Source organism: Serinus canaria, chromosome W, assembly GCF_022539315.1.
Source record: "Serinus canaria isolate serCan28SL12 chromosome W, serCan2020, whole genome shotgun sequence".
Classification (NCBI taxonomy): domain Eukaryota; kingdom Metazoa; phylum Chordata; class Aves; order Passeriformes; family Fringillidae; genus Serinus; species Serinus canaria.
The window spans coordinates 4,660,218-4,901,825 of record NC_066342.1 but is presented as its reverse complement, the minus strand read 5'-3'; the positions used below and the strand labels follow the sequence as shown (position 1 = coordinate 4,901,825).

Here is a 241,608-nt window from a genome sequence, read left to right as displayed (position 1 = left end):
ATCCTAGGCTTTGAAAAGCAAGTCTTGTGGCGACATGGTACCCGTTAGTGGATTGAGTCGGACCATGGGACTCATTTCAAGAACAGCCTTATCAACACCTGGGCATTGAGTGGGTGTACCATATCCCCTACCATGCACCAGTTGCAAGGAAAGTAGAGAGGTACAATGGACTACTAAAAACCCAGCTGAAAGCCTTGGGTGGGGGATCTTTCAAAAATTGGGAGCAGCATTTATCAAAGGCTACCTGGTTAGTTAACACCCGAGGTTCCACTAACCGAGCAGGTCCTGCCCAGTCTGAGTCCCTGAATATAATAGATGGAGATAAAGTCCCAGTGGTACATGTCAGAGGTTTGTTAGGGAGGACGGTGTGGATCAATTCTGCCTCGAGTGCAGACAAACCCATCCGTGGGGTTCTCTTTGCTCAGGGACCAGGATGCACATGGTGGGTGATGCAGAGAGATGGAACGACACGATGTGTACCTCAGGGAGATCTGATTGTGGGGTGAGAATGATATGCAAATATCATTGTTTGCTATGTTATTGCCATTGGCTGTTCACTAAACCGTATAGACATGAGATAGGAGGAAATTGTTTGACGATATTGGGATAAGGGGTCGAATGTCCTAGGGTGACTGTTATCCCCATTCGTGTGTGTAATTTATGCTGGATATTATGTTCTGTGCCTTTAAGACTGGCAGAGTGAAAGTTTTGTTTTGGGCCTCTTATCAGCCACGCGGCGAGACATACAGATAGCACCAGGACTTAGTAATGCTCTTTTGCTTTTTGCCCTGCTTTTTGCCTTTGCTCTTTTTTCTGCTTCGCTTGTGCTTTGCTTGCTCTTGCTTTTTTCCCCCCCTTCTCATTAGTTAATTTAGCTAAATGTGGTCTTGTTCACAAGGGTCCCAGGATGAGGGAAGAGACGAGAAAGTTGACTCCATGTTTCAGAGGGCTTGATTTATTAATATATGATAGATAATATATTAAAACTATACTAAAAGAATAGAGGAAAGGATTTCACTACAAGGCTAAGCTAAGAATAGAAAAGGAATGAATAACAAACGTCTTCTCTCAGACCGAGACCGGCCGGACAGGTGAACTGTGATTGGCTCTTAATTGGAAACAGCCTGACGAGGCCAATCACAGATTCCCCCTGTTGCATTCCACAGCAGCAGATAAGCATTGTTTACAGTTTTTTCCTGAGGCCTCTCAGTTTCTCAGGAGGGGAAAAATCCTAAGGAAAGGATTTTTCATAAAACATGTCGGTGACAGCGAAACAGTTCAAATTCATTTCTGGACTGTTCCCCCGCCTCTCCGTGTTGACATGCCGAACCCGCTGCAGACTGGGATTTTGGAAACACCAAGAGTTTACACCCTGTGGCTGCAGCAGCTGCCTCAGCACCGGAGGGACTGATAACAGCGACCACCCCCAGGAGAGACTTTCTGAATTTGTCATCTTTTCAGAGCAGGGAAAGAGTGGTGTCATCCGGTATTGTTCATTTTGTGTGCTGGGGGGTGCTGTGCTTGTCAAATAAACAGGTTCTTTCCACTTCTCTCTGAGGAATTCTTCCCGAACTGGTTGGGGGGGAGGGGCCATGTGGGTTTTTTTTTTGGAGAAGCCCTTTTTGGGGATTCTCTCCCAATTTTGCCCTAAACCAGGACAGATAATAAAAAATGTTTTTACAAATATATTAATGGCAAAAGGAAGGGTAAGACCAACCTTTGTTCTCTGCTGGATGCAGGAGGGAACTTAGTAACTGCAGATGAGGAGAAGGCGGAAGTGCTTAACACCTTTTCCTCTGTCTTTAGTTGGAGGACGCTTGCCCTCAGGATAACTGTGCTCCTGGGTTGGTAGATGGTGTTGGGGAGCAGAATGGTCCTCCTGTTATCCAGGAGGAGGCAGTCAGAAAACTGCTGAGCCTCTTGGATGTTCATAAATCTATGGGACCAGATGGGACCCGTCTCAGGGTGATGAGGGAGCTGGCAGATGAGCTTGTGAAGCCGCTCTCCATCATTTACCAACAGCCCTGTCTCACTGGTGAGGTTCCAGATGACTGGAAGCTGACCTATGTGACGCCCATTCGCAAGAAGGGTAGGAAGGAGGATCCTGGTAATTATGGGCCAGTTAGCCTGACCTCAGTACCCGGTTAGGTAATGGAAGAGTTTATAGAGTGTTATTGCTCTACACTTACAGGATGGCCAGAGTATCAGACCTAGCCAGCATGGGTTTAGGAGTGGTAGGTCATGTTTGACCAAGCTGGTCTCCTTTTATGACCAGGTGACCTGCCTGGTGGATGCAGGAAAGGCTGTGGATGTTGTCGATTTGGACTTCTGCAAGGCCTTTGATACTGTCTCCCACAGCATACTCCTGGAGAAGCTGGCAGCCCACGACTTGGACAGCAGCACTCTTTGCTGGGTTAAGAACTGGCTGGATGGCCGGTCCCAGAGAGTGCTGGTGAACGGTGCTGCATCCAGCTGGTGGCCAGTTACCAGTGGTGTCCCTCAGGGGTCTGTGCTGGGACCACTTCTGTTCAATATTTTTATTGAAGACATGGATGAGGATATTGAATCTTTCATTAGTAAATTTGTAGATGACACTGGGACACTGCAGATGACATCCTGGGAGCATGTGTTAATCTCTTGGAGGGTAGGAGGGCTCTGCAGAGAGACTTGGAATATGTGAATGGAAGGGCAGAGTCTAACAGGATGAAGTTCATTACATCCAAGTGCCGAGTCCTGCATTTTGGCCACAATAAGCCCCGGCAATGTTATAGGCTGGGGACGGAGTGGCTGGACAGTGCCCAGGCAGAAAAGGACCTGGGGGTACTGGTCGACAGCCGGCTCAACACGAGCCAGCAGTGTGCCCTGGTGACCAAGAAGGCCAACAGTATTCTGGCCTGTATCAGGAATAGTGTGGCCAGCAGGACCAGGGAGGTCATCCTTCCCCTATACTTGGCACTGGTGAGGCCGCACCTTGAGTACTGTGTCCAGTTCTGGGCCCCTGAGTTTAGGAAGGACATTGAGACGCTTGAGCACATCCAGAGGAAGGCAATTAGGTTGATGAGGGGCTTGGAAAACAAGCCCTATGAGGAATGACTGAGGGAGCTGGGGTTTTTTAGCCTGGAGAAAAGGAGGCTCGGAGATGACCTTATCACTCTCTACAACTTCCTGAAAGGTGGCTGTAGTCAGGTGGGGGTTGGTGTCTTTCTCCAGGCAGCAACTGACAGAATGAGAGGACACAGTCTTAAACTGTGCCAAGGGAAATATAGGTTGGATATTAGGAAAAAGTTTTTTACAGAAAGAGTAATAAAATTCTGGATTTATCTTCCCAGGGAGATGGTGGAGTCACCATCCCTGGATGTGTTTAAAAAAAGACTGGATGTGGCACTTGGTGCCATGGTTTAGTTGAGGTGTTAGGGCATGGGTTGGACTTGATAATCTTTAAGGTCTCTTCCAACCTAGTCATTCTGTGAAACGTTCACTTAGCACCAAGGAGCAGTGGACCAATTTTGGACCAGCTCAAGCTTTGTGCTACTGACAGTCTGTCTTGGCTTAGAATGGGAGGAAGTTCAGGGAAGTGATGCAATGCTTTTTGTGTAACTGAAAATCTGTAGAACTACTGAGAAGCTAGACACGCTTCTGTGAAACACACATGTTAGAGATGAAGAAACTCAGGAACTGTCTCTTTCTTTTCTCGTCGGTAAGGAAGTGGCGGGCTCTGGTCCCTGGTCCCGGCCAGGCCGGGCAGTCTTGCCGCGAGCCGGGCCCCTTCTTCCCTCCCCATGCTATCTGCTGGCCCCTCCCCATCGGCTCCGGTCTGGCCGCGCCAGGCCCTAGCAGCTGCCAGGTAGGAAGGCGGGTGAGGCTGCCGAGCCCTGGCTGAAGCAGGTTTAGCCACAGCTTTAAAGATTTTATAATCAAATTCCTTTCCCTCAGCGCGGATGAGAGTAGAGACTCCTGCAGCTTGGGCAAAAAGTGAAGACTAACTATGAGGCCGATCTTGATACAGCCTAGTTGCGGCTCTCGGTGGGTCAGGTAGGCTTCAGGCGTAATGTTAACCTTTTCAGTGCTTCAATCTTCTCTCGAGTGAGAGAAAATAACACAATCCAAGTATGTAAAGGAATAACATGAAAACATCAAAGTCAGTGAAGAAGTTAAGTCTCAGAGGGGAGGGGTGAGGAAATGCTTTGTTTCTAGAGTTGAAATCTTCTTGTAAGCTATGAAAAAAAGACTTTTTCCTTATAATGGATGAAGCTATGGAGAGATTAAAGTGTTCAAATTGATATCGAGCAAAAGCCTCTATGCTAAGATAAGCAGATGTTAAAATGTCTGTGATCCCATGAGAAGTTGGAACAAAGAAAGAGAGAAGTCTTTTGCTTTTAGAAGAAGAAGAAAAAGATTTCTGTTTTTAGAGATTAAGATTATTTTAGAAATAGATGAGAACTTTTGCTTTTGAACAGCTCATCTTTAAAACAATACTCTATAAGTTGACATGGCCCATTGACAAGCTGTAAGAAGGCTTGTAGAAATGGGAAAGATTCCATGATAGTAGGATTCTCTAAGCAGCTGTTACTCTGACGAAATTGAGAACCATAAGAGAACTGTTTTTTCCTCTTGTGGAGAAGTCTCCGTCACCTTAAAAAGAGAGACTTCTCTCCCTCAGTGAACTGAAGACTATTTTAGAAGTAGTAAACTGACTAGAAATCTTAAGTGTAGTTTCTTTACATTGTCAGTAAGAAAGAAAAGGTTGTAAAGGGAGGAGAAGTGTTCTAGAGGGTTTGTTTTGATTCTTACTACTTTTTTCCTTCTAGTTACTTTTAATAAAATCTTTATATCCTTTAAAAATTTTGAACCTGCTTTAACTATCTGTCATGGTTTGAGCTTGGCGCAATGCCAGTGCCTCTATGAGAATACTTTTTTCTCTGGTATCTACTGTGAGATGTGATCAGAGACAGAGCAGAGCAGGCTCTTAGGATTGAAAAAAAAAAGAACTTTATTAACTTCAAACTACAAGGAAAAACACAGAGAACACAGGATGAAAACTTTTCAAATTTCCTCCTCCTCCCCCCACCAGATTTCTAATTATGTTACTACTCTTTAGATCACTCGCTCTCTGTCTATCACTACCCTTTAGATGATCAATTCTCAATTCCTCGAGAAGAGAGGAGTCCCTCTTGCACCACAGACTTCCCCAGGAAACAGTCGAAACTTCTCGTGTTTCCGTGTCACATGTAGCACCACCCGGAGAACATTTGCCATCGTGACTTCATCCTTCTATGTCTAGTGCTCTCACTACTGCACATGGACCAGAGCTGCTTCTAGGGTTTTTCTCTTTAAGGATGCTTTGTCCAGTTCCAAAAAGAGCACAGTCCCTCTCCTTCTGGGACACCTGTCCCCCCCCAAATTTCACCCCCTGGGGCTGAGGGGTCTCTTGAACAGAGATCATCTTCTTCTTCTTCTTCTTCTTCTTCTTCTTCTTCTTCTTCGAAGACGGAGGGCACCACTACCACCCTCCTCACCTGTCATCTTTGTTCACACATTTTCACATCACCGCACCCTCCTGGCTCTGAGCCATTGCCTCCCCCTAGAATGCAGGCTCTGTGTCACAGGAACTCAAGGGTACTGCCATGGGGATTCAAGAAAAAAGTCCAGCCAAAGGCCGCTCCATCATCTCCTCCCACCTAGGATTCTTCTCAACTTCTCTCAATGTCTTTCACTTGCCCATTTTCTTGCTATCTCACTCTATCTCATCAACTTCAGGAAGAATCAGCATTTGCAAGGTTTCCATCATCCCAAGAAGGGTTAAAAGTTTTAGGCTCTGCCGGTTTGGTTAATGAACTCCCACAGCTGGCTGCCCTGCTGGGCATCCCCCCCCCCCTTCTCCTTCACGCCAGCCACACTATCACAGGCACAAGCGGCTTTCTCTCTCTCTCTCTCTCTCCCTCCGGGGGCGGGGGGGAAATGGGGGATGGCTGCCCGAAGCCCTCGCAGTGCTCCTCCACCCTTTGGCCCAGGCCTGGCCTACCTTCTTCTGGCCGCATGGCTTGGAGCCGGACAGGAGGAAGTCTGCTCTCTTCCAAGACCAAAACCTTAAAAAGAGTTTCCCCTGGGAGTTCACAGCTTTTAACCCCCTGTGTTCTCAGAGGCGTATCCATGCCCTCAGTAGACAAACCAAGTGCCAATATTAAAATCTGAACACCGATTGGCATGACCACACCATCCCAAAAAAAACCCCTCATTTCCTCTCAAACCACGACAGTATAAAAGAAAATGAACAATAATAAACAATAAAATCCCTTGCTACTCTGAAGAGATAAACTCAGAAAGTCCCCTTGGTGGGCTGTAGCTTGGCTCACTTAGTCTGTTATTAGTCCTTCTGGTCTTGGAAATGCCGCCACCTAGGCCAGGCCTGGTCAGCTATAGGTGTGAACTGCTGGTGTTTTTCTGGGTTTTTAGTCTAGAGCAGGTTTAAATAGTTTCAAAAAAAGAAAAATTACAGTTTAGGGAACTTTTTTGCTTTAGTTAGTTAAAAATTATTTAAAAAGTAAAAGAGAGCTCTTGCTGTCTGTGCTGCAGGCAACAGATTCTAGGAGAAGGATATGGGGGAGTAAGTGCAGTTTCTGATAACAAACTTTGCGCTTCTTTTCTCCCCCACTTTGCTTTTGGAATTAGTCTTAAAGGTGCAAAACTTATTTTTGGGCTAAATACAAGAATGGGGATATAAGCATCATAAAGTAATTTTAGGACATTTTACTCCTTATTCCTAAATTGTTAGGTTATTACTAAGACTAATATATATTTTCATTTTATAAGCATACATTTTTATATATATAGAGATAGGTAATGGTAGTGATATTTAGCAAATAATGATATGTATATATGGTTCTTATTTTATAATTAGATCTCTTTGAGGTATACATTGTGTTGTTCTATCTTTTTGTATAATTTACTATGTGCAACCTGGTCCCTGATCAAAGACAACTTTATGAATGGGTTTGTTTGTATTTGAGGTAGAATTGATCTAAACTGTTTTTCCTAATAAATTTCTGATATGTATTATTGGGACTTTGTTTTTGTTTATTGTATGCAGGAGCATAGATTGGGTAGGGCCTGCTTGGTTGATGGAGCCTTGGATGTTAACTAATTAGGTGGCCTTTGCTAGAAGTTGTTCTTAATTTTTGAAAGATTTCTTGCTTAATGTTTTTAAGGTGGTTTTCAATTGTCTATTGTGAAATAAATGGGGCAGGAGATCTTTCTCCTTTTAATGCCTTTATTAAAAATCAGCTCGGGTGGGAAGAATCGACAGGTCGTGCTCAAGCCTCCACTGCTTCCAGGAGTGGCACGGAGGAGGAGGAAAAATGCAGCTTTGTCCGCTGGTCTGCAGGCAGAGCTGGGGCTTCCATCCTCATGAGAGCGCCAGGAGATTCCCAGTTTTTCGGTTTGGCATTTGGGGTCCTCTTTCTAGCCGACATCTTTTTGGTTAGGGTGAAAGGTAAAAAGGGTCTCAGCGGACACTGGATTCTGTTCCTCACATCTAGACATCACTTTGATCTCTTAATTCCGTGTTGGCTCGTTGTTTTGAGGGGTTTTTGCTAGGTTTGGTGAGGGCTTTCCTCATTTGCATGCCAACCCCGTTGTCCCCTCCTCTTCACCTTCGCGGGGGAGGGGGGGGTGCCATCCTCCAGGCAGCAGCAGGGTGGTACTCGACAAAAAGGGGAATTCTCAACCATCAACAACAGGTAGTTACGAAAAACTATTAACAGGTGATTACAACATGAAACTATCAACAACAAACACTTAGAACTCCACCCTGGCAGCAACTGGCCCAACCTGTGAACTCTGCAACCTTTAAAAAAATGGACAACTTTTCTACTCATAACATATATACTTTCTTACTTTGTTTGCAGCTGGTGTATTGTAGGGGATATGGTATCCTTACTTAATGTTATGATTTTACGCCTAGGTGTTGATAAGGTTGTTTTTGAAATGAGTCTCATTGTCTGACTTAATTTTTTTAGGGGTATTATGCCTCTAAAGGACTTGGTTTTAAAGGCTTAGGATGGTGTACAGACCGTAGCATGAGGTACAGGGTAGGTCTTTAGCTATTTAGTAGTGTTTTTTTCATTGTGAGCATATGGCGCTTGCCTTGGTGAGTTTGAGGTAGTGTGATGTAATTAATCTGCTAGGCTGCCCCATACTTATATTTGGACTACTGTCTACTATACTATAGGGGTTTTAACTTCCTTGGCTTGCTTGCTGGCAGTACACGTCTCACAGTCATGGATAACTTGAGAAATATTGTTTATGATTAAATTTATTCTTTGGTCTTGTGCCTACTTAAAGTTGGTATTTTATTTTGATGACTTGAGGCATCATGGGCCCATTGAGTCAGGAATAACTTTTTTTTGTGTTGCTAATTTAAATCTATTTTTGACACTTATTTTTGTAGCATGATTTACTTGTTGATTGTTTTGGTGTTCTTTATTAGTTCTACTCTTGGGGCCATGGGCATCTACGTGGTGGACTTTTACAGATAGTTTCTTTTATCTTGGTAGTGATGTTTTTTACTCTTTAGTAGCCTAAATTGGTTTTTTAATGCTGCTAATTAGGTTTTTTTACTTCTCCAGCCATCCCCACAGAGCATTGGTTACTATCTATGAATTGGTATAAAGGTATAGTTTTGGCCACTTCTCTTTTTTAGTAATGTTTAGGGTTAGTTGAATGGTTTTGAGTTTAGTAAGTTGACTTGATCTACTTTTTCTTTTAGTAGCTTCTGTAACTTGTTGTGTGGGGCTTTATATGGCTGCTTTTTACTTTTGTTTTATCTTTATAATGTGGTAAGAATTATTAGTAAAAAGAGTGCAATATGTTTTTTTTGCTGTCGGTTGTATGGTGGAGCTTTTTTAGTACTTGTTATTTGTTCTTGTTCTTTTTTGTTTATGAGACTAAGGTTTTCACTTTTGGACTAATTTGTTATTATTTTTAAAATGTTAGGGTGATTTAGTTTTTTAATATAAGCACGTTGTGTGATGAGGGCAATTCACTTGCTCCATATGGCATTGGTGGTATGGTGGGTAGAGGGAACTTTTGCTTTGAATATTTACTCCAGCACCAGTAGTTGGGGTGCCAGGAGGAGTTGTGTTTTAGTGCTTATTACTTTTGGGGTGGCTTGGACTCTTTTATAGGCTGTTGTTTTTTTTTTTTTTTTTTTTTTTTTTTTTTTTTTTTTTTTTTTTTTTGTTGGGGTGTAGTTGGTTTTAGACTCTTTCTAACGTTGACTCTAAAATTTTAGTGGTTGATTTTGAGTCTCACTAGGCACCTTCTGCCAAAGGCTTCAGGACAGACTATGGCTCATGGATGAAGAGTAGAGCATGTTTTTTATATCTGGTCCCGTCCTGACTGGGCTAAGGGTTATTGTATGAGTGATTTTTTGCTTGATTTGGGTAAAGGCTTGTTGCTGTTAAGGGCCCCACTGGAAAGTGTTCTTCTTGTGGGTGACTAAGTAGAGGGCTCATAATTTGGTTGTATTTAGGAATATGCATTTTCTAAAAGCTTATGGTGCTTAGGAAAGTTTGTGTTTCCTTCTTCTTGGTTGGTGGAGATATGACTGTGATTATGTGGATGACATTGGTGGGAATCTGATGCTGTCTATTTTGTTACTTTATTCTTAGGAACTGGATTTCTTGAGTAGGTCCCTTAACTTGGTTTTTCTGCATGGTAAAATGAATTTTTAGGAGAATTTGGATGCTTTTCTCTCTTTTTTTAAAAACTTTTGCTGCTGTGCTCCCCCACATAATGATGTTATTCATGTACTATAGATTTTCTAGAGCTTTATCTTTTTTTTAGTGTAGTCTGGATTAGTCTACGGTAGATGGTAGGATTGTGTTTTTATTTTTGGGGCAGTTGGTTTTAGGTGTATTGCACACCCCTCTATGTGAAGGCAAACTGAGGTCTGTATTCTGCTGTTAGAGGAATGGAGAAAAAGGCATTGGCAATGTTAATAGAGGCATATTATTTTGTTGTTTTGGATTTTAGCTCGTATTGGAATTCTAACATGTTTGGTATAGCAGCGCTCAGCAGTGGAGTCACTTCATTTAAGGTATGATAGTCTACAGTTAATTTCTATTTTTTTTTTAGATTTGTGTATAGGCTAAATGGGGCTGTTGAATGGTGAGTGGGTTTTGTTGACTACTTTTTGGCTTTTTAGCTCACAGATTATTTTGTGGATGGGAATCACAGTATCTTGAGTTGTTTTGTATTGTTGGTGGTGTACTGTTGAGGTGATAGTTGGTATTTGTTGTTCTTTTACCTTTAGGAGTCTTATTGTAGATGGGTTTTTTGATAGTTTAGGTAAGGTGTTTAATTGCTTAATGTTCTTTGTTTTTATAGCTGTTATTTTAAACAATCACCTGAGGTTTTGGGTTTTTGAAATATTTATTTCAGAGGAAGTGTGTTTAAAATGCATGGGTCTTCTGGGCCAGTCACAATAGGGTGATTTTTTACTCTTTTTTAGTTAGGTTTGCATTAGTTTTTACTAAAGTAAAATCCTGTGATCCCCGTGTCATGCCAGGAATAGAAACAGATTCTGCCCCCACGTCTTGATTGTATTAATGTGCACTGTGCACTAGTGTTTGCTAAGGTCTTATATTTTTGTGGTTTTGATGTGCTAGGCTAATGAATTTAATGTCTAAAAAATATGGGATTTTTAAACTTTTACTTGGCTACAGGTAGGGCCCCTCTAAGCCTGGTTATCTCTTTTTTCTTGGGCATATGTTTTGGAGGTTCTTTTAAGGGGATTGGATATGCTGTCATTATTATTATACTTGGTAGTTTGGCTATGGGCAACTGGAGTTGTTTCTTTTTTAGTGGAACTTTTTCTCTGAGTCTTGTTTTTTTAAAATTTATGCACTTCTTGCGTTAGAGCAGTAGTAGATTTTCCATTCTATTTCTTTATGGTTTTTTATAATCATGTAGGAAGAACTATAGTTCAGCTTGTGGGGTGTACCTGCTCTCCCTGTCTGGGGGATGTTTATGTTTGGTATTAAAACTTCTGATCTGTATTGCTGAGATTAAGAGAAAGCTTTCTTTAATTTCTTCTCTGAGTTTTTTGGGATTCTCTTCTATTTTATCTTTTAATTTCTGTAGACATGTTTTTATCACTGTGATTTTTGTATGTGTTGGGCTATGCACGGCATCTGCATATGTTTGGAACTTCTTGGTTATATTAAGTACGGTTTTTTCCCTGTCATCCCGCTTTATTATTGTTAAAGCAGAAGTGTATTTTTGTGGCTTAAGTTGTATAAGTTTTTGTTACATTATGGATGCATATGGTATTAAGTCTGGATTTATAGTGTTTAGGTTATTTGAGAAGACAATCTTTGCTACTGATTTTTTTTTAACTGTTGAATTTTTTGTTCTATGGTCTTTTACTGGGTTTGCTGTATATAGAGATTGTCTGCACACAGATATTTTTGTGCCACACTTCCCAAGACTTGTGCCTAGAGACTGTGAGGGTTAGCCCCCCTCATCATTTTTTGGTTGATATCTGGATTATGTGACAAGGATTTTAAATGCTTCACTTCAGTAATGTCCAGAATTGTATCTTTGCTTGCAGTGTTTTAAAGATGGACTAACCAACTAATTATAGATTCATCAGGTTGTCGAGTATAATCTTTTTTCAGGCTATAAAGGTCCTTCAAGGAAAAGGACTTAATAGTGAATTTTGATTTTGTGTTAGTAATTGGCTTTGAGGGTCCTTCCCCTGGATCATCATTGTCCATTGGCCAATTGGCTTTGGTTGTGTGTTTTCTGCCTCTCATGGTAGGAGCAATAGTAATTGGTGGAGGCTTGTTGTCTGGTTTAGCTGCAGGCTTAGGCTTACTATATGGTTTGGCTACAACCTTAGTAGCTGGGGTGTTGGCTGCAGCCTGAGTGACTGGGGTAGTTGTTGATTTATCTCCCTGCCCCCTTGTTTCTATTTGCTGTTCTATAGTATTTAGTAGTGTGTCATAAGCATAGGCCATGGTCTACCTTATTGCAATGATCTTTTTTTCTTTAGAGTTATCATAGCAGTTTTTTTCTAGATATTTCCCCACCTTGTCTGGGTTTTGAATTTGTTTACGTGAAAATTTTCAGGCTGGGGGATCAGAAAATTCTTTTAGGGTTCGACTTATTTTTTCTCATTCTGTATACTACTTAGAATTTTCCATACCTGGGTTTACTTTTGGGTTAAGGGGTCCCATCAGGTCTTTTGGACATCTCAGCCCTCATTCTAGAGAAGTTTTAGACCATATAGAACTAAGTAGATTAAATACTAGGAAAGTGGTCCCTTTAACATTTAGGGGAAACTGTATGGGTACCCTGATAGGCATCCCCTGGGTTGGAAAGACACAAGAGGCTTCCCTCAGGGGCTGTTAGGACCCCATTGGCTCCTCCCCTTGTTCCTATGTCCCTGAGCCACTCCCTCCCTACTCCCCAATTAACCCTCATCTTGGAACTGCCCCGAGACTACTGTGGAGCCCCTACCTCTGGGGAAAGAGAAACCTGGACTCCCTGGATGAGTGTGCCCTTGGACCCTGAACATCTTACCGTGTGGCTGAATTAAGCATCTGTGGATACTATGCCCTTTTTGCTTCCTTACACTAGACTTTATTAGCAGCTATTCTGGCTGCAGCAAAACTGAACATATTCAAAAAGTGACTTAACAAATTCAAAGGAGAAGAAGGAAAGGAACGGCTGAAAAGCCTCATCTGCTCCTCCTCTAACAAACTGGGTGTAATTACTAATAAACTAAAACATGCTATTGGAACTAGGACGCAGGGTAGGATGAAGAAACTATAAACTATATATATTTTGAACAGATTCTATGATGGGTTTCTCCTCAACCCAGGTCTTATGAGCTCTCGGAGAACCTATCACACCTGAGATAGCCCAGCTACCCCGAATGGCATAAAATTTGCAGGATGGCTTCTGACGTAGTATTGGAAACTGAAAAAGGTTAATGAAAGGCAAAATAACAAAGCTCTTACAAAGAAAAACCGAGCCAGGGGTAGGAGGCTCTTGCTCCTGCTAAAACACCCCACAAAAGCAATTATTTCCTTTGTTCTCTTCCTTTTCTAGTGAATTACCTAGGTGGGACCTCTTGGCCTCTGTCCAATCGGACAGCCCCAGGTCTGAGGTGAAGTCCCAAAGGTCCTATGAGGTGTCCTTTGTATCAAATTGGGAGAGAAACTTCTGGGCTTTTTGCCTTTTTAAGGAGACAAAGGATAATTTAGTCACTCTGTCAACAGGGGGCACATTCCTACAATTCTAGTACCTTTGTAAACTCTATAAATTATTATCACTGAGCTTAGCACAATAGTTATTCTAATTTGTGCCCCTCTACTGTAAAAACTGTGTTAGGGACAATACTGGAGCTATTTTGCGATAAGAAAATAAGCTTAGGGACTAAAAAGACATTAAAACTTCAAAAACTTTTGGGGACTAGAAACACCTGAAGGCTTCTACCTAGAAAGATTATGAATTTAAGTAACATAGCTACTGGCTGTTTTATCTTAATACAGAGTAAGTACAACTAAAATATAATTAGTATAGGTTTTTTCAACTTTCTTGAGCCCCATGTTATGCATCAAAAAATTGTTTTCTCCTGGTTTAGGGCAAATTTGGGAGAAAACTTCTAAAGGGGTTTCTCTAGAAAGCAAATTTAAGTGGACCCTCCCCCAGGTGGTTTGGGAAAATATTTCCTTGGAGAAAAGTGGAAAAAACTGTTTTTTTAACAGGCAAAGCATTTACTAGCACAAAAAATGAACACTATTAAACAATAAAACTTCTTGCCGTTCCAAAGAAATGACAAATTCAGAAAGTCTCCTTGGTGGGCTGTAGCTCGGCTCACTCAGTCTGTTATCAGTCCCTCTGGCACTGGAAATACAATGGCACAGGCCAGGCCCAGTGGACCACAGGTGTGAGCTGCTGGTGCTCTTCTGGGTTTTTAGTCTAGAGCAGGTTTTAACAGTTTTAAGAAAAAGAAAAACTACAGTTTAGGGAACTTTTCTGCCTCAGATAGCTAAAAACTAACTAAAAACTAAAGGAGAGCTCTCTCTCTCTCTATCTGTGTTGCAGACAACACAGTCCAGGAGAAGAATGTGGGCGAGTAAGTGCAGTTTCTGATAACAAACTCTGCGCTTCTTCTCTCCCCCCCCTTCGCTCTTGAAATCAGTCTTAAAGGTGCAAAACTTATTTCTGGGCTAAACAGATGAATGGGGATACAAGCATCATAATATCACCCCAGGACATTAAGGTAGCCCGAAACTTTTTTTTTTTAAGTATGTAGTAGTTTTTCTTTGCCTGGGTCTTAAATTTTATAAACTCTTGGAAAAAAAAGCCATGTTCTCTCCTGTGTGGTAGATTACATCCTGCTGGCCAGTTTTTGCCCTGCAAAGATGGTATGCATATTTGGTGCTTTGCTCTTGATCACATCACAATCTGGGGATCATAGTGAAGGCTGATTGTGGAAGCAGGTTTGGTCTAACCTTTCAACTCTGGAGAAGTTTCATTGCAGCAATAACTATTTGTGTTTCCACAAAAAGATTAAATAGGTCTGTATATAACATTGTGCTTGATTTTTGTGAGAATGTGTGTGTAAGGAAGACTTGTATTTGGTTTATACACGTGGGAGATGGATCTGAATGTTTCAAAACAAAGTCCACAGTGTCAGTCTCTTTCGATCTCAAATTTTCAGGATGACATACTCTATGATTTGAACTTTTTATCAGTTTCAATAAGAAATACAGCAAATGGGCTCAATCCCCTTTTGCCCAGACTATCACATGAATTCACTTATTCATCACTGAAGTCACAAAGTTTCATAAGTTATAACCCATAACTCCTAATATAATTCACCTATTAACAAAAATTGTGTATGGTTAGTCTGTTTCTGTAGGTAGATATTTGGGAAGTGAAAATGTTATGCTGTTGAGTCAGGGACAGAAAGAAAGACTCCAGTCTTCAGGTGGATCAGAAGGCTCAAGAAGAATCTTAATTAGCAAGAAGCAGCGAGCTTTATAGTCTCACTCGCTAAGTGGGACTGGATTGGTCTCAAAGTAGAAAACATCTCACATTATTGGTGCCTATGAATAGCACGCTGTGGAGAACCTTAACTATAAACAATGGTTACAGAAAGAGAGATAATAATTGTTTGAATTCTTTCATCTAAGATTCCCAGGCTCAGCCTGGGAGAAATTGTCTCTGTTCTCTCTTCAACTGAACTGAGAATATCCACAAAAATGGATTCTAAAATCCATCCCACTATGATTCCTGTACTGGGGTGTTTCCAAGTCTCATCACATTTAACTTTTCCCCATAGTTGGGTTCCCAATGGTGACTCCTTCCAGAAGGGACATAAGGTTAATAGTCCCAAGTGTCCATTGCACTCTCAGTTCTCCCAAGGGCAAATGTGTGGTCCAGATCCCATTACTTCCTCACCATACTGTGGGTCCTAATGATTTTACGATGTCCTGCTCAAAGTCTATATCTCTCCAAGTCTTGTTATTTTTTAGGTGAGACCAGGTGTCATTAAGAAAGGTAGAATAATTTCTACAAACACACCCTAACCTTAGAGCTTGAGCCACAGCCATGAGCTGCTGTATCTCAGGATTCTTACTAGTACAAGTGTATACTTGAGTGCAATTCCACTTTTCTTTTATCTTTGGATCCTTTTGCCTTGACCTAATTAAATCAGAATATTTTTTACCAACCTGTAAGGGGTCTTCTGGGAGGCCTGGATTCCCTTCCCAGTCCAGACACCAGTGAACTGGCTGGATATATTCCCATTGTCCCGTTTGAGGGCTGTTCCATATTTTGGGTATTTTACATCTCCAAGGGGTATAAGTGCACTAGCTTTAAGATCACATTTCCCTTCACAGAGATTACAACATAGTTTTTATTATTATTATAAATATCCAATTATTTATCATCTTCATTTAGATCCAATAAATAATATCCCCCTAGAAAATACCTAAAACAATAGGATTTAAATACAATAAAAACTCTGCAGTGTTAATTAATGTTGTTTTTGCTGTGTTTAATGCGTGGTTGCTGGTTTTACCTGTGTTTGATAAACCCAGGGTTTGATTCCTTCCACCTTAAGTGCCATGTAGGTTACCAGGAGGATGTGAAAGGGTCTTTTACACTTTTCTTTTAAGGGTTCAGAGTTCCAGGTCTTAACATATACAAAGCCCCCAGATTGGTATGGGTGAACAGGTGCATCCAAAGCAACTGGTCCAAATAGGGTTATAAAATGGCAGAATCCTGCAAGGGTTTCCCCTAAAGAAATTAGGTATAGATTTAAATCTGTTTCTCCCTTTGAATGCATTTGTTCTAGGTTACAGTATAAAGATGTATTCTATCCCCATCTTCAAGAGCTGTTGAAGCCAGGAGGGGCATTGTTTTTTCCTTTAACTCCTGTTAATGGACCCATCAATGCCTTGCCACATGACTCAGAGATAACCCCCTTCGGGAGCCATTTCTGTTTAATGGACCCACTGCATGACTCGTAGAATGATATCAGCCCATTGTGAGATGCTCTGCCCAGGGGGGAGGAGCTAAGCATCCCTACCTGAAAATAATCTGGGGTTTGGGACAGAACAAGCTGCCCTTACCCACTGGTTTCCAGAGGACAAGAGCTACCAGATCTTTTGTATGAGATCACAACTACAACAAGACCATTTCGTCTGGACTGCTACCGCCACCCTAACTAGCAGGGTGTCAGGTGTCATTCTGACTCTCTCAGTGTTTCTTTTTTTTTCTTTTTGTATTATTGCATGTATTTTGTTGGGTTTTTTCCCCTTTTCCTAAGAAATTGTATTTCTGACTTGGAGTCTCTCACTGGTTTTGCTTTTAAACCAGAACAGTATTTCTCCAAGATAGGATGGTGTCTGATACAGCCATCTGTACAGCAATTCACAGGGACTTTAGTCTTTAGGCTGAATTCTGACTTGCAAAAGAGCCAAAGGGAGGGCCTGTGGCCATTTTAAGCAAGTTTCTTGACCCAATTTGATAATTTGTCATTTCAAAGTCTGATTAATCCTTTCTGCTTTCCCACTTGATTGTGGTCATCGCCAAGGTGTGTGTAAGTCCCATTTTATACCTAGAGTTTTGCTCAGCTGTTGCACCACATCTGCTATAAAATGTAGGCCTCTATCTGAGGACATCCCAAGTGGTACCCCAAATCTCAGTATGATTTCTTTAAGCATGATTTTTACCACTTCCTCAGCTTCATTGGTGTGACAGGGAAAGGCTTTTGGCCATCTGGAAAAAATATCTACCAATACCAAAAGATACCTCTACCTGTTTTCTCTGGGTAATTCAGAGAAATCTATTCGCCAATAATCTCTAGGTGAATTTCCCTGTTTAATTGCTCCAGCAGGTGGCCTCTTCCTATATATAGGATTGCTTTTTAAACAAATTGGACATTTCACTAGGATTGATTTTGCTATTTCAGTCATTGCTATGCAGAGTACAGAGCTTTGGAGACTAGATATCATGGACTCACTTCCCCGATGGGATTTGTTGTGTTCTGTTTCCATTATTTTCCAATTTACAGAAGTTGGAACTATAACCTGTTGGCTGTCTGTTACCCACCACCCCTCCTGATTCTTAGTGGCTTTTAATGTGCTTGCTAAGCACTGATCCTCACTGTCATAATTAGGCTTAAGTTCAGATATCTCAGTTTGTGGTACTAAGGCTAGGATGCCTTTTTCAGCTACTCCTAAAGCTGCTTTGCCTGCCAACTGGTTTCCCACTATAACATTCATTTGCCCAGGTTGATGTGCTTTGCAATGCATCACTGCCACCTCCTTTGGTTTTTGAATTTCTTCCAGAAGTGGTAAAATTTATTCTTTGTGTTTAATAGCTGATCCTTGAGCTGATAGCAGTCCCCTTTCCTTCCATATAGCTCCATGGGCATGAATTAGACCAAATGCATACCTACAATCAGTCCAAATATTCACCCTTTTGCCCGCTGCCAAATTCAATGCTCATTTTAGTGCTATTCTTTCTGCCTTTTGTGCTGACGTCTTAACTGGTAAAGATCAAGCTTCCAATACTTCAGTAGTGGTCACCACTGCATATCCTGCCATCTATTTTCCATCCTTCACAAAACTGCTCCCATCTGTAAATAATTCTAAATCAGGATTCTCTATTGGATCATCTCTCAGATCAGTTCTGTTAGAATATACCTGTTCAGTAGTTTGGAGACAATCATGTGCCAGGGCTCCCTCATCTACTGCCTTTGGATCAAGGAACATGGCTGGATTGATGTCTGCTGTTGTCTTCAATACCACATCATCCTGTTCCAAAAGCACGACTTGGTATTTGAGCATTCTGCTGGGGAACAGCCAATACTCTTCCCCCCCCCCCCCCTTTCACTCTAATACAGATATCACCATGAGAGGGACAAAACCAGTTATGTGCTGTCCAGTCATGAGCTTCCTGGCCTCTTGGATTAGTAGAACAGTTGCAGCAACCGCTCGCAGGCATCCTGGCCATCCTTTGCTCACGTTGTCCAGCTGTTTGGAGAAATAGCCTGCAGGTCTCCTCCAGTTTCCCAGTGAAATAAACAGGGCAGGAGATCTTTCTCCTTTTTGATGCCTTTATTAAAAGTGATCAGCTCAAGGTTGGGAGGCCCGATGCATCCGGAGTTTCGCCGTCACAGCTCCCTGGAGTGACTTGGAGGAGGAGACAAATGCAGCTTTGTCTACCAGGGGGCAGAGCTGGGGGTCCGTCCTTACGAGAGCAGGTGGGGGTATACACGCCGGTGGATCCCGATTTTGAGTTGGCAGTCTCGGGTCCTGACTCTAACTATAACATCTTCTGAAGTTGTGGTGAGGGGCCATTAAGGTTTTCAGAGTCTCTGCTGGCTCTGGACTTCGCCCCTAATGTCCAGACCCTATTTTGATCCCTAAATTCCATATTGGCTTGCTGGTTTAGGGGTTTATTAATTGTGTTTGGAATGGGGGCTTGCCCCATTGCAGCTTGGCTCTAAACCTTTTTTGCATACCAACTCCTGGTTCCCTCCCCTCCACCGTCTGGGGGGGAGGATGCCATCGTCCCACCTGGCCGAAAGCAGGGTGATGCTGATACAATAGAGTGAATTCTCAACCATAGATGGCTAACGACCTGATACTTAACAGGTGATTACAACATGCAGCCAACAAAAGCATGCCTCTCTGCCAGAACTGGTTAAACTTGTAATTCTACAACCTTTACAAAAAAAATGGTTAACCCTTTTTTTGTTCATAACACCCAGCTTCTGTGTCAGGACCTCCAGGGCTAAATGTTGCCTCTCATGTACAAACAGTTCAAAGGGCTTGGTTAAGTCAGGAAGCCCTAATCCAGGTGCTGTCATTAATGCCTTTTTCAGTTCTCAAAAGGCAGTTTGGCACTTGTGAGTCCACACCAATTGTCCTTTTTTTGTTTCTTTTAGGGCTTCATAGACGAGCTTCACTAAAAGTCCATAGTTTAATATCCACAACTGGCACCACCCAACCACTACCGGAAAGTCTCATGATTCTGGGATGTTCTGTGGTTCTGGAGTTTGGTAGATTGCTTCCTTTCTTTCAAGGCCAAGAATTCTCTGCCCTTGAGTGATGTCAAAGCCCAAATAGTTCACAATTGTCTTTCCTATTTGAGCTTTTCTTTTAGTTTCTCTGTAATCATTCTGTCCCAGAAAGTTTAACAGACTTATGGTCATTGTAGACATTAGTGTTAGGTCTCTGCTGCCAGTAGAATGTCATCCACATACTGTAAAACTGCTCCTTCAGTGTTATTTTTTTTTTCCATTGTTTTAATTCTTTTGCTAGTTGATTTCAAATATTGTTGGACTATTTTTAAATCCGTGTGGTAGGGTGGTCCAGGTTAACTGAGCTTTGCATCCAGAGGGGGGACTTCCCTATTCAAAAGCAAATTATTTTTTTGCTATTTTTATCCGAGGGTATGCAGAAAAAGGCATTCTTAAGATCAATCACTGTAAACCATTTATATTCCCATTTTAGTACTGTCAAAAGCGTGTATGGATTAGCTACTACTGGATGAATATCTGGTACTATTTTATTAATGGCCCTTAGATCTTGTACTAACCTACATTCTTCATTTTGCTTTTTAATAGGTAGTATTGGTGTGTTATATTCTGATTCACACTCCTTCAATAACACATATTTTAGAAATTTTTTATGAGCTTTTCCAGCCTATTCCTTGCCTCCCAATTAATAGGATATTGTTTTTGCCTTACCAGTTTAGCTTCAGGTTTTGGAGTAATCCTCACCAGTTTGGCTGCTTTTGATTGTCCATGCATTTCAGTTGCCCATACCAATGGGGTCTCAGTGTTCTCTACCTCCTATGGGATTTTTTCCGATTCATTTGGCTCCTGTAACATAAAAATCCTTGCCTCTACGTCTTTTTATTCTGATATTTGAATTTGTATTTCCCCATATTGAAAAATTATTTGAGTGTCCAATTTTCCCAATAAATCTCTCCCCAGCAAGGGGACTGGGAATTCAGGCATAAATAGAAACTGGTGAGTAATCCAATTCTTTCCTAATTTAAATTTCATGGGTTGTAAAAAGGACCAAGTTTTGCTTTTCCCTGTAGCATCAATTGCATTTATCACTGTTTTGGTCTGAAACAAATTAGGAGGAAATGTCCTGAAAAGAACGTGTCCTCTAAAGAGAGGTAGGTTTCAAGAGCCCCTCCCCCACATGTTCAAAAGGATTTTCTTGGAGGAAAATGAAAAAAAACTCTGTTTAATCAAAAAGTAGAGTGCACACAGGCACAGAAAAGAAAATTAATATTGTTAAATAATAAACCTCATTGTGGTGAAAGATGGTGGATATTTAGAGTCCTGTTCGGCTTCTCCGGAGGTCTGGAGCCAGAATGCGGCGTCCCTGAAGCCTTCCCCCCAGTGGGCCATGGCATGGGCCTCCTGGAAATGTTCAGGTGTTTTGGACTGGAGCAAAGCTTACCAGTTCCAGAAGAAGAAGCCACAGTCCTGGGAAAAAAACTTCTTGCCTCAGCTAACAAAAAAGAAGCTAGCTAAAAGCAAAGACACAACTACCTTTTTTTTTCTGCTGCATACACAGAGCCGAGTTCTGGGGAAAAGCCAAGGGAGTTACCTGTGGTTTTGAACATAGGCCACCAAAAGAATTCCACCGCCTCGCCCCCCCCCCCTTTTGAGCTTAAAGTTACAGGACCCATGTCTGGACATAAAGCAGACGATAGGGGATACAGTATCATAAAATCACCCCAAGACAAACATTTCAATGAAGTTTCCCTTTACATGTATTCTATACAGAATAAGTTGCTCCTGTGTCCACCAAAAATTCCACTTCTTCTTTCCCAGCCCCAATGTAACCACGGGTTCAGCTGGGGTAAAATCCCCTGGTCCCCTTCAATCTTCATCTTCTAATGGTCTAATCTTTAAGACCAGGTCCAGCTTTCTAGCCTGTGGGCAATCTCCCTTCCAATGCCCCTTTTCCTTGCAGACTGCATACTGGTCTTCCCCTAACTGTTGTCAGGGAAACGGTGGAAGCCTTCCACCTTCCCTTCCCCTTGTTCCCCCCACCCAACCTCCCCGGTTGGCCAGTCCCTTAGTACCCTGTACAGGTCCCCTAGCCACACCCAAAGTTGCAAGCAGTTTGTCATGTCTCTTGTTTTTCCTTCTAGCCTGCCATAGTTCTTTTTCCCTATCCCTGTCGTGATTTACTTTCCACGTTTCATCTAACAACTTTCATAAGTCATGTGACTCCATTCCTTCCAGTTTCTGGAATTTCTTTCCAATATCTGGGGTCGACTGCCCTATAAAGGTAGTTGCTAACTGTACAGCCTCCTCTGGATTCTCAGGATCCAGATCAGTATATTTTCTGGCAGTCACCTTCAATAGTTCAATGAAAGCCGTGGGGGATTCAGTACTGTCCTGCTTTACCTCATACAGTTTTGACCAGTTCATGGCTTTTGGTGTAGCATGCTTTACATCAAACAATATTAATCTCTGATATCATGTTAAACAGTCTTTGAGTCCCAATAAATTAGGGTTCCACCTTGGTTCTGTTGAAGGAAAAATCTCATCTACAGTTCCTCCTAAGTCTCCATTAGCATGTGCCCCCTCCACCTGCTTTCTGGCCATGGTCAAAACCATCCTTTTTCTGTGCTATCCAACAACATATCTAACATCATTTGTATATCATTCCAGTCAGGGTCCTGAGTCCTAATTATGGTTTGAAATACTTTAGCAACTCTATCCAGATCATCTCTATAAACTCCTGCTGCCTTTTCCCATGACATTAAATCCACAATTGAAAATGGGGTCCTTACTTTTACTGGACCATGATTCCCAACCGCCTGCCAGAGGGGAGCCATTAGAATATCCCCAGCATCCCCCCAACAACTCCTTGCTGCCTTCTAGTGCGTCCTGCAATCAGGCTAAAATCCTCCAATCCCCTAAAGTGTTCTCTCAGTTCCAGTCCACTGTCCCATGACCTACTTATGCATCTAGTCGAGTTCCCTGCCAATTCATCATTCACCCCACCCATTCCTGAGTTCCCTGCCAATTCATCATTCACCCCACCCATTCCCTGCCGATTCAGCATTCACCCCACCTGCTCTTTGCTGTAGAGCAACCATCATGTCTAAATCATCCTTGTCCTCTCTTTCACACTTTAAGCACCTCTGCCCTAGGCTGCACACAGAACACCACCTTTTCAACCCTTTGCCTTTCTTTTCCTTTTCAAGTGCAAAAATTAATGAATCTTGCGAGGTCCTCCCACATTTCTTTTGCCACTCTGGATGATTTCTTAGGGTGAAAAACAAGTCAACATAAGGAACTTCATTCCACTTTTTTTCCCTTCTACAAAACAACATTAATTGCAACAGGGTGTTATACTGTAAGGTTCCATCCTTAGGCCACTTCTTTTGATCTTCCAGCATGTAAAGTGGCTACCACTGATTACAGAATTGTAAGTTTTTCATGCATGAGGGGAATACCTCAAAATTGTTTCCAGTGTTTCAAGCTACATCCCAGCAGTGACACCTGTGATGCCCCTTTTGAGGTTTTGTTTCCCATTATAACAAATTACTGTTTAGGAGCTCCTTAGAAGGGAGTCTAACCCTTCCCTTTTGAAGGGACTCTAACCCTTTCCTTTTCTCACCTTAGGTACCTTTAAACCAAACCCTGTGCAGCTTTTGCTGTGCCTTATAGGTGGGTTAACAGTTAACATCTTTAGAGTAAAGTAAAGAATGCCTTTATCTTACCAGGGGTCTTGCTACCATTTCCTTTGGACCAAAGGTTCTCCCTGAGAATCCCGCAGTGCTGGCTGGAAGTCCTGTGATCCCTTGGATCCATTGAAAATCAGGAGTCTGTCCCATCTGGGTCACCAAAACCGTTACCAAAAATTCAGTAAAATAAGAAACCCCTTAACACCAATGTAGCATTAAGAAGCAGGCATTCTTTATTTGACCGGATGCTCGGGGGGATAGCTCCTCCCAAAGCTGTGCATGCCGGGTACAGGAAAGTTTCTGTTTAGATACTGTATTTTGCATACATATTCATTGATTGTCCCACACTAAACAAATATGTAATAATGATTTCCCTCAAATCATTAACATATTTTCCGTCCCCTTTACTCGTGCATTCTTCTTTCCTGGGGGTCTCTCTGGTGGTCCCTGGTGTTCCTAGACCCCAGTGTTCCAGGTGACCTGGCTGAGTTGGCAGGACACTGAGGCTGGCGAACTTCCAGTTCTCCTTCTTACACAATGGGCATTAAGCAGTTTCTGTAGGCCAGTAGTTTCAGAGAATAAGCATTGTGTTCGTTCACCAGGTGAAGGCCATTTATTATCTGGTAACACACCTCTAAGGAAAAGAAAAGAATTAGTTGCCTAGCCGACAGTGAGAGTGCTCATCCTTCCTCTTCCATCATGGTGCAGGCATCTCCTGTATCACACCAGGAAGCATGAAAGCCTCAGCAGTCCAACTGCTGTTGGATATACTTCAAAAGCTTTTTAGGTAAGCTGGTGTTCTATACTCTCCATCTTGGAGATTTGGTCTATACCATTTCCATAATTTAACAGATTCTGACCAGACTGTCAAACAAAAGATAACAGCTCCTGGAAACAACAATTTGTAAGTGATAATGGTTGTATAATGGCCCTTTAGCTATTTTTGACCACCTGTCCTGCTGACTCTAGTGCTTGGCATTGACTTAATGGCTCTGCTCCTAGCATACATTATTCCTTAGCATGAGCTGTGATAGCCAAAAATTTAAGTGGGAGTTTAATGAACAGTCACACACAGTAAAGACAAAATATTATAGAAACTTTGAGGTTAGATTTTGAGGAGTACTTCCTGAAACACTTAAGAGTTGCAAGCACAGAATCATGCTTTAACCGTGCATTGCACTGTCACGGGATGTTCATGTGTCTGAGACGTAACACACGACAGACCTTCATTGCTCATCAGCCAAACAGTGTGTTTTATTGTTCGGGGCTTGCTTTTATAGGCAATTCAAAAACTCCTGGCTCTAAACAGTCATTGGTCTAATCTCCACGCCTCCTAGACTTTGAACCAGTCAAATGCTTGTACTTTAGGAGAGTTGTTATTGGTTGAAACTTCTGTCAGTCAGCCCAGAGGCTGGTTTATGGAACTGGGCTGGATTTCTTATTTATAACTGGATTCATGTTCAGTACGAATCAGCTTGTACTGCAACATTGCACTGCTTGTGAAATACGCTACTCTGAGACACCTAAAACATAATGTAAAGCATAAGACTTTCTTTGTCCTGGTAGTCAAGTATTATATCATAAATGAGGCCTAAAAGCTTTATAAATATGATCAAAATAGAATCTAGGCTGAAAGGCTAAGTACTGCATGTATTTGAATGCATTGCATTTCTTAGGGAGCTAAATAGCTAGGTGTACATACAGAATTCATATGGCTGTGCAACTGTTTTAAATTTCAGTTCCTTCTTATAAAGTATTCATATGATTTGATTGCTTAGATAAGCTCAGCTAATCACAGAGAGACTGAATTTTGCCAAAGGAAAAAATGCTGTGTGATATATTTTGTGCAAAATTCCAAACAAGCAAATCTTAACTTTAAATTGGTAAACATGCAGAATAATAATTTATTAGTTATTGATGCTTTGTGTAAAGTACAAAAACACAAAGAAATTTAAAGGAAGTAATGACTGTCCATTAACAAATACAAGCCAAATTTTACTTAAAGCTGATTTTATATATTTCTGAGGTTGAAGTTTGCACAACTATAATTGTTATATTATTTGGCTTTCTAACAATTATGTATTGATTGTATATTGCTGCTTGCCATAATGTTCTGAAAGTTGGCCACGCAAGCTAATTTTTGTTCTTACTCTATGATTTTTTTTGTGATAGAACATCTAATAGTAATTCCCTATAGGTGAGAACTATTTCTTTGGGATTGGAATTTTATGCTTATAATTTTAAAAACCCAGTGGTGTATTCTAGATTTTTTGGAGAAGTTTTGTTTTAGTTATTAACTCATTGCTTTTTTTTTTTTTTCTGCTTGTATTTTGTCTTAAAAAGAAATTTAATTAAATGTTGCTTCAGTTGTTACTGTGTTACTGCTGTCTTGCTATTGAAGCAAGCACCTTGCAAGCACCATAACCACTTGACAGTGTTTTGCCCTGAACTTAAAAAGCTGTCCACTTTGTGCAGAAAAGTCATGTTTGTGTCCATTGGCTGAAGTATATTCTTCTTTGCCTTGCAGGCACAGGAGAGAGTGGCAAAAGCACGTTCATCAAACAGATGAGAATTATCCATGGATCAGGTTACTCTGATGAAGACAAAAGGGGCTTTACGAAATTGGTGTACCAGAATATATTTACAGCAATGCAGGCTATGATCAGAGCCATGGATACCCTCAAAATCCCATATAAGTACGACCATAATAAGGTGAGATTTTTGTTTATTTCCATAGCTGAAATTTTTCCTCTTTTATCTTTAGGAAATGTACTGAAGGTTTCTAAAAATGATAAATCACAAATTATATTCTACCTTAAGTTTAGAAGAAAAGGGCTTCTTCTAGTCCTGCCTCTAGTTCTCTGCCCTTTGCACTGCTCTGACAACAGAGGTGCTGTTCTTATCAAGATGTTTGGGGGCTTTGTCATAGCAAGATGGTAGAAGGCAGGCTGCTATTTGCCTGTGACTTTAATTATCTTTTTTCACTTCCTCCCAGCTCATGTTCTGGCCAGAGCACAGTTAAGTAATTTTTCTGGTTTGTACCAGTACTACTTAAGGTTTTCCAATAATATTATGTGGGGGAAAAATATTAGAAAAATAAGCGGGAATATCTGCTTGTATGTGAGTATATTATGAAATAAAACTTTTGATAAAAGGCCTTAGAATAAGCAAATTTTTTTGAAAGTGATGACATCATTGAAACTTTGAAAGAAAATACATTTAAAGCATTTTATAAGGTTTATCTTTGATTAACCTGACTTCTTTTAATTTTTGTTCCATTCAGAAATTTTCCATTTAAAATCAAGTGTGTAACTGGTATAACTAGTATTAAAATGGAAATTTGCATGTGTATTTCACGTCCATGTTTTTGCTGTACATTAAGCATTGAATTTTCTAACAAGCTGACTTGAAGACTTCATTGATTGAGAAGCGCACTTTTTTTTTTTCAGAATTGGTACTGACAGCCATTTTGCTATAGTATATGGAAGTTCTAATCATAAATCAGTAAATTGTTTTCTTGTATTATACTGCAAAGTGTTTTGTATTGTTCAGACTGAGTGTTCAATTTATATAGGCTGTTTTTGTATAGTTGTAGTGAATTAGATGTGTCGTAGCTGTATATGTGCGGCCAGACCTTTCTAATTAGAGCTGTTCATTTCTCTATATAAAAATACCTTGACTTAAAGTGAGTCTATCTTTGCACTCACCTCCTTCACAAGCATTTCCATCAGTTCTAGGTGTGGATTAAAGTACAACTTGCCAAAGTTGCCAGGTTCTAGATGCAATTCCTTTAAAAACTTGGGGATTTTTTAATTCAAAGAAATTAAAAATGCAAACTTATTTCTCCACCTCCCTCCTTTTTTTCCTCCATTAAGAAGGTGCCATGGTTTGACCCTGGCGCAATGCCAGTGCCCTCATGAAAATACATTCTCTCTGGTGTCTACTGTGAGATGTGACCAGGAATAGAGCAAAGCAGGCTCCAGCTTAGGAATAAAGGGGGAAAAAAACTTTATTAACTTACAACTATATTTAAAAAGAAACACACACAGAACTCAGAATGAAAACCTTCCAAAAACATTCCTCCTTCCCCCATCAAATTCCCAATACATCACAGTAGAACAAAACCTTGGATTCTCAATTCAGTTACCACCCCTCCAATCACTAACTCTCAGTCCATCACCACCCTTCAGATAATCAATTCTCAGTTCCTCAAGAAGAGAGGAGTCCCTCTTGTACCATAGGCTTCCCCTGGAAACACAGTTGAGACCTCTTTTATTTCCATGTCACATGTGGCACTGCCCAGAGAACATTTGCCATTGTGACATCTTCCTTCCATGCCCAGTGCTCTCACCACTGCACTTGGACCAGAGCTGTTTCTAGGGTTTTCCTTTTAAAGGTGCTTCGCCCAGTTCCGAAAAGAGCACAGTCTCTCACCTTTGGGATGCCTGTCCCCCCCAAATTTCACCCCCTGGGGCCGAGGGGTCTTGAGAACAGTGATCTTCTCCTTCACTGAATATTGAGGGCACCACCACCACCCTCCTCACCTGTTGTCTCTGTTCACGCACTCCTTCACATCACATCACTGCACTTTCTTGGCTCCGAGCCACTGCCTCCCCCTAAAGGCAGTCTCTGTGTCACAGGAAAAAAAAAGGTTCTGTCCATGGCTATACAAGAAACCCCAGCCAAAGGCCACACCATCATCTCCTCCCACCTAGAATTCTTCTCAACTTCTCTTAGACATCTTTCACTTGCACGGACTTTCATCACACTTGCCCATCTCCGGCTATTCCATCTCTCTCTCCTCATTCAGCAACAGGAGGATCAGCATTTGTAAGGTTTCCATCATCCAAGAAAAGAGTTAAAATCTTAGGCTCTGCCAGTCCAGAACTCCCACACTGCCCTGCTGGGCACCTTCTCGCTGCACACCCCCCTTTCTCTTTCTCGGCCAGGCCGTGCTATCAATTTTCAAGGTGGCACCAGCACAGCACAGGCTCCCTCTCTCTCTCTCCCTCGGGGGTGGGTGGGGGGCTGCCCGATGTCTCTCAGGGTTCCTCCACCCTTTCATCTTGCAGGGGCCTTCACCTCCCTTCTCTGTCCAAGGCCTGGCTTACCTTACCCGGCCGCATGGCTTCCCCTCCTCTGTCCAGCCTGCAGCTGGGCAGGGGAGGTCTGACCTCTTTCAGGGACAGAACCCAAGAGAGCTTCCCCCTGGGAGTCCTCAGCTTTTAAACCCCCTGTGTGCTCAGAGGCGCATCCATGTCCTCAGTGGCCACACCAGGTGCCAATATTCAAATCTGACCATCTATTGGATTGACCACAGCTTCCTAAAAAACTTACTTCCTCTCAAACCAGGACAGAAGGTAAATTCATTAGCCTCGCAACCTTAAAAACACAGGAAAGGCATTTCCTATTAATTTGAATCTCGTTAAAAAAATTGGTCTCTGGAAAATATCTCACAGTTCGAGTAACTGCATATTTTTAGTACAGTACTTGTCTTGTGCAGTAGCTTAGAAAACTACAGATCAAGCTGATGTTTGTATTGCTGAGCCTAAAGAAAAGAGACTGAAGTGACACTTATCAAATTCAAAAAGTCCAGTTAGGTAGATATTTGTGATCTTTGTACAGTATAAAAAAATGACATTTAGGCTGGATTATTTTAATATCAGTGTAGGAGGAAGCATGTTGTAAGTTAAGGAAGTTAGTTCTTCCAGTGTTGTGTTGGCTTCATAGTAAGTGATATAATTAAAGAGGCAGGGTCGAAATTCATTGTCCTATATTATAATAATCTAGGATCTTTGAAATATCTATTATCAGAATAATGAAAGTCAATTGAGAAATGTAAAAATTACTGCTTACATTGTAATGTCTCAAAACTGATGGTAAGGCATTGTATCATACTTCATCACCCTCTTTTGTCTTGTCAGTTTCAGAATATAAGCACTACTGAGCTTTAAGATAATAGGTGAGGGTTATCTCTTAGGGATCTGACATAGGAAATGGTGGCTTATGTACTAGGTTTTTAGTTTCCACTTGAGTAAACTGTTACTGTGTTTCCATTTCTTTTTTAACCAGAAATTTAGAAGTTTTTATATGCATCTTGAATTTTAGAGAAGCAGTTTATAAAATTCAGAAAAGCCTTAGGTGGAGTTTTTTTGTCCTGTTTTTTTACAGAAATGGACTTGAGCAATTCTCAAAATTGCCTGTCTGCAAAGTTTTTGTGAATGTACAATAGTAACTCGTGCAGCCACTGAAACTCAAATTGAATTTTAAAAAATCTTATATATATTTAAAAATAATTTTTAAAATTGTCTTTTTAGAAATCTGACCTGTGTATTTATGTTCCTGTCAATCCTTTCAAATTTTGAATTAAAACATTAAATTTTTTATCTTCTGACATTCCCAGTGTTGTCCATAGTGGCTTAGAAGTCATTGCTCCAGGTAATGTAGTGCCCCGTTTCTCCTTTTCTATCTTTTTTCATGTCTAATATTGCTGAAGAAAGGCTTTTTATTTTTCCTCTCCTGTTGTTACAGAACTTTTACTAAATAAATTTACTACTGTGCTAAAGAACTACTAGCACTTTTACCCATAATTGTTCTCTTTCAGTGTAATTTCCAGAAGACAGTTGCCTCTTCTTACAGACTGTCAGGAAAATGTCACTCAGCAGTGGTTATCAGGCAGAAAATCTTATTTGAATCCATAGACATAATTTCCCATGAGACTTCTTAACTGTTTATAACAAGATACCTAATGTAAGATAGAGCAAGTTACAAGAAACTGTAGGCACTGAAAACATAAACTTATGCCTTAAAGTAGACCAAGAATTTTTCTGTAAGTTGTTTCTATGGGTGAAGTTGTTTCTTTATTTAAGCCTATTTTCCTATAGGAAATGTTTAAAATTAAAAAAAGCAGATATGGGAAAATGGTTTTAAAGTCCAAAATCTTACTGAAATTGTCTTCAAGGCCAAGTTTACTTTGTTAATAGCTCCACACCCCCACCCCCATAGAAGTAATCTACTGTAACAAACTGTCCTGGTTTAGGGTAAATTTGAGAGAAAACCTCCAATGGGGTTCCTCTAGAAAGCAGATTCAATTGGCCCCTCCAATCGGCCCCTCCCCCAACTGTTTCGGGAAAATATTTCCTTGGAGAAAAGTGGAAAAACCTGTTTATTTAACGGGCAAAGCATTCATCAGCACAAAAATTGAACAATATTAAACAATAAAACATCTTGCCAATCTGAAGAGATGACAAACTCAGAAAGTCCTTGTCGTGGGCTGCAGATCAGCTCATCCAATCTGTTATCAGTCCCTCTGGTGCTGGAAATGCTGAGGCCCAGGCCCAGCCTGGTGGGCCACAGGTGCAAGTGTTTTGTGGAGAAAATCAGAAACTCTACAACTTTGTAAAAGTTGTAAAGCCGGTATGTCACGCAGGGATTACTCCCCTTAAAAGGCATGCATACTTCTGGGATCTCCAGGTCTCTTTTTATCTCTCTTTCTAAATACATATGCATACAGTTTCACAGTAGGTTCATACATATTCATTTTACAGACTGTGTGACATTTAGCTCTAGTTCTTTTGTTATCAGAAAGAATTCTTAGGCCAAGCTGGCCTGTCGCCCCCCTTTATCTCTGTCTTTCACTGAAGCAGTTTCTCTGAGCTTAGGCTTTTGCAAGAACAGGCAGTCAGACTAAACAGATAAGATTTCAAGGCTTAACTAAAAGATGTACATTTAACCTAAGTTGAAATGGATTTTTACCTTATGACCTGGAAAATTTCTACTCTGTCTCACAAGCTGCTGGTGCTCTGCTGGATGTTCAGTCCATTGCAGGTTTAAACAGTTCCAAGAAAAAGAAAAACCACAGTTCAGGGAACTTCTCTGCCTCAGATAGCTAAAAACTAACTAAAAGTAAAGGAGAGCTCTGTCCCGCTGTCTGTCCGTCTGTCTGCAGACAACACAGTCCAGGAGCAGGAATGTGGAGGAGTGAGTGCAGTGTCTGAAAACAAACTGGGCGCTTCTTGTCTCTCCCCTTCACTCTCTGGAACCAGTCTTGAAGGTGCAAAACTTATTTCTGGACTAAACAGATGAATGGGGATACAATTCAGCACCATAAAGTCACCCTAGGACACAAACACAGAAAAGTAAGATATCAGGGTCAGGTATGGAGTCAAATTACATAAATTCTCATCTCAAGTAGTGGAGTAGTAAAAGTTTTGGATCTTTTCAGTGAAATTTCATGTTGAACAACAAAGTAGCAATTTCACATGACATTTTTTTTCTCCCTGGTTAAAGTAGGTATAAAGTCTAAACATTAGGGCTATGTGAACAACATATGTTGGAGAAAACTACCTCCCTCATATACCTTACCTGGTATTCAAAGAGTATGAAGGATTGAATCCCAAGCATCAGCATGCAAGCTGTGTGTGAGATGCATTGACTCTCAGATGATGCAGAATCTGCAGGATTTATGGCCTTCTAAAAATAATAATTATATTTTTGGGATGTTGAAATGAAATGCTTCTAAAGAATAGCTTATTGGTCTGGAATACACATAATAAAAAACTGAACTCTGCCATCTTTGTAAAAAGTATTCTTCAGTGTCTCAAAGGTGAAGCAGAGAGCTTAAAAGCAGGTTGCAGGAAAAAGGGATTTATACTAGTCATGTTAGTTAGTGCTCCTAGTACCCTCAGATGTCTTCCTCCAGACACACAAAACTGAAGAAAAATTACCCAGTAAATAAAAGTCTTGCAGTCAGTTAAATGCTTCTAATACTATGAAGCTACTGATGCAATTTTTTTCCACAAGAAATAGATTACCTAAGAGCAAGCTGATATGGAAAAGAGTGCAGTAAGATTTCAAGTATTGTAATCAATTAACATCTATGCAGATAAAGAAATTAAAGATTACTTTTTATTGTTCATTAGCCTTGTTTGATATGAGGTAAAAGCTGGTTCCCCAATAGCTTTACATTTCCTCCTATGAGGATTTGCTTTAAAGGGGCTTCAAAAAAGCCATGAACATTTTTTCTTCAGTGCTTCATAAAGAATAAAGTTCCACAATCCAAAACAGAACTCAATCTACCCCTAACTGCTTTTCTTTTTATCTGTCTTCCTCTGTCATTCATTTCTCTCTTACCCAGCTGGTCTCTCTCCTGTTTAATTTTACATTTGACCTTATAAAGTTTTTTCTGTTTATCTGTGACCATATTGTCCTACTCTCTATTGTTTTCATTTTTCATTACATTTAAAGCAAATTTTTTTAAAAGCCATTGCTTACTTCCTTTTTTGTTTACCTTTTGGTTAGAGCTGAATTTTCTTGCATTTGCCTGTATTGCTCTGTGAGGGAAGCCCCTCTCGTTGGGCCCCAGAGGCTCCCCTGATGGGGGAAAACCTCCTTTTAACAGTTCTGTGCCAGGACTAAGAGACACATGGGACTTTTTTCGGTCTTCAAGTTGCTGTGCATTGTTATCTTATCAGAAACTTGGCATGCCGTCTGCTAGACTTAGCGCGCAAGAAAGTACAGCAAAAATAGTCACAAGATGTACAGTTTCAAGGTCTTTTAAAGATGTTTTATCCAATTAACTCTTAAAACGTACTATATTTCTACCTTTCTACCAATAACTAATCCTTTGTCTGTCCACGTAACCTCTGCACTGGGACTTCCTGTGGCTGATCACCCTGTGCCACCAACACTGCAGAAAATGGAGTAGATGAAGAAGAAGAAGCTTGAGACAACGCCCAAGATCCTCCATCATGCCTCCTATCTACCTCTATACTAAAATCTCAAAACTCTAAATTTCTCACCCTGTGACAAACTACACTATTCTCTATTACCTATTTCACACACTTGTAGACTCCAATCCATCGCAAAGTCTTGGAAGTCTTCTCTATGGGGGAAGGTTAAAGGCAGTGCTTCTCTAGGGGTCAGGACCCCTCAGGACAGGCAGAGAAATATTCCCTGTGCCCTGGGTTCCAACATTGCTCCAATGATTTTATAAATTATTTGTTTCCATCTCCTATATTCTTCTTTACTTTTTCATATTTTAGCCCAACAGAAGTGACTTTTAGATTATATTTTTTTCCAAGTGTAGAAAAAATGATTGTCTATCAGAGGTAAGATAGGTTAGCAGTCACTCAAAGAACTAAAAATATTTTTTGTTTGCATTTTAAAACAGCTGCAAGCCCACAAAATTAGATTAATTAATCACACTGAAGTTCATGCATGTGCTAACATTTAATTTTGAAATTATTAGGACCTAGATTATTTAATATATATACCAGATATAGAATACTGTAGGCATAAATTTGAAAACTCAATGTTAGCTACTCATATTTCAGTGCAATAAAATTTCTTCATTCCTTCTTTTATATTTTATTTTAAGAGAAACACTTTATCTTTTTTAGAACATAATGTTTTAAGTGATTAACTACTCTTTGCTAATGGGAAATGAGAAGTCAAATACAAAAGCATATGTGTGGGGTGTGATGTCCATGTTTTATCTTTCCTATTCCATTTTACTCCTAGTAGAGAGAATGGGTGGTTAAAATGCTTGCTTACAGATTCTTGTAGATTTTGTGATAGCTCCTGCAGATGTTAAAGGACGGTAATTATAGAAGATGTTTCTAGCTTTTTTTTTTTTGTCATTGTTGTTTCTTTTTTATAAGTATTCTTTCTCTTTTACTTTAGATATACTTGTTACATTTATTTTTCTTATTGAGTGTCTGAAAAGAAATATTCATATGACCATGCATTCTGACAATAAAAATATGAAATACTCTCTGGGCAACTTTTCTATGTAATAGAGGTCTGGAGTTTATTTTAAGGTAATGAGTAAGATGTCACAGTCTTGAAATGATTCTGATTTTTTTCCTTCATTAGCAGTAGTTTAATAGCTATATGGGTATTTATATTATATATAATTTTTTCTTAGAGCAAAATATTTTTAAACTTCCTATATAGTTAATTTATTTGTACAAATTGTGTTTACATAATCCAGCATTCAATTCTGAAATAATTTCAGATTGAAATAGTTTCTTAAAACTCTCTGAAACTTTAGAAAATATTTTCTACCCCCAGTAAACATTTTTTGGGAAACTAACTGATGCAGTTATGTTCCATTTATGTTATGTGAAATTACTAAAAGCTTTTCAGTCTCATGTCTTCATTGTTCATTTCTACTAACTCACAAGATTTGCATGAAATAAGATTTACTGCCACGAATTAAGGAACTGTCAGCAAAAATGGGCCATTTTTTCTCAAGATTTTACTGGTGTCTCTTTTTTAGTTTGCACTTCCTATGTGGTAAAAGTTGTAACATCCTGTAGTGGTTTTGGTTTGCTAAATTTTTGTTTCTTGGGTTTCGGCACCAAATATTGTGGTCGATTGAGCGCTGGACAAATGCCAATGCACCCACTAGAATTACTTACTCATTTTCTGTTGCGAGGTAAGAATTAACAGGAGAGCAAAGCAGGCTCAAACTTTAAAGGGTATATCATGGTTTGAGCCTGGCACAATGCCAGTGCTTCCATGAGAATACTTCTTTTCTTGGTATCTACTGTGAGATGTGATCAGAGACAGACAGGTTCTAACTTAAGATTGAAAGAAAAAAAAAACTTTATTAACTTAAAACTGCAAGGAAAAACACATAGAACACAGGATGAAAACTTTCTAAATTTCTTCCTCCTCTCCCCACTAAATTTCTAATTCCGTTACCACCCTTTAGATCAATTCGCTCTCAGTCCATCACTACTTTTTAGATAATCAATTCTCAATTCCTCGAGAAGAGAGGAGTCTCTCTTGCACCACAGACTTCACCCAGGAAACAACTAAAACTTCTCGTGTTTCCATGTCACGTGTGGCACCGCCCGGAGAACATTTTGCCATCGTGACCTCTTCTTTCTATGTCTAGTGCTCTCACTACTGCACATGGACCAGAGCTGCTTCTAGGGTTTTTAGCTTTAAGGATGCTTTGTCTAGTTTTGAAAAGAGCACAGTCCCTCTCCTTCTGGGACACCTGTCCCCCCTCAAATTTCACCCCCTGGGGCTGAGGGGTCTCTTGAACAGAGATTATCTTCTTCTTCTTCTTCAAAGACGGAGGGCACCACTACCACCTTCCTCACCCGTTGTCTCTGTTCACACACTTTCACATCACTGCACTCTCCTGGCTCTGAGCCATTGCCTCCCCCTAGAATGCAGTCTCTGTGTCACAGGAACTCAAGGGTTCTGCCATGGCTATTCAAGAAAAGTCTAGCCAAAGGCCACTCCATCATCTCCTCCCACCTAGGATTCTTCTCAATCTCATCAACCTCAGGAGGAATCAGCATTTGCAGGGTTTCCATCATCCCAAGAAGGGTTAAAAGTCCCAGGCTCTGCCGGTTTGGTTCATGAACTCCCACACCTGGCTGCCCAGCTGGGCACCCCCCCCTTCTCCTTCACGCTGGCCGCGCTATCACAGCTACAGGCTGCTCACTCTCTCCCTCTCTCCAGGGGGGAAATGGGGGATGGCTGCTTGAAGCCTCGCAATGCTCTCCTCCACCCTTCGGCCCAGGCCTGGCCTACCTCCCTCAGGCCGCATGGCTCCCCTCCCTCCGCCCAGCTCGGAGCCAGGCAGGGGAAGGTCTGCTCTCTTCCAAACCAGAACCCAAAAAGAGTTTCCCCTGGGAGTTCACATTCACAGCTTTTAACCCCCTGTGTTCTCAGAGGCGTATCTATGCCTTCAGTGGACAAATCAGGTGCCAATATTAAAATCTGAACACCGATTGGCGTGACCACACCATCCCAAAAAAGCTTCATTTCCTCTCAAACCACGACATGAAAACTTTCTGAACAAAATTAAAAGAAGAATAATAAGAATCAGAATAAACCTTTAAAACACTTTTCCTCCCCCCTAATTCCTTTTTCCTTTCTCACTGACAACCTACAGAGACAAAACCTGGTATTTTCAGTAAGTTTACCACCTCTAGAATGGTCTTTCTTCAGTTCACTTAGGAAGAGGTGTCTCTCTTGTCATGCCATGGAGACTTCTCCACAAGAAACAGTTCTCTTGTGGCTTCAATTTCCAGGAATAGCAGCTGTCCAGAAATCTGCATTTGTGAAGTCCCTCCTGTCTTTCACAGCCTCCCCACAGCTGCATTCCTGGGCCATGTCAACTTATTAGGGTGCTATTTTTAAGGATGAGCTGTTCTAGCATAAAAACAAAAGTTCTCTTCATCTATTTCTGGAAAAGAGAGGTTTTCTTCTTCTATTCCTGAGGCAAGGTTTCTCATCGCTCTCATTTCTCTCTGTTCAATCTTCTAATTTGATCACAGCTACTGCAACATCTGTTTATTTCAACACTAGTGCCTCTGTTCATGGCTGTGGTCAGAATGCTACATTCCCCCAATGCATTTAATGAGTTATAGGGAAAAAGAGTCTGATGTATCAATTATATTCTTTTCCATAGCTTTACAAGAGGATTTCAGCCCAAAACTAAGGCATCTCCTCATTCTCCTCCAATCTGGAATTTGACTTCTTTACTGACCTCAGTGTTCCATGTTGTCTTTTACAAGTCTTTGCTCTTTTCTTTCACTCAAGATTGGATCAATGTTTTGCAAGTTTCATCTGTGCAGTGAAAGAGTTAATATCTTACCCAGGCCTGCGGGTGGTCATGTCTTTTTGGCAGGAGCTGTTTACAATGAAGATAAAAGTTTCTTCAGCAGGCGGTACTGGGAGGATGGGGGAGCGGCTAGGATTTCAGTAGCTAGGCTAGGACTCAGCTGCAGCATGCGAGGGCCGATGGCCTCCCCTCCCCTGCCCAGAAGTAAATGGGGCCCAGCCTGGCTTTGAACTGGTCCCACAGCCTCCCCTCCCCCCCACCCAGCCAACACGCTGGGAAGGGGAGAGAGAACTTCTCTCTCTAAAAGCCAGAAGAAAGAGAGCTTTTCCCAGGCTTGCCTGTCTTTAAAATGTGAATCTCATAGAGGCAGATCTAGTTTTTTTAATGATTTAATAGGTTGTTAATTTTTAGAGCTAGCTAGCCATTTGTTTTGCTAGACACAGAGGAAGCTCTTTGTAGCTCTTCTCAAAAATTACTTCCATAGTCAGCTCTTTCCCTCCTCACCACAAATCAATTACTGCAAAACCAGCACACATCTGAAATGAAAGAAAGCTTCCTCTTATTATACAGTTCAGGTTTGGCTTAGAAAATTGGCTAAATGTTAAGCAAATTAGTTGTGGAGATTTTTTAAATATTAGAAATGAACCAATTTTTTTTATCAAGTGTTGCAGCTTCGGCGTGGTGGCCTGGTTCCAGGTACCGGCACGGCAACCCAAACCTGACAGGGTCACTCGGTCCACATGCTACAGACACCAACGTGGTGGATAGCAAAATGGCGTTTATTGAAGGGTCTCAGGGGTACTTATGGCTTGGACAGCCTGTGTCACTTCCCTTACTCATGTCTGGCTGGGGGTGGCCGGGTATGGGGGGAGGGTCTGACAACAGGATGAGGATGGGGCTCCTAACTACGCGTACAGCCCGAGATCTTCCGCTTGATATCCCTAATTCTCCCACATTTCCCCCCCGTCCCCCCCATGATTAGTAAAAGTCTTACAAAGTTATAAAATGCAAAGGTTACACAATTTCATGGGTTAGTAGAATTAGTGTAAAATCGTAAGTGTGTTAGTAACTTTAACATGCCTTAAAGTAGTTGCCGGTGCTCGAGGAACAAAATGTTAACCGTTTCCAAACGCCTTTTAACAAATAGCACCAGTTTGTTTAGTACGCAAGGCCCGAAGATTAGGGTTAGTAAGATTATAGTGATTGGGCCTATTAGGGTAGAAATCAGGGTGGTGAGCCATGGAGACCGGTTGAACCATGACTCGAACCAGCCCTGTTGAGCTTCTCTGTCCATTTTTCTCTGGTTTAGTCGGTTTCTCAGTTCGGCCATGGAGTCTCTGACGACTCCGGTGTGGTCTGCGTAAAAGCAGCATTCCTCTTTCAAGGCAGCACACCGACCTCCTTGCTGCATGAACAAGAGGTCCAGTCCTCTACTATTTTGGAGAACAACTTCTGAGAGTGAGGAAAGGGATTTTTCCAGCAAAGAGATGGACTTCTCGATCCTTTGCAGGTCCTCATCGATGGTCATTTGCAGCTGGGACAGTCCTTGGTGTTGGGTTGCTAGGGCTGAGATGCCAGTGGCCGTTCCAGCTGCTCCTAGGCCGAGCAGCATGGCTATAGTTAAACCTGTCACTATTTCTCTTTTGTGGAGATGGCTGGTTTCTTCGAGGAGGTAGTACACTTCTTCGTCTGAGTGGTACAGGACTCTAGGAACAATCAGAACTTGGACATAAAAGTCGTTAGAGTGATCGAATTTTTCAAGGAGTACACATGGGCTTACCCCAGATCGGTGACAGACCCACATTCCCGATGCAGCTGGGATCACCCACTGGAACTTCCCTCCCTTAAGTTTGCCAAATTCCTTGCAGACATCGCCCATCTGCCTTGCCAAGGTTGCATTGCCAAAGCATTTGCCTTGGCCCAAACGTGACTTAGGGTAATGCCTCTCCAGGGGGTGTCCCATCTGCATTGGCGTGGATTGTTTGACTTTGAGAAGATGAATGGGAGATCAAAGGCAATGCCTTCGTAAAACGGGGGTTGTGCATCATACCATAACCAGCATGATTCTGTGAAGTTCGGGTTGGACTGATTTACTGATATGAAGGTAGCATTTAACACATTTATGAATGAATTGGAAAGGTTTGGTTCGGCTAGGAGATTGGATGGGGAGACTAGTTCTGACCTCTGCGTATCGGGGCTAGAACTACTGTTAACTGCGATCTCTTCCCTGGGTTTGCTTGCTACTAGAACTGGATTGGGTCTGACTGATTGGGACATAGAGGCTGGGAGTCTGATAATTTGCACGTTTACCCACTCCTTTGACCCTTGAATGACTACTGTCCATGTTTTGCCCGTGGTCCAACTGGGGTGATCTGGCTGCAAAAACGTCACGTTGTAGTTGGTGCATTTCCGAAATTTAGGGATTTTATGACTGTTTCAATGGAAATTTCCATGGAAAAAGAAGGGTGTTTTGCAGCCAGTGGGTGCCCAGGTGAACTGTAAGAACCTGTTGGGCTCTTGTGGATCCCACCCAGGCCCTGACAGTCTGGCATCTGTAACAATGGTTTCGCAGCCCCAATGCCCACAATATCCCCACCCTGGGTGATTGCAGTAGCTTTTTCCTGGGTTTGAGGCTGGACACCAGTAGGATAGGTACATTTGTGTGACGTGTGGGGAATAGGGGTCTACCTTTGGTCGTCCTGGAAACAAGTTGGTAAAGCGAAGTACGAAGGTTGGGGTGTTTGGTGTGGTGATTCCTTTGAGCACCTTGCTACTGCTAAGGTGTCGTATGACCCACCTGAATGGCTGATGAGGGTAGTGGTCTGGGCTGGCTTGCCCTCTGGCGACAAGCCCCAATAGCAAGAGCACACAGAAACACCGTTGATGTTTGAGTCTCACCTGCACGGCTCTCTCGGGCGCTGCTGGATGGCTTGGTGGTCCGTCCTCTGGAACGGGGATGTACGCGTCATGAGGACGCCCCACAAGCATGTCCTGTAAACAAAAACTCACAACTCTCATCAGTCTCATTCTGCTCATGGTGAAGGTTGGGCTTGATTGACTTAAGTGGACACCATTTAATGTGCCTGTCCTTATTAACAGCCACATATCCCCGCCCCGTGAGCACCAATCTCCAACCCTGTTCCCACTGCCCCAGTTCGTTTTTGATCACCACCCACGGACCCTCCTCTAGTGCTCGAGTGGCTCAGTGTTTCTGAGCTGGACTGTTTGTCTCATCCCCCCTAGGGTATTGATTTAATGCTAGCAGCGCGGTTGCCAGGATGCGCGCTTGGTCGCCCGAGGGAATGGCATTGGAGAAGCCTTCTGCCTTTGCTAGCACTTCCAGCTTATTTTTCAGAGTCTGGTTTGCTCTTTTGACGATGGCTTGTCCGGTGCTGTTATATGGGATGTCGTGCACCAAGGCGATGTTCCATTTCGAGGCGAATGTCTGGACTACCTTTGAGATGAAGTTTGGGCCGTTGTCTGTTTTGATTTGCTTTGGAACTCCAAGCCATGCCATGGCTGTCAGCCAATGTTGGATGGTTGCTTTGGAGTCGGTCTTGAGATGCTGTGTGGCCACAATCATGCCGCTGTACGTATCTACAGTAACTGCGAGCCACGCTCGGGGTTTCAACAGCTGGCATTGTGTAAAGTGTTTGCCACACTTCTGAGGCTTTGAGGCCTCTGGGGTTGACACCACTTGACCATAGTTGTGACTTCTGGCAATGTGGGCACGTTGCGACGACGTGCTTTGCCTCTGCAGTAGAAATTCCGCACTTTTTCGCAAGCGCTTTGGCTCCAATGTGAAGGGTTTCGTGCAACTGACGACCTTCTTTCAGTGTCCATACGCCCTTTGCTGCAGCGTCAGCCTTGTCGTTGCCTATCTGGTAGAACCCTTTGATCGGGTCGTGGCTGTTGACATGGATGACTGATATGGTTCCTTTCCGTGAATAGAGTGCTTCCTCCAGCATCGTTGCCAGTGGGGACACTGACACACCTGGTCCAGAAATGGCTAAGCAGAGTTTTGCCACAAATATGGAATCAGTCACAATGTTAAGGTGTTCTTCTGGGAACAGTCCGCACGCTAGCGCCACAGCTGCTGCTTCAAGCTGTTGGACCAAAAGCATGGGGTCAGTTGCCTTGACACATTGCCACTGTTCTCCTAACTGCCACACTGCTGCCGCGGTGGAGGTCTGTGACGATGCGTCCATGAAGATGGTTGGCCCAGCCTGTGGTCGATCGACCACCTTCGGTGGGAGGTCGATATCGATGACCGCGAGCAGCCGAGTCCAAGGGGGTTTTTCTGCGTAGCGAATTTCTCCTCCAAAGCCTGTGAGGGCTATCGCTAGGTACTCCGATATTGTTGTTGACTGTGCAGAGAGCTGTTTGCGGAGAGGCAAGCTTATCTTGGACGGCTCGATGCCTAGATGTCTTAGGGCGAGTTTCCTGCCTTTCATGATGAGGTTGCAGAGGCACTCGACTCCCGGGGAAAAGGCACGTGACGGTTTCCCCAAGACCACACATAGTATCGGTTGGGCCTTTTCAGGGGGTCCTTGGGCTAAGGCTCCCACTCCCCCCTTTTTTGTAAAGTGGACATACAGGTCGACCGGAGCCCTCGAATCCCATTTGGTGAGCATGCTCTCTGACATCTGACATTCGATGAAGTCAAGCGAGCTTACCGCTTCTGGTGTCAGGGTTTTCTGCTCCCAGGGGTTCTTCCCTTTCAAGAGGTCATTCAGAGGGTCCATGACTTCGGGAGGAATCAAGACGATGTTGCGGAGCCACTGCAAGGACCCTACCAGCTGTTGCATGTCGTGCAGCGTCTTGATGTCCCGGCGGATTTTCATCTGGGGAGGAGTTATGTAGGAATTTGTGATTCCCACTCCTAGGAAGGTCACACACGGTCCCTTTTTTATTTTTGCACTCGCCACCTCAAAGCCATTCGTCCTCAGAGTCTCGGAGACGGTTGACACCAGCTGGTCCACTTATTTTGTGGATGGTCCTGCGATCAAGATGTCGTCCATGTACTGCACGATAGTTACAGTTGGATTGCTCTGCCGGACAGGTGCTAGCGCTCGGTCCATGGTAATCTGGTAGATGGTAGGGGAGTTGAGCATTCCCTGTGGAAGCATCCTCCATTGGAAGCATAGGTTAGGCCGCTGGCTGTTCGGGAAGATGATGAAGAAGGCGAAACGCTCTTTGTCGTCTTCGTGCAGGGGGATAGAAAAGAAGCAGTCTTTGATGTCGAGCACTGCACAGGGTTGTCCTCTCGGTATCATCGAGTTCATGGGCAGCGACGTTTGGACAGGTCCCATAGGCTGGATTCGCTTGTTCACTTCCCGCAGATTGTGCAGGAGACAGAAGCCTTCACCAGACCGCTTAGGTATCACAAAAATTGGAGTGTTCCATGGACTTGTGGTGGGTTCTATGTGATTCTTGTGTAATTCACGGCTAACCAACTCAATGAGGGCAGTCATTCGAGGCATTGGTAGGGGCCACTGATTGACCCACACTGGGTCAGCTGATTTCCAAGTCAGCTTGATGGGCAATGGTGGGTATGCTACAGTGGCCCCTAAAATAAATTTGTCACCCTAACATCCAGCAGGGCAAGGGCATCTCTTCCCAGTAAGGGTGGACAGTCCGACGTCACATATGTAGTGAGGGTGATAGTTCTTCCCGGTCCTCTTTCAGTGCAGAGGGTTACTGCCACTGGTTGGGCACTCTTTTGGGCTCGGGACAGCCCTCCAACTCCGCCCACCATGGGGGTTACCGCTAGCTTCCATGGTCGAGGCCAATGTATGCCTGGGATGACGGTGACGTCTGACCCTGTGTCCACCCAGAAGGGAAGGCAGATGGCCGAGTCGTCGGAGCTGTTATGGAGACGACACACTGCCCACACGATCAGTGGGTGCTTGCCCACCTTCGCGGCAACGGTCACCCACGGGTCCCGTTCCCATGCTTTCATGGCCAAGGCCACCCAGGGACCTCTTCCCCAAGGGGCTGTTTGTGGTATTCCTGAGGTGCAGGTGGGTTCGGTAGACCATTGGCTGGGTGGCAAAGTTGGACATTCCCTGAGGGGCTGGTAGTGGTGGGCATGGGAACCCTGTGCCCCACTGAGGGTTGCTGTAGCTGGGCCGCTGCATGTTCCCCGTGGGAGGAGGCTGGATACGGCCCGGCTTCCCCCTCCCTCTCCTGTTTTCCTGATGCTTGGATCTGCATTCCTTAGCCAAGTGCCCCTTCCTACCACATGCCCAGCATGGTCCCCTCGGTTTCCCCTGACGTGGTGGAGCGGCTGCGGATGGGTATCCTAACTGGGGACAGTTTATTGCCACGTGCCTAGCCTGGCCACACTTAAAGCATGCCATGACACTCGTTATTGCGGTGTGAACTGCTGCTTGGATGGGAGCTAGGTGTTCCTCCTTTTCAACATGCCTGATCATGGCAGCTATGTTAGACCCCTGTGGCAGTGATCTTAAAATGTCCTTGGTGGCTGAGTTACATTGTTGGCGTAGGCACTCTGCCAGCACTGGACCTTTTGCCTCTGAGGGTAATGTGGAGGCATCCAAGGCTGACTGCAGACGGTCCACAAACTGAGTGAAACTTTCACTCTCACTCTGCTTTATCGTAGCCCAAGGTGACGGCTTGGCTATTACTTTAGAGGCAACACGGATGGCTTCTCGGGCAGCCCGAGTCGTTGTCATAACCTCGTGAGCCCTCAGGCCGCCTGCCTGTGCCTGGGGGGTGATCATAGTGGGGTCTGTGCCCATTAGCCTCTGTATGCTGGAGCCGTACAGTGGATGGTCTGCCCCTGTTACCAGGGCTAGCTGTTTAATACAGTTATCTTCCCACTCTTGTTTAAATATTATCATCCCTGCCCCGTCAAAAATCATTCGGCAAGTCTGCTTAATATCAAAAGGTAACATGTCGTCTCCCCCAAAAATGCCATCAATGAGAGTTGAAACCATGGCAGAATTAATCCCCCTATCCGCGATCGCTTTAATAATTGCCTGCACGTCTTTCGGGTTTACCGGGGAATAGGTCCTTTGGTTTCCGCCGGGTCCCCCCACCCGGACCGGAAACACCAGTTTCACTGACGGAGTCCACTCAGCGCACGCTATTTTTATTTTGCGCCAGTCTGTAAGCGTGGTTCAATCTTTCTCTGATGTCCCCTTTACCCATGCAGGAGGGCTGTGGTTAGTTTCCTTATGTGCCGCTGCCCTTCTTCTGTTAAAACTCGAGTCTGAATCGGAACTTCCTGACTCCCGCTCCGATTCGGAGCTCGAGTCCGTGTCCCAGTCGGAAGAGGACTGCTCGGACACTTCTGGGTTGCTCTGCCTTTTTCTCGGGCTCCGACCCCGCCCCTTCTTGCGGGGGTTGGGCCGTTCCCTCCCCCTGGGGTTCCCCCGCCTCCTGCTGGGGGAGGTCCTTGCCCTATAAGGACCTAATGTGAGCTGAGCACTCTGATTGGACATACGCTCCTGCGCGGGGGCGGCGCCGTCCCCCCTCTCGCCCGCGCATGTGTTGTTAAGCGAGCTGACTCCACTTCCGCCCACGGCGCCTTCATTTCCGCCCTGAACACGCGTTTCAGCGCCATTTTCGAACACATATGGAGAAGGTGCATTTTTGTCTTCCCCTTCGGGTTTCGGCGGCTTTGCTGCCCCCCTCGCCTCCTCCGTGAGCCCCTGCCAAAACGACCACGCGTCCTCCCCTCCCTCTAACGGTAAGCCGATCTGCTCGGGGGGGTCCGGCCATCGCGGCTTTTTGCCGCCGGTTTGTTCTAAGTTCTCCGCGGTCTGCGTCGCCGCGCCCACTCCCAGCTGCGGCGTGGCCAGCAGCCAGGCTTTCGCAGCTTGCCAGGTGTCCTGGTCATTTCTTGCCTTTTGCAAGGCTTGCACAGCCCTGCCCTATGACATAAGAGCTTTTCTCGAGCCACAGGACATGGTTTCCTCAGCGAGGACCTTAATAAAATGGTCCCATTTCTCCGGATGGAGAATATCCACAAGGCTATCTATTGCCCCCAGTTTAATAAGTCTCGGAATAGCGAGACATAGGTCCTTCAACTTACAATCTACCCCCCACTGAACATGTATTTGAGTTACGACCTTCGTGATTGCTTCCATGTCCCTCGCTGGTCCGGGGGCATCCCCCCCGCTGCACTAGTCCAGCTGTGCAGCCGCCAGTCCCTGTCCAAGCGATGCCCAACCCCGTGTGTTGGCTCCCGGGTTTCGGCACCAGAATGTTGCAGCTTCGGCGTGGTGGCCTGGTTCCGGGTACCGGCACGGCGACCCAAACCAACCTGACAGGGTCACTCGGTCCAAATGCTACAGACACCAACGTGGTGGATAGCAAAATGGCGTTTATTGAAGGGTCTCAGGGGTACTTATGGCTTGGACAGCCTGTGTCACTTCCCTTACTCATGTCCGGCTGGGGGTGGCCGGGTATGGGGTGAGGGTCTGACAACAGGATGAGGATGGGGCTCCTAACTATGCGTACAGCCCGAGATCTTCCGCTCGATATCCCTAATTCTCCCACAATCAAGTGTTTGGTTTTTTATTCTTGGTGGCACTACTACTAGTTTTGTATTTATAGTGGGATGCATTGCGTGATAGAGGTATTCTCATAATTACTTTGATTGTTGAAAATCTTTTTGCATTCTTTTCTCCTTGCTTAAAGTACGTAATAAATCTAAACATTAGAGCTTATTACATATTCACACTATGCAATTCTGATCACATGCCTACCTGATTTCAGAATATGGACCTATGTGCCTCCACTCTTACAACAAAGTGAATGCAAAATCTAACTTTAGGTGTCTGCCTAAAAGTGAGGCATGAGAAAAAGGACCAGTGTTTTATTTCTGGAACAGGAGGTAGGTGCAAAATAATCTTAGGTATGACATTATTGGTGTTAATTTTGTTTTGACAATGTGCTTTTCCAGAATCAAAGGACAAAGCCTCTGTTGCATGCCTTAATTTTGGAAAAAAGTGTATACATTTTGACTGGTTTCTGTAGATTATTTATTATTATGGTAGACCTAAGATATTGGATGAGAAGGAAATTATTTGTTATAAGCAAGTGGCTTCTGTGAACAGTCTTCAGTTTGACAAAACAGAGCTTAGTATTGGGTTCAAAGGGTAACTGAGACAGAGTTGCTTTGAATCCCTTCTTTCACTTCTCTAATTCTCACGTGCATTAGAGTTCATGAAATGTATGCATTGGGTAGGTTAAGTAATACTGTGAAAAAACTGTTATGATTAAGGTAATTTCATGCTAAATAAGTTTGTTTAAGGTTGGTGACTTTGCATTTTTTTTCCCATGACCAATAGGGCAGAGTTTAAATTTGGCTTGTTTTGTTTTAGCTAAATTTGTTAGTTAATTTGCATACAGTGCAGCTATAGATTGCATGCACATGTTTTGCAAATTTGGAGCTTTTCTTGAATATTTTCAAAATGTAACTTATGTGACAAGTAGTTTGTTTGAAGATGTTCCTCTATTTTTAGATTTTATTTTCTTTAATAAGCGATGACCTTTGTTTTGAGAACATATGCTATCAGTATGTATTGTTGCTGTACAAGCAGATAAATGAACACCCTTGGGATGTGCATACTTTCTTTGCATCTTGCCTTCAGTCTTTATCCAGCTATTTTTTTGGGCCAGAGAACCAAGTGCTGTCAATTGTACAGGTTATACAAAAAAGTAACTGTCACTGGAGCATAAAAAAAGGTCTTGGGCACACTTGTTCCCTTTCTGGACTCTGGTACAGACATATACTGGGTGGAGACAGAATGGAAAAATGCCCTGGAATAAAGAGGTATTAACACTGCAGTTGTGTAACCCTGTTGAATTCCATCATAGCAGTCTTTGGGGTGCCAATTGCACCACTTCATGACTATTTTTATGTTTTTATTTCTGTTGATCCAAAAAAACAAGAAAAACACAGCAATCAAAATTATTGACATTGAATTTTGTTTGATCACATTTTTCTTACCTAGTCTATATCTATTTGTAATCTACAGAAGGTTTGCTGTGTCTGTTGTAGTAAAGAAGCACCACCTTGACTTTGGAAAGTCTGACAGCAAATGTTTTTTTCTAACTGTACTATTTATAGGGATACACTATGTTGTTTTACATTTGTTAAGAGGTTTAGAACAAAATGGAAATCAAACTTTTGTGTGCTCATTTCTATTAATGTTTGGTAAATTTTTTTTGCGGTAGTCCAGTAGTTTATTCTTGTATTGGGTTTGCATGGCAAGGTTTTGCTAGGGAGGAGATACAGGCACGGCTTTTGTGAGAAGCTGCCGGAAGCTTCCCCTATGTTTGATAGAGCCAATGCCAGCTAGCTTCAAGAGAGACCCATTTAGGGCCAAGGCCATCAGTGATGGTGGTACCACCTCTGGGATAACATATTTAAGCAGGGGAAAAAAAACCTGTGCAACAGCAACTTCAGCCAGAAGAGAGGAGTGAGAAAATGTGAGAGGAACAACTCTGCAGGCCCCAAGGTCAGTGGAGAAGGAGGGACAGGAGGCGCTTCAGGTACCAGAGCTGATTCCCCTGCAGCCCATGGTGCAAGCTCATGGTGCAAGACCATGGTGAGGCAGCTGTGCCCCTGCAGCCCAGGGAGGTCAATAAGGGAGCAGAGATCCACCTGCAGCCTGGGGAGGAGACCCACGCTGGAGCAGGTGGATGCTTGAAGGGGTCTGTAAGCCTGTGGGAAACCTGCACTGGAGCAGGGTCCTTGCAGGACCTGTGGTGAGAGGACCCAACGCTAGAGCATGTTTGCTGGCAGGACTTGTGACCCTTGTGGAGGACTCATGCTGAAGCAGTCAGTTTCTGAAGGACTGCACCCCATGGAAGGGACCCACGCTGAAGCAGGTGGATGCCTGAAAGAGGCTATGACCCCATGGGAAGCCTGTGCTGGAGCAGGGTCCTGGCAGCACCTGTGGACCTGTAGAGAGTAGCCCACACTCAAGCAGGTTTGTTGGCAGGACTTGTGAAACTGCAGGGTAGTCATGTTGGGAGCAGCCTGTTCCTGAAGGACTGCACCCTGTGGAAGGGACCTGGGCTGGAACCAGGGAAGAGTGTGAGGAGTGGTCCCCCTGAGGAGGAAGGAGCAGCAGAAACAGTGTGACAAAATGACCACAAACTCAATTTCTTGTCCCCCTTTACCACTGGGGAAGGAGATGGAGAAAATTGTTAGTTAACTGTCCTGGTTCAGGGCAAATTTGGGAGAGAACCCCCCAAAGGGGTTCCTCTAGGAAAGCAGATTCAATCGGCCCCTCCCCCCAACCGGTCCGGGAGAAAATACCTCCTTGGAGAAAAGTGGAAAAAACCTGTTTATTAAACAATAAAACCTAAACAATATTAAACAATAAAACCCCTTGCTGCTCCAAAAGAGATGACAAACTGAGAAAGTCCCCTCCCCGGGTTGCAGCTCAGCTCACTCAGTCTCTTATCAGTCCCTCCGGTGCTGTAAATGCTGGTGCCCAGGCCCAACCCGGTGGGCCACAGATGTGAGCTGCTGGTGCTCTGCTGGGTGTTCAGTCCAGAGCAGGTTTAAACAGGTCCAAAGAAAAGGGAAAAATGGAAAAAAAACACAGTCCAGGGAACTTCTTTGCCTCAGCTAGCTAAAACTAACTAAAACAAAGGAGAGCTCTGTCCCGCTGTCTGTCCATTCGCAGACAACACAGTCCAGGAGCAGGAATGTGGAAGAGTGAGTTCAGTGTCTGAAAACAAACTGCGCACTTCTTCTCTCCCCCCTTCACTCTCTGGAACAAGTCTTAAAGGTGCAAAACTTATTATTCAGCATAAACAGACCAAGACGATTGGGGATAAAAGCATCACATAGTCAACCTAGGACAGTAACATTAAGTTCAGGAAGGAGGGAGAGGTGAGGGGGAGGTGTTTGTAAGATTTGGTTTTCTTTCTCATTATCCTGCTCTGATTTGATTGGTAATAAACTCATTTCCCTAAGTTGAGTCTGTTTTGCCCATGACAGTATTTGGTGAGTGATCTCTCCCTTCCCTTATCTAAACCCATGTGCTTTTCATTATATTTTCTCTCCTCTGTTCAGTTGAGGAGGGGAGTGATAGAGGGGCTTCGGGCCCCTGGCATCCAGCCAAGGTCAACCCACCACAATTTTTTACTGCTGCTTCTGCCCAACTAGGTGCTTGACATTGGAGAACTATAGTAGAACCAATAATTCAAAGATCCTTCAAGGATCATTTAAAACACAAATCTGCTGAGTACAAAACATTAATATCTTTTACACCTGCAGGGTGCACTCGGACTACACTAGAACTTATAATTGTGCAGAAACAGGCTTCCTGTCTCATCTAAGTATTTTAACAGGTGTTCTGACATAACAGAACTTTTCTGCAGTGTATTTCAGTATTTCTTTTGAACTGGGTGTAAATGCAAAGTTAATATGTTATGAATCTTCTTTTTTAAAAACTGAAAAGATGTGAATAGTTTGGTTTGGAAGGGTTTTCCTTACTGTTATGATTTTTATTAAGAGTTAGAATCATAATGATATTCCATTAAAAAAAAAACCCAGCATCCTCCATTTTTATGACTAAGCTATAATGTCATATGTTGCTATATCATTTGGTAATAAAGGTAAAAAGTCCAGAATAATTTCATTGTACCAGTCTCTAAAAGCTAAACTTAAAGGCACATATCACAGTCAAATAGGAAGAATCTGGTATAATTTTAAGTTTTTGGAGGGTGGGGGTTTTTTACTTAATTCACAACATGTAATCTGATAAAATTGTGTGTTTTCTGGCATGAAATATTTGTATTTTTAAGAAACTTTTTTTATGCATTTTTAATGTTTTCTTTGATGTTCCTATGCATTTTTTTAAAGCTGGCTTCATTCAAACTCTGGATTGAAAAGGGACTTTTGAAAGCTGAAATCTTTTGCGGTAAGGCTTTTAAATACTTTTTCTCCATGAAACCAGTACTTTCTGGGTTTCATTTGGTTCTTTTTTTCTGCCTTTCCTTTCCTCTACTTTCTCTGTCAGCTTGAAACATTAATACTCCCTTGACCTTTTAAAATTTAAAACATTAAAGGATTGAAAATAAAGCTGTTCAAAAAAGCACAAAATAGACTGGATATTTGTGGTGGGTTGACCCTGACTAGATGCCAGGTGTCAACCAAAGCTGCTCTATCATTCTCTTTCCTTAGCTGGAGAGGGGAGAGAAAATATAACAAAATGCTCATGCCATGGGTGACCCAAAATATTATTGTATTCCATATCCATCTGTGCCCAAAAATTGTTACTGTCTCTTTAAGGACCAACAGTGCAGGCAGAAACAGAATCAGGCGTTCTGGGGATGGTAGGGCAGGTGCTTTAAAGTCTGCTCTTTCCCGGGCAGCTCATTCTCTTTTTTTTTGACTCATGATTTTTGCCTTGCTGTCTTCTTGGGTTTTGCCTTAGGCAGAGCTCGCTCTTTTTTGATTGCTTGGTTTGGCTCTTGGTTTCTTGCTATAGAGGCAAGACAACATGGGCAGATGCTTTTCCTTTTTGGACTCTCTTTTCGTTTTTTTTTCTCAACTTGGAGAGACTGCCTTGGGGCAAATTCCGAGCAGCGGCCCCTGCTCCAGCAAGCCAGTCTAGATCACCATTGGTGCCCAGCCAAGGGAAGAAGACCGTGAGCTGCCCCAGTCCAGCCACCTTGTTTTGCCTGTTCCTGTCATCTCCTGCTGTAAGGAAGGTGAAGTCCTGTCCCTCTGTGAGTTTCTAGCCCTTCATCCAGAGAATACCAGTTGTAGCTCCAGACGTCAGGGAGATAAGCAGAGCAGAGCAGGGCATGGGGGGAAGACTGACACCATCTTTCCCTTTGTCCTTCAAACCACATGCTTGGCTGCAGAGGGCCATCTTGGGGGAATGTGTCTGGCATTTTGGGTCTCTCTTTGTTCTTGGGGGGAATCTGTGAGATTTAGCAATGATTTATCTAGCAGTTATTTACTGGTTTGGTTGTTTTGGGGTTTTTTGCCTGTTGCTTTTCCACCTGTTAGTAAACAGTTACTGTTTCACCTATATCCACTTGTATTCATTCCTCATGGGTGGAAAGGGATTTGTTAGAACCTATAAATGGAGGCAACTCATTCCAGAGTGTTGTCCTTTAATTTGTCTCAAACCAAGACAAATTTGTCACCCAACTTAAGGGGCATGAGAGAGATAGTGGAAAAATTACAATTTTGTCTGGAACATTTTCTACTGGATACAGAACTCACTGGTGAACATGCTGCCCTGTTTATTCATGGGTCTCTGGCACCTAGGCTTATATACATCTCTGTATATATGGTACAATTTGCCTGGGAAATGGTTCTTTTTCAGGTCGGGGGAACAAACCAAGATTGCTTTGTTGATGCACTCTGCGATATCAGTTTTTGTTAAGATAACATCAGAGGCAGTTAGATGTGTATTCACTTCTGTTTTGCCTGTCTTGGTCTCAGCTGCAACTTCTGGGGGTTTAGTAATAATCACCCCCAGCCTGTTGGAAGAAAAGTAGGGGATGATTTTTCCGAGCCTTTAACATCCTTCTCCCCCTTCAGGTCTGACACATCACCTTTTGAGAATGTTCATTTCCATCTGGATGTTAAAGACACCATGTTTTTGTTGTTATTTCTGTTAACTCTCCTCTATATGGCCTACAACACATTTAGAATCAGGGCTGAGATTTCCAGGGTGGTTGCTCAGAGATCTGCCCCAGTGGTGGAAAATCTGTGTCATGGGATGTGGGAGGATATAGGCTAGGTCCTGAAGAAAAAGTCTACCCCGATAGTTTGGAATTTTGTCCCTGAAAAAATTCAGAACCTAGATGAGGTAGGGAAATATCTGAAAGAAAATTGCAATGACAGCTTCAATGAGGGGTAGCTCATTGCACTGTGCTGGGTCCTGGCTAATGCTTATCGCACACTGCTTAATACCATACAGCAGCACCTACAACTAGAGGGTAAGGATAGCAAATCAGAGGACACCATGGTCACACAGTCTGCAGTTAAACCATGAGGGCAGCCTAAGCCTATAGCAGTTGCCCCCATCCAGAAAAGGAAGTATAAGATCAAATCCATTTGCCTGATGGATGATGACAGGGAGACAGGACCCTCACAGGAAGCAGATGAATCAGAACCAGAAATAATCACCAAATCTTCATCCTTAGAAAGTCTCTGCAATCTCAGGAAAGACCTCGCCCGACAACACGACAAGTATATTGAGCCTGTTGATCTGAGTCTGGGACACTGCAGTGATGGTTCAGTTTTGGATGGTATTAAAGCAAGGCACTTGGGACCTCTGTTGTGTCATGAGTATCGACCAGGGAATTGTGAAGAGGACCGAACCCCTTCGCCTCTGGACGCAACTCTTGGCCATTGTGAAGGAGAGATACCTTTGTCCAGATCTCCAGCTTCAGCAAGGCCCTTGGAAGACTACGGAGCAATGAATCCAATGTGTGCGACACCACTAAGAGTCCAGACCTGGTAAAATGTACAACACTGATGTGACTCAAACTTGCATGACACAGGCATACTCACATTTCCTAGCGTCACCGCAGTGGAATGAGGAAAACAAGACAGTGGGTACTATGGCTTCCTCTTGTTAGTTATTCAGGTACAGGGAGGGCCTTCCTCTACCCATCAGAGGTGATTTTAAAATGGGAGCTGAGCAGGTGGTTCCCTTCCTCTCATTAGCCATTCAGGCACAGGAAGGGGCTTCCTCTGCCCATGGTAGATGATTTAAAGAAGGCTTTAGGGAGCACACTGACCTAGAGCAGGCAAACAGGAACAGGCAAACAGGGGCATGGAATGTCTTTGGAGGCGTTGCATGGCAGTTTGTGCAGACAGGGCATGCAGGCAGGGTTGCAGCCATCATTCGGGTAGTGGGGTTTTATTTTCTGTTGGGGTTTTGTTTGTTTGGTTGGTTTTTTTGTTTGTTTTTTTTTTCTCAGCAATGGTCTCCAAACAATCAAAAGCTATAGCTAATAAAAGTGTACCAACCCAAACAGAACCCCTCAAGGAGGACACATTTGTCAAGACCCCTTTGTGCAAGGAGTGTTTGAGCCTGTCAGTAGTACCAGGGGATGGTGCAAAAGATGCCTGCATGTGGTGCAAACAGGTGAATGGTCTGCTCTGTCTGGTGGTGGAGCTTAAGGAGGAAGTAGAAAGACTAAGGAGTATTAGGGAAAGTGAAAGGGAAATAGACTGGTAGAATTTCACCCTTCCATCTCTGAGAGAAGCTCACCAGGAGTCAGAGGACTCCCATGCCTCTTACCATCAGACAGAAGGAGGAGACCTAGTAGATGAAAGGGAGTGGAAATAGGTCCCTTCTCAAGGAGTTAATAAAAATTCCTCCCGACTCCTATCACCGACCCACATGTCACTTCAGAATAGATATGAAGCCCTGGATTAGGAGGGTCAGCCAGATGACATCAAAGAAAATTTTCTGGCTGGAGAGCCTCCCAATTAGACTTTGTCTGTCAGATGGATCACTACCTCTAGTATTAAAAAAAAAGAAGGGTAGTTGTAGTAGGTGACTCCCTTCTGAGGGGAACAGAGGGCCCTGTATGTTGACTGAACCCATCCCACAGGGAAGTCTCCTGCCTCCCTGGGGCCTGGGTACAGGATATCACTGGGACACTCCCTTAACTGATTCAGCCCTCTGATTATTACCCACTGCTGATACTCCAGGCTGGCAGTGATGAGACTGAAAAGAAGAGCACCAGGGCAATTAAAAGGGACTTCAAGGCTCTGGGTTGATTGGTTGATGGGGCAGGAGCAGAGGTGGTGTTCTGCCCAGTCTCTGATAGCAGGGACAAATGATGATTAAAGAAACAGGAGAACCCACATTATCAAAAAGTGGCTTAAGGGCTGGTACCATCAGCAGAATTTTGGGTTCTTTGATCATGGGGCAACTTTTATGGCACCTGGCCTGCTAGAGCCAGGTGGGCTCCATCTAACAAAGGCAAAAGGATTCTAGCCCATGAATTGACAGGACTCATTGAGAGGGCTTTAAACTAGGTTTGAAGGGGGAAGGGGATGCCACTAGGCTTTCCAGAAACAAGCCCAGAGGTAGTAAGCCAGTCGGGGGTGAAATCAGTTGCCCATTTGAAGTGCATGTATACTACTGCATGCAGCATGGGTAACAAACAAGAGGAGCTGGAAGCCATGGTACAGCAAGAAAGCTATGATATAGTCACCATCATGGAAACGTGGTGGGATGACTCGCATAACTGGAGTGCTATGATGGATGGCTACAAGCCCTTCAGAAGAGACAGGAAAGGGAGAAGAGGTGGAGGGGTGGTTCTGTATATTAGGAAGGCTCTCGACACCATAGAAATTGAAATTATTGATAAGGTTGAGTGCCTATGGGTAAGAATCAGGGGGAAGGCCAACAAGGCTGACATCCTGGTGGGAGTCTGTTATAGACCACCCAACCAGGATGAAGAGGTGGATAACTTATGCTACAAGCAACCGGAGGATGTTTCAAGATCACCAGCCCTTGTTCTTGTAGGTGACTTTACCCTGCCAGACATCTGCTGGGAACTCAACACAGCAGAGAAGAGGCAGTCTAGGAGGTTCTTAGAGTGTGTGGAGGACAACTTGTCACAGCTGATGAGTGAGCCTACCAGGGGAGGAAGTACACTAGACCTGCTGTTTGCAAACAGAACAGCTGGTAGGAGATGTGGTGGTCAGAGGCCATCTAGGGCACAGTGATCATGAAATTATAGTTTTCAATGTTTGGTGAACATTTGGGGCATCAATGAAAATTCTACACTGGACTTCCGGAGGGCAGACTTTGGCCTATTCAAGAGACTTATTCAGAGAGTTCCTTGGGAAGCAGCCCTTAAAAACAAAGGAGTTCAGGTAGGATGGGCGTGCTTCAAAACAGAGATCTTGAAGGCACAGGAGCAGACTGTCCCTGGGTGCCGAAAGGTGAGTCGACAAAGCAAATGTCCAGTCTGGATGGGCAATGAGGTTTTGAAGGAACTTAGGAACAAAAAGAGGGTGTATCACCTTTGGAAGGAGGGACAGGTCTCTCAGGAAGTATTTAAGGGGGTTTCTAGGTCATATAGGAAAAAAATTAGAGAGGCCAAATCTCAGTTCAAACTTAATGAGGCAACTTTTGTAAAGGATAATAAAAAATGCTTTTACAAATATATTAACAGCAAAAGGAAGGGTAAGACCAACCTTTGTTCTCTGCTGGATGCAGGAGGGAACTTAGTAACTGCAGATGAGGAGAAGGCGGAAGTGCTTAACACCTTCTTTGCCTCAGTCTAGTGAGAAGGTGGCCTGTCCTCAGGGCAACTGTCCTCCTGGGTTGGTAGATGGTGTCAGGGAACAGTCAGTCCTGGCTCACTTGGGAGGTCCCAGATGACTGGAAGCTGGCCAATGTAATGCCCATTTACAAGAAAAGATGGAAGGAGGATCTGGGAAACTACAGGCTGGTCACCCTGACCTCAGAGCCTGGCAAGATTATGGAACAGTTTATATTGAGAGCAATCACATGGTACCTAGAGGATGGATGGGGGATCAGACCCAGCTAGCATGGGTTTAGGAGGGGTAGGTCATGCCTGACCAACCTGATCTCCTTTTATGACCAGGTGACCCGCCTGGTGATTGCAGGAAAGGCTGTGAATGTTGTCTACCTGGACTTCAGCAAGGCCTTTCTCATCTTCTCCCACAGCATACTCTTGGAAAAGCTGTCAGCCCACGGCTTGGTCAGGAGCACTCTTTGCTGGGTTAAGAACTGGCTGGATGGCTATGCCCAGAGAGTGCTGGTGAACGTTGCTGCATCTAGTTGGTGGCAGTCACTAATGGTGTCCCCCAGGGATCCATATTGGGTCCTGTCCTGTTTAATATCTTCATTGATGATCTGGATGAGGGGATTGAATCTATCATCAGCAAATTTGCAGATGGCACCAAGCTGGGAGCATGTCAATCTGCTGGAGGGTAGGAGGGCTCTGCAGAGAGACCTGGACAGGCTGGATAGATGGACTGAGTCCAACAATATGAGGTTTAATAAGTCCAAGTGCCGAGTCCTGCACTTTGGTCACAACAGCTCCCTGCAGCACTACAGTCTGGGTACAAGGTGGCTGCACAGTGGCCAGGCAGAAAGGGACCTGAGGGTTCTGGTTGACAGCTGACTGAACATGAGCTAGCAGTGTGTCCCGGTGGCCAAGAAGGCCAATGGCATCCTGGCCTGTATCAGAAACAGTGTAGCTGGCAGGACAAGAGAAGTAATTTTTCCCCTGTACTCAGCACTGGTCATGCCGCACCTTGAATACTGTTTCCAGTTCTGGGCCCCTCAGTTTAGGAAGGATATTGAGATGCTTTAACATGTCCAGAGGAGAGTGACAAGGCTGATGAAGGGCCTGTAACACAAGCCTTATGAGGAATGACTGAGGGAGCTGGGGTTGTTTAGCCTGGGAAAAAAAAAGAGGTTCAGGGTTGACCTTATCAGTTTGTGCAATTACCTGAAAGGAGGTTGTTGTCAAGTGGGGTTTGGTCTATTCTCCCAGGCAACCTCTGACAGAATGAGAGTACAGAGTCTTAATCTGCACCAGAGGAAGTTTAGGTTAGACATCAGGAAAAAATTCTTCACGGTAAGAGTGGTTTGGCTTTGAAATAGGCTGCCCTTGGTCATGGTGGAATCACTGTCCCTGGACATGTTTAAAAAATGACTGGACATGGCACTCAGTGCCATGGTTTAGTTGATAAGGTGGTGTTGGGTCACAGGTTTGACTTGATAATCTCAAAGGTCTTTTCCAGCCTAGTTAATTCTGTGATTCTGTGATTCTATGACAAGAAGGCACCAGACGTATGAAGACACTGTCCATGTCCCCAACAAGAGCCCAAATCCTGGCTGTGGAAACAGACTTGACCAAGCATATGCAGAAATTGGAAGACAGGACTAAAGAGACCCATCAGAAATTCAGCAAGGAGCTTGAAGAGGGCCTTCTCCAAGTCTCATCAGTACAGACCAAAGTCCCTTATATCAGAAGCAGACCTCGCCTAGCTAGGGAGAGGAGGTACACTCCATGAGCCAACCCATGGTTCCTCCTGTGCAAAAATGGGCAAGACAGGAGAAGATGGGATGGAAAACCCACTTTTGTCCTTACAGCACAGGGGCATAAGCTAAATGAGGAAACTACTAACAAAAGGAGTCCTACAAGAATGAATGTATCTCCAGAGTCTTGTGACCAAGCTGCTAGATGTAACAGAAGGCAGGATGACATGTCAGATCCCCTTGAAGGAACTTCCAGAATGAATGCCAAGGGAGGGAACAATAGCCAGAACAAATCTCCTTGCTTCCAATGTTAATTAGATCTTCATTCTTCTATTTCCTTATCAGTCTTTCCCAGACCAGATGATGTTCTGTTGATGTTCCGTTGATGGCCATTTATCTCTTTGGGTATCTTTGGGCTACTCCCAGTCTGTTGGTATATTAAGCCCATCTCCTTAGAGTGATGCTATATCTCTTAAAAAAATAAAGAAAATTCCTTTCCCCAAGTGTCCTGGTTTAGGGCAAATTTGGGAGAGAATCCCCAAAAAGGGCTTCTCCAAAAGCAAACCCACACGGCCCCCTCCCCCAACTGGTTCGGGAAGAATTCCTCGGAGAGAGGTGGAAAGAACCTGTTTATTTGACAAGCACAGCACCCCCCAGCACACACAATGAACAATACCGGATGACACCACTCTTCCACTGCTCTGAGAAAGATGACAAATTCAGAAAAGTCTCTCCTGGGGGTTTGCTCTGTTATCAGTCCCTCCGGCACTGAGGCAGCTGCTGCAGTCACAAGGTGTAAACTCTCTCTCGGTGTTCTGAATCCCAGTCCGGAGCAGTCAGCAGGTCGAACGGGGTGGGGGGAATAGTCCAGAAAGTAATTTGGACTGTTTAGCTAAAGTAACTAATGAGAAGGGGGGAAAGAAGCAAGAGCAAGCAAAGCAGAAGTGAAGCAGAAGCAAGAGCGAAAGCAAAAAGCAGGGCAAAAAGCAGAAAAGCCGCAACATGCACTGGTGCTACCTGGATGTCCCGCCGAGTGGCTGATAAGAGGCCCAAAACAAAACTCACTCTGCCAGTCTTAAAGGCACAGAACATAATATCCAGCATAAATTACATACACACAAATGGGGATAACAGTCACCCTAGGACATTCCACCCCTTCTCCCCATATCGTCAAACAATTTCATTCTCACCCCACAATCAGATCTCCCTGAGGTACACATCGTGTTGTTCTATCTCTCTGCATTACCCACTATGTGCAGCCTGGTCCCTGAGCAAAGACAACCCCACGGATGGGTTTGTCTGCACTCGAGGCAGAATTGATCCACACTTTCCTCCCTAACAAACCTCTCACATGTACCACTGGGACTTTATCTCCATCTATTATATTCAGGGACTCAGACTGGGCAGGACCTGCTCGGTTAGTGGAACCTCGAGTGTTAACTAACCAAGTAGCCTTTGCTAAATGCTGCTCCCAATTTTTGAAGGATCCCCCACCCAAGGCTTTCAGCTGGGTTTTTAGTAGCCCATTGTACCTCTCTACTTTCCCTGCAGCTGGTGCATGGTAGGGGATATGGTACACCCACTCAATGCCATGTTCCCTAGCCCAGGTGTTGATAAGGCTGTTCTTGAAATGAGTCCCATTGTCTGACTCAATCCTCTCAGGGGTACCATGCCTCCAAAGGACCTGTTATTCAAAGCCTAGGAGGGTGTTACGGGCAGTGGCATGAGACACAGGGTAGGTTTCCAACCATCCAGTGGTGGCTTCTACCATGGTCAGCACGTAGCGCTTGCCTTGGCGTGTCTGGGGCAGTGTGATGTAGTCGATCTGCCAGGCCTCCCCATACCTGTACTTGAACCACTGCCCACCATACCACAGGGGCTTCACTCGCTTGGCCTGTTTGATGGCAGCACACATCTCACAGTCGTGGATAACCTGAGAAATACTGTCCATGGTTAGATCCACTCCTCGGTCTCGTGCCCACTTATAGGTGGCATCCCTGCCCTGATGGCCTGAGGCATCATGGGGCCACCGAGCTGGGAATAACTCTCCCTTGTGTTCCCAATCTAGGTCTATCTTTGACACCCCTATCTTTGCAGCCCGGTCTACTTGCTCCTTGTGTTGGTCCTCCTCATTGGCTCTACTCTTGGGGACATGGGCGTCTACATGGCAGACCTTCACAGGTAGCTTCCCTACCCTAGCAGCGATGTCTTTCCACTCATCAGCAGCCCAAATTGGTATTCCCCTACGCTGCCAATTGGCCTCTCTTCACCTCTCCAGCCATCCCCACAGAGCATTAGCTACCATCCATGAATCAGTGTAAAGGTAGAGCCTTGGCCATTTCTCTCTCTCAGCAATGTCCAGGGCCAGCTGAACAGCTTTGAGTTCAGCGAGTTGGCTCGATCCACCTTCTCCTTTGGTAGCTTGAGCGACCTGTCATGCGGGGCTCCATACGGCTGCTTTCCACTTCCGGTTCATCCCTACAATGCGACAGTAACCGTCCGTGAAAAGAGCGTAGCGTGTTTCCTCTGGTGGCAGCTGGTTATATGGAGGAGCCTCTTCAGCACGTGTCACTGGTTCTGGTTCTTCATCTATGACACCGAAATTCTCACCTTCCGGCCAAGTTGTAATCACCTCCAGAATCCCAGGGCGATTCAGTTTACCTATACGGGCGCGCTGAGTGATAAGGGCAATCCACTTGCTCCATGTAGTGTCAGTGGCATGATGAGTGGAAGGAACCTTGCCTTTGAACATCCACCCCAGCACCGGCAGTCGGGGTGCCAGGAGGAGTTGTGCTTCCGTGCCAATCACCTCTGAGGCAGCTTGGACTCCTTCATAGGCAGCCAAGATTTCTTTCTCCGTTGGAGTATAGTTGGCTTCAGAGCCTCTGTAGCTTCGACTCCAAAATCCTAGTGGCCGACCCCGAGTCTCCCCAGGCACCTTCTGCCAAAGGCTCCAGGACAAGCCATGGTTCCCGGCCGCAGAGTAGAGCATGTTCTTCATATCTGGTCCTGTCCTGACCGGACCAAGGGCTACTGCATGGGCAATTTCTTGCTTGATCTGGGCAAAAGCTTGTTGTTGCTTAGGGCCCCAGTGGAAATTGTTCTTCTTGCGGGTGACCAGGTAAAGAGGGCTCACGATCTGACTGTACTCGGGAATGTGCATTCTCCAAAAGCCTATGGCACCTAGGAAAGCTTGCGTTTCCTTCTTATTGGTCGGTGGGGACATAGCTGTGATCTTGTTAATGACATCTGTAGGGATCTGACGCCGTCCATCCCGCCACTTCACTCCCAGGAACTGAATCTCACGAGCTGGTCCCTTTACTTTGCTCTTTTTAATGGCGAAACCAGCTCCCAGGAGGATTTGGATGATTTTCTTCCCTTTCACAAACACTTCCGCAGCTGTGTTCCCCCACACAATGATGTCATCAATATACTGTAGATGTTCTGGAGCCTCACCCTTTTCCAGTGCAGTCTGGATCAGTCCATGGCAGATGGTAGGACTGTGCTTCCATCCCTGGGGCAGTCGGTTCCAGGTATACCGCACTCCCCTCCAGGTGAAAGCAAACTGAGGCCTGCATTCTGCTGCCAGAGGAATGGAGAAAAATGCATTGGCAATGTCAGTAGTGGCATACCACTTTGCTGCTTTGGACTCTAGCTCGTACTGGTGCTCTAATATGTCCGGCACAGCAGCGCTCAGCAGTGGAGTCACTTCATTCAATGCACGGTAGTCCACCGTCAATCTCCATTCCCCTTCAGATTTACGCACAGGCCAAATGGGGCTGTTGAAGGGTGAGTGGGTCTTGCTGACCACCCCTTGGCTCTCCAGCTCTCGGATCATCTTATGGATGGGGATCACAGCATCTTGAGTGGTTCTATACTGCTGTCGATGCACTGTGGAAGTGGCAATTGGCACCTGTTGCTATTCTCCCTTCAGAAGTCCTACTGCAGATGGATTCTCGGACAGTCCAGGCAAAGTATTCAATTGCTGGATGACCTTAGTCACTACAGCTGCTATCCCAAATGCCCACCTGAGTCCTTCTGGGTCCTTGAAATACCCAGTTCGAAGGTAATCTATGCCCAAAATACATGGGGCCTCTGGGCCAGTCACAATAGGGTGTTTCTTCCACTCATTTCCCGTCAGGCTCACATCCGCTTCCACCAAGGTGAAATCCTGGGATCCCCCTGTCACACCGGCAATAGAAGCTGACTCCGTCCCCACATGTCTCGATGGGATTTATGTGCACTGCGCACCAGTGTCAACCAAAGCTTTGTATTCTTGTGGTTCAGATGTGCCAGGCCAACGAATCCACACAGTCCAAAAACCACGGTTTTCCCTAGCCTCTACCTGGCTAGAGGCAGGGCCCCTCTAAGCCTGGTCATCCTTCTTTCCCTGAGCATATGTCTTGGATGTTCCTTCAAGGGGATCAGACGTATCATCATCGTATCTGGCAGTTCGGCTACGGGCAACTGGAGCTGCTTCCCTCTTGGTGGAACTCCCTCTCTGAGTCCTGCCTTCCTTCAATTCACGTACCCGTCGTGCCAGAGCAGCAGTAGATTTCCCATCCCATCTCCTCATGTTCTCTCCACTATCACGCAGGAAGAACCACAGCTCAGCTCGTGGGGTGTACCTTCTCTCTCCATCTGGGGAACGTCTGTATTGGGCACTAGGACCTCTGATCTGTACTGCTGAGATTTGGAGAAGATCTTCCTTAATCTCCTCCCTGAGCTTCTTGCGATTCTCCTCTATCTTATCCTCTAACTTCTGCAGACGCGTTTCCACTGCTGCGATCCTGGCATGTGTTGGGCCATGCACAGCGTCTGTATATGCTCGGAGCTTCTTCGCTATATCCAGCGTGGTCTCATCCCTCTCATCCCGCTTCATTATGGCTGAGGCAGAAGCATATTCATGTGGCCCGAGTCGTACAAGTTTCCACCACATCACAGACGTGCATGGTACCAAGTCTGGGTTCCTAGTTGTTACGTCATCTGAGAAGATAATCTCTGCCACTGCCATTTCTCTCAAGCGTTGGATCCCTTGCTCTATGGTCTTCCACTGGGTCTGCTGCATATAAAGATCATCTGCACACAGGTATCTTTGTGCAACACTGTCCACGACCCGTGCCCAGAGGCTGTGAGGATTAACCCCCCTCATCATTCCTTGGTCAATGACAGGATCATGTGACAGGGATCCCAAATGCCTGGATTCAGTGCCATCCAGAATTTTGGCCTCGCCTGCAGCATCCCAGAGACGGACTAACCAACTAATTATGGATTCATCAGGTTGCCGGGTGAAAACCTTCCTTAGGCCACTGAGGTCCTTCAGGGAAAAGGACTCAATGTTGGCTTCTGATCTGGCACCTGCTGCTTTGACTCCTGATTTTACATCAGGAGGCACTGAGGGTCCTTCTCCTGCATCATCATCATCATCATCCACTGGTTGATTAGTCTTGCCTGTGCATTTCCCACTTCTAGTGCTGGTAGCAACAGCCATTGGTTTAGCTGCTGGCTTAGACTCACTATCTGGCTTGGCTGCTTTGTCTCCCTGCCCCCCTGTTTCTGTCTGCTGGCCAACCGTATCTAGCAACATGCGATAAGCATATGCCAAGGCCCAGCTCACTGCAATGATCTTTTTCTCTTTAGGGTTATCCTGGTACTTCTCTTTCAGATATTTCCCCACCTTAACTGGGTTCTGAATTTGTTCATGGGGAAAGTCCCAGACTATAGGGTCAGAGAATTCCTTCAGGATTTGGCCCATATTCTCCCATTTCCCACACCACTTAGGATTTTCCACACCTGGGTCTATTCCTGAGTCAGGGATCTCATCAGCCCTTCTAGAAATCTCAGCCCTCATTCTAGAGATGCAGCAGACTATATAGAGAAGCTTACCACGTTGAGTACCAGAAAGATGGTCTCTTTACCATTCAGGGGAAACTGAACATTCTCCAATAGAGATGCAACAGATTCAGAGGAGAAAAAGGAAAGCAAAGGCTGAAAAGCCTCACCCCCTGCTCTTCCTCTAACAAGCTGGATGCTTAACCATAGCCATGAACCATTCACACCTGGAGCAGACCCCAGCATGTTTATAAACTTCTTGCAAGCTATTACCACCAAGCCCAGCAGGATAGCTATTCTGGTCACTGCCCCTCTGCTGTAAAAGCTACGTATTAGGGACAATTCAAGAGCTATTTCTGGATAAGAAAATAAACCAAGGGACTATAAAGGTATTAAGATCTCAAAAAACCTTAGGGACCAGAAATGCATGCAAGCCTTCACCCCAATAGACATTATGAATTCAAAAAGCATGTCTATTAACTGCTTAATACTGAAAAAGAATAATGGTAACCAAAATGCACTCAAAACAGGGTTTTTCCACTCTCTCATGAGCCCCATGCTCTGGGCGCCAAAATTTGTCCTGGTTTAGGGCAAATTTGGGAGAGAATCCCCAAAAAGGGCTTCTCCAAAAGCAAGCCCACACGGCCCCCTCCCCCAACTGGTTCGGGAAGAATTCCTCGGAGAGAGGTGGAAAGAACCTGTTTATTTGACAAGCACAGCACCCCCCAGCACACACAATGAACAATACTGGATGACACCACTCCTCCACTGCTCTGAGAAAGATGACAAATTCAGAAAAGTCTCTCCTGGGGGTTTGCTCTGTTATCAGTCCCTCCGGCACTGAGGCAGCTGCTGCAGTCACAAGGTGTAAACTCTCTCTCGGTGTTCTGAATCCCAGTCCGGAGCAGTCAGCAGGTCCAATGGGGTGGGGGGAACAGTCCAGAAAGTAATTTGGACTGTTTAGCTAAAGTAACTAATGAGAAGGGGGGAAAGAAGCAAGAGCAAGCAAAGCAGAAGCGAAGCAGAAGCAAGAGCGAAAGCAAAAAGCAGGGCAAAAAGCAGAAAAGCCGCAACATGCACTGGTGCTATCTGGATGTCCCGCCGAGTGGCTGATAAGAGGCCCAAAACAAAACTCACTCTGCCAGTCTTAAAGGCACAGAACATAATATCCAGCATAAATTACATACACACAAATGGGGATAACAGTCACCCTAGGACACCAAGGCAAAGTCAAGTTAAGCCTAACTAGAGAGATAAAATAAAAAATTAAAAGTTGCACTGTTTCCAACAGTGCCTACAGGCAGTGTTTTTTTTCTGGTCAGAGAAGAGGAGATAGTAAGGAGCTGTGAGGGAAAACAACATGGCGGCACCAAGGTCAGTGGAAAAAAAAGCCAAAGAGGGGGTGCTCCAAGCATTGGAGATGAGATTCTTCTGCAAGCTGTAGTGAGGACTATGGTGAAACAAATTGTCCCCCTGTAATGCATGAAGTCCACAGGGGATGCAGAGATCCACTCGCAGCCCATGGGAAAAGTGCTCACGCCACAGTGGGTGGACGCCAAGGAAAGCTGTGATTCAGTGAAAGACCCAAATAGAGAGAGAGGGCCCCTGCTTCCAGAGATAGAGAAGGAGAGCCCTTGCTTCCAAACTAGAGCAGCCTATCCTTAAAAGATTGCACCCCACAGATGAGTCACGCATACCACAACAGTTTTGGGAAGACTGTTTGTCCCTGGGAAGAACCCCAGGGCATAGCAGAAAAAAAGACTTCTCTCCCTGAGGAAACAGAAAAGGATTTTGAATGTCAAACTGACCAAAACCTCCACACCCTGTCTCCCTTCATTGTCAGTGGGAGGGGGGGGGCTGGGGGGAAAAAAAGGTGTTTTAAAGGCTTATTTTACTTCTCATTATCCTCCTCTGACTCTGTTAATAAAAAATTTACTTTATACCTTTAAATTTGAACCTGTTTTGCCCTTGGAGTATTTTTCCTAGTCCTTATCTCTACTCATGAGCCCTTTGTTAATCTTTTTCCTCTCCTCTACCCAACTGTAGCAGGAGAAAGTAAGCTAATGACTTTTGTGAGTGCCTGGCATTTGGCCAGTGTCAAACTGTGATAGGACAGAACCTGTTTCTATAACTGGGGTGACAGAGGTATCTCAGCATTTGACTTTGTTTGAAGCTGAGGTGAGCTTGACTGGGAAGGAGGGGGAAAAAACACCCTATTGTGACTGGTCCAGAGGCTCTGTGTATCTTTGGTATAGATTGCCTCTGGAGTGGTTATTTCAAAGACCCAAAAGGACTCAGGTGGGCTTTTGGGATAGCTGCTGTGGAGACAAAAGGCATTAGACAGTTGAACACCTTGCCTGGACTCTCAGAGGAACTTTCTACAGTAGGACTCCTGTTGGTTGAAGAACATAATGTACCGATTGCCATCAGAGCAGTGCATCGTCAGCAATACTGCACAAACCGAGACTGTGATTCCCATCCATTTGATGATCCATGAACTGGAGACACAGAGACTTGTCAGTAAGACTCACTCTTCAACAGCCCCTTTTGGCCTGTGCATAAATATAATGGGTAATGGAGACTAACTGGACTATCACTGAGTGCTGCCATGAAAAACATGCTCAAACTTCAGTACGAACTAGAGTCCAAGGCAGCAAAGTGGTGCCACTATTGACATTGCTAATGCATTTTTCTCCATTCCTCCAGCAGCAGAGTGCAGGACACAGTTTGCTTTCACCTGGAGGGGTGCATAGTATACTTGGAATCGACTGCCCCAGGGGTAGAAGCACAGTCCTACTATTTGCCATGGACTGATACTGCCTGTACTGGAAAAGGGTGAGGCTCCAGAACACTTGCAATACATTGATGACATCATTGTATGGGGGAACATGGCAGAGGAAGTTTTTGAGAAAGGGGAGAAAATAATTCAGATTCTCCTGAATGTGGATTTTGCCATCACACAAAGTAAAGTCAATGGTCTGCCCAGGAAATTCCATTCCTAGGGATGAAGTGGCAAGATGGTTGCAGACAGATTACAACAGCTCATGAGTTTAGATAAGGACAGGCAGAGATCACTCACTGATTACTATCATGGGCAAAACAGACTTGGCTCAGGAAATTAGTTTAATTTATTACCAATCAAATCATAATAGGATAATAAGAAATAAAACCAAATTTTAAAATACCTTCCCTCCAACTCTCCATTCCTCCCAGGTTTAACTTCATTCCCAGTTTTTGATACCTCCTTCCCCTGGGCAGCAATAGGGGGTTTGGGGTTGTGGTGAGTTCATCACATATTGTTTCTCTGTTCCTTCACCCTCCCATTCTTCTGCTCTAGCATGGGGTCCCTCCCACAGGAGACAATCCTCCATGAACTTCTCCAACATGAGTCCTTCCCACAGGCTGCAGTTCTTCACAAACTGCTCCAGCATGAACCCCTTCCACAGGGTACAGTTCTTCAGGCACAGCCTGCTCCAGCATGGGTCCCCAGCAGGGTCACAAGTCCTGCCAGAAAACTGCTCCAGCGTGGGCTCCTCTCTACATGGGTCCACAGGTCCTTGTCAGGACCCTGCTCCAGCATGGTCTTCCCACAGGGTCACAGCCTCCTTTGCGCATCTACCTGCTCTGGCATGGATCTCCTCCACAGGCTGCAGGAGGATCTCTGCCCTGCCATGAACCTCCATTGGCTGCAGGGGCACAGCTGCCTTACCATGGTCCTCACCATGGACTACAGGGGAATCTCAGCTCCAGTGCCTGGAGCACCTCCTGCCCCTCCTTCACCGACCTTGGGGCAAGCAGAGTTGTTCCTCTCACATATTCTCACTCCTCTCTTCTGGCTGCTGTGTGCAGCAGGTTTTTTTCACTTTTGAAATATCCCAGAGTCACTATCACTGTTGCTGATTAGCCTGGCCTTGGCCAGCAGTGGGTCTATGTAAGCCACCTGGCATTGGCTCTATCAGACATAGGCGAAGCTTCTGGCAGCTTCTCGCAGAAGCCACCGCTGTACCGCCTCTGCTACCAAAACCTTGCTGTGCAAACCCAATACAATGTTATAAATTCTCTTGCAGTCAGTCTGAAAGAAAATATCTTGATATTTTTCAAAAGTGGTTGTTGGAACATTTAATTTAGATCTACAGTAGCAATTTGGGGAAGAAAATAATTTCAACATTTATTCTCTTTTTAAAAAAAAAAATTCAGCTCCCTGCCATTTCAAAACTAGCATGTTTTTAAACCCTTATCTGTAGTGAAAAGGTCAACTGGTTCTGTGGTAATGCAGGTGCTAACAGTATTGGACTGAGATATCACTAAAAGATATGGAGACCATTTGACTAGTATATGTTTGTACTGTGGCTGACTGTATAAAATGGATTTTCTAAAAGAAAATTTGAGTTACTTCTCTGTTTCAAATTTGCTTGTGGGAAAAGGTTTTAAGGATATACATGAGGAAATTGAGGAATATGTGAATGGACAGATTTTTCAGGGGTTGCAAAGGAGTCTCTTGCACAATGGGATGTCTGCAAGGGAGAACAAAGCACTCAGGTAGTTTCTAAACTACCTTCAGGAAGTTTCTAAGAACCGTATCTGTCTCTTCTTGGATGCTTATCTTTTGTGGTCTTTATGCAGAGCTTTCTGTGTGTTGTTCTTGGATACCATATGAATCAGCAGCGTGTGTGATGTTTTACCCGTCTGATAAATAAAATTGCAGCAACAATATTTTTAATATTCTTCATTGAGACTGGCTTTATTAAGAGAATTGCTTTCTTAAGTTGCAGTGCAATTAATTTATTCAATCCAGTAGGTCTTTTTTAATTTCTGTCATTTAGTAGCTAGGATAGGCAGTAGAAATCAGCTTTTTATGAATGCATCCCAAGCAGATGGTACAATTGTCTGGGTGTGCTGAAACAGATGCCATATTTAGAAGCCTTTTCTGCATAAAATCAAAACATGTCTGTTTCACATTCTAATGTACATTTTCTTTGGGTCCTGCATTGCTAGGTTGAACTACATGAAAATTGGATTGTATGATTTCTTTCCCCTTCGGAAAGGAATGAAAATTAGATCTCTCATATAAAGCTATCCCAATGAGACTAAATATACATAAATATGCTTTGAAGAGGATTTGACTGTTTAAGAGCAGGTGATATAGCTGAGATGCAGGTTGAAATGTCAAAACTACTTTTAAGGTTGGGGTTAACACCTGACTAAGTGTTGTATTCAGTAATGTTTCTCCAGTGTTGAGATAGTCTCATTAAGCCATTATTCCTTAGAATGACAGTTATTTCTCAGCAGGGTATCAAATTAAGGTTTTTTCACTAAACACCTGTGCAGGTTTTGCCTGAGATAGAGTTCATTTTCTTTACAGTAGCTAATATGGGGCTGGTTTGGATTTGTGCAGAAAAAAGTGTTGGTAATAGAGATGTTTTAGTTATTGATAAGCAGCACTTGCACAGCGTCAAGGCCTTTTTTGCTTCTCACCCCACCCCACCAGCCAGTAGGCTGGGGGTGCACAAAAAGGTGGGAAGGGACACAGCTGGGAAAACTGACCAAAGGGGGATATTCCATACCATATAGGGTTATGCTCAGCATATAAAGCTGGGGGACGAAGAAGGAAGAGGGGGATTCTCAGTTACAGCATTTTGACTCAGCAAAGCTATGATTACAACAGCAAATCTATGATTTCAACAGCAAAGCTATGATGTAGTCGCAATCACGGAAACATGGTGGGACAACTCACGTAGCTGGAGTGCTGCCTTGGATGGCTACAAGCTCTTCAGAAGAGACAGAAAAGGGAGAAGAGGTGGAGGGGTGGCCCTTTATATTAGGGAGGCTTTTGATGCCATGAGTATTGAAACTAATGATGGCGAAGCTGAATGCCTATGGGTAAGAATTAAGGGGAAAGCCAACAAGGCTGATATCCTACAGGGAGTCTGTTATGGTCCACCCAACCAGGAAGAAGAGGTGGAAAACTTATTCTATAAGCAGCTGGAGGATGTTTCAGGATCACCAGCCCTTGTTCTCATAGGTAACTTTAACCTACCAGACATCTGCTGGGAACCTAATATAGCAGAGAAGAAGCAGTCAAGGGAGTTTTTAGAGTGTCTGGAGGACAATTTTTGTCACATCTGGTGATTGAGCCCACCAGGGGAGGGACTATGTTAGACCTATTGCTTGCAAATAGAGATGGGCTGGTGGGAGATGTGGTGTTTGGAGGCTGCTTGGGGCATAGTGATCATGAAATTATAGTGTTCTCTATATTTGGTGAAATCAGGAGGAACATCAATAAGACTTTTACACTGGCCTTCCAGAGGGCAGACTTTGGCCTATTCAAGAGACATTCAGAGAGTTCCTTGGGAAGCAGCCCTTAAAAACAAAGGAGTCCAGGAAAGGTAGGTGTACTTAAAAACAGAGATCTTGAGGGCACAGGAGCAGACTACCCCTGTGTGCTGAAACATGAGTCAACGAGGCAAACGTCCAGCCTTGGATGGGCAACGAGGTTTTGAAGGAACTTAGGAACAAAAAGAGGGTGTATTATCTTTGGAAGGAGGGACAGGTCTCTCAGGAAGTATTTAAGGGGATTGCTAGGTCATGTAGGAAAAAAATTAGAGAGGCCAAAGCTCAGTTCAAACTTAATGAGGCAACTTTTGTAAAGGATAATAAAAAATGCTTTTACAAATATATTAACAGCAAAAGGAAGGGTAAGACCAACCTTTGTTCTCTGCTGGATGCAGAAGGGAACTTAGTAACTGCAGATGAGGAGAAGGCGGAAGTGCTTAACACCTTCTTTGCCTCAGTCTTTAGTTGGAGGACGCTTGCCCTCAGGATAACTGTGCTCCTGTGTCACCGACATAGTTTATGAAAAATCCTTTACTTAGGAATTTTCCTCTCCTGAGAGCTGAGAGGCCTCAGGAACAAACTGTAAACAATTCTTATCTGCTGCTGTGGAATGCGTCGGGAAGGTCTGTGATTGGCCCCGTCGGACTGTTTCCAGTTTGGGGCCTATCACAAAACACCTGTCCAGTGTCTCGGGCTGAGAAGACTTTTCGTTTACACATTCTTTTCTATTCTTAGGATAGCCTTGGTAGTGAAATCTCTAGCTTTATTCTTTTAGTATAGTTTTTATATCTTATATATCATATCATAATAAATCAAGCCTTCTGATGCATGGAGTCAACTGTCTCGTCTCTTCCCTCATCCTGGGACCCCAGAAAACCATGTAACAAATGGTGAACCCGAGTGAATAAAGGGACATCGCCACAGAAGTGGCTTTTAGCCAGAAGCTGAAGAACCAGAGATCCTGAAATTGGGCAGAGTTCACAGCCAAGGCTGGCCACAGAGAGAACCTTTGAAAAGTCTCCGAGACAAGACGTCCGGGAGTCTTCGCAGCACAATGCAGTCTGCTGAAGCCCAGAGGACACTGTCGCAAGGTACTGTTTACAGTTCCCTTCCTGAAAATGCTGCCCTTCGTGTGAGGCAGATTCGGATGTGGACGAGGGTGCCCACGGAGGCAGAGGTTCCATTCTCTCCCTCAGAGGAGAAACTTATCGACCTCTGGAGGACATGGGGTCGGGACGACAGCATTCCTATGCTAACGATACATTTCTATGAGTTTTTCCGGTGGGCAAAGCACCATGGCTTTTTCTCTGATGTGCTGTATGCCTTTGATTCATATGTTTGGGAATGCATGGAATTCATTATCCGAGATCTTTTTTACCGGGGACTTGGTTTTCCTCAGATGTATCCATGTTTCAGAACTCTCTTCCTGGTCTTGAGACGGAAGGCATTGGCCTATCAGTGGATTGCGGATGCGCGGGGGTTGTCTCCCTTCTCCCTGGAGCTGGAAAAAGGCAAGCCTGTCTGAATCCGCTGCCTGGAAGTCTCCAGCCCCCCGGAATCGGAGTGGGGGGGCCGACGCTTTGCCCGCGGCAGAAGAGAAGTTTTTTCTGCGACCTTGGATCACGCGCCGACGGAACGGCTTGCCCCCCCTTGCTGCCCTCAGGGGGGAGGTGAATTGGCTCCGCGGCGTGAGCCGCTGCCCGCGCCGGAGGAGGGGCCGGTCCCTGCACCCCTCCCGCGGGTCCGCCTCCGGCGGGGTAGGACCCATCGCCTCCAGCAGAGCTTGTCGGCGGTCCCGGGACGAAAGCACCGCCTCCAGCGGCTTCGCCCGTGTTGCTAGGCAACGCCCTCGACAGCAGCGACGATCGACGGCAGCCCGTCCCGGAGTCGGGGCATGCAGCCCCTGTCCCTTCTCCTTCTGCATCACAGCCGACAATTGCGTTCACAGCGGTGCCGGCGGGAGACGGTCCCACACCGTGCACGCCAGTCCCTCCGCGCCTGACCCTCCAGCAGAGCCCGTGAGGGCTCCGACCGCGGCGACCGCACCCCTGCTGCCCCCTGGGGCTGGTGCACCGGGGGAGGGAGCGGAAATTGAGAGTCTCCCAGCGGAACTGTCATCGGACCCGACCGCGGCGGCCGCCGCGGCGCCGGCGATCAGCCGGGACCTCCCCCTGAGCTTTTCGGGCTGTCCCGAGGCTGCCCCTGCGAGGGGAGCTGGGACAGGGGAAGGGGGTCCTGCCTTGCCCCTCCGTGGGGGGCCTGTGGGTGGACAGCTGATTGCAGGCTCGGCCCGTCTGCTTGCTTTCCATCTCTGTGTTTTTCGCGGGCTGACCCGGGTCTGGTTCGGGATTTCCCGCTGGGGGTTGGAATGCCTGACTCCCCCTGCGCGCCCCAGCGGCGTGGGGGAGGGGGCTCCTGAGCCGTCTGCCTCCGGTCCCCAGCCCTCATGGGGTGGTGCCGAGGGGCAGACAGAGGGAATGTCCTTTGCGTTCGCATTGCAGAGGCAGGAGACACAGTGGAATGTGCGCATCGCTCATCTGCTGTGGGGATGAAGCACCCCCAGATCTGGGGTGTTGTTCCCTTGGAAAGCTTTTCTTCCCCAGCTGCTGGTCTGCACCGGTTCAGCGGGGATGACGCGTTCCGTCACTCCTGCTGCCCGGATATCGGCAGCTGTGTGCCAGGTTGAGAGAACACAGAACCCGCTCCGCGAGCCGGGTCTGGGCCATTTGGCTCTGTTCCCTGGGCCAGGGCCTCCCGGCCAGCGCCTGTTGGGTTTGGGGGCTTTGGTTCCCCCGTCGGGACCTCCGTTCTGTGAGCCAGGTCTGGGGTCCCTGTTCCTTCCACCTGGACCTGGACCACCGTTCTGTGAGCCAGGTTTGGGGTCCCTATTCCTTCCACGGGGGCTGGGGCCCCCGCAAATGGTGGCTGGTGGACCAGCCTGTTTGGGGTCTCAGTGGACCACTCTCTGCTACAGCTCTTTCCAAAAAAAAAAAAAAAAAAAGAAAAAAAAAAAAAAAAAAAAAAGGGTTCAAAGAGCTAGCAGCTCAGAAATTTTTGCAAGCCTGTTTCAGGACCAAAAGGGACTTTCTGCACTGTCAAAGAAGAACATCTTCAGTTTGGACTTTTTCCTGAAACTCAGCTGTTTGGACTTGAAGCAATGAACTTTCCTTGGACTGTTTTTGCATTTTCTTCTATTTTAAGATTGTTTTGGTGATGTGATGGGAATTTGGTGTTTTGCAGGTGAAGGGTTTCCCTGATGGTTCCACACCAGCATTTGATTGATCTTTTGATTGCATTTGCTTTTTAATTTACTAAAATAAGAAGGGTGAGATGTCACCGACATAGTTTATGAAAAATCCTTTACTTAGGAATTTTCCTCTCCTGAGAGCTGAGAGGCCTCAGGAACAAACTGTAAACAATTCTTATCTGCTGCTGTGGAATGCGTCGGGAAGGTCTGTGATTGGCCCCGTCGGACTGTTTCCAGTTAGGGGCCTATCACAAAACACCTGTCCAGTGTCTCGGGCTGAGAAGACTTTTCGTTTACACATTCTTTTCTATTCTTAGGATAGCCTTGGTAGTGAAATCTCTAGCTTTATTCTTTTAGTATAGTTTTTATATCTTATATATCATATCATAATAAATCAAGCCTTCTGATGCATGGAGTCAACTGTCTCGTCTCTTCCCTCATCCTGGGACCCCAGAAAACCATGTAACACTCCTGGGTTGGTAGATGGCATCAAGGAGTAGAATGGTCCCCCTGCTATCCAGGAGGAGGCAGTCAGAAAACTGCTGAGCCTCTTGGATGTTCATAAATCTATGGGACCAGATGGGACCCATCCCAGGGTGATGAGGGAGCTGGCAGATGAGCTTGTGAAGCCGCTCTCCATCATTTACCAACAGCCCTGGCTCACTGGTGAGGTTCCAGATGACTGGAAGCTGACTAATGTGACGCCCATTCGCAAGAAGGGTAGGAAGGAGGATCCTGGTAATTATAGGCCAGTTAGCCTGACCTCAGTGCCTGGTAAGGTAATGGAAGAGTTTATATTGAGTGTTATTGCTCTACACTTACAGGATGGCCAGGGTATCAGACCTAGCCAGCATAGGTTTAGGAGGGGTAGGTCATGTTTGACCAAGCTGGTCTCCTTTTATGACCAGGTGACCCGCCTGGTGGATGCAGGAAAGGCTGTGGATGTTGTCGATTTGGACTTCAGCAAGGCCTTTGATACTGTCTCCCACAGCATTCTCCTGGAGAAGCTGGCAGCCCACGGCTTGGTCAGGAGCACTCTCTGCTGGGTTAGGAACTGGCTGGATGGCCGGTCCCAGAGAGTGCTGGTGAACGGTGCTGCATCCAGCTGGTGGCCAGTTACCAGTGGTGTCCCTCAGGGGTCTGTGCTGGGACCACTTCTGTTCAATATTTTTATTGAAGACATGGATGAGGATATTGAATCTTTCATTAGTAAATTTGTAGATGACACTGGGACACTGCAGATGACATCCTGGGAGCATGTGTCGATCTCTAGAAGGTAGGAGGGCTCTGCAGAGAGACCTGGAATGGTTGGATGGATGGGCAGAGTCCAATAAGATGAGGTTTAATAAGTCCAAGTGCTGAGTCCTGTGTTTTGGCCACAATAAGCCCCTGCAGTGTTATAGGCTGGGGACGGAGTGGCTGGACAGTGCCCAGGCAGAAAAGGACCTGGGGGTACTGGTCGACAGCCGGCTGAACACAAGCCAGCAGTGTGCCCTGGTGACCAAGAAGGCCAACAGTATCCTGGCCTGTATCAGGAATAGTGTAGCTGGCAGGACCAGGGAGGTCATCCTTCCCCTATATTCAGCACTGGTGAGGCCGTACCTTGAGTACTGTGTCCAGTTCTTGGCCCCTGAGTTTGGGAAGGATGTTGCGACGCTTGAGAGCATTCAGAGGAAGGCAATTAGGTTGATGAGGGGCTTGGAACACAAGCCCTATGAGGAATGACTGAGGGAGCTGGGGTTGTTTAGCCTGGAGAAAAGGAGGCTCGGAGATGACCTTATCACTCTCTACAACTTCCTGAAAGGTTGCTGTAGTCAGGTGGGGGTTGGTGTCTTTCTCCAGGCAGCAACTTACAGGACGAGAGGACAGAGTCTTAAGTTGCACCAAGGGAAATATAGGTTGGATATTAGGAAAAAGGTTTTTATGGAAAGGGTGATAAACTACTGGAATGGTCTGCTGGGGTGGTGGTAGAGTCACCATCTATGGATATGTTTACAAAAAGACTGGGTGTGGCACTCGGTGCCATGATTTAGTTGAGGTTCTAGGGCATGGGTTTGGACTTGATGATCTTGAAGGTCTCTTCTAACCTAGTGATTATGTGTTTCTGTGAAAAAAGAAGATATTTGCTAAGATTTGTTTTCCCGCAGAAGAGAGATTATTTAAATGGGCATCATAAATCAATTAGTCCACATAGATCACTGATACGAAACATCCTTGCCTACTGCATCTCAAGCATATTGCTTTCTTCTGTGTATCAGAATACTCTTTAAAAATGGACTGCATTTGTGTATGTCTATCATAAATCTTTTTGGTAGGTTAGAAAGCTGCAACCAAAACTGCAGGAAAAACAAAAACTTTCTAACAACATCTTTTCAGTGTTAGAGAATCAAGGCGTCACTTTTTTCTGGCCAGGATGTTGTTCTGGCCAAGATGTGCAACAGAAATAATTTCATCTACACATTGCCTGGCTTGTGCAGGGAAAATCATTCCATCACATGATCTTTACCAGATTTTTCATATACTCATACAGTGAAACCCCATAGAAATTCAATGGTTCAATCTTCATTGGTCCCAAGTTACACAGTTCTTAGTATTTGATTTCCTATTGGTTACTGATCCCTTTGCCTTCAGTGCTAAATAGGTTCTCATTCTTCGTTCTCATTCTTTGTTTTCTGTCTTTTCCCAGACCAGGTATCTCTGACCATGACAGGGGTGATGTTTGGAGTTGATATTCGTTACCTTTTCTATATCTCCTGTTCTTCTCCCAGTCTGTTGAGATGTTAAGCTCATCAGGCCTTGAGTAGTGAAACAGTCCTTTGAAAAGAAACTTCAATTTCTTTCCCCATGGGCAAAGGAAATCAAAACCCTTGACTAAATTATATAAACATTTAAAACCTTGTATCATTTCCAACAAAGCTAGTTTGAGAAAAAATACGTAGACAGTATCAAAAGGAATATAAAAAAAAATCTTCTAAGTTTGTTCTAACATTGACTGTGTAAGATAATGACTCTCACTTTTAAAATTTTAATGGTTTATTAAACCTTAACAAAAATACAACAAAGGACTGAATAAGGAAAAATTTCAGTGCTGGGAGTCTCCATGACTAGCAGCAAGGTGCTTGTCTACAAATTGGATGCTCTTTTATACCCTTAGCACCTCCCAATGTTTATTCAGTTAACTCCTTCTCTGCTGTCTGTTGGTGGAGATCACTTTGTTACATCTTGATTGGAGTTCAGGTGTTATTATGATGGGCCTCCTAGAAGTAAGCCGGCCCTCCCCAAATGCCCTGACTACTAAGGCTAGTGCAAGGGGGAAAGGAAAGAGGACTATGGGAGGACATATTACAATAACATCACTATACATCTTAACATACACACAATATCTATTTCTTAATTGTGAGAGCCAACCATCACATTACTCATCTATAACAACTGTAACCACTTGTAATGGTTTTAAAATGAAAAACTCAGTGGGAAAAAAAAGTTAATACTGCTTGAGCCCCTCCCCCTTGCACAATAGTGGAGGAGAAAACAGGACTGTGAGAAGTAAAAACAAAAACATTAGAGTCACAATTTTACAGAGGCAAAAGGTGCAAACAATACAACAATACAGAGAAAAATGGTTTATCTACAAATTCAGCAAAGGTAAAACATCACCTGGCCCCCCACCCCAAAGGCAAAACCAAAATGGTAGCTCCCCCCATGCTGTCTGCCACGTGGCACCTAGGAGAACAGGCAGCGCACCGGAGAGGGTCTTGTGGCTCAAACCTCCTCCCCCCCAGACTGGGAACAATAGAAAAACAGGAACAAAATGAAACTCAATGAGCTAGTTCAAACCAGGAACTATGCTGCCAAGATGCGCGGTCCTGGGCAAGCTCCCTCCCCTGGGCAGTAGCAGTGGTGGTGGCGGTGAGGGATGCTGTCACTGTCTGGATCTTCCCTTACTTGCAGCGAGTGTCTCTCCCCGACAATGAGTGGCAATGGCAGTGGGGGGTGCTGGGTCTTTCTCTCAGTGAAGGCAGCAGCAAACCAGCAGGCAACATGCAGCTATGTCCCAAGCAAGCTCTGGCTGCACACAGCTCAACTGGACCGGGGGCCACCCCTGCTGCTTCATTTCCCAAGGCAATCTCCTGGTCAGAAGCTGTCTTTTCAAGGCTTTGGGCTCCATGGCTGGAGAAAATGATGAACCAGGGACCTGTGGTGACGGTGCGGTCTGGACAGCCCCAGCCCCTCCCCAGCTCCAGACCAGAGAAAGAATGGCAGACCTTATGCTTCCCCCTACTGCCTTAAAAAAGACAGTCCACTAAAGATGATGTAGAGGAGTGTAGAATACATAACTTTGTTACCCCTAATGCTAAACTCTGCCTGGAGCAGAAAGAATGGGAAGGAGGGAAAAAGCTTTTCTTTTAAAGAGATTCATTTATATGTACATACACTAAGAGAGTAAAGAAACAGATGAAAACTTAGCAAAGAAAAAAAAAGGGATTCTATTCTCAAATTTAGTCTACATTTCAGACTAGACTCATTTCAGTAAGGACACTGAGCCCTTTCCATTTTAAATCAGGCAAGTACATAAAATAAGGACTGGGTTTGTTATTTTTAAAGTAATTTATCCTGCTTTCACACACACAACCTCTCAGCTCTCTTTTTAGACAGACCAGGAGAATGCTACAACTCATTACTTAACAAAATTTTATACCTGCAACTATTGTCTACTCATAGGGAAATCAAGAACCCCAAGTTCAATCTGAAAAATGTTTGTCTTTGAGATATGGAGAAAATATGCTCCCTATTCTAAAAATTCAAGTCCTCAAGTTCTAACAAAGTTTATTTTTTTTCTGGAACATCATGTTCACCCATCCCAAAACTGGACAGATCATGAAGGGTTTCTACTATCTGATAACAAAATTTTTACAAAATAGTATTCAACTAAGCACAAGCCAATACTCTTGTGAAACAGGAAGATATATTTTTTCCCAAAAGATTTTGTATTTTTTGCTGAAGCACAGTTATGTATTCAATTAGCTTTATAGCCTTCCAAAAGAATGATACCCCAAGTATTTGCTCACTACTTGTGACAAACCTATACACAATATATTCAGATATTATTTATTTTATTGTTCTTGAGCTCTGAAAGTATGGCCAGCTGATATCAAAATGCTAACATAGGTAAAAGACTGACTCAGTATTCAAAAGTTGCTCTTAAGCTTTCATTGGAAATTCAACATAATTGACAGATGCTCAAGTATTATATATCAGGAGCATCATAAAAGGCAATTACTTTTTTCAGTTAATAATTTAGACATATAATTACTAAAAAATAGATGAAGATTTTAAAAAAATTGGTTTGCCAGTTCTGTTTGTCCTGCCCTAGAACTAATATGACTTTGCACTATGTGGCAAAAACCTCTGAAATGAATTCAGTATATACCAGTGACACGTATCCAGCAGAAATCTAATTCATCCTTTTAAAAGAAACATTCTTTCCTCAATAAAAAATGTTTCTGGTTCCCTGGGTAGACTTGGGTAGACTTATGACTACTTGTATCCTACTGACATACAGCTCTTGACAACGATGCTGCTTTTCTTAAAAAAGTAACCCTTCACACAGATTTCAAGTCTTTATGCTACGTCTAGGCTATGGTGTCTTGTTCCCCAGAGGTACTATACTTTGCTGTAGATTACAATTTTTCTTTCTCTGAGTCTTTGTCAGTTGGTATCTTTTACTGGCTTCTAATTTCTGGTCGAAAAGAGATTTAAAACCAGGATCTCATCTATTGGCTTGTTTTCTCAATCCCATAAAAACCAAAAGTAATTCTAATGAAGCCTAATGAGATGCAAAAGCATGAATTTAATGCAGAAAAAGACTCAACCATGCATGATGTGCTAAAACTGCTAAATATTTGGTTTAGTTTCCTTCCACTAATATAATATCAATATTGGAACATTACTTTTGATGTTAGCACTCAAATCGCTTGCATGAAAAATCTGAGGACTCATTATTCATCCACTTTCCGCAGTATAACCTTTACCTAGTACTTCTTAGTCTTCACTGATACTTTTTGCTGTACCCAAAAATAAACATTACTTGAAACAAAATAGTAAAGCTACCACCCCTTTAAAAAATTGTACCATCTGAGATTTCTTTCTTTGGAACACCAACAAACAAAACAAAGGATTCTGCAAGTACCACCAAATTCAAGATTGGTAATTAAAATGCAATTACTAGTTAAGCTGTAATGTTCTGCAAACAAAATCTAGATGATCTGACTTCAGAGTCTGATACACTTGACATGAGCAGTCAAAGAACATTTTCCATGTCCTTCTGAAGATATAGGAATACATGTAACAAATTGCACATTATTTGCTGCAGAAGTTATAGAAACATTAATCCAATTATCTATATCAAATCACATAAATTTTTAGTTTTTATAAGTTTCTTCCTTAAATTCTAAAGGTATTAGAAAGAATCATCCCAGAAAAAGAAAACTGAAATTTCTAGGAATACTTTTAAGAGTTTTTTTCTAACAATGATTTTATGTTTCTGAAACCAGGAAATCAGTGTGTTAGATGATACCAAAATAGCTATCTTCTTCTTCACTGTTGCCTTCAGAAAATTATTGGCAATGTTAAAAACTAATTCTGAGCTTACAGATAATTATACTTTTATACTGGTCATTCTGGCAATATTATTTTCCCCTTGATTGCATTTAAAATAAATATATTTTTAAATCTCTAAGGTTCTGTCCTTGTTCTACCCCAGATTAGCTTGAGGGGGCATGGCCAAGACATGTTATGTGAAAACACCTTATGTCATTGCCAGAGTGTCCTGGTTTAGGGTAAATTTAGGAGGAAACTTTTAAAGGGGTTCTTCTAGAAAGTAGATTTAAGCGGTCCTTCTCCTGACTGGTTCAGAAAAAGATTTCAATGGAGAAAAGTGGAAAAAAACTGTTTATTTAACAAGCAAAGTATTCACAAGCATAAAAAATTATTAATAATAAACAATAAAACCTCACGCTGCTTTAAAGAGATGGTAAATTCAAAAAGTTTTTTTTGTGGGGTGTAGTTTGATTAGTTCAGTCTCTTATTGGTTCTTCTTGCACTGGAAAATGCCGTGTCCTGGGCCCTGGTGGGACACAGGTGTGAGCTTTTGGTGTTTATTTTGGGTTTTCAGTTTAGAGTGTGACTGATCAGTTTTAGGAAAAAGAAAAGCTACAGTTCAGGGAACTTATCTGTCTCAGCTAGCTAAAAACTAATTAAAATCAAAGGAGAGCTCTTTCTCGCTGTCTGTGCTGCAGACAACACAGTTTATAAGAAGAAAAGCTGAAGCTTTTATCCCTATGTTTTTGAATACAGACGCCTCAGACAACTCACCACTTTTCTGTCTCTCCCTCTTCACTCTTAGAACTAGTTTTAAAGGTGCAAAACTTATTTCTGGGTTAAAAAGACGAATGGGGATTCAGCATCATAAAGTTATGCTAGGACACACGGGAAGGGGGAGGGGACTGTCTCGCTTCCAGGGAAAAAGGGTTCCTTCCAGTTGTGGCTGTGGCTGGGGTTGGGTTGAGTCTGGATCTGTGGTGAGCATTTTTGCATGTGATCTGTCTTGGTTTTAAAAGACAGGTGTCTGCTAAGGCAGGCAGGAGCCTCCCTTGAAATGGAAAATGTAAACCCCCTCCCGCTGAATTATTATAATTTTGAAATTAAGGGGATTTCAGGCAAAGATATAGGAATAGGAATAACAGTTCTTTACTAGGAAAATTAAAACCACAAATGTAATAGTACAAAAAAGAAAACAAACTACTGACAGAGTCAGAATACAACCTGACACCCTTTTGGTCAGGGTGTTGGTAGCAGTCTGATTAAATGGTGGCTGCAGTCCTCCTGGAGTGACAGATGCAGTTCTGTTGAAGCTCTGATCTCGTAGAAGGGTGTAGTTTTCCTCTGAAGGTCCAATGGTAGTGTAGATGGGCCTGGTCTTCCTCTGAGAATCCAGTGGAGAAGAAAGCTGCTCCTCTGGGAATTCAGTGGGAGAAGGCTTACTGTGGTGTTCCAAATTTCAGATTATATCTAGGTAGGAATGCTTGGCTCCTCTCTCTGGGCAGAGCATCTCACAATGGGATGATGTAATTTTATCAGTCATGCAGTGAGACTCAATGGCCCATTAACAGAAGATATCTCCCCGGAGGGAGGGTGGGTAGTGGAAGAGATAAAGAAAACTGCGCCACCTGGTTTTAACAGATGGCTCAATTAACAGAAGATAACTGCCCCACCTTTAAGAGATGGCAAAGAGAATACATGCTCAGCTACACTTTTCAACCTAAGACATTATCCACCCCTTATTCTATCACCATCTGCCTCTTAGCCAAATCAATAAACTCTACACGATGAGACTTTACACACAGTTTTCACTTAAGACTAGGTTTCCCTGTGGTACATAATGGGCTTCTCCATCTTTCTGCATTACCCACCAAGTGTAACCAGATCCTTGAGCAAAAACAATCCTGCAGATGGGTTCATCTTTGCCTGAGGTCAGACTAATCCAGTCTTTCTTAAAATACCTTTCACATGTACCATAGGGACTTAATGTCCATCCACTGTGTGCAAGGGTTCGGACTTGGCAGGACTAGCTTGATTGATGGACCCACGGGTGTTGACCATCCAGGTGGCTTTTGCGAAGGTAATTTCTCAATTTCTGAAGGTTCCCCTGTCAAGTTCCTTCAGGGTAGTCTTAAGCAGTCAGTTGCACCAATCAACTTTCCCGGCAGCTGGTGCATGATAAGGGATATGATATAGCTATTCAATACCATGTTCTCTGGCCCAGGTGTTTATAAAGCCATTCTTGAAATGGGTCCTGTTGTCTGACTCAGTTTTCTCAAGGGTGCCATGTCTCTACAGGACTTGTTTTTCCAGGCCAAAGCTGGTGTTCCAGGCAGTAGTGTGAGGCACAGGGTAGGTCTCCAACTAGCCAGTGGTGGCTTCCACCATGGTCAGCACATAGTGCTTACTGGGGCAGTGTGATGTAGTCAATCTGCCAGGCTTCTCCATACTTATATTTGGACCGCTGCCCACCATACTATAGGGGTTTCACCCGCTTGGCCTGCTTGATCTCAGAACACATCCCACAGTCATGGATAAAGTGAGAAATACTATCCATGGTTAAATCTACCCCTCGGTCTCGTGCCCACTTATATGTGGCATCTCTATCCTGAAGACTTGAAGCATCGTGAGCCCATTGAGCTAAGAACAACTCTCTCTTGTGTTGCCATTCTCAGTCTGTCTTTGACACCTCTGTCTTTGTAGCCTGATCTACATGCTCATTGTTTCAGTGTTTCTCATTAGCCTGTCTCTTGGAGACATGGGCATCTACATGACGGACTTTCACAGGTAACTTCTCTACCTGAGTGGCAATGTCTTTCTACTCATTGGCAGCCCAGACTGCTTTTCCTCTATGTTGCCAGTTGGCCTTTTTCCACTTTTCTAGCCAGCCCCACAGAGCATTGGCTACCATCCACGAATCGCTAAAAAGGTATAACTTTGGCCACTTCTCTCTTTCTGCAATGTCCAGGGCCAGCTGAATGACCTTGAGTTCAGCAAGTTGGCTTGATCCACCTTCTCCTTCGGTAGCTTGTGCAACCTGTCTTGTGGGGCTCCATACGGCTGCTTTCTACTTCTGGTTCATCCCTATGATGCGACAAGAAACATCAGTGAAAAGAGCGTAGCGTGTTTCTTCTGCTGGTAGTCTGTTGTACAGTGGAGCTTCTTCAGCCTGTGTTACTTGTTCCTGCTCTTCTTCATCAGTGAGACTAAATTTTTCAACTTCCATCAATTTTGTAATTATTTCCAAAATCCCAGGGCAATTCGGGTTTCCAATACGGGAGCGCTGTGTGATGAGGGCAATCCATTTGCTCCATGAGGATCAGTGGTGTGGTGGGTAGAGGAAGCCTTTCTTTTAAACATCCACCCCAGCAGTGGTAGTCAGGGTGCCAGGAGGAGTTGTGCTTCCATGCCAATCACCTCTGAGGCAGCTTGAACTCCTTCATAGGCGGCCAAGATTTCCTTCTTTGTTGTAGTGTAGTTGGCTTCAGATCCTCTGTAGCTTCGACTCCAAAATCCCAGTGGTCAGCCTTGAGTCTCTCTAGGCACCTTCTGCCACAGGCTCCAGGACAAGCCATTTTTCCTGGCGGCAGAGTAATGCACATTCTTCACCTCTGGTCCCCGTCCTGACTGGGACAAGGGCTACCGGCTGAGTGATCTCCTGCTCGATGTGGGCGAAGGCTTGTTGCTGCTCAGAGACCCAGTGGAAATCGTTCTTCCTGCAGGTAACCAGGTAGAGAGGGCTCACGATTTGTCTGTATTCAGGAATGTACAGTCTCCAAAAACATATGGCACCTAGGAAAGCCTGTGTTTCCTTCTTGCTGGTCAGTGGAGACATTGCTGTGATCTTATTGATGACATCAGTGGGAATCTGACGCTGTCCATCTTGCCACTTTACTCCTAGGAACTGGATCTCTCGGGCAGGTCCTTTGATGCTGCTCTTTTTGATGGCGAAGCCGGCTTTCAGCAGAATATGGATGATGCTCTCTCTCAAATACTTCCATTGCTGTGTTCCCCCACACAATGATGTCATCAATGTACTGGAGATATTCTGGAGCTTCACTCTTTTCTAGTGCAGCTCAGATCAGTCCATGGCAGATGGTGGGGCTGTGTTTCCACCCCTGGGGCAGTTGGTTCCAGGTGTACTGTATGCCCTTCCAGGTGAAAGCAAACTGAGGCCTGCATTCTGCTGCCAGAGGAATGGAGAAAAACAGGTTGGCAATGTCAATAGTGGCATACCACTTTGCTGCCTTGGACTCCAGCTTATACTGGAGTTCCAGCATGTCCGGCACAGCAGCGCTCAGCGGTGGAGTCACTTCGCTCAAGCTACGATAGCCCACAGTCAGTCTCCATTTTCTGTCAGACTTGCGCACAGGCCAAATGGGGCTGTTGAAAGGGTGAATGGGTTTTCCTGACCACCCCTTGGCTCTCCAGCTCACAGATCATTTTGTGGATGGGGATCACAGCATCTTGATTCATCTGATACTGCCAGTGGTGCATCATTGAGGTGGCAATCCATACTTGTTGCTTTTCCACCCTCAGGAGTCCTACTGCAGATGAGTTTTCTGACAGTCCAGGAAAGGTGTTCAATTGCTTAATGTTCTCTGCCTCTACAGCAGCTATTCCAAAAGCCCACCTGAGTCCCTTTGGGTCTTTGTAATAGTCGTTTTTGAGAAAGTCTATGCCTAGAATACACGAGCCCTCCAGGCTGGTCACAATAGGATGTTTCTGCCACTCCTTCCCAGTCAGGCTCACCTTGGCTTCCAACAGGGTCAATTGCTGTGACCCCCCCCCCCCCCATTACCCCAGCAATGGAAACAGGTTCTGCCCCCACATGTCCCGATGGCATTAGGGTACACTGAGCACTAGTATCAACTAACGTTTTATATTTTTGTGGCTCTGATGTGCCAGGCCATTGGATCCACACCATCCAAAAGATCCAGTTTTCCCATGCCTCTTCCTGTCTAGAGGCAAGGCCCCTCTAGCCCTGGTTATCATTTCCTCCCTGGGCATACATGCTAGAGATATCTTCAAGGGGATTTGACAGATCATACCCAGCAGCTCAGTCATGGGAGGCTGAGGCTGCTTTCACTTTAGTGGAACTCCCTCGGTTAGTGTTTCCCTCCTTGAGTTGACGCACTCGTGCTGCCAGGACAGAAGTAGGTTTCTGTTGTATTGCACTAAATAGTTTATTTAGTTGTTGTTTTGCAGTGGGTTTGGTATTTTGCACTGAATAGTATGTTTGTATCCTCGTGGGTTTCCCCCGTCATATCACATGGTCTTCCCCTCTCCCCTAAGCCCCAGTAGTGGTGGTGTCTCCCCATGTTACTCCTCCCCTCGCCCCTCCCCTCACTTGTATTCCATTGGCTGTGGCCCCTCTCCTCTGCCCCCCTTTCCCTGGGTTTAAAATCTCCTGCCATCAGATATTCCGGCCTCTTTCCCCCCAGAGACACCGCCTTGATTCCCAGGTGGCTCCTATCCAGAATAAAGTGGGACTCTGGTTCCGAGAGGAAAGAGAACCTCGAGTCTTTTACTTTTGTCCTTGTAAGACTGCGAGGGGCCAAGGTCCAGAGCTAGCCAGATCCGACCCCTGAAAAGGCCCCAGAGATCACTTTTACAGGTTTCACATCCCACCTTCCCATGTCTTCCCCATGGTCACACAGGAAGAACCACAGGTCAGCTCGGAGCATGTACCATCTCTCTCTAGCTGGGGGACGTTGGGCTCTGATTTTGGCACCTGTGACTTTCACTGGTGCCATATGGGAACTGCTCCTCCTCACCTCCTCCCTCACCTCCCTCATCTCCTCTTGGAGGCTTCTAATTACAGCAGAGACATGGGCCTGCATCAGGCCATTGATCATACTCTCATAATTTCTAAGCTTCTTGGTGACAGAACCTACTGTCTCGGTTGGTATCGGCATTAATCATTGCAATGAAGGTGGCCCTAGATTTGCCAGAGTCTACAACAGTTGCCCTGTGCACCTGGCTTTGTCAGGGTCATTATCATGCTGTCCATCCCTCCCAAAGAGTACCTCCAACACTGCCACTTCTCTCAGCTGTTGGATCCCTTCCTCAAGGGTCTTCTAGCGCATTCTATGATGGTGCCCTTGCATTGTCTCCCTGTGGACAAACCTCTCTCTGACACTAATTAAAAGCCGCTCCCAGAGGGAAAGGGACCCTGGCTCCCTTACAAATAACTGATTCTTACCTGAGTCTTAGGTTAAAGGTCCCAGATTCCTTGCCTCACCACCATCCAGTTGCATACCTGTTCCCATAAGGTCCCAGGCCCAAAGTAACCAGGTTGTATAAGCCTCATGCCCCTGTGGTTCAATGTCTTTGTGCAGATTACGGAGACTTTCATATGTCAGGGACTTAGTGATGATCTGAACTGTTGGCTCCCTGCGGGTTGTAAAGGGTGTTCCATTCTTATCCTTATCTGGGTGTTTTGATTTCATATTAGACTTCCTCATTTCCACAGGGGCGACTGCTGCTGGCTGTGACTGCTCTTGCAGTTCAGCTGGAACCTGGACAGTTGTAACGTCTGTGGGTTCCACTGCTGCACCATTAAACTCTCCCTCTTTGAGGCAGGAGGAGGGTTTCTCACCAGCTGGAGAAATGAACTCTTTCAGCATCTGGCTCATCTCACGTATCTCCTTTACCAGAACCCCCACCCAGTCTGGGTGGTTTATTTCTGAGGTGTGCTGTGGGGCATGGTCAGGCTCTGGGGCAGCATCCCTAGTCCCCAGGGCATTGTCAGGTTCTTTGGCAGCATCCCTACTTTCTGGGGTAGGTGTCAGGGTGGTTATCCAAGTCAATCTTCCCTCATCTCTGAATGCTAAATAGAACAGGCTTAACAGTCATACCACCAATACCAACCATTGTATGATATCATTAGCCTTTAGAGAAGATTTGAGCCCTTTGAAAACTGGTGGGGCAGACCCAAAGAGATGGTAAAGGGTTGGGAGAAAATTTCCCCTGGTGTCATTTCCTCACAGTAGGTACCATTATTAAAGTAACCCCAAAAACATACAGTTAGTGTGTGATAGCTCTGAATCCATGTGCCCACCTTCCAGAGGAAGTTAAATATCCATTAATTCCTCCCCCTATTAACCCATAAAGCAAATTGAATAACAGCCACAGTAGCCTCATTTATAGGACCCATGTTTAGATAAGGGCATTCAAATGGGAGAAATATAGCCATGACCACATGCCACCTGAATCAGGGTAAGCTAGACCACATGGTGACACTTTAAAAGTTTTCTATATACAGCACAGAAAAATTAGGTGACTCAAGAACTGTTATTTCTTTTTCACCCTTTTTCTCTCGATGCCCTCGAGCCTCACATTGGGCACCAAAATCTGTCTTGGTTTGAAAAGACAGGTGCCTACTGAGGAAGGCAGGAGCCATCCTTAAAATGGAAAATGTAAACCCCCCTCCCGCTGAATTATTATAATTTTGAAATTAAGGCTCTTTCAGGGAAAGATATGGGAGTAGGAATAACAGTTCTTCATTAGGAAAAAATAAAAATTAAAATGCAGTAATACAAAACAACAGTGACAGAATCAGAATATGACCTGACACCCTTTTGGTCAGGGTGTTGGTAGCAGTCTGATTAAATGGTGGCTGCAGTCCTCCTGGAGTGACAGATGCGGTTCTGTTGAAGTTCTGATCTCGTAGAAGGGTGTAGTTTTCCTCTGAAGGTCCAGTGGTAGTGTAGATGGGCCTGGTCTTCCTCTGGGAATCCAGTGGGAGAAGGCTGTTCTGGTGTTCCAAATTTCAGATTATATCTAGGTAGGAATGCTTGGCTCCTCTCTCTGGGCAGAGCATCTCACAATGGGATGATGTAATTTTATCAGTCATGCAGTGAGACTCAATGGCCCATTAACAGAAGATATCTTCCGAGAGGGAGGATTGGTTGTGGAAGAGATAAAGAAAACTGCCCAATTAACAGAAGATAACTGCCCCACCTTTAAGAGATGACAAATAGAATACACACTCAGCTACATCTTTCAACTTGAGAAAATGAACAATTTGTAAACATAGAAAATTAAATTAATTTAATTGTTTTCTTTGTTTCAAATTAGGCTCATGCACAGTTAGTTCGAGAAGTCGATGTAGAGAAGGTGTCAACTTTTGAAAACCCCTATGTAGATGCACTGAGAAGTTTATGGAATGACCCTGGAATCCAGGAATGTTATGATAGACGACGAGAATATCAGTTATCAGATTCAACAAAATAGTAAGTATATAGTGGCTACAAATAACTGTATCATATTTTCTGTTCTTTCTAACAAATTAATTAATACTTTTTATCTTTGCATACTATATTTTTGTTTACTTATATGTACAATTTCTTTATGTCTGTGTACAAGTATCTGTGTCTGCATACATATTCAGCATAAACCTGCACTTAATTATGTGAATGTAAAGACTACTGTAAGGAAGGTTGTGAATCTATTTTAGTATTATGTGTGTGTTTCTCAAACCATAAGTGTATGATAATTTGAAATCTTACATTATTACTAGGAAAGTGCAATCAAAGGTAGACCTCTATGCAATGCATAAAAATTGCAATGCCCTTGAACATCTGTTTTCCTTTTTTAAAATAGCAATGGAATTTTACATTGGACCTTGAGCATTGTCTAAATGTCATCTCCAAGAAATGCCGTTGCTCTGAGTAATTTACTACAGAGCTCTGGTGAAATTTTTCATCTGGTAAAAAAAAAAAGATGGTTAAGTCAATGGAACATGGCCATACAAATAACAGAAATCCGGAGATTTATCTGCATAGTAGCCTGAGGGTCCTTATCTAGCGCAATCCTTAATACATTACTGTCACCGACATGTTTTATGAAAAATCCTTTCCTTAGGATTTTTCCCTCCTGAGAAGCTGAGAGGCCTCGGGAACAAACTGTAAACAATTCTTATCTGCTGCTGTAGAATGCAACAGGGGGAATCTGTGATTGGTTACATCTGGTTGTTTCCAATTAAGGGCCAATCACAGTTCACCTGTCCAGACTGTCTCGGTCAGAGACAAGCCTTTGTTATTCATTCCATTTCTATTCTTAGCTAAGCCTTCTGATGAAATCCTTTCTTTTAGTATAGTTTTAATGTATTATCTATCATAAAAAAATAAATCAAGCCCTTTGATACATGCAGTCAACTTTCTCATCTCTTCCCTCATCCTGGGACTCTTGTGGACAATACCACAAATGATGACCCTGAGTGAAAAAAGGACACCACCACATAAGGTGAACACCGAGGACAGAACTGACAGATGGTGCCTCGAGTGAAGGAATCACCACAATTGGACCCTGAGTGAAGAAGAATTCATTTGGCAAGCCCAGAGGAGCATTGCTACATTTGGATAAACCCCGAGTTTGTGGCATTGATGGTCACCTACACAAGTGACCACAGACGTGGCTTCTGGCCAGGAGCTGAAGAACCAAAGATCCTGAAATTGGACAGAGTTCACAGCCAAGGCTGGCCACAGAGAGAACCTTTTGGAAAAGTCTCCCAGACAAGATGTCTGGAAGTCTTCGCGGCACAGAGCAGCCTGCTGAAGCCCAGAGGACACTGTCACAAGGTACTGTTTACAGTTCCCTTCCTGAAAATGCTTCCCTTCTTGCAAGGCAGATTCGGATGTGGACAAGGGTGCCTAGGGAGGCGGAGGTTCTATTCTCTCCCTCAGAGGAGAAACTTATTGGCCTCTGGCAAAAATGGGGTCATGAGGACAGAATTCCTATGGTGAAGAGACATTTCAATGAGTTTTTCAGGTGGGCAAAGCTCCATGGCTTTTTCACTGATGTGCTGTATGCCCTTGATTCATACATATGGGAATGCATGGAATTATTTATCCGAGACCTTTGTTACCGGGGACTTGGAGTTCCTCGGCTTTATCCGTCATTCAGAACTCTCTTCCCAGTTTTGAAATGGAAAGTGTCTGCATATCAGTGGAGTGCGGATTGCCGAGGTATGGCTCCCTTCTCGCTGGAGCTGGTAAGAGAGGAACCTGTGCAAAACCACGGCCTGCAGGTTCCCAGCCCCCCCGAATCGGGGCGGGGGGGCGAAGCTTTGCCCGCAGCAGAAGAAAAGTTTTTTTCTGTGCCTTTGGAGTAGGCTCCGACAGAACCACTTTCCCCACCTCGCTGCTCTCAGGTGAGAGGTGAGTTGGCTCCGCCGCCCAAGCCGGAGCCGCGGGCCCCACCCCAGCCCGCTCCGCAGGAGGTGCCAGTCCCCGCGGCCCCGCCGCAAGCCAGATCGGACCCGCCGCCTCCAGCAGAGTTTGTCGGCGTTCCCGTGGCAGAAGCACAGCCTCCCACAGCTTCGCCCGAGTTGCTAGGCGACACACTCGACAGCAGCGATGATCGACGGCAGCCCGTCCCGGAGTCGGGACCTGCAGCCCCTGTCCCTTCTCCTTCTGCATCGCAGCCGGCAATTGCGTTCACAGCGGTGCCGGCGGGGGTCGATCCCACTCCGCCCGCTCCAGTCCCTTCCGCGTCCGACCCTGCAGCAGAGCCCGTGAGGGCTCCAACCGCGGCGGCCTCGCCTTCGCCTGCCACGCCGGTGGAGGAGGCTGAGGTTGAGAACCACCAAGCGAAACCATCATCGGAGCTGCCCGTGGCCCCGCCGCTCCCCGTGGCAGCCACCGCGGTGCCTGCAATCAGCCCGGATTCCCTTCCGAGCTTTTCGGGATGTTCCGAGGCTGCCCCTGCGGGGGGAGCTGGGGCAGAGGAAGGGGATTCCGGCCTGCCCCTCCGTGGGTGCGTTGTGGCTCGACAGCTGACTGCGGGCTCAGCCCGTCTGCCTGCTTTCAAACTCAGTGTTTTTCGTGCGCCGATTCGGGTTTGGTTCAGAGGTTCCTGCTGGGGGGCCTGACTCCCCCCGCACGCCCCAGCGGTGTTCGGGAGGTGGCTCCTGAGCCTTCTGCCTCTGGTCCCCAGCCCGCAGCGGGTGGTACCGAGGGGCAGAAAGGAGGAACACCTTTTGCATTTGCGTTGCAGAGGCAGGAGAAACAGTGGAAAGTGAGCATCGCTCATTTGCTCTGGGGAAAAAGCACCCCCAGATCTGGGGTGATGATCCCTGGGAAAGCTTCTCTTCCCCATCTGCTGGTCTGCACTGGTTCAGAGGGGATGAAGCGTTCGGTCACTCGTGCTGCCCAGGCATCGGCATCAGCGTGCCGGGTTGAGAGAACACAGAGCCTGCTCCACGGGCCGGGTCTGGGCCGTTTGGCTCGGTTCCCTGGGCCAGGGCCTCCGCCCGGCCAGCACCTGTTGGGTTTGGGGGGCATTGCTTCCCGCGTCAGGACCTGGGCCACCGTTGTGTGAGCCAGGTCTGGGATCCCTGATCCTTCCACGAGGGCCTGGGCCACCGTTCTGTAAGCCAGGTCTGGGATCCCTGTTCCTTCCACGAGGACCTGGGCCACCGTTCTGTAAGCCAGGTCTGGGATGCCTGATCCTTCCACGAGGGCCTGGGCCACCGTTCTGTAAGCCAGGTCTGGGATCCCTGTTCCTTCCACGAGGACCTGGGCCACCGTTCTGTAAGCCAGGTCTGGGATGCCTGATCCTTCCACGAGGGCCAGGGCGCCCGCAGGGCATCAGTGGCTCCTCTCTGCTGCAGCTCTTTTGGAAAAAAAAAAAAAAAAAAAAAAAAGAAAAAAGAGTTGAAAGAGCTAGCAGCTCAAAAAGCATTAAAAGCATTGAAAAGCCAAAATTTTGCAAGCCTGTTTCAGGACCAAAAGGGACTTTCAGCGATGTGAAAGAGGAACATCTTCAGTTTGGACTTTTTCCTGAAATTTAGCTGTTTGGACTTGAAGCAATGAACTTTCTTTGCACTGTTTTCGCATTTTCTCTTATCTTAAGATTGTTTTGGTGATGTGATGGAATTTGGTGTTTTGCAGGTGAAGAATTTCCCTGATGGTTCCACACCAGCACTTGATTGATGTTTTGATTGGCAACACATAGCCTCTCAGGTGCTTGTTCTTTCCTCTGCATGGCCCAGCAGATGAAATTGCAAACACTTTTCTTTTTAATTTATTTAAAATAAAAAGGGTGAGATGTAACCGACATGTTTTATGAAAAATCCTTTCCTTAGGATTTTTCCCTCCTGAGAAGCTGAGAGGCCTCGGGAACAAACTGTAAACAATTCTTATCTGCTGCTGTGGAATGCAACAGGGGGAATCTGTGATTGGTTACATCTGGTTGTTTCCAGTTAAGGGCCAATCACAGTTCACCTGTCCAGACTGTCTCGGTCAGAGACAAGCCTTTGTTATTCATTCCATTTCTATTCTTAGCTAAGCCTTCTGATGAAATCCTTTCTTCTATTCTTTTAGTATAGTTTTAATATATTATCTATCATAAAATAATAAATCAAGCTTTTTGATACATGGAGTCAACTTTCTCATCTCTTTCCTCATTCTGGGACCCTTGTGGACAATACCACACATGACTGAGTCAAGACAAACTTTAAAATACCTTGCTGATACAGTTTAGGCAGCTAGAGAGCTACTAGTGCATGAATTAGGTCTGCTGAGATTGGCTCAAATGCTCTGTAATTACCGTACCACATTCTGCTTCTGCTTTATCAGCCTCTCATACAGGTTGTTCTATGGTTGGTCACGTGAGGGGCTAGGAGACAGAGACCACTCACCCCAGATGTTCGTGTGGCACAGAGACCTTTATTTTCCACGCCCTCCCTTATATAGAGGATTTGAAAGACCCGGTCTGGGTGCTCTTATTGATTTGAACTCCACACCCCTTCAGGTCTTGGACCACTGAAATGCCTGCAGTCTAATGAGGGATCTGATCAGCCAAAACCCTTGTCACTCAGCCCAGGGGCTGGCAACGTGACACCAACAGTTCTATGCAATATGCTGTCCCATAGAGCTGGTTACCTTCACAGTCTATCACTTTTGCTACTTATATATGCATATTTTGGTGCACAATGGTTCAAAATAAAGTAAAATCTCTCTTGTATTGCATGGATTCTCAGTATCCCCAAATATAAAATATTGTGGTTTATTTTTCAATGGTAAGATAGCTAAAAATCATAGGAAATTACATATAAGTTAAAATTTCTAGCATACATAAGTAGGAAAAGAACATTTTAAAGACAAATTAAGCTAACTATACTTTCTGTTTGTTTTAATTTTGCAATGAACATAAGTAGAAGGCAAAACAGAGCTTTTCTTATACTTTGAGTTTCTTATATTTGTATGTCCCAACTTTGATTCCATGATAGATATTATACTGATTTCAAAATTGAAATTAATGCATGTATTTTAATGTTTTCTTTAGAATAATACAATAAAATTAATAAGTCTCCAAAGTAGGGAATAGGCATCTGAGCTCACTTCAGATCAAATTGTACTGAATCTGTGAGAAACAACTGCTCACTTTGAAAATTTAAAAAGGTTTAATAAACCTTAACAAAAATACAACAAAGGACTACATAAGGAAAAAGATGCAGCACTGGGAACTGCCCCTCGTGCATACCATGTGGCCAGTTCATCTTCAAGATGGATGCTCAGTCTTTTATACCCCTGGGGGTTGCATCAACTACCCCTGGCCCCTCTCATAGTCTGTCAGTCAGCTCTTCTTTGCCATTTATCAGTGGAGATTGCTTTCTTGTAACTTGACTGGAGGTTTGGTGTTGCCATGCCGCACCCCTTAAGCAACAAGCTTTTCCATTCCCAACTGCCCCATGCAAGGGACACATGTGCACGCCTTCTTTTTACCTGTCCTAGACAACCCCGGCTGTCTGATGGTCACAATACAGGGGGGGAAAAGGGAACTATGGGGACAACAGAGGACATCTAAACTACAATAGCATAACTATACATTACTAAAGTTTTTCTTAATATTCACACAATAGTTATCTTTTAATTGTGAGAGCCAATCATCTCATTATCCATCTATAACAAATCTTAGTTTTCACCTAGTTCTAATGAAATCATCACCATAGTAGATCTTCTGAGTAGTATTAAAATAGTACAGCTCATCAATGAGATATAGAAACACAATTTTAATACATTTTGTTGCAGAAGGGATACTAGTTGATTGGTAATTTTTAAAGCTCAGCATATGTAATCATTTAACAACATGATTTATTTAGGATTTTGTAGATTTTTATTATAAAATATTACAGTTCATTTTGTGGTCTGCAAAAATTGTTTTAGAACAAGTAATAAAACATTAGAATTATGAAGCACTAAATATGAATCTTTACCTGAGCTTCTCTTATATTTATGCTTGCAAATAGAGTTTCTTTACATCTGTAAGTTCAGGAAAAGCAATTAGCAGAAACCAAAGAGGCATTATTTAAAAATACAGTCCGCATGTCAACAATCAGGGTCAAAGAAACTTATCCTTTGATGCAAATAAGCAGACACTTCTTTATTCAGGGTGCCAGGGACACTTAACAAACGAACCCCATCCATTTTATATACTTTTTCTGCTGAATAATTGTTATATAAATTCTTTTGCATACTATGCATACCATTCCTGCTCTTAAATTTAACCTTTACATTGATTGATTCCAATAGGTAATAACTTCATTAATATTCTTATCCTAAAACAATCGTTGGTCATCTCTATTGAGGTCTACTGATTGCAATCCTTAATGTTAAAATCAAGATGGGAAGGGTAGTGGGTTTCCAAGCAGCATAATTGGTGAGCATGACAGTCTCCATCGCTTCTTGACTGAAACATAAGGGTCCAGTAACTTCTTAGCGAGATTTTTGTGGTTACCCATTCCAAACACATCACTCCTGATATTTCTATACTTTATACTTCACAAATTTCTATTTATAATCATAGCTAAACCTTTAATATGATTAAATTGATTATTTGATCAAAATATTAATGGCACACATGTTTAGGGATAAAACATTGTCCTTGTTTTAGCCAGGACAGGCTTAGGTTTTGCAGTAGGTGGGAGGGGGCGTGGCCAGGGCTCAGAGGTTATTATATACCATCTCACATCATTGCTGGGGGTGGGGGAAGGGACTCCCTTCTGAGGAGAAGGGATTCCTTTAGGCTGAGCGAGTGTGGCAGACAGGGTAGTCAGGAGTGACCTTATCACTCTCTTCAACTTCCTGAAGGGTGGCTGTGGTGAGCTGGGGGTCGGTCTCTTTCTCCGGGCAACAACCGACAGAACAAGAGGACACAGTCTCAAGCTGAGCCAAGGGAGATACAGGCTAGAATTAAGGAGGAAGTTTTTCACAGAAAGAGTGGTAAAATACTGGAATCATCTACCCAGGGAGGTGGTGGAGTCACCATCCCTCGATGTGTTTAAAAAAAGACTGGATGTGGCACTTGGTGCCATGTTCTAGTTGAGGTGTTGGAGCGTGGGTTGGACTCGATGATCTTAAAGGTCTCTTCCAACCTAGAAATTCTGTGATTCTGTGAATTCTGTGATTCATCTAAGCATGGGGTTTATTAACATGCCAGTATTAATAATTTAGTATCTCGCTCCGCCAGATACCCTGAGTTTGGGAAGAGGTACTGGGCAGTATTCCTAAATTAAACAATCTTATTCTTGGCCTTGGAAATTAAAGGAGTCTTAGAAATCGATGAAGGCTATAGCTATCTACCTTTGCCCATCCCTTAATGCCGTCTTTTGATTAATTGGAGTGTATACTAGATTGAGTTGAGAGTTACAGAAATTCATAGAATCATAGAATGTTTTGGATTGGAAGAGACATGTAAAGATCATCTGGTTCCACTGCCCTGGGAGCTGGGTATGCTAAGGACAACTGGCTTTGGTATTAAAGACTGAGGCAAAGAAAGCATTAAGTACCTCTGCCTTTTCCTTATCCCTTGACACTATGCTATTCTCTGCATCCAGCAAAGGATGGAGACTCTCCTTAGCCATCAAGATGGTATCCCTTCCCTGAAGTGCATCAACTACACCATTCAACATTATGTCATCTGCAAACTTGCTGAGAGTGCACTCAATCCCACTGATGTCGTTAATAAAGATATTGAACACTAAAGGTCCCAATATGGACCCCTGAGGGACACCACTTATTACAGGTCTCCATTTGGACATTGACCCACTGCTTTCTGTGAAACCATGTTAGCTCTCTCTAATCACCTTTCTGTCTTCCATGGCTTTTGACACATCTTCCAGGATGATCTCTTCCATGATCTTCCTGGGCACAGAGATGAGGCTGACTGGTTGGAAGTTCATCTGATTGAATTAATCCTGAGAAAATGCTAATATATCGTGCGACTATTTCCAACAGAAATGTGACCTCAAAGATACTGAAAAATAGTAATTAATGGATGGAGATGGGTGTTTGTTTGAAGTGCCTGCCCCATGTTTGTTTATGTTGAAAATGTTTCAGAAGTTCATTTATTGAAAGTAGGTTCAGATATGTTTCGATGGCCAGTCTTCATTACGTGGCATAACTCGGGATTTTAATTAAAGCTGTCAGGAAAATGAATCCACAAACAAAAGAGGTTTATGTCCAAAAAGGAGACAGAGGAGTCCTGGAACTTTATTCAAATAAAGAAATAGGCCATGGGGCATTTTCCAATGGGGTCTCTCAAACTGTTAGAGGATGCATACTCCTTTTTATCCTTATTTCCCAGCCTCATTTCCCTCTCTCTTTCCCCATTGGCTGAGGTACTTGAGAGGTACAGACTTCCCAAATCGCTTAATAAAATCCCCCTTCTAATTTATACCCCCTGCTTTTTCTTTCCTTGTGTCAATCAGTGGAATTCCTATGGAATTTATGGTTCTTCCCATTGTTTCTTTAATCTCTCAGTATCTAACTTTATTTGCCAGCTGAACCACAGTTTGTTTGTAATGACAAATCTCTCTCATTCCTTTCAAAGCTGAATGTTCAATTACAAGGTTATTTTGAATAGGGTGTATTAACCATATTCATGAAGAGTGTTAATAGTTAAAACTACTCTTGTTTTGATACCAAAATTGGTGAGATAGAAACTTGCTAACACAGTTTTGAGTATTAGAAAGCAGGCATTCTTTATTGCAGTGCTGGGTACTTGGAGGATCCTTCCTCTAATTGAGCGCACTGAGCATCAGGTAAACAGTTACACACTGGTTACATAATCATTAGCTATCTCTGCTTACTTGATCTATATGTATTACTTTATTTTACATAGTTGCACCCCTTATTGGAAGTCCTTTTATGGTCTTTTGGGGGGTCTTCTTTGGTGGTCTTCAGTGTCCCATGCCCTAATTTCTAGGTGGCTATTCCTTGACCCTAGCGCTTAAGTAAGCACAATACTCTCATAGATGAGTAATGTGATGGTTGGGTCTCACAATTAAGAGACTGATATTATGTGTATGTTAAGGTATATAGTGATGTTACTGTAATATGTCCTCCCATAGTCCTCTTTCCCTTCCCCCTTGCAATAGCCTTAGTAGTCAGGGCATTTGGGGAGGGCTGGCTTATTACTAGGAGGCATGGCATAACAACACCTGGCCTCCAGTCAAGATGTAAGAAAGTAATCTTTGCCAATGGACAGCAGAGAAGGAGTTGACTGACAACTTTGGCAGGGGCCAAAGGTATAAAAGGCAGAGCATCCATTTTGTAGATGAGCATGTGGCTGCTGATTACAGAGATTCCCAGCTCTGTAATTTTTCCTTATTCAGTCCTTTGTTGTATTTTTGTTAAGGTTTAATAAACCTTTAAAATTTTAACAGTGAGGTTAGTTTCTCATAATACTGTTGTTTTGCATGACTCCTGCTTTGTCAGCCTTCTCTAGGTACAGAAAGCTGAGCTAGCATCCTTTTCTCACTCAAAAGCAAAAATCTCTTGACTTTCAGTACTCAAAGGGATACAGAAAAAGGCATCTTTCAAATCAAATACTGTAAACCATTTTATTTTTTCACTTAAGGCTGTTAGCAAGGTGTAAGGATTTGCTACTATTAAGTATATATCTTCTACTATCTTATTTATGGCTCTAAGGTCCTGTACCAGCCAGTAATCCTTTACATTTGCCTTCTTAACTGGCAAAATAGGGGTATTAAATTTGGATTCACATTCCTTCAATAGGCCATGTTTTATAAATTTTTCCACAAAGGGTAATAACCCCTTATGGCTTTCTATTTTCAAAGGGTCTTGCTTTTGCTTTACCAGTCCTGCTCTAGGTTTCAATTCAGTTCTTACAGGCTCTGCTCTTTTGAATCTCCCAGGAACCTCTCCAGCCCAGACTATCGAAATCGCTGCATCTTCAAGTGATACTGGCAGATGGATCATGTCTGATTTTGGAGACTGTAGTGTAAAAATTAAGGCTTCCACATAATTAGGTTATAGAATAATAACTTGTATTTTGCCATTTTAAAATTTGATTTCAGCATTTAGTTTTTCCAATAAATCTTTCCCAAGGAGAGGCTTTGGTGAATTGGGTAGATACAAAAACTAGTGAATCATCCATTGTTTTCCTAATCAATGGGCTTGAGAAATTGCTGAGTTTCACAATTCCCTGTTGCACCAACAAACATTATGGAATCATTACTCAAGTTTTCTTTTACTGGATTTAGCACAGAGTAACTAGCTCCCGGATCTACTAAGAATTCAACCTCTTCATTTACCTCCTCATTCCCCAGCTTATCTGTAAGCAGAGGTTCTGCAGGGGAAGAACCCTCCAGTCCCCCTCAGTCCTCATCGGTGATGGCCATGAGGGGGGTGGCTTTTATGTTTCAACCGCAGACAATCCCTTTTCCAATGTCTGTCTTTCTTACAATGTGCACATTGATTAATACCAAGTCTCCCAGGGAGGTTCAAGGTAGGTTGTCTATGCCCTTGTCCCCTTCCTTTCCTCGGGGGCACTATTCCTTTGGAAATTGCTTCCACAACTGCAACTACTTTTTGTTTGGCTATTTCTTGCTGGTTTACTCTATTCTGATAAACTCGCCAAGCAACATCTAACAGCTTCCCGAAATCAACTGGTCTTGCCCCTGAGCCTTTTGTAATTTCCTTCTAATATCATCTGAGGTGTTGGAAGCTACGATTTTTTTTTCTTTTTCTCTCAGGGAATTTTCTCCCATATGTTGCCTAAGAGATTATAACAACAGTACTTAAAAGAGACACAAAATGTAGCCAAGGAGGAGGGTGAGGGGTGCAGCTGACTGCACTCTCACAGCTGAGGGGCTTTCTCTTGGGAAGGGCAGAGATACCTTAAGATTTTGGCTGGGGGATGAGGGGCTGGGCTTGGCTCCTTTTTCCCTTGCTCTTGGGATTGGAGTGGAGAGGTACAGTTTTTAGTGCTGGACTGTTGCTGATGCCTAAAGAAGCTATCTAGAACAGAGGCCAGACAGTGTTAAAGGAATAAACTAGGTATTTATTAAAAAGGCCTTCAAAGGATACACTTTGGCCAGTGCAAGAGCCCAGCCGTGACTCTACCCAAGATGGACCAAGATGGACTCCAAGTCACGAGTTTTCACACTTTTATAAGTTTTGGTCCATTTACATATTGTGGTTAATTGTCCAATTACAGCTTCAAGTCATGAAGTCCCATCTTCCCAGTTTGCTCTCCTTAATTCACTGTTGTTTATACCTTTTGGGCCTGAAGCTGCAACGGTGTCCTTGGTTCTCAGGCTGGAAAAGGATTGTTTTGTCTATCTAAACTGTGAAGAGAACTTGCTAACACTTTATATGAAGTTCAGAGTTATATACTAACACAGTACAGAATCTGGAAAATATGAAAGCTAAAACTTAGGGCATCATTGCTGCCCAGAGGATTCGCTGCCATTGTGGAGTTCTCATCCTGTACAGCTTCTACTTATTGAGGGTGAGCTTCTACTCGCAAGAGCAGCTGTTGAACTGGGACCTTTCCAACACCTGACCTCACAGGGAAGGGGACCCCAACCCCCTCCCCCTTTCCAGAGAGTGCGTCGCCCAGCTGTGTGCAGCAGTTGCTTGCAGAAGTACGGCTGCCACTGCCTAGCTCCACTGTTTTTCTGACACTGCTTCAGGCCTTTGGCTACACTTTACCCAGCATCCTGTGTCTGCCTGACCCCCCATGGTTCCTGCCACGGCTGCAGAGTTTCTGCTACATTTTGTTTGCTACCCTGGGGTCTGCTTGCCTCTGCCATTTCAGCTTGCTGCTCTGAGGTTCCTGCTACAATCCATTATGCCTTTCAGAGGGGCGCTGAAACCAGCTCCCCCTGTGCATTTGTAAAGGAAGCTCCTTTTCTATCTCTCCTACCGGCTTGCCCACCATTGGCCATGTGGAGAGAGGCAGCTGAACTAGCACCAGAGCGCCCTCTGCAGCCATCAGGAATCATCCTACCTGCCCTGCCCAGCCAGGAGCCAACAGCACCTCCTGCTGGCTGTGGCCATAACTACACCAAAGGGGAAAGTGCTTGACAGCTGAGAGAAGGCTGCTATTGGGTTTCTGGTTTTGGTTGTTGTGGCTGTTGTTTGCTTTATCATGTATATAGATATATTCTAGTAAAGAACTATTATTCCTTTTTCCATATCTTTGCCTGAAAGCATCATAATTTCAAAGTTATAATAATTTGGAGGAAAGGGGGTCACATTTTCCATTCCAAAGGAAGGTTCCCGCCTTCCTTGGCAAACACCTGTCTTTCAAACCAAGACATGATGATTGCTCCACAAATATGGGGGCTAAATGAGTTTCTCTCTCTGTTTCAGAATCAATATTAATATACTTTCGAGCCATTTCTTTCAGGTGATTTAAAAATTTGGTAGGTGTTTACCCATCAAAATTTGCTCTTCCACCAACCTCCTGCTGGTTTCAACAACCATCTCTTTCCATACTATCAAACAACATTTCTAACATAGTATCTATATCCTTCCAGTCTGAATCCTGAGTTTTAATCATAATTTCAAATGCTTTTGCCATTTTGTCTGGGTCATCTTGGTAGGTGCCAGCCATCGACTTCCAATTTTTAAGGTACGTTATTGAAAACTGCACTTTTACTGTGATTGGACTGTCTGCACCTACCGTCTGATGGAGGGGAGCTACTATCATGTCTCTGTGTTTAGCTCTAGTTCTCTCTGCAATGAGACTAAAACCTTCTGCTCCTTGATACATCCTCCCCATCCTCTCTGTCTTCTCTTCTAGACTTGCCAATTCCCCCTTAATATCAGTCTTGGCAACCTGATTATCTGTTTCCCCATCCAACCTGTGATTAGGGCTAACCATAAGATCTAAATCATCCTCCTTTTTGAGGAGCTATTTAGAACAAATTTTTCCTATGCTGCACATAGAACAACAATGTTTTAACCCTTTTCTTTGATTCTTTTTTTCAAGAGCCAGATTAAAAGGGCTGGATTCAAGCCACAATCTTTCTGCCATTCCAGATGATTCCACAAAGTGAAAAACATATCAGCATACATAACCTCATCCCATTTCTTTTCCTGTCTTAAAAACATTAACTGTAGCAATGTATTATACTTGAATTTTCCATTTTGTGGCCACTTTTCTCCAGAGTCTAGTTTGTACAATGGTCACTATTAATTGCAATACTTAATCAAATTCTCCTTGATAGCTGTTCTCCCAGGGGGCCCGCCAATCTTTCTCCAATGTCGCAAAATGCAACCAAGTGGGAATTTTTTCAAAATTATTGTCTGCTACCCATCTCCAAATAGTAGATCCAAAATGTTACAATACAGATACAAATACAAAACAATTTAAAAAATTATCAATCAATTGATAAAACCAAGTCAAACACTGAGTTCCAGAATACCAAATAATCCAGAAAACATGCTGGAAACTCCACATGCCTTATATGGTCAGGATTCCCAAAAGAATGCCTTAGTATTGAATGTGATCCTACCTGTGTCCCAGACTGGTCCAAAGAACTGTGGTCTTCTCCAGGAAAGTCTCGGTGCCAGCATGAAGATCCAGAGATCACTTGTATCCACAGGAGATCAGGCAGTGTCCCATCTGGGGGCCAGAAAATGATACCGAAATCAGTCAGACAGAAACTTGCTAACACAGTTTTGAGTATTAGAAAGCAGGCATTTTTTATTGCAGTGCTGGGTACTTGGAGGATGCTTCCTCTAATTGAGCGCACTGAGCATCAGGTAAACAGTTTTTATCATACACACTGGTTACATAATCATTAGCTATCTCTGCTTACTTGATCTGTATGTATTACTTTATTTTACATAGTTGCACCCCTTATTGGAAGTCCTTATATGGTCATTTGGGGGGTCTTTGGTGGTCTTCAGTGTCCAATGTCCTAATTTCTAGGTGGCCATTCCTTGACCTCAACTCTTGAGAAAGTGCAATACCGTTGTTTTGCATGACTCCTGCTTTGTCAGCCTTATCTACTTCTCCAAGTCTACATTGTTCCCTTTATTTGGTAAGAGTAAAATGTTGTTCTGTTCTACTATCCTTATCATTTTTTTTATTCAGTTTAGGAGTCTTTTCACTTCTCTGTCTGATTTCTAGATGAGAAAAATAAGGGAAAATGCAAAGCTAATTAGTCTATTTCTATTATCACACTCTTTTTCTTTTTGTAATATGGACAGATAGTTCCTCTGAAAGTCTTTCAAGGGTATTATTAGTACCTTCATAGCCTCGTAACTTCTTTGAAGGCTGATTATAGTTTTGGCCCTTGTCACAGGGAATATATAATTCATTAAAAGTAAGTGCTTCTTTCCCAACACTGACTAGGAAACAAAGACTTTTCTTCTTTTTCTGATTGGTTAGTTTTCAGATCACAAGTATACTTTAGCAGTTTTTTCTGATATTAAGAAATAGCTACTGTCAGCAGCTTGTTACATACACATTACTTTGGTAATACACCTTCTGCCTGTTGCAATAGGAACCTCAGAACCTCAGCAGCTAGAGAAATTAATTTTTACAAAAGTTAAGTAATTATAGCTACAATTAACTTCTTAGACTCGGTCTGTAGTATAAATTTATGCAGTTACTAGGTTACTGGAATTTTTTAAAAGTAACTTTATGCAATTTTTTTTGTTTGCTTTGTTTAGTTCCTTTGTATAATGCTCAGCTTAGTACATACCATTTGGGAGAGAGGTCATAACTACAATATGTCTCATCAAAATAAGATATTTCTTAGCAGGTGGTAAAAATAAAATCCTAGCGCCATGTAGTTCTGCCCTAAATTGTTTGCACAGTTGCTGCTAACTGTATAACTGACTCCTCAGTAATAATAGTGACTATCTGGTTTTGGACTCCACTTTAAGACAATGGTCAGGTTGTTTCCAAGATCTGTATCTTTAATGTAATTTTAAATTTTGAAGTTAATAAACTAACAAAACATGTTTCTGGCAATAGTTGGTAACACTTTTTGTGAAAGTCCATGTTTATGACAATTTACTTGTTTGTTTGAAAGAGTGCATGTGTGTAGCAACTTCTTGTGTATACTGAACCAGCAGTTGTGACACAAAATCTGATTGCAGAATTTGTGCGTGCATGTATGTGGCAAAGCTTCTAAGGGCTTCTAATTTTATCTAGGTATTGTCTTTTTTTTAGTTAGACCCTTATCCTAAAATCCCTTATGCATGCCTGTTATGTGATTAAAATTTTTATATGTGCACATGTCACGGGTAACCCAAAATGCTGTTGTATTCCATATCTATCTGAGCCCAAACATTGTTAGTGACTTTTTAAGACCCTGCAGCCAGAAAACAGAACCCGGGGGGGCGGGGAGGGAGAACTTTGCCGCGGTCCCTTTTTAAGTTGGAGCCTGGAAGCTGAGATGTCTCTCTCTCTTGGCAGCATTTGCTGAAGGTGGAGGCTCCGCTTTTGAAGGGGTTGTTTTGTGTTTTTTGGCTTTTTTTCTGGGCTTGCAAAAGGAGCAAAAGTAGCCACTCAGAAAAACTGCATTTCACAATCAAAAACTGTTCTGGAGTGAACTTTGCAAAGCGAGCCTCAGTCCCTGGGACCAGGTCACCCTGCATTGGTGCCAACAGACCAGTTCTTTTTCCCCAACACACCTGCAGTGCAGAAGACAGCAGCACCAACACCAGCGGAGTCCAGCGGGTGGCAGGAGGAAGCAGCAGGAGACAGTGCTTACTTCACACATGCCAGCAAGTCTTCATCTGCCTCTAGAACTGCTCCGCAAGCTCCTACCTTCCCAGAAGGGTTTGCCACCATCCTTCTCCCTTGTTTCCCAGACCGTGTGATCACCTGTAAAGGCTGCCATCTTGGGGGAAGGGTCAGATGTCATTTTCCCTGTCTCCTTACATGTGGTTGCCGATGTCAGGAGCCATTTTGGAAAGGGAATTTCCACCATTTTAGGTGTCTGTTCTATGGGAGTTTGTGAGATTTAGCAATTCTGTATCTAGTGATTATTTACTGGGTTTTTTTGCCTGTTGCCATTTTGCTTGTTAGTAAACTGTTATTTTTTAACTTATATCTATTTGTATTTCGCTTCTCCTTATTGGTGGAAAGGAATTGGTTAAAACAAAGGGAAAGAACTCATTTTAGAGTGTTCCCCTTTAAATTGTCTTAAACCAAGATTGCATGTTTTCTCACATGAGTACTGTATTTGTCAGTAGTTTGATTGGAACTGCAGTAGATGAGTGCTTTAAAAGCCATGGTGAATTGTCTTTAATAAGTAATGATACAAAAAATCAATTAAAATATTCATTTTCTGATAGTGTTCACTTTTACTCTTCATCCAGAGTAGTCTGAATTCAGAGATTCTAAAGACATTTCATGTAGCCCTATCGTTTTGTTATATAACTTTTAAATTAAATGTCCTCTTCTGTTTGCAAATAAACCAGTAGAAAAGGTAACTCCATCCTGCTTCCCTGCTGGAGGTTATGTTATAAACGATCAATTCTGCAGCCAAATTTATAAAAAATATTTTATAAATGCATTAGATCAACAACCGAAAAATAAAATATTATAAAACTGCCACAGCCAAGACAGCATCAACCCCGGACTTTGACGCTGGGTGAACTTAGGTCGAGCTGACGACGTAGTGTCAGCGTCTCCCCAGAGTGTCACACCAACTGCTCCAGGTAGCCAGCTTATATACAGTTTATTCTGCCTGGAGCAGAAATGACCTAAGATTTCTGTATGTTCCTACATATGTATAACGGGAACTATACAGATGCAGTCCTGTACAAAAGTCAGTCCATGGGCTTGGATGGCTGTCTGGGCTCCTTGAAATTGTCTTCCTTTCAGCTGCAGCCTGTTTTCTGATGTAATCTCTCCCAGGTGTTGTTCAATGAATGTTCTGGACATTCTTGGGAGATGGTCGCTGATCACCCAGGAAAGACTCATTCACTCGTTAATGGCCATGATTTTATCTGGGCGAGTCCGGGAAATCTTTTGGAAATGAAAAGCCCTGCTTCTGGCCATGGGGATCAGATGCATGGTTGGATCTTTATAATTTTTATACAATTTCCAAAGCATGAATTATCTACATCATATACTACAGGTTACAAACTTCCCACACCCCAGTCTGTATCAGTCAATCAAGCTGAAATAATTTTCACAGCAATAGATCATAGAGACATTTCACAAGAGCAAAAGTTAAGCATGGGCTGTGACTTATGGAAAAAGGTGTAGTTAGAAGCAGCTGTAGTGAGGATTTGGCCTGCACAGTTGCAGTTGGAAAAGGTGCTTGATGTGTTGATGTTTTCATTTAAAGCTGCTGCTTGTGCCAGTGACAATACCAGTGTGATTATCATTACTGTTCTCTATTATGTGCTCACTTTCAGGACTCTAGGCATCCTCAGATATCAGGAGGGAATATGTGGATTGAAACCAATTCAAGCCTGTTGCTCTCTTCAATATTCTTCTGCTAGTTGTTCAGTTCTTATACTCTATATTGAGCTTAGCCATGTATATGCTTCTCCCATGCTGGACTGGCTAACTCAGATATATTCACACTCTCTTAATGAACTCAGATAAAATCATTTACATCACCAATTGATCCACTCAACTCATTGATCCAACTTGATACAAAGAAGCCTTGAATATAATTCACTGTAATAATAAAGACTTATAAAATATGATCAACCAAAACTATGATAAATCTTTTATCAACAGGTTATCAAAGGTGGGGCCTCAATTTGAGTGCTGTGTGCAGTTTGGGGCCCACAATTTAAAAAGAATGTGAAGGTCTTTGAATGTGTCCAGAGAAGGACCACCAAAGGATCACCAAGCTGGTGAAAGGGCTGGAAGGCATGTCCTGTGAGGAGCAGCTGAGGACTCTAGGTTTGTCTGGTTTGGAGAAAAGGAGGCTGAGGGGTGACCTCATAGCTCTCTGCAGCTTCCTGAGGAAAAGATATGGAGAGGGAGGTGCTGAGCTCTTCTCCCTGGAATCCACTGACAGGATGTGTAGGAATGGTTCAAAGCTGCATCAGGGGAGGTTCAGATAAGGAAACATTTATTTACTGAGAGGGTGGTCAAACACTAGAAGAGGTTTCATAGAGAGGTGCCTGATGCCCCAAGCCTGTCAGTGTTTAAGAGGCATTGGGACAATGCCCTTAATAATATGCTTTCAGTTTTGGCCAGCAGTGAAGTGGTTAGGCAGTTGGACTACATGATCGTTGTAGGTCTCTTCCCACTGGAACTATTCCATACTTTTCTAAAAAAAAAAAAAATTCTAAATGTTCTGTATTACTGTAACAGCTATGATAATATTTGAAAATTGTGTGTGCTAGTAGTGTGCATTTAGCTTATAATAGCATTCTAGTAATCTTTTCCTTTTATGTAAATATCCACTTTTATTCATTTCTACTTTCGATATTCCTGCTCAGCATTTTGAAATAGTCTGTCAACCTAATAAGTTACTTAAAAAAAATTTACGCCATTACCCCATTCCTTCTAATGGAAAATGTGTATGCAGCTCTAGAAAAATAAAAGTATACTCTTACACAGTTAATACAAAAGTCATTTTAACGGTATTGAGCATGTCTGTTGATTTGTTCTACTGGCATTTTGAGACGATTGTACATGCGTAAAGAGAAACAATTATTTTCTGCTATATTCCAAAATATTCAGATGTGGTACAAAGCAGTGGGTGCAGTAGAGCAGAAATACCCTGATGACAATCCTTATGATACACACACTTACCCACTGATGATTTTTTAAAAAATTAATTATATTATTTTGAATCAGAGGGAACATGAGCTTTAAAGAGAAATATAAGGAGATTTTATTGATTTTAGAGTTTTGAATGAAATTTTGTATTGCTGATGCAAACAAAGCTTTGAGACTGATTGTCAGAAAGATGTTTAATACCCTCTAAGTTGATAAAATAATCGAAAGTTATATCTACTGTGAGCAACTAAGTACAATGCAGCAGCTCACTCACTCCCCTGCTTTTCCCCTCTCCCAGTGGGATAGGGAGGAGAATTGGGGGGAAAAAAAAGTAAAACCCGTGTGTTCAGAGAAGAACAGTTTAATGAAAAAAGTAGCATATAATAATAATAATAATATTAATAATAATAATGATAATAGCAATAATTATAATAAAAAGGAGAGAGAGACTGGAGCACTCCTTTTAATTTCCTTTCCTCTTTTATGTCATTATTGCTTTTTTTCCTATTGTACTTCTTTCTATCCCACACCTCATTTCTTTTCCTAAGACAACCTTTCTCTTTTCCTCATGGCATTATGGTCTCACTGTCTTGCATTCCTGTTGTTTCTTCCTATCTATAGTTACCTTAACGACTTGGACCGCATAGCAGATTCAGACTATCTGCCAACTCAGCAAGATGTGCTTAGAGTTCGAGTCCCAACAACAGGGATCATCGAATACCCATTTGACTTACAAAGCGTCATTTTCAGGTAGAAAAAAAAAAGTTTAACACCCCTTTGTTTTGTTTCTTTTGTTTCCTTTTACATTAGTAATACCATGTAAAAGATATTGATCAAATGTACAAATTAGTCAATGTTTTTTTAAATTTGAGCTTGGTGTTAATTTTATTTTCATGTTTTTGTCCATATATGATTAGCAGCTGTTGTTAAAGGTGTAAAGAGGATGAGAGACAGATTTGTCTTTTTCTGAAGGTAGTTATTATTGATAGAAAATCTGGAAGTAATTTTGCAATAAAATTAGTACAAATGTACTATTATGAATAATTATGAAATGGAAAGGTACTACTTCTGTACTTGATTTTTATAGAGAAGTGATATTTTGCAAATTTAATGACATTCTTACAATTTTCCCCACAGCTCATTTTGAGGGCAAATACAATTGCTAAAGAATAACTATTCAGTTACAAGTACAAGTTAGATACCTGAGTATCTAGGTTCATTGAGATCCATAATAAATTTGGAGTACACTCTGCCAGCAAATTTGAGTTTCTAATTTGGCTATTAACAACTTCAGTAAATACAGATTATATTCTATTTATACTCTTAAAATTAGGCAGCCTTGGCAAGTTTGGAATTTTGACCGGAAATTCCTTGGGAGAATGGCAGGCCACCAACTTAATTCTGTGGATGCATTTCTGCTGAATATACAGAGCATACATTCTAGAATTGTGACTCAGAATCATAAGTGTTTTGAATAACAGAAATCTGAGGGCTTTGAGACCCATAATATTTAAATTCAGAAAGCACATCAAACTAAAAAGAAAATATGATAACTTATTTATTTGCAGCACATTCCATTAGTCTTTAATATGAATGGTAACAGTTTTAAGAAGAAGCAAATTGTTTTCAATTAAATTCTTGAATTCAGTGTTTCATATGTTTGAATGTTTATCTGCAAAGGTATTTGTGGAGTTGATGCGATCATTGTTAATTTTGCAGAATGGTGGATGTAGGAGGCCAACGATCGGAAAGAAGAAAATGGATACACTGCTTTGAAAATGTCACATCTATCATGTTCCTAGTAGCTCTTAGTGAATATGATCAAGTGCTTGTGGAGTCTGACAATGAGGTAAGCAAGCATTAGCATAAATCACCAGTTTTTAAGAAAAAAATGCCTAAAATTAATTTTAAATTTTATTTGCAAATTGATTAAACACAAATTTGTAGAGAGCTTTGGTATGTGTGTTTTTACATGTTTATTTGGATATTAATTTTTTTGACCAGTAAAGTTTAATGATAGATTGAATACTTCATGCTAAGCAGCAAAACAGAACGTTGCTAGTCCTTTTAAGACGTTTTCAAAGCAGGCTGGCTTGTTTTCCAAATATCTACCAGCAGTTGTATGCAACTGCATGGAATGAAATGAGAAGTTCTTCATGGATTAAGATGCTAATCTTCAAATATGACACAAACTAATCTCTTCCATGGAAGGTCAGTGGAGCCCATCTATTTTGTGTTAAAGGTGGAATAGCTGACGGTAGAGAAATGTTCTTATTGTAGCTATATGCATGGTTAATGTTGTATAGCAGTGCCATAAAAATACAATGGGAATTAAAACAAAATTCATATATTATTTGCTAGAAAAGACCCTATAGTAGTGAACTTCATTCCATTGACTCAAAGTATAGGATTTATATTGGCTTATATTTCCTACTTGTGTTTCTATTTCAAAGGATAACAGAATTAAAAAACTCATGGGTGATGATACATGAACTAAGTAGGAAAAGTGCAGGAGTACCCAGTGTTATGTACACAATTTTACAAAGTCGGAGGGAAATTTAATATTTGGACTTTTTCTTTCATAAAGACTATTCCCATTATTCATCAAACTTACATGAGTTACTCACCAACACTGTTCTATGCAAGTTTTTAGCATTCATTTACAAAATTTAGGTGAAAAAAAGAAAAGATTTCATTGTTCTTCGACTGTATATATATGTTGATTTCATTATTTAAGAGAAGGGTTGACATACCAAGGTAAAACAGATGTCCCGGGGCAGTCATGATTGTATTCCCAACTTTTTCAATATTAATTTTTTTCAAGAGAGACTAGGAGCTCTGAGAGCTTTTTAATTTATACTTTTCCCATAAAAGAAAGAAATCTCATTACAGTCTTTATATCATCAGACATCTCCTTTAAAAGTACAGCTGTTACAAAGAAAAAAAATTCAGTTGCTTATACAGTGACTATATCTTCTCATTTATTTTTGTATTTTTTTAACTTGGAAGGTATCACAATGCTTTTATTTTGTTTTGTAAGACATATATTTGATTTTGTGGTCCAAACAGTAATGGAGTCTGGTAATACATCATAAAACAAAGCTTTATTGAGAAAGTAAGAAAGATGGACAACAATTCCCCCATATAGCAACTCACCCAATCACCAATAGTGAGTACGGGATCATAAGCAATGCCATGGCTCTGGTGGACTGCCAGGGACATTTGATGTCAGGGTCATCTAGCAGAAACAGCCAATTACGCAAATGCCTTTTAAATGTGGAAAAGAGTTTTGACAATGTAGGTAGGGGGCAGAGTGTTGGCAGACTGTCTAAGATAACAGTATTGGTTAAGGGACAGGGTGTCAGAAGGCAAGATGTCGCTTCCACCCTGTGATTCTCTCAAATCCATCATTTGACATGGAGTTATAGGCAAGAGTGTTATTTTGATGGGTTGTTAGTTATATAATAATCTAGGTGAGGTTGGTGTTCCAACACCTGCAAGGGATGTTATACAGTGAGAGGTTGAAAGGTGGTGTATCACAAGACAGGTACTGTAGAATCACCTCTATCAAGTATCAGTTGTGCAGGCATCTGGAGGTGATTACTGTTATGAATGGAGAGGAGAGCTTAAACAAGTCCCGCCTTTGACTCAGATTTCTGGCAGTAGCTCTGTTTGGGGGGGCCTGCACTCCAAATCCCTCTTGCTCATACGTTCTTAATCATAGCCAATTCGGTCTATTACAAAATGAATAATTTATTTAATAGACACAAATTTAACAGATATAAGACTTTTACAGATTACTTTCTACACAGGATAAACAAAAGAAACACTACTAGTAGATAAACAATGGAGTGCATGAGTGAGGTACCTATTATTACAGCTAGCGAAGAAATAGTATAGATTAGGATTCAATGTATCTTACCATCCAATTTCTGATGGGGCACTCATAGGATCCTTTCCTCTGTTTCCAGAAAAGTAACCACAAAGATGGGTCCAAGTTTCGGGAAGAAGTCCTACGCATTTTCAGGGAGTGTGTAGGAGACTTTTACCTCCGTGAAAATTTGTGTAGCTTTTATAGTTGTAAAAGTAGTGCCTTTCAGTCTAGGATTCCTGGCTTATCTCTCTACATCTTGCTCTCAAGGCAAGGGATGTTTATTATCAGCTGGGGATCTCACCTCCCTCAGTAATTCATGTGAGGGGGGAAATGTCTCTAGCTATGCACCAGCTGATGGACAGAGAAGATAAGCAGATAAGCTTTTTTGTGGTAGAGGGGAGATGTCCTGCCACAATTGCTACTGCATTTTCCCAATTGCTATGAGAGGCTGTGAAAGAGATTACAACCAGCTTTTGTTTATATCTAGTGGCCCCAACCCCAGACAGGGAGTGGCTTGACATGACTGGAAAATGTTTTATAACACAGTCCACAACCCCATACACTGATATGAAACAAAACATAAATAATGACAAAGTAAATAATTTCAAAAAGTACAGCCAAAATATTTTGACAGATGCCCTGAGATATGGGAACTAAAAGGTAAGCCATGACCACAATTTGCCAATTCCCCAATGAATATCTTCAGTTGCTACCTGGTGCAAGGGCTTTAGTTGTTCCTGGATTTTCTTAAGGTCAGTCTAAATGCATAGATTTTGGCTGACACAGACACAGCAGGTAGTATTTACTAATGTGCAAATGCCACTTTGTCAAGTACTCTGAAGCTAGTGGTTTTGAACAGCAGTCTGTGGTACTTGAGCAACTTCTTGCTGCAGTGCTTGGATGGCATCAATTGTTACATTTTCTATATTTTCCAGAGTAGCAGAGAGATTGATGATCGCTTTCTCCAGCTCAGAGACCCCTAGACAAGGAAGTCCAGGGAAGCTGGTGAAATATGCATGCTCATTCTACTAAAGGGTTAAAACCACACCAATGTCACAGGGCATCAGGAAAATTATGGACATGGGTCCTGAAGAGGTCTACTTCAACATGCACTGCAGGCACGATTAATCTGGGTGCGTAGACCTCCTCTCTCTCCAGCATTCCTACCACAGGAAAACCTTGGTTCACAGATGCAGTATGCTATGTACAAATCCAACAGTCAGTTCCCTTCCTGACATTCACCATCATCTGAGAGAATTAGCAAGTTAGGATACCAACCAGCAAGGTTCTGGTGGACCTCTTTGGGAAGAGTGGCTAGAAAGATGCTCAGCAAAAAAGGACCTGGGGGTGTTGGTCAACAGTTGGCTGAATATGGGCCAAAAGTGTACCCAGGTGGCCAAGAAGGCCAATGTCATCCTGGCTTGTGTCAGTGTCATGGTTTAACCCCAGCCAGCAACCAAGCCCCATGTAGCCACTCGCTCACTCCCTCACCAGTGGCATCTGGGAGAGAATCAGAAGGCTAAAAGACAGAAAATGCATGAGTTGAGATAAAGACAGTTTAATAGAGAAAGCAAAAGCCATGCACACAAGTAAAGCAAAACAAGGAATTAACTGCTTCCCATGGGCTGGCAGATGTTCAACCATCTCCAGGAGAGCAGGGCCCCATCACACCTAATGGTTACTTGGGAAGACAAATGCCATCAGTCCAAATATCCCCCCCTTTCTCCTTCTTCCTCCCACTTTATATACTGAGAATGATGTTATATGGTCTGGAATATGCATTTAGTCAATTTGGGTCACCTGTCCCGTCTGTGTCTCCTCCCAACCTACCATGCACCCTCAACTTCCTTGCCAGCATGGCAGTACAAAAGCAGAAAAGGCCTTGGCTCTGTGTAAGCCCTGCTCAGCAATAGGAAAAACATCTCTATATTATCAACTCTGTGCTCAGCACAAATCCAAAACACAGCCCCATACCAGCCACTGGGAAGAAAATTACCTCTAGCCCAGCCAAAACCATCACAATCAGAAATAGCAAGGCCAGCAGGACTAGGGCAGTGATCATCCTCCTGTACTTCGCACTGGTGAGGCTGCACCTTGAGTACTGCATGCAGTTTTGAGCCCCTCACAAGAAGAAAGACACCGAGGTGCTGGAGCATGTCCAGAAAAGGGCAATGAAGCTAGTGAAGGATCTGGAACCCAAGTCTTATGAGGAGCTGCTGAGGGAGCTGGAGGTGTTTATTTTGGACAAAAGGAGGCTCAGACAAGAACTTATTGCTCTTTACAGCTACCTGGAATGAGGTTGTAGTGAGGTGGGTATCAGTCTCTTGTCCCATGTAAGAAGCAATAGAACAAGAGGAAATGGCCTGAAGTTGCACCAGGGGAGGTTTAGATTTGACATTAGGAAAAAATTATACATCAAAGGGGTTGTCAAGCATTGGAACATGGTACCAAGAAAAGTGGTTGAGTCAGCATCCCTGGCAGTATTTAAAAGATGTATAGGCATGGTGCTTAAGGACGTGGTTTAGTGGTGGACTTGACAGTGCTGGGTTAATGGTTGGACTTGATGATCTTTGAGGTCTTTTCCAATCTAAATGATTCTATGATTCTATGACTATCCTTAGGAACAGTATTTACAGCATATTCAAAAGAGGGGCTTGCTTGGAATAACTAACAGGAGTACAAGTAAAACAACTATGGTAAACAGCAATATAGTAGGAGGATTTTTCCAGATTGTTGTGGTTGAGATAGACAGTTTAATAGGTAAAGCAAAAGCTGTGCACACAAGCAAAGCAAAATAAGAAATTCATTCACTACTTCCCATTGATGGGCATATGTTTAGCCATTTCCAGAAAAGCAGGGTTCCATCATGTGTTAACAGTTACTTGGGAAGACAAATGTCATAACACTGAATGTTCCCCATCCCCTTCCCCTCATCCTTCCCACATATTCTTGTCCACCTCAGCCTACTTACTGGCAGGGCAGTGTGAGAAGCAGAATAGGCCATGATGCTGAAAAAGCACTGTTCGGAAAAACCTAAAACGTTGTCAGCACTGTTTTGGTCACAACTCCAAAACAGCACCATATGAGCTGCTGTGAAGAAAATTAACTCTATCCCAGCCAGAACCAGTACACATATTAGTCTGTACATCCAGGATGGTCCAGTAATGGGGCTGAGTGAATGCCTCCTGGCTCATTATGGATCTTATCACTTCCAGAAATGCAAAATCACTTTTATGACAGACCAAAGGGGCAGTATGTGGATCCAATGACTGCCAACCTGTCAGCCTCAGTTCCATGCCCAGGAAGATCATGGAACAGAACCTCTGAGAAGCTATGCTAAGGTACATGGAGGACAGGGAGGTGATTCGAGACAGCCAGCATGGCTTCACCAAGGGCAAGTCCTGTCTGACCAACTCAGTGGTCTTATATGATGGGGTGACTACAGCAGTGGACAAGAGAATAGCTACAGATGTCATCTATCTGAAGTTCTGTAAGGCTTTTGACAGTGCCTCACAACATACTTCTCCCTAAATTGGAGATACATGGATTTGATGGCTCATTTATTTGTTGGATGAGGAATTGGCTAGATGATTGCATCCAGAAGGTAGTGGTGAACAGCTCAATGTCCAGATATAGACCAGTGACAACTGGTGTCCCTCAGGGGCTGTATTTGGACCAGTGCTGTTTAATATCTTCACTAATGACATAGACAAAGGGATGGAGTGCACCCTCAGCAAGTTTGCAGATGACAAAGATGAGTGGTGAGGAACGGGATGCCATCCAGAGGGACCTGGACAAGCTCGAGAACTGGGACCATATAAACTTCATGAAGTTCAACAAGGCCAAATGCAAGGGCCTGCACCTGGTTTGGATCAAATATAAGCCCCCAAAAACTCACCTGATGAGCCTCTTAAAAGGGCTTACAGTTTTTCATGCACTCTGAGTTAGATGCACGGAAAAAAAACTGACAAGATATCCTCAAAAGGCCAAAACAGCAACAAAAATGTTTACTGGCAACATTAGAAAATCAGAGAACTTTGGCAAAAGTTTAAAGCAGCATTCAATCAGCATAAAACATTTCACAAAACATTAACTTAGTCCATTTGACGCAGCAAACTCCAAGCCCATTGGATTTTAAGTTACTCAAAACTCTGAGGAAAAGGAATTAGAAGAAGAAGTAGAAAGAGAGAAAGACAGAAAAGATATAGAACAAGTATATCTTCCCTTCCTGGTTCCAGTGGTGTGAACACTGATAGAAATCCCAAGAGGAGGTAGAGTCAAGACATATACCTAACTGCTATGAAAGGCTGTCAGCCACTGAGAAGCCTTGAGCCAGCTCCAGCTGCACATTTCTGTACATTCACAAATTTTTATCTTCAGCCTTTTCACTCTCTACAGCTATCTGAAAGGTGGTTGTAGTCAGGTGGGTGTTGGTCTCTTTTTCCAGGCAACAACTGACAGAATGAGAGGACAGAGTCTTAAGCTGCACCAAGGGAAATTTAGGCTGGATGTAAGGAAAAAATTTTAATGGAAAGAGTGATAAAGTACTGGAATCGTCTGCCAGGGGAGGTGGTGAAGTCACCATCCCTGGATGTGTTTAAAAAAAGATTGGATGTGGCACTCAGTGCCATGGTTTAATTGAGGTGGTATTAAGGCATGGGTGGATCTTGATCATCTTCAAGGTCTCTTCCAACCTAGTGATTCTGTGTGATTCTGTGATTTTCCATTGCAGTTGAAATAGGCTTTTGATGAAATCAATTTTGTGAGGTATAGCTGGCACATAAAATCAGTGCTAGAGATTGAACAAGGTATTAAATACGGCCTACTCCCCACTGCTCCTGTCCTCTCTGCAGAGCCATACTGTCTTGCTTGGTTTAGCAAGGCTTCCTTCACGTTGCATCTAAGGTCAGATCCCCAATAGAGGCCTTTCCCTATATTCCTTGTTATCCCATCTGTATTTCTAGAACTAGTTCATATTTCTTCAGCTGTACAAACAGATAGTTAATGTGTTTGTAGGAAACAGTTTTACCTTGGAGATTAGTTTAGCACTGGAAAAGGGAACCCAGGAAGGTGGTGAAATCTCCATTCTTGGAGGACTTACCTAGACAAAGCAATGACTGACTTGGCCTCGTGTTGCTAATAACTATACTTGAGTGAAAGGCTGGAATAGATGGACTTCAGAGGTTAATTTCAGCTCACAGTTCTGGTATAATATTCTACTGTTATTTCAGTGGTGTTTCAGTGGGATATGTGTGAGTACTTACAGATGTTTACATTTCAGTAGATTAAATATCTGACCATTGGTTGTTCAGTGGTAACTAATGGTCTCAGCAATGCATCAGTATACGTGCTACAGTCACACTCTTTATGTTCTCTTAGGTTATAAAAGTAACTGCTCTCATCTAACTGTGGTGTTTTACCATTGATAGACCAAACCCTTACTCTGAAGCTACCCATGTAGTCAAACTCTGCATTGGGTAGGACCAGTAGTATTGTATTATAATGCTGATTCTGGAAATAAACTGTAAATTTTTGCTCCTAATTTTATAATGAGTAATTTATGGTGCAATAAAAGGAAAATTCTCCGAATGTAAGTGTCCCAATATCTTAGTGCAAAGAATGTTGGAGGTTCCCTCTTGGGAAGAGCTATTCACCAACAGATGTGCATATGATGAAATTTTCCTACTCAATTCCTAACAGACCACCTTATAACACAATTTCCCTCTTATGTCTAATGATAAGCAAAGGATCAGTTTTGCAGAAATACATACATATTTACAGTTAGAATAAGACTTAAGTACTTTGCTGAATCACAGAATGCTTGAAGTGGGAAGGGGCATCTCAAGATGATCTAGTCCAACCTGCCTGTTTAGGCAAGGTCAACTAAAGCAGGTTGCCCAAGAATAAAAAGACATTCATAACAGTAAGAAATTAATTCTCCTAATATTTATCTGGTAGGCTTAAATTGAATATTTATCAGCTACCCCAAAATAAATTTACTGCACTTGTTCCTCATTGTAAATATGAGTGACAAGTTTAACAGAAAGTCTTTAAAGTCATACATTCAAATTGTAATATTTTCATTAAAAGTCCACTACTTTCTATTAGTATTTTATCAGTATTTAAGCTATAACATTTCATCTCTTTGCTTCTTTTGTTATGCCTCCACTTTCTTTTAAACTTTCTGATTCATTCAAACTACAAAAAGCAAGAGGTTTTATTCATGTGAGCCTTTTAATAGAAACAAGAGGCTAATAGTTTTTCACAATAAAACATTTTAAATTCAGGTTTACAGTGATGGCTTTTGGGACAGTTTTTTAAAAGTGCTGAGTTTAATATGTGTTTAACAAAATCCTGTCTACCTTCCTTATAACAACAGGGAAAGGGAAAAAGCCTGAAAAATATTTTTATATACTTCTGAAGGAGGGGCTCAGTTTTGGAAAGACCACCGACCCGAAGGTAGCAATTGCAGGGACAGAATGGAAGAGCTAAATCCTACAGGATTGTCCTGGTTTAGGGCAAATTTTGGGAGGAAACTTCTGAATGGGGTCTCTCTAGAAAGCAAAACTTAAGTGGCCCCTCTCTCTACTGGTTTGGGGAAAGATTTCCTTGGAGAAAAGTGGAAAAAACTGTTTATTTAACAAGCAAAGTATTCACAAGCATAAAAATGAATAATACTAAACAATAAAATTCTCGCTGTTTTGAAGAGATGGCAAATTCAGAAAGTCCTTGTCATGGAATGTAGCTCGGCTCTCTTAGTCTCTCATCAGTCTCTCCGGTGCTGGAAAGTGCCATGGCCCAGGCCTGGTGGGCCACAGGTGCTCTTTTGTGTTTTTAGTCTAGAGCAGGTTCAAACAATTTCAAGAAAAAGGAAAAACTACAGTCCAGAGAACTTCTCTGCCTCAGCTAGCAAAAAAACCTAGCTATAAAGCAAAGGAGAGCCCTCTCTCACTCTCTGTCTGTGCTGCAGACAACACAGTCTGTGAGAAGGATGTGGGGGAGCAAGTACAGTTTCTAATAACAAATTCTGCACTTCTTTTCTCCCCCTTGGCTCTTTGAACTAGTCTTAAAGGTGCAGAACTTCATATCTAGCAAAAACAGAACAGATGACTGGGGATCCAAGCATCATAAAGTCACCCTAGGACATTTCACTTCTTATCCTTATATTGTCAGCTTACTACTAAAACTAATATATATGTATATATATACAAATTCTACAAACATATATTATACATACATACATTATATATATATATATATGTATATATATATACACACAGTATACAGGTATATATAGACAATGGTAATTCAGCAAACAGTGATATTTACACATGGTTCTTACTCAACAATTAGATCTTCCTGAGGTACACACTGTGTTGTTCTATCTTTCTGCATTATCTACTATGTGCAACCTGGTCCCTGAGCAAAGACAACCCCACAGATCAGTTTGTCTGTATTTAAAGCAGAACTGGTTTAAACTGTTTTCCCTGATAAACTTCTGACATATCACTGGGACCTTGTCTCTGTCTACTGTATATAGCAGCTCAGATTGGGCAGGGCTTGCTCAGTTGGTGGAACTTCGGGTGTTAACTAACCAGGTGGCCTTTGATAGATGATGGTCCTAATTTTTGAATGATCCCCCACCCAATGCTTTCAAGATGGTTTTTAACAGTCCATTGTACCTCTCCACTTTGCTTGCAGCTGGTGTATGGTAGGGGATATGGTATACTCACTCAATGCTATGTTCTTTAGCCTAGGTGTTGATAAGGCTGTTCTTGAAATGAGTCTTGTTGTCTGACTCAGTCCTCTCAGGCGTACCATGCCTTCAAAGGACTTGGTTTTCAGACCTAAGATGGTGTTATGGTATGTAGCGTGAGGCATAGGGTAGGTTTCTAACTATCTAGTGGTGGCTTCTATTATTGTGAGCACATGGCATGTTTGGGGCAGTGTGATGTAGTCAATCTACTAGGCCTTTCTATACTCATATTTGGACTACTGCTTATTATACCATAGGGGTTTCAACTGCTTGGCTTGTTTGATCGCAGCATACGTCTCAGTCATGGATAACTTGAGAAATACTGTCCAAGGTTAAATCTACTTGTCGGTCTTGTGATTACTTATAGGTGGCATCTCTACCCTGATGGCCTGAGGCATCATGAGCTTATCAAGCTAGGATCAACTCTTTCTTGTGTTGCTAATCTAAGTCTATCTTTGATGCTTCTGTCTTTGCAGCCTGATCTACTTGCTTGTTATTTCAGTCCTCTTCGTTAGCTCTGTTCTTGGGGACATGGGCATCTACATGGTGGACTTTCACAGATAGTTTTTCTACTCTGGAAGTGATGTCTTTCTACTCTTCAGCAGCCTAAATTGGTTTTCTCTTATGCTGCTAATTAGTTTTTTTCTACTTCTCCAGCCATCCCCACAGAGCATTGGCTACTATCTATGAATCAGTGTAGAGGTAGAACTTTGGCCACTTCCCTCTTTCAGCAATGTCTAGGGTCAGTTGAATGGCTTGATCTACTTTTTCTTCTAGTAGCTTCTGCAACCTGTCATGTTGGGCTTTATATGGCTGCTTTCTATTTTTGTTTTATCTCTACGATGGGACAAGAACTATCAGTAAAAAGAGCATATAGTGTTTCTTCTGTTGGCAGTTGGTTGTATGGTGGAGCTTTATCACCACGTGTTACTTGTTTTTGTTCTTCATCAGTGAGACTAAAGTTTTCATTTTTAGGCTAATTTACAATTATCTTTAAAATCTCGGGGTGATTCAGTTTTCTATTATGGGCACGTTCTGTGATGAGAGCAATCTACTTACTCCATGTTGTTCCAGATTGCAAGGCAAGATGTATTCTATTACCATCTGTATGGCAGTTGTCTGGTGTCAAGTGGGCAATTCTCCTTATCTCTCTCCCTGAGTGATCATAATCACTCCTCCCTTGGCAGGGGACATCTGCTGATAACAAGCTATTGAATGTCACTGCATGACTGATAAGAACTAGATCATCCCATTGTGAGATGCTCCACCCAGAGGGAGGAGACAAGCATTGCTACCCAGATATAATCTGGAGATTCTGACACACCAGCATGGCTTCCCACTGGATTTCCCAGAGGAACAGCAGCTGCTTCTACTTCCACTGGATCTTCAGAGGAAGAATACACCCTTTTTTTTCTACAGGACCCCCCCTGCTCCAACAGAAGTACACCTGACACTTCAGGAGGACTGCAGCCACTTTTTCCAACTGGACTGCTACCAACACCCTGGTGTCAGGTTGAGTTCTGACTCTGTCAGTGTTGTTCTAGTGTATTGCATTGTTTATTTTATCCTTTTATTTTTTTTTCTTCCCTATTAAAGTACTGTTATTTCCTGTTCCCATATTTTTTGCCTGAGAGCCCCCTTAATTTAAAATTCATAGCAATTTGGAGGGGTGGGGAGGGTTTGCATTCTCCATTTCAGGTGAGGCTCCTGCCTTCTTTAGCAGGCACCTGTCTTTCCAAACCAAGACACATGTGGCATTGGTGGCATGGTGGGTAGAGGGAACTTTTGCATTTAGCATTTACCCCTGCACTGGTAGTCGGGGTGTCAGGAGGAGTTGTGCTTCAGTGCTTATTACTTCTGAGGTGGCTTGGACTCTTTTATAGGCTGCTAAGATTTTTTTTCTGTTGGAGTGTAGTTGAGTCCAGACCGTTTGAAGCTTCGACTCCAGAATCTTAGTGGTTGACCTTGAGTTTTGTTGCAGTGCAAGCTGATCTGTAGTTAGCATTAATCCAGTTGTAAATAAGACATCCAGCCCAGTTCCATGAACTAGCCTCTGGGCTGACTGACAGAGGTTCCAACCAATAACAACTCTCCTAAAATGCAAGCATTTGATTGGTTCAGAGTTGGGGGTGGGGGGGGGTGCAGAAACCAGACCAATGTCTGTATAGCACTGGGAGTTTTTGAATTGCCTAGAAAAGGTGGTGGGAAACAATAAACCAGGCTGTTTGGCTGATAAAGCATGGAAGGTCTGTCGTGTGTTAAGTCTCAAACATACAAACACCAATGCATCAAAGTTTTACCAGGCACCTTCTGCCAAAGGCTCCAGGACAAGCCATTGCTGTTCCCGGCTGCAGAGTAGAGCATGTTCTTCACATCTGGTCCTGTCTTGACTGGACCAAGGGCTATGGCATGAGCAATCTGCTTGATCTGGGCAAAGGCTTGTTGCTGTTCAGGGCCCTATTGGAAAGTGTTCTTCTTGTGGGTAACTCGGTAAAAAGGGCTCCCAGTCTGGCTGTACTCAGGAATATCCATTCTCTAAAATTTTATGGTGCTTAGGAAAGCTTGCATTTCCTTCTTGCTGGTCGGTGGAGACATTGCTGTGATCTTGTTGCTGACATCAGGTAGGACTGACACCGTCTATCTTACTCCTTTACTCCCAGGAACTGGATTTTTCGAGCAGGTCCTTTGACTTTACTCTTCATGATGGTGAAACTGGCTTTTAGGAGAATCTGGATGATTTTCTGTCCTTTCTCAAACACCTCTGCTTCCATGTTCTCCCAAACAATGATGTCATTGATGTACTGTAGATGTTCTGGAGCCTTAATCTGTTCTAGTGCTGTCTGAATCAGTCCATGCCAGATGGTAGGACTGTGCTTCCACCCCTGGGGCAGTCAGTTCCAGGTATACTGCACTCCCCTCCATGTGAAAGCAAACTGAGGCCTGCATTCTGCTGCCAGAGGAATGGAGAAAAATGCATTGGCAATGTCAATAGTTGCGTACCACTTCGCTGCCTTGGACTCCAGCTCATACTGGAGCTCTAATATGTCTGGCACAGCAGCACTCAGTGGTGGAGTCACTTCATTCAATGCACGGTAGTCCACAGTCAATCTCCATTCTCCTTCAGATTTCCGCACAGGCCAAATAGGGCTGTTGAAGGGTGAGTGGGTCTTGCTGACCACCCCTTGGCTCTCCAGCTCTCGGATCATCTTATGGATGTGAATCACAGCATCTCAAGTTGTTCTATACTGTTGGCGATGCACTGTGGAAGTGGCAATTGATACTCGCTGCTTTTCCCCCTTCAGAAGTCTTACTGCAGATGGATTTTCTGACAGCCCAGGCAAAGTGTTCAATTGCTGGATGCCCTCTGTCACTACAGCTGCTATCCCAAATGCCCACCTGAGTCCTTTTGGGTTTTTTAAATACTCACTTCAGAGGACACCTATACCCAAAATGCATGGCTCCTCTGGGCCAATCACAATAGGGTGTTTCTTCTACTTATTTCTAGTCAGGCTTACATCAGCTTCTACTAAAGTAAAATCTTGTGATGCTCCTGTCACGCCAGCAATAGAAACAGATTCTGCCTCCACATGTCTTGATGGGATTAATGTGCACTGCACACCAGTGTTGACCAAGGCCTCATATTTTGGTGGTTGTGATGTTCTAGGCTAATGAATCTACACATTAAAAAAGGCATGGTTTTCCCTAGCCTCTACCTGGCTAGAGGCAGGACCCCTCTAAACCTGGTTATCCTTCTTTCTCTGGACATATGTCTTGGAGGTTCCTTTGAGGAGATTGGACATGTCATCATCATATCTGGCAGTCTGGCTACAGGCTACTGGAGCTGCTTCTTTTTTTGTGGAACTTCCTCTCTGAGTCTTGCTGTCTTTTAATTCAAACACCCATTGCGCCAGAGCAGTAGTAGATTTTCTATCCCATCTCCTCGTATTTTTTCTACAAGCATGCAGGAAGAACTACAGCTCAGCTTTTGGGGTGTACCCTCTCTCCCTATTCTGGGGGATATCTACATTTGCTACTAGAACTTCTGATCTGTACTGCTGAGATTCGGAGAAAGCCCTCTTTAAACTCTTCTCTGAGTTTTTTGTGATTCTCTTTTATCTTATCTTCTAACTAACTAATTATAGATTCATCAGGTCATTGAGTGTAATCTTTTCTTAGGCCATGAAGGTCCTTCAGGAAAAAGGACCTAATAGCGACCTCTGATTTTGTGTCAGTTGCTTTGACTTTTGATTTTGTATCCGGAAGTGGCTTTGACAGTCTTTCCCCCGGATCATCATTGTCTACTGGCCAATTGGTTTTGGTTGTGTGCTTTTTTCCTGTGGTGACTGCCAGTGGCTTAGGTTCACAGTCTGGTTTAGCTGCTGGCTTAGGCTCACTGTCTGGTTTAGCTGCAACCTAAGTTACTGGGGTGTTGGCTGCAGCCTGAGTGACTGGGATAGCTGCTGATATATCTCCCTGCCCCCCCGCCTCCATCTGCTGCCCTACAGTATCTAGCAGCATGCAAAAAGTGTATGCCAGGGCCCAGCTTATTGCAATTGTCTTTTTCTCCTTAGAGTCATCATAGCAGTTCTCTTCTGGATATTTCCCTACCTTGTCTGGGTTCTGAATTTGTTCACATGAAAATTCCCAGGCTGGGGGATCAGAAAATTCCTTCAGGGATCAGAAAATTCATTCAGGGTTATGCCCATTCTCTCTCATTCTCCACACTACTTGGGATTTTTTACGCTTGGGTCTACTCCTGGGTCAGGAGTCTCATTAGCCCCTCTGGAAATCTCAGCCCTCACTCTAGACAAGCTGCAAACTATATAGAGGAAGTCTACTAGATTAAATACCAGGAAGGTGGTCTCTTTAACATTCAGGGGAAACTGAACATTCTCCAAAAGTGACGTAACAGATTGGAAGGAGAAGAAGGAAAGGAAAGGTTGAAAAGCCTCATCTTCCGCTCCTCCTCTAACAAACTGGGTGCAATTACTAATAAATCCCTAAAACATGCTACTGGAACTGGGATGCAGGGTAGGATGAAGAAACCATAAACTATATATATCTGGAACAAACTATAGCACTTTTGTAAACTTCCTATAAATCATTATCATTATGCCCAGCAAAATAGCTATTCTAATCCATGCCCCTCTACTGTAAAAACTATGTGTTAGGGACAATACTGGAGCTATCTCTGGATAAGAAAATAAGCCTAGGGACCAGAAAGGAATTAAAACCTCGAAAAAGCCTAGGGACCAGAAACACATGAAGTCTTCCACCCGTAGAGACTTTATGAATTCAAGCAATATGGCTACTGACTGCTTTATCTCAATACAGAGTAAATACAACTAAAATGCAATTAGTGCAGGTTTTTACAAGAAAGAAATTGAGGTGCTGGAGCACATCCAAATAAGAGTAAGGAAGATGATGAAGCATTTGGAACATAAGTCCTATGAGGAGTAGCTGAGCATAATGAGTGTTTTTGGTGTGGAGAATAGAAGGTTCAGGGGAGACCTTATTGCTCTCTACAAGTGTTTGAAAGGAGGTTGTAACAGTGTCAGTCTCTTGTCTGATGTAGCAATTGACAGAACAAGCAGAAATGGCCACAAGTTGCACCAGGGGAGTTTCAGGTTGGATATTAGGAAATAATTCTTCACTGAAAAGGTTATAAAGCATTTGAACAGGTTACTCAGGGAAGTGATTGAGTCACTATCCCTTGAGGGTGTTTAAAAAATGTGCAGATGTGGCACTTAGGGACATGGTTTAGTTGTAGACTTGGTAGTTAGGTTAATGATTGGACGTGATAATCTTTTAGGCCTTTTCCAACTTAAACAATTCTATGATTCTATGTCTCAGCAACATGAGAATCTGCAAGATTCACTTTAATTTTGTTCTCTAGAAGCCTGTGTGAGGACTTAAAGAGTGCAATTACATGTCTCAAAACACTATTCCCATAAGATAAGCCACCACAACAGGAACTTGAGATAAGCACGGATGGCAAAAAGGAAGGCGCTAATTCCAGGCTTAAACAGAGGTGAAGGTTTGGAATTAGCACACCGGACAAAATTCCACTGTGCAGACTGTGGGAAAGGAAACCACTACTTACACCCATGCCAGTCCAAGTTGTGGGAACATCTGCGACCACCCCTTGGATACCTGGAACTTGGACTGTATAAAGGTGGTAGCTCCAGTAGAATGACTCTGGGACCCCCACCACCGAAGACCAGGGTGAAGAACGCTGCAGGAATCCACATGGTGGTGGTATCTTTTGCTTAATTTCTTTCTCACTCTCTCTCCCCCCCTGCTCTCTTTCTATTTCTTTCTATCTCTCTACCTCACATTTACTGTTAAATAAAATCTGTACTATTGACTTTGGCATATGGTCTTGTTTGCACATTAATTTGAACAGAGGCATCTCTCATAAATCAGATCATAACAGCCTGTTTGACGGTGAAAATGTTGTTTTCAGGAGGCATCTCCTAAAAAAAGCTTCCGTAGTAGCTAATCAGGTCTGCCTTAGAATTTTCAAATAATAAAGAAGTAAATTCCTGGTTCTGAACTCAGTTTGTTCTGACTCTGTATTAACTACATCATGTCAGCCTAACAGTTCTTCAGAATTGTATTGAACCACACAGAATTTTACAGTGTCAGGAAGCCCTTGCAAACAGAACTGTATGCTTCACTTATTTAAATTTCCACTATCACACAAAATGCTTTGAAGGAGCAATTAAACAAGGCTAAAGTAAAGGCTAGCTTGATGTTAGAAATAAATTTACCATTTGTAAGATTTTATGTCATAAGCCTTTGATTTGGGCAAATATTCTCAGGTTATCAATGAGTAAATTCTAAATTTACCTGGAACTATTTTAATGCCAATCTCTTTCAAAAAAATTAAGGATTACATGCATTTAAAATTCAAGAAACTCATATAAAATAAATAAGGTTCTTGAAACTTGCTTATTATGTCTTGTTGTACATTTATCTCTGCCTTGAACCACATGCATTTCAGTACCCATGAATTTTTGACTGATCATAACTGTGCATAATCAGTATTTACAGCAGTACCTGGTACAGCTATCGTGTCCATGACCTGTGTTCTAAAGAATAATCATGCTTGAGTCATTGAATTTGCAAAAGGTAACTGCCTGCATATTTAATATACCACATACCTGTGAATTGTAAATGCATCAGTTAAATCTTACATTTTGGTAAGAAGGTGGAAAACATGAAATGGATATGTTTATCAACTAAAATGGAATTGCATTGAAAAAAAAAAAAGTTATTTTCACAAATGCATAAATGTATCTCCTTTTTTTTTAAATTCCAGAATCGAATGGAAGAAAGCAAAGCACTCTTTAGGACAATTATCACGTATCCATGGTTCCAGAATTCTTCGGTCATTCTGTTCTTAAATAAAAAAGATCTTTTAGAGGAGAAAATTATGTACTCCCATTTAGTTGATTATTTCCCAGAGTATGATGGTAAGTATATTGCCACCAGAGCTCATGCCCCATTTAAATTGCAGTAGTGACCAAATGTAATAATGTTGTCTATATTTTTCTTGGAGGTTCTTAGGACAAAGACAATCACCCATTCTTCATTAAATCAATTTTCTTCTTTATAAGTTGTACTAAGTACACCAAATGGTTTGTTTGTAGTTGAATGACTTACTGGTCATGTTTTTTAAAAAATTATATGAAAAGGAAAATATTATTAAGAATAACAGTTTTTAATGCTTCAAATTTTTAAAGTCACTGAAGACTTGTGGAATTTTCTAGATTGCTAGGAATTCATCTTATACCTCCATTAATAGTGGACAAGATGGCAGTACCTTTCATGTCAAATTAATGATTCTAGATGAGTAACATCATATTAGCAATGGACCTTATTTTGTCCTTGTTTATAAGTTGGGGTGAGGATTTGAACTGAAGTATAAAGATAAAATTATATAAAAATACATTTTTCATTCTACTCAGCATCTCACATACTCTTCTTTTTTAATTGGGTTTGTGTTTTGTTGGTTTTTTGTTTAAGGCTGGAAATCTGAATACAAGTAATAAATTCTCTGTGGCTCTCAGATAAACTAATATCACTTCTCCCACCATTGTACCATTTCTTCTTTGTTTCCATTATTTTATGTTACTTATATGAAATTTAATGTGCTTGTCCCTGAAAACATTATGTGGAACAAACAGCTGTTTCCAAAGAAGCTGTACTTTGAGAAAGTTCTCCTGAGGTGAAAACCTAGGTATTTAAAGGTAATGGAGTAGAGGCTTTGGTAACAAAGAAAAAAATCATATTCATATAATAACATCTCTTTTGTCACACCAGAGAGTGAAAAGCAGATTCAAAAGCTACAAAAAAAAAAAAAATTAATCTCTCATTTTTAAAACGAGTTAGTGATAGAAGGAAAAAGTTTCATGTTTTTCTTCTTTGAAAGGAAAGGATGTGTTCACAATGATCAGCCTGCAGGATCAGGCCAAACTTAATCATGAATCAGTGTAAGTTTATTTTTATAGTACTAAACAGAAGATAACTGACAGTTAAATAGAATATATTCTTGTATTTTCATGTTAGAAGTGTGACAGGTGCCTTAGATGACATCCTCCAGGTGAGAAGGCTATACGGGCCCTTTTGTTATGATCACTCAAGTAGAGGTAAACCTGTGTTAAATGCTTGTCCAGAGAAACCAGACAAAATTCCCACATAAGAGTTGACATTGGAAGGGAGCTCTGAAGATCATCGAGTCCAACCTTCCTGCTCAAACAAGGTCATCTAGTGACTGCTTCACAGGTATATGTCCAGATGGCTTTTGAATATCTCCAAGGAGGGAGACTCTACAACGTTTTTGGGCAACCTGTCCCAATGCTCAGTCACCCTCACAGTAAAAAAGGGGTTTCTGATGTTCAAATGGAAACTCCTGTGTTTCTTGTTCTGTAACTGAACACCATCCACAAGAGCCTGGCTTCATCTTCTTTGCATGCTCCCTTCAGGTATTTGTACGCATTGATAAGATCTCTATCTGAGTCTTCTTTTCTCTAGGTTAAACAGTCCCAGGTTTCTCAGCCTTTCATCTAGTCCTTTAATTATCTTTGTGGCCTTTGGCTGGACTTTCTCCAGTATGCCCTTGTCTTCTTATACTGAGGAGCCAAGAACTGGACACAGAACTCCAAGTGTGGTCTCATCAGTGCTGATTAAAGGGGAAGGATCACATCCCTCAACCTGCTGGCAACATTTCTCCTAATGCAGCCCAGGATACCATTTGCCTTCTTTTTGTCAAGGGCACATTGGTGGCTCATGTTCAACCTAGTATCCACCAGGACCCTCAGGTGCCTTTTCTGCCAAGCTGCTTTCTAGTTGGGTGGCCCCCAGTATATATTAATGCCTAGGTTTGTTACTCTTCAGGTGCAGGACTTGGCACTCGCTCTTGTTGAATTTCATGAGGTTCCTGTCAGCTCATTTGTCCAGCCTGTTAAGGTCCCTCTGGATGGAGCCACTCCTCCCAGTTTTGTGTCACCAACAAATTTGCTGAGGGTACACTCTTGCTTCCTTATTCAGATCATTAAAGATGTAAATAGGACTGGATCCAGTATTGGCTACTGGGGTACCCCACTAGTTACTGTCATCCAACTAGACAATATCCACCGCTCTCCCCTCATCTACTAGGCCAGTCATTTCAACATAGAGGGTTGTCAGATTTTCAGTCAGTCAGCTCAGAGAAACCCTCTTCCTTTTCTCCTTTACCATGGGTAAGGGAAACAAAACAAGGTAATGGACAATTAGGGCCATAGCGAGTAGGCCAGACCTGAAAGTAATTTAAGTGTCTAATTCTGCAGATCTTGCTGGACTTAACCCCTTAGAGAAGGTTATGGTTTAATTTGATTTCTTTTGGTAGAAAGATGGGGTGGATGACTTATGGTTTACTCCCAACTGGCAACTTAGTATCACACAGCTGCTTACTCACTCCTCCATGCCTGGGGAGAAGAATCAGAAAAAAGGCAGAATCCATGGTTTGAAATAAAAATAGTTTAATAATTAAGGTAAAGTAAAATATAGTCATAATACTAATGACAATAACAATAAAAATAGTAATGAAAAGGACAGAATAAAAACAATTGATGTACAATAAAAGCAATTAGTGCACAATATAATTGCTCACCACCCACTGACTGACGCCCATCCCCAAGCAATGACTGGCCCCTTCTGGCTAACTTCTCCTAGTTTATATACTGGGCATGATGTTTTATGGTGTGGAATATCCCTTTGGCTACTTTGGGTCAGTTGTCCCAGCTGTGGTCCCTCCCAGCTTCTTGTGCACTTCCTCACTGGCAGAGCATGAGACACTAAAAAGGCCTTGACTCAGGGTAAGCACTGCTCAGCAGCAAACAAAACATCAGTGTGTTATCAGCATTATTCTCATACTGAATCTAAAACCCAGCACTGTACCAGTGTAGTGGTTTTACCTTGGCTAGATGCCAGGTGCCCACCAAGCCACTCTATCACTCCCCAGTGGGACAGGGCACAGAAAATAAGATGGAAAGCATCTAGTCGGTTGAGATAAAGCAGTTTACTAAAGCAAAAAAAGAAAAGTGGATGTTTGAGTGCACATAAGCAAAGGGAAAAGTTAATCCCTACTTCCCATCAGTGAGCAATGTTCAGCCATTTCCCAGGAAGCAGGGCTTCAGCACGTGCAGCAGTGGCTCCAGAAGGCAAACACTGTAGAATAATGAATGCTCCCTGTTCCTCCTCTCTCCCTTAGTTTTTATATCTGAGCTGACATCATATGGTGTGAAATATCTCTTTGGTTACTTTGGGTCAGCTGGCTTGGTTGTGTTCCCTCCCATGATCTTGCCCACTCACAGCCCCTTGATGAGGGTAAGGAATGTTAGAGGGACAGTGCTGCTCAGCAGTAGCCAAAACACTGGTGTGTTATCAACACCCTTCCATCTACCAATGCAAAGCAAAACACTGTGAGGTCTGCTAAGGAAAAATGAACTCTGTCTTAGTCAGACATAATACAACCAGATACTAAGAAGAAAATTAATTCTATCCCAGCTGAAACCAAGACAGTTGCAAAGTCTTTGGCTTGCACAGGTCACTGTGTGTCCCTCTCTCTGCTGTTTCAACACCCTTTTTGGAGATGTTGAAGATGGACGCATTTGGAGAACTCATCAGAATTAGGTATTTTTCAGCCAGATCACTTTTCCCATGTGGGTAGTACAATGGAGAAAGCAGCATTTGTCCTGGTTCAAGGTAAATTTGGGAGAGAACCCCCAAAGGGGTTTCTCTAGAAAAGCAGATTCAATTGGCCCCTCCCCCAACCAGTTCAGGAAAATAATACCTCCTTAGAGAAAAGTGGAAAAAACTGTTTATCAAACAATAAAACCTAAACAATATTAAACAATAAAACCTCTTGCTGCTCCAAAAGAGATTACAAACTCAGAAAAGTCCCCTCCCCGGGTTGCAGCTTGGCTCACTCAGTCTCTTATCAGTCCCTCCGGTGCTGGAAATGCTGTGGCCCAGGCCCAACCCGATGGGCCACAGGTGCGAGCTGCCGGTGCTCTGCTGGGTGCTCAGTCCAGAGCAGGTTTAAACAGGTCCAAAGAAAAGGAAAAAAAAACCCAAAACACAGTCCAGGGAACTTCTTTGCCTCAGCTAGCTAAAACTAACTAAAACAAAGGAGAGCTCTGTCCTGCTGCCTGTCCATCCGCAGACAACAACAGTCCAGGAGCAGGAATGTGGAGGAGTGAGTGCAGTGCCTGAAAACAAACTGTGCGCTTCTTCTCTCCCCGCTTCATTCTCTGGAACAAGTCTTAAAGGTGCAGAACTTATTATTCAGCATAAACAGAACAAGACGATTGGGGATAAAAGCATCATATAGTCAACCCAGGGCAGGATCAGGAATGGTAACCAGGATGGCAAACTGGACTGATTAAACTAAGCAGTTGTACTGCACAGTATGTCATAACAACATTGGATGAGAGACTGAGATGTGCTCAAGGGTCAGAGTATCACATGAGGATATGCTTTCAGAGATCATACCAAAAGACCAACTCAAAGACTGGAATGAAGAGCTGGGAGTAAGGAAAAAGACAAAAAGTGACCATGTTTGGGAAGGAAAGAATTAAAAAATATCTATCTGTGGGAGTGCACTCCCCTCCAGAGTCTTCAAAGAAAATAAATGCTGACAATTCCAAGTTAATGTAGCCAAGCTAAATTGTAGTGCTTTTTATACAAAACTTGACTATCATATAGAGAAACCCTTTTAAGACTGCTAAAAAGAGAGCTATGGACAAGAAACCTACCGATTTGTATTAGAATTCTTTTCCAAGATTAGTTAGATTGTAACCATTTAGCATTGCAAATCTAGCATTGGTTCATTCCCTTTTTCTAAATACCTGAGATGGTAAACTTTCTTTTTAATCTCAGTTTTCTGTACTTGAATTCCAGTCTGAAAAATTTGAATTACATTATGATAACCAGACTTGTTAGTAGGCAAGCAAAATTTGTATATGGGCTTTAAATAGTGCAGTAGATTTTAAAAGATGAACAACCTTGTCTGTGCCTACCCACTGTAAAGGTGTTTAACAAAATTCTAGGAAGCTGATTAAACCAATAAATGTCTTATTTTTAAGAAATCATTGTTTTTGAAAGTGTAAGAGTCTTCTTTACAAATATTTAAACTTCCTAAGAGTAAAAAAAATAATAGGGACATTAACTTTGCTGCTGTTTCGATAGAATATATGATGAAGCTAAAAGCTAGAACCTGTTGTGTTTAGACATCTAAAAAATGTAGAAGTCCTCTTTGCCCTGGTTCAGAGAAATGATTATGTTTACATGTCCTTCTCTACATCTCAGAAAATCTGTAAGTCTGTGTATATGTCTACATATACACATACATATTCATGTGCTTACAAGATATTGTATAATCATGTTCTCCTTCCACAAGGCTTTGCAACCAATAGATATCAGAAAGTAGTTTATCTTTTGTGATGCCATTGTTACATAATTTGTGCATTTATCCAAATTAGAAATGCTTAAATTTGTATTTAAATATTAAAAATAAGTTTTATTTTGCAGTCATTGAAAGTTATGTGGGCACATGCTAACTTACTAAGTACAGAGTTCATAACCATTGAAGGACAGAACTATATAACAGCGGAGTACTGGTATTTATATTGTCATATTACAAGACCAGAACTAATGAGGAGATAGGACAAAGAGGCACAGCAAACATACATATTCTGTAGAAACCCACATTGCAGAAACAGGAGGACAATGGAATAATGGCCTATGAAAATTGCACTGGAACAGTATATGTACATACAGTATAAGAAAAAATAACTTGTGGCTGATGTTCCTACTTCTGTGCTGCTCTTTTGGCTGTGAACATGAACCAATTCTCACACCTATAGATTGGAAGTCATTATTTTGCCTTCTGCCTTATGCAAAGCAGAATATGCAGTTTGGTTACATAGACTTCATGTTCTGACAATTACAGACTTTGTTTAAATTTAATAGAATTGTTATATATAATTTAGACATTTGATTTGTTAGAACATTAAGTTTTGCAATTGAACAGCTTCAACTAGCGAGCATGGATATCTTGCTATCACTAAATGTGGTGGTTTGAAATTGGAATTGGTGCCCCATGTGAGGAAATCGAACCAAACCCACTACACTAAAGTAAATTAAATTCCATTGGGGACAGTGTCAAACTAGTTTAAGATGTAACTTCATTATGCTACATTTTAAAAGAATGTACTGTTTAAATACAGTAGACCGAATATGGGTCAGATCTGTTAATTTTTTTATATATTTATGAGTATAAAGCAACTAATTACTCTGTTGTTCATTTTGTGGGGTCATCAAGTTCATTTCTCCATTTTTAACACCTTATTGAAGAAAGAAGATAGCACAAAAAGAAGAGCTCTTCTATTATCAACTTCTGGAATTTCCTTCAATTTTTATTTTATAATGGTCCCCATTGGGAAAAAAATAGTAAATGGTAGTATTTGTTAGTAAAATTTTTCCCTTCCTCTTTTATACAAGGATAGCAGACTGAGTCTTTCTTCTGTTTTCTGCTCCTGAGGTTCCCCTCCTAAGTAAGCTCAAATACTGAATTGACTTTAAGAGAAACTGACCTTTTCTTCTTAATTATCAGGACCACAACGGGATGCACAAGCAGCACGAGAGTTCATCTTGAAGATGTTTGTAGACCTGAATCCAGATAGTGACAAAATTATCTACTCCCACTTCACTTGTGCTACAGACACAGAGAATATACGCTTTGTCTTTGCTGCTGTCAAGGACACGATTCTACAGTTAAACCTGAAGGAATACAACTTGGTCTAACTGTGCCTAAGAGGCCCTCCAAAACCACCTTTGTGTGATTGAAGATGCACAATAGGGACTGGATTATCTGTGAAAACAAGTTGCATAATACTAATTTATTGCTGGCCTGCACTCTGTGAATGTTCAGAGTTTTTTAGTTGATATTATGATTTTATTTAAACTATATGGAGGAAAACCAAAAGATGCTGAAGTACATTCACAGTACATTTTCTTATTTTTTAGGCAAAATCTTGTGACTCAGTGGTTTCTAAATTCTCAGTCATACACTCACAAAGGATAACAGGTTTTTGCTACCGCAGCAAAATCAAGCAGGTTTCCTCTTTCCCTGACCCTTTCTCTCCTTCCTTCCTCCCCCGCTATGTTTTAAAAGTACAATGGCCATTTTACCACTTGCATTCCTTGATAATATATTTTCTGTTGAGTGACTTGGCCAAGAAAATTCCTATCATCAGAAGTGATCAGTCATTCAAATTTTACAGAATATGCTTTCTTTAAAGGATCAGAAGTATTGATAATATGATTTTTTTAATTCTTAAAATTAGTGTTCTCATTCTGTCTTCACTTCTGAGACTAGAATATTGGGAATTGTAAACTAAAAATAGTTATGTATGGATTTAGAATTTAAACATACTTTCCCAGTTCAGAAAGATGCATAGAAGACAGTAATAAAATAAAGACATAAACCTCAGATGTTCATAGAATATCACTGAATCTCTTTTTAATTGCCATGTGCCATTATTTTCTCTTCTCTTTATTCACTAATGAGAAGTAGAAATGTCATGGACACTACATTTTCCTCAGTGGCTACGTCCAGAAACAGGGGAAGGGGTTTATTTTTCAGTTGCGTGCATTTTTTCTCAAGTTAGAGCTTTTTAAAAGTGTTTTTCCATGGTAGAAAAGAAATTTTTTTGCTGTATAAAATCTTGCCAAATATGGCTTTTTATGAAACCAATACTTTTGAAACATAAGATAGTGATTGAAATGCCAAACTAATGGATTGGGAATTGACCTGATTGAGTCAACTGCCAAATGATAAACATAGTTTTAACTAATATGTTCCTGTTTTTATTGTGTTCCATTTTCTAATGCCAAAAACAACAGTGTGAGTGAATATGCTACTCAGTATACGTGTATAGAAGACAGCTTAAATCTCTCCTTATGTCAGAGATGGCATGAGATTGCATAAAATGTTTTTTCTAATAATATCAAGCACCTTGTTTATTACTGATGAATGATCACATTCAGAAACCTTTCTTGATAAGGTTGCCTCTTAACCCATTCACAGACATTTTATAGGTTTCATGCAAAATAGTCTCTCTTGATGTTCTTTAGAAACATTTCTTAATACAAATCACTCTTGAAATTTAAACATGAAAATTTTTAATAACAAAAATGTAGTACCCATCAATGAGCAGCTTGGGTTGAAAGGTATTTTTTGACCAGGTGCATGATTGCTAGCAAGCTACAGAGAACTCTGAGGTCAGACATTGAATTACTTACATTACCAAGTAGCAATAGGGTGCACTTAGCACAGAAGCTGCTGCCTCTCAACAGCGAAGGAGAGGTGGAAAAACAATCTCTTATTACTTGAGTAACAAAGTTAACAATAAATACTAATGAGATGTTTTTCATCCTTAATACTCCCTACTCTAAAACAACATTAATAAGAATAGTTGCTAGTTTTTGTTCCCTCATAAAACACCTTATAATTGGAAACTGATTGTAGGTATAGTGCAATTATGAATGCTATAATCATTGTACATACATATATGCCAACATCCATATTGGCTTTATATTCATCAATTTTTGGCAAATTGATTGTGCTGTGATGATATGTATCTATGTAATTGTATAATATGTCTTATAGCTGATTCACATTTTAAATAATGTTATTTTATTTACTTTTTAAAGAGAGGAATGTAAATTTTTTTCAGTTTATTCCTGACTAGGTATTTGTTGGTTTTATTTAAAAAGCAACAAAAAAGCTTATCATAGTACAGAATTGTAGTAGCATTGTGCTATATAGAATCATTTGAACATTCCTGAGTAAAAGTAAATTGGAGGCACACAGAGGACAGTCATAATCAAAACAATGCTTAAATCTTGTCAGGGCTTTATACAGATGTAGAAGCTGTTTTTGTTAGAAGAATTTATGCCATTATATCTAGGATTAGAACATAAGCTCGGAAATATCAATTTGTATTTGGCAGATTCAACTTCAGTTAATTTTACCTTTCTAATAGCCTTTTTTAGAAAAGTCAAATTAGAGACATTTCAAATCATTGAACATAAGTACTAATGGGTATATTCTATTTCCCTAAAAATAAAATAAAACCATCAGGTCAGTTAAACATTAATTCAGAAATTACAGAAACCTTAGACTTAACAACAACAATGTTGCTAATGTTAAAAATTTTAAGGAGTTAAAATTTGTTTTATAAAGCTAAAGCACATAGTTGAAGGCTATAAAAAGTGACACTGACATTCTAAATGTATCATCAGAACAGCTTTTCTTATTATATATGTAATTCTAACATTGTCCCTGATCTTACTTATAAACATAACAAATCTTCTGTTTTAACTGTTGACTCTGGAGTGTGTGATAATATCCTCTCTTTCAGCCTGTGAATACATTGGCCACCATGGATTTAGTGATATAAATAGAACTGTAGGGGAAAAAAGATGCAAAAACATGCCAGTATTGTCTTATGAAGGTTTGGGTTTGTTTTATTATGGGATATCAGGGGAGTGTATGGGGTTTTAAGTTTTAGTATAAAAAAGATTTGTATAAAAACAAATCAAAAATTTACTCACACTTTATAGACATATTGTGATTGCAAAATTCAAATGTGTATGCCACCGGTCCACTTTTGGTATATTTTAATTGAGTTGAACCTGTGACAATGTTTAGATCATTAAAAATATTCTGAAAAAATATAATCAGCATGTTAATGCAAGCCTTACATAACTCACCTAAAACAGCATTGCAGTGTGACAGTGTTTACAAAAACATTTAATTTTTAAATGACAGGTGTTCTCATTTGCAATGTATTCCATTGCTGTTGCTGTTTTAATTGGCGATTTCCACTATGCATTATAGTGCTTGAGTCTAAAAGTATGTGCCTCGAACATGAAGCTGAAGGCAAAAATAAGACAGGAACCCTTTTAATTTTGCAAAATTACATTGTTTCATTGAATGTCATAAATGGGAGAGGAGAAAAGGAAAACATTGGGAAGCTATTCTAGGTGTACAAGAAAGCTGTAAATATGTTTTACAAAAACCTTAAACTTGCTTTTTCCTTAGTTAGCTGGGACTTTGTTTACATATATAGGATGATGAAGCTATAAGGGCAGTTTACTTTTATAATTCAGACCTCTGATTTTCAAGGTAACCTGTAATTTTAAATCATACTTCCACATGATTATGAAGCACTTTTTAAAGTTTGAAAGTGGAGAAGAGGCTTTATGCTGGTTATCCATCAGAACTGCCTGCATGATTTGCAAAAACTTTAAAAGGTGATAAAAGGGCTGCATATGAAGATATTGCTAGACTCTGAGCTTTTGGTTATGAGAGGCAAGACTTTCAGATTGCTCAACTTAATGGCCCTTCCCTTGTTATGCATTTTTCACAAAATATTGAAATAATAGGAGAAAACAGAGACATGTTAACCCATATGGAAAAGAAAAATAATGCCCAAATAATTTATTATATGTGCTGCTAGTACTGAAGGTCTGTGCATGATTATCCTGCATAACATTAGCAAAGTAATGAAGTGTGCACAGTATATTAACAAAGCCTACAAATTACCTACCTGTAGTTAAGAAATCAATAAATTAAATATGTTGTGGAGGGTGTCGCAAGTAAGGAAATTAAAATGGTCTGTTGTAGATAATAAATGGTTATTTGAGGCCTTCACACTTTTGCAGATAAAGTCCCTCTTTGGACATAAACAACTAAGATTGTATGTCCCTGTCCAATTTGCTAGTTTAGTAGAGATCATGAAAAACAATGTGTTTTGGTTCGAAAAGAATGACTAATAGTTCCTCTTTTTTGTTGTTGTTTTTGCTTTTATTTACCATTTTAATAATCAATCAAAACAAACATTTCCATGTAATCAGTAATCCATTGAGGGTCATTGTTTATCTAGTTACAGGGTTTTTACTGTAACTTTCACTCGAGCTTTTTTACAGTAGCTATGTTGCAGGAAAAAAAGAATTGAAGAATCATTTGGGCAAAGCTGATGTTGAAGGTAGTGTCAAAAATGCAAGGGAATTCAACCAAATCAATCTTACTCTTGGTAATAAGACTGCTGTTTTTGTGATGTTAGGGGTTCTTCTATCAAAAGATGGTATAAGATGAAGTCTTGCTGGATTTCTTATTTATCATGCTGCAGAAAATCCTTTCTGTTTGCCAATATATTGGAAGGGGAGTCAGATACATTTTTAAAATTTGCAGTGTTTAACAAAATAAAGATCATATTTGTTATTCTGAAGTGTCATTTAAATGCATGTATTGTGTATTGTTTGGGGGACAAAAATAGGGTGTGGTTTTCTGTTTTTCTGTTTAAAAAACTAATGCATAAATGCTGCTCCTCAACAATCGCGTTGGTTAAAAATACAGTACTTTTCACCATAGCTTTGTACTATAGTATCTTCTTTGTTCCTTGACATTTAGCTTTTCTGAAATATATTTGGGCTTGTTTTCCCAAAATATTTCTTATGACAAATATTTGTCTTGGGAATGGTTTTTATCCCATATCAATTTTTGGGGGGTTTTGTTTTGTCCGGAAATGGTCACTCCCCCCCTTCGAGCTTCGGGAGTATTGCAAGGGGTGAGAGCCAGCATAGGATCCTATGAGGGTTGGGGGCAAGGGGTTGTTTCCTTCTGGTGGGGCAACTCATCTTAGCGGCCACACTGCACAGTGCCTCTTACTAGAGATATTGTTGCTTTGTGGTTTTTTGCCTGGTATTTTTTCTTCTCCTTTGGCACTGTGACTGGGCTTACTAGCTTGCTTCTCTGTTCCTCTGCTTGCTCGGGAGCCCAGAGATAGTGAGCGCTGTGCCGGGAGCCCACTGGGGGCACCCCTCTGTGTGGCCCGACCCCGGGACCAGCCATCGCCAGTGAGCTATCCAGGGGAGTGATTCCCCGCCCAGCCCTGCTCTTTTCTGCTGCTGTTTCAGGGCTTCTTGCTACATTTTAACCTGACACCTAGCCACCCCGCAGCTTCTGGCATGGCCCTGGAGACTGTGCTACACTTTGTCATCCTGGATGAGCAGCTTCTGAGGTTCCTGCTACAGTCCATTTTGCCATCTGGAGGGACACCGGGACTGACTACCCCTGTGAGGTTGTACAGGAAGCCCCTTTTCTCTCTTCTGCCAGCTCACCTTCCATAGGCCATGTGGAGAGAGGCGACTGAGCTCATGCCACAGCGCCCTCTGCAGCCGTGGGAGAATCAGTGTACCTGCCCAGCCTCACCAAGGAGCCAACAACACCCCTGCCAGTTGTGACTATAACTACACCAAAGGGGAAAGTGCTTGACGGCCAAGAGAAGGCTGTCATTGGGTCTCTGGTTTTTTTTCTGTTTGTTGTTGATACTGTTATTGTTTGTTTGCCTTGTTATACATATATATTTATATGTATACACACACACTAGTAAAGAACTGTTACTCCTTTTCCCATATCTTTGCCTGACAGCCCTGTAATTTCAAAGTTATAATAAGTTGGAGGGAAGGGGGTCATATTTTTCATTCCAATGGAGGTTCCCACCTTCCTTGGCAGGCACCTGTCTTTCAAACCAAGACAATATTGTATAGATGCATTAGCCCCATAATTAGTTTTTTAATTATACATACTCTGTGCTCATTGTCCATATATTAACATTTCCTGATTAACCTTATTACAATCAGAAAGCTCAAAACATTTAAGGTTCAGTACAGTGAATACAGTTATTTGACATTATTACTAAAGATTTTTTTGGTTTGTGTACAACAGAAACTCAAAAGCATGGGGGAAAATAAATAACCATCTGTCTTTATTAATAGAAAGCATTCAGAATTTGTAGGCTCTTAAGCGAAATTCTGAAGTATTTTGGATGATTGCAGTAGTTCTGCAAAAGCAGACTGTTTCTTTGTTTTGTTTGCCTAAGTGATGATTGAAAAAACAAAAAGAGGCCTACATATTGCTTTTCAAGATTGACTCATACTTGAACCGCAATCATCGCATCTCACATCTTTACAACTGAAGAAACAGAATGTCAGGACACCTGCAAAGATGACTTTGTTCTTGTCCTAGGGTGACTGTTATCCCCATTTGTGTGTGTGTAATTTATGCTGGATATTATGTTCTGTGCCTTTAAGACAGGCAGAGTGAAAGTTTTGTTTTGGGCCTCTTATCAGCCAATCGGCGGGACATACAGATAGCACCAGTACATATTGCTGCTTTTTTGCTTTTTGCCCTGCTTTTTGCCTTTGCTCTTGCTTCTGCTTTGCTTCTGCTTTGCTTGCTCTTGCTTTTTTTTCCCCCTCTTCTCATTAGTTAATTTTGCTAAACAGTCCAAATTCCTTCCTGGACTGTTTCCCCCCCCTCCCCTGTTTGGACCTGCCAAACCTGCTCGGGACTGGGATTTGGAACAGCGAGAGAGAGAGTTTACACCTTGTGGCTGCAGCAGCTGCCTCAGCGCCGGAGGGACTGATAACAGCGACCACCTCCAGGAGAGACTTTCTGAATTTGTCATCTTTTTCAGAGCGGTGAAAGAGTGGTGTCATCCGGTATTGTTCATTTTGTGTGCTAGGGGGTGCTGTGTTTTGTCAAATAAACAGGTTCTTTCCACTTCTCTCTGAGGAATTCTTCCCAAACCGGTTGGGGGGAGGGGCCATGTGGGTTTGTTTTTTGGAGAAGCCCTTTTTGAGGATTCTCTCCCAAATTTGCCCTAAACCAGGACAGTTCTCTATTCTGTGATTACAAGTTTAAATAAGATTTTTGGAATGCAAATAATATTCCTAAGTAAGAATTTCAGTGAATTGCTGTTGCAGAATGCAAAGGCATCAGTGAGGAAGGATTTCTTTTACCTTTATGTCTCCGTGAAAATAACATCAACAAAAGTACAAGTGCAAGTTGTAATATTTAGATATGTGAAATAGGTGCTGAAACTATTTATGAGATAAATTGTTTATAGATGTGTGTCATGGTTTGACACTGGCCAAATGCTAGGCACTCACAAAAATCATTCGCTTACTCTTTCCTGCTACAGTCGGGTAGAGAAGAGGGAAAAAAAATAACGGGCTCATGTGTTGAGATAAGGACTAGAAGTAAAAACACTGTAAGGACAAAACAGGTTCAAATTTAAAGGTGCAAAGTAAATTTATTATTAACAGATGTGATGATGTTCACAGGGGTCTTAGGATGAGGAAAGAGACGAGAATCTTGACTCCATGTTTCAGAAGGCTTGATTTATTATTTTATGATGTATCTTATGTTAAAACTATACTAAAAGAATAGAAGAAAGGATTTCAGCAGAAGGCTTGCTAAGAATAGAAAAGGAATGAATAACAAAGGCTTGTCTCTGACCAAGACAGTCTGGACAGCTGGACTGTGATTGGCCATTAATTGAAACAACCAAATGAGACCAATCACAGATCTACCTGTTGCATTCCACAGCAGCAGATAATTATTGTTTACAGTTTGTTCCTGAGGCCTCTCAGCTTCTCAGGAGGAAAAAATCCTAAGGAAAGGATTTTTCATAAAACATGTCGGTGACAAACAAGGTCAGAGGAGGATAATGAGAAGTAAAATCATCCTTTAAAACACCTTTCCCCCCCTCCCCCCCAGCCCCTCCCTCATTCCCACCAATAGTGCAGGGAGACAGGGCATGGGGGTTTTAGTCAGTTCGTCCCTCAAAATCTTTTTCTTTTCATTCAAGGAGAGGAGTCTCTTTTCTGCTATGCTGTATTATGGTCTGTGCTCTCGGGATCTGTCCGACCCCAGCTGCCGTAGGTGTCCCAGATAGCGAAGTCCCCCTAAGCACAACCTGTCCAGGTGTCCCAGGAAGGCTCCCAGCCGCAGGCAACCTTAGCAAGCAGCTCAGCTCTTTAAGTGAGATCAGCTCTTTAGTGGTTTCAGCTCTTTGCTTGCTAAGTGCCTTGACAGACGCAGGGATGAGAGAGGAGAAGAGCTGTGTGAGGTTTCACAGATGTGTCTTTACTGTCAGCCTCTGCAAAGGGTGTCAGGGACAGGTCTTCTGTCAAACTGGGCAGAGGCAGGGGTTTATATAGGGTATAGGGGTTTTGGGAAACAGTCCAATAGTAAGGGTCGAGGTGGATGTGACCAATGATCTTACACAGAGAGATAACGAGGGTCCGAGGTGGAAGAGGGGTCTTTTGGTCCAGTCATCATGACTAGGCATTTCTTATCTTAGGCAGCAGACCACCAGGGAGGCCTTGCAGGCCCTGTGGCTACTACATTGGTCCACACTTTCTTCAGATGGCAGATGATGATAGTTGGCATATCAATGGCAGGGTCCACATTACACGTTTGCTGGATGCTATCCTGTCAAAACAGAGAATTCACTCATAACTATCAGCTACCACTACTACTATGACTAAGTTTCTGTTAATAGCAGAAATAAAAGCAAAGTTATTTTAACATTATACATATAACATTCATCCTAATATTTGTGAAAAGCCAACAACATAATATGTATTTATAACAGCAAGGTCCAAATTCTTCAGTAGAAATGCTGATATATTGCATCACTCATAAAACTTGCCATGTGGGATGTAGACTGTCTTTTCAAGAATTTTGATTTGGAAGTCTGATTGGACTGAACCACAGCAAGTAACTTTACAGCCGGGTGTCAACACATTGCATGATTTACAAAAGTTGCTGGGAGCAATTAGCTGGGTGAGGCCCATGGTAGATTTAGCCACCCATCAATCAAGGCATTTCTTTGCTCACTTTAAAGCAAACCCTGACTTCCCCATTACCATTACCTGCAGAAGCTATTTGAGGTTTATATATAATTGGCTCATGACTTGCCACTTTAAAGGAGGCAGAACTGGGCTGGCTTTGCCTGTTCACTTACTTTTTTACCCCACAGCTTTAATATGGTAATTTTATTGTGAATCTTTAGCCATGGGGAAACAGGTGACAGCATTTCAAATAGGTACAGTGTCACCGACATGTTTTATGAAAAATCCTTTACTTAGGATTTTTTCCTCTCCTGAGAGCTGAGAAGCCTCAGGAACAAACTGTAAACAATAATTATCTGCTGCTGTGGAATGCAACAGGCGAGGTCTGTGATTGGCCCCGTCAAACAGTTTGCAATTAAGAGCCTATCACAGGACACCTGTTCTGCTGGTCTCAGTCTGAGAAGAGCTCAGTTTACAGATTCCTTTTCTATTCTTAGCTTAGCCTTGTAGTGAAATCCTTCTCTTTATTCTTTTAGTATAGTTTTTATATATTATATATCATATAATAATAAATCAAGCCTTCTGATACATGGAGTCAACTTTCTCATCTCTTCCCTCATCCTGAGACCCCTCAAAACGAAGTAACAGTACAGCTACTTGGTGATTTCAGTGTAGTTATTCTTCCTTGCCACTTGAAATTTGGCTTGATATCTGTTATGAATGGATATGGGAGGTTAGATAAGTCCTCTTCTTTTGCCCAGGCCTCCAGCAGCACACAGTAGCTTTACTGAGGTGACCAGCATCCCAAAACCCACTCTCACTCACAAGTTCTTTAATAACAGCTGATTCAGTCTATTATAGAATGAATGATTTATTTAATAGACACAAAACTAATAGGCATAAGACTTAAAACAAACTAATGCTACACAGGAATAAGGACAAAAAGAGACTACTAGTAGGCATATACAGCGTGAGGTTAAAGGTACCTATTAATGTTACAGCTAGCGAAGAAATAATATAACTTAGGATTCAAAGTATCTTACCATCTAACTGTTGGTGGGGCACACGATGAGATCCTTTCCCTCAGTCCCCAGGAAAGTAACTAGGGAATCTGCTTCCAAACCCAAGGGAGAAGTCCTGAACACTTGTCAGGGTGCGTGTATCAGAGGCTTCTGCCTCTGTGCTAACATGTGTGTCTTTTATAGTTTGTAAAACAGTGTCTCTCAGTCAAGAATATTTCTTTTATCTCTTCCCACATCTGCTATCCAGACTATATCAAAACAGTTTAAATACACTGATGGACCACAAGTTGTCTTGGTTTGGAAAAACAGGAGTCTGCTAAGGAAGGCAGAAGCCTCCCCTGAAATGGAGTATGTAAACCCTCCCCACTCCTCCAAATTACTATAAATTTTAAATTAAGGGGCTCTCAGGAAAAAATTATGGGAGCAGGAAATAACAGTTCTTTAATAGGGAAGGAAAATAAAAGGATAAAATAAACAGTGCAGTACACTAGAACAACTCTGACAGAGTCAGAACTCAACCTGACACCCTGTTGGTCAGGGTGTTGGTAGCAGTCCAATTGGAATTGTGGCTGCAGTCCTCCTGGAGTGTCAGGTGTGGTTCTGTTGGAACAGAGGGTCCTGTAGAAAAGGGTGAATTCTTCCTCTGAAGATCCAGTGGAAGAAGAGGCAGCTGTTGTTCCTCTGGGAAATCCAGTGGAGAAGCCATGCTGGTGTTTCAGAACCTCCAGATTATATCTGGGTAGCAATGCTTGTCTCCTCCCTCTGGGCGGAGCATCTCACAATGGGATGCTATAGTTCTTATCAGTCATGCAGTGACATTCAATAGCCTGTTATCAGCAGATATCCCCTCCCAAGGGAGGAGTGATTGTGATCACTCAGAGAGAGAGATAAGGAAAACTGCCCACTAGACAAAAGATGACTGCCATACAGATGGTAATAGAATACCTCTTGCCTTGCAATCTGGAACACAAGTGCAGTAAACAGTAGCTCACGCTTTTAGAATCATCTGAAACCATGACTTCGTAGCTGTTTATATACACATCAGTCTTACCCACTGACCTAACCGCGTTACATGTGCAAAACTCATGGCAGTATTATATCACTAGGTCCTTGATTTGCCAAGATATATATATACAATTTTGTCATTTTTCTGAGTAAAGCTGCACTTCAAAAAAAAAACCTCCCAGATAACTTATGCTTATACTAGAAAAGTACTAATGGTGACCAAGTATTTTCAATAATGTTTGTAGTTACCATGAGCTGTTCTCAAAATTAATTTATGTAAAACCCTAGACTTTCTTGTTGTTGCTATTTCATTTATGAACCAGTTGTTTGCTTGCATATTGTTCATTGATGTTTAACTGTTATAATGATGGAGTATAAATTAGTTAAATTCTGTTGTATCTGAAACTTTTAAAGGAGCACTCTCAACTTTGACTTTAGTTTTGTTAACTTTAAGTGATGTTAATTCTGAGTTGTTGAGGTCTGTAAAGTTTAAGTGATGTTAGGTTTAAGTTCTGTTCATTTGAAGTTCTGTTACATTTAGGTTCTGTTCAGTTTCAGTGATGCTAACTTTAAGTTCTGTTAAGTTTATTTTCTGTTACATTTAAGTGATGTTAAGTTTGAGTGAAGTTCTGTTGCAAAATGCTCATTTAAATTAAAGATACAGTTCTTTTGTCATAGAGATAAGATTAGACCAACTGAAGCAATTATGATGGAGAATTGGTAAGCAACTGTTTAAGAATATAAGATAATAGGTTGTTTAAAAATATGTGAAGATACGGTTTATTAGATCCTTAATTTATTCAAAGATTCTATGGGTATAAATGTTCTGCATTGGTCAATTAACATAATTGTTCATCACAATCTTTGCTATTTTATCTTCCATGGGTAGCACAGAAGAATAAGTAACAATTACAAGTTGTGCATATTATTAATTGTACGCTGTTTAGTGCTTGCTTTCTTGCTTTTATTTTGCTTTATTGTCATATATGCATAGACGTGTGGAGAAATATAATCTTGATCTTTTAGAACAATTAATGCTGATGTATTAACAATTCTGAATATGCTGTTAATATCATAGCATGCATTCACTGACCTTTTGTAATGGGCATTATCCATAAGATATTATTTGATGTTACATGTGCATTTCTTTGGTTGTTTGCAGTTTGTTCATGGTACCATTGACTACTTAGCTAAAGATAAAATACAAAGCCGGCTGCTTTACAAACTTTCACATACTGTTGTGTAGTCATCTGCAAGATGTATTATTTTAAGAAACTTTCCCAACTGATATTAATAGAGGCTTTATAGGATATATTGAGGGAACCCTTCCAGTTAATGCCTTGGCTCTGGTCAAGCCCTGGCCCTAGCTGATCAGAAGTATGCCAACAGACCTGGGTGTTGCTGCACTAGAAATGTAATCAGGTCACTTTGACTTGCCGATTTGGGCTTATAAAAGCTAGATTCCTTTTCAAGGTAAACTTGCAAACCTTTCTAGAGAAGGCTTTTCCAAGTCCTCATTGTGAAACAGGGCTCGCCAGCTATTGCAGACTCTGGGTGATGGTACAGTATTTAGGCAACTGATGATGTATTTTTATATATCACCATATTTTCTCTCATGTGCTAATGATTACCTGTATTACCTTGCTTATTTTTACTCAATGTGAGGTTATTGCTTTATTACATGTATTGCTTTACTTTTATGTTGCCTTTATGTTCGTAGTAAGAGACGCACATGTTGTCAAGAAAAAAAAGGGAGAATATGGCTCCTCAGGAACAATTAAATAATACAATATTTACACTAAAATTTTTGAAAGCAGATCATCAATTTTGATCCCCGGCAGAGTGATACTGCTCCAAAGATTTGTGTGTGCGGAACTAATTTCTGAAATTTTTACATAAGGATCCACAATTGGGTATGCAATGGCAAGGCCTAGCTGGTTTACTAACCTAGGGGAGAAGCTATGCATGTGTTCTATCGCCAACAGGTCCAAAGTGGTTACCTGCTTGTCTGGACAAACATCGATCGCTGTGGGACTTTTATCTTCTTTTTGCTAGGGTCAGGATTAAATGTACAAGATGGTATTTCGTGTTCGGACTCAGATGTTTATTAGTTCTTATCTATATTACAGTCTCACAAACCGTGAGTTTTACAGCACTTAAACAAAATAAAAATGGACCTCTATCTCTCTCTTACAAGGCCTTTTAAGGATAAACTGTCTAATTAAGAAATGACACCGAAATTTTTTTTTTTACTTTTAACCCAATAACCAGCTACTCGTGGCCCGCAATGTGGATTTTTTAATCTAATTACACAATACTACCCAAACCCATAAAGAAGAAGATGAAGAAGGACTAGTCTCTGCCCTAAAACCTTAATCTTGCTTTATATATATTATTATATCTTAAAACCTTAAACTCTAAGTTTTCTATTATGTGATATTAAACACTTCTATGCAAACTAAACACCCATAATCCCAGTTCTATCATTCAATTTTGGAAGCCTTCTCTATGGCTTCAGGTTAAATGCAGTGTTCTCTTGGGGGTCAGTGTCTGTCAGTGCAGAAAGTCCAAAATTTTCAGTAGCTGGGGTTCCAATAGTTCACATCTGAGAAGACAAGGCCCAGTGAGAGGAAAAATGACCTGATCACCATTCAGCCCTTGTAGCTAAGGCAGGAGCAGGGGTAGGACTGCCAGGAACATGGCTGTGTCTGGAGGTTTACAGGGGCAGCCTGCCAACAGAGACCTTGTGTCCCACTGCACCCATGATCATATTATTGTGTTCCTGCTGACCTTCTTCAGTTATTCTCTGTTCCATGCTTCCAGAAAGATATTCAGTAGTGTCAAAGTCAACATTTCCAGCTAATGGACAACCTCCTGCCTAAACAACATGGCCCCTGAGCTCCAGCCATATGAGCTTTGGAACAGTAGCCATTTACTTCCACTTTCTGGGGACACTGGACACCATCTTTTTGTTTTCCTATGCTGCAGGTCTCTTTGTCAGTGGCATGGTTGTTTTCTGATGAGTTTTTATTGATTGGGATCTGTATTCTATCTTATCCTGTGTCAAGCAGATGAACAGTAATAGTCTTAATAAGATAATGGCTTTAGAGGTGCAGACTGTTTTGACATTATGGTATATGAACCCTTTGCACAAAACTCAAAGAAAGAGGAAGATGTTGCAGTGTCTTGGGGTGATTTTATAAAAATACTGTATTCTCCTATCATCTGCTTTGTGTCCAGAAGTGGGTCCTGTAGCTTTAAGCTGGGCCTGAAGGGAAGGGGGGGGGGGGAAGCCGAAGGAATTCTTTCGGTGATTTGTGTTCAAGCTCACACAGACACCTCCATTCTCAGCTCTGCATCGGAGACAGTGATGCCTCCGGTTTTAGCTTTTATATTTCCAGATTCTCTACTGCTTTAGTGTGTAGTTCTGAGCTTCATATTAGGGGATAGTAAGCTCTCTTTACAGAGTAGCTAGACAAAACAATTCCTTCTCTAGCTGGGGACCAAGGACAACTGATCCAAATCTCAGGCCCAAGAGCATAAACAATGGTGGAATGAAGAGAGAAAAGCAAGAAGGATAGGACTTCATAATCTAAAGCTATAATTGGACAATTCACTCCAATATGCTAATGGACCAGAACTTATTAAAGTGAGAGACCTTGTGACTGGTTGTCCATTTTGTGGCCATTTTGGTTTCATCTTGGGTGTAGCACTGGCTGGGCTCTTGTACTGCCGAAGGTGTATCCATTTAGGCCTTCTAATAAATACCTACTTTATTCTTTAACTGCGTCTAGCCTCTGTTCTAGGTCAGCCTATACAAGGCATCAGGAGGGAGTTACATTTTTTGCTTTCAGCTAGCTTCTTTTTGCTAGCTGAGGCAACAAGTTTTCCCAGAACTGTAACAGCATTTCTTCAATAATTTCTGTGGCTTCTTCTGGAACTGTTCAGCTTTGCTCTCGTCCAAACACTAGAACATTGCCAAGAGCCCCACACTGTGGCCTGGTGGGGAGGCTGCAGGGACACCACATCCCAACTCCGGACCCCGGGAGAAGCTAAGCAGGACTTTAAATCCACCAGCTTTCTTCGCAGCAAGGAGACTCAAGCATTCATTTTTTTCCCCATGCTCTGTGGATACTCTGTGTGTTAAATAAACAGGTTTTTTCACTTTCCTCCAAGAAATCCCTTTCATATCAGTGGGGGAGGGAGTGCCAAAACATGCCTTCTTTAGAGGACAGTTCATTTCAGGATGTTTCCCCCTAAACTTGTCTCAAACCAAGACATGCGGATAAGTAAAGCTTTATAAAATGAAGGCATTTTTAACCTTGTAAAATCATGGCTCACTCCTGTTACTTCAGCTAAGTAGAAAAGGTCTCTGGGAATGACTTAGCTGAATTAGAGGTAAAAAAACAAGTTGTATATCCATCGCGTGTTCACATCGTAGTGTAGGGTGGTTGATTGAATTATGTTTGTTGTATTTTAAAGGTATGTAACTGATAAAGGCCTAACTGCTTAAAAAGGCCTGGTTTTTGCAATAAACTAATTCCCTTTTGCACTTGCCTGAGGGGGTCTGCGTTTCTCTGTTTCATTCAACCCCATGTCCTAGGGTGACACTATGATGCTTGTATCCCCAGTCATCTGTTCTGTTTATGCTGGATATTATGTTCTGTGCCTTCAAGACTGGCTCTGAAAACCGAAGTTTTGTTTTGTTTTGTTATCAGCCTGCTCACTCCCCCAGAGTTGGCAGGACACAGAGATGGGGCAGAGCATAGTGCTGCTTTTGGGTTTTTTGCACTTTTTTTTGCTTTGCTCTTGCTCCTGCTTTGCTGTTGCTTTTGCTTCTGCTTGTTAGTTAGTTTAGCTAGGCAGTCCGAATTTTCCCTGGACTGTTTTTTTTTTCCTTTTCTTGGAACCACTTGAACCTGCTCCGGACTGGGACCTGGGAAACACCAAGAGTTTGCACCTTGTGGCCTGCAGCAGCCTTTCCCAGCGCTGGAGGGACTGATAACAGAGCGACCACTCCCAGGAGAGACTTTTTGAATTTGTCATCTTTTTCAGAGCGGTGAAAGAGTTTTGTCATCTGGTATTGTTCATTTTGTGTGCTGGGAGGTGCTGTGCCTGTTAAATAAACAGGTTCTTTCCACTTCTCTCTGAGGAATTCTTCCCAAACTGGTTGGGGGGAGGGGCTGTGTAGGTTTGCTTTCTGGAAGGGCCCCTTTGGAGGTTTTCTCCCAAATTTTCCCTAAACCAGGACACCCTGATACCCTTTTGGATCCTTGAAATATCTTCTCCTGCGGTAAACTGCGCCGTGTATGTACAGGGCCTCTGCTCCAGTCACAAGAGCATGCTTTTGCCACTCATTCCCAGTCAGGCTAGTCTCAGCCTACAATACAATCAGCTCTTTGGATCCCCTTGTCACTCCAGAAATACAAATGAATTCTGTCCCTATATAGCTTGATGGCATTAGGATACACTGTGCACCAGTGTCCACAACAGCCTTGCACTCCTGTGGAGTTGATGTGCGAGGCCACTGAATCCATACAACCCAATTATCTACTCCACCTGGCTGGAGGCAGAGCCCCTCTAATACTTATCACAAGGTTCCCCATTAACATCTTGTAGAAATGGACTAGAACTTCTCTCCATAGAATCAGAAGAATGATCAGACCTTCCATTCTGCCTGGAAAACTGTCCATTGGAGCCTGGAGCAGCAACTTTCCTGGGAAAAAAACTCATTCATGGCTATTTTTCCCTGTAATTCCCACAACCATGCATCTAGGATTAAGGTAGGTTGCCCATCTCACCTCTTCATATCCTCCCGCAGGTAAAACCACAGGGTACCCTGTGGTGTGGTCCTTCTACATGCTCTCTCTTGAGCAAGAGAACACCTGCTGTCAATTGCTGAGATGCAGGCCTGTATAGCAGGGGAGTAGGACATATTCTTTCTGAATTTCTGGAACTTATGAGTCAGTTTATCTGTCACTTTATCTGATAGCTTTTCCACAGCCACAGTGATGGAGGAAGGAATCCTGTCTTCATATTCCTGGAGTTTCCAAATCACATCACCCACTGAACTGCACCCCGTGAAAGAGTGACAGTTTTGGGAGGACTGCTGCTCATGAGATTTGGAGCCACGTAGGAGAAGTTCACAGAGAACTGTCTCCTATGGGAGGGACCTCATGGTGCAGCAAGGAAACTACTTTCCCTGAGCATCGGAATAAAATCTCAGGTGATGAACTGACCAAACCCTCCCCACCCCGTCTCCTTGTGCTGTCAGTGGGAAGGAGGGAGAGGCTAGGGGAAGAAAAGGTGTTTCTAAGGGATTATTTTACTTCTTCTAATCCTCCTTTGATTTTGTTAGTAATAAATTCACTCCTTACCTCTAAGCTGAGCCTGTTTTGCCCTAGGAGTGTTTTCTCCTGGTCCTTATCTCAACTCATGAAGCCCTCATTAATTTTTTTTCTCTATCCTCTGACCAGCTGTAGCAGGGGAGGGTGAGTGAGTGACTTTTGTGGGTGCCTGGATCTGTGGGGAGCTGCTCATTGTCCAGGTCAAAATATATAATTTTTTTCATGACTAACTCCCTCAGGTACTGAATACCTTTCTCTATTGCAGTCCATTTGCCTAAGGTACATGGAATATCATCTTCATAGGGATACTTTTCCCTCACACTCGATAAGAGTCATCTCCCAGAGAGTAAGGACTGTAGGAATGTGCCCCCTGTTGACGGAGTGACCAAATTAACTTTTGTTTCCTTAAAAAGGCAAAAAGCCCAGAAGTTTCTCTCCACAATTTAGTAAAAAGACACCTCATAGGACCTTTGGGACTTCATCTCAAACCTAGGGCTACCCAACTGGACAGAGGCCAAAAGGTCCCGCCTAGGTAATTCACTAGAAAAGGAAGAGAACAAAGGAAATAATTGCTTTTGTGGTGCGTTTTTAGCAGGAACAAGAACCTCTTGCCCCTAGCTCAGTTTTCCTCTGTAAGAGCTTTGTTATTTTGTTTTTTATTAAACCTTTTTCAGTTTCCAACACTACCTCAGAAGCCCTCCTGCTAATTTTATGCCATTCGAGGTACCTGAGCTATCTTGGGTGTGATAGGTTCTCTGAGAGTTTATAAGACCTGGCTCGAGGAGAAACCTATCACTTGGTGCCCGAACTGGTGATTTCTCTTATTGAGAGACATAGTTTGGGAACTTTTGATTGGCCCTCGATCAAAATTGGACATTTTTTCCTTGGTCTTGCATTTTGGGGAGTGTGGGCCTGCGACTGGGTTTTTGTGGTGCCAGAGGAAAAAGCCCCAGGTTATGGAAGATCTGAGGCCATTAGAGGGAGCCACACAGATTGAAGCCTCATACTGATGAAAAGAGGTTGAAAGCCAGGACAGGCTGGAGAATGCACTGCGAAGTCCTAAGTACCCCTTCGGAGAGAGCTACTATTGGCTGAGCCAAGATTGCCAGACACCACTGTGTTTCCAGACGCTGGGAGTTCAGACCAAGGACTATAGATGCTCTGAAAACCATATTTTGGTGAGTAAGAATATGGGGAACAAGCTATCTGTAGCTGAGCAGGATCTTTATTTTTATTTGAACTACAAATTAGAAATTCAAGATGTAAAATTTCAGAAGAAACAGCTTAAAAAACTCATCAGATGGGTTTTCACAGAATTCCTGACCATAAATACATCTAGGACACTTACCCTAGAGTTCTGGGATGCTGTGGGACTAAGATTATACAGTTTGGAAAAGAATAAGCAGTCTAGCCTAAAACTATGTCCAATACTTCAGATGGTGATACACTTTGTAACACTGGAGAGTGAAAAGCAAGCTGGAGACAGCCACAAAACACCTCAGAGCACAGAGAGAACCTACCGCAGGCTGCAGCATAAAGAAAGGAGGGTGGGCATAGATTCTGAGACCTCAACCCTGTCCCTGACCCACCCTGAAGCACACAAACCCCGGGAGGGCAGGTGGGAGATGGCATGGCCTGCTACTCCCCTCCCGGCCTATCCTCCTCCCCAGCGAGGGAAACAGACTTGTCCTGGCCAGATCAGTCTGCAACCTGTCTCTCCTAACCCCCCTAACCTGATTAATTCCCCTCGGTTTCCTCTCAAAAGTTACCACAGATGCACTAAATCGGTGAATTTTGGCAGTGCAATTGAAAAAAGCCAAGCTGAATCCATGCTCTGTGAGGACAATAGCCCACATGGCTGGCACCGTGTTTTGGAGCTGCCGAGCTTTGCCCTTCATGGATGTGTTCTATCCTCTGACTCACAGAATTCACTTTCCGATTCATCACTAAGCTCCTGCCCATCAGATGCTGGACACTCCTCTTTTGTGAGTTGAGCTCGGTCTGTCTCCCTGCCCTTACTCCTCACCCGCACCCCGGGATGGCACGCCCTCACCCTGCCTACCATGGGAACCGGATGTGACCTCCCCCAAAATGGTCACGCCCATATCGGGAGAAGCCCGTATTTAAAACAAGAGATATTTACACTCCCCCCAGGGCAGCCCCCCAAAATCCAAAGATGAGTTTTATCCATCAGGAGGCACAGATACCTGGCAGAGGATAAGAAGAGTGTCCTTGGTTACAATATAAAGATGTATGCTCTTCAAGAGCTGTTGAAACCAGGAGGGGCATTGTTTTTCTGTATCTCCTGTTAATGAGCCCATCAATGCCTTGCCACGACTCAGAGATAACTCCCTTTGGGAGCCATTTCTGTTTAATGGGCAATCAAGGACCCACCCCATGACTCTAGAATGATATCAGCCCATTGTGAGATGCTCTGCCCAGGGGGGAGGAGCTAAGCATCCCCACCTGGATACAATCTGGGGTTTGGGACAGAACAAGCTGCCCTTACCCACTGGTTTCCAGAGGACAAGAGCTACCAGATCTTTTCTACAGGATCACTGTTGCAGTGCCTCTCAGAGTGTGTGCTCGGAGTCACCCCGGCTTGCTCTGGCACTGCAGGCAGCAAGGGACACTCTCCCTTTCCTCGGGAGGTCAGGAGAGCAGCTAAGGCTTTTGCCTTTTGGACGAGACACTAGCACGACGTCGGTAGAAAAAGGAGAGTGGCCTCCAGGTGGGGGTAAAGTCCAGGTTTATTCCGGAGCTCTAACGAGATTCCTAACCCAGGGAGACCAGCCAGCTGGAGACAAGCCAGAATGGGGGCTGCAGGGTGTTATAAAGGGGGGGGATAAACCAGGGAGGGGTTTGCCCGCCTGCCAATGGGGATACAGGAGGGCATGGGGATCAGGGAAATGGGCAGGTAGGGGGACCAATAACGGCCACCCGAGGGAGGGGCCCCGGTGCCTGAACCTATCACTTGATGCCCTTGGTAGAAGTTTCTAGAGGGAGGGGATGGGCTGTCGAATGAAGGACGGGACGCTGGGGAGGGGTTAAGGGAAGGGTTTGGCCACTTTTGGGGAACAGGGGGAGGGGGTAGGGAGATTGAAATTAAAAGGATGGGAGGAGGCAGCAGGGGCAGAACCATTCTAACGGAGGGGAACTGGGATAAACCAAAGTACAACATAATGCAACTAAAACATAAGAACACAATACAACAGGGCACCACAGTGGGAACAAATAAGCTTTGCAGAATTAAAAAAGATTTGTGAAGCGACGAGGTCGTATGGAAGAGAATCAGCATATTTCCAAGGTCTATTACAAGCCACCTTTTCAGCTAATGTATTCTCCCCTCATCACCTAAGGCAGCTTTGTACATCTTTGGTCTAGTATTCTCTGTGGGAACTGGCATGGAAGCATTTACTAAATGACCTTTTAAGAGGTTATGCTAGAACTCCTGCCACTGCAAATATAACTCTAGACCACCTTTCTGGGGAAGGAGCCTATATAGACCCACAAAGACAGCCAAGGACTCTCCAAAGACTAATCCTTCAGGATACTAAGGAAGCAGCAAGGGCTGGGGTGCTCCAGGTGCTTGACGGAAATAAACCTGAATTAGACTTCACAGAAAACAAATAAGGGATGGATGAGCCGCACATTAAGTTTCTGGACCATTTAAAATTGGCATTGGATAAGCAAATTCCCATAGATCATGCCAGACAAGAGCTATTAAAACAGCTTGCAATCTCTAATGCAAATCCAAGCTGCAGAAAAATATTACATGCATTGCCACAAGACCCTGAGCCCACCCTAACACAGCTAGTGGACGCTTGCCTGGGCACCTCTGAACACGTAGCAGCCATGCAGGCTGAAGTGCTAGCTAATGCCTTCACAACTGCACAGGAAAACATCCTAAAGCAGCAGGAAAAAGCCGTATAGATTCAAACACAAACCCTATCAGAAGCTCTAACAGCATTTAAGGGGGTAATTGAAAACCAACAAATTCCAAAAGATACATGTTATTCTTGGGGCCAAAAGGGCATTTTAAAAGAGACTGTCCAAAACTATGAAGGAGACCACCTCCAAAAAACAGTGGATACAGAGGTCCCTTTCAAAATACTAACAATTTCTACCCGGCACATGGTTGTCTATGCCATCTGCTGGGAAACTTGCAGCTGAGCACGGTACAGTGGCGTGCAATGACACAAGAACCTCTGTACCACTGACCAGAAACCACCACAGGCCACCAAGTAGAGAACTGTAGCAGATCTTTGCCAGACTACTGAGCACAATGTCCCCAGGTACCAGATTGGAGCTGTCTACAGCCCAGCCAGTAATGCTAACAAATGCCATTGCTCACACAATATCCACATGACAGCTGGGCTCTGAACCACAACCACGTCAGTTCTTAATAGTGGGAGTGAACAGATCTCATGCAGAAGGTTTCTATATCATTCCAACTGTGTTATCTGTCACCTGTTCACAGCAAATCATTGTATTAGCTTTATGTCCAGACCCTCCATGTTTTTTACCTAAAGGACTAATCATAGCACAAGCTTTTCTCCTACCAGAGTCACGGAGCAACACATCCCTCATCACTTGGACCAGGCACATCAGCCATGGGTGGCCTCAACTAATCTGTGTCCTGAAGCATCTTGGAAAAACCATCACCCTCGTTGGCCTGCTAGATACTGGAGCTGATGTCACTCTAATATTGAAATCAAAATGGCCACAAGACTGGATCATCGTATGTAGCAGTGTGATGTCATAGTTTGTCTCAGGTATCCTGTCCTTCCCAGGTGTCAATCACCTCCCCCTCTCCCCGCCATGACCCCTGCTGGGTGCTGTCTGTCAATCCTGGCATTCCAGAGGGGCATAGAGTGATTGGCAGAGTTCAAAACATGCCCTGCATCCCTGGGGGTCCATTGGCCCACCCAGGTGTCCCTTGCACCTGAGACCTGCCCACCCTGCACCTGGTTGGTGGGTGCCTACCCCTTCCCTCCCCTTCTCCCAGGGGTTAAAAGAGCCAGTGACCAGGCGGTTCAGGATTCTGTTGGTGTTGTTATGGGATTCAGAAGCCTGCCATCTGAATAAACTCTGGATTGAAACTCTGGCAGAACCCACTCCTTCTTCACCTCGCCTTAAAGCATCTGCACAGAGGTGAACCGGGGCTTGTGTGTGTCTGAGCTTGTCTCCAGTGCCAGCTGCAGCTACCAGCCAGCCAGAGGTGTCTCTGAGGTGAAACCACCACAGTGCTGCCTTTCAGTCAACAGCAGAGGCTAGACAAGCCCGGGCAAGCCCCGTCTGGACAGATATTGGAGTTTATTTCCATAATCGTACCCACACTGGACCAACTGGCAGGTATTGGTGGTTACAGTGAAAGCTTTCGTAGCTTACACTTTGTCACATTTGAGGGACCTGAAGGTCGTGTTGCCACCACAAAACCATTCATAGTAGGAGCTGATATAGTTCTTTGCGGAAGAGACATTCTCTCCCAATGGGGTTTGAGAATAGAAACCGATTTTTAACAAGGGTTGTTGATGGACATAACACTCTAAAACTCGCATGGACATCCAATACACCTGTCTGGGTCAGCCAATGGCCCTTACCAGAAGAGAAACTTACTGTATTAGAGCAATTGGTACAAGAACAGTTAAATAAAGGTCACCTAACTCCAACTACCAGCCCCTGGAATACTCCAGTTTTTGTCGTTAAAAAGCCAAACAGTGGGAAATTGAGATTATTGCAGGACCTCAGAAAGGTTAAAGAAGTGATTCAAGAAATGGGTTCTTTACAGCCAGGTTTACCTTCTCCTGTTATGATTCCAAAGGATTGGAAGCTAACTGTTATTGATTTAAAGGACTGTTTTTTCAATATTTCTTTGCATCCAGACAATGCACCACGATTTGCCTTTTCCATCCCATCAATAAATCAGCAAGCCCCTTTAAAAAGATATAATTGGCTCGTGCTTCCCCAAGAAATGTGAAATTCCCCGACAATATGCCAGTGGTGTGTAACAAAATACTTTCCTCAGTTCATATACAATACCTAAATTCCCTCATCTTGCATTATATGGACACTATTTTGGTAGCAACAAAGGACCAAGCATCAATGCAGGAGACAGCAGATCAGGTCATCTCAGCAGTGCAGAAAGCAGGATTCACAATGGATAAGGAAAAGATACAGAAACTTTCTCCCTGGAAATATTTAGGATACAGAATCACAGAACAAACTGTAACTCCGCAATCACTCCAACTAAAGAGAAATCCAAAACCACTGAATGAAATGCAGCAGCTGGTAGGGACTCTGAACTGGCTTCGTCCACTGCTAGGCATTTCAAACCAGGACGTAGCCCGTCTGTCTGATTTATTGAAGGGAGACACAGCTTTAAACTCACCACGAGAATTCAACAAAGAAGCCCAAAATGCTTTAGATAAAGTGATGTGAGCTATCCAATCACACCAGGTTCACCGATATAATCCTAATTTGTCTTTCTGTTTGCAGTTTTAGGGGAGAGTCCACAGCTTCACAGTCTAACATTCCAGTGATATCTAGAAAAGAAAGACCATCTGATAATCTTAGAATGGGTTTTCCTATCTCGTCAGCTGGGTAAAACTATAATAACTTGCCCTGAAATTATATCACAAATGATTATGAAGGCTAGATCCCGAATGTTTTTTTTTTTTTCAGAAAGGATTTTGCAGAAATCTTTCTGCCTGTCACATCCATCTATTTGGAATGATTAATTCAAAATTCAGAGGTTATGCAATATGCCCTAGAAAATTTTACAGGGAAAATATCAGTCAATTGTCCCAAACACGAGCCACTAAATTAGTCTCTAAAATTAATTAATAAGCCATTAGGAAGTCATGCACCCCTAGATGCAATCACATTTTTTACAGACGGTTCAGGGAAGTCAAAAAAGTCCGTGATTGCTTGGCAAAATTCAGAGACCAAAAAATAGGAATCAGATATTGAAGAAGTAGATGATTCTTCACAAATAATAGAGTTAACGGCAGTCGTTTGGGTCTTTTTAAAATTCAGGTTTCCTTTTAATTTAGTTACTGATTCATTCTATGTTGCAGGTGTAGTGGAGAGAGCAGAAGGGTCTCTGCTAAGAAGTTTCCAATGACCAGTTTGCTTAAGAAATTAATCTTCTTTCTATTCGACAGGAACCTTACTTGGTAATACACATTTGTTCACATTCTGCGCTTCCAGGTTTCCTAGCAGAAGGCAATGCCATGGCTGATTTGTTAGCCATGTCAATACAAAATACACTTCCCAATGTTATCGAGCAAGCCAGAATGAGCCATGCCTTCTATCATCAAAATGCCCCTGCCTTAGTAACAATGTTTAACATCTTTCAGAATCAGACTAAAGGGATTGTTCAATCATGTCCAGATTGCCAAAAATTAGCCATACCAGCAATACCAACAGGGGTTAACCCTTGAGGCTTAAATAGCCTGCACATATGGCAAACTGACATAATATCAGTCATTTGTACAGTTTATGCATATACACTTATCAATAGATACATTCTCAGGTGCAATTTTTGCTTCCGCACATCATGGAGAAAAGGGTAGAGATGTACTTAAGCATTTCTTACAAGCATTTGCATCCCTAGGCATTCCTCAAAAAGTTAAAACAATGGACCAGCCTACATTTCTAACAAACTGCAAGAGTTTTTCAAAATCTGGTGTATCAAACACACCACAGGTATTCCAAATTCCTCCACAGGCCAATCTATTGTAGAAAGAGCGCATAGATCACTGAAAATGATCCTTGAAAGGCAAAAGGGAGGGACAGAAGTGTTGTCTACCATGGAGAGGCTGAATAAAGCTATATATGTTTTCAATTTCCTAAATAATTATTTCATGGAGCAGATACCACCGATTTTCAGACATTTTTGTAATACCAGTCAAGCAAAGCTCAAGGAAAGGCCACCAGTCTTCATAAAAGATCCAGAGACAGGACAAATTTCAAGGCCCCATCCTCTTGTGACTTGGGGGAGGGGGTTTGCATGCATTTCTACAAATGCAGGTCTTCGATGGGTTGCTGCCAAAAATGTTAAACCACAGGTACAGCCGATCCAAGAGCAGCAGAAGAGTCCAGAAGAACACACAAATAATTGAGCGACAGCTGACCATATTCAAACGTGAAGATATTTCTTAAAGCAGAGACTGTTTTCTAAGTTTGCACTAGCTAAAATTGTTTAAAAAATAGTTTTGCACTGAAAAGGTTCTGTAAGTTACTGCTGTTGCATTGAAGTTATTAACCTACCTTCAAATCATATGTTAAAAATGCTTTGAAGTTCTATATGTTCAAATCATATATAGCATGAAATTTAAGGCTTGCCTGAAAAAACACCTCCCCAAAGTTAAGATAAAAGGATAGTTTACAAGTAATAAAAACTATAACCAAATTAACAAAATCACTAGTGTAAATACAAATTGTCAACAGGGGTGAGACTTTTTCAGATCATATTCCTTTCTCCTCTTTCCTTTTTTTATATATATAAAGGGCGAGATGTAGGAATGTGCCCCCTGTTGACAGGGTGACTAAATTATTCTTTGTCTGCTTAAAAAGGCAAAAAGCCCAGAAGTTTCTCTCCCAGTTTGGTAAAAAGACTCCTCATAGGACCTTTAGGACTTCACCTCAGACCTGGGGCTGTCTGATTGGACAGAGGCCAAGAGGCCTTGCCTAGGTAATTTAGTAGAAAAGGAAGACAACAAAGGAAATGATTGCTTTTGTGGGGTGTGTTAGCAGGAGCAAGAACCTCCTGCCCCTAGCTTGGTTTTTCTCTGTAAGAGCTTTGTTATTTTGTCTTTTATTAAATCTTTCAGTTTCCAACACTACCTCAGAAGCCATCCTGCTAATTTTATGCCATTCGAGATACCTGAGCTATCTTGGGTGCGATAGGTTCTCTGAGAGCTCATAAGACCTGGCTCGAGGAGAAGCCCATTACCAGAGGACCCCTTGGACCCTGGGGCTTATTCCTCCAGGGCTGTAAAAACTGCCATCATCTTTGCTTTTGCTTTTGCATTTTCTTCATCCCCTTTTACATACACTTGCTGTATCTTTCTAAGCAGTTCATCCAGGGACTTATTCTGCCCTTCTTCTAGTCCCCTCCACTGCTGCCTATGGGTACTCATTCTCCCACAGCTAAAAATCATTCCTTTCTCCAGTGAACCAAACAAAATCCTTAAAAGAAAATCCTAATCCTTCCACATATGATCTGCATTTCCCAGATACTCCTTCTTCCTCCTCCTCCTTCTTGTGCTCACTCTCTTTATCATACACCATATACCAGAGCCAGTCTCTGTCCTGCCACAGTGTCCAAACGGCTTCTCCCCCTGCCTTCTCCCGGGCAGCACCACAGGCAGCCGGGGAGTCCTGCAGCCTCATGGGGTTGGCAGCCACTGCCGTCCCCTGCCCGGGGTAGGGTCAGGCACTGCTGGGCGCTGAGCCCTAGCTGCCCCACAGGCCCCCAGTCCCTGCTCCCTCTGCGCCCTGTCCTGATGGTCCTTGTGATATGCGGAAAGACTCCACAACTCATAAAGTTGTAAAGTAGGTATGTATTTATTTGGCGCCGAAGTGCATGGGGGATAGCTCCTCCAAAAACACGCGTGCCTCCTGAAGAACTTAACCCTCTGTTTTCTAAAATGTTACATATACATCAAGTTTCATAATACATCTATGCATACTCATTTACTAACCCCGCCTAGCCCCACTTCGTATTATAATTAACTTATCAGTCCTTCTGCACTTGCGCAGTGCTCTCTGGTGGTTGTCTAATGGTCCCACCGGAGGAAGGCAAATGAGTTTTCTTAATCTTCTTCAGGATGAACTTTTCACCTTCTATTTTTGCACATGCTCTCTAGTCTCTTGATTGCAGTTCAAACCACAAGGCTGGTTAAGGCCAGTTTGGGGTCCGAGGAGCCCCTCTTGATAGTAAAATATTTTAAAATCATAGAAAATTTGGAGAGTTAGAAAGAAAGTTAGGCTTAGTAGGCCCTGGGAAAATGGTAAGGACCGGCTCTGGGCAATGTTAGGCCTTGTTTTTGCTAGATCATGTGAAACTGCACCTGTATAATCAGTATATAATAAATGATATAATTGTTAGATGTGATGATTGCTTAGTAATTAGATATAATTATTGTTTAATCGTAAGAAGAATCATGAGAAACTATGTTCAGGGGTTGGAGGGGGATCACGAGAAATCCACGCTTGGATGAAATCAATGTATACAATAGAAAAATGTAAGTTTAATAATTAATATGTAAGTTGTATAACGATAGAATATAAAACATGTTCATCCCCAACCCATGTCAGAGTCAGATTTGGGTCTGTACCCGACACCCAGAGCTCTTCAATAAAGGCACCTGCATATAATCATTCCGTGATTATGTGTTTCTAAACACTAACACTCTTATCTGTCAGCCTTGGGAGTCTGGCATTCCTTCCATCCTGCTTTGGTAAGCACAGTTCCTCCCTTTTCATAGTATCCTTGTATTCTTCGCAAGCCTCCTGTCTTTGCAAGCACAGCAAATGTTAAGCAATAGACATAGCCTGAACAGCTGTTCTGGATCAATCACCTTTTAATTTCTAACCCCCTGTCTCACTTGCCTCAACCATATCTCTCCACACTCCCTTTCAACCAATTATTTTCCAACACACTAACACTATCTGTCCATTCCCTGTTGTCAAGACTCCTCAACTCTCCTTATTCCCCCCCCCCCCAGCATGGATTGTCGATACCCTTTCGATACCCTTTCAGTACCTTTTCTCAGCTTTCCCTTATTGCCCCCTTTGGGCATCCATGTTTTTAATTACTTCTGGGAGAAAGTGTAAACCAACTCTACATTCTTCCTAGGGATTCTTTGGAGATATTTTGAGATCGTCATCTCTTTTTCTGAGGCCCCTTTCCGGCTTTACCCTTGCAGCCCTCCATGGGTGCCTTGTTCTACCTGTGCTACTCTCCATGGGTGCCCTCCCAGGTTTACTCCCTGAAGATCCCATTTTACTCACTGGTGAGATTTTCAGTGGTCCTTACTTGTGGACTCTTCATGGACCCTCCTGGTTGGCCACTGGTCTGTCTGCTGGACTGTCATGCGAACCCAATCTATCGTTTGGTGCCAGCCACCACCAAGGGGAGCTGATCACCGAAACTGGGTGAGGTGCAACTTCAGCTCCTCTTGCTGCCTGCCACCCCTGAACAGTGGAAATATCCCAGACAAGAGTCCCCATTTTGTCAGGAAAATTAATCCACAAACACCAGAGGTTTATGTCCAAAAAGGAGACAGAGGAGTCCTGTAACTTTATTCAAATAAAGTGAGACGCCATGGGGCATTTCCCCTGGGCTTTCTGAAATGGTTAGAGGACACAGCCTCCTTTTTATCCTAATTTCCCGGCCACATTTTCCTCTCTCTTTCCCCACTGGCTGAGGTACTTGAGAGGTACAGGCTTCCCAAATGACTTAATACAGATCCCCTTCTAATGTATACCCCTCCCCCCTTCTTTTTCTTTCCTTGTGTCAATCAGTGGAATTCCTGTGGAATTTATGGTTCTTCCCATTTTTTCTTTTATTTCTCAGTACCTAACTTTATTTATCAACAGACCCACAGTTTGTTTGTAAAGACAAATCTCTCTCATTCCTTTCCGGATGACACAATCCCCATTACCTCCACAGAGTTCAATTTTCTGAGCGTTCCTATGGAAAGAACCTTAAACTCTACAACCCCTCAAAGGAAGTTGTGTCCAAATTTCTGAGAATTCCTGTGGAAGGAACCCTAAACTCCACAAAGGGGGTACTGTACTGTTGTCAAAGGCCTGTTGGGTCAGAGACGTACCCTGCAGATCGACTAACTGGCCAAGATGATGGCAGATCGGAAAAATTTTTAGAGAGATCCCTCTGCCTGACGTAATGGGTCATGAGACAAGTGGCCAAAGTCAATGTATGGATTTTTATTAAACACGTAAATGCAGAAAGGAGAGAGAGATACAGAAGGAAGAGAAAGACAGAAGAAATCCAGAAAGAAGAAAGAACCAAGACGAAGAAGAAAGACGCGAATGAAAGACAGAAAGAATAGAAGAAAGAAAGAAGAAGAAAAGAAGAGAGGTGGGGCACCGAAAGATAGTGACAGAGACATATTAGTAAATATCACCACTCCGTGGATCCCAACGATGTCCCATTGATCCTCTCCATCTGGTCTTCTTGGTGGTGAGGATCCTGAGAAACAATGGATTAGTTTATGCTCAAGCCAGGTGGGAATGCCTGGATACCTCCCCTGGTGGGGGAGCAAGTTTGACACTGTCTCTTGCAACAGACTGGGTCAGTTGCATCAATTGCAGTTGTCTTGTGCAAGGCCTCAGGAATGAGTCTGATGGGTTTCAAGGGTCTTTGAAGGTTAATGACACCTCTTCAGCTGCCCCTCACATGAATGTTCCATGGATGTGGCCTTCCTGGGGCGGGAGGTTTTACAGCTGAGCCTCTTCATGTAATGGAGGATGGGTGCTCATTCCCTCTGACCAGAGGTTATGCCATATACCCAAAACTCTCCTCCGCCCCTCTTGATTGTGGGGTAGTGTGTACAAATCTGGCTTTAGAAGATGACTTTTTGGGCTATGGCCTCCCCCACCCCAAACCCAGCCAGGGCTAATTTTCAGGACAGCTGCTGGGTTTGGCTTCCTTGTGGATACATTCTTGTCCCTCTGCCTTGTTTACTTCTCCCTAGACCTAAGATAATTGAACAATAGTGTCACCTTTGGTGGCTTAACTTACAGTCCAAAGTTCCAGTCAGGAGGCATATTCAGGGAGGGGTGGGCTTTGGTGGTAGCAACTTCTTTATACAGTTTTGCCATAATGGGCATATGGTCCTTCATAACAATGTTTAAGCCATTAGCCATTACATTTCAGTCTCTGATAGACTGTCACCGACATGTTCTATGAAAAATCCTTTCCTTAGGATTTTTCCTCTCCTGAGAAGCTGAGAGGCCTCAGGAACAAACTGTAAAAAATTCTTATCTGCTGCTGTGGAATGCAACAGGGGGAATCTGTGATTGGTCTCATCTGGCTGTTTCCAATTAAGGGTCAATCACAGTTCACCTGTCCAGACAGTCTCGGGCAGACACAAGCCTTTGTTATTCATTCCTTTTCTATTCTTAGCTTAGCCTTCTGATGAAATCCTTTACTCTATTCTTTTAGTATAGTTTTAATATATTATCTATCATAAAATAATAAATCAAGCCTTTTGATACATGGAGTCAACTTTCTCGTCTCTTCCCTCATCCTGGGACCCTTGTGGACAATACCACAATAGACAGTCACAATTTGACTCCCCTTTGGTAGTAATACTCTTCAATAACCCACTGAGCATCAATGTCTTTTTCCCCATGTTTTGGTTTAGGGTAAATTTAGGGAGGAAACTTTTGAAGGAGTCTCTCTAAAAAGCAAATTTAAGTGGCCTTTTTCCCAATTGGTTTCGGGAAAGATTTTTTTGACAAAAGTAGACAAAATTTGTTTATTTAATAAGCAAAGTATTCACAAGCATGAGAAATGAATAATATTAAACAATGAAGTCTTTCATTGTTTTGAAGAGATGGCAAATTTTGAAAGTTTTTGTGGTTTTTGTGGGGTGTAGTTTGGTTTGCTGAGTTTCTTATTAGTCTCGCTTGTGTTGGAAAATGCTGCATCCTGAGCCCCGGTGGGCCATAGGTAAGAGTTTTCATTGTTTTTTTTGGTTTTTGGTTGAAAGTAGGGTTGATCAGTTTTAAGAAAAAGAAAAGCCACAGTCTGAGGAACTTTTTTGCCTTAGCTAGTTAAAAAAAATTTAAAGTAAAGGAGAGTTCTTTCCTGCTCTTCATGCTGCAGACAGCATGCACCGATAGGAAAGGAATTTGGGGGGAGTGAAAATGAAGCTTTTGTACACACAAATTGTGCGCCTCTACTTCTTTTCTTAGTTTTCGAATATAGGTTTAAAGGTGCAGAACTCAATATTTAGTATAAGCAGAACAAACGACTGGGGATACAAGCATCATAAAGTCACTTCAGGACATTCCACCCTTTATCCCTATATCATCAGTTTATTGCCAAAATTAATACATATTTTAACTCTACACACACCTATATTTATACATACATACATACATATATTTGCAGTATATAGTTATATATAGACAATGGTAGTGACATTTCATAAACAGTGATATTTATATATGGTTCTTACCCAACAATCTGATTTTCTTGAGGTACACATTGTGTTGTTTCATTTTTTTGCATTATCTATGTGAAAAATGCCATTCACTTGTGTTAAAATTTTAGAAGTTTAGTAGTAATAAAACAGTAATGAAAATAGTAATAAAAATTAGGACAATATAAGACAATAAAAAGCAAAGAATTACCGATGTCCGGGTGCCTGGCATTCCACCAAAAGGCACACCTTGCTAACAAAGAATTGCGCCTTAAAAGCAATAGCCTATTGCATATTCGTATGTCTCATACATGATTCAAACAGTCCTTTCACACTAGGGTGTTTCTGCTTAATTTCAGCTTCCCCCCCTCATCTTGTAAATCAATCTTCTTTGGTTCCTCAAAGTCTGGGCTTTCCCAATAAGGAGGTAATAATTCTTTTCTTGGGATCTTGTTGTCTGTTTGCTGTTATCTCTATCCAGAGAAGATAATGCGAAGAATTTCTTGATTATCTTTTCCATTCTTTGAGCTAGTTACAAAAAGTATCTTACATCACATAGTTTCTACATTAATATTATGGTATAGCCTAAAAACTATTTACCACTATACTTAAAAGAGATTGATATAGCATAACTTTTCAGCAAAACACATATAATATTCGTTTAATATTTGCAAAGAGCTAATCATATAATATGCATTTTTCACATCTATTAAGTGCATTTTGGTCTTTGAAAAAAGACAACTTTATGAATGGGCTTGTTTGTATTCGAAGCAGAATTGATTTAAATAGCTTTTTTAAACAAACTTTTGATATGCACTGTTGGAACTTTTTCTTCGTTAATTGTTTGCAGTGGTTCAGATTGGGCAGGTCTTGTTCGGTTTATGGAACTTTGGGTGTTAACTAATTATGTGGTTTTTGTTAGATGTTGTTTTAAATTTTTGAATTATTTTCCACTCAATATTTTTAAGGTGGTTTTTAAGTCTATTGTACTTTGCTACTTTGTTTGTAGCTGGCGTATAGTAGGGGATATGGTATATCCATTCCATGCTATGTTCTTTAGTTTAGCCATTTATAAGGTTGTTTTTGAAATTAGTCTTGTTGTTTGATTCAATCTTCTTTGGGGTACCATGTCTTTAAAAGATTTGTTTTTAAGGCTTAGGATGGTGTTACAGGCTGTAGTGTGAGGTATGGGGTAGTTTTTTAATTACTTTTTGGTGGTTTTTACTATGGTGAGTATATAGCGTTTACCTTCTTGTGCTTGGGACAATGTGATGTAATCAATTTGTTAGGCTTTCTCATATTTATATTTAGACTACTGCCTACCATATCATAGGGGCTTCTCTTGCTTGGCCTGCTTGATTGCAGCACACATTTTACAGTTATGGAAAACTTGAGGAATACTGTCTATGGTTAGATTTATTTTTTGGTTTCGTGCCCACTTATAGGTGGCATTTTTATTCTGATGACTTGAGGCATCATGAGTCCGTTAAGCTAGGAACAATTTTTTTTTGTGTTGCCAATTAAAGTTTATTTTTGACACTCTTATTTTTGCTGCCTGATTTACTTATTTGTTGTTTTGGAGCTCTTTATTAGCTTCATTTTTGGGGACATGGGCATTTATATGGTGGACTTGTACAGATAGATTTTTTTTACTTCGGTAGTGATGGTTTTTTACTCATTAGTAGTCTAGGTTGGTTTTCTTCTACATTGTCAATTAGCTATTTTTTTTTATTTTTCTAGTTAACTTCACAGAGCATTGGCTACTATTCAGGAATCAGTGTAAAGGTAGAGTTTTGGCCACTTTTTTAGTAATGTTTAGGGTTTTTTGAATGGTTTTGAGTTTAGCAAGTTGGTTTGATTTACTTTTTCTTTTAGTAGCTTCTGCAACTTGTCATGTTGGGCTCTACATGGTTTTTAATTTTTGTTTTATTTTTATGATGTGAAAAGAATCATTAGTAAAAAGAGCATAGTGTGTTCTTTCTGTTGGCAGTTGGTTGTATGGTGGAGTTTTTTAGCACGCATTACTTGCTTTTGTTCATCTACGTTAATGAGACTAAAATTTTCACTTTTGGGTCAATTTGTAATTATTTTTAAAGTTTTAGGGCTATTCAGTTTTTTAATATGGACACACTGAGTGATTAGAGTAATCCACTTGTGCCATGTGGCATTGGTGGTATGGTGGGTGGAGGGAACATTTTGGTTTTGAACATCTACTTTAGTATTAGTAGTTGGGGTGCTAGGAGGAGTTGTGTTTTAGTGCCTATTTTTTTTGAGGTGATTTCGACTCTTTTATAGGTTGCTAAGATTTTCTTTTTTGTTGGGGTGTAGTTGGATTTAGACTTTTTGTAGTTTTGATTTTAGAATTTTAGTGGTCAGCTTGGAGTTTCACATGGTACCTTTTACCAAAGGCTTTAGGACAGACTATGGTTCTTGGTTGTGGAGTAGAGCACGTTCTTGACATTTGGTCTTGTTTTGATTGGGTCAAGGACTACTGTATGAGCAATTTTCTGTTTGATTTGGGAAAGGTTTGTTGTTTAGGGTCTTATTGATAAGGGGTTTTTTTGTGGGTGATTAGGTAGAGAGGGCTCACAATTTGGTTGTATTCAGGAATATGCATTTTTTAAAAGTTTATGGCACTTAAGAAAGCTTGTGGGATTTTTTTTGTTGGTTGGTGGAGACATTGCTGTGATCTTGTTGATGACATCAGTGGGAATTTGATGCCATTTCATTTTTAGAAATTGGATTTTTTGACTAAGTGTTTTAACTTTGCTCTTTATGATGGAAAAATTTGTTTTTAGGAGGATTTCAATGACTTTTTTTCCTTTCTTAAATATTTTTGTTGCCGTGTTTTCCCAAGCAATGATGCCATCGATCTATTGCTGATGTTTTGCAGTTTTATAATTTTTTAGTGCAGTTTGGATCAGTATCTGGCAGATGGTAGGACTATGCTTTTACCTTTGGGGCAATAGGTTTCAGGTGTATTGCACGCCTTTTTAAGTAAAGGCAAATTAAGACCTGCATTTTGTTGCGAGAGGAATGGAGAAAAAGGCATGCACAATATTAATGGTGGCATACTACTTCATTGCTTTGGACTCCAGCTCGTATTGGAGCTCTAATATGTTTGGTACAGTAACATTTAATGGTGGAGTCACTTTATTCAAGGCATGATAGTCTATAGTTAACTTTAAGGGTTTTTTTGGATTTGCACACAGGCCAAATGGGACCGTTGAAGGGTCAGTTGGTTTTGTTGACTACGTTTTGGCGTTTTAATTTATGGATTATTTTGTGGATGGGAATTATAGTATCTGGAGGTTTTGTTGTATTGTTGGCGGTGTACTGTTGAAGTGGCAAATGGTATATTTTACTTTTCCTTCTTCAGAAGTCTTATTGTGGATGGGTTTTCTGATAGTTCAGTGTCGTGGTTTGAGAGGAAATGAAGTTTTTTTGTGATGGTGTGGTCAAGCCAATTGGTGTTACACAGCTTTGGGGGTTAAAAGCTGTGAACTCCCAGGGAAATTTCCCCTTTTGAGTTCCGGTTTGGAACTCCGAGCTGGGCAGGGGGGGAGGGGAGCCATGCGGCCGGAGGGAGGTAGGCCAGGCCTGGGCCAAAGGGTGGAGGAGAACATTGCAAGGCTTCGGGCAGCCATCCCCCATTTCCCCCCCGGAGAGAGGGAGAGAGTGAGCAGCCTCTGGCTGTGATAGCGCAGCCGGCGTGAAGGAGAAGGGGGGGGTGCCCAGCAGGGCAGCCAGGCGTGGGAGTTCATGAACCAAACCGGCAGAGCCTGGGACTTTTAACCCTTCTTGGGATGATGGAAACCTTGCAAATGCTGATTCCTCCTGAAGTTGAGGAGATTGAGAAGAATCCTAGGTGGGAGGAGATGATGGAGTGGCCTTTGGCTGGACTTTTCTTGGATAGCCATGACAGAACCCTTGAGTTCCTGTGACACAGAGACTGCATTCTAGGGGGAGGCAATGGATCAGAGCCAGGAGAGTGCGGTGATGTGGAGGTGTGTGAACAGAGATGACGGGTGAGGAGGGTGGTGGTGGTGCCCTCCGTCATCGAAGAAGAGGAAGATGATCTCTGTTCAAGAGACCCCTCGGCCCCAGGGGGTGAAATTTGGGGGGGACAGGTGTCCCAAAGAAGAGGGACTGTGACTGTGCTCTTTTTGGAACTGGACAAAGTATCCTTAAAGGGAAAAACCCTAGAAGCAGCTCTGGTCCATGTGCAGTGGTGAGAGCACTGGACATGGAAGGAAGAGGTCACGATGGCAAAATGTTCTCCGGGCGGTGCCACACGTGACATGGAAACACGAGAAGTTTCGACTGTTTCCTGGGGAAGTCTGTGGTGCAAGAGGGACTCCTCTCTTCTCGAGGAATTGAGAATTGATTATCTAAATGGTGGTAATGGAATTGGAAATTTGGTGGGGGGAGGAGGAAGAAATTTGGAAGGTTTTCATCCTGTGTTCTGTGTGTTTTTCTTTGTAGTTTTAGGTTAATAAAGTTCTTTTTTTCCCTTTCAATCTTAAGTTGGAGCCTGCTCTGCTCTGTCTCTGATGACATCTCACAGTAGATACCAGGGAAAGAGGTATTCTCATGGGGGCACTGGCATTGCGCCAGGCTCAAACTATGACATTCAGGAAAGGTGTTTATTTGTTTTATACTTTCTGTCTCCACAATCCTTATTTCAAAAGCCTACTTGAGTTCCTTTTAGTCTTTGAAATACTCACTTGGGAGGAAGTTTATGTCCAAAATGTATGGGGCCTCTGGGCCAGTCACAATGGGATGTTTTTTTCACTCATTTTTCATTATGTTCTCTTCAGTTTTTATCAAAGTCAAATCTTGTGATTTTTCCTGTCATGACAGTAATAGAAATAAATCATGCTTCTACATATCTCAATGGGATTACTGAGTATTGCGCATTAGTGTTAACTAAGGCTTTACATTTTTGTGGTTTTGATGTGCCAGGCTAATGAATCTACACAGTCAAAAAGACGCAGGTAGGTTTTTTTTTTTTGCTTCTGTTTGGTCAGAGGCAGGGCTTCTCTAAGCTTGGTTATCTTTTTTTCTTTCTTTGGGCATATGTATTAGAGGTTCTTTTAAGGGGATTGGACATATTATCATTATCATAATTGGCAGTTCAGTTCTGAGCAATTAGAGTTGCTTCTTTTTTGGTGGAATTTTTTTTCTGAGTCTTGCTCTCTTTTAATTCATGCACTCATTGTGCTAGAGCAGTAGTGGGTCTTCCATTTCATCTCTTCATATTTTTCCTACAATTACGCTGGAAGAACCATAGCTCATTTCATAGGGTGTATTTTCTTTCTCTATTTGGGGATGTTTGCATTTGGTATTAGAACTTCTGATTTGTATTGTCAAGATTTGAAGAAGACCCTTTTTTCATTTTTTCTTTAAATTTTTTGTGATTCTTTTCTGTTATTTTAAAATTTTTGCAGACCTGTTTTCACAGTTGCAATTTTTGCATGTGTTTGGCCATGTACAGCATCTGCATAAACTCAGAGCTTCTTCGCCATATTAAGCATGGTTTCCTCCCTGTCATCTTGCTTCATTATTGTTAAAGCAGAAGCATATTTTTGTGGCCCAAGTCCTACAAGTTTCCATCACATCACAGATGTATGCGGTATTAATTTTGGATTTTTAGTTGTTAGGTTATTTGGGAAGACAATTTTTACCACTGTTTTTCTTTTAATGTTGAATTTTTTATTGTATGTTTTTTATTTTGGTTGGTTACATATAGAGATTATTTGCACACAGATATTTTTGTTTTACACTTTGCAAGATTTGTGCCCAGAGACTGTGAGGTTTAGTTATCTTCATAATTTTTTGGTTGATAATTGGATCATATGAGAAGGATCTTAAATGTTTTGTTTAAGTATCCTTAAGAATTGTAGCTTCACATGTAGCATTCTAAAGACGGACTCATCAGCTAATTATAGATTCATTAGGTCATCGAGTGTAATCTTTTTTTAGATTATGAAGGTTTTTTAGGGAAAAGGACTCAACAGTGATTTTTGATTTTGAGTCAGTTGTTGGAGATGGTTTTGAGGGTTTTTCCCCCACATTATCATCATCATCTATTGGTTGATCAGTTTTGGTTGTGTGTGTTGTTGTGTGAAGCTATATCCTGTCCCTCCGGATATAGGGATAGGATATTGTGCCAACTTCTTCCTTCCCTCCCCCCTGCCCCCTTGCCTTCTTTCTAAGTGCTGTCTGTCAAGTTCCACATTCCAGCAAGGGAATCGTGTGATTGGCAGAAGTTCAAAGATGCTTCTCAGACCTGGGGTCATTGGCCTGTCCAGGTGTCATTGTCCCCTGAGACCCTCCCCCTCCCACCTGGTTGGTGGCTCACCTATCCTCTCCCTCCCCCCTCCCTGTGGGTTTAAAAGGCACTGGAACCATGTGGTCAGTATTCTGTTGGAGCTGTTGAAAAGATTCAGAACTCTTGTGACCCTGGAATAAACTCTGGATTTAACCCTCCGGCAGAATCTGCTCTTTTCTCTTCACCATCGCCTGAACTTTTTCCACTAGAGGTAAACGAGTTTCTACTTTGCTTCGACTCATTCTGAGTGCCTAACTCCCAGCCAGCCAAGGGTGTCTCTGAGGTGAAAAACCACAGCTGCTACCTTTGAGCACTAAGGCCAGATAAGCCCAGGCACGCTCCACTCAGCAATATTGGGATTTTATTCTAATAGTGTGTTTTTTGCTTTTCCTGGTAGGAGCAACAGCTATTGGTTGAGGCTTAGGCTCACCATCTAGTTTAGCTGTTGGCTTAGGCTCACTGTTTGATTTAGCTACAATTTGAGTGACTGGGGTGTTGGCCACAATCTGAGTGACTGGGGTAGTTGCTGATTTATCTCCCTGCCCCCCTGCCTTAATTTGCTGCTCTACATTATCTACCAGTGTGCAATAAGCATATGTTAGAGCCTATCTTATTGCAATGAGCTTTTTCTTATTAGAATCATCATTACACTTCTTTTTTAGATATTTTCTCACTTTAGCTGGGTTTTGTATTTGTTCACATGGAAAGTCTTAGGCAATAGGGCCGTAAAATTCCTTCAGGGTTTGCTCATATCCTTCCATTCTCTACACTATTAATGATTTTCTACGTCTGGGTCTACTTCTGGGTCAGGGATCTCATTAGTTCCTCTGGACATATCATCCCTCACTCTAGGCACACTGCAGACCATATAGAGAAAGCTTATTAGATAAAATACCAGGAAAGTGGTCTCTTTAACATTTAAGGGAAACTGAACATTCTCAAAAAGTGACATAACAGATTCAAAGGAGAAGAAGGAAAGGAAAGGCCAAAAAGTCTCATCCCCTGCTCCTCCTCTAACAAATTGGGTGCAATTTTTAATAAACCCTCAAAACATGCTATTGGAACTAGGATGCAGGGTAGGACAAAGAAACCATAAACCATACATATCTTGAACAAACTCCAGTACCTTTGTAAATTCCTTATAAACCATTATCACCACATCCAGCAAAATAGCAATCCAAATCTGTGCCACTCTACTGTAAAAGTTATGTGTGAGGGACAATATTGGAGCTATTTTTGGATAAGAAAATCTTAGGGACTAGAAAGGTATTAAAATCTCAAACAGGCCTAGGGACTAGAGAAACATGAAGAACTTTTGAAAAATGACCCTCACTTTTAAAATTTTAAAGTTTTATTAGACCTTAATAAAATACAACAAAAGACTGAATAAGGAAAATGACAGCATGCTGGGAGTTAGTGATCCAGCTGTAACAAGCTTGTCTACAAAATGGCTGCTCTGCCTTTTATACCCCTGGGGTTGCATCAGGAAACCCTGGCCCCTCCCAAAGTCTGTCATTCAAGTCTACTTTGCCGTTCATTGGTGGAGTCTACTTTCTTGCAACTTGATTGGAGGTCAGGTGTTGTCATGTCACGCCTCCCTAGCAACAAGCTTTCCTCATTCCCAAATGCCCCATGCAAGGGGTACATGTACACGGCCTCCCTTTACATGTCTCAGACAACCCAGGCTGTCTGGTGACAACAAATTAGAGGTGGGGGGAAAGTGTACTATGGGGAGAACAGAGGACATCTAAACAACAAACTACAATAGCATAGCTGTACATCAATAGAACTTAACATATATACAATATTCATCCCTTAATTGCAACAGCCAATCATCACATGACCTATCTATAACAATCTCAACCCAGAGAGACAATATAAATTGAAGCAGCATGTCTACCGACTGCTTTATCCTGTGAAAAATGCGTTGACTCTCCTGTGAAAATTTAAACAGTTTAATAAAGGACAATAAAAGACAAGGACCATAAAGCATAGGTTATTACAGCCAGGTGCATCTTGGCACTTAGCCAAGAGCACACTGTTATCTTCGGAGATACCCCTTAAATACCTTTTCCCTTACATCAGCCTATTGCATATTCATAGACCCTTATGCATAATAGGCTTTTCCCCCGAACTAGTTTACATGTTCCAAGAATTGTTTAGCATATCTCCTCCTTGGATCCGCCTTTTTAGAGCATGCATATTCCTTGGTTGTGGTTTTAGTCCTTTTTTATCATCATCTTCAGTTCTGGCCCCAGCCCACATTGTCTTCAGATGGTGAGTGCTGATAGTTGGCATATCTGTAACAGGTGTCTGCATCCTATGTTCATTGGATGTTATCCCATTCAAGCAGGCATTTTAACACAAGCATACTTATATCAGTTTATCTTGGTTTGAAAAAACAGGTGTCTGTTAAAGAAGGCAGAAGCCTTCCTTGAAATGGAAAATGTAAAACCCCTCCCTCCAAATTATTACAATTTTGATGTTAAGGGGCTCTTCGGCAAAGATATGGGAATAGGAATAACAGTTCTTTACCAGGAAAATTAAAAACACAAATGTTAAAAAATACAAATGCAATAGTACCAAAAAAGCAGAAAACAAACCACTGACAGAGTCAGAATACAACCTGACACGCTGTTGGCCAGGGTGGTGGCAGCAGTCCTGATTAAATGGTGGCTGCAGTCCTTCTGGAGTGACAGATGTGGTTCTGTTGAAGCAGTGTGTCGTGGTTTGATTAAGAGGGAATGAGTTTTTGGGATGCTGTGGTCAAACCAATAGGTGCTCAGAATTTAATATTGGCACCTGGTTTGTCCACTGAGGGCATGGATACGCCTCTGAGAACACAGGGGGTTAAAAGCTGTGAGCTCCCGGGGGAAACTCTCTTGGGTTCCGGTTGTGGAAGAGAACAAACCTCCCCTGCCCAGCTCCGAGCTGGGCGGGGGAGGGGAGGCCATGCGGCAGGAGGAGGTAGGCCAGGCCTGGGACAGAAGGGAGGAGGCCCCTGCGAGGTAGAAGGGTGGAAGAGCACTGCGAGGCTTCGAATAGCCACCCCACCCCCCCCCCCCCGCCCCAGAGGGAGAGAACCTGTGTGCTCAGGAACAAACTGTAAACAATTCTTATCTGCTGCTGTGGAATGCAACAGGGGGAATCTATGATTGGTCTCATCTGGTTGTTTCGAATTAATGGCCAATCACAGTTCACCTGTTCAGACTGTCTTGGTCAGAGACAAGCCTTTGTTACTCATTCCTTTTCTATTCTTAGCTTAGCCTTCTGATGAAATCCTTTCTTCTATTCTTTTAGTATAGTTTAAATATATTATATATCACAAAATAATAAACCAAGCCTTCTGATACATGGAGTCAACTTTCTCGTCTCTTTCCTCATCCTGGGACCCCTGTGGACAATACCACACCTGTGCCTGTGATAGTACAGCCGCCAGCGTGAAGAAGAAGGGGGGTGCCCGGCAGGGAAGCCAGTCGTGGAAGTTCATGGACAGGCAGGCCCTGGGACTTTTAACCCTTCTTTTGGATGATGGAAACCTTGCAAATGCTGATCCTTATGGAGTTGAATGAGAGATAGAGTTTGGGATAGCAGGAAATGGGTAAGTGTGATGCAAGTTGGTGCAAGTGAAAGATGTTTGAGAGAAGCTGGGAAGAATCCTAGGTGGGAGGAGATGATGGAGTGGCCTTTGGCTGGACTTTTCTTGTATAGCCATGGGCAGAACCACTTGTGTTCCTGTGACACAGAGACTGCATTTAGGGGGAGGTAATGGCTCAGAGCCAGGAGAGTGCAGTGATGTGAAGGAGTGCGTGAACAGAGATGATGGGTGAGGAGGGTGGTGGGGCCCTCCATCTTCAGAGAAAAAGAAGAGAAGGATGACCTCTGTTCTCGAGACCCCTTGGCCCCAGGGGGTGAAATTTGGGGGGGACAGGTGTCCTAAAAGTGAGAGACTGTGCTCTTTTTGGAACTGGGCAAAGCACCCTTAAAAGGAAAAAACCCTAGAAGCAGCTCTGGTACATGCACAGTGGTGAGAGCACTGGGCATGGAAGGAAGATGTCATGATGGCAAATGTTCTCCGGGCAGAGCCACGTGTGACACGGAAACACAAGAGGTTTCGACTGTTTCCTGGGGAAGTCTGTGGTACAAGAGTGACTCCTCTCTTCTCAAGAAACTGAGAATTGATTATCTGAAGGGTGGTGATGGACTGAGAGTTGGTGATTTGAGGGGTGGTAACTGAATTGAAAATCCAAGGTTTTGTCTTATTGTGATGTGTTGGAAATCTGGTGGGGGAAGGAGGAGGAAATTTGGAAGGTTTTCATCCTGTGTTCTGTGTGTTTCTCTTATAGTCCTAGGTAATTACAGTTTTTTTTTTTTTCATTCTAAAGCTGGAGCCTACTCTGCTCTGTTTCTGATCGCATCTCACAGTCGATACCAGGGAAGAAGTATTTTCATGGGGGCGCTGCCATTGCGACAGGCTCAAACTGTGACCTGTATAAGGGTGTAGTTTCCTCTGAAGGTCCAGTGGTGGTGTAGATAAGCCTGGTCTTCCTCTGGGAATCCAGTGGGAAAAGGCTGACTGTGGTGTTCCAAGTCTCAGATTATATCCAGGTAGGAATGCTTGGGTCCCTCCTCTGGGCAGAGCATCTCACAATGGGATGATGTAATTTTATCAGTCATGCAGGGAAACTCAATGGCCTATTAACAGAAGATATCTCCTGGAGGGATGATTGGTTGTAGAAGAGATAAAGTAAACTGCCTGTCCTGGTTTAGGGCAATTTTGGGAGAAAAACTTCTAAAGGAGTTTCCTCTAGAAAAGCAATTTCAAGTGGCTCCTCCCCCAACTGGTTCCGGAAAAAGATTTCCTTGGAGAAAAGTGAAAAAACCTGTTTATTTAACTGGCAAAGCATTCACCAGCACAAAAAATGAACAATATTAAACAATAAAACCTCTTGCCGCTCCAAATGAGATGACAAACTCCAAAAAGTCCCCTTTGTGGGCTGTAGCTCGGCTCACTCAGTCTCTTATCAGTCCCTCTGAAGCTGGAAATGCCACATTGGCCACAGGTGCGAGCTGCCAGTGCTCTTCTGGTGTTCAGTCCAGAGTAGGCTTAAATAGGCCCAAAGAGAAAGAAAACCCACAGTCCAGGGAACTTCTCTGCCTCAGCTAGCTAAAAACTAACTAAAAGCAGAGGAGAGCTCTGTCCCGCTGTCTGTCTGTCCACAGACCACACAGTCCAGGAGCGGGATGCGGGGGACCAAGTGCAGTTTCTGAGAACAAACTCCGTGCTTCTTCTCTCCCCCCTTCCCTTTCGGAACAAGTCTTAAAGGTGCAAAACTTATTATCCAACATAAACAGAACAGATGACTGGGGATACAAGCATCATATAGCCAACCCAGACACTGCCCAATTAACAGATGATAACTGCCCCACCTGTAGCAGATGGCAAATAGAATACACAAATATCTTTCAACCCAGGACACAGCTATTTCTCTAAGCTTAATTAACAACAGAAATAGAAACTGTGAAAAATGTGTATTTTATGATTGGCTTTTCACAAATATTAAAGTGAATATTATGTGTGTAATGTTAGAAAGTTATGCTGTATTAACTTTCTTAACTAGTGTGTTAAATATAGTTTTAGGTTATAACATAATGTTATAATAGAAACTATGCTATGTAAGATACTTTTTTAAAAGAGAGGAATGAGGTACTCGCACTGAGATAGCAACCACAGGAAACCTAAATCTTTCAGAGAAAAATAATTTATTGCTCCTTTATCAGAAGAAACTTAAACTTCTTCCTGCCTCACTCAGCCCTGAAGATGCCGTCAGGATTCAGAGGAAGAAGCTGACACTGACCAGACAGAATCCTTTGTTTGAATGGAATTTATGCATCATGTATGAGATGTATGAATATGCAATGGCCTATTGCTTTTAAGGGTTAATCCTCTGTTAACATATGTCCTTTTTCAGGCTTATTTTGCCCAGAAAAAGGTACCCAGACTGTCCGTAACTCTTTGTTTTTATTGTCTTGTGTTGTCCTAATCCTAATTGTCCAAATGTTCATTACTCTTATTTTATAAGTATTTTTATAACCATTTTGTTGCTATTAAACTTTTAAAATTTTAAATAAAAGTGATTGGCGTTTTTCACAGAAACTGTATCTTTATAACAAAGTTACTTTAACACTTCACATATAAAATCCATTTTAATATTTGCAAAAAGCCAATATTATATGTATCTATAACAATCCCAATATAGAGTAAGTGAAATCAAGATGCAATCAGTACAGGTTTTTTCCACTTTCTCAAGCTATGTGCTGGGCCCCAAAAAATATTTGTCCTGGTTTAGGGCAAATTTAGGGAGGAAACCTCTGAAGGGGTCCCTCTAGAAAGCAAATTCAAATGGCCCCTCCCCCAACTGGTTTGGGAAAGATTTCCTTGGAGAAAAGTGGAAAAAAATTGTTTATTTAACAAGAAAGGTATTCAAAGGCATGAAAAATTATTAATATTAAAAAATGAAACCTTCCGTTGTTCTGAAAAGATGGCAAATTTAGAAAGTAATTTTGGGATTCAGAGAGAGTTGTTTTTGTGGAGTGTAGTTTGGCTTACTCAGTCTCCTATCAGCCTTTCCTGCACTGGAAAATGCCACATCCCTGGCCCTGGTAGACGACAGGCATGAGTTCCTGGTGTTTTTTTGGGTTTTCGGTTTCAAAGTAGAGCTGATAAATTTTAGGAAAAAGAAAAGCCACAGTCCGAGGAACTTCTGTGCCTCAGCTAGCTAAAAAAACCTAACTAAAAGTGTTAGCATTCAGAAACACAATCACGTGTCCTGGTTTAGGGCAAATTTGGGAGAGAATCCCCAAAAAGGGGGCCCCTCCAGAAAGCAAACCCACACGGCGCCTCCCCCCAACCGGTTCGGGAAGAATTCCTCAGAGAGAAGTGGAAAGAACCTGTTTATTTAAGAGGCACAGCCCCCCGCCCCCCCCAGCACACGAAATTAACAATACCGGATGACACCACTCTTTCACCGCTCTGAAAAAGATGACAAATTCAGAAAGTCTCTCTTGGGGGTAGTCGCTCGGTTATCAGTCCCTCCCGTGCTGGGGCAGCTGCTGCAGCCACAAGGTGCAAACTCTTGGTGTTTCCCAGGTCCCAGTCCAGAGCAGGTTCAAGTAAGTCCAAACAGGAAAGGAGAAACAGTCCAGGAAGGAATTTGGACTGTTTAGCTAAATTAGCTAATGAGAAAAGCCAAAAAGCAAGACCAAGCAGAAGCAAAGCAGAAGCAGGGCAGAACCAAGAGCAGAGCGAAAAGTAGGGCAAAAAGAAGCACTATGTACTGTACTGTCTGTATGTCCCGCCGGCTGTGGGGAAGTGGCTGATAAGAGGCCAAAACAGAACTTTCCCTCTTCAGAGCCAGTCTTAAAGGCACAGAACATAATATCCAGCATAGACAGCACACACGAATGGGGATACAAGCATCCTAACATCACCCTAGTGATAGTGGCGCCCTGGAAAATGCTAAGATAAACTCTGAAATGTTAAGCCTTGTGTTTTACCTGCGTAAGTAGTAGTACTTAAAATAATTATTGCATAATCATATGAAGAACAATGAGAAACTGTATGTTCCTAGTCTAAGGTGGCTATGCTTGGCTGAAATCTATGTATACTATAGAACAATGTAAGTTTAATAATTAACATGAAAGTTATATAATGATAGAATATAAAAGCATATCCATCCTGAACCTATGTCAGAGTCAGATTTGGGTTGTACCCCTGACACCCAGAGCTCTTCAATAAAAGCACCTGCATAAAATAATTTCTCGTGATTATGTGTTCCTGAACGCTAACACTAGGACATCACGGAATGATTATAAGCAGGTGCTTTTATTGAAGAGCTCTGGGTGTCAGGGGTACAGACCCAAATCTGACTCCGACATGGGTTAGGGATGAACACGTTTTTATACACTTATAGTTATATAACTACATATTAATCATTAAACTTGTTCTATTTTGTGAAAAATGCTAATCACTCTTTTTTAAAATTTTAAGTTTAATAGTAATAAAACAGTAATAAAATGGTTTTTAAAATGGTAATATAATTAGAGTAATAAAAAGTTTGGACAACTTGGATTAGGACAATATGAGACAATAGAAACAAAGAGTTACGGAAGTCCAGGTACCTTTTTCTGGGCAAAATAAGCCTGAAAAAGGACACACGCCAACAGAGGATTAACCCTTAAAAACAATAACCTGTTGCATATTCATACATCTCATACATGATACATAAATTACATTCAAACACAGGATTCTGTCTGGTCATTGTCAACTTCTTCCTCTTAATCCTAACCAGCATCTTCTTGACTGAGCGAGGCAGGAAGAAGTTAGTTTCTTCTGATAATGGGGCAATAAATTCTTTTTCTCTGAAAGATTTAGGTGCCCTGTGGCTGCTGTCTTGGTGCGAGTCCTTTCTTCAAAAAAAGGACCTTACATAGCATAGTTTCTATTATAACATTATGTTATGACCTAAAACTATATTTAACACACTAGTAAAGAAAATTAATACCGCATAACTTTCTAACATAACACATATAATATTAATTTTAATATTTGGGAAAAACCAATCATAAAATACGCATTTTTCACATATTGTATGCATTGATTTCATCCAAGCATGGATTTTGTAATTTTCATCAACCCCCCCAAATGTCGTTTCTCATGATTCTTGTTACAATTAAACAATAATTATATCCAATTACCAATCATCGCATTTAACAATCATATAATTTTTCATATAACAATCATATAATTTATCATAGTCATTAAATGATTATACAGGTGCAGTTTTGCATGATTCAGTAAAGCCTAACATTTTCCCAGGGCCTACCAGGCCCAACCTTTCTTTCTAACTCCCCTGAATATCCCATAGTTTTAGAAACATTTTATCCTTATACTATCAAAAGCAAAGGAGATTTCTCTCCCGCTCTCTGTGCTGCAGATAACATGCACCAAAAGAAAAGGAATTTGGGGGAGTGAAAATGAAGCTTTTGTACACAGAAACTGTGTGCCGCCACTTCCTTCTCCCTTTCCTCTCAGATCTAGTTTTAAAGGTGTAGAACTCAATATTTAGTATAAGCAGAACAGACAACTGGGGATACAAGCATCATAAAGTCACTTCAGGACATCCCACTACCCCCTGTGGGGTCGTTCTGTTTGAAAATATACCAAGTTTAATTTTTATTTTTTTTTAAATAACTTTAGTCAGTTTTTTTCTCCTTTGCCCCTGGGGAAGGGAATTGAAGTTTCTTTCCAGGGCATTGCTCCACCAAGTGAGGCCTCATGAGCTTAACATCTGAACCGACTGGGAGTAGCACAGAAGATACAAAGGATAACGACCATCAATGGCCATCAACAGCCAATAACAGTCCATCAACTCCAAACATCACCCCTAGCATAGTTGGAGATACCTGGTCTGGGAAAAGCGTGATAAGAATGAGGACCTAGTTAACATCTAAGGTGAAGAGATCCATAACCAATATGAAACCAAATACTAAGAATTACATAACTTTGGACCAATGAAGATTGGGCCAATGAAGATCGGACCAATGAATTTCTATGGGTTTTGACTGTATAAAGTTTGGGGAAAAATGTAGTAAAATTAATGTGTCATGGAATGATTTTCTCTGCACACCCAGGCTATGTGTGGATGAAATTATTTCTGTTGCACATCCTGGCCAGAACAAAGTAATGCCTTGATTCTCGAACACTAAAAATGTTGTTGGAGAGTTTCTGGTTTTCCTACAGTTTCAGTGACAGTTCAGAATTTCTTCAGGAGAAAATTTTGCAACAGATCTGGGTCACAACAACCCTAAAACAGCTTTGTACCACACTGATCACTCCACCACATCCAAGGGATTCTGTCTGTGACACTAACTTAATGTTATGAGCCACCCCAGAAGGCAAGGGTAACCCAGGTTCTTGTTAAGAGATCTCTTGGTGTGGATTAGAGTGAAATGACACTGAATGATTGGTGTTTGTAAACATATACATATAGGGGTTTTTTTGAACAATTTGGTTACCATGGAAAGCAGGTATGTAGCTGTTTGTGTTATTATTATCTGTTGTAATATAACAATATGAAAGCATAAAAATATCACTTAAGAAAATGCATAAAAGAAAGAAGAAAGAAAGAAAGAAAGAAAGAGAAAGAAAGAAAGAAAGAAAGAAAGAAAGAAAGAAAGAAGAAAGAAAGAAAGAAAGAGGGAGGATAAGAGTTGAAACATATCACCATCTATGGATCTTGCAACGAGACTTGATTGTTGCATTTTAGATGTCCATTTGTCACCAAAACTGTGGGAATAAAAGAAATGCTCCAACACCATCTTTTAAGTGTTAGAGAATCAGGCATTACTTGATTCTGAACAGGATGTTAATCTGGACGGGATGTGCAATGGAAATCATTCCATCCACATGTAGCCAGCATGTGCAGTATGTTATAAATATATATTATAATACTGGTTTTTCACAAATATTAAAATGGATGCTATATGTATAATGTTTAAGTAACTTTTCTGTAAAGATATAGTTTTATTTCTGCTAGTAACTAAAATTAGACATAGTAGTGAAATAGCTGATATAGTTATGCTTGTAGTAATCAAACTGCCTACTTAGTTGAGATAACATCTAATGAACGCATGAAGACCTCTGCTACTGACATGCCAACTATCAGCACTGTTATAGAGAAGTAATGTAATAGTTGGCTCTCACAATTAAGAGATAGATATTATGTAGAATGTTATTGTAAAATGTCATCCCATAGTCCTCTTTCCCCCTTCCCCCCTTTTAATAGCCTTAGTAGTCAAGACATTTAGAGGAGGCTGGCTTGTTACCAGGAGGCACAGCATAACAACACCTGACCTCCAAATAAGATGTAAGAAAGTAATCTCCCCCAATAGACAGCAGAAAAAGAGTTGACTGACAAAACTTTGGGAAAAGCCAAGAATATAAAAGGCAGAGCATCCATTTTAGAGAGGAGCATGTGGCTGGTAGTCACAGGGACTCCCAGTGCTGAAAACCTTTTCCTTATTCATTCCTTTGTTGTAATTTTTGATAAGGTTTAATAAACCTTTGAAGTTTTAAAAGTGAGCAGTCATTTCTCACAGCATCTACCATCTGTAGAAAGTATGGACCAAAGCCCAAGCTGGAGGTGATAATAAGAACAGACTAAAACCACAGCCAAGAAAGGAACATGCTTAAAAAGGCGGACATGAGGAGGAGCCAAGCCAAACAGTTCTTGGAACATGCAAATTTGTTGCTGTTGAGTAATAAATGATACAGACTCACCAGAAGGCTGGTTTGCACAGCGCAGCAGCTTTATTTCGGATTCTCCTTTTTATATATTGTTCCGATACAGATAAACCTGGTTGGTCAATTAATCAATACATTTCACCTGATTAGCTAATTAACAAAACACCTTTCTTATAAACAATCTTTGAGAAAAACAAGAAAACGGGTATACTTAATGCTTTAGTTCACCCAATTATTATTTTATTGATTTTAGTTAGCATAAGTTTGATTTTGTCTGTTGTAATGCTTGTTTGGAATTGGAGGATGCTACAACAAGTGGCAGCCCTAACTTCATTATCAAGAGTGTATGGCATGATTTTAAGAGATTCTTATCATATGACAGTTAGATGAAGAAGAATCTGTATATTAGTAAAAGAATTTACGAAATTTGTAGAGAAAGGGGGCAATGAATCAAGGGGTTAAGTTAGAAATGTAGCTAGTAAGATGAAAGCCATATATTTTGATTAAGAGCTGTCTTGGTTTGGAATGGGAAGAAATTCAGGAAAGTAATGTAAAGCTTTTTGTGTAACTGAGTTTGTTGAACTACTGAGAAGCTAGATACGCCTCTGTGAAACACACATGTGAGAGACAAGAAATCCCAAGAAGTCACTCTTTCTTTTCTGATTAGCAAAGAGGTGGCAGGCCCTGGCCCCTCGTCTCAGCCAGGCCGGGCTGGGCAGTCCTGCTGCGGGCCGAGCCTCTTCCTCCCTCCCCAAGCCACCCCCCATGCCTCATCGTCTCCAGTCTAACCAGGCCAGGGTCCAGCAACTGCCAGGCAGGAAGGCGGGGGAGGCTGCAGAGCCCGGGCTGGAGCAGGTCTGGCCGCGGCTCTGAAGATCTTATTATCAAATCCCCTTCCCCCAGCACAGCTGAGACCAGAAGCCCCTGCAGCCTGTGCAGAAAATCAAAGACCAACCACGAGGCCGATCCTGACACAACCCCCTGCCACAAGCTACCAACCTGCCGGCTGGAGTCAGGTAGGCCTCAGGCATGATATTAACCCTTTCAGTGCTTCAATCCTCCCTCAAGTGAGAGAAAAGAACAAGATGCAAGCATATAAAGGAGCAGCATAAAGACATTGAGGTCAGTGAGGAAGAAGTTAAGTCTCAGGTAAGAGGGAAGAGGAGAAGCCTTGTTTTTAAAACTGAAATCCTCTTGTAAGCTATAGAGAAAGAACTCTTTTTCCTTATAATGCATGAAACTATGGGGAGACGAAAGTGTTCAAAATGATATTGAGCAAAAGCCTCCATGCTAAAATAAACAAATGTTAAAATAGCTGTGATCCCATGAGAAGTTTAAACAACAGAAGAGAAAAAAGTAGTGCTGTGCTTTCAAGAGAAGATCTCTATTCCCAGATGATTGGCTCTCGCAACTAAGGGATAACTATTGTGTGAATATTAAGAAAAGTTTTAGTGATGTATATTTATGTTATTGTAGTTTAGATGTCCTCTGTTGTCCCCATAGCTCCCTTTTCCCCCCTGTATTGCTACCATCAGACAGCCTGGGTTGGCTAGGTCAGAAGGTGTGCACATGTTTCCCTTACTTGGGGCAGTAGGGAATAGAAAAGCTTGTTGCTAAAGGGGTGTGGCATGGCAACACCTGATCTCCAATCAAGTTGCAAGAAAGCAGTCTCCACTGATAAATGGCAAAGAAGAACTGACTGACAGACTTTGGGAGGGGCCAGGGCTAGCTGATGCAACCACAGGGGTATAAAAGACTGAGCATCCATCTTGATGAACTGGCCACATGGTATCCACGGGGGTCAGTTCCCAGCACTGCGAATTTTTCCTTATATAGTCCTTTTGTTGTATTTTTATCAAGGTTTAATAAAGCTTTTTTAAATTTTCAAAGTGAGCAGTTGTTTCTCACACCAGAGATGAAGATGATTTTAAAAATAGATAATGAGAACTTTTGCCTTTGAACAGCTCATCTTTAAAACAATACCCTGTAAGTCAACATAGCCCATCGACAAGCTGTAAGAAGGCTTGTAGAAGTGGGAAAGATTTCACAATGGCAGGGTTCCCCAGGCGGCTGCTACTCATGATAAAATTGAGAACCACGAGAGAACTGTTTTTACCTCTTATAGAAAAGTCTCCATAACCTTAACAAGAGGAACTTCTCTCCCTCAGTAAACTAAAGAAAGCCTATTTTAGAAGTGGTAAACTGACTAGAAATCTTAGATGTAGTTTCTTTACATTGTCAGTAAGAAAAAAAGTTGTAGGAAGAAGAAAAGTGTTTTGAAACGTTTGTTTTGATTCTTAGTACCTTTTTTTTCCCTTCTAGTTACTTTTAATATAATTTTCTTCTTACCCTCTTAAAGTTTTGAGCCTGCTTTGCCTTTCTCCTAATCCTATCTCACAGCAAGAAGTGAGTGTATCGGTGCGTTAGCCAAGAAAACCTCAAAATTAGAGAAATGTTAAATTAGCAAACCAAAACCACTACAAGAGCTTAACAAGGAAATTAATTGTTACCAGGTGGGGTTAATTGAAGTGAAGACAATATATCATGTATTTGACTTAGTTGTGTTATTAGAAATGACAGAAAATATATGAAGTATTGTAAAAGTGTAGGAACCATAAATATACCTGGCTTTTAAGAATAATTGAGCCCAGGAGAGGGGGTTTGAACCATGACCAACAGGTCAAGAAACCCTGCCAACCAGATAATGGTGAAGAGTTTACCATGAGGAAGACCTCCTTCTTCATCTTTGGAAACCTACTAACCCAATTAAAGAGGAGGGCTGTGCAGCCGTAATGAACATTCAGCTTATTATAATACAAAGCGGGAGCAGGTGATGCATATGTATAGGCGTCTCGGATGCCTTTATGAATGTGTAGAACTTTTGTGGATATATGGAGAAGCTACAGTTTTGGAAATTCACACATGCCTTTGGAGGACTACCTCTCATGTGCCCAGGGCACTGAATCAACATTCCCCTTTTCAACTTTAATTAGTTGAAGAGTCATCTCTCCGTGCATCAAGACCACCAGTTAACCGAGTCTCTTAAAGCTGAAATCAAAGAAAGTGAATGGGCTGTTACACCAGAAGGACAGATTGTAGTCCCACCTCAATGAAAACATGAAAGCGCCCATCGAGAAAAAAAAACATTTTGAAACATCTGAAGAAAGTAGTAATAGAAAGGGAAATGACTGATATTGTACAGTCTATAACAAGCAGATGTGAAATTTACCCTAGACACCATCCCAACATGAGCAAAAAAGTTGTGTTAGAAATAACAGAGGCAAGGGTTTTTCCTGGAGATTATTGGCGAGTAGATTTTGCTGAGTTACCATGCAAAGAAGGATACAGGTGTGTATTGGTGTTGGCTGACACCTTTAGTGGATGGTTTGAGGCTTACCCCTGTTGCAGTAACACAGCAAAGGAGATGGTGAAAGTTTTGTTCAATCATATAATTACATTGTTTGGGGTTCTTTTGGGGTTGTTCCCCCAGTGATTGGGAAAGTTAGTCAAATGTTGGGAATTGTTTGAGATTTGTAAATTCCCTACACACCCCAGACAAGTGATAAGGTTGAAAGCGTGAATGAAACCCTTGAAACCCAGATTAGTAAAATTTGTCAACAAAGATCCCTTACATGGATTCAGGCCTTGCCTATTGTTACAGCACAGCTGGTCTGTAGCTAGACAGATAAATCTGGCCATAACAGAAATCCAATTTAGCTAGCCTAGTTTGTTATAGAAAAGAAGTAAACAAGTCGCTGGGTGAGCAATGACAGGATGGATTTGAATTCAAACAGGGGACCCCAGCCAACCCCATTCAGTCCTGAATGCAGACATATCATTGGCCAGGGAGCTGGGCGGTGCTGAGGCCCCAACCAATCAGTCATTCAGGCATGGGAATTTTGAACCCCCTATAAAAGGGTGTGGCCATAATAAATCTTTGCTGTTTGTTGCATGATCTTCAGTGAGTCCTGTTGTGTGTGTGTCTCCAACCTACTACCGCAACATGATAGCCTATAGCCTTACTGAGAATCTGCATACAACCAAGTCAGAGAGACAATGTAAGTCCTTATGAAATATTGCATGGCAGAGCATATCAAATTATGTATATTAGGGAGGAATTCATATGAGGGGAAGTTAGTCTTTGCATATTAACTTACAGAGGTATTAAATAGCTTTAAGTTCCACTTTGCAGAAGCTCCAGAGATTCGTCTTGTTATTCAGACCAATAGGACTGGACACACCTGCTCATCCATTCCAGCCTGGAGACTGAGGCTATGTTAAATGGTGGGACAGTGACCCTTTAGAAGCTGAGTGGAGACAACTGTTCCAAGTCCTGACTACCCTCACTGCAGCCAATGGTGCTGGCAGAGAACCCTGAAAAGTGTGTTGTTTTATTTCTAGGTTCTTTAATCATCAAGAGAATAAGATGGAAAACAACTAGTTGGTTGAGATAAGGCAATCTACTAAAGCAAAGAAAAAAAACCAAGCAAAAGTTTGCATGCACATAAGCAAAACAAAAAGTTAATCTCTACTTTCCATCAGCGAGCAATGTTCAGACTTCCCAGGAAGCAGGGCTTCAGCACGCATAGTGGTTGTTCCAGAAGGCAAATATAGAATAATGAATGCCCCCTGTTCCTCCTCCCTCCCTTAGCTTTTATATCTGAGCTGTTGTCATTTGGTATGGAATATCCCTTTGGTTAATTTAGGTCAGTTAGCCTGGTTGTGCCCCCTCCCAGGATCTTGCTCACTCCCAGCCCCTTGATGGAGGGGAAGGAATGCTGGAGAGACAGCGCTGCTGAACAATAGCCAAAACACTGGTGTGTTATCAACACCCTTCCAGCTACCAATGCAAAGCATAACACTGTGAGGGCTGCTAAGGAAAAAAATGAACTTTATCTCACTCAGACCCAGTACACTATCTCACAAGCAACAGCTCTCTGTGACCTGTTGCAATGTGAGTCCATCCCACACACAAGAGTCTTCCTCAAACTGCTGCAGTGTGGGTCACTCTTCCATGGGGTGCAGTCCTTCAAGGACAGGCTGGTCCATCCTGGGAGCAGGGCCCCTCCATGGGCCGCAGGTGGATCTCTGTATCCCCATGGATCTCCATGGGCTGCAGGGTGACAGCCAACTTCACCATGGTCTGCACCATGGTCTGCAGAGGAGTCTTGGTTCTGGTGCCTGGAGCACCTCCTGTCCCTCCTTTTTCACTGACCTTGGTGTCTACATAGTTGTTCTTCTCACATGTTCTCACTCCACTCTTCTGTGGCTGAAATTATGACTTTTTGTTTTGATTTCTTCTTAAATATGTTATCACATAGGTGTTACCACTGTTTCTAATTGGCCCAGCCTTGGCCAGTGGCACATCCATCTTTGTAGCTACCAGGGATTGGCTCTGCCGGACATGAAGGAAGCTTGTAGCAACTTCTCACAGAAGCCACCCTGTAGCCACCCCTACTACCAAAAACCAGGTCATGCAAACCCAGTACATTGAAATAAGTTAAAAGACTATTCAAAAGACAACAGCATAAAGAACTACAAGCAAAAGCTATGCCAGAATCTGAAACAGTGAAATGAGTCTGTTTCTATCAACTGGTTATGAAGAATTGATGTGCATTTAGTAAATGCCAGATACATTTGGAGTCTTACAGAACATGTTGTATACAAGGAGTTAGTGATCTTGGCCAAGTCACGTCTATTCTACTTGGCCTTATACTTGAGGTTTGAGAAGCCCACAGGTTAGCATTAGTAGCTGCTCTAAAACAATCTGCTGGAATGACCCATGCCAGCCTGTGAAGCACTAGTGGATGTTATCATTCCAACCTGTCAGGAGAAGATACATGGATTTGTTAAACAAAATGTTATACAACACCCTCCATGGTATGGAAAGAAGAATCTCTCCACAGACAAGAACTGCACACCACACTCTGGGGAAATCCATCCAGGGTCCATCCAATGCTGCACAAAGGCAGGGTTGCCAGCAACGGAAGGTTCATAAGATCTACTTGCTATATGTATTCATCTTTTTATTCTAACTTATTAAAACAGCTATTTTAAGCTATTTGTTGTCAGGCATTTTTTATTGAGATCTGAAAGGAGACCTGCACTGCACCATTCCCTCCAATGTAGAATATCTGCAAAAAAGTTACAGTTGTATAAAGTGGAACCAGCTAGAGATGGCTTAATTTATATGTCTGCAAGTGAGAAATACATTATTTCTGTCAAGATTAAAAAGCCTGTTCTCTGGTCAGATTACTGCATAGATGATATCAGGGAAAGACCCTGAATCCTAATGCCAGGAGGATGGCAACAAGGTTGCAGCATGTTATATACACCAGTCTTTTCCCTGTTAGACCATGTGTTATATTCCAAACAAGGAAAAACAGGTAATAGGCAACAATCTCATCCAAAATTTATGAAAACTGAAGTTAGCAAGACTGAGGCAAAGGGTAACTCCATAACAGCTGATGAGTCCTAAAGGGCACAAAAGATCTGTCCAGAAAACAGTTTGACAGTCAAGAATCCTGAGAAGTTATGAGGACTTGACAATGGGCATCCCTTCTACTCAGTACCAGTCCACTTGCACGGAAATGTCTTAGTCCTCACAAGCATGAATGTATGAGTAAATGAAATCTGAAAGAAAATTAACATGAGTGGGCAAAGTCAACCCACTTACAGACTGTAAATAAATATCTCCTACCTCTTCTATAAGATCTGACATTAAATTTTATTTTGCTATTTTCCCTATAATCAGTTTTCTATGTCTCTGCCATGCATGTTTACCTCCAGTTCTCTTTCTTTTTCTCTGAAGGTTTTCAGTTAAGAGTGAAATTGGTACATTTCTGGAAGACCAGTAGATTCTTCAGTGGCTTCAAGCAAATTAATCTTAATAAGTTTTGCAAATTTTCAAACTTTTCCCTACAAAATAAAAAAGTTATAAAAATGCAGTAGTAGTTAAAATAATTCTATGCAGCAATATTGAATTTAAATTCAGCAACCTATTTCTCATCAAGATCACCTGATTTACAGTTCTAAGTCAGATAATCATATTCTGTTTAACTTTGAGAGTAATCTCCTGAAACAGTTACCCAATCCTCCCAAACATTTGTAGGGATTCCATATGTGGTTTTGTTGGAGCTGTTTTGGCATAGCTTAAGCTTAAATCTTAGCTGTTCTTGTCCAGGGCAATTTGGCTTTGTTGGCAGCTTTTGAGGGTAGCTGCTAAGGGTGAGGACTGTCTGCTTTTCAATTGTCTATATCCTTTTTCTGAGCAAGATAGTTCAGAAAATCAAAGATGTTATTCTACTGAATTACTAATGTTGTTTCTCAGGCTGTTAATGCCACATCTTTAGTAAATGCCATGATGTCTTGGGGTGATTTTATGATGGTACTTTATTCCCTAATCATCTGCTTTATGTCCAGAAATGTCCGCAGTATCTTTAAGATGAATCAGGAGGCAAGGCCAGAGCCTGGGAACACCGGGTGCAAGCTCCTTTCAATTTCTTTTCCCAATGTGTTCTGGACAGGGTGGATTGTAGATGTTGTATTTTTCTTTTTGTTGAATTAGTTTTTTGTTAGCTTGAAGCCAGAAGTTTTTTTTCCCTTCACACACCCTAGCCAGAAGGTTGTACTGGGGACTTTGTTGTTGTTTTTTTTTGTTTTGGTTTTTTTTTTTTTTTTTTGTGTTTTTTTTTTTGTTTGTTTGTTTTGTTTTGGTTTTTTTTTTTGTTTTTTCCCCTTGAACTGTTTTTTTTTTGGCCTGTCTGGGGAGGCGGTGGTCGACTGCCCGGAACCTGAGACCTTGGAGGAGCTGAACCAGCAAGAGAAAAGACATTAAATTCCACCAACTTTGGCTGCTGTGAGGAGAAGACCCACGCCAGAAATCCAACAGGTTCCCAGACATTGCATGAACTCTTCTCCCCACTTCCCAGAGACAAAAAAGGGCAACTGCCATCTTTGCCTCTTAGCCATGCGGTGAGGTAGAGGTGGGGTGTAAGGTTCAGTTTGTTTTTTTCTGTGCTTTGTGAGTATCTTGCTTTGTTAATAAACAGTTTCATTTTTTTTCACTTTCATCCCCTGGTATCCATTTCTCTCAGTGGCAGAAGAAAAGGGAGTTATTGAAGCTGTCAGGAAAATTAATCCACAAACACCAGAGTGTCAGAAATGAAGCCCATAATGCCGTTAAAATTTAAAGAAAATTTAATAAGGGACAGTAAGGGACAAAGTCAATAAAGCAAAAGGAACAGCGCTGGGTGTGTTAGTGTTCAGGAACACATAATCAAGAAATGATTATATGCAGGTGCTTTTATTGAAGAGCTCTGGGTGTTAGGGGTGTACAGACCCAAATCTGACTCCGCCATGGGTTCAAGGTGAACATGTTTTTATATTTTATCATTATATAACTTACATATTAGTTATTAAGCTTACATTGTTCTACTGTATACATTGATTTCATCCAAGCATGGGTTTCTCATGATCTCCCTCAAACCCTTGAACATAGTTTCTCATGATTCTTCTTATGATTAAACAGTAATTATATCTAATTACTAAGCAATCATCACATCTAACAGTTATATCATTTATCATATACTTGTTACACAGGTGCAGTTTCACATGATCCGGCAAACACAAGGCCTAACATTTCCCAGGGCCTACCCTTAACATTTTCCCAGGGCCTACTAAGCCTAACTTTCTTTCTAATTCCCCTGAATATACCATGATTTTAGAAACATTTTATCCCTATACTATCAGGTGCTTAGCTGCAGCCAAAGGCACACCAGCCAACGTAGTGTGAAAAATGCATATTATATGATTGGCTTTTTTCAATTATTAAAATGAACATTATATGTGTTATGTTAGAAAGTCATGCTGTATTAATTCTCTTAAGTAGTGTGCTAAATAAAGTTTTAGGTTATAACATAATGTTAAAATAGAAACTATGCTATGTAAGATACTTTTTAACTAGCTCAAGAAAGAGATGAGATAATCAAGAAATTCTTTGCACAAAGATAACAGCAACAAGACACTAAGATCCCAAAAGAGAAGAATGATTGCCCCCTTATTGGAAAAGAGAAACTTTCTTCCACCTCCTTCTCGTCTTTAAGGCACCAACAGGATTAAGGAGAAGTTGACAATAACCAGAGAACACCCTTTGTTTGAAAAGAATTTTTGAATCATGTATGAGATATATGACTATGCAACAGGCTATTGCTTTTAAGGGTTAATCTTTTGTTAGCGAGCTCCGCTTTCAAGAGGAAAGCATCAGAACATTTGTAATTCTTTGCTTTTATTGTCCTTTATTGTCCTAACTCTGACTGCCCAAATTCTTATTGCGCTAATTTGTATTACTATTTTTATAACCATTTCATTACTAGTAAACTTTTAAAATTTTAAAACATGTTATTGGTGTTTTTCACAACAGCAACACCCCTTATATACCCTGGGTATTGCATCAGCCTAACACATATTTAGAAACGGTTATACATATGCAAACATTTTAACATAGTTCCTCCTCCATTCCACCTTTTTGGGGCATGTGCAGTGGTCCTAGTCGTGGTCATTTCTTACTTTTCGATAAATTCAACAGGTTTCGATTCCTTCACTGGTTAAATGCTTACATTACAACAACTCTACACCAACATTGGTATCACAACACAACATTCACATTAAAAGAGCTCTAAACTTTAGCAAAAGTTCTCTTAAAAAAGTCAACATTATAAAAGACATAGTATTCACTCTAACAATTGCGAAAGCCAGCACTGTAATATAGTTATTACAACGTCTCCTCTTCCTTTTCATAAGTCACTTGGCTTGAGCAATAATTCTTCTTTTTAACTTTGGTGATACGATCCTGTTTTTCATAAATCAGTTTAGCTTCTTCGAAAGGGTCCTTTGTTTTGTCTTCAACATCATTATCTTTTGTGCTGTTCCGGATATAGCCAATTTTGGGTCCATAGGCATTGCCATTACTGGCATACCCTGGACTACGCTAGTGATTAGCTGAATAAAACATTGAATCGGACAAAGAAGAAATAATAAACCAGCTGCTGCACATAAGAGGAAGAAGCTTAGCTTTTTCCACCATTCAATTTCCAATAAATTGTCCCATCAACTGGCTTTTAGTATTGATTCCCATTTCTGGACCAGGACATGGGCTATTTTTGCCATATCCTTGCCTATATCCAGGACGGCATCCCTGTCATCATCTATTTTCAAGCAACAGTCAGATGTATTATATTTTCAGACACCCCCTTCTTCTGCTAATAAGTAGTCTAAAGTCAACCTATTCTGATACACTGCAGCTCTTGTTTGCCTTTGTTGGTTTGATATTAATTCCGGTGCTAGGTCAGTTTTGTTAGTTATTATTTCTACAACTGTTTGGAGTCTACTAATATGATTTAGCATATAAATTGGGGTTCAGTATTCCCAACTCCCATCTTGTGCCCATGCCCATGTGGCTGACCCATGCATTTCCAATATTCATTCAGGAGGCCATTCCTCATTCCCCCATTTTTGAGATCCTCTGATTAATTTCCTTTTATTTTAAAGGCTTCGTAAACTGGCACCCCTAATTCATCGCCATCCTGCCCTGGTGAAAGAAAAAATCCTGGCTGTATAACTCCCAGAGTACAAATCCCTTTCCAATGGGGGGGGGGGGAATTTTGAGTAAGCTCTTTTCCCACATATCCAGAATAGGCCATCTGGCGCTCTCCAATAATCATTACTCTGTTGATGTATATTTTCCCAAAATTTGGATATCTCCAGGATTTCAGAATAGGGATTTTTTTCCTGTAATATTACATAGAAAAAGTCTAGTTTCATTATTATATTCACAATTTTTATTAGATTTTCTCTGGGCCTAGTACACTGTTGGTTCTTCAAGGACCCACCATGTAAAAGTCCCTTTATTAACTTTATATATCTTACAGGGAATACTTTCTTCTTTATTAAAAAAATTTCCCCCAGTGTGCCAGAGGCACTCTTCTATCACTGTTGAACTCAAGATCCACCCTTCTGGTCAGTTGTCCCCTCTTATATTTGCTCGATTCCATTTAAGGAGTTCAACTGGGCCTAGGCTACTGCCTTTCCACGGCCATTCCTCGATCATTATGGCCCCCCCACAAACCCAACAGTTGGTTACATTTAGTTCTCTACTTATTCTTTCCCCCAAATCCACAAATGTCACAATTACACACAAAATGAATGACACTCACACACTGGGATGTCCAAGGCAATAAAAGGCTCATTTATTTCCAGACCTTGATATTTATAAACTTCCAAAAGTGACCATGGATTGGAGGATGAAATTGCCACCTCTCCAACCCCACTGGTCAAATCAACAGTCCATCAATTCTCTCCTCCTTAAGAAAGGAATGCAAAACAATCATTATTTACATGAAAATTGTGTGGGAAACTCCATTACAAAAATGTAAACATCAGAAGGCTTAGAAGAACTTTAGAAGAACAGGGCAACACACAAACAGGTTTTTCACTAGTCTAGGGGTTTCTATTTCCTTTTATAATTGTCATTTGAATTCTGTATACAAATCTTCATGTGGGGTTGCCCCTGAATTAGATTGCTATATTTGTTTTGTCATCTTGCTTACTATTTCTTCTTTTACCAAATCCTGGACTCCATCCCTGAGAGCAATTGTAAAGCAAACCCATCTTTCCCCCTTTGGGCATCTACTTCCCAGCCTTTGACCACCTTGTCCTAAGTTTTCTGCAACCCAGAATGTCTGCTTGTTCTGTGTACAGGTTTCTAATTTGGATGAGTCACAACAGTATCTGTTGATGTGGGTGTGAGTAGTGAAAAAAGAACCTTGGGCTTTTCTTAGGTAAAGCAATTGGTAGTACTTATGACATGGATTTGCTTGAAGTCGAAAAGGGAAAAGACAAAAAAGGAGTAACAGACAAAAAAGGAACAGAGGTCCAGTATAGCTTCTACCCCCACTTCCCATGCCTATGGGGTTGCTACCCATAGCAGGTGTATATGATCTTGGAAGCAAGTACAGTGGCCAACTTGGTCTTGCCCTCTATTTCCTTGCCACTCTCTTTTTGTTAATTTCCAGGTAAATCGCTTATTGCACTTCTGTATTGTGGTTTTTCCACTGTTCCTCAGGTACTTCCCATTCAACAGACACTAGTAGTTCTTATCCACAAAGTAAGATAATTATAACAGTACAAATCATGTGCTAATGCCAGTACATTAGTGATGCCTAAAGAGGCTACCAAGAACAGAGGCTAGACAGTATTAAAGGAATAAAGTAGGTATTTATTAAAAAGGCCTTCAAAGGATACACCATGGGCAGTACAAGAGCCGAGCCATGGCTCCACCCAAGATGGACCCAGAGTCATGGGTTTTCACACTTTTATAAGTTTTGGTCCATTTACATATTGGGGTTAATTGCTCAATTACAGCTTCGGTTTATGAAGTCCCATCCTCCCAGACTGCTCTCCTCAATTTGCTGTTGTTTATACATATTGGGCCAGAAGCTGCAACTGTGTCCTTGGTTCTCAGGCTGGAAAAGGATTGTTTTGTCTAATTACCCTGTGAAGAGAACATGCTAACACTTTATTTGAAGTTCAGAGTTATGTACTAATGCAGTACAGAATCTAGAAAATATGAAAGCTAAAACTTAAGGCATCATTAGGACCCCCTGACCAATACAGTCCAGATCCTCCTGCCTGGAGTGGAAGTGTTTGTGACGATGTTCGCAGGGGTCCCAGGATGAGGGAAGAGATGAGAAAGTTGACTCCATGTTTCAGAAGGCTTGATTTATTATTTTATGATATATATTATATTAAAAACTATACTAAAAGAATAGAAGGAAGGATTTCATCAGAAGGCTAGCTAAGAATAGAAAAGGAATGAATAACAAAGGTTTGTCTCTGGCTGAGACAATCTGGACAGCTGGACTGTGATTGGCCATTAATTAGAAACAACCAAATGAGACCAATCACAGATCCACCTGGTGCATTCCACAGCAGCAGATAACCATTGTTTACATTTTGTTCCTGAGGCGTCTCAGCTTCTCAGGAGGAAAAATCCTAAGGAAAGGATTTTTCATAAAACATGTCGGTGACAAGTGTTCCTCCCCAGAGGGATATTGGAGGTTTCTCAAAACTTATCCAGACAGTACTTGAAACCACTGATATGAACTTGGCCGTGTTTCTCAATTATCTGTGATCCTTGGAACATTCCTTGGATCATTCGAGTCATCTCAGTTCATTACGCCCCAGTCCTCATTTAAGAGTCAGTTTTATATCGCCCGGTCCAGATGTTATGGTCCATTCCTTAGGTTTTTCCGCAGGTCCTTCGATTCTGCTGGCTTGGATCCACCCTCTTTCCTTGGTTCAGATCGCAGCTTCAGTCGTCAGTAGTACCTGAAAAGGACCTTCCCATTGTGAAGTTAAAGATTGTTCTTTCAATGTTTTAGCCAATACCCATTCTCCCAGGTGAAAGTTATGGATCTTGAAATCTAAGGGTGTGGTTTGAGGGATTAGCCCTTTTAATTGTAAATTTTCTAGAGTTCGTGCAATTGTGGTGACATATTTTCTAACACTCGCTTCTCCTTCTTCGTAAGTAGCGGTTTCATGTTGAGTGGTCAAAAAGGGCAATCCAAACATCATTTCATAGGGTGACACTCCTAGGTCTGATCTGGGTTGTGTCCAGACCCCTAGTAGTGCCAGAGGCAAATGCTTTACCACTGACATCTGAGTTTCAATCATCAATTTAGTTAAAGTTCTTTTTAAAGTTTGGTTCATCCTCTCTATCTGGCCTGAACTCTGTGGGTGCCATGGGGTATATAATTCCCATTCTATTCCCAGGGCTTATTTGTTATAGGACTCTGGATGTAAAACATGTTCCTTTATCTGAGTCTATCTTGGTAACCATTCCATACCTGGGAATAATTTGTTCCAAAAGGGTTTTACATACCACATTAGCAGTAGCTCAAACAGCTGGGACAGCCTCTACCCAATAAGTTAAATGGTCTATTATTACCAATAAAAACTTCCATCTCTGCACTTGGGGAAGTTCAGCAAAGTCCACTTGGATGTTTTGAAATGGTCGCATAGCTAATTCACAACCTCCTGGTGTTGTTTTTCTCATAACATTTTTATTTCTCTTTTGGCAAGTTATACATCTCTCAGTTACTTGCTTTGCTAATCCAAAGATGCCAGTGCACCCATAATTCCTTAAAAAGTGATCACACAAAGCCTGAGTACTCCAATGAGTCTTCTGATGTATGTCTTCTAATATTTTCCTAGTAAGGGGCTTATTAAGTAATTGCCTCCCATCAAAGAGTTTCCATTTTCCAGACTGATCTCACTCTCCCCCATCTTACTTAACTCTTTCTCTTCTGTTTAATAAATTTTGGAATTTCCAGTTCTTCCTTGCCTGTAATCAAAATTACCATAACCCTCTCGCTCCCATTTTCAGCTGCATCTCTAACCTCTTGGTCTGCCAAATTGTTCCCTCTTACTTCTGGGGTCATTCACTTTTGGCATCCTCTAACATGTACTACAGCTATTTCTTCAAGCAATTTTAATGCTTCTAAAACCTCTAGAATGAGTCCCTCGTGAATCAGCCTGTGGTTGCTGACAGTCTATTCAGAGAGAAAGTCAGATAAACTTTCCCAGGCCTTGTTCTGAGGGAGCTTGAGAAAGCTCAGAGAAAAAACTAAAATAATTTTTAATCTTTGCAGCTGGTGTTTTGAATTTGTTGTTTACTTGTAAGATGTTTACAAGAGTGTTGTTCCTAATTAGCCAATGATGTGAGGAGTGTTGATTGAGGACCAATCAGGTCCAGCTTTCTCGGAACAGTCTATAAAAAAGAATGTGATGTATAATAAACTTCTCATTTGCCTTCTGAGACTGGAGTCGGTGTCACCTCATTCAGCCATCCCTAATACGAGTGGGACATCAGCCCTCTTCCTTTTGAATTTAGCAACTCCCTTTCTTCCCAAATTTTTCCAAAAGTGTGCACTACCCCAAAGGCACATTTCAAATCAGTGTATATGGTTCCTTTCTTATGTGCTAAATATTCAAGTGCATATAATTCACTAAATCGGCCTTTGCTGGGTTCAGGGTGTCTCCAGCAGCCTGCACTGGTACGGATAGCACAGTTCTCTCTGGGACAGACTGTCGGAGTTCCCAAGCAGTTGGCAGCCGCAGGCAACCTTAGCAAGCTTAAGTGATATCAGCTCTTTATTGGTTATCAACTCATTGTGATTTCAGTCTTTCAGCTTGTTAGGTGCCTAGGCAGGCAGATGCAGGGAGAGAGAGGAGAAGGCTGTTTGGAGTTCCACAGCGATGTCTTTATTGAATCTTCTGAGAAGGATTCCAGTGACAGCTCTTCTACCAGAACAGGGCTAAAACAGCCCTTTATATAGGGTACAGGGGGATGAGAAATGGTCCAATGGCAAGGGTTCAAGGAAAGTGACCTATAGGGTTACAGAGAGATAAGCAGGGGTCCAAAGGTGGAATACGGTCTTTCTAGCCCATTCACCATGAGTTGGCATTTCCTATCTTTAGGCTTCTGCACGCCACAGGGCCCTTGCAGGCCCATGGCCTGCTACAATTCTCAACATTGAACAGACCGATTTAAAGGTAATTTTCCTTTTTCAGTGGTTTGCATAGTTTTCCCATTGACTAAAGCATGTCCTGACATTCTTTTTCCCTGTAAGCATCTAGATGAACCATCAACATATATTCTTTCCCCTTCCGGGAGGGCCTGTTCTGCTAGATCTTCCCGAACTTTAGTTTGGTACGGTATAACTTCTAAACAATTATGTGTTAAGTCACTCTTTGGTTCTCCATGTAAAAATTGAGCTGGGTTTAAACTTTTGTCTACCTCCAATGTCAAATCATGACTGTTTATCAGAATTGCTTAATATTTTAACATCCTGGAATCTGTTAACCATTTTTCAGCTTTTTGATTTAACACATTTCAGACTGCGTGAGGTGTGTACAAAATTAGTTTACTTCCAAAAGTAAGTTTATAGCTCTCCTCTACTAGGATGGCAGTAGCGGCTATGGCTTGAATTCATACTGGCCAGCCATGGTTCACTGGATCTAGCAATTTAGATAAATAGACTACTGGCCTCTTTACTCCTCTTCATTCCTGTACTAAAACGTCATGAGCTACTCCGTCTTCTACATTCACATATAGACAAAAGGGTTTTCCTAATGAGGGTAAGCTCAAAGCTGGCATTGAGGCTAGTTTAAACTTTTGTTCATCTAATTTATTACCATCTTCTCTAGCCCACTCTACCTTGTCTTCCTCTGTCAATTTTTCATATAAGAACTTCACTGGCTGAGTATATCCTTCAATCCACAGCCTCCAATACCCCAATAATCCAAGCATTTTTCTAACTTCCTTCTTTGAAGAAGGAGGAGGAAGAGATAAAATCACAGTGATCCTTTCAGGATTAAGTTTTTGGCTACCTTTGCTGATTAAGTTATCAAGATACTTCACCTCTAACTCCACAAATTGTAGTTTTCCTTTTGATACCCTCAATCCTTTTTTCCCAAGAAAATTTAAAAGTTTTATGGTGGCCTCCCTAACTTCAACCTCAGTTTCTCTTGATAATAAAAGGTCATCAACATATTGGGTAATCTGTACTCCAGGAAAAACAGGGAAAGTCTGTAATATTTCCTCTAAAGCTTGTCCAAATAGATTCAGAGATTCAGTAAATCCTTGAGGCAGTTTTGTCCATTTTAATTGCTGCTTTCGCCCAGTACCAGGACCTGAGTCATTAAAACCAAGGATCGCGGACAAAGACTCTCCAACTAGTCAAAGTTAGAAAGTGGTATGTTTATTACACCAGCCAGCAGCACGGGGGTCATCCCCAAAAGGCATGATCAAGCTGGAAAGGGTTCTTTGCCTTCTATTTATTTCCCAAAAAAATACATATGCATAACCCCAGCATCTCCCATCCCCTCTTTGTATTTAAATGAGGTTATTAGTCCTTCACGCTTGTGCAGTTCTTCTCTTGAATTGAGTCGGTGGTCTCTAATTGGGTCAGTGGTCCCAGGGATGAAGTCAGGAAGGTCTTTGTCAGGTCTTTGTGACCCTCTGGCACGATCCAAGGCCCCCTGTTTCATGATGGATTAACACAGAGTCCAGGTGCTGGACATTGTTCTACTGGTTACAATACATTCCTATAATGGTTCACTTGCTCTGCTTCCTTCTTCAAATGAGCTCATAATATAACAGTTAGCTTTAGCTTAAGCATCTAATAATCATTAACCTATCGTTGGTGTATCTAACTTCAATATTAATTGATTCTAACCCTCAGCTAAAATCTTAACCCTTTAAAATCATGATTCAGACCCTGCCATTCAAAGGCAAAAATATTTTGATGATCTGCTGCTAACGGACAAGCCCAAAATGCATCTTTAAGATCCACAACACTAAACCACTGTTGTTGAGGCAGGACTTTACTTAAAAGGGTACAGGGATTAGGTACCGCTGGGTAGCGAGCCTGGGTTCTTTTGTTAAGTTCCCTTAAATCTTGAACTAATCTATAAGTTCCATCTGGCTTCATTATTGTGAGAACAGGGGTATTATGAGGAAACATACAAGGTTCCAATGTTCCATCTATTATCAATTCTTCTATTACTTGCTTTAAGCCTTCTCTTTCTTCTAATGATATAGGATACCGACACACATGTATGGGACGTTGCTCTTTCCCAATCATTACCCTTATGGGGTCAATATCCAATCCTCCCCTATTTCCTTCCCCAGCCCAAACTTCTTTGTTAATCCTTTTCTCATCTTCTTGGCTGAGTTTTATTACTTTGGCTACCATTTTCCCTTCTTCAGGCATAACCCCTATTCCTAATTGTACTTGCAAGTATCTCCTGAATAAATTGCAATCTGCTCCAGGGACTAGTTAGACATCTCCCATCCCTATTCTAGTTTCCCCTTCAATTACTATGTTTTTGATTACAGGAACCTTAAACCCTTCTCCTATAGCTCCCATTACTTTTATAGTTATTGCTTACATTGCACCCCTTCAAAATAGTAACTACACAAGTTTTCTCTGCCCCAGTATGAACTACAAATTCTAATGTCTCCCCCTGGGGGCCTACTTTTAAAGTTATCAAGACCTCTAGATGGTATTTATCCCCCAGGAAATAGACCCCCTGATATCCCTAGTCTGCTAATTCTTTTGAGTGTACCTCTTTGAATACTTTCAGGTCCTTGTTCTGGCCACGGCAATCTCTCTTAAATTGTTCCTCTTTTCCACACTAAAAAGAGACATTTTTAGTTTGCTCCTGAGACCTTGATTGGACAGGGGCCCTGTTTCCTCCCCTTTCCTTATCTCTGGAATCTGAATATCTGGGAATAGTACCTGGGGGCTGCAGATTCCTCAAGGGGTTTCTTTCTCGCATGGTGGTTACCATAATTTTAGCTTTTGCCTTGGCTTTTTATTCATCTGTCCTCACATAAACTTCCTGGGCTTCCCTCAATAATTTATGTAACCCCTTATCTTGCCATTCCTCAATCTTTCCCAACTTTTTCCTAATATCTGGCCAGGCATGGGTGACAAAGTTAACCTTTAATAGGGCTATCCCTGCCATACTATCAGGGTCTATCCCGAAGTACTGCCACATGTTTTTTCAGGAGACTCTCTAGCCATTCAGTTGGAGTTTCTTCCTTTCCTTGCTGCCCATCAAAAGCTTTGCTGACATTTTGCCATCAGGGTGCTGCCTCTTTTATCCCTTTGATTATCAGATTACAATAATCATTCATATTTCCTCGTCCTGCTCCATCATTATGATTCCAATTAGGAGAGGCTATTGGCATTTTCTGGTCCCCTGGTGGGTCCTATTGATTTTCTCTTTCCCAAATTCTCATTCCAGCAGCCCTAATCATCTGCCTCTCCTCTTGCAAAAAATATAATACCCATTATTGACTGCATTTCTTTCCAAGTAAAAATGTTTGGACCTAAAAATTGGTCTAATTGTTCAGCTAAACCTATAGGATCTTCTAAAAACCCTTTAATTCCCTTTGTAAAATTTCTGACTTCTGAAGAGGTCAAAGGATCATTTACAAATCCTACCCCCCCTTGAACCCCTCCCACAGGCTTAAAGGAAATAAGCTGACTTCTTTATCTCTTCCAAAATCAGACCAGCCTTTCTGTTCCTCAATCTCTATGACCTTAGGAAAGACCTTTTTCCCTTGCTGTGGGGTGGTGGCAGGGGAAGACTTATTGACCGGCCCTCGAGTTTTTACTGAACTTCCCCTAGTGTTTTGATATGGTCCCCCCATCAGTGGGAGGGAGAGCTGGCAAAGCAGTGGGGGCCACTCAAGCAGCAGGGACTGCTAGAGCAGTGGGAGGGTAGGGAGGGGGTAATGCCTTTAGCGGTTCCCACCTCTTTTCCTTCTTTTCTTCTGCTTGCTCTGTCTCTGAGGCTTCTGATACCTTAAAAATGTTTACTCCCTGGGGCCAAATTTCTCTTGTGCAGCAGGAGGCATATTCACTTTCCTCAGGATCGAGAGGTTCTTTTGCATTTACAAATATGTTTAAAGCTTGACAAATCTAACCCTCAAAAGACCCATACCTAGGCCAATAGACATGATTGGGTCTTATTTCCTTTTTCATCCACTCTATCATGCAATACTGAATCTTTTTGACTTTATCTTTTCCTTTTGTACATGGATTACTATCCCAGTTAGCTAACTTAATTCCAAGGGGGCTATCCCGGGGTTTATCTGCCAGGGCCTTTTTGCTCCTCTTCTTCCTCGAACCTGACTTGCTTGTTTCTTGTCCCATCTTCCTTGGACCTGACCTGCTTGTCCCTGATCTCTATTCCTTTGCTCTAGTTCACTCCCCCGGCAGTTTGGACACCACCCACTCCTCACAGCTGTTTCCCACACTAAGCACAGAAAATCTTTCCTTTCCAGCAACACAATCTACCGCCTTTCAGAGAACAAGGCCAAACTCCAAACCAAACCATAACCTACACTCATTCACTCATAGTCACTCGCTCTGCCCCTTTCCGGCTGCTCCCATCACTGGGCCACAGAAAACAGACAGAGCCCTTCACCCGCCCTCACCCTGTGTCCACAACACATCTCACTCTCTCCCAGTCACTCCACTATAATAACAGAATGACAACATCACAATAAGGTACCTTTATTTTCAAATCACTTGTTAACCTTCACCAGCGGGTATTACTTATCAAAGAAAAAAATGCTCTAATTTGGGACATATGATCAAAATCTCAAATATTACTGGCCAACCCCAGACGCTCTTGGATATAGGATCTTTAGGATATTTTCCTAACCTTCAAATCCACACATCCTGTCTGTAGTAATTCTCCTAGCTTTCAATTCCACATATCCCCTCTGGAGGAATTTTCCTAGCCTTCATGACCCCAACCCTCAATCTGGCAACCTTTTTGAAACTGACGACCCTTACTCCTGTCCCTGATTTCCCAGTGGACTGCCTGGGAAATTGGTCTCTCTCCTGTCTCTATATTAAGGGTCCAACCCCTCCCTGGGACCCAGTCCCAGATACGCTGGGGGATCACTCAGTCTTTGCCTTTCGCATTGTCTCTTTGCTGGCTGGTCTCATCACAGAGATATAGAACTGCAGCTACAAAGATTCTGCACTTGCTTCGCAGTTCCAAACTGTCCAGTCCGTGTCTCACACACATACCAGTCAATCCCCCGTACACTGTTCCCCACACAGTACATACGGTCCCTTTTCCTGTCTGGATCTTTGTGCACAAGAATTGTGGGCCAGTTACCGCGATTTATTAGGGAACCTTGATCCTTCTCCCTTTCCTTTGCTTTATGAGTCCCTTCTTGTCCACAGGGTTTCAGCCTGCAATCACCAATGATGCCAGAAGAAGCTGATCAAGCCACCAAAATCACAGGGACTGCCTCTCACTCAAAATCTCCTAGGGCCACGGAGACGAGGCATCCATCCCAGATGAGTTCCAATTGGGAGAAACGAAGCCCACTACTCAGTTAAAATTTAAAGAAAATTTAATAAGGGACAATAGAGAACAAAGTCAATAAAGTAAAAGGAACAGTGCTGGATGCTTAGCCACAGCCAGACGCACACCAGCCAACACAGCAACACCCCCTATATACCCTGCGTCCCATCGGCCAACTACATATTCATAAATGATCATACATATTCAAACATTTTAACATACTTCCTCCTCCGTTCCACCTTGTTGGGGCATGTGCAGTGGTCCTAGTCGTGGTCATTTGTTACTTTTCGATACATTCAACAGATTTCAATTCCTTCATTGGTTAAATGCATTTTGGCCACAATAACCCCCTGCAGCGTTATAGGCTGGGGACGGTGTGGCTGGACAGTGGCCAGGCAGAAAGGGACCTGGGGGTACTGGTCGACAGCCGGCTGAACATGAGCCAGCAGTGTGCCCTGGTGGCCAAGAAGACCAATGGCATCCTGGCCTGTATCAGGAATAGCGTGGCCAGCAGGAGCAGGGAGGTCATTCTTCCCCTATACTTGGCGCTGGTGAGGCCACACCTTGAGTACTGTGTCCAGTTCTGGGCCCCCTCAGTTTAGGAAGGACATTGAGATGCTTGCATCCAGAGAAGGGCAATGAGGCTGGTGAGGGGCTTGGAACACAAGAGCTATGAGTACCAACTATGGGAGCTGGGGCTGTTTAGCCTAGAGAAAAGGAGACTCAGGGGTGACCTTATCACTCTCTACAACTTCCTGAAAGGTGGTTGTAGTCAGATGGGGCTTGGTCTCTTTCTCCAAGCAGCAACTGACAGAACAAGACGACACAGTTTCAAGATGCGTCACAAGAAATATAGGTAGGATATTAGGAAAAAGTTTCTCACTGAAAGAGTGATAAAGTGCTGGAATGGCCTGCCTGGGGAGGGGAGTGTCCTAGATTGCAAGGCAATATGTATTCTATTTGCCATGTGTTAGAGGTGTGGCAGTTATCTTCTGTTAATTGGGCAGTTTTCTGTATCTCTTCCACAAACCAATCCTCCCTCCAGGGAGATATCATCTGTTAATGGGCTATTGAATGTCACTGCATAACTGATAAAATTACAGCATCCCATTGTGATATGCTCTGCCCAGAGGGCAGAGCCAAGCATTCCTACCTGGATATAATCTGAGATTTGGGGACACCAGAACAGCCTTTCCACTGGATTCCAAGAGGAACAGCTGCCTTTTCCACTGGATCTTCAGAGGAAGACTACACCCTTTCTACAGGATCACTGCTCCAACAGAACCACATCTGCTACTCCAGGAGGACTGCAGCCACCATTTAATCAGACTGCTACCAACACCCTTACCAACAGGGTGTCAGGTCATGTTCTGACTCTGTCAGTGCTGTTTTGTATTAATGCATTTTTATTTTTTCCTAATGAAGAACTGTTATTCCTACTCCCATATCTTTGCCTGAAAGCCCCTTAATTTCAAAATTATAATAATTTGGAGGGAGCCTGTTTACATTTTCCATTTCAAAAGAGGCTCCTGCCTTCCTTAGCAGACACCTGTCTTTTCAAACCAAGATACCCGTCAACAGACTGTTTTACAGACGCATCCAGCCAAAACCAACAAAGCTGCAGTAGTTTAGCGTGGAGGTGGCTCTGTCCAGTATTATAAGAAAGCATTAATATTAAAAGATACTTCCATGCAAATTTTAGAATTGGCTGCCATTCAATCTGCCTTTCAGGTATTTCCACAGGAACCACTTAGCATCATAACTAATTCCTCATATACTGCCAATGTTGTATCCCAGTTAGAATTTTCTTATTTAAAGCATGTTAAGAACCATCTTTTGTTTACATAGTTGAAAACACTGGGGACTTTGATCAGCAGTTAGCAGCATGATTTTTATGTGTTACACTGAATCAAGGATTTAAAGAAATAGAAAGAGTTAAAAGTTTAGCTAGATCTAGTTAGGGGGGATAGAAACAATGAAGAATATACCAAGAATAGAAGTAATGGGAAGTAGTTAATTATTAGCCGATAGAATAGTTAAGGCTAAGATATAAATCATGCATTTGTCTATACTCTGTTTAAAGAGGCAGGATGGGATGCATATCTAATTGTGAAAAAGCAGAGGACCATGGCCTGCACCCAGGCCCTGAAACTTGAACTATAGCCAAGGGGTCCAAAGCATGCCAACAAGGCAAAAGTAAAGGGTTACTTTGACCTCAGAAGGCCACCGATCCATTTCAAAACCCACTAACCCATTTGAAGTGAAAGACTGCATAAGCATGAAGTACATTTAAATACAAAGTGGGGGTAGGTGGAGTTAAGTAATTGTCTTGGTTTGAGAGGAAGTAAGTTTTTTAGGATGCTGTGGTCAAACCAATAGGTGCTCAGATTTGAATATTGGCACCTGGTGTGGCCACTGAGGACATAGATATGCCTCTGAGAACACAGGGGGGTTAAAAGCTGAAGACTCCCAGGGGGAAGCTCTCTTGGGTTCTGTCTGTGAAAGAGGTCAGACCTCCCCTGCCCAGCTGCAGGCTGGACGGAGGAGGGGAAGCCATGCGGCAGAATGAGGTTGGCTGGGGCCTTGGACAGAGAAGGGAGGTGAAGGCCCCTGCAGGAGGGAAGGGTGGAGGAACTCTGAGAGACATCGGGCAGCCCCCACCCACTCCCCGAGGGAGAGAGAGAGAGAGGGAGCCTGTGGCTGTGCTGGTGCCACCTTGAAATTTGATAGCACGGCCTGGCCAAGAAAGAGAAAGGGGGGGGTGCAGCGAGAAGGTGCCCAGCAGGGCAGTGTGGGAGTTCTGGACAGGCAGAGCCTGATATTTTAACCCTTTTCTTGGATGATGGAAACCTTACAAATGCTGATCCTCCTGGAGCTGAATGATAAGAGAGATAGAAATGGAATAGCAGGAAATGGGCAAGTGTGATGAAAGTCTGTGCAAGTGAAAGATGTCCTAGAGAAGTTGAGAAGAATCCTAGGTGAGAGGAGATGATGGAGTGGCCTTTGGCTGGACTTTTCTTGTATAGCCATAGACTGAACCATTTTTTTTCCTGTGACACGGAGACTGCATTTAAGGGGAGGCAATGGTTCGGAGCCAAGAAAGTGCAGTGATGTGATGTGAAGAAGTGCGTGAACAGAGACGATGGGTGAGGATGGTGGTGGTGCCCTCAATCTTCAGTGAAGGAGAAGAAGATCTCTGTTCTCAAGATCCCTCGGCCCCAGGGGGTGAAATTTGGGAAGGACAGGTGTCCAAAAAGTGAGAGACTGTGCTCTTTTCGGAACTGGGCAAAGCACCCTTAAAAAGAAAACTCCAGAAGCAGGTCTGGTTCAAGTGCAGTGGTGAGAGCACTGGGCATGGAAGGAAGATGTCACAATGGCAAATGTTCTCCGAGTGGTGCCACGTGTGACATGGAAACATAAGAAGTCTCAACTGTGATTCCAAGGGAAGCCTATGGTACAATAGAGACTCCTTTCTTCTTGAAGAACTGAGAATTGATTATGTGAAGGGTGGTGATAGACTGAGAGTTAGTGATCTGAGAGATGGTAACTGAATTGAAAATTCAGGGTTTTGTCTTACTGTGATGTATTGGAAATTTGGTGGGGGGGGGGAGGAAGAATGTTTTTAGAAGGTTTTCATTCTGAGTTCTGAGTTCTGTGTGTGTTTCTTTTTAAATATAGTTGTAGGTTAATAAAGTTTTTTCCCCTTTATTCCTAAGATAAAGCCTGCTTTACTCTATTCCTAGTGACATCTCACAGTAAACACCAGAGAGAATGTATTTTCATGAGGATGCTGGCATTGTGCAACCATGACAGTAATGAATCTCTATTAGGTGTTTTGGAAATTATATGAATACATGAGGCTTTTTTAGATAGAGAGCCGGAGCCTGTGATTCTTTGCACACGCCTTTGGAAATAATTCCGCTCGTGCCCGTTGCTGTAATAAATATACTACTTTTCAACTTTAATTAGTTGAAGAGTCGTCTGTCCATGTTTCAACATGTTGACTCCCACACAGGTTTACCTAGGCTTATTGCAGAAGGTAACAACTATTCAGAGAAGGTTGTGTTCAAGCTGCTTGGTGTTCTAAATGATCATTTGTCTCTAATTTGTGTTTATGCTTCATAGAAATTTCACATTCTAAAAATTTTGTCAAGTATGCATTTTGGTGCCTCTAATGTTGTGTCCAATAGTCATACAAACTTTCATTTGGAGATTGTGCAGCCCCTTACACATAACCCATGGAGTCAGACACCCCAGAGTTCCCTTGTGTAGTTTTTGCATGTTTGGAGTAGAAGTTTAAGAAGGATAGCAATTCCGGATGCCCAAGGCAATGGTATTATAGATAGTAGGCAGTATTTAAAAATTAAGCAGTGAGTAAATCAACATTGCATTTTACTAAAAAGACTATCTAGAGTTTGTTACATGGTTTTCTGGGGTCCCAGGATGAGGGAAGAGACGAGACAGTTGACTCCATGCATCAGAAGGCTTGATTTATTATGATATGATATATACGATATAAAAACTATACTAAAAGAATAAAGCTAGAGATTTCACTACCAAGGCTATCCTAAGAATAGAAAAGAATGTGATCTCCCAGCCCGAGACGCTGGGCAGGTGCTCCGTGATAGGCTCTCAACTGGAAACAGTCCAACGGGGCCAATTAGAGATTTTCCCGTGGCATTCCACAGCAGCAGATAAGAATTGTTTACAGTTTGTTCCTGAGACCTCTCAGCTATCAGGAGAGGAAAATTCCTAAGTAAAGGATTTTTCATAAACTATGTCGGTGACATCTCACCCTTCTTATTTTAGTAAATTAAAAAGAAAATGCAATCAAAAGATCAATCAAATGCTGGTGTGGAACCATCAGGGAAACCCTTCACCTGCAAAACACAAAATTCCCATCACATCACCAAAACAATCTTAAAATAGAAGAAAATGCAAAAACAGTCCAAGCAAAATTCATTGCGTCAAGTCCAAACAGCTGAGTTTCAGGAAAAAGTCCAAACTGAAGATGTTCTTCTTTGACAGTGCTGAAAAGTCCCTTTTGGTCCTGAAACAGGCTTGCAAAAATTTCTGAGCTGCCAGCTTTTTCAACCCTTTTTTTTTTTTTTTGAAAGAGCAGTAGCAGACAATGGCTCACTGAGGCCCCAAACAGGCTGGTCCACCAGCCACCGTTTGCAGGGGGCCCTGCACCCCGTGGAGGGAACAGGGACCCCAGACCCGGCTCACAGAATGGAGGTCCAGGTCCTGGCGGGAGAAACAAAGCCCCCAAACCCAACAGGCTCTGGCCGGGAGGCCCAGGCCCAGGGAACCGAGCCAAACGGCCCAGACCCGGCCCACGGAGCGGGCTCTGTGTTCTCTCAACCCGGCACACAGCTGCTGATATCCGGGCAGCACAAGTGACCGAACGCTTCAGCCCCGCTGAACCGGTGCAGACCAGCAGCTGGGGAAGAAAAGCTGTCCAAGGGAACAACACCCCAGATCTGGGGGTGCTTCGTCCCCACAGCAGATGAGCGATGCTCACTTTGCACTGTGTCTCCTGCCTCTGCATCGCAAATGCAGAAGGTGTTCCCTCTTTCTGCCCCTCGGTACCACCCCCACCCCCTGCGGGCTGGGGACCTGAGGCAGACGGCTCAGGAGCCCCCTCCCCCACGCCGCAAGGGTGCACAGGGGGAGTCAGGCATTCCAACCCCCAGCGGGAAACCCCGAACCAGACCCGGGTCAGCCCGCAAAAAACACCTAGATGGAAAGCAAGCAGACGGGCAAAGCCTGCAATCAGCTGTCCACCCACAGCCCCGCCACGGAGGGGCAAGGCGGGACCCCCTTCCCCTGTCTTAGCTCCCCTCGCAGGGGCAGCCTCGGGACAGCCCGAAAAGCTCGGGGGGAGGTCCTGGCTGATCACCGGAGCCGCGGCGGCTGCCGCGGTTGGGTCCGATGACGGTTCCGCTGGGAGACTCTCAATTTCCGCTCCCTCCCCCGGCACGCCAGCCGCGGGGGGCGGCAGGGGTGCGGTCGCCGCGGTCGGAGCCCTCACGGGCTCTGCTGGAGGGTCGGACACGGGAGGGACCGGCGCGAACGGCGTGGGACCGACCCCCGCCCGAGGCGGGCCCGCGGGAGGGGCTGCAGGGACCGGCCCCTCCTCCAGGGCGGGCAGGGGCGGGGCCCTTAGCCCCGGTTCAGGTGACAGAGCCAACCCACCTCCCCCCTGAGGGGGGGGAGGCTGGTCCGTCGGTTACTGCTCCAAGGTCGCAGAAAAAAACGTGCCTTCTGCCGTGGGCAAAGCGTCGCCCCCCCGCACCCAGTCGGGGGGGATGGGAAACTGCAGGCTGCGGATTCGGACAGGCTTGCCTTTTTCCAGCTCCAGCGAGAAGGGAGACAACCCCCGCGCATCCGCAATCCACTGATATGCAGACGCTTTCCGGTTCAAAACTGGGAAGAGAGTTCTGAAATGTGGATAAATTCGAGGGAAACCGAGTCCCCGGTAAAAAAGATCTCTGATAATGAATTCCATGCATTCCCAAACATATGAGTCAAAGGCATACAGCACATCAGAGAAAAAACCATGGTGTTTTGCCCACCGGAAAAACTCATAGAAATGTGTCGTTAGCATAGGAATGCTGTCCTCCCGACCCCATTTTCGCCAGAGGCTGATAAGTTTCTCCTCTGAGGGAGAAAATGGAACCTCTGTCTCCATCGGTACTCCCGTCCACAACCGAATCTGCCTCACACGAAGGGCAGCATTTTCAGGAAGGGAACTGTAAACAGTACCTTGCGACAGTGTCCTCTGGGCTTCAGCAGACTGCATTGTGCTGCGAAGACTCCCGGACGTCTTGGAGACTTTTCAAAGGTTCTCTCTGTGGCCAGCCCTGGCTGTGAACTCTGCCCAATTTCAGGATCTCTGGTTCTTCAGCTTCTGGCTAGAAGCCACTTCTGTGGCGATGTCCCTTTATTCACTCGGGTTCACCATTTGTTACATGGTTTTCTGGGGTCCCAGGATGAGGGAAGAGACGAGACAGTAGACTCCATGCATCAGAAGGCTTGATTTATTATGATATGATATATACGATATAAAAACTATACTAAAAGAATAAAGCTAGAGATTTCACTACCAAGGCTATCCTAAGAATAGAAAAGAATGTGATCTCCCAGCCCGAGACGCTGGGCAGGTGCTCCGTGATAGGCTCTCAACTGGAAACAGTCCGACGGGGCCAATCAGAAATTTTCCCGTGGCATTCCACAGCAGCAGATAAGAATTGTTTACAGTTTGTTCCTGAGACCTCTCAGCTATCAGGAGAGGAAAATTCCTAAGTAAAGGATTTTTCATAAACTATGTCGGTGACAAGAGTTATTGATGACATCTTCAGTGCACCTAGTTCCTACTAAAGTGTGAGGAAGGAACCCCTATTTGCATGTGCTTTGACAGCTAAGCCCAAAAGATAAAATTGCCCTTGCACACTGTGCTCAAGCCCTCAGAACAAGAAGAGCTTTCTGTAAAAAAAGGCCCTTTCCCATCTGGAACCATATTTGGCTTATTTTTTTCCCCCCAAATTATATTAGGAGCCACAAGACTCCAAATAAAGCCACCTCCTAAATTCAGCACATTTACAAAATATGCTTCTTCATTCTGATAGTTCAATACCCACACTGCATCCTTTTTTAAAAATTCTAACATCTGGCTTGCTATGGGGGATATTTTTGTTGCTTCTTGTTAACAGACACTATACTTTTCAGTCCTTATAATGAAATAAAAGTAATTTAACTCACAATTGATACAGAAAGAAACCAGAAGCATGTTTTAATATTCTGTACCTTTCCAGTATTTGTCAGAATCCTGTTGCTGTTCTCAAGTATAACAATTATGCAGATGTCACTGTGATGGGAGGTGTGGTACCAATTATTTTTGATCTCATAACTTTTTAATACAAATGAAGAGATTTTAGGTGCTTTCTGACAAATGCTGTTGTGTTTAAAGGGTTAAGGGCTTCTTTTCATGCAAATGTTTTTCTAGTGTATTGCCAACAATGTATCAGTGCACTTTATTTAAAATTGAGATTTTGGTACAATTTCGTTCTTGGTTGTCCTAGGTTGACTATATGATGCTCTTATCCCAAATCGTCTTGTTCTGTTTATGCTGAATAATAAGTTGTGCACCTTTTAGACTTGTTCCAGAGAGTGAAGGGGGGAGAGAAGAAGTGCGCAGTTTGTTTTCAGACACTGCATTCACTCCTCCACATTCCTGCTCCTGGACTGTGTTGTCTGAAGATGGACAGACAGCAGGACAGAGCTCTCCTTTGTTTTAGTTAGTTTAGCTAGCTGAGGCAAAGAAGTTCCCTGGACTGTGTTATTTTCCTTTTTCCCTTTTCTTTGGACCTGTTTAAACCTGCTCTGGACTGAACACCCAGAAGAACACCGGCAGCTTGCAGCTGTGGCCCGCCAGGCTGGGCCTGGGCCCCAGCATTTCATTTCCAGCATTGGAGGGACTGATAAGAGGCTGAGTGAGCTGAACTGCAACCCGGGGAGGGGACTTTCTCAGTTTGTCATCTCTTTTGGAGCAGCAAGGGGTTTTATTGTTTAATATTTTTAGGTTTTATTGTTTAATAAACAGTTTTTTTCCACTTTTCTCCAAGGAGGTATTTTTTCCCGGACCGGTTGGGGGGAGGGGCCGATTGAATCTGCTTTCCTAGAGGACCCCCTTTGGGGGGTTCTCTCCCAAATTTGCCCTGAACCAGGACAAGTTGCTTAAGTATTTGAAACCATAATTAGGACTCAGGATCCTGACTGGAACGATATATAAGTGATGTTTCGTATGTTGCTGCAAAGAAAAAAGGATGGTGTTGACCATGGACAGAAAGCAGGTGGAGAGGGCACATGCTAATGGAGACTTAGAAGGAACTGTAGATCAGAATTTTCCTTCAACAGATCCAAGGTGGATCCCTAATTTACTGGGGCCCTGAGAGTGCTTAATAAGATATCAGAGATTAATATTGTTTGGTGTAAAGCATGCTATACTGAAAGCCATGAACTGGTCAAAACTGTATGAGGTAAAGCAGGACCGTACTGAATCCCCCACAGCTTTCATGGAGTGATTGAAGGCAACTGCCAGAAAATATACTGATCTGGATCCTGAGAATCCAGAGGAAGATGTACAGTTAGCAACTATCTTTATAGGGCAGTCGGCCCTGGATATTAGAAAGAAACTCCAGAAACTGGAAGGAGCGCAGTCACATGACTTAGGAAAGTTGTTAGATGAAGTGTGGAAAGCATATCACAACAAGGATAGGGAAAAAGACCTATGGCAGGCTAGAAGGGAAAACAAGAGACATGACAAACTGTAGCAGACACGGGGCTAGCTACAGCCCCGTGGCGGATGACGGCTTAGAGATAAGGAAATGCCAAGTCATAGGAACCAAACCAGAAGTCTTCAGTCCGGTCCTCCAGGCCTGCTTATCTTTCTGTGACCCCATAGGCTATTTTCCCTAACCCTTACAATTGGTCAGTTTCCAAGCCCCCCTAACCCTATAAAAGGGGCTGCCTTGGCCCATTCTGGTGGAAGAGCTGTCATCAGAACCCTTCACGGACCCCTCAATAAAACCACCTTGGAACCAGCCGAGGCCGCCTTCTCCTCTCTCCAGTCTGCTCTTCTGAAAGCCATGATCAGCCAGAGCCCCTTAGCAAGCTAAGAGCTGAAACTATAAAGAGCTGAAAATCACAAAGAGCTGAAAATCACTAAGAGCTGACAATCACTGAGCTTGCTAAGGATTAGCCCCGGCTGTACGGCAGTTTGGGCTTGGGCACCCAGCCTCCGGAGGGCTGAGATATCTGGCCCTAATACTGCTTGCTTGGGGTGCTCTGACCCTACGGGGAATCAGCTATCCGGCTAAGGAGCAAGCTCCGAGGCTTTTATACAACAAACTGCTTGCGACTTTGGGGTTGGCTAGGGGACCCATGGAGGGTACTAAGGGACCAGCCAACAGGGGAGGTCGGGAGAGGGGAACAAGAGGAAGGGGAGGCAGGAGGCTCCCACCATTTCCCTGACAATGGTTAGGGGAAGACCAGTGTGCAATCTGCAAAGAAAAAGGGCATTAGATGCTAGAATGCCCACAGGCTGGAAAGCTGGGCCTGGTCTTACAGGCTGTTACATTAGAAGATGAAGGGAACCAGGAGATTCTACCCCAGCTAAACCCCTGGTTACACTGAGGCTGGAGAAAGAAGTGGAATTTTTGGTAAACACAGGAGCAACTTATTCCATATTGAATATATGTAAAGGGAAACTTAGTAGGGATGTGGTAAATGCAATTGATGCTACAGGAAAAGTGAAACTCGGTCCTTTTTACAACCCATGAAATTTAAATTAGGAAAGAATTGGATTACTCACCAGTTTCTATATATGCCTGAATTCCCAGTCCCCTTGCTGGGGAGAGATTTATTGGGAAAATTGGATGCTCAAATAATTTTTCAGGATGGGGAAATACAAATTCAAATATCAGAATAAAAAGACGTAGAGGCAAGGATTTTTATGTTACAGGAGGCAAATGAATTGGAAAAAATACCATAGGAGGTAGAGAACACTGAGACCCCATTGGTATGGGCAACTGAAATGCATGGACAATCAAGAGAGGCCAAACTGGTGAGGATTACTCTCAAACCTGAAGCTAAACCGGTAAGGCTAAAACAATACCCTATTAATTGGGAGACAAGGAAGGGGCTGGAAAAGGTTATAGAAAAATTTCTAGAATATGAGTTATTGAAGGAGTGTGAATCAGAATATAACACACTGATATTACCAGTTAAAAAGCAAAATGGGGTATAAAGGTTAGTGCAAGATTTAAAGGCCATTAATAAAATAGTACCAGATATTCATCCAGTAGTAGCTAATCTGGGCACACTTTTGACAGCCCTTAAAGGGTTTACAGTGATTGATCTTAAGGGTGCCTTTTTCTGCATACCCTTGGAGGAAAAGAGTCAAGCAATATTTTCTTTTGAATGGGAAAGTCCCACCTCTGGACGCAAAGTTCAGTTAACCTGGACTGTCCTACTGCAAGGATTTAAAAATAGTCTAACAATATTTGGAAATCAACTAGCAAAAGAATTGGAACAATGGAAGAAAAATAACACTGAAGAAGCTGTTTTACAGTATGTGGATGACATTCTGCTGGCAGCGGAGACCCAAAACCGATGCCTACAAATTACCATAAGTCTGTTGAACTTTCTGGGACAGAGTGGTCACAGAGTAACTAAAAGAAAAGCTCAAATAGGAAAGACAACTGATAACTATTTGGGCTTTGAGATCACTCAAGTGCAGAGAATTCTTGGCTTTGACAGAAAGGAAGCATCCTGCCAAACTCCAGAACTGCGGAACAATTACGAGGCTTTCTGGGAGTGGTCAAGTAGTGCTGGTTGTGGATATTAAACTATGGACTTTTAGTGAAGCCTGTCTATGAAGCCCTAAAAGAAATGAAGGAAAATTGATGTGGACTCCTGAGTGCCAAACTGCCTTTTGAGAACTGAAAATGCATTAATGATAGCACCTGCATAAGGGCTTCCTGAATTAACCAAGCCCTTTGATCTGTTTGCACATGAGATGGGGTGTTGCCTATAGATAAAATGTTACAAAATAAGGGCCTTGTTACCCTTGTAAAATCATGGCTCAAGCCTGTTACTTTGGCTAAGTAGGAAAAGACTACAGGAAAGTGAGTCAGCTGAATTAGAGGTAGAAAAACAAGTTATATAATCATTACATGTTCACATTGTGATTTATAGTGGTTGGTTGTGTGGAGTTCGGCTGTTTGTCTCTGTCCCCACACACACTTAGGGTGGTTCTGGCAGGCTGTGTCTCAAAAGATGAGTCTGGACTCCAGGATTTTTCAGTCTTCAGAATTGTTTATTATATCTTATCTGTAAAGTCCCTTCTCTGCCCGACTTGGATCTGACCAGCACGGCAGCCAAAGGCACTCTGGCCACCCCCAAGGCGGGCACATCTTTTATAACAAAAACTTTGTATGTCATATTTACTTTTTATCCCCAATACCTATCACCCTCGTCACCGGATACATTCTTACCCCAGACCAATCCCCAAGTGCCAACACCACAGCAGAAGATGGATGACAAGAAGAAGGAGGAAGAGTCTTGTGACCTGCCCTGTTTCCTCCATCTTGTCTCCTTAACCCCCCTGTACAACACCCCAAAATCCATGATTTACCCTATAATTATGTTTTTCCCTTCACCATTAGCACCCGGGTATTTCCCACAGGTTCCATCTCCTCATACATCAGTGGCACATCCCTAGATGGATCAAAATCAAGCCACCAAGTGCTTTTGGCAACATTCCAAAGCCCCCCGAGACCCCCAAGGGTTCTCTCGGTAGCTCTGGACATCAGGAGTGATGTTCTGAGTTCCCACAGGTTGAATTACATTCGTTGTGCTTAACTGGAATGTAACTGATAGCGGCCTAACTGCTTAAAAAGACCTGTTTTTTTGCAATAAAGGGCTCTCTTTTGCACCAGCCTGGGGACTCTGTGTCACTCTGCTTTGTTACACTGGGGGTCCTGACGCAGAAGCTGGGAACCTGGAGGACACCTGTGGGCTATTTCTCCAAACAGCTGGACAACGTGAGCAAAGGATGGCCAGGATGCTTGCGAACGGTTGCTGCAACTGTTTTGCTGATCCAAGAGGCCAGGAAGCTCACGACTGGACAGCACATAACTGTTTTTGTCCCTCACATGGTGATATCCATATTAGAGCAAAAGGGGGGGCGTTGAGTATCCCCCAGCAGGATGCTCAAATACCAAATCGTGCTTTTGGAACAGGATGATGTAGAACTGAAGATGACAGCAGCCACAAATCCAGCCGTGTTCCTTGATCCAAAGGGAGTGGATGAGGGAGCCCTGGCACATGATTGTCTCCAAACTATCAAACAGTCATATTCCAGCAGAACTGATTTGCAAGATGATCCAATAGACAATCCTGATTTAGAATTATTCGCAGGTGGATGGAAAATGGATGGCAGGATATGCAGTGGTGACCACTACTGAAGTATTGGAAGCTTGATCTTTACCAGTTAAGACGTCAGCACAAAAGGCAGAAAGAATAGCACTAAAATGAGCATTGAATTTGGCAGCGGGCAAAAGGGTGAATATTTGGACTGATTGTAGGTATGCATTTGGTCTAATTCATGCCCATGGAGCTATATGGAAGGAAAGGGGACTGCTATCAGCTCAAGGATCAGCTATTAAACACAAAGAATAAATTTTACCACTTCTGGAAGAAATTCAAAAACCAAAGGAGGTGGCAGTGATGCATTGCAAAGCACATCAACCTGGGCAAACGAATGTTATAGTGGGAAACCAGTTGGCAGGCAAAGCAGCTTTAGGAGTAGCTGAAAAAGGCATCCTAGCCTTAGTACCACAAAGACAAATTGACATATCTGAATTTAACCCTAATTATGACAGTGAGGATCAGTGCTTAGCAAGCACATTAAAAGCCACTAAGAATCAGGAGAGATGATGGGTAACAGAAAGCCAACAGGTTATAGTTCCAACTTCTGTAATGAGAAAAATAATGGAAACAGAACACAACAAAACCCATCGGGGAAGTGAGTCCATGATATCTAGTCTCCAAAGCTCTGTACTCAGTGTAGGAATGACTGAAATAGCAAAATCAATCCTAGTGAAATGTCCAATTTGTTTAAAAAGCAATCCCATATATAGGAAGAGGCCATCTCCTGGAACAATTAAATAGGGAAATTCACCTGGAGATTACTGGCAAATAGATTTGTCTGAATTACCCAGAAAAAACGGTTATAGGTATCTTTTGGTACTGGTAGATTTTTTTTTCCAGATGGCCAGAAGCCTTTCCCTGTCGCACCAATAAAGCTAGGGAAGTGGTAAAAATCATGCTTAAAGAAATCATACCCAGATTTGGGGTACCACTTGGGATGTCCTCAGATAGAGGCCCACATTTTATAGCAGATGTGGTGCAACAGCTGAGCAAAACTCTAGGTATAAAATGGGACTTACACACACCTTGGCGACCACAGTCAAGTGGGAAAGTGGAAATGATGAATCAGACTTTGAAACTACAAATTAAGAAAATGTGTCAAGAAACTTGCTTAAAATGGCCACAGGCCCTCCCTCTGGCTCTTTTGCGAGTCAGAATTCAGCCAAGGTCAAAAAATAAAGTAGGTCCCTATAAATTGCTGTACGGATGCCTGTATCAAACACCATCCATTCCCAGAGAAATACATTCAAAGGGAGAAACAGATTTAAATCTATACTTAATTTCTTTAGGAAAAACTCTGGCTGACTCCATGGGTTATAACCCTATTGGGACCAGTTGCTTAGAATGCACCCATTCACCCATACTGACCTGGAGACTTCGTATATGTAAGGACACGAAACTCTGAACCCTTGGAAGAAAAGTGGAAAGGACCCTTTCAAGTCCTCCTGTTAACCTACACAGCACTTAAGGGGGAAGGAATTGAACCCTGGGTCCATCACACATGGGTAAAACCAGCAACCACACATTAAACACATCAAAACCAAGATTAATTAACACTGTGGAGGGGTTCTTTTTTGTATAAATCCTATTGCTTTAGGTCTATGATATGATTTTCTAGGGGGATATTATTTATTGGTTCTAAATTATGATGACAAATAATTACATATTTATAATAATAATAGAAACAATGTTGTTAATCTCTGGGAAGGGAAATGTGGCCTTAAAACTAGTACAAGATTTTGGCAGATTACAGAGTGCAACCTCTATAACAGCTTGTTTGCCAACACCAACCTCTGCAGAAAATCTAGTTCAATGGGGAGCTTTAGTCAGCAATTGGACAAAAATTTGGGAACATGTGGGAAGGAAATAGCACCCATGCCAATTAAACGGGGATGGAAGGAGAACATTCCTTACAATGGACACATAAGGATGGTCCTGTTGAGAATTGCAATATCTCAAATCCAGATCTGGAAATAACCGCTGGAAATATTTATCAACCGACAGACTGCAATAATATCTCTTCAGTGTCGTCACAGGCCCCCAGCCGGGTAATAATTAACTCCATGATGCACAGAAGGCTGATCAATTGCTTTATTATACTATACTTTTTAAGAAACCCATTGCCCTTGCAGACAGTCATGATACAGGTGGACCCAACTGGTCCTTCAATCCAAACACAATCACTACTGACCAATCAAGAAACCTCCCTTTGGTAAACAAATCTCCATAACACATTCCACATGTTCACAACAACAGATGCAGCAAGTGAAAATAAGAATTGTTTATCATTCTTTTCCCTGATCTTCTCACAGCCTTTCCCAGGATGATGCCTGGGAAAGTTGTGTGTTGCTCTCTGTGGCCAGAGAGCTGCTGCCACACTTGAGGATGTCAAATACCGGAAATATCGAACAGCCCTAAAATGGGGCAATGGGAATATATCCAGCCAGTCCAGCGGTGTCTGGACTGGGAAGGGAATCCAGGTCTCCCAGAATATCCCTTACTGGTTGGTATAAAATATTCTGCTTTAAAAAGGTCAAGGCAAAAGGATCCAAAGATAAAAGAGAAGTGAAATTTCACTCAAGTATACACTTGTACGAGTAAGAATCCTGAGATACAGTGACTCATTACTATGGCTCAAGATCTAAGGTTATTGTTATGCATTGGTTTTGCACAGCCTGGTTTTTGGTAGCAAGGGGGCCACAAAGATGGTTCCTGTGCAAAGCTGCTGGAAGCTTCCACCATGTCCAGAAGAGCCAATCTCTGATGGCTCTAAAGATGGATATGCTGCTGGCCAAACCTGGGCCAATGAGAGAGGTTGGTAATGCCTCTGTGATGGCATATTTAAGAGGAAAATCAAAACAAAAGCACACAGTTTTTGCTTCTAGTCAGAGAACAGGAGGAGGTGAGAACATGTGAGGGAAAACAACATGTCAACACCAAGGTCAGTGGATAAGGATGGGGAGGAGGTGCTTCAGGCGCCGGAGCCAAGATTCCTCTGCAGGCAGTGGTGAAGACCACGGTGAGGATGGCTGTCGCCCTGCAGCCCATGGGTCCACGGAGGATGCAGAGATCTGCCCGTGGGGGAGGTGCCCATGCCGGAGCAGGTGGATGCTTGGAGGAGGCTGTGATCCAGTGGAAGACCCGGTAGAGAGAGGGGGCCCTTGCTTCTAGGCTGGAGCAGCCTGTCCTTGGAGGATTGCACCCCGTGGAAAGAGATTAACGTTGCAGCAGTTTTGGGAGGACTGTTTGCCCGTGTGAGGGACTCACATTGCAGCAGGCATGGTATGGCTGCTGCTCGTGAGAGTGCACCCACGTTGGAGAAGTTCACAGAGACCTGTCTCCTGTAGGAGGGACCCTACAGTCTCACAGGGGAAGGGCTCCTCTCCTGGAGCAGCGAAGAAAATCTTGGTGATGAACTGACCCAAAAACTCCCATGCCTTGTCTCCCTGCACTGCCGGTAGGAGGGAGGGAGTGGCTGGGGGAATAGGTGTTTTAAAGGCTTATTTTACTTCTCATTATCCTTCTATGATTCTGTTAGTAATAAATTCACTTTGCAACCTGAAGCTGAGCCTCTTTTGCTGTTGAAGTGTTTCTCTCGGTCCTTATCTCAACTTGTGAACTCTTCATTAATCTTTTTTTTCTCTCCTCTGCCCAGCTGTTGCAGGAGAGGGTGAGCGAGTGTCTCTCATGGGTGCCTGGCTTTGGGCCAGCGTCAAATCATGACAGTGCCCAACATGGGCTGGGACAACCGCAGTTATATATCTTGCATGCTATAGTAAGAGAAGTTTTCAAGTAGCAAGCTCCTGTGCGGGACATGGAGTTTTTCATCTGCACTGCTTTTTTCTTTATTTTTCTGAGTTTGGGAACATACTAATATAAACAGTGGCTCTGTGCTTTGCCCTTACACTGATGTCCTTGTTATACTGGAGGAGCTGTCTTCTCGGGATGATGAAGGAATACACCTCCTTCTCTGTAGCAGGCACAGGGCCAGCTACGGGCCCATGGAGAAATGCTTAGAGATAAGAATGTGCTGAGTCATAGGAATTGAACCAGAAGTCTTCAGTCCGGTCCTCCAGGCCTGTTTATCTTTCTGTGACCCTATAGGCTAGTTTCCCTAACCTTTACAACTGGTCAGTTTCCAAGCCCCCCTAACCCTATAAAAGGGGCTGTCTTGGCCCATTTTGTTAGAAGAGCTGGATTCGGACCCTTCGCAAATCCCTAAGAATAAACCTTCGTGGAACACTCTGATGCCAGCCTTCTCATCTCTCTCGTCTGCTCTTCTGAAAGCCACAACCAGCCAGAGCCCCTCGGCAAGCTAAGAGCTGAAACCATAAAAGAGCCGATATCACTAAGAGCTGACAATCACTGAGCTTGCTAAGGTGGCCACGGCTGTGCAGTATTCAGGCTCGGGCACCCAGCCCCCAAAGGGCTGAGGTATCCGGCCTTAATACTACTTGCCTGGGGCGCTTTGACCCTACGGGGAATCAGCTATCCAGCTAAGAAGTTAGCCCCTGTGGCTTCTTTTTTACACTTCTCCCTGCCCAAGATTGATGCGAATAGTTTTATAATGAAGACGCCCATGGTTGTTGCTCATCCTTATGTAAGCTGTTTAACTCTGTTAATAATATTAACTGTTGTCCCCTCACAGGATCTTGCCTACCTCCAGCCTAGTGATGGGGGTGGGGGGGGGGGAGGTCGGCAGAATGTTAGAGAGACAGGTCTGATGCTTTGCCAGCACTGCTCAGCAGTAGCCAAAACACTGGTGTGTTATCAACACCTTCCTCTCTCCCAATGCAAAGCACAGCACTGTGAGGGCTGCTATGGGGAAAATGAACTCCATCTCAGCCAGACCCAGTACACCTTACAACCTCCTTTTAGCCTCTGGGAAAATAAATTTGAAAGAGAGATGGCCCACAGAAATGGTGCCTGGAGCACCTTCTCCCGTGGCAGTATCCCAGCACATCATATACGGCTCAGTACACAGTGGCCTAAAATTGGCCTTGGATTTTTTTTTTTTTTTTTTTGGTAGAGCTGCTTCCTTAGCCTTAAGGCTTAACATAACAAGAACTGTTTCCTAATTTGTATGGTCATTCTCAAGAAGCAGGTACAATCTATGAAAAAATGGCAGCATGTCTTAGAATAAATAATACAGTAAGTAATGATGTTGGGTAGATTCATCAGACTAGTTAGCTGTTAATAAACATATTCTGCTGAACATTTGTAATAAACTAAAGACAGTACAGTCTTCAGAAAACCACACATGAAAGGGTGAAGTCAGTTCTCATTTGTGAAATACTGCTTTTGCACTGTGGGTCTAATCATTCTAAGTGATATTTTCCTTTTGATGTCACTGGAAATAGGATGAAGTTCTTTATTCTTAAATTGCAATAATTTGTTGCATACAAGATATGTGCATTGGGAGCTGTGTGAGTTGGCACAGGCAGCCAATCGAAACAACCACAAGCCCATGGCTAAAACACAAAGCCTAAATTCATATCCCTTACCTCGCTAACCGGGAGATCCCTGAAGCAACACCTGGGCAGAGGCACACAAGCGGAGACATAGGCACTTTTAAACTCGGTCCATGCCAGAGGATCACTGGCCTGCTGCTCACACTGGTTTATAGAGAGTTATTCCCAGCTGCAAGGTCACCTGAGGTATTGTTAATCCTCCTCAACAGTCTTCTGCTTTTAAACCATTCCTCTCAACAGAAGCATTGCTGAAGACATTATATTCAAGGAGTTAGGGGTCTTGAGCTAGCCATGTCTACTATATTAGGCCTTGTACTTGAGAGGCCGGTAGCTTAGCATGAGTACCTGCTATAAGGGAATCTGCTGGAATGCCCTGTGTCCTGGTGGATCTTATCATGGAGGTAACATCCCAACTTGTCAGAAGATTCAAGGCTTTGTTTGTTACACAAAACATAGGAAGAGGGATGTCTCCACAGATAGGACCTTCACAGCATGCTGTGGGAAAATCCATCCAGGGTTTATCAGATGCTGCATGAAAGCAGTGTCGAAAGAAAGAAAGCCTCTGAAGGGTTTCAAGATTTACTCGCTATCCAAGTTGCTCTTTTTATTCTGACTTATTAAAATAGCTATTTTATTAGGCCATGTCTTGGCACACATTTCTTACTGAGATCTGGAAAGAATCCTGCACTGCACTGTTCCCCACCTCTCATACATAACTACATGTATTTGCACATTGAATCCTTCAGAATACACTCAATTTTAAAAAAAAATGACAAAAAATGTTAGTCTATCAGAGGACATTGAACTAGTAGTAGTCATTGTACAAAAGATTCATGCATTTCAGTTGCACTTGTAAACTTGCTCAGTTTTGTCATGTGTAGCTTCACTATTACTAATTCTCCACTTGCTTTTTGCAGCACTGAATGACATGCTGTCATGAGCAGACAATTATTGCACAGGGTTAGGAGTGAGGGAGTTTTGTAGTTTGTGCTTGAGAATGTAGAATTCCAATAATAACCATAGCATAATTTACTGAAATTGTCTATTATCGTCTTGGCTAGTTTTGTTGTTATAGTGTTGATTTAGTTTTAAGCAATGGAGTAGAAGATAGCTTTCTTCACAAGTCAAATTTACTCACTCCTTCTTTACCCTAAATATCTTTGGCCATTTTTGAAGGATTTGAACTTTACCTACCAAAATTTTATCAAATAGATTTTGACTCTGACACTCATTTTCACCCCAGATTAGATCTCTGAATCATTTCTACACTCCTGATAGGACTGCTGTCTCATGGTGACTTACATTTATTCTTGTTTTGACTTAAAATATTTCCTAGGTCAGCTCTTCCAAAAGAAATCTTAATGAAGTTATTTCATGCCTTGGATGAGAGAATAGGGAGATCTTTATGCTCAGCTCAGTTTCTTTCTAAAGCATGGCAGATGGTCAATATACTACTTTATTTAAACTAGTGTACTGGTTTTGGCTGGGATACAGTTAAATTTCTTCGTGGTAGTTTGTACAATGCAAGTGCAGATGTTCTGGGTTTGTGACCAAAAGAGTGTTGGTAACATCAGGATGGGTTTTTTTATCTGTTGCTGGATAGTGCTTCCAGAGCATCAATGCGTTTTCTACTAAGAGGGAAAGGGGGGATGTTTGGAGTGATGCCGTTTGGCTTTCCAAGTCCCCTTTATGTGTGATGGGGCCCGGGTCTCCTGGAGATGGCTGATTGCCTGTCCATGGGAAGCAGTGAGTTAATTCCTTGGTTTGCTTTGCTTGTGTGTGCAGTTTTTGCTTTCCCTATTGTGAAAAGTGCATATTATATGGCTCTATGCAGGTATTTACTCAATGTATTATGTTGTATTGATTAGTAGTGCTGTATTAACATTTTAATACTATGGTAAATGTAGTTTTGTAGTTAAAATGTAACTTTTCTAGTTAAAATAGAAACTATGTATGTGGGATATTTTTTTAAAGAAAGGAATGAGGTACTCGCACCAGATAGCAGCCACAGGACACCTAAATCTTTCAGAGAAAAAGAATTTATTGCTCCCTTATCAGAAGAAACTAACTTCATCCCGCCTTGTTCAGCCATGGAGATGCTGTTAGGATTAATAGGAAGAAGTTGACACTGACCAGACTGAATCCTTTGTTTGAATGGAATTTACGCATCATGTATGAGATGTATGAATATGCAACGGCCTATTGCTTTTAAGGGTTAATCCTTTGATAACGGGTGTCCTTTCTCGGGCTTATTTTGCCCAGAAAGAGGTACCCAAACTGCCTGTAACTCTTTGTTTTTTATTGTCTTGTATTGTCCTAATCTCAATTGTTCAAATTTTTATTACCCTAATTATATTACTATTTTTATAACCATTTTATTATTACTATTAAACTTTTAAAATTTTAAAAACAAGTGATTGGTGTTTTTTACAATTATGGTAGCAGACGATGGTTAACGCCTTGCTGCCGGTGCTCTAGGAGAGTCAGAGTGGGAAAGGCGGGCCCTGTCCCATTTGGCAGCCTTGCTCTGTTTTCCCTAGTGTGACCAACAGACGCAAGTTACGATGGGTGGACAAAAGGAGGCAATCAAACAAAGAGAAGGGAAAAAGGCTCCCTACAACGACAGTAATTGCCCCCCCCCCCCAGGAATAGTAGTGTGAATGAAGAGCCTGCAAAGGAAAAAGGATTGGTACGTACTTTTTGGGGGGCAGGTACGGGGGGATCAATGTGCGTGAATGAGAGGCAGGCTGGTTACCCCAGACCTGCCAAGCGAGTGCAGGAGTCTCCCATGCTTCGTTTCCGTTCTTTCACGAGAAAAACGGCCAGTAAAGAGACGAAGCGAGTGATAAAAGGAGTGAGAGAATACCCCGGGGTAACTGGAGGGGTTGGATCCCTTGGAGGAAGGGAGCAGAGTTTCCTAGCCCAATCCACTAGGAAAGGGGACAAGAGGGGACCCTAAAAACCTGCTGGGTTGAGGGATTAACATTCCAAGAGCATCCAGGGTTGAGCAAAATTCTGCCGGATTGAGGATATGCCCAAGAGCATCCGGGGTTGGACAACACAGCTAGAGTGAGGGATAAAAAAATGCCCAAGAGCATCTGGGGTTGGACGGCCGGGACCCCTGCCGGACCCCTTGGGGGCACGTTGTGCCCATGTGGCTTGGCAGCGTTCGGACACTCTTTGTTTTCCCAGAGAGGTAACTGCCTTTCCTCCGCGCCCTTCTCATTGGGCTTTGTCCGTGGGGCTGCCCTGATAGTTGGGACTCGCAGGTGGGGACGGACTCCCCAGGACTTGCATACTTTGTGAATTGCTGGGGTTGGGTGCCGGTGTTTCCGATATGGGGGATGGAGAAGAGGAGGATAACTGGGTTTTCTCCGTATGGAGGCACCTCCTTTCCTATGGGGGGTTCTCAGTGCCTGATGCCTCACTGATTGACCTGCTTGTGTGGGCCAGGGTTCATGAGATCCCGATGGGCATGGCCGATGCTTTTGACCTGGGCCGGTGTCAGGAACTGTGTAGTCGGCTTGCAGAAGTTTTATGGCAGGGATGATGCTATACCCCCGCTCCTGGCCGTGTGTGACTTCCTGTGCATGGTCCTCCTGGACCGGGCCAGAGGAGCGGAGACAGGCAGTTCAAGGGGTGGGGGTGGTGCTGGCGCTTTGGGCGCGCGATTGTCCGGTTGCAGCTCGCCATCGGTGCATGGCTCGGCTGCCTTGTCCCCGGCAGCTTGGCCCCATCCCCCTTCGGAGGGTGAGGCCGGGGGTTGGCTGTGACAGACGATACGCGTTTTTCCCACCCCTGCTGCCGAAGAATTGGGATTTTCCCTTCCGACCGATGTCCCACCTCTCTCCGCCCCTGCTGCTGAAGTTGCAGGATTCGCCCGGCCACCGCCAGCCCCTCCTATCCCCTCCCCGCCTTTTGGGGATCGGCGTTCTCCTGAGCCATAGGGGCCACAGTTTCTGGCCCAACAGCCCGGCCCGAGCGGCCTGAGGGTGCGGGGTCTGCTCCTGCTTCGGCGGTTGCCAAGACGCCATGGGTCGCTCGGCCAGCTTCTTCATCATCAGCCATGGAGCCTGCGCAGTTGTACCGTCTGCACCCATCGTTGATGCTGGCGGGCAGCACACCGCCCCAGCCAGTGTCGTGTTCCCAGCTGGTGTTCCCCTCCTTCCCCAAGGCACCTGCACAGAGGGTGATGATGATGCTGCCTACGGCTTCGTCACCTTCTCTCCGAACGGTAAATCATCCGGAGGGGCCAGTACCTCTTTCTTCTTCCGGCGTGGCGGCCGTTTCGGGTGATTTGATGTCTTTTATGCCTCTGCCGGGGCAGCCTGCGGTGGCAGTGGGGCCGTCGGCTCTGGCTGCGCTGCCTGCTGCCCTGTCTCTGGCTGCAGCGGTACCGGTGGCTGGTTCACCAGTGTCCCAGCCTTAAACTGTTTCTTCAGGTTGGCGGCCCGCAGGTGGTTTCTTGGATCCGGACCCCTTTGCTAGTGTGCCACCCCCGGTCACCCGCTGGGCGCCCTTTTCATTCCAGGGTGGGGACTCAGACAGCGATGATGACTGGCGGCCGGTCCCCCGGCAAGGGCATGCCTCAGTGGGGGAGGGCCATCAGCAGCGGGTGGAATCGGTGTCTGCTCGTCACCTTTGGACACTGCCTCCATGTAGGGTGACTGTCCGCCCCAACAATCTCTCCAGCTTTTGGGACGCAGTTAAAGTACGGGTCTTGGAGGCTGGGGATGAGGGTCTGTTGGAGGCGGGGGGGCACGACAATCACGGTCAGTGGCCGGTGACGGCATGCCCGCCTCGGGGGGAGAGGCTCTGGGGGTTCGAGGGGGCCAGGTTTCGCTCCGTGGTACCGTGCAGGCTCGTCCTGTGATCAAGGCTATCCCGAATTTGGGGCAAGCTGACAAGCATGGGGTGATTGCCTGGCGAGTGATTCAGGAGCTGAGGGGTGAGGTTTCGAGGCATGGCCTTGGTTCGGAGGAGGTCATGCAGTCTCTCCGGTTCACAGCCACTGACCTGCTATGTCCCTTTGATATTAAGCATCTTGCTCAGGTGCTTTTTTGGCCTCTGCAATTTGCGACGTTTTTGACGTTCTGGGCAGAGGGAGCTGAGAAGGTTGCAGCGAGCAATAGGCTTCTGCCCCCAGAAGATCTTAGGCATGGCGTGGGGGTTGATGCTCTGCTTGGAGAGGACACCTACTCCCATCCTGATTTCCAGGCTTCCTGGGACACTGCTGTTCTCCAGCAGTGTCAGTCTCTGGGGTTTGCTGCATTAGTGAAAACCATTGAGGCCGCCTCCCCGAGGCCCAACTTTACTGACATATGGCCGAGTTTTTGTGCGCCAGGTGCCATAAGGCAGGTCACCTTGCCAGCCAGTGCAGGTTGAAATTCGGCGCGGATGGCCAGCCTTTGGCGGGCCTGGGAAATGGGAAGAAGTGCACAAAGAGGAATTGCTCCTCCACAAAAGTGATTCCTCAAAGCTCAGCGCCAGCCCAGCTCTGCCCGGCCAGCTCTCAGGCAATACCTATGACTCTGCCAGAGTGGATGTATGTACCACCAGAACAGTCATCCTAGACTCCAATGGTGAGCATAGGGTTTCCTTGGATGTCCTCGGTCCTCTAGAACGAGGTCTGGGTATGCTGTTTAGTGGGGACGTCTAATGTCATCCACCAAGGGATCTTTGTCCACCCTGGTGTTGTTGACTCTGCCTTGGCGGGTCTGATCTTTGCTACTGTTTTCACACCCTCTCCCCCATCACCATCCTAGCAGTGACTGGGAATGCTCACCTTGTGTTTTTTCAGTCATTTGTCCCCAGGACTGCCTCTCAGACTCGTGGGACTGGGGGCTGCGGATCCGAAGGACCGCCACAAGCCCTCTGGTCTGTGACCATTTCCTCACAGCAACCCCAGATGATGTGTACCTTGACTCTGCTGGGTGCCTGCCCATGGATGATCAGGCTGCAAGGTTTGATTGACATGGAGGTGGACGTGACTGTCATCTCCCACTCTGTGTGGCCTTCTACGTGTCCTTTGGACCCCGTGGGAACACCCGTGGTAGGGGTGGGGGGTCCGGCGCATTCCATGATGAATCCCAGCCGGGTTCTCACCAGGAACACGAGTGGGCAGGTGGCTGCGGTTCGACCTTATGTCGTTTCAACCCCGCTCACTCTGTGGGGGCGGGATGTGTTGGCTGCCTGGGGGGTGCGGATTGGGGCAGATTTTTGATAGGGGCCACTGTGTTGGAGGGCAACAGGTACCCGGTGCTGCCTTTACAGTGGCTGGTGGAAAAACCCATTTGGGTTCATCAGTGGCCCCTGGCAGAGAAGAAGTTGCTCACCCTTTGTCAACTGGTACAGGAACAATTGCAGCAGGGACACACTGAGCCTTCAATGAGTCCCTGGAATACTACTGTCTTCTTGATATAAAAGAAGTCTGGGAAGTGGAGGCTGTTACAAGACCTCCGGAGAGTCAATGAGGTGATGGAGGGCATGGGGGCACTGCAGCCTGGTATGCCCTCACCCACCATGATCCCAGCGGGATTCGAGATCTTGGTCATTGATTTGAAAGATTGTTTCTTTACCATCCCTTTGCATCCAGATGACAAGCCAAAGTTTGCTTTCACAGTGCCTTCATGTGGGAAAGACATTCTGTTCTCGTGAGCTAGCAAAGGCCTCCTGAAGAAAAGGAGAAGCCCCATATCTCTCCTGAAGGAAGACCAAGGTTGTCACCATGGAGACAGAGTGGAGGAGAGAAAGTTAAGAGATATGGACTCTGGCTAGCTCACAGAGTGACGTGGCTTCCTGGTCACCTACAGGAAACTCTGTTTCTCTTATATGACCAATGGGCACTGAATGTGTATGCTGGATGGGTTTAAGTGTCTTGAAAAGTATAAACGCAACGTTGCAAAAATAAATTGCTCTCTTGCACCTTTTGATGGAGTCGTGTACTTTTGTACCGTGTCATACTCTATTACGACACCTTCAGTCAATAATGCCGAACCTGCTCAGAGGTATCAATGGAAGGTTTTGCCACAGGGCTGCTGCAACAGCCCGATTATTTGCCAATGGTATGTGGCTCAGGCCTTGTCCGGTGTGCGCGATCAGTTTCCTGACGAGTGTTGTTACCATTATATGGATGACATCCTGGTGGTGGTACCCAACCAGGATGAGTTGCTGAGGATACCGCCTCAGCTGTTTGCTGCCCGGCATGCTTACGCACTGCAGGTGGCCCTGGAGAAAGGTCCAACAGCACCCTCCTTGGAAGTACTTGGGGGTCAAGATTCTTGACCCTACCATTCAGCATCAGGAGGTGCAGTTTTCGGATTCTATTCAGACTTTGAATGATACCCAGAAGTTGATGGGTGTCATCAGCTGGTTGCGTCCTTACTTGGGACTGACCAGAGAACAGTTGTCCCCTTTGTATGATACTCTGACAGGGGACTCTGACCTGAGATCGCCTCAAGAGTTGACCCCTGCAGCACGACAGGCACTGGAAGAGGTTCAGAAGGCTGTTTCTGCTCGTCAGGTTCACCGAATAGATCCTTCCATTGACATCACTGTTTTTGTCACCAATCCCAATCTTCATCCTATGGGTATCATTGGCCAGTGGAGTGATAGATGGTCTGATCCTCTTCATGTTCTGGAATGGGTCTTTTTGCCCCACCAACTAAAGAAGACAGCGCCCTTATTGTACGAGCTGATTGCTCATTTGATAATCAAATGCCGTCAGCGGTGTTTGCAATTGATGGCTGCTGATCCAGCGGCAGTCGTTCTCCCTGTAGAACGGGAGGATTTTGAATGGAGTCTTGCTGTTAGCGCTCCTTTGCAAAGTGCGCTGGAGAACTTTTCTGGGCAGATTGCTTATCATATGCCCAGTCATAAATTGGTGCAGCTGGCAAAGAAAACGAGTTTGTCGTTGCGGCCAAAGAGCAGCTGGGTGCCAGTTGAAGGGCCCACTGTCTTCGCTGACGGTTTGGGGAAAACAGGCAAGGCCATTGTTACCTGGAAGGACAGGTCTGGATGGCAGACACTGGAGACCCGTGTGTCGGGATCGGCCCAACTGGTTGAATTGAAAGCTTTTGCCATGGCGTTCCAGGAATTTTTCCCAGGTGCCTCTGAATGTGGTAACTGATTCCACCTATGTGGCGGACATGGCCAGGCATTTGGACTGTTCGCTCCTGAAGGAAGTCGACAACGCAGCTTTGTTTCGGTTGTTGAAAGCCTTGTGGAGTACAATTCAGGCTCGGGTCCATCCCTATTATGTCTTACACATTCGGAGTCACACCAATTTGCCAGGTTTCATAGCGGAGGGTAATGCCAGGACTGACAGGTTGGCTAACCCTGCGTGGGTAGCTCCTCAGCCTGATGTGATTGTGCAAGCCAGAGCGTCACATGACTTTTTTCACCAAAGTGCACATACGCTGCAAAAACAGTTTCATTTGATGCCAACTAAAGCTTGTGACATCGTCAGCTCTTGTGCTGACTGCCATGGCTTTGCTGCGCCTTTGCCGGTGGGGGTGAACCCCAGGGACTTAAAGGCTTTGCAGCTTTGGCAGACAGATGTCACTCACATTGATGAATTTGTCCGACTTAAGTATGCGCACGTGCCTATTGACACATTTTCCTCTGCCATGCGGGCCTCTGCTCACACTGGGGAAAAGAGTCGTGACATGATTGCCCATTGGAGGATGGCTTTCGCAGTCTTGGGGATACCTTCCTCTGTGAAAACAGACAATGGCCCTGCCTATGTCTCACAGAAGACAAGGCAATTCCTACGCCAGTGGGGAGCGTCACATAAGTCTGGTATTGTGCACTCTCCAACGGGCCAGGCCATTGTCAAACGTGCTCATGGTACCTTGAAGCGTGTTCTGGGCAGGCAGAAGAGGGGAATGCCTGCAGAAACACCACACAGTAGGTTGGAAAAGGCGTTGTATACAATCAAGCAATTGATAGTGCCACAGAATCCAGAAAATCCCATCATTCTGAATCACTATCTTTTGGCGCGGTCATCGGATGAGGCACACTTGCCTCGAGCAAAGGTCCAGATACAGGATCTTCCCACCAATAGGTGGGAGGGCCCGTGTGATCTTATAACTTGGGGTCGTGGGTATGTATGTGTCTCCACAGATACTGGAATGTGATGCGTACCGGCAAAGTGTGTCCCCCCTGACTTGCGACATCAGAACCGGAATGTGGCCAACAGGCAACCTTTGAATGATGACCAAGATGACGACCAAGATGATGACTGTTATAAATGATCAAATTGGCAGACAAATTTATAATAAAATTTAACAAAGATTTATTAGATTGTTAACAAAAATAGAATTTCGAAAAACCACCACAGCCAAGGCAGCGTCAACCCCGGGTGTCGGCGCTGGGTGAACCGAGATCCGAGCGACAAAGTGTCAGCATCTCCCCAGTGGTTCACCCCGACTGATTAATGCAGCTAGCTTATATGCAGTTTATTCTGCCTGAAGCAGAAATGACCGAATGTTCCTTTGTGTCCCTTCACATGTAGAACTGGGACCATACAGATGCAGAAATATACAAAAGCCAGTCCAGATGTCTGGATGGTTGTCTGAACTTTTCGGAAGAGCCTTCATTCACATGTAGCAGAGTGGCGCCGGTGCTTGAGTTTGGTAGATGCAATCTTCCCAGGTGCAAGTCCTAGTGAATGGCTTAGACATTCCAGGGAAGTCAGCAATCATGGCCCAGGAAGGTTTCATTCATATGTTAACAGACTTGGTATTATTTTAACGTTGTCTGGGAACTAACTGAATAGAAATAAGACTCTGCTCCCAGCCAGGGTGGTCAAAGACATAATTTGGATTTTACAATATTTTATACACATATATAGCATGAATTATCTCTACCATATACTACAATGACCAAGATGGTGGCCAAGATGACAACCATCCATCAGATGGCCCTTCCACCAGCAAGGACTGAATTCCGTCCTGCTTTCTGAAAAGGACTGGTTTTGGACTGATGGTGTGTTTTATAAGAGACGATCACAAGACCCGATCTCTAGCCATTTTAATCAGCATCCAATGAAAGGACCTCTGGAGCCGTGTTTGTTTTCCTTTCTGCAAGGGGCCCCGCAGAAGACTATAAACATCGCCTCCATTTTTAAAACAAAAAAGGGGGACCTGTGGATGTCATGGGACAGAGAAACAGCAAGCATTTCTCAAAGTGGTTTGTGAGAAGTTTTAGGGAGCTGGAAAGATGTGATAACTTGTTGACTATAAACAATTTGCAGGTGGTGTTTATCTTCTTTATTTTTCTGTTTCTCTCAAGGACAGTGTGTGAGAAAGATTATTGGAATAATTACCAATATATATCCAGATGGGACTTGTCCAGCTTGACTAGCCTCTGCTGCTTGACCGAAAGGCGGCAACTGCGGTGTTTTCACCTCAAAGACACCCCTGGCTATGCTGGATGCTGCAGCTGGCGCTAGAGACAAGTCCAGACATGCAAAGCTCCGGTTTACCTCTGTGCAGATCCTTTAAGGCGAGGTGAAGGAAAGGAGGCGGATTCTGCCAGACGGTTTTGATCAAGAGTTTTGCTCCCGCAAGCTTCTGAATCTCATAACAGCTCTAACAGAATCTCCCAAACCATGTGGTTGCTGGCTCTTTAAAGCCCAGGGAGAAGGGGAGGGAAGGGGTAAGGATCCCACCAACCAGGTGCAGGGTGGGCAGGTCTCAGGTGCAAGGGACACCTGGGTGGGCCAATGGCCCCCCAGGGATGCAGAGCATCTTTTGAACTCTGCCAATCACTCAACGTCCTTCTGGAATGCCAGGTTGACAGACAGTACTTAGCAGGGGTCAGGGTGGGGAGAAAGGAGAGGTGATTGGCACCTGGGAAAGGACTGGGAATCCTGAGACAAACTATGACATCACACCGCAACACCTCCTCCTTGTTTTGTTTAAAATGAAGAGGACTGGGTTTGGGGCACAGAATGCTCGCCAAACCACGGTTGGTAAATTGGTTCCTCTTCTTCAGGAGGGTCAGTGTTTTCCACTGAGGCTTCCATGTCATCCATTGGAGCACTAAGGGCTTCCAAATGGTGGACTTCAGGAGGGGAAGATGAGCTTGAAATTAACTTATACACTATGCGCTTGATCAGCCTAAAAACAATGCTAACAACTACAATAACAATAACTAAAATAAACAGTAATAAAACCACAGTTTTCAGAATAGATCCCAACCAGCCCGAGAGTCCACAGCCTTTGAACAGTCCACTCAGCCAGTCGTCTGTTTCTCTCTTGATGTCGTTCACCATGGTTTTCATTTTGTCGATCGTGGCATGGATGTTTTCCGCTTTTGATGACAAGTTGAGGCAGCAGAGACCTTCAAATTCTTCACAGTGATGGTTGTGCAGAAGGAGCAGATAGTCTATGCGTTTGCTTTGGGCTGAGGGCCTATCCAGGAGATCACTGGTGTAATGATTGTGAGTAGGATGTGGAGCAGACTCGGTGTCAGGGTGTCTCGAGACTGCACACGAACAGCGGGATCTAAACTGGTGCAAGGATCTTCAGACAAACATATATTATAAACTATTCCAGATAGGAGGCTTAAATGTTATTTCTTCCAGGGAACACACATGGTGTTTCGTTCTCCAGGCAGCATTAGCAACCCGGGGCGCTTCTGTAGACTTCCCTGAGACCTTGGGGATGTAGGGCCTTACCCATTTGGAAGGAACCCACTTTAAACCTGAGGGGGTGGACACACAGGCATATCCACATCCCCATGTAACCAATTTGTAATGTCCCACTGTCTTCCAAGTCTCAGGGTCCTTTACTAAGACTGGAGGCTTTTCTTCCATTGACATCTGACTGCTCCCCCCAAAGTGGGGTACGATGGGCGGATTCAGGCTGTCAAAAGAACAGTTCAGAAAATTGATTGTGAACAGTGCCCTGGACAACCGGATGTGGGGAGGTTCCATGTTCAGGACTTGACGTTGCTGGTCCAGGACTCTTTTGATATCACGGTGAGTCCTTTCTACTACGGCATGACCTGTAGGGGAGTAGGGGATGCCAGTCTTGTGCTCTACTCCTCATTGCTGCAGGAAACTCTTGAATTCCTTGGATTTGTAAGTGGCCCCGTTATCAGTTTTCAACTCCTTGGGGATGCCCATGAAAGAAAAAGCCTGTAGGAGGTGCTTTAAGGCATTAGAAGATGATTCTCCTGTGTGGGCAGAGGCATAGACTTCTCCAGAAAAGGTATCTACGCTAACGTGGACATATTTTTGCCGTCTGAATGACTGTATGTGTGTTACATCTGTTTGCCTCAGTTCACAACTGTTCAGCCCCCTTGGGTTTGCTCCTGCGCTCATCGTAGGGAGTGCATGTTGTTGGCAATTGGGGCATGTGGTCACAATCGCTTTGGCCTGTTTTCGAGTGATGTTAAACTGACTAACTAGGCCAGGTGCATTTTGGTGGAAAAGCTGGTGGCTGATTTTTGCCTGTTCAAAAACATTTGGGAGAGGGGCCATCTCTGCAGGCGCAGCAAGGGCATCTGCCCTTCTGTTGCCCTCAGCGATAAAACCTGGCAAGTCGGTGTGTGACCTGACGTGCATCACATAAAATGGTTGCTCTTGGTGGGAAACTAACTTTACAAGTTTTGAGAGCAATTTGAAAAGTGCAATGTTAGACGCTTCTTGCAGTATTGCTTGATCTGCTCTCAATACTACTCCTGCCACATATGCAGAGCCTGTAATCAGATTGAATAGTTCTGAGAACCTTTCAAAGGCCCTAACAACTGCAGCCAACTCAGCAACCTGAGGTGAACCTTCCACCTCAGCAATGTCCGACTCCCACTGCTGGGTTTGAGGATCCTTCCAAGTCATAACGGACTTGTGGGATCTCTCAGATGCATCTGTAAAGAGGGTAGGAGCCTTTTTTAAAGGTCTCTTACTTTGAACACTTCTCAATTTCAGAGTAAATTGAAGCTTTTGTTCGAAAATTTTGTGGGCAGGCCGATGGACAGAAATTTGTCCTCAGTAGGAATCTAGAGCAAACTGCAACGCTTCATTTTCCTGAAGCAATTGTTCCAATATTTTCTTAGTAATTTGGCCCGATTTTAACTTTATTGGAATGTGGATGCACTCAAAGTCACATCCTGCCAGCTCTCTGATCCGGGTCCTAGCTTTCCAGATCAATTCTGCTACCAGCTCTTGGGGCTTTGTCATTCTCTTGGACCTTTGGTGACTAAGGAAAACCCACTCTATGATCAAGAGAGGGTCCCTATGGTCCTGGCCCTTTTAAGGTATTTTCTTTGCCTTAGGTGTTTGTTTTTTCTCCCACTGGAAAATGATTCCATGCAGGTGGGGCAGCTTACCTGAGATGATAAATTTGAATGGCAGGTCAGGCCGACATCGATTGGCCTGTCTTGTGGACATTGCTGTCTGAACTTTTGCTAGAGCTTTCTGTGCCTCTGGGGTAATAGCCCTAGGAGAACTCGGGTCCTGTCCCCTTTTCAATAAATTGAAAAGAGGGGCAAGGTCTTCGTTAGTCAGACCCAGCCAGGGCCTTACCCAATTTAAAGACCCACACAACTTGTGGACATCCGCAAGAGTCTTGATCCTTGGATTGATTTGTAATTTTTGAGGAACAATGGTCCTATTTCCAGTTTCTAAGCCCAAATACTTCCAAGGTGGCATCTTTTGAATTTTCTTTTCCTGAAGCTCGAACCCTGCAACAATCAATGCATCGATCATTAGGTCCAGCGCGTGGCTGAGTAAATCATCATTGGGGGCACACACAAGGATATCATCTATATAATGATAGATGATGGCCTTTTCTGCGGCTGCACGCACTGGGGACAGCAGGGAAGAGACATACCACTGGCAGATCAATGGCGAGACTTTTAGTCCCTGAGGAAGAACTTTCCAATGGTACCTTTTCATTGGGGCGTCCATGTTGATGGTGGGGACCGAGAATGCGAAACGTGGTGAACTATCCGGGTGTACGGGAATTTGGAAAAAGCAATCTTTTATATCAATAATAGCTAATTTCCAATCTTGGGGAAGCATCGCTGGGGATGGCATACCAGGTTGGAGAGAGCCCATATCTTCAATGACATTAATTATTTGTCGGAGGTCATGGAAGAGCCGCCATCTCTGTTTGTCAGCCTTCTGGATGACAAACACTGGAGAGTTCCACGGGAACATGGTCTCTAGAATGTGACCTTTTTTCAGTTGCTCTTCCACTAGCTCCTCAAGCGCCTTTATTTTTTGTTTACTGAACGGCCACTGTGCTTCCTGAACTGGCGTGTCTGTCTTCCAATTCAGTTTTCGTGTAGGGCGCTGTTCAGTGACTGCTGCCCAAAATTCCTGTGGAGAGTCTGGAATATCAATTGTGACTCCCCACTGAGACATTAAATCTCTCCCTAGCAATGGTTCCAGATAATCTAACACAAACGGACATATATTTGCTAACTGTCCATTTGGCCCTTCAATTTGGAAGACGCTCTTGGATTGCCTTGCCAATTGCATGCCCCCTACACCTCAAACGTGACCACCCATGTCTTGCAATGGCCAATGTGCTGGCCAGTCCTGTGCTGGGATCACTGTGCAGTCTGCACCTGTGTCTACGAGCATCTCAATGCGTTTTGACTCCCTACCCCCACTGACATTACACCAGATTTTTGGTTTGTCCTTCCCAATAGATTGGACCCGGGCAACTGTGGGCCCTTGTTTTTCAAGGCAACTTGAGTTGCCTTCAGGTAAACTCGGCACTGGGATGGCTTGTGCAACGATTTGTCCGTTGGGAAGAAACAGGGGTGAGTGGAGACAGTGCAGACCGAGAATGAATTGCTCAGGATCTGACGTTGTCATTCCTGGAGCAATTTCTATTGTGGTGTGTGTTTGGTGTCCCCAATGAGGATGTACTTACAGTGATTTTGGTGCCAAGTACCCTGCTGTTGTGGGTTGACGGAGACAAGATGCCAGTCGGTATCTTTCAGGTGGAGTGGTTCAGTCAGCTGCAATCTGAAAGGCTCATTGACAGAAATAGGGGTTAGAACAGGTTCGTTTACGTCAGAGCAAAGGCTATTTGGTGTCACATCTGTTACTGGGCCAGCAAAAGTGGTCCTTGAAGCACCTGCTTCACTTAGAGAAATAGGGATATTACCGCGCCCTTGGTCTTTTTCGCTTCCCTCATTCTCTTGGCCTGCTCTTTTGGTGTCTGTGCGCCTGGCAGGCCGGCGCACCCCATTCAGGTTTTTTGTTGTTGTTGACACTCTGGGAGCACTTGTAGTTCTCTTCCCCTGCTATTTCTAAATTCATCAAATTGCTTTTTCAGGGGACACTGATTACTCCAGTGCCCAAGGTTGTTGCAAAGCAGGCATGGCTTTGTGGGGTCAACCATTGCTGGTCTTTGCTGCTGCCCGGTGTGCCACCGTACTGAGGGAATGGGTGCAGGGCTGGCAACGGCAATTTGCTGTGGTGGTCTTGGCAGCAGCTTTGGTCTGGTGTCTTCAGCTACACTCATCAGAGGCACTTTCCTGTTACAAACTAGAAGCATATCTTTTAGTGTAGGATGGGGTTCTAAAGGTAAGCTTAAAATTGCCGCTCAACACTGTTCATTTGCATTTGTAAATGCCATTTCTTCTAAAAATTCTTCCCTTGCATTCTCTTTTTTAACTTGGATTTCAATAGCTCTAGTTAACCTTTCTACAAATTTCAAAAAAGGCTCTGATGGTAGCTGCTTGATCTTACTATATGGCTTGAATGGGCCTTCAGGTTGGAGGGTAAAGAAGGCTTTTTCAGCAGCATCTTTGACTCTGTCAAGTACTTTAACAGGAGTTACAGCAGATTGGGTTGGGGCTAAAGACCACTGGCCCTCACTGGAGAGATGCTCAATGGTAATTGGCATGCCGTTGGCATCTTTCGCTGTGTTTGGATCAGCATACAAGTCCGGGAGAGCCTCTTTTAGCAGTTGTTTCAATGCCAATTCCCACAATTTGAATTCTGTAGAGCTCATGAGGCACGAAAAAAGCTTTATTAAATCATGTGGGACTACTACAGTCCTACCCAGTTTGGCATTTAAAAGGCCACGGAAGTATGGGCTGTGTAAGCCATACTCTTTATGTGCTTTGATGATTTCTCTCATCATTTCTCCTCCAAAAGCTTTCCAATCAGCACTTGGGGGTCCTCCCCCTTGCCCTGCATGCTAATATGTAACAGGGGCGAATGAGAAAGTGGGACCCTGTATTGGGTCTGTGGTTCCTGGCTCTGTATCCTTTGAATTGGAAGCATTGGGATCACAGGTGCAGCTATGGGGACAAGCAGTGGGCGTACCCCCACTGTGGGAACCTGGGGAGGGGGCAGGGATACCGTGGGAACAGGGGGCAGGGACAGGGGTTTGGCAGGGGGTGGGGATACCATGGGAACAGGGGGCGGGGACACCTGGTGACATCACGTCAGCAGATGCCCCCAGGGAGGGGTAGAGGGGCGGAGCTGAGGGAGTGGCAGGTGAGGCGGCGGGAGGGAAGGTGTCATGAGGATCAGGGGGGGTGGGGAATGGGGAAATATTTTTGGGATGTTTAAGGGAATCATGGGAAGAAGGAGACCAGGTATGGCATGGTGCCATGTGGCATCCTCTATTTTCTTGGCCCCCTGGGGTCTGGGAGCCATTTTGGGGGTCACTGCTCTAGGAAAAGCTAACACGTGCTCTGGGTTTCAGAGCAAGTGACACAGGGGTTTGGGGACAATTCCATGCCGTCTGGCGAGGGCTTTGTGGACAGGGGTACTCAAGCTTTTTAAAGTACCGAGGGAGCCGGCTTCCCTGGGCATGAGCAGAGTGTGCTCTCTTTAAAACGCCAAGTTTTGGGGTAGAGGGTTCAGAGTTGGGGGGGGAGAAACAGGAAGAGAAGTGGTGCATTTCTTATTATGTGGCTTTTCCTCCACTTTCCTTTGTTTGAGTAAGGCTGATCGAACTTGTAAATTCCAAAACACAAATTTAGCTGAGGATGTGTCCCCGGACTTTCCCAAAATTATCAATTCATGCCCTACTTTGTCCCAGAGTTGGATATTGTGGACCTGTTCTGGAGAAATTTGTGGGAAGTGTAGAAAGAGCCATTTTATAAACCGTTTCAATTTTCCCTTACATTTCCACTAACTAAAATTCCAACAATCTGATGATACACTCCTTTTTGTGCTATGCTTAACTTAGTGCCCATTTTAGATGTAAAAGGCACAGCACAATCTCCCGCCGACCAAAACCAAAACCAAAACCAAATAGCTACCGATTTCCAAAACCCGCGGTTAAGAAGCAAAGACACGCAGACCTTTAGCCCTAAACAGCACAGCAGTCCTTGCTGATTTTAAAAGCACCGCCGGCAGCGGCACGGAATCGGAACCAGCCACGCCGCGTGGGGGGATAGATAGAGCACACCCCCCCACCCGTGCCATGCAGCAAACCAAAACCGGAGCTGCCTGGCGCCAAGAAAAACCGAAAGCCACGCTGAGAGCTCTCTTGCCGGCGCAGGAAAGCTCGAAAGCCAAGCCGGTGCCACGCCGCTGTGAAGGGGAGGGGGAGGGAGAGCTCCCCCGCACCTCTGAGCTGGCGCCATGGCGAGTTCTAAAATCAGCCGTGCCGCGCCGCTGTGGGCTATGCCCTGCGGGGCTGCACAGCCTTTATGTGCTCTGAAGAAGAGCAACAAAGAACAGATGTCTCAGCAGGGACTGTATTTGAGCTTCTAACCCTCTGTGGAGGAGATATACTCACCCAAAAACGGTGCTGTCAATGCTGGTCCAGCAGGGATTTTTCTCTTCACCTGAATAGGACCCCTCGGGCAGGAGGAGCTCCCCTATTCCCCTGTGGAAAATTGCTCACCAAAAAGAAGCTGCACTTTCCAGAGGCGCAGAATGTCCACGAGGCTTCTGTGGGATAAGTTCCAAAGTCTCTGCTGGAGAGCTAAGCCGTCAAAGCTCTTCCAGTGGATGCTAAGCTGCCTTGAGGTCTCTGCGTGGTCTGCTGAAGTTCTGGGAGCACTGGAGTGTCTTCTCCGGGCTGCAGGATCGGAGCAGCCCCGTGTTGGGTGCCAATATATTGGAATAATTACCAATATATATCCAGATGGGACTTGTCCAGCTTGACTAGCCTCTGCTGCTTGACCGAAAGGCGGCAACTGCGGTGTTTTCACCTCAAAGACACCCCTGGCTATGCTGGATGCTGCAGCTGGCGCTAGAGACAAGTCCAGACATGCAAAGCTCCGGTTTACCTTTGTGCAGATCCTTTAAGGCGAGGTGAAGGAAAGGAGGCGGATTCTGCCAGACGGTTTTGATCAAGAGTTTTGCTCCCGCAAGCTTCTGAATCTCATAACAGCTCTAACAGAATCTCCCAAACCATGTGGTTGCTGGCTCTTTAAAGCCCAGGGAGAAGGGGAGGGAAGGGGTAAGGATCCCACCAACCAGGTGCAGGGTGGGCAGGTCTCAGGTGCAAGGGACACCTGGGTGGGCCAATGGCCCCCCAGGGATGCAGAGCACCTTTTGAACTCTGCCAATCACTCAACGTCCTTCTGGAATGCCAGGTTGACAGACAGTACTTAGCAGGGGTCAGGGTGGGGAGAAAGGAGAGGTGATTGGCACCTGGGAAAGGACTGGGAATCCTGAGACAAACTATGACATCACACCGCAACAAAAGATGTTTCTGTTGGATAGCCAATAGAATAGAATCTATTGTACCACTCTATAAAAACCGCACAGTTCTTTTAAATAAAGCCTTCTTTGCCTTTTCTACGATCCTGCCTCTCGCCTGTTCCTGCCCTGACCTTGGCGCAAGAGTGACAGAGGCATAAAAAAATGCCCAAGAGCATCCGGGGTTGGACAACACAGCCAAAAAAAATAAAATGGCCAAGAGCATCTGGGGTTGGACAATACAGGTGGGTTGAGGGATATCCAAGAGCACCGGGACTGGCCAGTAACACCTAAAATTGTAATAGGTGATTTGAAAGTAAAAGGTACCTTATTGTTGTCTTGTTGTGTGTGTGAGAATGAGTCTAACACAAAATCAGCCTCAACTTTCCGGGTGGTTAAGAAGGGGGGGCTGTGGAAAGAGACGTATGTGACCCACAAACAAGCCATTGTTCCCCCAAGGGGGTGGGGGCTGTGGCAGAACGTGTGTGACCTGCAAACAGGCCATTGTTCCCCCAGGCGGCTGGAGAGGGCTGTGGCTAAAGAGTGTGAGTGACATGCAGACAGCCTCACAGGTGAACTGGCACCTGGGGCAACCAGAGTCAGGGCCCTTCCAAGAGGCCCGATGATACTGAAACCCAGAGGCCAACCCCAAGGCGACAGGGGGCTGCAGGGACCCGTGATTCTCTGGCGACAGGGGTCAACTTTGTGTCCTGAGGGTGTGAAAGAATGTCTGGAAGTGAATGAAAAATAAAAGTGAGTGAATGTAGACAAATGAAAGTATATGTAATGTAAATTGTGTATTTTGAGCTTTACCATGTCTCCTTGGAGGGAGGTTTATTGTATTGGAAAGTAGCATGAGAAAAAGGTTTTAATTTTTTGAGTGTGTAGTTGAAAGAAAAGTGGTATTTAGGTTGTTAGAGAAAGTGAGAAACAGAGGCAGGGGATGAATAGATAAGATCTTGGAAATGGAACAGAAAACCAGTAAGTTGGATTCAGGAAAAAAGGGGTAATAAAAGCATACTAGCAGAGATACCCCAAGATAGCCCTTTGGGAGTTATGTTAGCTAACAAAAATACAACTCCTTGCAAAAGAAAAAAAATACAGAGTATGCAGTAGTTGATGGGTAAAACATGCAAACTATGGAAAAAGGGAAATTAACCTTAAACTAGTGAGCTCAAACTTGTGAATTATATATACTTTAAAAGAGCACTAGAATAATAAACACAAAATAATGGAAATATATCTACTGATTCAAGGTATGCCTTTAGAGTAGTACATACCATCAAAAAAAAATTTTACAAGGGAGAAGATTATTTAATTAAAGAGGAAAAGGATTAGTACATGAGGAACTTATTTTAAAGGTTTTAGAGGCATTAAAATTACCTAAAAGAGATAGCTATAGTACATATTAAGGGACACCAAAAGGTAAAGACCCCAGAAATAAGAGGAAATAATTTGGCAGATCAGGAAGCAAAGGATGCAGCAGAAAATGGAGCTAAAAGAGTTATGTTAATAAAACTCCAAATGAGGAAAAATTGGAAATTCCAAAGTTTAGTGAAGCAAAGAAAAAAGAATTCAACAAGATAGGAGGTGAACATGATGAATCTAGGAAATGGAAACTTCCTGATGGAAGGCAATTACTTAATAAAATGCTTACTAGGAAAATATTAGAAGACCTGCATCAGAAAACCCACTGGGGTACTCAGGTTTTGTGTGATCATTTTTAAGGAACTATGGGTGCATTGAGATTTTTGGAGTAGCAAAGCAAGTAACTGAAAAATGTATAATTTGCCAAAGGATAAATAAAAAAGGTGATGAGAGAACAACATTAGGAGGTCATGAGTTGGCTCGTCGACCATTTCAAAGTATCCAAGTAGAAGTTTAGATTTGTTAGGCTCTGGATTTATTTGTAAAAAACCGTTTAATCCAGAAAAAAGAAAATATGACATATGTTGGAAAGGAGACTTTGGGAGAATAAAAATCTGTAAAGTATCAGAAACCCCCAAGACAAAACAAGAAAAGAAAAAGGGGAAAAGGAAAGGGAGTGGAACAAGAGGAAAAAACAGAAAAAGAGTGAGATGCTTTGCAGGTCTTGCCCCCTCGGTTTGCAGCCGAAGTGCCTGTCCCAGGTCCCAGCTCGCCGCCCGCCTCAGCTCCGCCTGTCCCGGTCCTGGGGCCTGTCCCGGCGCCAGACTCGCTGCCTGCTTCAGCTCCACCTGCTCCGGTGTCCGTCCCAAGTGAAATGAACAGGGCAGGAGATTCTCCTCCTTTTCATGCCTTTATTAAAGTGATCAGCTCGAAGATGGGGGTTTTGGCAGATCTGCGGAGTTCTGCCGCAGCTCCCAGCAGGGAATCAGAAGAGGAGGATTTGCAGCTCTGTCCCCAAGGGGGCAGAGCCGGGAGTCCTGTCCTCGCCAGGCAGTGGGGTATACCCAGGGTTTCTCGGTTTGGGTTGTCAGTTCAGCGGGTCTTGGGTCTGACTAGCATCATTTGTAGTTGGGGCGAGGAGTGACCGAGTTTTTCAAGCGTCTCTGCCGGCTTCGGTCCTCGGCCTTGCTTTCCAGACACCACCCTGACCTTTTACTTCTGCTTTGGCTCGTCTCTTTTGGGGTATTTTCCA

At 43.1% G+C, this 241,608-nt stretch overlaps 1 protein-coding gene across 3 annotated transcripts; it reads left to right on the top strand.

Annotated features, from left to right (window-relative positions):
• The first annotated feature begins 23,583 nt into the window (after positions 1 to 23,583).
• LOC103824735 (guanine nucleotide-binding protein G(q) subunit alpha-like) lies at positions 23,584 to 136,328 on the top strand. Of its 3 annotated transcripts, none has more exons than XM_050986430.1 (8): positions 23,584 to 24,046; positions 25,787 to 25,971; positions 86,948 to 87,102; positions 106,463 to 106,591; positions 107,561 to 107,690; positions 118,891 to 118,983; positions 124,796 to 124,949; positions 131,633 to 136,328. In XM_050986430.1, exons 2-8 carry the CDS (start codon positions 25,825 to 25,827, stop codon positions 131,821 to 131,823), a joined length of 999 nt encoding a protein of 332 aa, XP_050842387.1. In that variant the 5' UTR covers positions 23,584 to 24,046; positions 25,787 to 25,824; the 3' UTR covers positions 131,824 to 136,328. The 3 variants fall into 3 exon arrangements, with proteins under 3 accessions (XP_050842387.1, XP_050842388.1, XP_050842389.1); XM_050986432.1 differs by lacking the exon at positions 23,584 to 24,046 and adding an exon at positions 45,599 to 45,716 and having other exon boundaries at positions 25,832 to 25,971; XM_050986431.1 differs by lacking the exon at positions 118,891 to 118,983.
• Positions 136,329 to 241,608: the final 105,280 nt, after the last annotated feature.

Bases quoted from the DNA above. Each gene is read 5' to 3' on its own strand.
- LOC103824735 (XM_050986430.1), top strand. From the start codon at position 25,825: ATGAGAATTATCCATGGATCAGGTTACTCTGATGAAGACAAAAGGGGC. The intron at 107,691-118,890 runs GTAAGCAAGCAT...TTTTTTCTACAG, and splicing joins TTGTGGAGTCTGACAATGAG to GACCCCCCCTGCTCCAACAG. The intron at 118,984-124,795 runs GTTGAGTTCTGA...TTTAAATTCCAG, and splicing joins TACCAACACCCTGGTGTCAG to AATCGAATGGAAGAAAGCAA.